Source organism: Artemia sp. Qi Xiang Cuo, chromosome 9 (assembly GCF_049724085.1).
Source record: "Artemia sp. Qi Xiang Cuo chromosome 9, ASM4972408v1, whole genome shotgun sequence".
NCBI classification, from domain to species: Eukaryota; Metazoa; Arthropoda; class Branchiopoda; order Anostraca; family Artemiidae; genus Artemia; species Artemia sp. Qi Xiang Cuo.
In genome coordinates this window covers 57125657-57414014 of record NC_142802.1, presented here as the reverse complement: position 1 = coordinate 57414014, position 288358 = coordinate 57125657, and the positions used below count along the sequence as shown (strand labels likewise).

At 35.3% G+C, this 288358-nt stretch overlaps 7 protein-coding genes across 12 annotated transcripts in view; 6 read left to right on the top strand and 1 right to left on the bottom strand.

Moving 5' to 3' along the window:
• The window catches only part of LOC148948862 (RNA-binding protein MEX3B), a 94099-nt gene extending 3734 nt beyond the window's left edge, over positions 1-90365 (top strand). The window contains exons 2-5 of the mRNA XM_089094765.1: positions 27600-27877; positions 70573-70813; positions 77396-77577; positions 84551-90365. Coding sequence (XP_088950891.1) covers positions 27600-27877; positions 70573-70813; positions 77396-77577; positions 84551-85105 — 1256 coding nt within the window. The 3' untranslated portion in view covers positions 85106-90365. The remainder of the gene's footprint in view (positions 1-27599; positions 27878-70572; positions 70814-77395; positions 77578-84550) is intronic.
• An 8230-nt stretch (positions 90366-98595) lies between these two features.
• On the top strand, positions 98596-126773 carry LOC148948860 (cytochrome c oxidase subunit 6C-like). Its single transcript, XM_089094110.1, has 3 exons — positions 98596-98724; positions 114920-115090; positions 126662-126773. The coding sequence occupies exons 2-3, from the start codon at positions 114927-114929 to the stop codon at positions 126732-126734; spliced, it is 237 nt and encodes a 78-aa protein (XP_088950236.1). The 5' UTR covers positions 98596-98724; positions 114920-114926; the 3' UTR covers positions 126735-126773.
• On the top strand, positions 112205-112549 carry LOC148948861 (uncharacterized). The gene has a single exon (XM_089095039.1). The coding sequence runs from the start codon at positions 112205-112207 to the stop codon at positions 112547-112549; it is 345 nt and encodes a 114-aa protein (XP_088951165.1).
• A 6474-nt stretch (positions 126774-133247) lies between the features above and the next one.
• On the top strand, positions 133248-177466 carry LOC148948859 (uncharacterized). Of its 2 annotated transcripts, none has more exons than XM_089094763.1 (5): positions 133248-133325; positions 154308-154424; positions 156714-156883; positions 166633-168307; positions 173928-177466. In XM_089094763.1, the coding sequence occupies exons 2-5, from the start codon at positions 154310-154312 to the stop codon at positions 177464-177466; spliced, it is 5499 nt and encodes a 1832-aa protein (XP_088950889.1). In that variant the 5' UTR covers positions 133248-133325; positions 154308-154309. The 2 variants fall into 2 exon arrangements, with proteins under 2 accessions (XP_088950889.1, XP_088950888.1); XM_089094762.1 differs by having other exon boundaries at positions 156711-156883.
• Positions 177420-201259, top strand: LOC148948858 (uncharacterized). Its single transcript, XM_089094764.1, has 5 exons — positions 177420-177773; positions 184940-185237; positions 188599-188692; positions 197237-197457; positions 200653-201259. The coding sequence occupies exons 1-5, from the start codon at positions 177660-177662 to the stop codon at positions 200697-200699; spliced, it is 774 nt and encodes a 257-aa protein (XP_088950890.1). The 5' UTR covers positions 177420-177659; the 3' UTR covers positions 200700-201259.
• Positions 201260-205753: 4494 nt separating this feature from the next.
• LOC148948857 (uncharacterized) lies at positions 205754-262388 on the bottom strand. Of its 5 annotated transcripts, XM_089094755.1 has the most exons (5): positions 262309-262388; positions 237070-237174; positions 230672-230775; positions 208707-208924; positions 205774-205889 (listed from the first exon to the last, which is right to left on the bottom strand). In XM_089094755.1, the coding sequence occupies exons 1-4, from the start codon at positions 262359-262361 to the stop codon at positions 208707-208709; spliced, it is 480 nt and encodes a 159-aa protein (XP_088950881.1). In that variant the 5' UTR covers positions 262362-262388; the 3' UTR covers positions 205774-205889. The 5 variants fall into 5 exon arrangements, with proteins under 5 accessions (XP_088950887.1, XP_088950881.1, XP_088950884.1 ...); XM_089094761.1 differs by lacking the exon at positions 208707-208924 and having other exon boundaries at positions 205754-205889; XM_089094758.1 differs by lacking the exon at positions 205774-205889 and having other exon boundaries at positions 207766-208924.
• A 7775-nt stretch (positions 262389-270163) lies between these two features.
• On the top strand, positions 270164-275965 carry LOC148948856 (uncharacterized). The gene is made up of 4 exons (XM_089095038.1): positions 270164-270266; positions 272913-273029; positions 273758-273892; positions 275931-275965. Exons 1-4 carry the CDS (start codon positions 270164-270166, stop codon positions 275963-275965), a joined length of 390 nt encoding a protein of 129 aa, XP_088951164.1.
• The last annotated feature ends 12393 nt before the right edge of the window (positions 275966-288358 follow it).

Genomic DNA, 288358 nt, shown 5'->3' with positions numbered 1-288358 from the left:
CAGATATACCTGTATAGTAATTACCTCACTCAGGCTAAGCTAATTATCTCCAAATGCACACAGAAAAACCGGTTTTACAACAGATCGGAGCAACAGTGTGGTCAATGTAATACGTAAATATCAAAAACTGACATAAATAGGGCTGAAGACAAGGATATATCCAGGTGTTGGGGGGGGGGGGCTACCCGGTTCTCACCACTCCCCGAAATTTTTTCTGACTCACGAAAATAGCAAAATACAAAGCAATAAAATTTTGTTGCGTTTTCTAGCTTTTTAGTCCCCCTCCCCCCAAAAATGCCCCCTCTCCTCCAGAGAAAATGCTGGATATTGATGTTTTATGATCTCTCATTCGACGATATATGCCTTTAATCATAGTTTCATTTTTGCATGAAGAGGTATCCCCATGCTACCATGGAGATACTACAGCATTGATAAGATCTGTATGAAGACGTCGGAGGAACTTTATAGGATTCCTTGTGCGTTCATCAGATCTCTCGCCACTAAGCTTTTTCCCTACGACGACACTTAAAAAATATAGTTTCCTATAGAAATAGCACCAATCGTTAATTTGTCAATGATTGTGCTGACTCACAGCAATTGAAAGACAATGTACACACATACATCAAATGACACCTTTTGTGATGTTTGCTTCTGCTGCTTCATGTTATCAAAAGTGATGTCAGTTGGGGGGGGGGGGTACACCCCCCAGATTATTTTGTTTAACTGTTCGATAATTCCAAATAAGGCTTAAGCCTGCTATAATAATAGTGGACAGTGATGCAGCTCCTATAGTGGATCATTGTATGACCTCTCTAAGGCTAATAACTAACAAAATTCATGTAAAAAGTTCGAAATTTACATTCGGTTTTCTTTAGCCTTATTCCAATAAAAAAAAATCCTTGGCCTTCTATTTCTTAGCTCATTCGAAAATTTTTCTTAAGGTCATGTGACCAATTTTGGAGTAATTCCCCTTGTCTTTAGCATAGAATATAAATATCCCAACATTGCTGTTCAGTAATTTGTATCATTCTAGTTGTGCATCTTGGAAGTCAATTTAGGGTATAACTGTCTAATATAAGGGTATAAACCGTCTTGTTTTCCAATTTCCTTGTATATGTAATTCTTAGTAATTTACAGGGTTATCTTTAGTTATTCATCATAACATAAATTATGCTGCAGTGGGTGTGGTATGGGAATCCTCATACGAGTTCGTAAATTTTTTTTTGAATGGAAGCAGTTGGAGAGCCTGAAAGTAATAGGCAAGTTCGGTACTTGTTAAACATCCCGAAAAAGCAAGAAGTGAAGTTAGGTTAATCATAATGATTAGTTAGGTTAATTATAATGAAATATACCAAAATTTGATGAAAATATAATACTTTAATTAACATTTATGGAAACTATAGAAGAAAATTATGGAAAGCAGGCCAAACTGAACGCATTATGTTAAATACCTGACCAGCTCTATATATTAAATATTTAATCAAAATATACCTGAATCGTAGTTTTTCTCACTGTGACTAAGCTAATTATAACCGAATGCGAAAGACAAACCGGTTTTTCTCAGATTACACAAATCAAACTTCTTGAGTGTTTTCGGATATTTAACAAGTATCGCAAGTTCTATGTTCTTGGGAAAATCGTATATGCCTTGACATTTAGGGGCACTGTCCGATAGCCCCCTCGACTTGATAATATATTTCATATATGCACCTCTATTTCCAATTTCTAGTAAATTTTAATATCTGTGTGGTTGGGTGGACGAGATCTTCCTCTGTAAGAAAGGTTCCTGGAACCTGCTCTCCGGCAATATGTGTCTAGCGAGTTATCCCTAGACAGTTTTGAGTAAACTATGTTTGAAATATGGATATTTATAGAAAAAATGTAATATAAAATTGGGTACTTGTGTATTATAGCGACCACACTGAAGAAGTGAAGTTAGGTTAATCACAATGAATTATACGAAAATATGATGAAAATATAATACTTTAATGACAAATTGTGGACACTACATGAGAGAATTATGGAAAGCAGACTGCTACCTGCATAGTAGTTTATCTCACTCAGGCTAAGCTAATTATCTCCAAGTACACACAGAGAAACCGGTTAACAACAGTGTGGTCGCTATAATTCACAAGTACCTAAAATTACTGTGACCAAAATAGTAAAAAATTCAGAGGGGGTCAAAGCATTTTTCTAGGGGTTTTAGATGCTTAAGACGCGTGATTCGGCCTGAATATTAACTTACTCATTCTAATGATTTCCATGATAATTGTCTTAAGATTGCGTTCTCGAATGTCCGGGGTGGGGTTCATTTTATCACTGAGTTTGCAGAATAGAAAAGAAGATAGTTTCTCAAAAGCTCTGGTCTTGTAATTTCAAACAAATACCCGTTTTGCAACCCGAATCTTTAGAAGTTGTTGTCATATAAAAATGCTTCGCTTTTATGCGAGGTCAGACAACAGACATTGGCTCAAATAAACACTTGCCATTTCTTCGAAATGAAACCCTCTTGCTGTTTAGCTGTATGACGGGAGATCTATTTTTGGTTTAGTGAACCCCAAGGAAGTTTGAAACGTAGATTCCGACCAGGTGGTGTCTTGTTTTGGCAGATATATTCCCCCCTAATGATGATTCTATGGGAACATTTCATAATATCGCTCATCTGCGTTCAAATCAATATTAGAAAAAAAAACATGACAATAATAACTTCCAGTGAGCCAGAAGAATTTTTTTAATGTTTTTATATTGTTTACTAATGGGTAATTGTTTCCTTAATGTTTATTTTGCCGCTGTTTTCTTTCCTTCACTGCTGGTTCAATCGTGATTATTTTTTTTATAGCGGTTGTTAATTCTAAAAACTCATAGGTAGACATTTTCTTAGTGTAAATGAATTCAAATTTTGTTAAAATAGTATATAATTTAGGGCAGTGGCGGGGGACTCCGGGTCCCCCAAGTTTGTTGGCGCCCTCATTCCTTGTTTTTTTCTTGTTTTTTACTCTTTTTTGGAATAAATTTGTCAATTTGCTCAATTATTGGCATCTTTGTCACATTTCAAGATTTTGCTAATTGGCGCCCTTGTCACATTGGACCTCCCCTGAGATTTTGCTAATTGGTGCCCTTGTCACATTGGCTCCCCCAAGATTTTGCTAATTGGCACCCTTGTCACATTGGACGTCCCCCAAGATTTTGCTCTAGATCCACTCCTGGTTTAGGGCACATAAATCTGATTTTTTAAATTAATTTTATCCTTTTTGTATTTATTTTTTATTTTTAAATTAATTCGGAAAACTAATAGGTAGAAATTCTCTTAATCTAAATGAATTCAAATTTTGTTAAAGTACTATATATAGTTTAGGGCACATAAATTGGATTTTTTCAAAATTGATTATAATTTTTAACAAAATGAAAACCTGACATTATTAACTACTGTTATTTTCTAAAGAACTTTCGTTGTGGAACTTTTATGGGGGTTGAATTGACAAAGGAAGTTTTTTTTCGGTTCATTTACTCCCAAGAGAAGAATTAAACCTCCAAGCTTGGTTTAATGTATCCCATTAGGAGAATCGAAAGTTTATCAAAATGAGGACATTTATTTGTGGGATAGACCCTTCTCGTCAAACAAATAAATGCTGATACTCTCCCTAGGGCTCTGGTCTGTAATTACCAACATATCCGTATCACAGAACAAATCTGATATGTAATAAACACATTTATTCTGGAGGAGGGGATGGTCAGTGACCCCCACGCCTTCACCCCGGAGCCAGAGGCGTCGTCTGGGAGGGGCAGTTGCCCCTCCCAATAATGTGGGGAAAAATTATTTTATACCCCATGCCCCTTGACTATCCGGATATGGACCCCTCTTGCCCCCCCACCCACCCACAATAAAAATGGCGGAGATTCGCCCCTGCCCGGAGCTGATCCAAGGAACCCGTCTTGTACTGTATTCCCAGAAGAAAAGCTTTTGAAAAGACCCTTAAAATATTTTGGGTCAAATCTAATGTTTCTTTAAAGGACCAGGAAACCCCTCCCCTATTGGACAAATTATGTGATCTGTAGTGTTTGCTGTCTATGTATAATGCCATAATGTCAACGGTTATGCGGTGACCAGAAGTCTTGACCAAGTGGCTCCTCGTAGATTCGCAAGAGGTGAAATGTCGTTAAAATCCTGCGACATTCATAAAACTTTTAGCTGATGGCCAGTTTCTTAAGAAACTTGGCGACGCAGCTTTATTATATGTAAACACTAAGCCATAACAAAAAAGATGGAAGGTGGCCAAATATAAATTATTTTTGCAATCAGTTGATTGTCCAAGAGTTCATTAGTCAGTCTTCTTGTAAATTTTTATGGCCATTCCCGAAAGGGATTTAAAAAGGGAGCCAAATGCTACAATAATCAATAATGTCTACGTTCTTCAATGGCGGTTCCGGACTTGCTTGCGCCCAGGGCAAAATCCTGATTAGCGCCCTCCCCTTCTCCCACAGAATTTTCAGGTCAAATTAATTTTTTTTAATATAATTTCAATTTATTGATTAATAATTGTTTCAGTTATTTTTTAATTTAATTATTATTATTTAATTCTTTTTAATTTATTTTATTAATTAACTAATAATTTTCATTTGTATATGCGTCCTCTACTTTATTTAAATAAAATAAATTTTCAAACATGACAAAATGATTATAACCGTTAGATTATTAACCTTAAATTTTGCGCCCATAGAATTGCCGTGCCCGGGGCAAGTGCCCCTCTGTCCCCCACAAAACCGTCCCTGAATTGCTTTCTCACTTCTTAGTATTATAAAGTTATTCAGCGTCGGCTCACTGTCACAGACTGAGAAATTTGACTGAAAAGAGTAAAATTTTATAGCTTGTCAATTAAAGTGAGTGACCCCACACAATTCCCTAAAGGGGCAAATTGCTTAAATGATAACTCCTTTGAGCTGAATTTTAGCGTTTTCCTAGCAGATATGCTAGAACATTCTTAGTCTGCTCTTTCAAAAATATTTTGCTCCATTTAATCGAAAAAACGCTTTTTGGTGTTTCATTAAAATTGAATATATCTTATCTCCGACACAAAACGGGAGAAGTTAAATGGTTTTTCTAGGATATTGCTGATTAAGGCGTCGGCTTTCAGTTTTCTGTCGTTTGTTCGGATCTCCTATCCAAGCTCAGCAGAAATTGTGCATATCATAGGCAGCGCGCCAGCGCTGCCTAATTAAAGAACGATGTGGGACAATGTGTTTTTTTTTCTCTCCATACCCGGGCACTTTGTATCGAAGGAGTTGCAGAAACTTCGAAAAGGGCTCATTCAATTGGAAATTGGAGTGGCTAGTGCTCTTTTTAGTAGTCGAAAGTGATTGGAGGGCAACCCCCCCTTCCATGCCCTTCGTTCTCCCAAACACATCCAATCAAAATTTTGAGATAGCCATTTTGTTCAGCGTAGTTGATTTCCAGATAGAAAATATGTTTTTGAGGAGGACGCTCCTCCACAACCCTCGGGGTAAGGGTTTTAAGTTATGCCCTGGGGGCATATAAGATTTTTATTGAAGGCGTTGTCGTATAAACTTAAAAAAAGACTCATTCGATTGGAAATTCAAAAGGCTATTGCCCTTTTTAATAGTCGAATGTGATTGGAGGGCAACTAGCCCCCCCCCACGCGCATCATTACCCCAAACACATACAATCAAAATTTTGAGATAGCCATATTGTTCAGCGTAGTTGATTTCCAGTTAGAAAATATGTTTTTGAGGAGGAAAGTCCGCCACAACCCTCGGGGCAAGGGTTTTAAGTTATGCTCTGGGCGCATATAAGGTTTTTATAGAAGACGTTGTCGTAGAAACTTCAAAAAAGGCTCGTTCGGTTGGAAATTCAAAGGGCTAGTGCCCTTTTTAATAGTCGAGAGTGATGGGAGAGCAACTAGCCCCCCCCCCACCCCCAAGCCCATCATTCCCCAAACACATCCAGTCGAAATTTCGAAATAGCCATTTTGGTCAGCGTAGTTGATTTCCAGATAGAAAATATGTTTTTGAGGAGGACACCCCACAACCCTCGGGGCAAGGGTTTTAAGTTATGTCCTGAGGGCATACATGTACGATATTGGCACAATGTACTATTTATTATTTTTTTCCTTTAGAGCAGGGCACTTCGTATCGAAAAAGTTGTCGTAGAAACTTAGAAAAGGGCTCATTCAATTGAAAATTGAAGTGGCTTGTGCTCTTTTTAATAGTCGAAAGTGATTGGAAGGCAACTAAGTGATTGGAAGGCAACTAACACCCATTCCACGCCCACAATTTCCCGAAACACATCCAATCAAAATTTTGAGATAGCCATTTCGTTCAGCGTAGTTGATTTCCAGATAGAAATTATGTTTTTGAGGAGGACACTTCCCTACAACCTTCTGGGCAAGGGTTGTAAGTTATGCCCTGGGGGCATATAAGGTTTTTATAGAAGGCGTTGTCATAGAAACTGAAAAAAGGCTCATATAATTATAATTTCAAAGGAATAGAATTCCTTCAAAAGTGCGTATGTTACTGGTGGACAAATCGCCCCCCCCCCAACGCCCATCATTGCCCCAAACAAATCCAATCAAAAGTTTGAGATAGCCATTTTGTTCAGCATAGTTGATTTCCAGGTAGAAAATATATTTTTGAGGAGGACACCCCCACAACCTCGCGGAAAGGGTTGTAAGTTATGCACTGAGGGCATATAAGGTTTTTTATAGAAGGCGTTGTCGTAGAAACTTCAAAAAGGGCTCATTCAATTGGAAATTGAAAAGGCTAGTGTTCTTTTTAATAGTCGAAAGTGATTGGAAGGCAACTAACACCCCTTCCACACCCACCATTTCCCCCAACACATCCAATAAAAATTTTGAGATAGCCAATTTGTCCCACGAAGTTCAAAGTTCAGGCAATTATACCTTTTGAGCAGGACACTCCCCCCCACAGTCTTCAGGGCAAGGGTTATAAGTTATGCCCTGGGGGCCTATAAGGTTTTTATTGAAATCTTTGTCGTAGAAACTTGAAAAAGGGCTCATTCGATTTGAAATTCAAAGGGATAGTACCCTTTTTAATAGTCAAAAGTGATTTGAGGGCAACTAACCCCCCTAAGTAAAGCACGATGTCGACCAATGTGTTTTTTTTCCCTCCATACCCGGACAATTTGTATCGAGGGAGTTGTCATAGAACTTCGAAAGGGGCTCATTTGATTGAGTATTGGAGTAGCTAATATCCTATTTCACAGTCGAAAATAAATCAAGGGCAAATCGCCCCCCACGCCCATCATTTCCCCAAATACATCAAATCAAAATTTTGAGATAGCTATTTTGTTCAGCTTAGTTGATTTTCACATAGAAAATATGTTTTTGAGGACACTCCCCCACAACCCACGGGGCGAGGGTTTTAAGTTATACCCTTAGGGCATATAAGAACGATGTTGGCACAACGTATTATTTATTATTTTTTTTCCTTTAGAGCAGGGCACTTCATATGGAAGTGCCCTGAAATGACTTTCTTTGGAATTGAGTCATATTGTACTTCTTGTCCCACTCCTTTTCCTTATGTTTTCATGCACTGCCGTTCCAGTTTTTATTGACATTTATTGCTTTATATTTGCTTTTACATTTATTTCATATTGCAAATCTTAACCTGAAAAGATCAACATTATGATACAGGTGAAAAAACCCATAATATATATATATATATATATATATATATATATATATATATATATATATATATATATATATATATATATATATATATATATATATATATATATATATATATATATATATATATATATATTTAAGAACTGCTTGATTTTTTATATGTGACTTTTAATAAACTAAAATCTTGAATACCTATGGATATTCCACAATTCTGGAAATGTAAGCTAATTCAGCAACAATTTTAACCGATTTAGCCACTTAATTCATTCCTTCTTGTTATTAGATAAAACAAAACAAGTATTTTTTCAACTGAAAGTAAGGAGCAACATTAAAATTTCCCTCCCCATATGGAAAATCCCCCGTGAAAAAAAAAATAAACCAGTAGAAAATTTGTCCCCCCGCCCAAAAATGTATGCCTACATCCCTATTACAAATACTATGCGCAAACAATGGGCAAATTTTTGAACTTAGACCTTTCCCCTGTGGATGTGGGGGGTAATCTTATACCCAAAGGCCTTTCAACTATGATGAACAAAATGACTAGCTCAAAATTTTGATTCGGACGATTTTGGGATAAAAAGGGGCGGGGGAGGAGGCGTAATTGCCCTCCAATTTTTTTGGTCACTTAAAAAGGGCACTAGAACTTTTAATTTTCGTTTGAATGAGCCCCTCTCCCGATTTTTAAGAAATACTGGGTCGATACGATCACCCCTGGAAAAAATAAAATAAACACGTATCCGTGATGTTTCTTCTGGCAAAAAAAACAACAAATTTCCCATTTTTGCAGATAGGAGCTTGAAACCTATACAGTAGGGTTCTCTGATACGCTGAATCTGATGCTGTGTTTTTCATTGAGATCCCTTGACTTTTAAGGGCTGTTTTCTCTTTTTTTGGAAAATCAGGAAAATTTTCTTAGGCTCGTTATCTGATGGGTAGGATTAAACTTAATAAGATTTATATATTTGAAATCAGCATAAAAAGCCAATTTTTTTATATATCCATTTGAAAATTCCGTTTTTAGAGTTTCGGTTACTATTGAGTTGGGCCGCTCCTTACTTACAGTTCGTTACCACGAACTGTTTGATGGATTGGGTTATGTTTCTCCAAATACTTGACAACTAATAACTTCAAATTAATAACGTAGGGTTCCATTGAAGGATCTGGTAAATTTTTGAAATTTTCTGGATTTTCACAAGATCACATTGGAATTAGGTTGGACATAGTGTTTTTGCCGCTTCTTCTAAAGATTAATTAAATTGTTTAACACAGCATTTTCCGTTAGTACTTCGAGGCCACATATTTGACCACACAAATAGTATGGTATTGATTTTGTTATCGATTTTTCGATCGTCGTTGATTCATCGGTTTTTTGGAGTCTTCTTCTCAAATTTGGAAAGCCTTTTTTCCACGGGGGCCACCCATTTTAGCAACTTCTTGGATTTACCCTATTCGAAGTCAAACGGGTACTTATTTGGAATCCAGAAAACACACGAGAAGTGAAGTTTCGTTAATGCTAGTGAAATAAAACAAAATAGGATGAAAATATAACAGTTTATGAACAAATTTTGGCTATATATTTGCACATTAGGGGAGGTGGGGGGTAAAGCATAGCATTTATTAAATATGTAACCTAACCTAGGTACCTTTTTAGCCCCTTCAACCCCAAAAAACTTTATTCATTCAAAGATGAATAAAATTCAATAAAATCTTTTATTGAATTTTACTCATCTTTTAATTTTTTGGTTTTTCTCAGTTTTTTTTCACGTTCACCTTGACTTTCCCCTGTTTATTTTGTTGGTTTTCTCTTCGGCACTCTCATTGATAATATATTTTTTCGCGCTGAAGAAGAGAGGCGTTTGTCCCCTCTAAATATTCGCTTTGTTGTGTTTTGTCAGTATATTTATTTGGCCTTAAAACCCCCATTTTTGCTCGTTTTTCTTTCTTTGTTATATCAGGCCAATGTGGTTTAAGAAATTATCTTTGAAGACATGAATATATGATTAGTGTTTTTTGCCATACATCTAGGGCTAAAATAAAAAAAAAGACGGGTCTCCAAATGTGGCGTGAAGAGGTTATATAATAAAAATAAATTGGAGGAAAGTTGAACTTCATTGGAGGGGTTTTAAAGCGTAACTCTTTGAATAGATTGGTTTTGAGGAGGTGCGTGCACAGTTGCGTCGGCTTCAGGCGGTCTGGTTGTGCAGGAAGTTCTTAGTAGTAGTAGTTGTAATTGTTGTTCTGTCGGGTGTATAAAAAGAACTTTTTTGAACCACAAATGGCATTAATGCTTCAAAAAGCACAAGGCCCATGCTCACTTTATCCCTAAATCTCTTCAATATTTGTCATGATTTTCTGTGCATTTCTTTTTTTTTTAATTCTGACCCTCCCCTCCCTGAAAATAATTCCAGTCTACATACCTGAGCACTATCCTTTCTTGAAAATAATCGTCTTGTAAACTTTGTAAGTCTTGGAACAGGATACACGAAACCTAATTTTAATGCAATTTGGGTCAATTTATCTTTGAAATTTATAGCCTATTGAACTCTAGAAATCCTAAGCAGAAGACAGGTTTATAGACTTTATAATGTTCTGTCCTTTGGAAATCGGAATCCGAAAAACTAGGTTTATAATACCAGAAAGTAGAACCTTGGAAATAATTATGTATACAGATTGCTGAAGCGTTACAAGTAGTTCCTCTCGTGAAGTAATTCTGTAAAGTTCTTTTCTTCAAACCATGTATATAGACTTCGTAGAATCAATGAATAGTTTAAAGTAAAGACACTCTTCTTCTATCTCCTCCCACGTGAACCCTTGTCTCTGAAAGATTAGCCTACCTGCTTACTGGTACCCGCATACCAATATCACATGATATCAATGTAAACCCAGTCATCATCAGAAAGGTGTAGTAAAGAAGGTGTACAAATTGGTGCCAGCGGATTTTGTGGGGGAGAATGCGTCTACATTGCAATTTGGCTACAACACTAGAACTTGGACTCTACCTGAGCTCTATATTTAGCAGCTTCAACTGGACTTAAAATATGGTTCGTTTTGCATTTCATGCCTGCACTTGCACCAATTACACCGTACCGTTCTTGAAGATATTAGCACAGCAAATTTTCGCGCTTATTTTTCATCTACAGTGCCTGAAAGCTAGGCCTGTTTCCTTATAGCGAAGAGACATTTCAGCTATCGGCGGTGCCAATTTCCGCTGAAAGCCATTTGGGCTTAAGTAACTTTTTTTAGCGAAGATAAAAGTTTATTTTCAATTCTTCACCAAGGATTTTGTCATTTGACGCCGTTTCTGCTTGCTGCTGTTAGTCTTCGTTATTCTGTTGCCTATAATCATCACAAGAAAAGTGATTAGGTAAGTAACGCTTTGAGTTCGCAACGCGATATAGGACACCTGTTAGGAGTGTTATTTATTTCAAAATTTAAATTTACTGATAAACTTTTCACCTTGTTATTATGTCCAACAAAACTTAAATTGCATAGGATCCCCGTATAATTGTAAAATTTCTAACGAAAATTGTACAACCCTTTAGATAAGCTAAAGTTTAGCGATGCCATTGGAAATGTAAACAAAGTTTGCATTTTTGTAATGAAAGTCGTAGTTTATTATATTTACGAGTGAGAATAACAGTTACATTTTTGAGGACAAGAATTTTTTTAAAAAATATAATAAGTTTAGACGAACTGGTAAAAATGTTGACAGAGGCATTTGAAGAAAGGGAATTGAGCAATCCAGAATCCTTTACTCTTTTTCAATTGCATTTGATGTTAGCTCATTGGATTTTTGTGCCTTGTTAATACATGGGTAATAAGGGAAGGTTTCAACTGGTTTTAATTTTCAGTAAAGTTTGTGAATTTTATTAAATGAGTAATATACTCCGAGGGTTTTACAGTGAAGTGGTGAAGAGTTTCGGGTTAAAACAATTGGGGTCGAGATTAACCTTCAAGAAGGAGGCAGAGTTCGTAGCGACTGATGCGGGAGTTGGAACAGATTATCTACGATTTGGATTACCAGATGTAGCTAGGTTTCGGAGAGGAAACCCTGAATTTGAGATTTATTGAGTATTTTGAGCCAAAAAATTGGGCGAGTAATTCTTTGAAGGGTATTCACGTCGGGATACGTGATTCTGAGACTGGTGAGAGGGTTGACGTTAGTCGACTTACAGGCCAGCTTCCAGGTTATAAGGAGGAACCTGGAAGGAATGTAGCAAGTGGTGCTGAGGCTGGTGAGAGGGTTGACGTTATTCGACTGAGGGACCAGCGGAGTATAGTTCAGAGGAACCTAGATCAGGAAGGCCTGAACTTGGCGCGGAAGGGGGTAGGCGGTGGATCACCGACCCCTAGAAACCCTGCAGGTAGCGCGCCTAGTGAGAGAATAATGTTAAGTGACAAAAATAATACTGACGAATTCGCAGAGGGAAAGTAATGCAAAGTTGAGTGACAAAAACAATACTTCAAATGTGACAAATAACCTTAAACATCATTAATTGAGATGCCAAGCGTCGTAGTGGATTATGTAATTTAGTTATTACAGGAATAGTTACTTTCGGTTGGATGTAGGTCTGATGTAAAGATAGTAAATTATTTGAGTTTTTTGATAAAATAAATTTAGAATCAAAAGATTGAGAATGTGTGTGCGTAGAACTTTTTTTTTTAATCAAATGATAAAACCAACCTATGGTCAAAGTCAAGGCCGTTTTCAGGAGAGGGATTTACTCAGATTTTTTTCCGGGGGGGGGGGGGTTACACAAAAAATCCTAAAAAACGCATATTTTTTTATATCCACTTTTTTTACGTTTTCACAAGTCAAATAAACATTGGGGGGGTCAAACCTCCCTAACCCTCCCCTCCTCTGTACGGCCTTGTCAAAGATAAGATATAAAGAACCCCTTTTCGTGTTTTTTCATTGGATTCGACCGGTTCGATGGAAAGTGCGTTTAGTGGGCCAACACGAAATAAAAATTTACATATTTTGTTGGTTTATCAAGCCTAGTCTTACTATAGAAGGGAGAAAAAGAGAAATCGGAGAGAAAGAGAAACTGTATAAGATCTAAGGATATGTGATGAATCAGTTATGATTAAATTTGAACTAGAACAGAAAGGTAGTTCTGAAATCAGGAAGCCAAAAGCCAAACACTGTAGAGCTTTCTAGACCTTCTATGCCTAGGAAGATAAGCAAGCCAATTGTGAGAGGTGTTTACAAAGAGTGTCAATAAATAAATTTTCTTTACATTTTCTTCAATTTGTAGTCAGTTGAAATCTCCGTTGTTTTATTTTATTTTAAGGGAAAAATTCAAAAGGTGGATTTTAAGATTGGTTAAAAGTTTGTTAAATGAAATTTAGAAAAATAAAAGAATTGAATTGGGAAATTAGTGACGAAAATGCCTTAATTTGATCATCGAAATATTTGAAAAATACTCATTGTTTCTATTGTTTATAAGAATGATTTTGTTTACAGATACATTTTTACTGTAATGAATATTTTGTTCTCTTTAATGTCTGTGAATTTTTTTTTAAAAAGAAGATCAGTGTATTTGTTACTTAGGTGTAGGGACTGTGAATTCTCTGCGAACTAGATTGCAAGCAAGACTAAGAAAGTGGTATTTCGATTATATTAATATATTGAAATTTCTATGAGTGATGAGTGAACAAACACTTCCATTGGGAACAATAAAAGAACCATAAGAAAATGTCTGAAGAAATCTATAATTTGCATCAATCCTGCAGGGCCCGTAAAGTGACCGATGATATAATATTGTGCGTGGATGTTTTTTTTGTCTTCCTTTAAGTGTCTACTCGTAACTCATTTTATGTGGGTATAAAGCGCCTTAAAAGAAAATTTTCTTGTGTTTGGACAATTATTTTTGGACAGTCTTGGAACATGAAATCTAATTTTAATGCAATGTGGGTCAATTTTATCTTTGAAATTTATAGCCTATTGGACTCTATAAACCCTAAGTAGAACACAGGCTTATAGAATCTATGATGCTCTGTCTTTTGGAAATTGGAATCAGAAAAACTAGGTTCATAGTGCCATAAAGTAGAACTCGGACAATTTTAATATAGTAGAACGTGTTTCTAAGAACCTTGGAAATAATTATGTATACAGATTGCTGAAGTGTTACAAGTAGTTCCTCTCGTGAAGTACTTCTGTTAAGTTCTTTTCTTGTGTTTGTTTCAAACCATGTATATAGACTTCGTAGAATCAATGAATAGTTTAAAGTTGACACTCTTCTTCTATCTCCTCCCACGTGAACCTTTATCTCTGAAAGATTAGCCTACATGCTTACCAGTACCCGCATACCAATATATCAATGTAAACCCAGACATCACCAGAAAGGTGTAGTAAAGAAGGTTTAAAATAAGATAAGATTTTATTCATAATCAATACACATACAATAATACACTGTACTAATTCCCCCAGAGGCTCTTTGGCCTGTAATTAGGGGAGTATATATGGATCACAAACTTGGAGAACAATAGCCAATTACTTACTGAGATGTATATATATATATATATATATATATATATATATATATATATATATATATATATATATATATATATATATATATATATATATATATATATATATATATAATACTCAGTCAGAGAAAGAAGAGAAAAGGTAAGAAGAAAAGAAAATGTAAATAAATACAAATTATAAAGTAAAGTTAATTCAGGAAAAATTAAAAATTTATTCAGGCAAAAGTAAAGAAAATTAATCACAAAACAAATATTTTTTACTATTGGGTTGAAGGTGCCAAACGAGTGGCATTCTCGAGCCGAATTGGGAAGGGTGTTCCATGTCAAATGACACGCTTTACAGTCTTCAGTTGTTTACAGTCTTATCCCTTATAAGTTGAGAATACGTACATGTAGGAGTAATAATATTAAACGTATTTGGTATTGGATGAGTGTTTGGAGTGAACGTTGGTTAATAGAGCGGATGTTTGAGAAGCAACACGCGTTCTTTTAAAACATTTGTGTAAGTTTCTTCGTATAGGGATTAGACCCTATAGGGAATTATATTTCGTATAGGGAATTATATTTGAAGTGATAGTTTGTTGATGTTTTTGGTACTTGAATTTTATTATGGTTGTTGTTTGTCGGTTAAAATGTTGACTTTCTTGTGTTTTGCTTTTTTCTTGGTTTGTATTATTTAAATTTGTATTATTTATATTATTTAAATTGTATTAATTAATTATTACTAAATTCCTTCCTCGAGCTTTGTTTGTTTGCTGTATTTTTATGTTGCTATGGCCTGCGGGCTTTTTGCAATAAATCCTGTCTTATTAAAGTCTAATCTAGTCTAATTTAATTTGAAAAAGTATTAACTCCCATATGGGCGGGGGGCCATGGCCCCCTTAGAAATTTGGGACTATAAAGCAATTATATGGAAACCAAAGGGAAAGAGAGCAGAATAGGGAAAAACCATGGAAAAAATGTTAATTGCCCCCTTGTTGCCTGCCTGCCAATAGATTTTGACCCATAATAAGGAAAATGTAAGTTCTAATTTGTGTCTGAGTAACCCTTAGCCAGTTTTCCACTGAAAATTTCACCCCATAGAAATCCTCTGCATTGAAAATTCTCCCAGCAGAAAATTATCCTCCCCTCCCTACCCAAAAAATGTATGCATACTTCCCAATAACAAATATTACAATTGGTGAATTTTATAACCTTTCTCCAGGGGTGTAGGGGTCACTTTATCTCCAAAGACATAGTTATTGGGCCTTTTAACTATGCTGAACAAAAAAGCTATCTCAAATTTTGATCGGACGATTTTGAGAAAAGTGGCATGGGAGGCCTAGTTGCCCTCCAATTTTGGTCACTTAAAAAGGGCACTAGAACCTTTAATGTCCGTTAGAATGAGACCTCTTCCGACGTTCTAGGACCACTGGGTCTATATGATCATCCCTAAGGGAAAAACACGAACTGTTTGATTACCCATATAAATCAAAACAGAGATAATTGAAATATTGATCGTTTCTTCTGCGTTACCAAAATTATTGTTTTCATAAAGCTTACAGTTTCAAGAAATGTAATTAGACAAATATAAAAGGGGGACTGCCTCCTTCTCGACACCTTGCTCATTAAAAAAGTTCTTAGTGCTTTGACATTTTTTTTCCAATGGCAAATTTTCTTTAAAAACTTGTATGGAGCTAGGAGGAGACAGCCCCCTTAATACAAAGAATAATCTGTTCAAATAGATTTCAAATCCTTTCCTTGCTTTCAGTTGAAAAACTTTTTTTATTTAATTTTTGAATGTTTTCCAAATCATACCCAGGCCTAACCCAGATATAATTTAAGGTACCGATCCCTTAAATTCCTGGTCAATTGATTTTAAAATGTGTAAATCACTAATTATACGTTGATTAGTACCGTTGATACGTTGATTAGTATTAAATTTGTAATTTCAATTTTGGATAAAATTTGAAATATACTTAAAAAATTGGCGATGAATAGTAATTTTGGTGAAAATTCCTTTTAATATTACTACTAAAGAATTTTGGTTGGATGAAAAGGAGTATTATTGTTTTTATGGATGGAAATTCTGTGAGAAATTTGATCTTCTACATAACTGAAGCCATCACAACTTGTACAATAGGATTTTCTTATCGATAAATATATTACACATATTTTTTTTTAAATACATGGAAGTACTTCGAATAAATAGAAAAAGAAAAATATTACCATTTAAAATTGCTGAAAACTAAGTTCCTAGCAGTATTTGCCACCCCAAGGAAATTTCATGGCGGTGCTGATGATGACCTGCCTCGCCTTTCCCACCTCTGTGCTGGTAGATATGGAATGTAACATATTAGCTGTATTGAGAAACATTCTAATTAATTCCTACTCCCCCTTCCTCTTTCAAAGTTTATCTAAAACCTCATGAAGAATAAGCAGTTTGTCCATTGAAATGTAGTTTTGTAGGAATTGACCCTACCACTACCTAAACAATGACTCACCCCCCCCCTCATTATAGCTGATACGCAATTACAGATCAGCAAACATAGTCTAATTTCATTGCAAATAAAGCGAATCAACTTGGTTCAATCCAGCACTACCACAATGTGGCATTACTTCTTTTGCAACTGGGAAGCGTAAAATATAGTTATTGATGCTTTTAAATAAATTAGATTCTCATTTTAAATTGATTGTAAATATCGTCCTCTTCGGGGTAAAGTCGTAGTTGTGTGCCCTAAACCGCCTAAACTGTCACCCAACTACCACTGCTATTTTGGCGTTTGACCCCCTCCTGGAAAATTTTCTGCTGGCGCCCTTGATGTAATATTGAATATTTAATTATGGAACGAGTTCAAGGAAATGGAATTTCCAACGCCTTGTCTAGTCTACAGTAATTCTCATTTTCTATTCAAGGGTAGATGTTAATAATAAAGTTTACGATACATCAAAGGATTTTGAACATTCGGAAACTAATTGCTAGACTTCCGTTTTGAATTGGTCCTACATAATATACCGCTGAGATGAGTGGGGGGCTAAGATATTATCATAAAAACAATTTTGTAAAATTATTGTTTTTTTTAAGGATTTTAAATTCCAAGTAAAAAATGACATGGATGGGTGTATGCTCGGGTCCCAAAATATGGAATCAGTTTAAGGATTTATTCAGGCGCTTAAATAGGTAGAGGCCTTTGGGATCGTGCTCCCTCCCCAAATCTCTTAATGTTTGTCCAGTAAATTCTTATTTTAATTTATCTTTTGCCCGCTTATTGAAGTTATTTTTTAGTGTGAATCCCATCTCCTTCAAAATCTCTCCCATTCCGAAATAAATTTTACGGCCGTGCCAGTTCAGGCTAGTCTGAGAGATGCAAGTTTCCATATTTGTTCGCCATCTCCTCCAATCTTCTTCCCTGTCCGAAATAAGCTTTTGTTTGCGTGTCAGTTCACGTTAATCATTTTATTTAGGAAATTCATGCTTTATTAGCCTAAGTAATTTAGCCTACTATGGTAATAAATATATCGATTGACAAGAAAAACTTAATGTTAACGTTTTTATGTAAGTTAATGTAATTGCATATTTTTCTCTCTTTTGAAGTTCTTTGGAAAATTATAGCCTTTTAGCCTAATGTTCGACTTCTTGCTCTTTTTTTATTTTTTATTTTTATCAGTTTCGTCTCGCCTTAGAATCATATTCAGCTCATTTTTTTGTGTACTTTCGTCGAACACGAGTCAATCCTGATGATTTTTTTTCCAATTGATTTTTTTTTAAACTGGAGAACTTTTTTGAATTATTGCCAAATCTCAGTAATTTAGTAAGTCTGTCGGAGACAATTCTCCTATTGTCCTGGATCATATCCTCGTATTTTTGCGTAAGCAAACACCCCCTTCATCTTAAAACCATAATGCACTGAAACCAAAAAACACAAATAAATAAATATCAAGACGACAAACGGGTGTAAATGAAATGGCCAGTAAACGAAAACGAAGAAAAAAACGATTATTTCGCCCGTATCTAAAAAGGCGTCTTCAGCGTAGAAAAAAAAACAACTAAAATAAAAAATATATATGAAACTAAAATAGACTAACCTAAAATACATAATATACAATTACTTAATATTTACAATTTGAAGCTACCTTCATGAAACCACCTCACGAAAGTAACTTTTTGTCATGGCTGACTAGTTCGGCTTTAAATCTTTTATACACTGAAACCATCATCGTAATCACCTTTTAAGTTTTGATTTTGTGAAAAAGCTGTTGCTGTAATCATTATACCAGGTGTTGCGAGGGGTGTACATATGAGTTTGTTTCGAGGGAGGCGACTTCTTCGAATTGGTAACAAAAATTTTTAGGCACTCTTTTAGTAGCCGGGCAACACGCGAGAAGTGAAGTTGGGTTAATACTAATGAAATAAAATAAAGTATGATAAAAATACAATAGCTTAGAAACAAATTTGGGCTATATATTTGCACATTAGGGGGGGGGGGCGGTGAAAAGCATAGCATATATTTAATACATAACCTAACCTAGGTACCTTTTTTTGCCCTTTTAACCCCAAAAAAATAAAGTTTAAATATTTTTCACAGTGAGCACTACCTCACTAGACAGCGTAAACCTGTTTTTCAGTGGTACCTTTGACATTCTATATGCGGTTCTTCTTGCGTGTTGCCCGGCTACTAAAAGAGTACCAATTTTTATAAATAAAAATATTTATTGAACGTAGGACCAAAATAAAAATCATTAATTTTCTGGGGATTGGCCTGCAGCGATCAAACTTCTGTGCATTGCCTGAGGGTGGCTGTAGTCCATGTACAGTCTTGATGATAGTCTGGTCTATGCTGAGGATTGCAAACAGGGATTTATCGCTGCGCTTACAATATTTAAACTTTTGTTTTTTGGAGTTTAGGGGCAAAAAAGGTATATAGGCTAGGTTAGGTCACGTATTTAATATATGCTGGGCTTTAAACCCCCCCCCCCCCCACCCCCATGATGTGTAAATATATAGCCGAAATTTGTTTCTGAACTATTATATTTTTATCCTATTTTGTTTTATTTCATTAGCATTAACCAAATTTTACTTCTCGCATGTGTTACAAATAATACAACAGTACCATTCCAACTCTAGAGCATTTCCTTTCTAACATCACTTGAACTTGATTTATCGTATAGGACCCTTATATTCAACGAGTTCGATCGCCGTTGGATGACATGGGACCAAGAGGACCTTTGGATCCTTGGATCCATTTCACTGTTTACATATTTTTCGGTAGTTTCATTTGTTGAATATTTTTTGATGTTTTGATGAATTAAACTCCCTTCCCCTCGAATAATTTTAGCTTTTGTGCCTTACATCTTGCTTTCCTATCATGGTGGTGAACGTGTTGATGGTAATTCCAACAATAAAGTTTTTTTCTGTTCGGATCAGACATAATTTTTTGGGGGCACGTTCTATAGCAAAATACGTCACCAAACTCGTCTTCAAGTAAAGACAAAAAAACTCGGCATAATTCACATATTTGCTTCTGTCTATGTATTTGTTTAGACTCCATCCCCTCCGTCTCTTGTAATACCCCCCCCCCTCCCTTCTTCTATGGCCCAGCAAATGTTTGATATATAAATCATAGTATGTGTTTAAATTACATTTCAACTAAAGTTCAAAGCCTAAATTTAATTCTTATTTTGTTATAAGATACAACCAAGAGACTGCTGGATTAATGCCAACATTAGGAAAAAATCGAAAATGCATTTTGTCGTTTCCAACTGTCTAGCTCTCTCCAAATCTGTGGTACTGCAGCATCTTGCACTAGTGTCGGAATCCTGTTTCCAAGCCCCTTGAATGCCAGAAGATATTAGCTATTTCTCCCACCAATAATCAATAGTGTCTCTCTAACTTTCTAGGGATCAATGTTCCTTTTCTAAGGGCTTGACTCCCTTCAGCTGTCAAATATTAAATAATGAGCTGTATATTTACTTAAGGATTTCGGTTAAAACGGGTTTGTTAAAATGATTTTTTTTTAAATTGCAATAATAAGTGACGAAGTAATTGTATTAAAGTTTCTAAGAGAATAGAAGTCGACTGATCACAGGCAAATTTTCTATAGTATAAAACTTAAAAAAGAAATAAACCTTTTTTAAGGAAAAGTAAACTTTAGACTGTAAATAAGTCAAACCTAATAAAAGATAATATAACTTGCTAATCTTGGGTATTAGCTAAGGTTCCGGACTCCTTGTTTATCGAAATAGGTAATCCATTTTTTTGTTATTTTTATCTTTCTTTATAGTCAAAAGATAGCTGAAATACTAGTAGTAGATTTTCAATGAAACGGATTTCTTGATTTCGGCTTAGCTAGGTAATACTGGATCTAAGGTTGAGTCTTATGAGTCTGAGCGGGTTATTTTTAGTACTAGGGTTAGGAGTCTAATCGGGAAGAATGTTATTTTTATTTATTTTGTATGTATTTATTTAGCATGTAAATTAATCGAACCTATTAAAAGATAACATAACTTTATAATCTGGGGTATTAGCTAAGGGTCCAGACACTTAGGCATTAATAATTTCTAATAGGAAATCTATTTTTTTGGTTATTTTTTATCTTTCTTTATAATGTCTTGGTTTTGGCTTAGCTGGGTAAGACTGGAACCAAGGTTTCTTAAACTTGTATATCAGGCCCTAAATGTTGGCTTGAGGCCTATATATAATCAGTGGCGAATCTAGTGTAAACCTTTCTTTTTGCTGATAAAGAGTTTACTTTGATAAGCGTTTTGGTAACGTAGCCAAATCATTCAGTTATGGGTTCTCGTGGAGGAGGTAAAATCTAATGTCAATGGGCCGTTAGTAGAACTACTTTTAGCATATTAAAAGTGACTAAAAGCGGACAAAAAACCACTATCTTGCAGTTTTTTAGGCGGCAGCATTTCTGTGAACACATTTTTTGTTTCTAGGTAGAAGTGCGTTATTTGTTCAGTCGCCCGGACGCAATCGGATGAAGCACCACCATTCAAATCATTAGATGACTAATTTAGGAACTTTTTTTCTTAGGCTTTCGTTGCATAATTCCTTGAAAATAACCCAAAACATTTTCCGATACAACGGCAATTTTAGAAGAAAAAAAACTGACATTGTAAATACAACAGCGTCAATTAACTAACGGAAATGTGTGGGGATAAAATTTATTTTCAAAATCTTGGGAGATTAAAAAAAAAATTCGCTAAAAAAGGCATTTTCAGTGAAAATACTCCCCGACATGTATTTTTCAAAATCTAGGGGGCAAATGCCATCCCCCTTTCCTATTTACGTCCTTGTCTAGCTAGATGTAATTCAATCCTTAAAGGGTCTATACATTGTTTTATGGTGGCCTGACTCTCTTTGGTCTGTACATCTTTGGTAATTTTTTCCATGACCACACTGCTTTTTTCTATGACGAGAGTTCCAAATAGGGATCCTTTTATTATCCTTTTATTAGATAATGAAACAAATAGGGATAGGTCCTGATGATGATGACTGCCTCTGTCATTGAAATATCTAGAGCTTTTGTATATATTTGTTTCTGTCCCATCTTTTTTTCTACCATGCGAACCCGTTTCCACTGAAGTTCAGAGCTTTTTCTCATAGATGTCAGTTTTCCATCTAAAACCATACATACACATTTTCATTAACTTTTGGACGACTCTTATCTATTACCCATGAAGCCCCCCCCCCCTCCCTCCCCTTTACATTAAAACATCGATTATTAACTAATATGGTTCCGAGTTCGGCCATTCAGTGTATGCTATTGTCAGTTTACAACTTCACAAAAAAGCAAAACTGGAATTTTTCGTCAATCTAAATTTGGCATTCGATTTCCGAGAGTTCAGTGTGAGTGAACTTCATGACGTGTCAATGTGTTTGGTGGCTTCGGTCCAACAGTTCTTTCTGGATCCTTTCAGCTGAATTGCTTTGAGTACTGTTTCAAGCAGATGAAGACATTGGCCATTGACTCTTCAATACCGATATAACAGTTGTAAAGTGCAAAAATTGTTGCGGTTTTGAAAAAGAAAATTATTGTTTTGCCTGTTACATAGTTGGTCGTAGCTTCGTGACAGCGTCATTAAAGATATGCGCAAAGATTCAGAAGACAGAAATTTAATTGTCGTAATTGCAGTTATTAAAAACCTGAAACTTCATGAAAGGTACATCAGTTCACAGGGTCGTGTTAAGGATTCTGGTTTGGGGGTGAGGAATATAAAAGCTCTTTGGGAGGGATTTGGTTCAGATAGGTATGGATGGGGGGGAAGGGTCTGCCAAGCGCTTCCGAAATTGAATGTCGTGGGATTCAGGCATGAAGAGCGTCTCGTTTCTCCATTATGTGTCTGAGATATATAAACCTTAGATGTTTATACCTTTTCATTATCTTCGCATACCTCTGGTGTATATCCGCTGCTGCATGCCGTCTGAATTTGGATTTTCTCTCATGATTCCCACGCACTTTCCAAATTTTTACTTTTTGCAGTATTGTCAATTGGGGCGAGGGTGGGGGACTTGGGGCATTAGCTTTTCCAGTGAAAAAAAAAGATGGTAGTTACAGTGACGATGTAAAGAATAGTCAAGGTCCAGGTTATGTTTTCATCGTTTAAACAAGTTTAGAAGAATTGGAAGATAAGTCTGCGAACTAAAATTAGAATACTGTATGGAAGCAAGGATAATGTTTGTGGTATGGTTCTGAAACGTGGGCGCTTCGGCAAGCTGAGGAAGATTTGTTGAATGTTTCCAAAAGGTTTGTCTAAGGTCCCCGTTTGACTGACCTTATATAGAACAATTAGCTGTACTAAAAATGATATTCGATCCCGTTTTCTGGGCTATGATGAAAGAAAGGTTAAGATAGCTAAGCCACGTTGTAAGGATGTAGGATGATATATTTCAAAAGATTCTGGGTTTTGAGCATCCATCTGAAGTCAAAGAAAACTGGAATCCCATGGGAGGAGGTAAAGAGTCAAGCTTAGAATCTACTGGGATTGAGGAGGAGCCTGTGTGGCTGTTGGTCCCAGGTGGCCTTGATGCTATAGTGAGTTGTTTATAGTAGTAGTAGTTAGAGATTACTTTCAAAATGCAATCAAAATGGGACAAAAGTCTATAGCTGCGAAAGTCTCATTTCTCTTCTAAACTCTAAGAGTCTAAAATTTAGAAGGTATACATTTGCACCTGCGTGTACATTTTTAGACCAATGGCATCGAAGGCATGAGCCACCGGCTAAGATTCGTCCGAAGAACATCTAGATTTGGCCTTTTGTATGAACATAACAACGGCTGAATTAAAATCACTCAAAATCAAACAAATTCCGACAGGCACGTGCGCAGGAATTTGTTTCGGGGGGGGGCAGTTTGTTTCGGGGGGGGGGCAAATCCTTCAAACCCATTATTCTGTGAGAAAAATCAGAAAATTATGGGAAAATTAAAAAAATCGTGAGATTTTGGGGGGGCCGGGGCCCGGAGGCCCCCCCCCCCCTGCGTACGTCCCTGAATTCCAACTAGTTAACATAACAGGAGAAATGATTGCAATCTTATTCTAAGTATATCAGGTGCTTAAAATCAAAGCTAATAGCATTGTTTTCGGTGCAGTGTATCTGTACTGTTTCAAGCGTTTACAATTCTATACACAAAGGCGCTTGTGGGGGAAGTAATTGGAAAATTAAATTAAATTACCTGTCATTCGGCTAAATTGTGTCGAATCATTGCTGACCTAAAGGAAGAATACCTTCTTTTTGCCACTTAGATTCTTGCAGTATGGTGGCTTTTACTTCATTTAAGGTATTAAATAAAAAAAAACAAGTTTTTTAAACTGAAAGTAAGGAGCGACATTAAAACTTAAAACGAACAGAAATTATTCCGTATATGAAAGGGACTGTCCTCTCCTCAACGCCTCGCTCTTTACGCTAAAGTTTTTTATTGTTTTAAAAAATAAAGTTGTGAGACAGAGTCAAACTTTAGCGTAAAGAGCGCGGCGTTGAGGAGAAGGCAGTCCCTTTCATATACGGAATAGTTTCTGTTCGTTTTAAGTTTTAATGTCGCTCCTTACTTTCAGTTTAAAAAACTTGTTTTTTTTATTTAATTTTTGAACGTTTTTGAATAAATGCAGGTTTTGATCTTGGCTCACCGTACATGAATAATTAAAAAAAAAAATTCATATTAATTTACTTTTATTTAGTTAAATGGCTTTCTCGAAACTTGTTTAATTTTATTTACGAACGTTTTTATTAGTAATAAATATACGTATATGAAAGAGACTGTCCCCTCTTCAACGCCTCGCTCTTTACGCTAAAGTTTTTATTGTTTTAATAAATAAAGTTGTGAGACAGAGTCAAACTTTAGCGTAAAGAGCGAGGCGTTGAGGAGGGGACAGTCCCTTTCATATACGGAATAATTTCTGTTCGTTTTAAGTTTTAATGTCGCTCCTTAATTTCAGTTTAAAAAACTTGTTTTTTTTAATTAAATTTTTGAAAGTTTTGAATAAATGCATGTTTTGATCTTGGCTCACCGTACATGAATAATTAAAACAAAATTTGCATATTTATTTACTTTTATTTAATTAAATGGCTTGCTCGAAACTTGTTTAATTTTGTATACGAACATTTTTATTAGTAATAAATATACGTATCTTACGAATTAACTTACGTAACGAACTTCTATATTCATATATTTTTAATTTGTTTATTAGGGGGTTCGCCCCCTAGTCAATACCTTGCTCTTTAATCGAAAGTTTGAATTTTGTTCCAATTCTTTAAAAATGACCGCTAAATCACAAAGGCCGTTAATTAGAATAAATAGCTCTTATGAAAGTACTAAAAAATCTTTGGCTTAAAGAGCGAGGTATTGACTACGGGGTGAACCCAATAATATATATAATATTTTCTGTTCGTTTGAAGTTTCGATGTTGCTGCTATTGCAGTTGAAATACTTGTTTTTTTTATATTAAATTTCTGATCTTTTTTTAAATAATGCTGGGAAGTCCGGCGTCCCCTTCATAGCAATGTCCCTTCCCCCATTAAAAATACCTTCATGGAAAGATCCTCCCACATAACCTTTGACCCACCCCTCTCCCCCCCTACCAGGAAAAATCTCCCCTGAAAACGTCTGTATACTTCCAAATAACCAATACTATATGTTAACATTGGGTAAAATTCATAAGTTTCAGCCCTCCGCCCGGGAATTTAGGGGGATTAAGTCATCCTAAAAGACATACTTATAATATTTTCGAACGTGCTGAACAAAATCTCAAAATTTTGATCAGGCGACTTTGGGAAAACAATGAGCGTGGGAGGGGCCCTTGTTGCCCCCCATTTTTTTTTGGTCACTTAAAAAGGGCACTAGAACTTTTAATTTCCATTCCAATGAGCCCTCCCACGATATTCTAGGACCACTAGGTCGATACGATCACCCCTGGGAAAAAAAAAACAAAAAACAAACAAATAAACACGCATCCGTGATCTTTCTTCTGGCAAAAAATGCAAAAGTCCACATTTTTGCAGATGGGAGGTTGAAACTTCTATAGTAGGGCTCTCTGATACGCTGAATCTGATGGTGTGATTTTCATTAAGGTTCTATAACTTTAGGGGGTCTTTCCTCCTTTTTCCGAAAATCAGCTAAATTTTCTTAGGCGCCTAACTTTTGATGAGTAGAATTAAACTTAATGAAACTTATATATTTGAAATCAGCATTAAAATCTGATTCTTTTAATGTATCTATTTGTATAAAAATACCTTTTTTTAGAGTTTCGGTTACCATTGAGCCGGGTCGCTCCTTACTTACAGTTCGTTACCACGAACTGTTTGATAGATTTTTATTTAGCATTACCGTATGTTGTTAATGAAAAACTGTCCAGATTTTCCATTCCAGTTCATACATTTTTTGGGGGGGGGGGGGGGTGCAGAATATAAAAAATAATACACAAACGTATGAAGCTAAGAGAGGAAAGGAAATAGTAAATGAAAAATATAACCAAAAAAGGGTGAGAAAACGAGGATTTTTGTCAGCCAGTGGTAAAATATGAAAACGAAAAACAAGCATATATTTCGACAAGGATTCTTAGCTTACTTAGCTTAGCTTAACAAGGACTGCTTTCCTCTCTTAGCTTCATACGTCATGTATAGCCAGTGTGGTCTTAGAAAGTATAATACACAATTTTTTACATCAATGAACAGAATAGCGGCTACATGGCTATTTTGTTATTTATGGCTGTATAATTTTGCAGTATATAGGCTATATATAATTGTTGCAGTACATTCAAGTTGCTAGGGCAACTTATTGTTGCATCAACCTTTTGTGGAGTTCGCTAACAAAAATATTGTGGGAGCAACAGTTTGATGTTGTTTTTTCGCCATCGACCGATTCCCGTAGTTTCCAATCCCTCAAAACAGAAAAAATGTTGTTTTTCATTCATAATCTTTTATTTAACAAAACCCAGATGATGACATGTTTCTTACACCCGTATTCTCTCAATCCATTTGATTCTACATTTCCTGACAAACAATCAATATTGGTTTTAAAAAGCTAGTGTTTCATTACTTTGCCTGAAAACATAAGATCTAACACAATCTAAGTTGTTATTTCTGAAATTGCCGGATGAACTGGTTATTGCTACATTACTTTGCCGCAAAACAAAACACCTAACTGTTTAATATATATTTTAAGGGAGAAATAATATGATACCATGTCTATCACTGACTGATTGACGCATAAACACTTTATTAATAATTGCTGAACTATCATTGTTTTGCTTACTGTTTATAATCGCTGCATAATCACTCGCACGAAGGCAAATTTTCTTCCCCTAAATCGTATCATAATTGAATAGAGGAATTATCACAAATATATAGCCCCTCGTCCCTGATGAGGAAATGGCTTCGCTATTCTTGCTTACAAGTCACTTTATGATAGAAGAGAAATTCTCGGCTAATGAAAATTTAAAGCCTGATAGTGCCTTGGCTCTAAGGTTCAACTCTAAAATTTCTTGATTAATCTCTCATTGACTGTACGTACCCTTCCACTCAATTTACCGTTTTTTTTTTTAAATTATTTGTCTTTTTTCGGTATTTTGAAATCCTAAGTACGTGCCTATCATGTTCTCCTTATAAAAACGGCATCCATGCTTATGCCTGCGACACCCAGAACTGAAATGTCTGAGTGTTGATGGCTCCACATGTGTTTATTTAGGAGGGAGCATTTGTGCCTGTCCCATCCCTAAATGTCAAATTTTATTATCACCTTTTTAGGGGGTCCCCTGAAGTATTTTCCTGAATACATGCCTGCATGTTGTTTTAGTGCACTTTCTATTTACGGTTTGAGTCTGTTCCCTGAAAAATTCTTGAAAAAGATTGGTCATGAAAGTTAGCTCAGTATTATAGTGTGCTCTTATTAATCATAACAAAGTAATCATTTCTTATCAGTCATATGAAACAGATTAGAATCATGTCGTATCTCTGTTTACAGGCTGTAAAATCAAAGCTCTACGAGCCAAAACAAATACCTACATCAAGACACCTGTCAGAGGTGAAGAACCCGTTTTTGTTGTTACTGGAAGAAAAGAAGATGTTGCTGCAGCTAAAAAGGAGATCTTGTCAGCCGCTGAACATTTCTCACAAATCAGAGCATCCAGAAGAAATAGTGCTGTTGCAGCATTAACGCAACAGCTGAGTCCCGGTGTTAGCACAACCTCACTTGTACCTCCTGCTCCACCCACCCCGGTACCTGGACATGTAACCATTCAGGTATGTTTTGTTTCTCTGTAAATTGATCAGTTTTGTAAAGGATGTAATATTGTTATTTCTCCTTGACTAGGTCTTGAAATCTCCAGCTTGTTTTACCCTTGGCTACTAAAACAGCATTGTTTTTCTACTCTCATTAGTTCTAAAAGACTATTCCTCCCCTGGCCTTATTATTTCGGTCGCTACTCTTGCATCATGCGGGACTTTCTAAAAAGTCAGGTTTGGTTAATGTCAATGAAATAAAATGGAATGAATATATAATAGTTTAGAAACAAATTTGGGCTATATATTTGCACATTAGGGATGGGGGTGTGTGTAAAGCATAGCATATTTTAAATACGTAACCTAACTTAACCTAGGTACCTTCCCCCCTAAACCCCCCAAAAACACAGTTTAATATCGTATACGCAATGAAAACCACGCTATCATTGCCTACTCTATAGCGGTTAACCAGAAAGGTCCACATAATGCAAGAGTATACCTTTCGGTCATCCCCATCTTTATCAAGATTTATACATTTTATAATTCCTGCTCGGTTTACGCCTGTCCAATTTTGATTCCCAATTTTCGGTAGGCTACTTATGTTTTATAGCGCTGCCATTCAAGAAGTTAAGTTAGGTTAATCCTAATGAATATACATGAATATGATGAGAATAAATACTTTAGTAACAAAATTATTGAAAACTACAGCAAAAAACTACGTAAAGCAGACTGCCCAGAACGCCTTTTATCGAACACCTAACCAAAATACCAACTACATATTAAATATTTAACTAAAATATACCTATATAGTAGTTTATCTTACTGTGCCCAAGTCAATTGTCTCCGAATACAGGCAGATAAACTGGTTTTACGCAGACATATCAAATCAAAATTTTTGGGTGGGGTCGCTATAATACGCTAAGTACCCAATTTTCTTTAACGTTCGATTTTTAGACAACTTGGATAAATATAGATTAATATTTTTTTTCTTGATATGTTTCAAATCGCATAAAGGTCACAACCTTGGGACACTGGAATGCAGGCATACCTTGGCATACTCCCCCCTTTTGGCCCAGAAATCAAATCAGGCATTTATACCGTTCAATTTCTTGGTATGTATTAGCCACAGTTTATAGACAGTAAGCTTATCGCAGATAATTTCTGGTCTTCGGTCTCGGTGCGAACAAAAAGCTCCTCCCACTTGTTTCTGCCTTAGCGGATTAGTCTGTTATCGTCAATCACTGAGAAATGGTTACCAAGTGCATTATTCGTAATAGCGGGTCTCCACTTGTTTCGTGTCCAAGAGAAATCTGACTTGTCTACCCGCGAAAAGATCTGATAACGCCTATGTTTCTATCTGCAAAAACGTTCTCCGGAGCACTCGCACCCCTGTCCGGGTTTTTATAATGGGAGAGATAGAGAATGATCATACTGCTAATTCTATAAACTGTGGTATTAGCTTACGATAATTCAATCCTTCAATACCTTTATACCGACGATGACAGCCAAAAATTAACGTGATTAACATGATAACTAAATTAAATTAACGTGATAATTAAATGAAATTAACATGATAATTAAATTAAATTAACGTGATAATTAAATCCTTCAATAACTTTTTACCGACGATGACAGCCAAAGATTAACGTGATTATTGAATCCTTTTATCGTGTGTCTTTGTCTCTTTTTAACATTGATGTTCGTTAGTAAGATTTACAACAATAATATCCGCCAATAACGTAATATAGAGAAATGATTGAACTTAATGAGCAGAATGACCCACCTCTGACTCGTGGGTAAGGGAGGGAGACTGCTCCAAGAAGCTTTACCCTTGGGGTAGACCAGACATGAAGGCTTTGTCACTTGATGAATGTTGGAATTTCGGTGACTCTTGATTCTTGGAGTTGGGAGGGGGGAAAGGAGAGTTTAATGCTGTTCATTACAGTCCATTTCACGTCAAGTATCTTGTGTTCCAGCATTCAAGAATATTGGTGAAGCTGTTTCCCTTTCTGGAGGTGTACAGACAAATTGTCTAATGGCGGGGGGGGTTGAATTTTGAAAAACAACTTTTTAAGAGGTATTTCCATTAGAAAATGCCTTTTTCGGTATTTTTTTATGGAACAAATTAAAAGACGACAAATTTGCGCCCCACCCCTCCCTTTAGATTTTGAAATACACATGCCCCCTGCAATTTTCATAAATTTACGCCACTTACATGTGTTCATCTTTAGTTTCTAAATGCCAACAAACATAAATCAAAACTTTACAAAAGCTGCTATCTTACAATAGCAATAGTTTCATTTTCCTCGGGTCCGAGAAGCCATTGAACTTCGTTCGAGAAACTTGTTATGCGGTTTCCTTATTAATTGCATAATCTCAGGCTCAATATGTCAATACAAGTTTAGGATTGTCAGGAATGAAAGATGAAAAAAAGTAAAAACTTAATAGAGTATTTATTAAAGTTAAATGATAGCAGATTTATTTTAAATTAAAATGCGATGAAAGTGACTAAAGATGCAATTGGAAGTGAGCACATTGGAAATGTTTAAGGGGTTCGATTTTTACCTAAAAGAGTCTACTTGCCATTTCCCCTTTTTAATAAAATTAGTCCTTGTTTGGTATGAAAATGTGCTACTTACAAGGACTATGGCTTTTTTTGAAAAAAAATCTAACATTTCTTGCACTGTGGACCCATTTTATGTCTAATTGCCAGAGAATTGCGATTTTTCAAGTTTTTCTTCGGTTGTTTCAAAATCACGGAGTTTTCAGGGCAATACTACATTTCCTTCAGCGTTGCCACGTTGAAACGTGAAAATAAATAGGTAAGAGTAATCAGTTCAATATGTCAACGTGTTTCATGAAATTCAAACACTAACATTCTCTTGATTGCCAAAGAAAACTACACCTTCAAAAATAAGTTATGTTTTCTTGGCCTGTTTAGCACCATATTTTTTTTTTCCTTTTTTGGGCTGATTTTTCACCCACGTTTTTTTCTTTCTTTTATGTAACGCCCACTAGTAAAATCTGGAAAACTGCATATGGGGGTCTTTTTCGTTAAGAATTGAATTTCTGATTTCTTCATAATTTTTGTCCTTACCTACTTTTCCCAGTATGTGCAGAAGAACTAGGCGTTTTTTCCCTCACCTGGCATCTGAAATAGTTTCGTTGGAAATATTTTCACTTTCCTTGGTGTAATTGAAGACAGAACTCGAATCTCGCCCTTGAAAAAATCACGCACCCATGACATTCTATCATTACCCAACAATATTGTAAGTTGTGAAAATCTAAATTGAAATATTAGTTTTATTAATTTGTTTTCTTGTTTTTACTTCTAATTTACAATGGTCCGAATATAAAAAGAAACCACTTGCCCATGGGCATAGGGAGGGGAGGCAGGGGGGGGGGGTGGCAGCTGCCCCCCCTAGACCTTCAAATTAACATTAGATATGGCTGAAAAAGCAGATGGTTAGAAAAGCAGTTGATAAAAGGCCCTCCATCACACTATCGACTCCCCCCCCCCCCTAGACAATATGCTGCCTACGCCCATGCACTTGCCTAAAGGGTGTAATAGGTACATTTGTGTGCACTTTTTTCTAGCATATGTTCGTTCTTTGTACTAGCCTAGCCCTAACCATTTGACATAGACATAAATTAGTTTGAATATTAATAGCCTACATTTATAATAGTTCATATTCAATGAAGATGTCTCGAAGCAAAAAAATCCGGCTACTTTTTAAAATTTTCTGACTTGATCTAAATAACCTTCAATTATGATTCAAGTTTTCTAGTATTCACTTGATTGTGTTTCAATTATAACTAAAACCCGAATTTAAACCAACAAAAATATTTTAAATTTGTCTAGTTGTGCTAATTACCGCTACCATTGGTTTAATTTCAGCGTTTTAATTGGGGGAGGAGCAAGAGAGGGTCCACATCTTTGGGACAATTTTTGAAAAATATCCCGAAAAGCTTGGGAAAAATATACAAGTTTAAATGTGTTTTTAAACTGTCAGAAAACTTTTTTTGGGAAATTATTTGATAATGGATACAAACAGTAAAACAGTAAAGGTGGCGTAGGTCTGCCCTAAGTCTTCAATAACATTTTTCTTCAAGCGGTAACGAAGAAAATTACTATTTAGCAAAGAAGCTACTCGGTTAATAATATGAAAATTCAAGCAAAACTAATGCTATCGTAATTTTTGCCGTATAAATGTGAATGTAGTAAAATGTTAATTTAAAATTGTACCACTTAATCTAGTCCAATTTTGTTTGGACAAAAAATGAACTGGCAACACTAAACAGTTTCTTGCCAATTGTCATTTTTATACTTACTTAATAAATTATAAAAACTTCAAAATATTATGGGGGGAAGGCAAACTGGCCCTCTTGTCCCTCCCAAATGAGGCATATGACCATTGCACTGTCAGTGGCGCTGTTAGTTTTAAATCCCATAAAATCCGCGTTAGTGTTCTATTTTCTTTGATGCATGTAACTAGCTGATCTGAACTTCTATGCAGCTTTTAAACCGGATATCCTGTAAACAATACTACGCCGATGTTCGAAGGGAAGGGGTTTCAAGGTGTCACTGTCCAAACAATACTTAGAACTCACAAAAGCTAGTTGATACTTGTTAACAGTGTAGACTTATAGGGGGGGGGATAGGGCTAGGACCGCTAGCTATTTGACCAATGGTGCCATTTCATGGAAATGTAGCGGGAAAGGGGGGCGTATTGACCCCTCCCCTGTATTTTTTCAATGAAAATACCAAAAAGCCACTTTCAATAAAAATACGAAAAATTCATTTCTAAGTCCTCCATGATACGATACGAATTAAAATCAAGTAGTTGCGGGCATGAGGCCAAAACAAATAATCCAAGTGAGTGAGAGGCAAATCTGGCATAAGCCCTTTTTAGGATTGTATAAAAATGATGTCATTCCATTTGTTGATAGATAGGTCTATCATCCGTACATACGTCATTCCTAGGGCAAAACTAAGGTAGATAGTCATAGAATTAAGGGATGAAAGATTGGATTGATTTTTGGTTGACACGTAACGGACAATGTCCATTGGACTTGTATGCAAAATCTGGGACTGAATTTGCTTGGACTCACAGGCTAACAAGTGAAACCTAAGTCTAATAGGCTTGGGGGCTTGTAGTCTAAAGGTTGAACACCGTGTCAGGACACATTGATACCACTGGTTTTGACGCTTCTATATTTTCGTACCTGTACATAAAATAAGCGGTTCCAAATTATGGTTACATTATTTACAAATATCATGAATTAAATTGAGGTTTAAGATTGAAAAAATTAAAAATAAAGGTTTCCGTTCGTATCGAGGAAAATTATTACTTATTTCCTTGTGAGGGAAGTTTTTTGGGACCTCTTACTTGAAAGGATTTCCGTTGCGGGAAATGAATAACCAATCCCCCTTTTCAGGCATTTTTCCAAACTTTTCCGCATAGTTCTCTAGATTCCTTGTTTCCCGTATTGATCTAGCTAGAGAACTTGTCGTTTGGAAGTGACTGTCATTCCTGTTTCTTTGCCTCCCTTGAGTTTTTTTTAGATCATGGATCTTGCCGTAATTATTTGTTTCCATATGCATATTTTTATGCAGACATTTGTTTTTGAGCAGCAGACTCGTGTCTGATTCTAATAAAGAAATAGTTCAGCAAGTTAATTCAAATATTAAAAAGAAACGCTGTTTTCGAATTGGTGGAAAGACAAATTTTTGGAGACATCAGATAATTGAGGGACAGGGATCTGACACCCCGGTAAAATGGCTAAGCCCCAAAATGTTTGTCTCTTAGAAAGGCTGTATCCAGGGGGAGGGGCTATGGGGTTTGAGCCCCCCCCCCTTAAATATTTGTCTGACTCGTTAAAACGCAACAAAAATGGGTACTTGTGCATTATATGGTACCCACCGCTATAGACTGTATAATGAACTACTAATGGAAACCCGTCAAACGGGTATTTGCAAGAGATAATTGATCTCAAGGCGGGGTTTAAAATTGCGTTTACAATATTTCAACTGTTGTTTTTCGGGGTTTAGGGGGAGGGGTACCTAGGTTAGGTTACGTATTTAATATGCTATGCTTTACCAACCACCCCACCCCTAATGTGCAAATATATAGCCCAAATATATTTCTAAACTATTATATTCCATCCTATTTTATTTTATTTCAATAGTATTAACCAAACTTGACTTCTTTCGTGGGTACCTTATAATGCACAAGTACCCAAAAATGCATATGAAGACCTTTTTTGTGTTTTGAAGTTTGTATTTACCCCCCCCCCCCCCCTCCGAATAAAGTCGAGGATGCGCCCTTGCCTCCTAGGATTCCTTCGGATTTATTTAGATGTAAAAACACCCACCTCTACCCCCTCCTGTTTTCTAGGTAAAATTATTCATGCTACTCTAGGGAGGAGGAATCAAGCAATCCATTCAGTTGTTGTTCATTTTCCTGTTCTTTCAGTCTATGTCAATAATTTTATTCGTAAAGGTGCATACATGTTTGTAAAAACGGCAAGTATGTTGGGGCCCTACGAAAATCAAATTCACCTCACTAAAAGTTCTTTTCAAAAATCTACGGATTAACCTGGTAACGAACATGGGTCTTTTTAAGGAAGAACCCAAATTCTGAAAAAAAACGTAATACTAGGTAATTATTGGACCTCGAGGGCCGGAAGGGGCTTCTGGGCCTTGTACTCCCTGTACTTGCCTTGGTTAAACTGCCAAGCCTTTGTCAAATAGGCCACACCTAAGTGCAGGCGGAACAATCTTGTATCAGCAACTGTAATTAATAAGTTGTTAATCTTAAGGAATATGAAGGGTCAGCAACCCGTTTGTTTCCATGGAGATTCTTGCTCTTCTTTTTTTCTTTTTCCGCACTTTCATTTTCAAAGTGTTGGTTTGTTCAGCTTGCAAGGCATGACAATTGATTCGAGACACGCAAAAAAAAAAAAAAAAACTGACCCCGTAAGTTCTTCCCTGTGTTTAGCCACTCACTTATTAGCTACAGTATCATCCAGGACTGTATCAAGAATTTTGTCGTGGGAGGGGGGTACAAAAACAACTTAAAAACACATAAAAATTTGTTTATATTCATTTTTGTTACGTTTTTTTACAAGTCGGACAAACAATTTTTTTTGGATACGGCCTTGGTATCAGTGTTAGTAGAGTGACACTGGCGAGCATTCTTCCATTTCACCTTGTTTAAAGTTTTCTCCAACCCTAAAATAATATAGAGATGGTGTTCTTTTTATAATTCAATACCGCCCAAACCTGGAGCGTAGATTAACACCGTTCTATCAGAGGCAACGCTGTAGCGTTGCCTATAGTAAAGGCCATACGGCTCCAATGTTTATTATTATTTTTTTTTCCTAGAGGCACTTCATATGGAAGGGGTCGTTGTAGAAGCTTCAAAGTGGGCTCATTCGATTGGAAATCAAGAGTTCTAGTGCCCTTTTTAATAGTCAAAAATGATTGGAGGGCAACTAGCCCTCCAACCCTAAAATAATCTAGAGATGATGTTCTTTTTATAATTCAATACCTCCCAAACCTGGAGCGTCGATAACACCGTTCTATAAAAAGAAAAGGTTTCTTTTCTCTACATCTGGACTTATTTACACTTAAGTCGGATTAATTTTTGGTTATAAACAAAAAAAGGATCTATTAATTCAGCCTAAAAAGCGTCTAAACAATTGATTATTGTACAAACAAATAGAACTGAAAAAGGTTGCCACAAAAAATCTAGACTTTCAAATTCAACTTTGGCATCCTTAAATATACAGGATAAATATGAAAAAAAAACTAAAGGAGAATTAATATTATCTACTCTCAATCCCAATATTCCAGGGTCGTACGGATGATGGGGGTCTTTAGACCCATGTCTTTTTGAATTCGCCACATTGCCTCCACAATCTCGTATATTTTTGATCATTAGCCCATTTCTGGTGTTTTTTTTTAATTCGTAACATTGTGCTTCCTTAATTAAGTGCTACGTACGCGCCTGTTCAATTTTCACATGGGATTGAGCCAAGACCGTATTCAGGGGAGTGGTTGGGGGTTTTTTGACCCTCCTGGAATGTTTTTTCGGCTTGTAAAAACCTAATAAAAATGCGTTTTTAAGTTTTTTGTACTCCTCTCCCTGAACAAAAATCCCCCCTCGAACAAAAAACCTGGATATATCCCTGGATCAAGCGAATGATTACAGTTTCATGATAACCACGTAGTTGTTACACTTCTTGACACCATTCAAAATCCTTGCCACAGTTTCGCCGTGAAATGTAGGTTTCGATACTTGTACCTAAACAATTATTAAGAACAACAAGGTCTATGAACTCAAGATCGGACAGATTTAGTAAGTGATTAAAAGCAAAGGGGTGTGTTTTTGTTTAGGGTTGGTTTCGTTGACTCTTTCTCGGTATTGGGAACGATAACCTGATTTGTATATTGCGAAATCTCTTACTCACCTGTCTATTGGTCAGCTGTGCCCATTAAACACTGGGGGATGAGGAATAAAGTAGAGAAGCTCATGAGCCACTAGAAAATTGAAAATTGTGGCCAAAAAACGCAAATTTTCTTATTTATTTTGACACTCCGTGGAAAAAATATCCCGATTGAACATTAAGTTATGTTGATCTGCGTGCACGTTCTAAGGATGGGCCTTGAGATCGCCTCACTCAAATATTTCAACATTTTTATGATTTCCCTCCTCTAAATCCTTAAATTTGCCATATAATTTGTTTCGCTAGTCTAGACAATTATCCTGAGCCGAAAAAAAAGGAAAAGTATGATCAATAATGGGCCTGATCAGTGGATGGCAATTTAAGGCCTGATCAGTGGAAGGATCGATGATCCAATGATGTACGTATGCGTTCCTCGGGGCCACGATCCTGCTCTCCGCCCGAAATATTATGTTTTTCTTATTTTCCGGGTACTTCTTATTTGAATCATTTTTTGCTCCTGTCCCCCTCCCCCCCCCCCCATGGAAAAATTTCCTGTTTACGAGCCTGGTTTGGTCTGGGATAATTTTTGCATCAAAGGATAACTCATAAATCTTTGAAAAAGGATGAGCTCAATTTCAAACGAACGTAACGAAATGTAAGTAAGGAGCGACCCGGCTCAATGGTAACCAAAACTCTAAAAAACGGAATTTTGATACCAATAGATACATCAAAAGAATCAGATTTTAATGCTGTTTTCAAATATATAAGTTTCATCAAGTTTAGTCTTACTTATCAAAAGTTACGCGCCTGAGAAAATTTGGCTGATTTTAGAAAAAAGGAGGAAAGACCAGCTAAAAGTTATAGAACCTTAATGAAAATCACACCATCATATTCAGCGTATCAGAGAACCCTACTGTAGAGGTTTGAAGCTCCTATCTACAAAAATATGGAATTTTCCATTTTTTGCAAGAAGAAAGATCACGGATGCGTGTTTATTTTTTTTTTTTCCAGGGGTGATCGTATTGACCCAGTGGTCCTAGAATATCGTGTAAGAGTTCTAATGCCCTTTTTAAGTGACCAAAAAATGGAGGGCAACTAGGCCCCCTCCCACGCTCATTTTTTTCCCAAAGTCACCCGATCAAAATTTTTAGATAGCCATTTTGTTCAGCATGGTCGAAAATATGATAACTATGTCTTTTAGGATGATTTAATCCCCCGAAGTCCGCGGGGGGAGGGCTGAAAGCTATGAACTTTACGAAATGTTAACATATAGTATTGGTTATTGAGAAGTATACAGACGTTTTTAGGGGGGAATTTTTCTGGTAGGTGGGGGTGGGTCGGGAGTTATATGGGAGGATCTGTCCATTAATGAATTTTTCATGGGGGACGGGATATTGCTAGGCAGGGGGCGCCAGATTTCCCATCATTATTAAAGAAAAAGGTCAGAAATTAAATAAATAAAAAACAAGTTTTTCAACTGAAAGTGAGGAGCAGCATCAAAACTTAAAACAAACAGAATTTATTACGCATATGATCTGGGTTCGCCCCCTAGTCAATACGTTGCTCTTTACGCCGTAGATTTTTTAGTACTTTCATAAGAGCTATTTATTCTAATTAACGGTTTTTGTGATTAAGGGGTCATTTTTAAAGAATTGGGACACAATTCGAACTTCAGCTTAAAGAGCAAGGTATTGACTAGGGGCGAACCCCCTAATATACGTATTAAAAATCTATGAATATAGAAGTTCGTTACGTAAGTTAATTCGTAAGTTACGTATATTTATTACTTATAAAAACGTTCGTAAATAAAATTAAACAAGTTTCGAGAAAGCCATTTAACCAAATAAAAGTATAATTAATATGCAATTTTTTTAAAATTATTCATATATGGTGAGCCAAAATCAAAACCTGCATTAATTCAAAAAGGTTCAAAAATTAAATAAAAAAACAAGTTTTTTTAACTGAAAGTAAGTAAAGACGTTAAAACTTAAAACGAACAGAAATTATCCGATATATGAAAGGGGCTGTCCCCTCCTCAACGCTTCACTCTTTACGCTAATGTTTGACTTTCTCACAACTCTTTTTTTTAACCATAAAAAACTTAGCGTAAAGAGCGAGGCGTTGAGGAGGGGACAGCCCCTTTCATATATCGGATAATTTCTGTTCGTTTTAAGTTTTAACGTCGTTCCTTACTTTCAGTTAAAAAAACTTGTTTTTTTTTATTTAATAATTCTAAAGACGAAGATCATTGACTGATTATTGACCTCTCTTTAAAGGTGAAGTCTGGATAATGTTTCATAGCTCTTGCTCTGAAAATCAGCATCTCTTTAGTTTTGGATGAATTGAAATCTGCGTTTCAATCCCTGTATAAAGATAATATAATACTGTGGTTTCTGTCTATTATTTATATACTGTGGTTTCAATTAACTACCGACTCTTCAATCCCAGGTCAGCCTGAAGCTTCAAATGATACCTATTTGCATGGCCGTTCTTTGGGATTGCATTTTTAATCATACAAACATCAAAACGATGAGAATTATTCACAAGATTTCCCTTGATTTAAATAATTGGTAAACACCAGGAAGAGAGCCAGACATAAAATGCCCCCTTGATGTATTGTGGCTAGTACTGAGTATTGATGCCAAGTAAAACTTCAAGAACTACACCTTAATGACCGCTGGGGATGGAAATCCGAAACATCAATTCTATAACCCTGGAATTTGCAAGAAAAGACAAGAATGTCAAATACGATCAAAAGCTAAAACATTATCGAAGAATAGAAGGCGAGTATCATATGCCTGACAAAAGAAAATTCAATACAATCCTGGATACGTGCAATCAGACAATCTTAAGATCAGACAATTAACAATCAAAAATCAGACAATTTTCTTCTAAAACCTCATAGAGTCTAAACTAGCAACGTGTTTTCCTACTCAGGAAAGCAGGATGATTAGTCGGTCGGTCCTAGATTAGTCAGACCTGTATCCTTTTTAGAGACTGGCACAATATGAGCTAGACCCCGGCGCCGCGCCGATAAGTGAAGATCGGCGGCGGCGGGGCCAGAAATAGCAGCGGCGGCGCGCCGCCGGCGCGATCAATGCTGACCGCAAACATTAATGTTTTCATCAGTCTTTCTCAAATCCCACCTTGAACTTACAAAAGATTCGGGCCTATTCATGAGTTGAAAACTTCGCAAGTCGCTGGCTGGACGCTGGTCTTCTTCTTTGTTATTCATCAAGATAAGTAGAAATCTGGTAGAAGCAAAATGGCTGTGGCGTTTCAGGACCCTTGCATAATAGTTGTAATAATAAATAATAGATTCGCCGTGGCATTCAATAAGATCCAAGGAGCCTAATTAAAAGGGAGTACACATAAATTGGATCGGATTTTTATGTTTATTTCAAATATATAAATTTCATCAAGTTTTGTATTACCCATCAAACGTTACGAGCCTGAGAATATTTGCCTTATTTTCGAAAAAAGGGGGGAAACACACCCTAAAGTCATAGAATCTTAATGAAAAGCACATCTTCGGATTAAGCGTATCAGACAACACTATTATAGAGATTTAAAGCTCCTATATCCAAAAATGTGTAGTTCTGTATTTTTTTTTTCTGCCAGAATAAAGATCACGGGTGCGTTTTTATTTGTTTTTTTTTTTTTTATTTGTTTGTTGTCGCCTCTTCCCAGGGGTGATCGTATCGACGCAGTGGTCCTAAAATATCGTGAGAGGGTTCATTCGAACGAAAATTAAAAGTTCTAGTGCCCTTTTTAAGTGATTTAAAAAAATTGGAGGGCAACTAGGCCCCCTCCCATGCTCATTTTTTCCCAAAGCCACCGGATCAAAATTTTGAGATAGCCATTTTGTTCAGCATAGTCGAAAAATCTAATAACTATGTCTTTAGGTGTAAAACGACCCGCCACAGTCCCCGGGGGAAGGGCTGCAAGTTATGAACTTTGCCTATTATTTACTTATAGTATTGATTATTGCGAAGTATACAGCCATTTTTGTGGGGGGGATGTGCTTGGGGCAGATTTCTAAGGGGAGAATCTTCCTTTGGGGGGAAAATTTCTAATGAGTGAATATTCTAGGGGGAATGTTACACTTGGGGGTTTTGACAGAATTACTATACGAAATTGTTTTTAATTGTCATACATTAATTATCTTTGCCAAATTTTTATATGGAGATGTTCCGGAGGGATTATTCGGGTTTTTTTCCTCGTTTTGTTTTCTGGGAAATAATTTCCACGGAAGGGGGCATTTCTGGAGTGACCTAGAAACCGATTATCGATTGAAGTCTTATTCCAATTAAAAATGCTGAGGAGAATTTTCACGGTGAATTGTCCACAAGCAATTTTACAGAGATGGGGGGATTCTCAGCGAGGAAGGAACTGTCTGAAGGGAGTTTGACCGGGGGGGATGTACCTTACGTTGGATGAAATTTCCACAGAGGAGTTCCGTGAGGGGGAGGGGTATATTTCATACAGGGTGAGCCAGATTTACCGGCATTATTTGAAAAAAAAACGCACAGAAATTATGTCGTATATGAAGGGTTGCCCCCCTCCTCAATACCTTATTCTTTACGCTAAAGTTTGACTGTTTACTAAAATTGAAACACAGGGGTTGTTTAATTAGATATGAAGACTTTTTTAAAGTGCTATCACCTTTAGCGTAATGAGCAAGTATTGAGGAGGGGCGATCCTTCATATCCGGAATAAATCTGCCAAAACTAATATGCAAATTGTGTTTTAGTTTTTCATGCATGGTGAGCCAAAGTTGAACCTGCATTGGTTGAAAAACGTTTAGAAATTAAACGAAAAAAAGTTTTTTTTTAACTGAAAGTAAGGAGCGACATTAAAACTTAAAACTAACAGAAATTATTCTGTATATGAAAGAGGCCGTCCCCTCCTTAACGTCTCGCTCTTGACTCTGAAGTTTGACTCTTTGTCACCACTAACTTTCAAAACAATAAATAAACTTTAGCGTAAAGAGCGAGGCGTTGAGGAGGGGACAGCCCCTTACATATACGGAGTAATTGCTGTTCGTTTTAAGTTTTAGTGTCGCTCCTTACTTTCAGTTGAAAAAACTTGTTTTTTTTATTCAATTTCATAAAGACGATACTTACGTCAACATATGAAGACCCGTCTATATTGCAATTGTATCTGTCTGGTTTATATGCGGAGTAGCACAAGATACGAAAATTAACGAACAAGATAGTAGTGAAGAATTATGGTATACAAATTAATATTTAGCAGGGATAGTTACTAGTGATAAATCACTAGGGGTGGCACCCTGATTGGGTGATTTCCGGGGATTCGGGGAAGCAAATTTTTTTTCGGGGTGACACAGATTTTCAGAGAAATCCCCGAATTCGAGGATAGTGCAAGCCCTGCTTGATTTTAAATCAGGAAAATCGAAACACTTAACCACACGAGAAAAGATAAGCTCCTACTTTGAGGTTGCCGCAATATAGAATTGCCGCAAAATTAATTCAAAGTCATCCGAACTCCTCTGCCGGCGGCGGCGGCCAACCGCGCCTCTCGTTGGCGGCATTCGGTCGACGCACCGGCGTGGCGCCGGGGTCTAATATGAACGCTCTTCGAAGGTTTTGGAGAAGGTCCGTCAACAAAACCCTTTCTAAAAAGAGAAGCTAGCGGACTAGCCGGTGTAGAGACGCATGTTCCGAGGGCAGTATCAGCAATCACTGTTGCCATATTGGCTTATTTCCCGCCAAACTGGCGTATTTTGAGCGGGTCTGGTGGGACAATTTTAAGTCACCCTGCCAGGCGTAGATCTTGTCGTATTTTAATTGAACTGGCGTTTTGTTTGGCGTGAAATGCCTTATCTGAAAAGAATTATTTTCCTCATTTGGATCCAATTGCTTTTTGTCATTTAACGAAGCTGTAATATCCAACAGTATCAGCATATTCTTTCCTTTCATAGTAATTTTATTACTATTTATTTCGAAAACCAACCATCGAAAACCAGACAAAGGAATTTAACATATACCAATATCATTTTCCCCTCATAAGACTATAAGAGCAACATTTATTGATTTTTAACAAACTTGTATTGAGTCTAGATAACACAATGTCATTTTTTTTTACTTTCGAAGGATGGACCGTAGCTAGCCTAATATACAGTAGGCTAGTGCAGATTTTATTACGGGGCTGAGAATATCCCTACTTTGCTGTGAAAGGTAATAAGACCCATAAAATCATTTACGACAACTATATAAATAAGCTTCTATGCCGGAGATTTCGGGCTTTGATATATAAAGGATAAAGGTGCAGATTAGTGACTCCACTATTAAGTATTTCCACCCTGTTTCTCCTCAAATGGCACTTACCTTTGATGATCTTAGAAATTCTTCATGGTATTAAACTGAACCATTCAAAATTGATCTGCAGTTCATATGGGGCAGAAGGAAAGTGTTTCGAGCCTCACGCCTTTTCTAATCCGGATTTTTACTGTTTTAAAGACTTTTAAATTCTGTTTCTTAAATGGGAAAAACATTTCTGGTGTGGCTATGGCTTAAATTTCTGCTGAGATCATATGGATTATTGTATCAAAAAAATTTTGCTAACTAAAGATAAGATTTTATTCATTATTAATACGCATACAATAATATACTGTTCTAGTTCCCCAAAACGCTCCTTGGCGTTCCCCAAAACGCTCCTAAACTTATTATTTTCATTCTACATTTTATTCCCCACGTCCAGAAGGAATTGTTCAGCTGTGTCATCCATTTTTTCCAATTACGTTGAAATCTCTGAGGATAAGCCGTCTTTTTCACGCCAACAGCATTCCTGTTTTCTCCACGCGTAATGACTGAATCTTGGAGCAGATTAAGAAAAGAATATCTCCCTCTTTCCTATATTATTGTTGTAAAAAAGAAGAAAATGGATATCTATTAGTATACTTTAATTCATTTATCCCAAAAATTCAGAACATATCAACCATTTCCAAGAAAGAGATACATTAAACCTAAGAAGAGTAGAAATAAAGTAGTAGAAGACAAAGTCGCAAGTAGTCTCGTAGTCGCAGTTGTAATCGCAAGAAGTCCCAATTACAGTAAGAAGTAGTTGCAGTCGCAAGTTGTCACAATCGCAAGCATTTGCAGTTACGAGTGGTCAGTCACAAGTACTCCCAATCGCAAGTAGTTGCAGTCTCAACCAGTCGCTTTAAATGGGTTACCAACCACGTAATTGAGAATATTTAATTTATTAATTTTATGGCCTAAAATTTTGGTAATTTATCTTTATATCATAAATTAATACTCTTAGGGCATTTGTAATACCAGGTGTGATTAGGCAACATCTGATCAGAGTTGCCAACTATACCCTGATTGTGTCTGTGCACCCTTGAAATGTATCATTTCTGAGAAAATAGTATTTTTGTTTCGACGTCAGTTTAAAAATGGTGTCTCTGACGTTAGAAATGAGTTACTGAAGATTATGAATATGATTTTTGGAGAAGGGGAACTACCTAGAGATTGAAAAAAAACTTGATTAAACACACAGTATAAGAAAGGTGATAAGAGTGAGTGTGGTAATTAACGTGGCATTAGTCTGGTCTCTGTAGGTAGCAAATTACTTAGTAATGTTATACTTTTTAGACTGAGAGACGCTGTAGACGAAGTTATAAGAGAAGAACAGTGCGGTTTTAGAAAAGGTAGATGATGTGTCGACCAAAATTTTTACTATTAGGTTAATAATTTGAGAAGTGCCTGAGTTATCAAACATCTTTGTCCTCAGTTTTATATACATTGTGAGTAAGCGTCCGATTCTGTTTATAGAAGTGCTTTAGTGAAGATCTTTTCCTTGTATGGTATACCAGACAAATACATTAAAGTGATTAGTGCTTTGCACGAGAATAACACTGCTGCGGTCGAGGTAGGAAATGAGGTTAGCAGCTGGTTTCATATCAAATCAGGAGTTAAGCAGGGATGTGTTCTATCCCTCTTTATATGGATCATTTTGATGGATTTTGTCTTAAGGAACACAGGAAAGGCAATGGAAGACCACGGAATCAAATGGGGAGGAAAAAATCTCATGGACTTGGCTTATTCTGATGTTTAAGCATCCTAAATGGAAGTGTGAGCAAAATGAATGCACTTTCAGAGGTTTTGTGAGATTCAGGGACCTAGAATAGGATTAAAAGTTAATGTTAAGAAGACTAAGTCACTAAGGATAGGAATAAGTGAAGATAAAAGTTAACGTTGAATAACGACAAGATTGATCAGGTGGACAGCTTCACTTTACCTTGGTAGCATTAGTAGTAGACGGTGGGAGCAGTGAAGATGTTAAAAACGGAATAGCCGAGGCTCAGGGTGTTTTTTCAGTTAAAAAAAAAGTTTGGAAGATAAGTCTGCAAACCAAGTTTAGAGTTTTTGAAGCTACAGTGATGGCAGTGGTCAGGTATGGTTAAGAAGCATGGGCGCTCCGAAAAGCGGATGAAGATTAACTAGCTGTTTTCCAAAGAAATTGCCTACGGATTGTTCTGGGTACCCGGCTGACTGACCGTTCAAACACTAGCCTGTACGAAGTGTGGTTCAATCCCGCTTCCTTGGGCTATAATGAGAGAAATGTTGAGATGGCTAGGGTACGTTTTGCGGAGGAAGGACGACAGATTTCCGAAAATTGTTCTTTTCCGCCAACCGTCTAGGCTAAACGGAAAGCAGGTCGTCCGCGGTTGGGGTGGAAGGATGTCATAAAGAACTATTTAAAGGAAATGGGAACTTCCTGGGAGGATGCAAAGAGGGAAACTTTGAATAGATTGGGATGGAGGAGGAGCGTGCATAGCTGTGTTGGCCTGAGGTGGCTTGGTGTTGCGGTGAGCTGTTAGTAGTAGTAGTTTAATGGCAAAAACTACAACTGCCAGTAAAATGTGTTAAACGGCTTATACTTTCTTATGAGTTTTAAAAGTAAAATTGCAGTGCTTAGTCTAAAATTAGTACTTGCTTGTACTATCTGTGGCATCTATACGCTATTCAAATCTTGTTCATTTTTATCCGCTTTCGTAAAGCTTCTCGTACGCTCAAAGTTTCTTCGCCAAACGTTTCGTAGACCTTACTTAAATGCTGCTGCGAAAAATATTAATGTACTCTTGACTTAATCAGGGTTTAGCAGCACATAATTTATGTGCAAAACCTTGAGTACGTACTAGAAAAGAAACCGAAGGAACTGCCACCCTCAAGTGTGATAAACCATGTCTGGGGAAGGGGATACTCCGATGAGATTTGATCGGGAAACTTCTATTGTTTTTGCAATTGAAAGATGGCAAGGACTAATATTATTCAGTGGAAGATTAAAACGATCTTTCCATAGTTGCACAAATACGACGGTCGTCTGAGCAGTATGGAAGGGGATTAGGGAATCTTTTCAAGGGTTGTGCAATTGAAGTCATATGCTTTTTTACACACAAATTTTGCGTGAAGAATAGAGGCCAATCGAACTGAATATTAGTACCCCCCCCCCTCCTCGTGTGCATGTATGGCTACGCCCTAAAATATGACTGAGAGCTAAAAAAAATTCAGTGTTGAAAATAATGCCTAATATTTTAACGGGATAAAAACATGACTTTTTAAAGCTTAGGGCATTTCTTCCTTTGCCAAAATGCACAGACTGAACCGCTTAGTCCATTGCCTTTTTGATTACGTAGTCGTGGTTTTGGGAGTGTCAAGAAATACCTCTCGATGAATTTAAATAGTGCAACGCTCGGTAGATTAGGCAAGCAATCTGAACCTTAGAAAAGCCTGCCAACAATCCATTATTTCATATCCTGGCGTGAGTTGGCTGTATTAATCCGCTTTCACTGTTTTATTTTTGTCACAATTGTCTAAATTTCAACCACCAGACCAACACTGGATGAACAGAGGCTTAACAAGAGAGAGGTTCAACCTCTACGAAAAGAGAGGTTTAACAAGAGGAACTTTAGTTCTTTTACGTGATTATATAAAAAACATTAAATAAAAATCAAACAAATTAAAAAAAATATTTTATGTGATTAAATAATTAAAATTTGCGTGATTAAATAAAAAAAGTTTTTTCAACTGAAAATAAGGGGCAATATTAAGATTTAAGACGAGCAGAAATTTTTACGTATGTGAGGGAGTTTGCCCCTTCGTCAATACCTCCCTCTTTATGCAGAAGTTCGAATTTTGTTCCAATTCCTTAAGAATGACCCCTGAATCACAAAGGCCGTTTAATTAGAATAAATATCTCTTTTGAAAGTAGTAAAAGAACTAGCGTAAAGAGCGAGGTATTGACGAGGTTCGAATCCCCTCATATACGTAATAATTTCTGGTCGTTTTAAGTTGCTTCTTTGTTCGTAATATTGCTCCTTACTTTTAGTTAAATAATGCTGGGAAATCCAGCTCACCCTTCATGGAAAATTCCCTTCCCCCATGAAAATTCCTCCGTGGAAATATCTCCCTCGTAACCCCCGTCCCCCACCAAAAAAAATCCCCCCTGAAAACCTGCAGCCCTTCCCCCGGTGACTGTGGGGATTAAGTCATCCTCAAAGACATAGTTATTAGATTGTTCGATTATGGTGAACAAAATGGCTATCTCAAAATTTTAATCGGGTGACTGGGAAAAATGAGCGTGGGAGGGGGCCTAGTTTCCCTCCAATTTTTTTTGTCACTTAAAAAGGCACTAGAACTTTTAATTTCCATTCAAATTAGCCCTCTCACGATGTTGTAGGACCACTGGGTCGATGCTCACTCCTGAAAGAAAAAAAAAAATAAAAAAACACGCATCCATGATCTTTCTTCTGGCAAAAAATACAAAATGCCACATTTTTGCAGACAGGGGCTTGAAACCTCTTTAGTAGGGCTCTCTGATACGCTGAATCTGATGGTGTGGTTTTCATGAAGATTATATAACTTTTAGGGGATGTTTCCCCTTTTTTTGAAATTAAGAATCGAAAAAGAATCTTTTCGAAAAAAATCGGATTTCGAAAATCCGATTCTATTGATGTCTCTATTGGTATTTATTGATACAATTTCGTCTTGTTTCTAGTATGAATTTCCATGTGTAAATGGCACAGACAGTGCCTTATCCAGGGGGCTAGAGGGTTTAACCCTCCCCCCCCCCCCGAAATGTTTGTCCGATTCGTAATAACGTAAAAATATGAATATAAACAAGTTTTTCATGTTTTTTTTAGTTTTTTGTACACCCCCCCCCCCCGCCGAAAAAAACTGGAAACTACCCAGGGCACCGATCCTGAAATACTGAGGGGAAACTCCAAAGATTTCTTGTTTACTTTCCTGACCTCATACACACTCGCTAATGATTAATTATTTTATTTCTCTTTTATTTTGAAATAATATAGAAATCCGAAGACGTAACCGCCTTCGGATTTTTTATTTCGTAACCCGGGGTGACTTGCCTTTTTAGAAGGATTTTCAGGTTTTTTTATTTGTTTGTTTTGTTTTTGTTTTTTTGTCGTAAATTTATCAAAATTCAAAGTATGTTTCCCGTCTATGGATGAAAGAGTGACTTGTACAAAAATAAGTGCCAGAATCGTGATAACTAAGCTACATAGCGAATTGGTTGCTTTTGTTCAAGTTATTTTATCAACAACAAAGAATAACGGGTTAACTATTATTTCTCATTTCAATCAGTCACGATTGTTATGATGTTTATTTATTCACATCTTCTTAGTGAAAATTCCCACTGTTAAACATTCGAACCACTCACCCTCCCTTTATTAGGGAAAAAATGTAAAACTGAGTCAGAATTGATATGAGTAGGACTAAAACAGTTCATGAAAAACTGAATCCTCTCACTATTTAATAATGGAAACTGATTGCAGAGTTCATTGGCACGGGATCAGCAAATTGGCGAATAATCCTCGTCCATTCCATTTTGTTTCAAAGCTTCTGCTTTTACCGCCATCTCCCAAAACCTAAAAAAATTCAACCCTTTTTGGTTTTATATCATCATCCTAGGAAACCTAAGGTTACAAGCCTTTCTCTCGCCATCTTGCGAGCTATTTAGTAGATAATTCAAATTAGACGATCTTTGGCCATCCAAAGGGCATGTCCAAGGCACAAGACATAATGCACCAAGGCACAAGGCACCTAAGATCATAAAATATGTTCGTTCGTTCTATTATTCGCTATTTAACGTTACCTATCTAACGTTATGTCAGGTGAAAAGAGCTCTACAATGATCGATATTGATTTCCTGACGTATCGAAAGATCCAGATACCGCCCAACACTTGGCTGAGATGCATTCTAAAAATTGACATGGGAGCTGGAACAGAATTCGTAAATTTTTGTAGTTAGTGTACCGGGGTTCGCTCAAATCTAAATGATGGGTCGTATTCGTTTTCGGGAATAAGGAGAATAGGGGCTTCTTGCCTACCATATGGAGTACTTCGTCTCGTACACACCCCTTTCCACCGTTTTCTTCCTGTTTTAGTTGTGCGGTTCTCCATGCGCAGTTATTTAACTGTCACACCGAATGGTGCCGTCCAACAAATTTCGGTATTTTATTAGAAAAATTTAAAAACCTATATTTCCCATTTCTTTAAAATGCTAAAAATATGTGTGTTTTTGTCATTTGATTTTTTGAATAATTTATTTGGTTTTTATTTCCGTGGCTATTTTTTATGGGCGTTTTTTTATGTATGAGCTGTCAAGCATGTGTGAATAATTTATTTCAGTGGAGGGGAGGGAGTCAAAGCAGGAAAAAACGGGCGAACTTGTTGGAAATTTTATGATATTGAGGAGTCAATCGTGATAGATATTATATCATGCACATCCAAGGTCGTATCCAGAGGAGGGGGGTTGACCACCCTCCCCAAAAAATGTTGGTCCGACTCGTAAAAATATAACAAGAATAAATATAAACAAATTTTTTATGCGTTTCTTAAAGGTTTTTTTATAACCCTTCTCCCAAAAAAATCCTGGATACGACTATGTACATCCCCTGTGAGGTATTTATGAAGGAAAGCATATTTTATACTTGAGCTTTTTATCCGAGAAATTACTGATGAGCGGAAAAGTTTCTCCCGTTTTGAAAGAGCTTCTGAAATGGAAAATCTTTATTGGCAAGGCAGCTCAAGGAATAGGCTTATGGGTTTTTTTGGCTCTTGGAAACTTGTGATTAGAAAGTTTTGGAGAAGTTGGGTCATATATTTACTTTGAGGTTGATAATTTGATAGGGGATACGAGACGCTTTTGTAAACGCAATAAAGATAAAACGTGAAAACAACTTTTCCGGGTTAAAATTAAATTCTAAAAGCGAACTCTTTAGGGGAGTATTAGAGTTTCTCCTGAAGAACCTCAATATTGCATATTTTGAGGCCCACTTTTAAGTTTCTGCTGAAGGTCCATTCAAATCAATTTTAGCTTCCCCTTCCCGCCTTCTCCACTTTCATTATGTACAGAGGCTATCAAGGATAGTTCCTTTGTCTTTTTTGAAATTAATTAAAAAAAACTTTCCACAAAATAAGTTTTTCAAAGAAAAGTAAAGAACTTTATTAAACCAAAAAAGAGCAAAAATTAAATCAAATGATCTACCAAGCATGAAACTACCACAAATCAGCATCGATAAATAAATGAAACCCAAAACGAACATAAATTACAATAAATAACCGGGTCAAACTCAAAACGAGCAGAAATCAAAATGAGTTGGGCTCAAAGCCCCTATGCCTTCCCAAGGCCAGAACATGTCGTAGAAACTTCAAAAAAGGCTTATTCGATTGGGAATTCAAAGGCCTAGTGCCCTTTTTAATAGTCGAAAGTGATTGGAGGGCAACTAACCCCTCTTTCACGCCCACCTTTTCCCTAAACACATCTAATCAAAATTTTGAAATAGCCATTTTGTTCACGTAGTAGAAAGTTCTGGAAACTAGGTCTTTGAGGATGACAGCCCTCCCCCCCCCCCCCAAAGCCCTTAGGACAAGGGTTGTAAGGTAAGCCTTGGGGGCATTTAAGGTTTTTTATAGAAAGCGTTGTCGTAGAAACTTCAAAAGGGGCTCATTCGATTGGAAATTGAAATGGCTAGTGCCCTTTCTATTAGGAGAAAGTGATTGGAGGGCAACTAACACCCCTTCCACGCCCACCATTTCCCCAAACACATCCTGTCAAAATTTTGAGATAGCCATTTTGTTCAACGGAGTTGGAAGGTCCAGAAATTATATCTGTGAGCTGGACACTCCCCCCCCCCCCTTTCTTCAGAGCAAGGGTTGTAAGTTATGCCCTGGGGCCATATAGTTTTTTTTTATAGAAAGCGTTGTCGTAAAAACTTGAAAAGGGCTCATTCGATTGGAAATTTAGAAGGCTAGTGCCCCTTTTAATAGTCGAAAGTAATTGGAAGGCAACTAACACCCCCCTCTCACGCCCACTAGTCCCCCAAACATTTTGGGAGACTTCGGATCGAATTATTTTGTTTCCATACCTGGACACTTCATATCAAAGGAGTTGTCGTATAAACTACAAAAGGGCTCATGCAATTGGATATGGGAATGGACAGTGCCATTTTCAATAGTCGAAAGTGATTGGAAGGCAACTTGCCCCCCACGCCCATCATTTCCCCAAACACATCCAATCAAAATTGTTAGATTTTGTAACTATTTAGAATTGTAACTATTTTGTTTAACGTAGTTGAAAGTTCTGGAAATTCTCTCTTAGAGGATGACAAAAGGGCTAGTGCCCTTTTTAATAGTCGAAAGTGATTGGAGGGCAACTAATCCCCCTCTCACGCCCATCTTTTCCCCACATACATCGAAGCAAAATTTTGAGATAGCCATTTTGTTCAACGTAGTTGAAAGTTCTGGAACTTCTGTCTTTGAGGATGACACCCCCCCCCACAGCTTTCAGAGCAAAGGTTGTAAGTTATGCCCTGGGGGCATATAAGGTTTTTATAGAAAGCGTTGTCGTAGAAACTTGAAAAAGGGCTCATTTGATTGGAAATTGAAATGGTTTTAATAGTCTGAAATTGAATGGTTTGGTACCCTTTTTAATAGTCGAAAGTCATTGGAAGGGAACTAACACCCCTTCCACGCCTCTCATTTATCGAGACACATCCAATCAAAATTTTGAGAGTGTCCTCCTCAAAAACATAATTTATATCTGGAAATCAACTACGCTAAACAAAATGGCTATCTCAAAATGTTGATTGGATGTCTGGGGAAATGGTGGGCGCGGAAAGGGGGGTTAGTTGCCTTCCAATCACTTTCGACTATTAAAAAGGGCACTAGTCATTCCAATTTCCAATCAAATGATCCCTCTTCGAGGTTTCTACAACTCCTTCGATACGAACTGCCCTAGTATGGAAAAAAAATAACACATTGTGCCAACATCGTTCTTTACTTCCTATGATTCCTTCGTTTGTTATTTTGAAAGATAAATGGGTGGAAAATGAATTTTTGATTGGTCGGGAAAGGTTTTCCACATCGAAATGTCATCTTGAAAATGTCATCGAAATGATCTGGCATTCTAATTAGTTCTTGGCAAACAGCTTTTTTTATCGTTAAAGAATTTGTATTTTAAGAAATTTGATTTTTTTTTAATCTTAGCAATATTTTATCACCTCCACCAGGGCCGTATCCAGGATTTTTGTTCAGGGGGGGTTTTACTAATTTTTGACTTTTTTTTTGGGGGGGGGGGGTTACTAATTTTTGACTCAGTTTCCGACTAATTTTACTGATTTTTACCTAGGTTTTACTAATTTTCGACTTATTTTCGACTCGGTCAAAAATTTCGGGGGGGGGGGGGTTCAAACCGGGTAACCCCCCCCCCCCTGGATACGGCCTTGATCTCCACCATCTTCGTAGGAAAATAATCTTTGTAATTTCTTGTCAACGGACAAAAAAAAAGTATGAAACTGTCGTGCCCAAAGTGAATATTTTATTAGTTTTACAGGATAGCAAAAATAAGTTTTTAGACTTCTTATGGGAGGTTGTGTTGGAGGTTAAAACTTAAGGTTTATGCTCCTTGTGAAACCTGCAATTTTTCGACAAGCTTACATTTCAGTTTTAGAACGTATTTAAAAGAATTTTACCTATTCTTGAAAATGTGGTAGACGCTTTAGTTTTGGGCACAAAGGTATTTGACTCATACACCTTTCAAAAAGTTGAACAAATGTATATTTTTGACCAACAAAAAAAGGGGTAAAATCTTACAATTGATATTTAAAAAAACAATTCAGAATGCTACTGCACAATAACGGTTACACACACGGAGGATTTTTTAGGGGGGGGGGCTCTAGAAGGGTACCAACAGTTGGTGAAGTATATTAAATTATTCGAAAAATCTCAGATTTATGGGAGAGGTTAGGATCTCAAGGCAACACCTCCCTATGTGCTTATTCCTATTTGAAAAGAAAAAAACGAAATATTGCGAAAAATCCGCGGAACAGTTCTTGAGATAAAGCAATTAAATTTATTTATTCCGTAAAATCTCACCTTAGGAATATCATCCAAGGGATCCATCATTGGCAGCCTGCATCATGGGCCAAAGATCTTTAAAAACAAAAGAATGTTTACCATATTTTTTTATATTATTTTTACCATATTTCCCAAAATTTGAATTTATAAGTGTGTAGTGTGTATCCTTCTCCACTCCTCTTCATCCTCCTCTAAAGGAAGCTTAGTAAAATAAATGGGAGATTCAAATAGACAGACATATGAAAATATAAATATAGAAAGACTGAAATATGCAAAGCCAAAATTGCTGGAAGAGGAGTTTTTTCAGAAGATTTTGAGAAAATTTCAGAGGTTTCCTTCCGGCTGATATATGCCAGAAGAGTGTATTTTCAGAAAACTAAAATCCATTTTTGGAAAGTGGGCTCCTTTGAACTAAAAGGGTAATTGGCATTAGTGATCAATGAAACAGGTTCATAAAGTTCATAAAGTTACATAAAGCATAAGCTTAAAGCTACATATACATATGCTACATATACATATGCTACAGTTACATAAAGCTACATAAAGTTCGTATAGTCCTTAAAATCGTCCGATGCCGAAAAGTTGTATTTTCTGGCCGCTCTATTCTTTTTATTGATTGGTCTCACAAAATTTTGGCCTCACATATGCGGATGTTGAAAGAGCTAGATTGCTCATCCTTCCCTATAATATGAAGTCTTAAAAAAACATCTTAAAAATATGATAATTGTAACAACTTTCCTTGGAGGTCCTTCTGGCAGTTTTCTAAGTAGGCTACAGTGGATCCTTCTGGAGGTTTCTAAGTAGGCTATAGTGGGTGGTAAAAGGGTACTTGTATAATATAGCCCCGACCACTCAAGTTGCTCATCCATTGATGCATTTTAGAACCGATTTTTTTTCGATTTTTATATATATATATATATATATATATATATATATATATATATATATATATATATATATATATATATATATATATATATATATATATATATATATATATATATATATATATATATATATATATATATATATATATATATATATATATATGGGTAATATATTTGCACATTAGGGGGGAGGGGATAAAGTATTTCGACAGTGAAATTAGAAAACGATTCTTACTTCATAATATGCGTAATAATTGTACCTAACAGATCAAGCATGCAGACCCGCTATCCTCCACCCCCCCCCCCCTAATGTGCAAATATATAGATAATAAGGTATTATCTTTTTATCATACTTAGGTAAATTTCATTAGGATTGAGTGTCAGGGAAACAGGTTACGTGGGAAGATTTTTCCATGGAGGAATTTTCCATAAAAGGGGTACCGAATTCCCAGCATTATTAAAAAAAAACGATCAGAAATTAAATGAAAAAATACGTTTTTCAACTGAAAGTAAGGAGCAACATTAAAAATTAAAACGAACAGAAATAATTACGTATATGAGGGGGTTCGCCCCCCCTCCCGTCAGTACCTCGCTCTTTACGCTAAAGTATTTTTCGTACTTTCAAAAGACCCAATTATTCTAATTAAACGGCCTTTGTGATTCAGGGGTCATTCTTAAAGAATTGTAACAAAAGTCGAACTTTAGCGTAAAGAGCGAGGTATTGACGAGGGGCGAACCCCCTCATATGCGTAAAAATTTCTGTCCGTCTAAAATAAGTTGCTCCTTACTTTCAGTTGAAAATCCTGGATACAATTGTGCGCATCACGTGTTTTTTTTTTTTTTTTTTTTTTTTTTTTTTTTTTTTTTCATTTAATCTTACACTAAATCAAATTTGTATAATAAAGATTTATCTGGGAATACCCATTTTTGAAGATATTTTCTGAGGCAAGTGGATTTGCATTGATGACGGTGTGTGTAATTAAAGCAATATTTCCAGAATTAATTAAAACATTTCATCTTTTCTCACTAATTAAAATGTATACTTTTTTTTATGGAAATCCATAATTCTGAATGATTATAAATTTCTAAGCTTTATTAAATTTGGGCTTCCCATATGAACGAGTTGACGGGAATCGCTCTCTTCAAAGATGTTTTCTGGGGCAAATGGTTTCGTATCGTAGCTTCGAAGTTAATTAATTTCAAAACAAAGTTTTTGTTCTGGAAGTGAAGAGCAACGTTGAAATTTAAGACAATGAAAATTATTGCTTCGCAGATTATGCAATATATATCTACAAAACTAGCTTAAATAAACTGACTCGTGATAGGATTCCCAAAACTAGCGCTTTAGTGAAAACACAAAACCGATTTAAAAAGTCGTCTTTCACTTGCCATGATGTCGGTAATTTTTAATGAGGTTGGTAAATAGGAAGTGTCCAAATTTTGGGACAATTTAAGATTCAGAGGGGAGATGGCCATAAGGCCTCCTAGTGCTTCTCTGCTATATACAATTCTCCAAAAACTCAAGCAAGCTCAGTTTTCAGTAATAGCTTGCAAGCTGCAGGTGCGTAGGCATGAGCAGTTGTATTTAAATGAGTTATTAAACATCTACGATCTTGTGGTTGCTTCGCGGGCTTGATAAAAATTAGAAATAGATAGCTAGATGCATGCTACCAATGGCAAAAAAGCAATTTTACTTGTTTTCCAAAATGGGGTCTCAAAATCTCCAGTTCAGGGTTTTAGACCATGATATATTGATCGGTTTTGTCATAATTCGCATTCACAGGCATTTTGACCCGCTTTGGGCAAAAATGGGCGTTTTCTGGCACAAAATAACAGAAAACGCCATTTTGTAGTGGCACGAACTCTTTTGTTACTTTAAAACGAATTTCCCACGATGGGTTTCAGGTTGCATTTCTATTTATTTTAATTAGTGAGATATCCTATTTCTCTGCTGACTGTCTATAGAGCTTCAATGTCAGTGTTATCAGCACTGTATATAGATAAGGTTAAATAAAAAAACAAGTTTTTTTAAACTGAAAGTAAGGAACGACATTAAAACTTAAACGAACAGAAATTATTCCGTATATGAAAGGGGCTGTCCCCTCCTCAACGCCTCGCTCTTTACGCTAAACTTTTTCGTTGTTAAAAAAAATAGATTTGTGAGAAAGTCAAACTTTAGCGTAAAGAGCGAGGCGTTGAGGAGGGGACAGCCCCTTTCATATACGGAATAATTTCTGTTCGTTTTAAGTTTTAACGTCGTTCCTTACTTTCAGTTAAAAAAACTTGTTTTTGAATTAATGCAGGTTTTGATTTTGGCTCACCGTACATGAATAATTAAAACAAATTTTGAATATTAATTTTACTTTTATTTGGTTGAATGGCTTTCTCGAAGCCTGTTTAATTTTATTTACGAACGTTTTTATTAGTAATAAATATACGTAACTTACGAATTAACTTACGTAACGAACATCTATATTCATATATTATTAATACGTATATTAGAGGGTTCGCCCCCTAGTCAATACCTTGCTCTTTAAGCTAAAATTTGAATTTTGTTCCAATTCTTTAAAAATGACCTATTAATCACAAATGCCGTTAATTATAATAAATAGCTCTTATGGAAGTACTAAAGAATCTTTGGCTTAAAGAGTGAGGTATTGACTAGGGGGTGAACCCAATCATATGCGTAATGTTTTCTGTCGTTTTAAGTTTTGATGTTGCTCCTTACTTTTAGTTGAAAAACTTGTTTTTTTATATATAATTTCTGATCTTTCTTTAAATAATGCTGGGACATCCGACGCCCCCTTCATAGCATTGTCCCTTCCCCCATGAAAACTTCCTTCATGGAAATATCCTCCCACATAACCCACGACCCACTCCCCACCCCCCACTACCAGAAAAAATCCCCCCTGAAAACGTCTGTATATTTCCCAATAACCAATACTATATTTTAACTTTGGGTAAAGTTCATAACTTTCAGCCCCCCCCGGTAGCTTCGGGGGATTAAGTCATCCTAAAAGACATAGTTATCATATTTTTGACCATGCTGAACAAAATGGCTATCTCAAAATTTTGATTGAGTGACCTTGAGAAAAAAATGAGCGTGGGAGGGGCCCTAGTTGCCCTCCATTTTTTTTTGGTCACATAAAAATGCCACTATAACTTTTAATTTCCGATCGAATGCGCCGTCCCTCGATATTCTAGGACCACTGGGTCGATACAATCACCCCTGGAAAAAAAAAACAACAAACAAATAAACAGGCATCCGTGATCTTTCTTCTGGCAAAAAATGCAAAATTCCACTTTTTTGTAGATAGGAGCTTGAAACCTCTGCAGTAGGGTTCTTTGATACGCTGATATGATGGTGTGATTTTTATTAAGGTTCTATAACTTTTAAGGGGTCTTTCCCCCTTTTTTCAAAAATCAGCCAAATTTTCTCAGGCGCGTACCTTTTGATAGGTAAGACTGAACTTGATGAATATTTGAAATCAGCATTAAAATCTGATTCTTTTGATGTATCTATTGGTATCAAAATTTCGTTTTCTACAGTTTCGGTTACCATTGATTCGGGTCGCTCCTTACTTACAGTTCGTTACCACGAACTGTTTGATAATCTATTATTTATATACCGTGGTTATCAGTTAAGAAAAAATTTGTGTTAGAAAATATCTTTATAAAAGGGGGACTCTCCAACAAATCTTTCTTTTAAATTCATTTTGAGTGGTAAGTCTAAAACTTCAATTGTTTATTCTCGAGGGAACACCCACTTTTATAAATATAAACTACGTTCGCAGATGGCGCTCGCCAAGCCTGGTGGAAGGAAAAAAAACTCAAGTCTTAATTCAGATTAGTCAGTCATACGTTATATGCTTGAAATTTAACTTTGTTCAACTCTTAAAAGGACAAACGCAATTGGCGCTATAATCGTACTTAACTTTACCTATAAGTCTGACTGGTAGTGTGGTAGGACAGTACACCACAGATTCACTCGCTACTAATCTTTGTAAAAGTAACTTGTATTTTCTCTTTGTGGACTGATTGATGTTGCTGAGCTGCTCTTCTTGTGAACTAAGGTTTCTATGTTTGTTGGAAAATCATAAGCCAATCATTATCCAAGCACGCAAAAATCCGCTTATGACGGGAGTAGTTTCTAACACTAGAAATTAAAATAAAATATATCTTTCCCTCTATACAGTCTTCCAAAATATGTTTAATTGTTTAGCCATGTACGAAATAAATTCTTTTAATTAAGTCGGAATCAAACCGCAATTCCGTATTCATTTGCGCAGAATGTGTTGGAGGAGGGCAGATTCAGGAAAAAAAGAGGAAAGGATTGTGAAAACTGATAACTAGCACCCCTGAAGTTTAGGCTAAACACGATTCTCATACAGTCTCACAACACAATTCAGGTTTTTCAAAAATTGTTTAATTCCTAACCAGTAAAATTTCGCCACTTTTTTTAGCGCTCTCTTTTGAAAAGTTGTCAACTGTAATAGAATTCAATAGTCTCAGCTGCTGTGGTAGGGGAGCAAGAGTGGCTCAATAGACTAGGAACCTGAAATCTGTAACACTTAAATGAAGGAAAAATATCAGCTTTTCCTTTTTAAGAAACATTTTTTCTCCCTCTAGAATCTACAAAAAAAAATTGCAGCAAGACATCAAAACATCTGTTCTAAGAAAAACTTGTCTTGTTCTTTGGGAATTTTATTTTTTTTAGCTTTGACTAATCGGTAAAATTCGACGAAATTTCTTGGAACAGATACTCTAAATAATGGGATAATGGAAAACATGGAATAATGGAATCTAAAAAGAAAAATAAATAGTTGTTTCGTTTCAAACGTTTGAAACAAAAACAAAAAACCAAGAATCAACGCATACTTTGATTATTACTAGTGGAGAATTACTACTAGTCGTGGAAAAACAACGGGAAAAATTTTGTGACTTTTCTTCACTAAAAAAAGACAGGCCTTTCAAAATGGTTTACTTGAGATCAGTAATAATATATACTTGATTCTGATTGGTATATTATTTTTAGCTGACTAATCATAGGCCACTTTGCACTCATTGCCTCAAATAGCTTACGTTACGGAACCACGATGTTAAACAGCTCAAAGCATCTTAATGATTAGCCAATAATCATATTATTTCTGATCGTTATTGGCATACAGCCTATAGGTTACTGAACCGGAGGAATTGATTATACAAATCATTCACGTATTAATATCTACTATCAAAAGGCTTATTTATATGATTGATGACTTTTACAGCTGTCTGGAGTTTCTCAGGACAGTTTCTTGCTACGGTATATGTCCATATTTAATGCGATCTATATTAAGAATATATATATATATATATATATATATATATATATATATATATATATATATATATATATATATATATATATATATATATATATATATATTTTATATATATATATATATGCCGGAAATTCCCTTTTCTCTGCTTTAATTCAATTAGCTTTACGAGTTAGCTTTTTCAGTCTTACACAAACTATGGTGTTTAAGGTTAGGTTAGGTTAAATACCTCAAACCTTGCATTAAATTGAAAAAGTTGACTGACAACGCCGACTAAGAAAAAAAGTTATTTCGGACATTCAGAGTGGAATGTCGACATACACGAATTTTGGACATTCGCGGTAACATATATAATATATATATGTATATATATATATATATATATATATATATATATATATATATATATATATATATATATATATATATATATATATATATATATATATATATATATATATATATATATATATATATATATATATATATATATATATATGGGGGGGGGGCATCCTTTGCTTTCGCACACCCTTACTGTTCAACTTCCCCAGATTTCTCTAGATGCCCCTTTAGAGCTGGACTGACTGTGGCTCAGCTTTCAGTCACGCCACTGACCCCCGCTCGAAACGAAATAACCAGCAACTCAAGGATTCGAACCCCTATTATCATGGAAAAAGGATTCCAGGCTCTGTGTGCTAACCACTCGGCTTGGTCCCGGTCTGCAAATACGGCGTTGAATTGACGCTTCAGTTGCTGGATCTTGTTTACAGATTAATTAAAAAAAAACTTTTTCAAAGAAAAGTAAAGAACTCCATTAAACAAAAAATGAGCAAAAATAAAATCAAATAATCTACCAAGCGTGAAACTACCACAAATCAGCATCGATAAATAAATGGAACCCAAAACGAGCAGAAATTACAATAAATAACCGAGTCAAACTCAAAACGAGCAGAAATTAACATAAGATGGGCTCAAAACCCCTATAACTTCCCAAGGCCAGAACAAAATTCGCACTTCACTGAAAAAAAATATAAATGTTTTTACTTCAATCAAATAATATTAACATTTTGATTACTAAATATCAGTATATGTATATTAAACTGACATACATTCATTTATGTCAATGAGAAAATGAGTCATTTAGACAACCAACTACCTTGACTAGTAAAGTTTAAATGGCCCAAAATCTGTGAATATCAATATTTTTACAACAAATTACAAAAAAGTTTCTCTATTCTTGATTAATTCAAATGTATTTATCAAAAATAAACTTTTTTACTAAACAAATATATTTACTAGAAACAAATAGAATTACTAAAAAACTGAAGTGGTAGCACACATAGTAGTAGTGGTGGTATTTAGGATGAAGCACACAAGCACACTGCCCAAAAAAAGGAAAGATTATCAAGGCCTAAAGAAGCAACACCCTTAATAACAGGAAACCTCATTATGTTTCAAAATCAACACTTGTGCACAAACTAACATGCTATCTTACTCACTTTCTAGACCCCTAACCCCATAACTCTTCTGACAGACCTACATCATATTACACATACAACTTGAAAATACAAAACCAAAAATTCTGTGTTGTTGAAACAACAAAACATCCAATACTCTGTGGAACTTGAGACAATCTCACATTGAATCTGAGATGAGCTAGGTATGGTGCCCTGTATATAGCCATACTTTTTGTAGAAGTTTGGTATATTTAATCGTTTAATATGACCCAAGCACCTTTAAACATAATATAATAAATAAGTAAGCAAGCAAAGCAAACAAACAAATTTAAGTAAATAATAAGCAAAGCAATAAAAGCATTCATTTATGGGTTTCTTTTCGTTTTTTTTTTTAAGACTTTATAGTTTGGCCTGCTATTTGTATGCTGGAGAAAAGTTTTCAGCAATTTTTAACAACATACACCCTTTTAAAAATCTTGACAGAAATAGTGGTGTTTACTTTAGTTTCATACCTCCTCTAGTTGACCTGAAATGGAAAACTTGATACCATTCGCAAAAAAAATATGTTTACTTTCTTTGATAGCTTGGATACACTTACGCTATTTTGATTTAGTTAAATTTTAAGAGCAGAAGTAGCACCGAAAGTTTGAACATAATACCCTCAGTCGTTCTTGGGATATTGCCGAGATGCCTTATTGGGAATTAGCATTAACACAGTGCATTTGATGTAATCTTAAGGCAACATTTTGTTTTTAAACATAATGGGCAAATAGGAGGGTGGAAGTGGAAAGGGAATTAATTGCACTCCAATCACTTTCGACCATTAAAAAGGGCATCAACCCTTTCTACTTTCAATCGAATGAATCCTTTTCGAAGTTCCTACGACAACTCCTTCGATAGAAAGTGCCCTGGTCTAAATAACAACAACAACAAAAAATAATACGTTAGGCTCACATCGATCTTTACTTGAAAAACGTGAAGCTTTCCAATTACTTTCGACTATTAAAAAGGGCACTTGGCCTTTTGATTTCCAATCGAATGAGCCCTTTTTGAAAGGACAACGCTTTCTAGAAACACCTTGTATGCCCCAGGGCATAAATTACAACCCTTACCCTAAGGGCTGTTAGTGTGGTTGTCATCCTCTACGACCTAATTTCCAGAACTTTCAAGTACATTAAACAAAATGACTATCATAAAATTTTGATTGGATGTGTTTGGGCAAGTGGAGGGCGTGAGAGGGGCGATAGTCGCTCTCCAATCACTTTCAACTATTAAAAATGGCACTAGCCCTTTCAATTTCCAATCAAATGGGTTCTTTTGAAGTTTCTACGACAAAACTTTAAATACAAATCTTATATGCTCCCAGGGCATAACTTACTACCTTTGCCCGGAGTGCTGGGGGGGGGTGACCTAATTTCCAGAACTTTCTACTACGTTGAACAAAATGGCTATTTGAAAATTTTGATTGACTGTGTTTGGAGGAATGGTGGGCGTGAGAGGGGGGTTAGTTACCCTCCAATCTCTTTCGCCTATTAAAAAGGGCACTAGCCCTCTCAATTTCCAATTGAATGAACTCCTTTTGAAGTTTTACGACAACTCTATCTATAAAAACCTTATATGCCCCTAGGGCAGAAATTACAGCCATTGCCCTTGAGTCTCTGGGGGGTTTGTCATCCTTAAATACATAATTGCCAGAACTTTCAACTACGTTGAACAAAATGGTTATCTCTGAACTTTGATTGAATTGTTTTGGAGAAATGGTGGGCGTAAGAGGGGGGGGGGGGGTTAATTACTCTCCACTCACTTTCGACTATTAAAAAGGGCAATTCTAATTTCCAATCAAATGAGCCCTTTTTTAAAATTTCTACAACAACTTTCTATATAAACTTTATATGCCCCCAGGGCATAACTTACAACCCTTGCACTGAGGGCTCTGAGGGGTTTATCATCCTAAAAGACTTAATTTCAAGAACTTTCAACTACGTTGAACAAAATGGATATCTCAAATTTTGATTGGATGTGTTTGGGAAAATGGTAGGCGTGAGAGGGGCGTTAGTCACTCCAATAACTTTCAATTAATAAAACAGGCACTATCCCTTTCAATATCAAATTGAATGAGACCTTTTGAAGTTTCAATAACACTACTTTCTATAAAAACTTTATAGGCCCCAAGGACATAATTTTAACCCCTTGCCCTGAGGGCTCTGGGGGGAGGGGTTGTAATCCTCAAAGACCTAATTTCCAAAACTTTCAAGTACGTTGAATAAAATGGCTGTCTAAAAATTTTGATTGGATGTGTTTGGGGAAAAGGTGGGCTTGAGAGGGGAGATAGTTGCCCTCAAATAACTTTTGACTATTAAAAAGGGCACTAGCCCTTTGAATTTCCAATCTATAGTCCTTTTTCAAGTTTCTATAACAAAGATTTCAATAAGGACCTTATGTGCCCCCAGGGCATAACTTATAACCCTTGCCCTGAAAACTCTGGGGAGTGTCCTGCTCAAAGGTATAATTTCCTGAACTTTGAACTCCGTGGAACAAAATGGCTATTGGATGTGTTTGGGGAAATGGTGGGCGTGGAAGGGGTGTTAGTTGCGTTCGAATTAATTTCGACTATTAAAAAGGGCTCTAGCCGTTTAGATTTCCAATCGAATGAACCCTTTTTGATGTTTTTACTGCAGCACTTTATATAAAAAACCTTATATGCCCCCAGGGCATAACCTACAACCCTTGCCTTGAGGGCTGTGGGGGGTTGTCATTCTCAAAGACCTAATTTCCAGAAATTTCTACTACGTTGAACAAAATGCTATCTGAAAATGTTGATTGGATGTGTTTGGAGGAATGGTGGGCTTGAGTGGCGGATTAGTTACCCTCTAATCACTTTCGACTATTACAAAGGGTACTAGCCCTCTCAATTTACAATGGAATGAGCCACTTTTCAAGTTTTACGACAACTCTATCTATAAAAACCTTAAATGCACCCTGGGCAGAACTTACAATCTTTGCCCTTGGGGCTCTGGGGGGTTTGTCATCGTTAAATACATAATTTCCAGAACTTTCAACTACGTTAACAAAATGGTTATCTCTAAACTTTGAATGTTTTTGGAGAAATGGTGGGCATAAGAGGGGGGTTAATTACTCTCCACTCACTTTCGGGTATTAAAAAGGGCAATTTCAATTTCCAATCAAATGAGCCCTTTTTGAAATTTCTACAGCGAATTTCTATATAAATTTTATATGCCCCCAGGGCATAACTTACAACCCTTGCACTGAGGGCTCTGAGGGGGTTATCATCCTAAAAGACCTAATTTCAAGAACTTTCACCTACGTTGAACAAAATGGATATCTCAAAATTTTGATTGGATGTGGTTGGGAAAATGGTGGGTGTGAGACAGGCGTTAGTCACTCTCCGATCACTTTCAACTATTGAAAAAGGCACTAGCCCTTTCAATTTCCAGTTGAATGAGCCGTTTTTCAAGTTTCTACGACAAAGAGTTCAATAAAAAACCTATATGCCCCAAGGGCATAACTTATAACCCTTGTCCTGAAGACTGTGGGGGGGATGTCCTGCTCAAAGGTATAATTTCCTGAACTTTGAACTGCATGGAACAAAATGGCTATCTCAAAATTTTTATTGGATGTGTTTGGGGAAATGGTGGGCGTGGAAGGCGTGTTAGCTGCCTTCCAATCACTTTCGACTATTAAAAAGGGCACTAGCCATTTCAATTTCCAATCGAATGAGTCCTTTTTGAAGTTTCTACGACAATGCGTCCTATAAAAACCTTTTATGCCCCCAGGGCATAACTTACAACCCTTGCCCTGAGAGCTTTGGGGGTTTTTCATCCTCAGAGACCTATTTTTCAGAACTTAAAACTACGTTGATTAAAATGGCTGTCTCAAAATTTTGATCAGATGTGTTTGGATGCATTTAGCTGCCCTCCAATTACTTTCGACTAATGAAAAGGGCACTAGCCCTTTGAATTTCCAATCGATTGAGTCTTTTTTGAAGTTTCTACGACAATGCCTTCTATATAAACCTCATATTCCCCCAGGGCATAACTTACAACCCTTACCCTGAGGGCTGTGGCGGAGTGTCCTCCTCAAAAACATAATTCCTATGTGGAAATCAACTACGCTGAACAAATCGCTATCTCAAAATTTTGATTGGATGTTTCGGCAAATGGTGGGCGTGGGGTGTTAGTCGCCTTCCAATAACTTTTGACTTTTGAAAAGGGCACAAGCCACTCCAATTTCCAATTGAATGAGCACTTTTCGAAGTTTCTACGACAACTCCTTCGATACGAAGTGCCCTGCTCTAAAGGAAACAATTAATAAATAATACATTGTGCCAACATCGTTATTATATACCCCCCAGGGCATAACTTAAAACCCTTGCCTTGAGGGTTGTGGGGGAGTGTCCTCCTCAAAAACATATTTTCTATCTGGAAATTAACTACGCTGAACAAAATGGCTATCTCAATATTTTGATTGGATGTATTTGGGGGAATGATGGGCGTGCGGTGAGGGGGGATAGTTGCCCTCCAATCACTTTCGACTATTAAAAAGGACACTAGCCATTCCAATTTCCAATCGAATGAGCCCTTTTCGAAGTTTCTAGGACAACTCCTTCTATTCGAAGTGCCCTGGTATTGAAAAAGAACAAAAAAAAAACCAAAATTATACATTTTGCTAACATCGTTCTTTACTTAGGCAGCGCGAACGTACTGCCTATGATATATGTGTTAGTGCAGTTGTTGTTCAGAAGAGGGGATGAACTGCACCTGCTACTGAAGCATGGTAGCTCGAATTGGTTGGTTAAAATTAATACATCAATCAGAAACCAGTTTACGTTTTTGAGCTCCGTAACATACGGCCTTAAGCAGCAATGTGAAAGAGGCATTGGTACTTTCGCATTATCCGGGCCTCGGCTTAATCACTGTAGAGAAGGCAATGATAAAACCCGTTTTTGACATGATAACCGCTGTAGATTAGGCAATGATAGCGTGGTTTGCATTGCGTATTAGATATTAAACCGGTTTTTGGGATTTTAGGGGGGGAAGGTACCTAAGTTAGGTTACATATTTAATATATGCAATGCTTTACTCCCCCCCCCCCCCAAATGTGCAAATATATAGCCCAAATTTGTTTCTAAACTATTATATATTCATCCTATTTCATTTTATTTCATTAGCATTAACCAAACTTTAGAGAGGCCCGGATAATGCGAAAGTACCGAGCCATTGTACGGATTTTTACGGTTTTTGTGTAATGATCTAATATTAGTATTAGACTCGCCTGATTTTTATGCTTTAATACGTAATAAATTCCCAGGGACTCTTCACTTTCCGGAACGTGGTGTACATCTCAGAACGTCAGGTGTGCCGTACAGTTCTACTACACTTGACAGGCGCCACCTGGTGTATATGATTTCTGAAAGTGGGCGCCCACTTGATACATTTTTGAAATAATCAAAATTAGGAGTTTCTCAACTCCCACCCGCCCAGGGAACGTTTGGTAGTCTCAAAAGGCAATAGGATCTTTAATAAGCATTAATAGATCTTCTGATTATCTCTATCATAGAATATGTTTCTACAACTCGGATATATTAGAGACCTCTGGTTTGCAAGGATGCAGCAGATAAGCTTAACCAAGAATTTGTGTGCTCTGTAACCAAGGATAACAAGAATATATGCCTAAGTCACGTTAAGGCCCATTCACAATGATATTTTACTAATGCCGAGATTTAACTGGTGCTAGCTTGAATCGATGAGAATTTCAATAGAAATTAAATCTGAATTTTCAATAGAAATCTTCAGCCAATCAGAAAATTCTATGAAATATCTGATTGGCTCAAATTAACGCTAGGTAAATCTTGGTGTATGTGAAATCTCACTGTGAATAGGTCATAGCAATAACGATTTTACGCATTTGCGGATTTCAGGCCATATGAAGAAAAAAAAAATAAGGACCCCTTCACGACACAAAGGGGCTTATGGATATTCCTTAGACTTTCTCATGGGGAAGGTAAATCCTGCTGACGTAAAATATGATTGTACATTAAATAAGAAGAAATTAGTTCGGATTCTGAAACAGCTGCTAAAAGAGTAGGCTAATATAGAAATTTCACAGCCTACTTCACCAAACTTTAATAAAGTATTTTTCTCTCTTTTCTCTTCCCCCTTCCATTTTTCTCGAGGGATCTTGATCAAGAATCTCGTTTGTTCTAAAGTTATTACTTTTCTCTCATATATTCTTGAAAAATACTCAGGGAATGATTCCTGCTTTGAGAGGGGAGTTTAGGTGATCATTTATTCTGATTGGCGTCCTGGGGTTGGTTCCAATGGCAAAGTTTCGTCAAAATCCTGGGATGAGGGGGTAAAGTTGGAGCCAATTTTCCCAAATAAAGTAAAAATGATAGTGAGAACTGATATTTTTTTTTTTTACCATAAAGGTAAAGATATACTAAAGAAAATTAGCCCATTTCTGAGGGTGCTTGAATTATGCTGGCTTATCGTAATTTTGAAAAGATTTTGAAGAAACTAAATTTTAGATGGGGGGAGGGAACCGAGGTCTGTAAGGGGAAGTTGTCACACGTTCCCCATAACAAATTACGCCCCTGTTGGCTTCCCTGTTGCAAGGTGATATTGGCTAGATGCTAAGGTTTTTTTTTTTTTTTTTTTTTTTTTTTTTTTTTTTTTTTTTTTTTTACAAAAAAATATCAACAAGCTGGGTTTTGGGGTAAATATTTGCTGGATTTATTGAACAGTATTCATCTTTCCCTACCGTAAAATGCTTGTATGGCTATTTTTCTGAATTAAATGAAATCTTCGTGAATGAGGTTGTGATCCTACTGGATTGATGGATCACGTTTGCCAGAACATAGTTTGACCGTGGTGGCGTTTTCCATTTCGAAACATGTCATCTATTTGCATAGCTGCGCAACGCAAAACTCGAAGGGGGTGGGGGATCGATGAGGTATGGTCTGAAACTGCTAAAGATTCTATTTTTAGCTAGCATTTCTAGGAGACGGTTCAAGAAAAAAGAATGGTACTTAGAAAGATGAGTTTTGTGTCTTTCCACAATTAATGGTACATTTTTTGTTGATGTAAAAAATATATAAAAAATTTTTGTTGATGTAAAAAACTGAGCCCCCAGAATGAATTCCTGTATTCGTTCCTGATAGATATGACGGATCAAATACGCATTTAAGAGCAGCAGTTTTGATAAAATTTGAGGGCAACAAGGCAGGATGTTTTTATGCAGTAGACAAATCGGTTAAAATACGAATTATAGTCTTGTGCTTCATGATCTGAGACTAGAGGGCCCCTGGATTCTAATGATTCTCTAACGGTCAATATTTAATTTTTGTCGAATGAAATTATACCTAGTGACGTACTGTTAGATATTTGTGAACTAGGTATGACTCTTCTCGGCAGAAAGGCAGTTTGGCGTTCAGGGGTCCGGCTCCCCTCGAAATCTGTATTGTATAATTTATTGAATTCTCACCCAAATTCACACATACTTTAAAATTGAACATAGTCGTAGCTAATTTAGACGTGGACTCTTGCAAAAAGATTAGGGGATTTTGTATGGTGGAGGGGGAGGGGTGTTGCCGCGAAAATTTATTACTTCAGAGCCTATCTAACATATATAAAAAAAACTAGTACAAATAAACGAACTAATTATGTTTCCCTATGTTTCTAGGATTATAGAAAGCTAGCGTATAATTTGATGTAGAAACAAAACCGCCATGATCTTTTTTTATTTATACGGACTAATTTCTTTTCTTTTCAATTTTAATGTCACTCCTTAGTTTCAGTTGAAAACATAATTTTTAGTATAATTTTTTATCATCACCGATCCAGGGGAGATAAGAAACCTCTAGAAAATACTGCAGAAAGGACGAATCTTTTACTTTTAAGATGAGTTGGTGATTTATGAAACTTACAAAGAGGGTTTTGAGGGGAAGTATCCGTGAGGGGTTCTTATAAACCTCCAGTTAAGGGCTTTGGACCATAATTATTGCAATGGTACCGTTTTATGCATCCAAACTCTTCCACTTAAGAAGTGGCACCAAAAGTGCTGTTTTTAGTCCTATATGACACTTATGGATAGTAAAATCTTTAAAAAGCACGTAAATATGAGTAATAGGTTTTAAATGAACCTTCCCGGGAAATACTTTAAGAAATGAGTGCATCACATTTGCAAAAATATTGGATTATCTGAAAAGTAATCATAAGAAGGGACAAACCATGATTGAAAACAAAAATTCAAGCAGGAATCGAACGCATGAAAATCTAATTTGAAATCCAGCGCTGTACTGACAGAACCACGCCTCTAATAATGTAATTTAATATATTAGTGTTTGTAGGACTTTAATTGCGTAGCTTATTAAGGAGGCTTGGAGGAGGAACAACCGGGGGGGGGGGTGCTCTTGTAAACGTCCAGTTAAGGGTTTTGGTCTATAATTATTACAATGATACCGTTTTATACTTTCATGATTTTTAACTTAAGAAGTAGCACCTAAAGTGTTGTTGCCACTGCTTTATCTCACTTACGAATAGTATAATTGATAAAAAGCACGTAGATGTGAGGAAAAGTAATCAAATGAGCTGTTAAACATGACTCTAAAAAGTTCTGGTAGCCTACTAGACCCAGCTTTTCCACTTGAGACATGGCACCAAAATTGACGTGTTTAATGACATTTGAAACTTGCAGATGGTGGAATTTATAGGAAGAACGTAGATATGAGCAATATTTTTTTAATATGAGTTAACAAAAATCTATTTACGATGTTCTGGCAGCCTGTTAGCACCACCCCTTGAAAAATGGCATAAGAAGTGTTTTTTCGTGCCCTATGGCGCTTGCAGATGGCGGAATTTATATAAACCACGTACATATGAAAAACAACTTTTGAATGAGCTCTTAAGCATCTCTCTATGATGTTATAGTAATTCGCTAGGCCTGGAAAAAAGAAGAAAAGAAGACCGTTTTAACATTTTTTAACTTATAGTTAATATGCGCTGTGGTTCGCTCTTTACTAGGTTGCAGCTAATGCTTCAACCATGACAAAGAGTGCATTGCAAATTCTCCCCAGAAACTAGTTAACATTGACATGCGTGAAATCTAATAAATGGTAAACTATTTATGAGACTTACTAAGGGGACTGGGAGGGGGAGTGTACGGGAGGGGTTCTTGTAAACATCCAGTTAAAAGTTCTGGAACATAGCTATTACAACAGTACTTGTTTTGTACTTCAGAGCCTTTCCACTTAAGAAGGGGCACTAAAAAGGTTGTTTTCAGTGCTATTCGCACTTACGAAAGGTAGCATTAATAAAAATCATTTAGATATGAGCAATAGCTTTCAAATGAACCATTAAACATAACTCTTAAAAGTTCTGCTTTCCCAATAGCCCCAGCGTTTCCACTTGAGACATTATACCAGCACTGCCCTTGCTATTGTAATTTGGTAATTAAAGATAGTGGAATTCATAAGAAGAGCGTAGGTATTAGCAACATATTTTATATTACCAATTAAAAATCTGTCTACGATATTCTGGTAGCCTGCTAACGCCATTTTAGTGCCATGTGGCACTTGCAGATGGCGAAATTTATTAAAAAGCACGTATATATAAGAAATATCTTTGGAATGAGCCATTAAGCATCTCTATGATGTTCTGGTAACCCGCTAGGCCTGCTGAAAAAAAAAGAAAAAAAGGGAGACAGATCAGTGCTACCAAAAAAAAGTGATTTTCCTTGTTGTTCAACGAGAGGGACTGTAATTTTCCTGAGCAAGGTTTTCGACCTTGCTGATTGCAACGGTACAGTTTTCATTTTGATCTGACGTCATTTTAAAGGGGTTTCAGGCTTTTTTCGAAATCGCCATAAATTTCGTTTCGCACTAAACTAAGACGAACCGAAATAATAGTTACCATTCCTGAGTCAGTGTCAGATGACATTTTTTATTTCACTAGGCAGTTTCTTTCATACTAGGCAGTATTTAACTAGGCAGTTTCACTAGGCGTTTGTTGGCTTTTAGTTGCTATGGGCTGTTGTTCGCTCTTTACTAGGTTGCAGTTACCGCTGCAACCATGATTACCAGAAAGTGAAGTGAAAATACCGAAAGAAAAAGTATTCAAAATATTAAGGGGGGCGAGATTATTGTTATTATGTTTAAAGCCAGTTTATTTTTGTTTTTAGGTGAGAGTCCCCTATCGCGTTGTTGGACTTGTAGTCGGACCGAAAGGTGCTACCATCAAGCGGATCCAACAGACTACTCATACATATATTGTAACCCCATCAAGAGACAAAGAACCGGTTTTTGAAGTTACTGGTCTACCTGAAAACGTGGAAACAGCCAAGAAAGAAATAGAATCCCATATTGCTGTCAGAACTGGAGGAATATTTGGCAACGGGTTGCCAGATTTGACTAACATTAAAAGTAGGCTGTATTATTATATCTTCAACAGGGTTATAACGTTTGTCAAGATTGAAAAAAAAAAAATCATTTAGCGAAATACGCTATTGAAAAGAATACGGACAATTGTTGTCTTATTATGAGTAAAAGTATAAAACTGTCAACATGACTGAAAATGTCAACATATCAGTAAGCGGATATAAACTCTTTAGAAGAATAAGAAAAACATCAAAGAATAACGTTGGGAGATTGGGAGAAACCCCTAAAAATTAGCAGCTTCAAGGTTCTTCCAAGGTTATTTTTACGCCCCAAAAATTGTAAATTTAGACAGCTGGGCCTCTCGTGCATTTATTTTTCTTAAGCAGAAGAATAAATTCTGTTTAAAATGGACCCCCCCTAAGTGGCTCTGCAAACCTATGCATACCATTTTCTTTCAGCTAAGGGGATTCCTTTGCGCAGTTTCCTCCTCCATCTAGTTCTGTCTGAATTTTTACCAAAGATTTCATTAGATAATATATACTTACCCAAATCAGTTGTTCTTAACTGGAGGTGTAAACACGTCTGGGGTCTGAAAGAAAGGATTTTTTGTTTGAGGGGGGGGGGTTGAAAGGATTTTTTAAAAAGCAACCACCTAATAAGTTACTTATATTAAACAATGTTTTAGAAAAAATGCTGTAACAATCCTTCTATATAGTGTACAATATCGTGAAATAAGATTCAAAGGGGCTGCGAGCTTTGAAAAGAGCTGAAAATGCGAAATAATTTTCCTACCTTATTATAAGTCTCGGAACAGATGCGTTTCAGTTCAGTTCAGAAATTTTCATAAAATATTGTTAGATGAAATCTTCGTCAGACAAAACTAGATGTCGCAGAGGACTGCGCAAGGGAAATCTCCTTAGCCGAAAGGAAATGGTGTGACCCATAAATTTTATTAATTAAAAAAAAAAAAAAAGTTTTTCCGATGGAAGTAAAGAGCGAAGTTGAAACTTAAAACGGACAAAAATTATTAAATTCACAGCCTATTTAATATATATATATATATATATATTAATATAACTAGTATAAATAAACCGACTAATTATGTTTCCCTATGCTTTTAGGATTATACAAAACTAGCGCTTTACTGAAAACACAAAAGTAAAGTATAAAAAACAGGATTATTGATTTAGAGTCAAAAATGAGTATCCTGACAACACTAAACAAATCTATAAAGATTTCCATAGTCTTACACCAGTTTCGACATTAGTAACTTTCAGTATACAATTAAAATTATCTTAAAAACATAAGCGTAAAACTAAATATTTTTAATAACCGCGAAGTAATTGAACAGCATGCAGAAATATTGGATTGATTTATCAAGCAGCATTTTGCTCTCACCAGCTATAATACCAATAGAGATTGTAAGAAATATGCTTTAGTATCCCTTGAAATGAAGATCAAATAAGACATAATATGAACTCTGGAAATCCGATTATTTCTCTCTATACAAGAGTGAACTTCAAGCTATGATACAAATTCTAAAGCTAGTCTATTGTCCTAATACTATCAAGATGGCCTTAATTCGAACTTGTGTACAAACTAATCATGACATGTCCTTTTTGAGAACCAAAACGAGAGCCAGTCATCGGACTAAGCCATTGTGCAGAAGTGACACCAAATTAAACGTATAACAATAAAGAAAATCCTAAAATGGATTGTTGCTTTATCTTAAAAGGGATTGATAATATTTTGATTCTATAAAGTGTTCTTAGTATATATTAAATGGGCTGTGAAGTAATAATTTTTGTCCGTTTTAAGTTTCAAATTCGCTCTTTGCAGTCCTCAAAAAAACTTAGTTTTTTTAAATTAATCGTTTCATATTTATGACTAAAAATTAAGACAAAATTAAGGCCGTCATGATCTTTTTTATTTATACGCAATAATGCATGCTCGTTTTAAGTTTTAATGCCACTTCTTAATTTCGGTTGAAAATATTAACAAATATATACTATGATTCAAGTGAAGGTACCACTCGATGCCTATTTCTTAGGTTTCTTCCGAATATAATAATTATTTTTGGCGCGAATTCAATTTTAAACCTTTATGAAGAGAAGTTGTAACCTTTTTGCATCCTATGTACCATCCTACCTTTTTTATTGTTTTTTTTTATATAAATAGTTTTTCCATTTTTCTTTCCCTACTCAGCTTATCAAAAACTTGCATTTCTCCCTTATATCTAAGAACAGTATACTTCCGCTATTCGCCGAAACAATTGATAAATAGCAGAAAACACTCCCTAGAGAATATGGAGAAAGTAGGTCACATTTAGACGTTTAGCAATTAGCACTGAAAATACTTTTTCTCACTAGACAGTTTTTTTTTCTCACTAGACAGTTTTTTTGAAAACACGTTTTTCAACTTTTGATTACTATGGGCTGTGGTTCGCTCTTTACTAGGTTGCAGCTGCCACTGCAACCATGATATTTATAAGTTTCGAAACTGAATTTGTAATTCCATCTAGAAGAATATAAAACATTGATTTGAAACATAAGAAATATTAACAAAAAAAAGTACATTAACATTTAAAACTTTAAACTTAGAATATAAAATATTGATTTGCTAATATGATTGAATACTTCTGTTTTCCAATCTAACCCGCATAACCTACAGTGAAAAAAGCAAATAAAAGGGAATTCAAGTATTCCTAGGAATAGAAGTTGGAAAAGACAAAATCCGCACAATTTAGACAAAATTCAGAACATTTTTCTCTATATTCATTATTTAGGCCCGAATTGAGTAAAAAAATTCCAACAAGTATCGGATGTTGGGTAGCATGAAATCACTAAAGGTATTTAATCAATCAACTCCTGATTGATTAATAAGTTAGCATAAACAGACTTGTAAATCGCACTTTTTTTTTTTTTTCTTTTTTTTTTTTTTTTAGGCTGCACTTATATTCTGTTGTTGTTTTGCTAGTGAGAATGGCCGAGTTTTCCAACAAGTTAAACTAACTAAATTAATTTAACCCCTCCCCATCTCGTCTTTAATATCTCAGCAGTATTTAAGGTTTATTGTTTAATATGTATTGTCTCCTTTTCTATATTGATGTTTATATTCAACCATCTACAACAACTTGTGAATTTTTGTTGCATTATTCGTACTTATTCGCATTATTAACCACCAGCTGGTGACATGGTGTTGGAGTTATTTCTTTTTTTATCCTTTTGAAAAGTGCACTTTTTCAACATATGGGTTGTGAATAACGAACGCTCGCAACTCGATAGCTGTTACAAGCTAAAATGTCGGATTATCTTCTTCGTTTTGTTAGATAAAAAAAAATCGTTCGATTTGCTAATATTGTTAATATGTATTTGAATGAAAAAAAAATATTTTTTCGTTTCAAGGTTAAACCCCTTTTAGAAGTTGAAGTATGGAAGTGCCTTACATCTGAATACGTGACTTATTCACCTAAACGCATTACATATTACATCTAAACAACTTTGACATATTCAACCCTAATGAAAAAAAAAAAACGAGAAAAATCTTCACGACTTTCGACTTTTTGAATTTTTCTATTCCATTAGTATTCCATTTTCTCCATTGTATTTGGAAATTTCAAAACGGGCAACACAGTTTTCTTTAGTTAATGTAGGCGCCCACAGTAGTACTTACAGTGAGGTTAAGGAGCTCCCCGCAAGGTTTATCAGAACGCACTCCCTCTCCCTATAGCTTCAGTCTCCCCATATTCCGTAAATATGGCCCCCTCTTACCCAAATTTAGCCCCGTGGATGCTTATGCAAAAGAGGGTGGCATACTAACCAAACTTGCTTGAAAATGGCGGTAAAGGAGGGAGCTCAGTATGGACAAAAAATACTTTTTCTTCTGGGGGGGGGCTGGAACCCCTCTGTGGCATCCCATGTTGGTGTCCTTGTTACATACTATCATGACATTAAGAATATTTGAATTGGAAGACTGAACAATGTAATAATAAATAGGGGGAAGGCCCCGTACTTGGGACACCTCCATACTTGGGACGGGCTTAACATACAGTGAAGCCATCTAGCAAAAAATCCCCAAATAATTGTAGGGAAGTACGTATCTGTCTATCAGATAGCATCTGCTGAAGTTTGAATTTGACAGTAGCCATTTTGTTCTTTTGTGGAAGGATCAAAAATTTCAGGTTATACATCAAACATTTTTTGTGGAGTTCCATGAACTGTCTTGGGAAATATTAGGTTTACAGTAATCATTTACTGGCTCCGGTTTGTCGTTTAGGATCTTTATAAACTAGAATCGGTGTTTTTCATGTGTTTTTGTCATAATTGTTGAAAACATTACATGATTGCAGTGACATATAAGGTTCCGTACTTGACTGTCCCAAGTATTGGTACTTGGGACATGATGCATGCATGTGCGTAGGCACGGAGGGGACATTTGCCCCCTCCCCCTCTTTGATTCTGAACTTTTCTGTAAAATTTTGCATTATGTACTCTCTCTCTCTCTCTCTCTCTCTTTCTCTTTCTCTCTCTCTCTCTCTCTCTCTCTCGCTACAATGTTGGGATCTTCTTTTCCATGCTTCGTGATGTCATGACCAGGTATGCCTTCCCCCTCTCTTTCTCTCTCTCTTCATCAGACAAGAGTCCATCAAGTTGGAAGGGTGACTTCTGCTGAGAGGGACCAGACCACGACCATGCTTGCTTGTGTTTCAGCAGCTGGCAACTCAAATCCATCGATACTTGTCTTCCCGAGGAAAAAGACAACACCAAGGATGACTCTAGGAGCTCCGCCTGGTACTGTTGCACGTGTTAGCGACAGTGGCTGGACTACTGCTTCTCTATTCAACGAGTTTCTGCTTCACTTCATTGCCACTGTCCGGCCAAACAAAGACAAGCCACAGTTAATTATTATGGATAATCATGAGTCCCATTTATCAGTTGAAGCTATCCAGGCCTCCAAAGATAATCATGTAATCCTTTTTACCTTGCCTCCACACATGTTGCAACAACTGCAACCACTTGATCTTGGAGTGTTCTACTCTCTCAAATCCCATTACAACAAAGCGATTTCAAACTGGATGGTCAACAATCCAGGTATTCTAGTTTCTTTGTACAAAATTCCGCAGTTTCTTGGTGTCACTTATCCACTTTCATCTACCCCAAACAACATCACTGCAGGGTTTTGAGTAACAGGTTCTTGCCCAATGATGACATTTTTGTTGACGACGAATTTTCACCGTCAGCTGTCAACGATAGACCACTGAGTAAGCCTGCGTCAGAGCCCAGAGATGAAGACTTGCTATCCTCAGAATCAGAAGAGTAGGGTGGAGCCCCTCATGACTTAGGAATCCCCTGCACTTCAAACCAGAGTGTTTTGCCTGCCACAATAAGACCACATCCTAAAGCTTGTCCCAGAAAGGCCACAACAAGAGGCCGACCAAAAGGGGTCTGTCGAATATTGACAGATACTCCCGAAAAGAAGAAGATTGAGGAGGAGGCTGTGCTTCGTCAAACTAGGAAATCTAAGGGAGCTCTCAGAAACCCTCGTAGAAAAAAAAAAAGCCTAGGCAGTCCTTTTTCGCTGAAAGCAAAAGTAGCTCGGAAGATATTACGGACTTGACTGAACCAATCGAAACAGATGCTCAGGAAGGACCTTCAGTTGAGAGAAACCCTCAGTTTGGTGCTATGAACACTAGAGACTTTGTCTTAGTACTTGAAAAGGACACCAAAAAAGGAAAGTGCCACAGTGTTGGTGAAATTGTTTCAAAAGTGGCAGAGGAAAAAGAAGTAATGGTTCGGTATTTCAAGAGGATTGCTCCATCTTTATTCATCCCCACTGATGCTTCATGCTGGTATAGTTCTACCGAAATCGTGATGATCTTGCCAAAGCCTCAGCCTTCTCAACAGACCAAAAGACAGGCTGGACATTTTGTCTTTCATCCTTGATTTATCACCAATTAACGTGTTGCGAACAAGTGAACGACTTCTGGGTTTAAGTTTGTTTTATACAGCTGAGTTTTGTATCGAATAAATGTTTTTATTGTCTGTCCCAAGTATTGTTTCCACTAGTCCCATCTATGGTGTCTGGTTCCATACTTGGGACAAAATGGGTAGTTGTCAAAAGAACATATTTTCTTGAAAACAAATTAATTGCACAACTTTAAAACTTGACAACATATTCCTTGATTAATGCAGATGATGCTGAGAAATCTTCGTTTCTGCACTGGAAAGTGTCAAGGAGTAAGAAGCAAATCAAAAAAATTGTCTTAAGTAGGGAGGCTTCCCCCTAATTCTTAGTTTCGTTAGCGTTGCTTCAATTTGCGGGCATTAAGTTGGAACGAAAGAGTGATGTATGTGCAAAACCCATGGGAAATATATAATTTTGGCTATATATTTCCACATTAGAGGGGGTAAAATAAAATGAAGCACTTAAGGAATGATTAACTACAAATTTTCTGCATATTACGAAGTTAAAAATTGTTTTTTAACATTTTTCCTTCCCAACAGGCCTAATTGTTGACTGATACCTAAGATAGTAATTATAAACTTGTATTTAAAGCACTGTTAGTGATCAGCTCTGATCCCGTGACTCTATAAATTATATAGTTGTCCTAAAATTCTTATTATTTAGGTTCATATAATGATGACATCGCTGCATTTTTTGGTAATGGCTTCGAAACAAGTCCTACAAGTGTCAAGAGTCGCAACCCTTTGGATGTAGGTTTTCTCAATTCATTGAACAAGAAGCTAAACGCTGAAGTAGAGACTTCTCCCTCAGGATTGCTTGGACTCGCATCATCAAAAGTCTCTGATGTATGTACTAAATTAATGGCTTCAATATTTTCTTCATCTATTTTTCTCTTTTAATGCATATACAGGGTATGAGACTCCCAAGTTAGATCGTTGACCCCTAGTTTTTTTTTTACTTGTAGTGGTATTCTTGATATTCTCGAGGGAGAGACCAGTGTCGTAATTTTGTCAGAATCCTGCGGGGGGGGGGGGGCAAAGTTGGAGCCAATTTTCCCAAATCACTTGAAAATGACAGTGAAAACTGACCTGTTTCTCTAGATACTTGAATTGTGCAGGCTTGTCTTAATGTTGACAAGATTTTTTGCGCAAACTAAATTTCAGTTGGGGGGGGCGAACTGAGGTTGTTTTTTGGGGGGAGGAGACTTGGGTCTGGAGGGGGCAGTTGCCCCCTGCCCCATGTCAAATCACGCCCCTGGGAGAGACATACCTATTTTGATGGAGGAAGGGGGGGGGGTTGTGCAAAAACGATCACCTTAATAAAACAAATTGCCTAAGATGGATAGTACTGATACATAATGTGGGTATAGTTCTCAGGAAATTTCTCGAAAGTTTATGTCCTACAATTCTTTGTATCTTTTATAATTGGATTTTTCCCAATAATTGGTTTTTAATTTCTCTTCTCGCCTCCCCCCCCCCTCCCTGGCCCCAAGTATGTCCCTTTGAAATAAATGATTGTGTTCGTGCCTAGTTTCAAGCCGTATACCAACTTTATATGAGCTGATGGGTCCTCCATTAAGGTTTGCATAGCGGTATATAGATATAGTAAACGTAAGCATGAGATTTCGGTACCTACCGAGTTAGTTAGAGCTCTGGCCCAGTGAATTTGACACGTTTTTATTTTTGGCTATGTGCTCAATGTCTCTATGATGAAGCAGAACTTGGTAAAGTTTTTCTGAAACTAAACTCAAATGTACTTGTGACATGAAGGTTAAAAAAAGTGTTGACTTAGTAAGTATACCAAGTAGAATATGAGGTATAGGTTATTATAATTAAAATTTTCATTCAAAGTTCAAGGAACGTGAGTGAAGGAGATTTTTTTTTTTTCTTTTATATATATGTATATATATACATATAAAAAATTACATGAAATCGTTGTTGAATTTGAAACTTGGTCGAAACAAAGTCGAAATTTCGACGATAACACTTAACAAGTATATTTGTTTAGACGATTTTATAAGTCAAAACTTCAAGTGACCTAAGAGCATTTTGAACTCTGAAATGGAATTCTGGCAACACTGCTAAATTAGCATATGAATAAATTTCTGAATAACGCAATGAGAGCTCCGAGTGGGAGTGAGTTTTTACTGCCTATCCTATAGTCATCAGAGTTTAAACTTAAGCTTCAAGTACATAGGGCGAGTTTACAAGTCAATAAGCCGGCTAATAAAAAGCCGACAAGTCAATGAGTACTCTAGTAGCCGTGGAGTCCGCACAAGATTCTCCACTGGCTCAGTAACCGACTACTTGGCCTGCAGAAGTTGCGTGTTGTCATCTGCTGTTAAAACTGATGTCCCTAGGTCCAGCTTAATATTTTCCTATATTATGAAAATGGATCCTGCTCTCAAATCTGACATTTCAGCAGTTTATTTTTGTTTTTTTAGCAAGTGGTTTTTGAGAAGTGGTCTAAAAAGCAGCCGACAGTTTTTCTGATTTTTTTTCTATGAAATTAAAAAAAAAGGTGTAAAGTGGAAGTTGTCTTTTCTAAATATAGATTTTAAAACATAAAATTTAAGTAAATAATTGAAACTAAAAAACTGTAAACATAAATACATTGGAGACCGTCATAATATAATTAAAATGAAAACAGAGCTACGACCATAATTTCGTCAATAGTCTGTTAAATATCATATATTTTCTTTTACATTAAAACCAACTCGTTCGACATCTTCAAGATCAACGCTACTAGCAACTTGTGCACAAGCTGATGTGAGCACTAGTTTGGAAGCTAGGTCATTCAAAAGCCGGTGTGTAGTGTGCAAAATCACCGGCAGTTCAAAATTTTCTGGAGCGAGTGTATCAAACACTGGACTAGTTTACGAGCAGCTTGTTCCTCCATTGGCAATTTTTTTTTTTTTAATTCATCCTATTTGATTTTATTTTTATTGGCATTTACCAAACTTGACTTCTTTCGTGTGTACCATTAAGTGCAACAGTACCGAATTATATATTGCTATTTGAAATATACTGATTTTGTTTTTAGGAGTGATCATGGCCGTATCCAGGATTTTGTCAGGGGGGGGTAAAAAACTTGATATGTCTTTTCTGATCAAAGGGCAGCTAGAACCCCCCCCCCTCCCACGCCCTACCCCCTCCCTATCGTCTATCGGTAGTACACCAAATGTGTCGCTTGCGAGGGTGTGCTGCTAACAAAAAAAGTAAAATAATAACAAATAATGCTATTAGAAGTTGGAAGGTGAAATCGTGTACCGATAAATCAATTAAATAAATATTTCAGACACAATAATACTACATAATATCATGATCCTAAAGCAAAAATACTTGTAGATTTAATAAGAATTATAAAGAACCCAAATAATGAATATATATATATATATCTTTTGCCAATACATTTATTATCATTTTTAGTGCCATCAATCATTGATAAAAGAATTCATAGATCTTGATCTGAAAAAGCACTTAAATACTTAACGTTGCGTTCCTCTTGGGAAGTGGTGTCATCTCTGTAAAACTGCTATTTGTTGTATGTGCTACCCATCTTCTATATAGACGGTACCTATGTTGAAGTATAATTTGAAAAAGTAGTGGCAAGTACCTGATGACGCTGCAAGCTTACAATTACGTTAAAGGTCATTGACGTGACTTGACGCTTGCAATGACACTAGTAATTGACGTTTAAAACCAAATTGCTAGTAATTGGCAAAAATTGACATTTCATCTTCTTCATTTTAAGTTCAGATTAATTTTATCGCACGAAAATAATTAGTAATTTGGCACCTACTCAGAATTTAACAGTAGAAGCTTCTAACGAGAGGTGTGGCTAAATGTCCACTGCAGCTGACGGGTAAGGAAAGTTCACACATGATTGAAATCGCAGTATGAAATATTAAAACTCAGCCTATGTGTTTTTGTTCAGCACGAAAATAAATGTCGTTCCAAATCGCTTTTTAACCCCGGCACGAAAGAATAATAAGTGTTTGCCCCCTCTTCTCACAAAAGAATCTTGTTACGTGCGAACTAGATTTGTAGGACTATGTGTGAAACATCCCTAACCTTTCATCTACTGTCGACGAAGCTACAGCTGTTCTGCAAACCTTTTAATGTTATGCCAATGGGAATGCGTTTCGTGCTGCGAAGCTGAAGTTGTAGCTGCTTCGATTCCATGTGGTTGTAATCTTTTCTGTGTGAGCTGTACCCGACGCCTTGCTGAAGAAGGGCAAGAGTGACCTTGGCCAAACCGGTCATCTTGTATATGAAGATGCAGTTTTCTGTCAAATATTGCATTTTATTCCATTATTTTTTAATTACAAAAGGCGCTAGATATTGCAACTTCCTTTGAGCCCTGAAACAGCTCTCTATGGTGTTCCAGTGCTACCCATGCATAAAAGCGATTTTCCTTGTCGTTCAAGGTGGGGGGTTGTAAAGGACACCTAGACGGTCAATCATTTTGATCAAAAGCTTCTGTCAATGGATTGACGTGTGCTTCAATCGACTCTTCGATCAACCCTTTAATCTTGACCAAAACTAATTTCAAGTTTAATTTAACTCACGGCAAGATTTTTAGTTTCAGTTCAGAGTCGGGTAGTGAAGTGTTTATGGTGTGTGAAATGCAGAATAATGCTGGTTTGGCTTTTCTTGCATGTAGACTACTTTGGTTGTGCTAAAGCGAAAAAAAAAATTAAAATAGGAAACGTCGTTGGTCCAAGAAGTAGTACAAGATGATAAATCGCTTCACTCATGATCATTTACTGGACCTTCTGCGCGATACAGAACAAGAGGACTACAGAAACTTTATCAGAATGGACCAAGATAGTTCTGATTTTTTACTCAAGTTAGTACGGCGCAATATAGAGAAGAAAGATGAGAGCCGCACTCCTTCTCTCGTCAGATTGCACAACTCCACTTCAAAAAGCGTATCGTTGATATTTTTTCAGCAAATCGTTTTTGGTCTGGGCGTACCTTCTTCATTTTCATAGCCCAACTTTGAGCTATAATATTCTGTTCTGTTTGATGTTGCTTGAAGTATTTCGTAGCTGACTGTACAAGTTGGTCAGTGGAATCTAGAATCTGGCTCTTTCCCTTTTCCTCTTTTTTCCCTTTTTTCATTCTAGCTGAAAATTCCACCAAAAATTTTTTTTAGCTCGAGTGAACTCGAGTGAAATTTTTTTCTTATCACACTTTAATTTTTGATGGTTTTTAAAATCATGCCGGTAATCCCCTCCTCCGTGGAAAGGTTTTCCATCAAAAACCCAGCAAAAGGATATTTTCCACCAAAGGTTTTTTCGGGAGGCGAGAGGTATACAACAGAAACTTTAAAGAACTCATCAAAACTCTGAAATCGATATCTACTACTCCATTATGATTTCTAGGAATAATTCTGGTCAACGCTGTTATTATAAAAGTAGAGTATTTAAGTGCAAAGGGATTTAGAGACCAACCATCCGCATAGGGGTGGTAACCATCCACGGGTAAGTTTGGGGGGGGGGGGTAAACGCCACCCACCAGACAGTAGAGTTTTTACTGCTAGTATAATAAAGTACAATTCTGCTACAGACTTCTTTTTTTTGCTCGGTCGCCTTGTATTCGCGATTGAAATTCGTTCTTAAAAGATTAATTTTCTTTTTCAGTTCGAAAACTGTATTATCTGGTTTCAATATCTTTGCCGCCTGCAATATCCTGCCCAATACTGCACTTTTCTTATTTTGGTTAAAATATTCTTTACTTTCAACTTTTCTATAACTCTGGGTCATCAATTAATAGAACTCAATTAATTTATTAATAACTCAATTAATAAACAAATAAACTCGTGCTCCACTTTTTACTTTCTTCCGGTATATCTTCCATTGTTGTTGGCGCGTAACTGATGCAATATTTGAACAAAACTAGTCTAGACGGTCAATCACCTTCTTCAACCGATTGAGTCATTCGAACTTTCTATCAATCATCGTCAACGCTTGACTCAAGCGTCAAACAGGTTCATAGACGGTCGATCATGCTTTAATCAATCGATTGACGGAAGCTTTCCATCAAAATGATTGACCGTCTAGGGCGTCCTTAACTTCCCTGTATGCGGTTTCCGATAATATTGATCCTAATGGTGCAGTTTTCTTTTCGATCTGCCGTCATTTTCGATGGTTTTCAGGCTATCTTTCGAAACTCCCATAAATATGTTGTCACAATAAGCTTTTATTTTAAGATCAATCGGAATCATAGGTACCATTCCTGAATCAGCTTCAAATAGCAAATTTTTCTCACTTGAATTTTTCTCACTTGAAAGTTTGGTTGTAATTCGTTCTTTACTAACTTCGGGAAATCGTCTCTGTCAGTTTATTGAAATTTATTAGAAATAAAAAGGAAAATTGAAAAGTCTTACTCAGTAATTTATTTAAAAAAGAAAATTTATTCGAATTTTATCTTTAAAATAATAATACAAAAAGTATTACTTAACCTTTTCAATCCAATTTGAATTATATTCTTTGAATTATATTTCAATAGATATATCACTTTCAACAAAGATTTTCATTTTCAACATTTTCCTCGTCCTCACAATAAAAAGTTTATTCTGGTGTGATTTAGCAATATAAAGGAATTTCATAAGAAACGCTAGTTTTGACGCTTTGAATGAAGGCTAGAAAAATTCACTGGCTTGTATTTTCAAAGAAGATGCATGAATTGGCCAATCTTATTAAAATATACATTTAAGATTATATTAAATAATTAAAATTATTATTTAAAATATACATGAACAAGTTTTGCTGGTTTGTCTACTACTTCAAGCTTTTGAAAGATAGAATAAACAAGAAGTTCAAAAAGAATTAGAAGGGACAAAGTATTATATGAATGTACAATTTAAGCTTATACTTAAAAATAATTATTGATTTAATTGAAGATTTTTGTGAAATTTTTGATCTGTAGGTAGATCTAAAATGAATATGCTAATGCTTATGGACCAGTTGATTGATTAATTTGGGTGTCTACGGCATGAGGTGCATACAATTTTTTACTTGTGAGGAGACTGCTCCTTTTTAATTTCCTCTTTTTTAGATTTACAACTTCTTTTTAGATGATATGAGGTGCATTTACTTGCGAGAAGACTGCTCCTTTTTTTTAGATTTTAATACTTCTTGTTTAGATTGTATGAGGTGCGTTTATTTGCGAGAAGACTGCGCCCTTTTTGATTTTCTCTTTTAGATCTAAATATCTTTATTTTTGGATTATATGAGGGTCGTTTACTCACGAGAAGACTGCGCTCTTTTTAGTTTCCTCTTTTTTAGGTTTATAATTTTTTAATTGTATGAGATGTGTTTACTTTCGAGAAAACTGCGCCCCTTTTAATTTCTTCTTTTTTGGATTTACAAGTTTTTTTATATTGCATGCGGTGCGTTTACTTACGAGAAGACTGCGTTCTTTTTAGTTTCCTCTTTTTTAGATTTATAAATATTCTTTAGATTGTATGAGGTGTGTTTATTTGCAAGAAGACTTCACCCCTTTAGTTTCTTCTTTTTTAGATTCACACTTTTTTTCTAGACTGCATGAGGTACGTTTACTTGCGAGAAAACTTTGCTCTTTTTAGTTTCCTCTTTAAGGCTTATAGACATTTTTTACATTGTATGAGGCGTTTTTCCTTGTGAAAAGTTTGTGTCCCTTTTAATTCATTCTGTTTTAGATTTATAAGTGTTTTATGAAGTGTGTGTGTTTACTTGCAAGAATACTGTGTTCTTTAGTTTTCTCTTTTTAAGGTATACAGCATTACCTAATGAGACTTTTACCATATTTATAATGGTTTTGTTATTTTTAGATGCCGTCTTTTGGAAGTCTCAGCCGGTTTGGCAGCATTTATGGCTCTGACAGTGATGATGGTCTGGGTCGCGACACGCCTCCGTTTGCACCTCAGCCAAGCATTTGGTCAAACGACTTCAATCAATCCCGCTTTGGATTTGGTTCGCTTCTAGTCAAGAGAAGCAATAGCGTTGGCTACGATAATGAGTTAGACCATCTCCCAGCTCGACGCGTGAGTTCTGATCCACTTGCATCGCTTTCATCAGCTTTGGCATCACTTGCAAACACTATGACAGATTGTGACAGCGCTATCAGCGAAGTTGGAGGATCCCTCTCGCCTTCAAGCAGTCCTATCGGAAGCAGCGTATCACCAGTCGGTAGTAGTTTAGGGTCTTCTCGCGGAAGCTTGAAGCGGGAATGCGTTTCGTGCTGCGAATCTGAAGTTGTGGCAGCTTTGGTTCCATGTGGTCATAATCTTTTCTGCATGAGCTGTGCACAACATCTTGCTGAAGAAGGACAAGAATGTCCAGTTTGTCACGTTGGAGTAAAAACCGCCATTCGTATCATCAACTGATTGAATACATGAATCTCGCGCCTTTTGAATATATAGCAATAATTTGCAAATACCTTTTTTTTTCAGATAACCGGTACTTTGGAAGTTACCCATACCAAAGTGTCATGTAGGAGCGCAAATGAAATACGTGCTTTTGTTTTGGAATCTTATTTTGTGTGATACTTAAAACGAAAAAGTGATTCCTGTTTTTTATTTTTTGCCCCAAGGTCTCCTAATCTCGTGAATCTTTTAACAGCAAAAGAAACCATCTTCTATATTTTTAAACTAGTCCTTTCATTTTTCTCAACAGGACAGCTTAAATCGTCAATTGCTTGCTCAATTGCATTTTACTTTTTGCTTGTCTGAGGGTTGAAAAAAAATGTTGGGGTCAGATTAGATTCCGCTGCCTTGTCGGGTCCCGACCTGGTTTTCCCGACAGTGAAGGTGGGGCTAAGTCCAATTAAGGCTTGGCCTTCATCGGAGTAACAGCAAGCTCTAGATTTATTTATGGTTGGGAGGATTCAGAATCTTAGTTTGGCAGTAATTTGTATCTGCGTAAACTAGACCTTCCGGTGTGGGGAAGTGCAGCTATCGATCATCAATACAAACTCGGTGGTATTTTGAGAAATTCTTGCTAGTAGCTCCAAGGGACCTTAACTTCTCCAAATCCTATGCAAATTTTTAGCTTCAACCTATTTTATTTTCCTTATTTATGACTATAATAGTTTATTTATTCTTAACTATCGAAGTAAAAAGAAGTTATTGCATTAATCGCGAAGTTGCTCAGGAATAAAAATGAAACTTTTTCGATCTTCGATTTTTTTTTTTCATTTGCTCAAATGAGGTGGGAACATGCGATGTTTTTGGAGGAAGGGGATAAGTAAAGCTATCGATCAGAAAAGTGTTATCTTTTTTTCAATTATTACCCTCCTAGCGGGTGTTCTTCTCACCACAGAAACTCGGAATTATCTCTAATGTTCCTTAGATCTCAATAAGCGTAATTATTTTTGTTTCCCCAATTTTGATTTTTTAGCTGAAATTTAAAAATTTGGCTTAAAATACTTTGATTTTCTTTTCTGACTGGCGAGTTGAGTAACTTTCAATTTTTGGGAGGTTAGTTTTGGGAGGTTCGTTGTTATTATTTTTTTGTTTTACATTAAAATAATCAAAAACTTCTTTTTTAAAAGTTCAGTATAGATAAACCTGTTTTGTGTCCATAGTGCGTTCTTCTTTCCAATTTTCGTTGTTGCGCACGTATTAAAAATTTTGAAAGAATATTTATTTTTATCATCCTGAAAATTACTTCTTTTTTTTGCTTAAGATTTGGGGAAACACCTTTTATTAATAGTTTTCTTTTTTTTATTCTAACAGTCATTTCCTAAACAACTTGCGGTTCCAAACATCGAATGTGCCGGAAAGAAAAAAAAGTAATGACATTGAATTAAACTTGATTTGCAAGGTCAGGAACTCACAATGAATTGACCTTGCTTCACACTGAGATGTGGATGGATTAAAACCGGTTTGGGAATCACTTTTTTATACAATAGCATTTGTAGAGAGTAAAAGGAGTCATTATTACTAACATTAGCTTCAACACCGCATCCAGGGGGGGTTGCAAGGTTTGGATCCCCCCGAAATTTATTTCTCTGACTCGTAAAGAAGTAACAAAAATACATATAAACGGACTTTTGATGCGTTTTGTAAAGCCCCCCCCCCCCATGAAAAACAAAACAAAATTCTGGATAAGCTCTATGAGAACCAGCAGGACCAGGGGGGCAATGATCCTTATGTATAAGAAGACAATAAAACACTTCAGTTTTAGGCCTAAACCCATATGTATCCACCTCCCCCCCCCCTTGTTTTTAGATATACTTAAAACTTTTTATGAAGATTTAAAAGTGCTTTAATTTGATGCTATCGCAGCTCTTGATTAGAAATTTTTTCTTCCAACTGGAACACCCCACCCTCAACCCTAGTGAAACTTCCTGGTTGCGTGTTTGATTACGACCGATGATAATGTCTCCTTTTACAAATTGTATTACTGAGCTCAAGTATGCGATATTTTAATATGAGGTTGGTTTGTTTGATTTTTCCTGTCAAAGTATTTTGTAGAATCTTTATTTTTCTATTTTCGTACAGTTGATGTGTTTTTTTAGTAGATTTGAAGGGGGGATAGGGTTTATATATGAGTGATTATATTTATGTTATTTAGAAGTTTATCTAATTATTTTTTCGTTAATGACGTTCTGAGGGGGGTGATGGGTTTACTTGAAATCATTTTATGCAGCCTATAGCTGCACATGTATTAAACTCCAAGGACATTATATATACATATATTTTATATATTTAAGCAGAAATGTCTATTATATAGCTTATTTTTTGTGCTGAACGATTATGCTGAAAGGCCAACTAATTTATTTTTATTTAAATTTTTGTTCAAATGTTGGCTTTTCAGATTTAAAAAAGTAAAAAAATTATATACATATATATATTTATATATTTCGTCAGTTATTAATTGTATTTGTCCGCTACAGTATTATTTGAAGACTCATTATCATACTAGCAATATAGTAACGCTTTGTAGTAAAAAGACCCTTATAGAGTTGTCGCTTTGCATAATAGAGCTTTTTTCATGTGTGTGTGCTTGATTAGTATTATAGTTTATTGAACTTTATCTTAATTGAAAAAAGGGCTAATAGGGGTGTACGCAGGAGGGAGGGCTCTGGGCCGTCCCATCTCCGAAATCTAAAATTTGAAAAAAAGGCTAATAGGGGTGTACGCAGGAGGGAGGGCTCTGGGCCGTCCCATCTCCGAAATCTAAAATTTGAAAAAAAGGCTAATAGGGGTGTACGCAGGACGGAGGGCTCTGGGCCGTCCCATCTACGAAATCTAAAATTTGAAAAAGGGCTAATAGAGGTGTACGCAGGAGGGAGGGCTCTGGGCCGTCCCATCTCCGAAATCTAAAATTTGTAAAAAAGGGCTAATAGGGGTGTACGCAGGAGGGAGGGCTCTGGGCCGTCCCATCTCCGAAATCTAAAATGTTATTGAATTTCTGGGCACTTCTTATTCAAATTATCAAATAGTTTTTTCATGTCATTGCCCCCTGCCTCCCCCCCCCCCCCGAGCAATAAAGTCTGCGTACGTGTCTGAGGGATAAAATGCTTATTGTTAAGATGAGAGTATGAGCAATATGAGTAATAACCAAATACCATGTAAGGTTATAAATTTAAGACAGTTTCCAGATGACTGGCTTATAACAATATTCAGGCTAAACTCGATATAATGCTGTTAGGTGTCAATCTCCTAAGGCCCGAAACTTCCTGAAATATGGGTAGTTAGAATCAATAAAAATACGTAAAAACTACTGGAATTTGCCCCCCCCCCCTCCCTCCCTCCAGAATAGACACATTGTTTACATTTTGTAAGTTTTCAAAAATGAATGCCGAAAACATCTAAAAATGATGTCGGGTTTATCCCCCCCCCCCATTCTCCACGAATCTAATTCTTGCTACGGTCCTTCTGTTACCCTCCCCCGAATGACACGTTTTCAGTTGGTATTTTAGTACCTTTTCATTACTATGCCTATTTGATAATCGTTTTTAGGTGTTGCCAAGCGTTAATTAGAAAAACAATAAAATATCAGCTAAGCTCTTATTTTAAAGGAGATTGAAAATAAAAAAAATTAACACTTAACTGGCAATAAATAATAAATTCTTCTAAAATTACGTTAATTTTCTAACTTGGTAGACCGTCACTTTGATTGAAATAATTACAAAATGCCTATCAATTAAGATAACGTATTTCAGAGAGGAAATGACTGAATCAGGGATGTGCTGTGAATAGCTTGTATTTAAATAACATAGATGGCAGAATTAGTTAGGCTAAATATGCTGACTCACCAGCTTGATATGGAGGCATTTTCTGGCGAACAATGTTGATCAACAATCGCAAGAACAGATTTGTTCATCAAAAGTTGTGGATCAACAATAATTATTGGCGAGAACACAAATTTTAATTATTGTTGGAAATAAAAGGAAATATATTCAAAATCAATTGAACATTGTTTTACTATTTTCAATTAAATTTATGTTTACTCCCGCAATTTTTTATTGGGTGATCAAATTTTGAAACTGTCTTTGCTCTCGCACACCATTTCTGTTTACCTTCTCCATAGTTCTCCAGCTACTCCTTTAGGGTTGGTTCGAGAGTGGCTCAGCTTGTAGTCTCGCCTCTGACCCGCGTTCCTCACCACCAGCAACAAAGGGTGGGTAACTTCAAAAATTACCTTCCTATTATGTCTTATTTTAGCACTCTTTTTTAATTAACTGTTCTTTTCTGTTCAAAAACTGTAAGAACCAGAGCAATTTTCCCCCATGATATTCATCCTTGGAATTTCCCACTTATATTTGAGCAACAAGTGTGACAAGCAACGATTTCAACTATGGGTCGTTTTCAGCCACAATGTTGATCAACAAAATCTTTGTTGGTTGCAAGAACGCAACTTTAGGTCAATAATCTCTTGCCAGAACAGATTGCTGATCAACAATGTCTCCAGAAAAGGCTTTAGATGTATTGGGTTGACGAAATTGAAATCCGGCCAAATTTAGCTATATTCGAACGCCGCCATCTTTACTATTTACCATAGAAACTACTCATGGCACCTGGCTACTTGGAATCGTTTATTTCCTTTTCTTTAATATTATTTTGGCAATACAATGTCTATTATCTGATATATTTTACAAGTATTTTGATGTTTGTAAGTAATTTGGTGTGCTTGAATTCTGTTGAGACAGGCACAGTCTTAGCCCTTGATTTTCTTTTCTTTCTTGAATGATCTTGCGTTGATAACTTTTTTTCTATTTCTTTATAATATTGCTGTTGCTTCTAATTCATAGTTTTGCTTTGATTATTAGGTTTTGGAGCTCTTGAATGAGTTTTTGATTTAAGGAAACAATCCAATATAATTTGACTTAGTTCGTCACCGTATATTTCTCGTTGCACGTAAAATCTTTAAGGTTCTGTGAAAATGAAGCTGTCTGTAGATGGTATACCCGATATTGTTATTGGAAGTGAATTTTACTTATTTGATGTTGTGGAAGACCAGGAATTCCTTAAAAAGCCTCAAAAGGCATAAAACCTCAAAAACCATATTTGTATGCCGAAAATTTTTGAATTCTTTGCGATTGTTTGGCCAGATTAGTCTGAAGAAAGGGTTAATATACCCCCTTCATCTGAAAAGAATAAGTTTAGACTAAGAATTAAGTTAGCTGGGGTGGGGGGGGGGGTTCCGCTTGTCTGAAAATATTTCAGGGGAGATTTGGAAGATCTCTCCAGAATAAGGTGTATCAATCCAGTGATTGTATAATACAAATGCTATTTGAAGGATGCTGGCTTAGCATATATTCAATTTTAATTCTGGATATTCCTCACGGTTATATACATTAACTATGACAAATATGGTTTGTTAATTTATTTATTTATTTATTTTTTTTTTTTTTTTTTTTTTTTTTCTCAAAACAATGAAAAATCAAGCTAAATCAGGATAGGCTAGTGCATCAGCTTTCCTTTGTCTAGGAAACAGCAAAAGCCTTCTAAGTGTGCATAGATTTTTGTAAAACACTGAATAAACACATCTCAATAGCACCATGTTGGGGTCGAATGAGTAAAATTTTTGTCAGCAGTGTCAACTATTTACTAACTGCTAGACCGGGGCTAAGCGAGAGTACTTAATACCAAAAACAGATTTTTCTCTAAAAATTACGTCCGAATCAATGGGCATGATAAGTAAAAAAAAGGCTATCCGTTTTTCTCTTGCTTAATACGAGCCAGGAGATATAGAAATCTAAATTTTTAAGAAACGAAGAAATAGCTTTTTTGAATTTGCTTCTTCTGCTGAGTAATGCCGCATTTTCAGTGATACTGTTAATTTTTTTATATTTTTTTATCTATTGATAATGTAATTTTAATGTTAAATATTTTTCGCTTTCTTTTCCGTTTAATTTCTGTTTCGCGATTCGAAGTTTTTTCTTGTCTCTTTTCTCATGCTCTTTGGCTTGGACAAATAACTAAAAGTCTAATTTGTATAATAATCATCTAATTTACTTCAATTCTAATCTGAAATATCATTAAATTCTTATCAAAATTTAACTATCTACACAAAATATTGAGTAGTTTAATCATTTTACGTTTAAGGATTTACTATTTTTTTTTCTTCTTTTTTTCCTTTTTTTAGTACAATCACACCTGGTAAAAGATGTGAAATTGATCAATAATATTTATATATTAATTTTTTTTTTTTTTACAATATAGGTGTGTAACTGACTTAGCACTCAACACTTTAAGCTTGTTTTGGTGACATAATTTTCGTCATTTATTGCGTCACAATTTTCCTTAATCTAGTTTCACTTCTAGAATCTACCGTAAAATTTATTAGTTAATTAAAAACTTTATTTTATGTTGATGCTGATAATGATATAATGGCTACCATGAATAAGATTCTTAACTCTAATAGAATAATATTATCTTGATTAAAATCTAGGGAATTGTGTCCTTAGTATTGCTGTTCAACCTGAACTTTTTTTTCTTTTTTTTTCTTTTTTTTTTATATAAAATATGCTGGGACTGAAAAAGGGTTCTTATAACTTCCTGTATTTGAGTTATAAAATTAAAAAAAAAGCTTTTCCTGTCTGATTTTTTCTTTTCAAAATATGCTGGGACTGAACAAGGGTTCTTGTAACTTCCTGTATTTCTGTTTTAAAATTAAAAAAAGCTTTTCCTTCCTGAATTTTATTTATTTATTTTTTTTATACAAAATATTTTGGGATTGACTAAGGGTTTTTGCGACTGTAATCTGGTCCTAAAACATAAAAATATTTTTCCTTTCGTCTTCCATGATACTGCACGAAATGTTTACTTACAAAAATGTGTTAAAGTTATAATCATTTGATATTGCTTTTTCTTCAATTCAGAGGCTATATTATTCACACCTATAAGTTTTTTTTGTATTTCTAATTATCGATGTTAAGCTTCTCCCTTGTCCACCTGAGAGTACATTTTCGAACTGCTTTTTTTTATGTTAACTTCTAAGTTGTTTTTGTGTGACCATATTAAGGCTGTAGTTTATTTTCCAAAAACAATCATCATAAAAAACGTTGTCCCTCTAATAGCTACGAAGCTGAAATTACCTCAGAAAAATGGTGTGTTCCTTTATAATATAGCTTCATTTTACCAAGACTTAACTTGCTGTCAACTTCTGCTTTTTTTTCATAGTTGAATATTGATTTTATGTTGGCCCTTCTGGCAGCATTTCATCCGTAGTTTTTGCAAGGGTATCGATGGGGGGTCTCCCCCCTTCCCCTCCCTCCATAGTTTTTTGAAAAATAAATTTTTGGGCATATCTTTGTTGAGAATGGCTTTTTTGGTATTTCATTTAAAAAAGCTTAAAAAAGAAAAATTCTCCCGTCCCAAGTTTTTTGCATATATTTTGCTCCTCCCCCTCCCCCCTAAATTTCTTTCAACTATCTGAATTTTTTCAATTAGCTGAATTTTTGCTTCTTCAATTTTTAAGATTCACAGAAATATTTTGAAAACTCAGACTTTAAAAAGAAACGCATCAGAAGTGTGTGTTTTTAGCATTTTTATTACATTTTTACGAGTCGAACAGAAATTTCAGTGGGGGGAGGGGTCATACCTCCTAACACCCCCTGGGTACGGCCTTATGCTCAAATATAGCAGCTTAAGAAGGTTTACACGAAAGCTAGCTTTATGTAGTTGAAATGTGTCTTAATTCACGGCAACACGTTGTCGTGATCACTCATGATACATGAATTTATTGCAAAGTAATTTGTGGTTTGTAGGATTAGTTTTATTTCTAATTTCTGTCAAGGGATTCAAATTGAAGTCCGTCTTTTCATAGATGTGGTCGTATAATTTGAAATCACGCTGGTGAAACGAGAAGCATGGTCATCCATCCAGGGATGCCATTTCATAAAAAATCAACGGAGGGGGGGGGTATTTTTGGTTATTTTTCACCTTACAGGTAATTTTCAAGACCTGGGGGAGGAGGCTTTTTGTTTCTTTTTTTACATTTTTGAACTAAAATACTAAAAAGAGGCATCTTTCAAAATCTAGGAGGGGTGACCCCCCCCTTGTAATTAGTGCCCTTGTGTTCGTCATGAGGTCAACAACGTGAAAGGACGTAAAGCATCATTATCAAATATACGTTTGTAGTGAGCTGTGTTTTAGTTAATTACTTGTAGCTTGTCAACCGATCATGGCAACTATGCATTGTCAAGCGAATCTGTCAAAAATTTATTGGATTTTTCTGATTGAGGAACTTATATTGCTCTCTTCAAGCTATTTTGTCTAACGAATCAGATTTCTTTGTCGATGTTGATTTTCAAGTTTGCTGATATTTTATTTTTTGATTTTATGTATCTCTTAAATAAAGTTCATTTATATTATATTCTAGCAATATGTTTCGTTTGCTTATAAAGACGACTCTACTACTACTGCTGCTAAGTAATGGCAAGAGCCGTTCATATTTGGAACTGTTTGGGTTTGAGACTAGGGCGGATCCAGGATTTTTTTTTTGGGGGGGGGGCTACTAATTTTTGACTTTTTCGGGGGGGGGGGTTTACTAATTTTTGACTCAGTTTTCGACTAATTTTACTGATTTTTACCTAGGTTTTACTTATTTTCGTCTCGGTCAAAAATTTCGGGGGGGGGGGTTCAAACCTGGTAACCCCCCCCCCTGGATATGACCTTGGTTTGAGATCGTGAAACGGAAAGTGAAATTAGCTCTGGGGTCATCAAAATGTCCATTAATCTTTCGGAAACAAGATGTCATTTTATCTTACCTCTTACATGGTATAAAGCAAAACGAAACTGTTTTACCTCCGCAAGTAAATTGTTTCAAGAATATTTAATGATAAACTCGTATACAACAATGAGTTAATTTTTAAGGGATCTGAGACTGGAAATCTTGATTTTTCAGTTTTTGTCCAATTTTTGATTGAAGGCGGGGGAGGCCCCAAAGCTCCATTCGTCGAGTCATGTATCAGAAAGGATTATCGGGATCTTGGCAAAAATCAACGGAAAGAGCTTGTATGCAGAGATTTGGTGATGCGCTAGGGAGCTGAAGGGGCAACCAGTTCATTTTGGTTACCAAATCACTTATATTGAAGACCCTTGAGTGATTCATGCTCAAACTAGGTGCAACCTTACTGCTATAACTTTCGAGAGGGGGTTGGTTTTAAAGGGGTCATGGCTCGCTTTGGTCCTTTAATCATAGGCTTTAGAAATCCTTGTATGATTTTAGTTCAAGTTAGTACAGGGGACTGGCTCGCTTTGGCCCTCTAATCACGCAGACTGTAAATTTTGGTTTAATTCCAGTTAATGTGCAGCTTGTAATTAGCTTGTTTTTGTACTTGGCTAAGTGTTTTTTTTGTTTTTTTTTGCAATGCGTCACAACTTATTTTTGAAGGCAAGTAGCTGAGGAACCAGAAGCGGCAGAACCTTCAGCCTGTAACCAATTACACTTTCTTCGATTTTTTATCGAATGATGCATCATAATAGTCCAATGGCTAGCTTTCGTTTTGCGAAAGGGGACTATTTCCAATGCTAAAAAGAGGTATCTTTCAAAATATCCCCCCTTGTAATTGGTGCCCCTGTGTTCGTCGTGAGGTCAACAACTTGAAAGGACATAAAGCATCATCATCAAATATAGGGTTGTAGTGAGCTGTGTTTCAGTTAATTACTTGTTGCTTGTCAACCGATCATTGCAACTGCATTGCCAAGCAAATTTGTCAAATATCTATTGGATTTTTCTGATTGAGGAACTTATATTGGTCTCTTCAAGCTCACTTTGGCTCTCTTAATCACGCAGACTGTAAATTTTGGTTTAATTCTAGTTCTAACGACATGCAGCAAACACAACGAGTCAATGTGCAGCTTGTAATTAGCTTGTTTTTGCACTTGGCTAAGTATTATTTTTTTTGCAATGCATCAACCCATTTTTGAAGGCAAGTAGCTGAGGAACCAGAAACGCCAGAACCTTGAGTCTGTAACCAGTTACACTTTCTTCGATTTTTTATCGAATGATGCATCATAATAGTCCAATGGCTAGCTTTCGTTTTGCGAAAGGGGACTATTTCCAATGCTAAAAAGAGGTATCTTTCAAAATATCCCCCCTTGTAATTGGTGCCCCTGTGTTCGTCGTGAGGTCAACAACTTGAAAGGACAAAGCATCATCATCAAATATAGGGTTGTAGTGAGCTGTGTTTCAGTTAATTACTTGTTGCTTGTCAACCGATCATTGCAACTGCATTGCCAAGCAAATTTGTCAAATATCTATTGGATTTTTCTGATTGAGGAACTTATATTGGTCTCTTCAAGCTCACTTTGGCTCTCTTAATCACGCAGACTGTAAATTTGGTTTAATTCTAGTTCTAACGACATGCAGCAAACACAACGAGTCAATGTGCAGCTTGTAATTAGCTTGTTTTTGCACTTGGCTAAGTATTATTTTTTTTGCAATGCGTCAACCCATTTTTGAAGGCAAGTAGCTGAGGAACCAGAAACGCCAGAACCTTGAGTCTGTAACCAGTTACACTTTCTTCGATTTTTTATCGAATGATACATTATAATACTCCAATGGCTAGCTTTCGTTTTGCGAAAGGGGAACTATTTTCAAAACACAGTAAAACGTAAGCCAAAATACAAACTGTTTTTCATTCGATAAAATTGACCTAAAGCTTAAAAGGAAGAAAACGAAATCTTTGTGTGTATTCTGTGGGGTAGGAAAATTTCATTAGAGAATCCTTCAATTTATTTTAATCAGTTCTTCAATATTTTTTGATTGTGCAGTCAAATTAGACCCCGACACCAAGCCGGTTTTCTTGTCGGTGATGAATAGATGATCTTAGAGGAAATGGCGGCGCGCCCCTAATTTTTCTCCGACGGCCCTTTTAACACCGATTAGAACTCCATTATAGCTCTTTACAACTCCGAGTGCCAAAGTGACACAAAAAAAATTGAGCAAACGTAACACAAGCAACAACAATCAAAAATCTGTAGGATCGAAAGTCTTATTTCAGACTGTTTAATCTTTTGCTATTCAGTAAATGGTAGTGTTCGCTTTCCTCCAAGTCTGTGTTTCCATGATATTCATCGCTGTACCCAATGAAAGCCAGTAAACGCAGCATCATACCTTTTAAACCAGTGCGTATAACAATAGTGAAGCAGCTTTTGTTCTTCGTGTGCAGCTTTTGTTCTTCGTGTGCAGCAGAACATAGAAGAAGATAAGGACTCATTTTGGCTGGGGAAAGAGGAAGAAAAAACAATAAACAACAACATCTTACAGATACCGTATAGCAATTAACTTCAACCCGGTTTGGAGGCCTTAATTGGGACAAAATTTCAATGGAGGCCGTAATGGCTTGTATAAGCAAGTGGGTGCTGCTTTCTATCTCCATTTTAGCAGACAGGGGCTTCCCAACAGAGAGGGTGGGCAGCACCCCAAACTTTTTGACATTTGGTAAAATTTGGACAAAAAGTACAAAATTATACTGGATCCCTGAAAAAAAACGGATTAGTTGTAGCAAAATCTCAGAGAGTCCAAAATTTCAATGCGATTTTGATACCAATTCCAAATCCGGTAAAGAAGGTCCAAAATTCAGTAGTAAAACTTGTAAATTCTGCGAAGGAAGTCTGGTTGTGATATGTCTAGTTATTAGATATAGTTAAAGCTGAATCAAAATCTAAAACCGTTCCGCAAACTGTAAAAATCTGAGGATTGGAAAAGGTGGAATTTCACACAAGATTTTAAATTTATTCTTCTCTTCTTTCTGAAATCCAAGTGAATTTTCTGAAATGAATATGGTAAGTTGTGAAATTCGTTAACTTTGCATTTTCGTAGTTTCGCCAAATTTGAATTATGAAATAAAAAAATTTCCCGACCTAAAATAAATTATTTGCATACCAAATTTACTGTTTTTACATTGATTTGACCTGTTTTATTTTCCGTCTTTTTGCCAAAGTTGAACAGTGAGCAACAAAATAAAATAAGCAAAATATAGCCTTGGTTGCAAGAGTTCAAGAATATACTTTTATTTCATTACTTCTAAGAAATATTCCCAACTTAGAATTATTGATCTAAACTAAAGTTTTCATCTGCGTTTTAAAACAAAATAATGATTGAAGGTATTACCCCCCCCCCCCAGTTTCCAGTATGCAAAATTTGAAACAAATCAAAACTGTTGTGGCTTTTTCAATACTATCAAAATCCAAGTAGTTCAAATCTTTTTTTAATAAATGATATTTAGAGGTCGTTTCATGGAGGAAGAAACTTTTACGGAAAAGGATACTTGTAATCTTTTACATTCCAAATATTTTGCCGCTTTACGGCATACTAATGCACTTGAGAGATGGAAAATGATAATCCTGAATCCCAAGGTTAATATTAAAAAATAGCAATTTTGCAATGAAATACGGTGAAAATTAGAGCACAGGGGTGTAAAGACCGAGGGAATGACAGATTGTGGTTCATGAAATGGGATAGATCTTAAAAGTGAGTAATCTTAATAGATGTATAAAAGAAAATAAGATTTGTAAAGGGAAAAATTTTATTGCTATGAGCCACTAAAAAATAAATTATCAAACTATGCTGCAAGAAATCAAGAGAACTGTTGAAAGTGAGGGAATAAGCTCTTTAAGAAAATCTTGTGAGATTTCTGGGGGCCCATATTCCTACCTCTCCTTTAATACACCACTGCGGTGTCTTTCATTGACGGCGTGTCACCGATAAACCTGCGCAGTGTCAGGTTATAACTGAAAGTCTAGTTACAATTTCCTCGAACAGGATTTTAGTTTGTCTGGCGTAGTTACCCAGGCTACGTCGCATTCAATTTATTGACACTCCAACATGGCCGTTTTGGGTATAGCTTGATTGGTTCTCTGTTTTACCAGCACTTCACAAACCTAATCTGAAAAAGTAAATGAAGGCAAGAATTAGTCAATTTTTCTTTGGATGATCCGGCAGAAATCACTTTTCCAAAAATCTATGGTCAGTAGACCATTGCCAGTTCCAATGGCCAGTGGAAACGAGGCTCAGGCGTTCAGGCATATTAATCGCCTCTCAATTTCTGGTTTCATTTGGTGTTTTCACACAAAATGAAAAATAGATCAACCAATGAAACTGCAAAAGAAATATTTTCCAACAGAGCAAAAGAAATATGGTTTTCCATTGGCTGTTTCATTTTGACTTTATCAGACGCTGGATTCTGTCTTAGACACTGTCGAAGTTTCCAACTCAGAGTGGTTGAAAGTCCAAGGTATTTTCAGAAATAGAAAATTCACAATCATAATTGTTACCTAAATAGGTGTTTTCAGTTCTGCAAATGTTGCTCTATAGTTCCTATTTTCAGCTTTCAACCATTCTGAGCGGGACACTTGGACAGAGTCTGAGACAGAATCCAATGTCTAAACGCCCACTAAAATGTCCATGAAAATAGGACCAAGTTTGTAGGCGAACGAACGAAAACAGTGCTGCTAACGTAAGGCAGTGTCCAATAGATGACGCTTTGACCCATTTTCATCACAAATTTTCTGAAAAATTGAAAAGGATAAGCCTAGTCTAGCTGGTAAGCTAAAAATTTCTTTGATTCTTTTGAAATTTAATTTGTTGACTAAAACATATATTTGGTATTTGTTTTGATTCATTTTGAAAGTTTTATCAACGCTATGTGGCGGCCCATATAGGGGTACCATCTTTTCTAAGAACATGGTGATGGGTAGGCCAAGGGAATTTGGGAAGATTAACTGGTTATGTTGATATCCCACTCTTCTTAATGGGAATCCTGGTATTAGTACTGCATTATATCTCCAAAAGGAAATTCCAGGCAGGGTTGAACTCAGAGATAAACTTTGGAAGAGGATGGACAGGCTAGGCTATTTTGACTGAGGGATGGTAGCCTAGTACTGATTAAAAAAGAAAAATAAAGTTTTTAGAATATAAGGTACATTATTTATACCACTGGGTAAAATTCTACTTTAGTTACTTTTGGCTATCTTGGAAAGGGGTTGGGTTAGGAAAATGAAACTTTCAGGGATGGATGTACATGCTAAGGTTTGTCCTGGGACGGTACTTTGAAGTACCCCCCTCCACTCCTCCCCCCCTCTATATAAGTGTAAATTACTGCACATTACTAGTCGTTTTTAACTCATATGTCATCCCATATTACTATCATAAATGTGAATCACTGCATACCTTACACAACTTCTGCTTTTAAACTTGTTCATTAAAATATATTCCAAAATCATATTTAAATCCTAATCCATTTAATTTTCAACAAAAACTGACTTTCTTTATGGTATATCAAACCAGGCTTGTTTTGATCACACTAGCCTTATCAGGCACCCTTACCCTTAAGGGTAGCAGGCACATGCCAAACAACTCTGTTGATAAGACCATTTAAACTGTATTAATTAGGGAAAGGATTTCACAAGAGAGATCAGTAAAAATAACCTAATCCTTTTTAGAGGACAAATTATGTCATGGGAAGATGTTTTTGAAATTCCCCTTCCACCTGAACTTAAAATTTTCTAAAATTCTACTTTAGAAGCTTTTAAAATATTTCTAAAGTACTAAAAGATAGAGTACTAAAAACATCAGAATTGACTTCAGAGGACACATTATATCACGGGAAGAGGTTTTTGAAATCACCCTTCCCGCCAAACTAAAAATTTTCTAAAATTATACTTTAGAATATTTTAATATATTTAGAAACAACTTCAAGAGAGAGTGCTAAAAGCAACAGACTCAACGTCAGAGTACCAAGTATATCACATGACGAGGCATCTACACTCACCCCGCCCTCACAACGAAAAAGTATTCAATATTCTGCGTTAGACTATTTTAAATATTTTTTTCTGTTCGATAGAGCTAAACCCGAGTGCGCGAAACACATCCTAAACTACATCAGAGGAAACTTTATCTCAAGGGAAGATGTTTTTGAAATCTCCCTTCCCCCCAAACTCAAAATTTTCCAAAATTCTACTTTAGAAGCTTTTTAAATATTTCTAAAGCGCTAAGACATAGAGTGCTAAAAACATCAGAATCGACTTCAGAGGACACATTATATCACGGGAAGATGTTTTTGAAATCCCCCTTCCCCCAAACTCAAAATTTTTTAAAATTCTACTTTAGAAGCTTTTAAAATATTTCTAAAGTACTAAAAGATACAGTGCTAAAAACATCAGAATCGACTTCAGAGGAGACATTATATCACGGGAAGATGTTTTTGAAATCCCCCTCCCCCCAAACTCAAACTTTTTCAAAATTTTACTTTAGAAGCTTTTAAAATATTTTAAATATTTCTAAAGCACTACGACATAGAGCACTACAGACATCAGAATCAAAGAAGACAATTTATGTCATGGGAAGATGTTTTTTAAATCCCCCTTCCCCCCAAACTCAAAATTTTCCAAAATTCTACTTTAGAAGCTTTTTAAATATTTATACAGCGCTAAGACATAGAGTGCTACAAACATCAGAATCAACTTTAGAGGATAAATTATGTTATGAGAAGATACTTTTGAAATCCCCCTTCCCCCCAAACTCAAAATTTTCCAAAATTCTACTTTAGAAGCTTTTAAAATATTTCTAAAGCACTAATAGATAGAGTGCTAAAACATCAGAATCGACTTCAGAGGACCCATTATATCACGGGAAGAGGTTTTGAAATCCCCCCTCCCTCCAAACTCAAAATAATCCAAAATTTTACTTTAGAAGCTTTTAAAATATTTAGAAATCTCTAAGACAGAGAGTGCTACAAGCATCAGAATCAACTTCAGGGGGTAATTTATGTTAGAAAACGATATTTTTGAAATCCCCTTTCCCCCCAAACACAAAATTTTCCAAAATTCTACTTTAGAAGATTTTAAAATATTTCTATAGACATAGATTGCTTAAAACATCAGAATCGACTTCAGAGGACACCTTATATCACGGGAAGGGGTTTTGGAAACCACCCTTCCGCCCAATCTCAAAATTTTCAAAAAATTTGATTAAGAAGCTATTTAGAAATTTCTAAAGTACTAATATATAGAGTGAAAAGAACATCAGAATCGACTTCAGAGGACACTTTATATCATAGGAAGATGTTTTTCAAATCCCCCCTCCCCCCCAACTCAAAATTTTTCAAAATTCTACTTTAGAAGCTTTTAAAATATTTTTAATATTTCTAAAGCGCTATGACATAGAGCGCTACAGACATCAGAATCAACTTTAGAGGACAATTTATGTCATGGGAAGATGTTTTTGAAATCTCCCTTCTCCCCAAACTCAAAATTTTCAAAACTACTACTTTTGATACTTTTTAAATGTTTCTAAAGCGCTAAGAAATATAGTACTAAAAACTTCAGAATTGACTTCAAAGGACACGTTATATCACAGGAAGAGGTTTTTAAAATCCCCCTTCCCCCCAAACTCAAAAATTTCTAAAAATCTACTTTAGAAGCTTTTTAAATATTTCTAAAGTACTAATAGATAGAGTGCTAAAAACATCAGAATCGACTTCAGAGGACACATTATATTACGGGAAGAGGTTTTTGAAATCCCCCCTCCCCCAAACTCAAAATTTTTTAAAATTCTACTTTAGAAGCTTTTAAAATATTTCTAAAGTACTAAAAGATACAGTGCTAAAAACATCAGAATCAACTTCAGAGGAGACATTATATCACGGGAAGATGTTTTTGAAATCCCCCCTCCCCCCAAACTCAAACTTTTTCAAAATTTTACTTTAGAAGCTTTTAAAATATTTTAAATATTTCTAAAGCACTACGACATAGAGCACTACAGACATCAGAATCAACAGAAGACAATTTATGTCATGGGAAGATGTTTTTGAAATCTCCCTTCCCCCCAAACTCAAAATTTTCCAAAATTCTACTTTAGAAGCTTTTTAAATATTTATAAAGCGCTAATACATAGAGCGCTAAAAACATCAGAATCTACTTTAGAGGATAAATTATGTTATGAGAAGATGTTTTTGAAATCCCCCTTCCCCCCAAACTCAAAATTTTCCAAAATTCTACTTTAGAAGCTTTTAAAATATTTCTAAAGCACTAATAGATAGAGTCCTAAAACATCAGAATCGACTTCAGAGGACACATTATATCACGGGAAGAGGTTTTGAAAATCCCCCGTCCCCCAAAATACAAAATATTACAAAATTCTACTTTAGAAGCCTTTTTAAATATTTCTAAAGCGATAAGACATAGAGCACTACAAATATCAGAATTAACTTCAGAGGATAAATTATGTAATGGTAAGATATTTTTGAAATCCCCCTTCCCCCCAAAAACAAAATTTTCCAAAATTCTACTTTAGAAGCTTTTAAAATATTTCCATAGCCATAGAGTGCTAAAAACATCAGAATCGACTTCAGAGGACACGTTATATCACGGGAAGAGGTTTTTAAAATCCCCCTTCCCCCCAATCTCAAAATTTTCAAAAATTCTACTTTAGTAGCTTTTAAAATATTTCTAAAGTACTAACAGAGACAGTGCTAAGAACATCAGAATCGACTTCAGAGGACACATTCTATCACAGGAAGATGTTTTTCAAATCCCCCCTCCCCCCAAACTCAAAATTTTTCAAAATTCTACTTTAGAAGCTTTTAAAATATTTTTAATATTTCTAAAGCGCTATGACATAGAGAGCTAAAGACATCAGAATCAACTTAAGAGGACAATGTATTTCATGGGAAGATGTTGTTGAAATCTACCTTCCCCCCAAACTCACAATTTTCAAAAATTCTAATTTAGAAGCTTTTTAAATATTTCTAAAGCGCTAAGAAAGAGTGTGCTAAAAATAGCAGAGTTGACATCAGAGGACACCTTATATCAAGGGAAGAGGTTTTTAAAATCCCCCTTCCCCCCAAACTCAAAATTTTCTAAAATTCTACTTTAGAAGCTTTTAAAATATTTCGATAGTACTAAAATATACTGGTCTACAAGCATCAGAATCGACTTCAGACAACACATTATCTCACAGGAAGATGTTTTTGAAATCCCCCCTCCCCCCCCACGCACAATTTTCCAAAATTATCCTTACGAAGCTTTTTTTAATACTTCTAAAGCTCTAAGACAGAGAGTGATAAAAACATCAGAATCGACGTAACATGACTAGTTTTCTAACGGGAGGTGGTTTTTAAAATCCCACTTCCCCCCAATAGCACCCATGTCTTAAATAAAGCATGTGGCGCCTATAAAATTTGTCTACATCACTAATAGCGTGATTGCAAAATAAATCTGTCTCAACTTAAGAATACCCGTGCTAGAGCGATACGAATCTTGTAAAAGCCCCCTTTCCCCAAAACTCAAATTTTTCCAAAATTCTACTTTAGAAGCTTTTAAAATATTTCTAAAGCACTAAAAGATAGAGTGCTAAAAACATCAGAATCAACATTAGAGGACAAATTATATCTCGGGAAGATGTTTTTTAAATTCCCCCTCCCCCCAAACTCAAAATTTTTCAAAATTATACTTTAGAAGCTTTTAAAATATTTTAAATATTTCTAAAGCGCTACAGACATCAGAATCAAAGAAGACAATTTATGTCATGGGAAGATGTTTTTGAAATCGCCCTTCCCCCCAAACTCAAAATTTCTGCCAAAGTTAAATTTATGCAACCTGTGACTAAACAAGCGGAATCGTTCGGTCAACCATGTAGGCTCAACACTAGGATATTTGCATCAAGGGTAAATGGGTATTTGGTGGACTAGAGCGCGGAACTGGTAATTCATTCATGGTTTCTGTGTCAGATAGAAGTAGTGCCATGTTGTTGGGAATTATCCAAAACTGAATCCTGCCAGGGACAACAATTATCAGCAACTGTTGGAGGGCCTACGATTGCCTGGCTAGCCAGGACTATCAGCATTTACGCGTCAACCACAGTATAAATTTTGTTGGGCCTACAACAGGTGCTCACACACAAAACATTAAAAGACGCTGGCGTGACCTTCAAGACAATATATCCAGATATGGCAGAAAAGAGGAACATATGGAAGGATATCTGGCAGAGCACTGTTTAAAAAAAAAAAATTCACTCTCCTCGAGAATACACCATTTCATGAAATTTATATCGGAGATTTATAACCCCAACTACTTTGTTTTTTGTGGATATTGTTTACTAATTAATGATTAAAACGCTCTAACAGAAAATTTGGCAATTTACGTTATCTAACCCCATTTGTTCTTAAAGAAATTAAAATTTTTTTGTAAAATTAGTTTAGTGTAGCAATCTTCATTCTTGATGCTACGAGACGTTATTAAAGTGTAAATTGGGAGGGGGAGAGAGGGGGCAGAAGTACATATTTGACTATAGATTATTCGGTACTTGTGCATTATAAACAACCCACCACTATGGACGAAAGAAGTTAAGTTTGGTTACTGATAATTAAATAAAATAAAATATTATTCAAATATAACATTTGAGAAACAAATTCGGGCTATATATTTGCACAATAGGGGGTGGGGGGTAAATCCGAGCAAATATTAAATATGTAACCTCACTCATGTACCCTTGTCCCTCCCTACACCCCAAAAAAAAACAGATTAAATATTGTAAACGCAATAAGAAATCACGTCTGGTTTCCTTGTACAGTCTATCGCGGTGGGTTATTTATAAGGCACAATTACCGAATAATCTATATTCGTTTCGATTATTTTTTTGGAAACCCCTTAACATTTTGAGTTGGGTAACCACATAAAACATATTCAAATAGCTTAATCCTACAATGTTGAAAAATTTTGCTTTTCTTTTTTACATCCGCGATTTAAAATATGTAAAAAATGTTGGAACTTATATAGAAATTTTCTTTTGAGGGTGCAAAGGTTAGCTGAAAGGAGATTTGATAGGTGGTGGTGGGGGGGGGCGGGGGGAGTGGTCAGCAACCTGCTCAGGGTGCCCCTGCTTCTACTAATCTAAGCTGACCATTTTGTTGCAACGTGTTGCACCAGAATAATACTCTAAAATCTGGTTGATAAATTGCCTGTCTAACAAATTTTTCTGAGTTTTGTAAAAGGGGAAAACAACCCCTAAAAGTAAAAGATTTTAATAAAACTCATACCATCGAATTTGTGGTTCTTGGCGAATACCTGCCGGAAAGTTTCCCCTGGAAAATACCTCCCCGCGGAAAATGCCCCCCCCTCACGGGAAATACCCTCACGGAAAATCCTCCCTCCCCCCAAAAAAATAGCCCCGTGGAAAATAAGGCTTTTCAAATTATCAACCAGAATTTAGAGTATGAAGGGGGACTGGGATTACTGGGAAGGGGGATGTCTAAAACTTTGAATAACCTTTAAAAATTTGTGAGTTATATTAATGGAAAACAAATTTGGGCTATATATTTGCACATTAGGGGGTGGGGGGTAAATCATAGCATACATTAAATACGTAACCTAACTCATACAAATTTGTTAGACAGGCAATTTATCAACCGAATTTAGAGTATTATTCTGGTGCAACACGTTGAAACAAAATAGTCAGCTGAGATTAGTATAAGCAGGGGCACCGCGACCAGGTTGCTGACCACCACTCCCGCCCTCTCCCTCCTCCCGCTATCAAATCTCCTTTCAGCTAATCTCCTTCAGCACCCTTGCAAGAAAATTTTTATAATTTGTCCTCTGAAGTCGATTCCGATGTTTGTAGCGCTCTATGTCTTAGCACTTTAGAAATATTTAAAAAAGCTTCTAAAGTAAAATTTTGGAAAATTTTGAGTTTGAGGCAAAGGAGGATTTAAAACACATCTTTCCATGACATAACTTGTCCTCTGAAGTCGATCCTGATGTTTTTAGCACTGTATCTTTTAGTACTTTAGAAATATTTAAAAAGTTTCTAAAGTAGAATTTTGGAAAATTTTGAGTTTGGGGGGAAGGGGGATTTTCAAAACCCCTTCCCGTGATATAAAATGTCCTCTGAAGTCGATTCTGATGTTTTTAGCACTCTATGTCTTAGTGCTTTAGAAATATTTAAAAAGCTACTAAAGCAGAATTTTACAAAATTTTGAGATTGGGTGGAAGGGGGATTTTCAAAACCTCTTCCCGTGATATAACGTGTCCTCTGAAGTCGATTCTGATGTTTTTAGCACTCTATGTCTTAGCGCTTTAGAAATATTTTAAAAGCTTCTAAAGTAGAATTTTGGAAAATTTTGAGTTTGGGGGGAAGGGGGATTTCAAAAATATCTTCCCATAACATATAGGATTCTCTGAAGTTGATTACGATGTTTGCATTGCAATATTCCTTATCGATATTTAACTTAATAAAAAGGCGTCAAACTAAGATTTTAGTATTTTTTTGAGAGTGGTGGAACGATTCATTGTCAACAAAACGATCTGTGATAACACGTGATATCTGTCGTTGAGGATTTCGTTTTTAGCGAACACTCGCGTATTGAGGTAAAACAATTTTATAATATTATATATTAGAATTTTGGAAAATTTTGAGTTTGGGGGGAAGGGGGATTTCAAAAATATCTTCCCATAACATAATTTATCCTCTAAAGTTGATTCTGATGTTTGTAGCGCTCTATGTCTTAGCGCTTTAGAAATATTTAAAAAGCTTCTAAAGTAGAATTTTGGAAAATTTTGAGTTTGGGGGGAAGGGAGATTTCAAAAACATCTTCCCATGACATAAATTGTCCTCTTTGATTCTGATGTCTGTAGCGCTCTATGTCATAGCGCTTTAGAAATATTTAAAATATTTTAAAAGCTTCTAAAGTAGAATTTTGAAAAATTTTGAGTTTGGGGGGAGGGGTGATTTCAAAAACATCTTCCCGTGATATAACGTGTCCTCTGAAGTCGATTCTGATGTTTTTAGCACTGTATCTTTTAGTGCTTTAGAAATATTTTAAAAGCTTCTAAAGTAGTATTTTAGAAAATTTTGAGATTGGGGGGAAGGGTGATTTCAAAAGCATCTTCCCATGATATAACGTGTCCTCTGAAGTCGATTCTGATGTTTTTAGCACTCTATGTCTTAGCGCTTTAGAAATATTTAAAAATCTACTAAAGTAGTATTTTGGAAAATTTCGAGTTTGGGGGGAGGGAAGATTTCAAAAACATCTTCCCATGACATACATTGTTCTCTTAAGTTGATTCTGATGTCTTTAGCGCTCTATGTAGTAGCGCTTTAGAAATATTTAAAATATTTAAAAATCTTCTAAAGTAGAATTTTGAAAAATTTTGAGTTTGGGGGGAGGGGGATTTCAAAAACATCTTCCCGTGATATAAAGTGTCCTCTGAAGTCGATTCTGATGTTTTTAGCACTCTATGTGTTAGCACTTTAGAAATATTTAAAAAGCTTCTAAAGTAGAATTTTTGAAAATTTTGAGTTTGGGGGAAAGGGAGATTTCAAAAACCTCTTCCCATGACATAACTTGTCCTCTGAAGTCGATTCTGATGTTTGTAGCGCTCTATGTCTTAGCGCTTTAGAAATATTTAAAATATTTTAAAAGCTTCTAAAGTAGAGTTTTGGAAAATTTTGAGTTTGGGGGGAAAGGGGATTTTCAAAACCACTTCCCGTGATAAAACGTGTCCTCTGAAGTCGATTCTGATGTTTTTAGCACTCTATCTCTTAGCTCTTTAGAAATATTGAAAAATCTCAAACAATAAAATTTTAGAAAATTTTGAGTTTGGGGGGAAGGGGGATTTTAAAATTCTCGGCCTGTAACACAATTGGTCTTCTAAAGACTGTTTTGATGTCTGTAGTACTCGATCTAGTAGCTCTTCGTAAATATTTTAAATATTTTAAAAGCTTATATTTCATAATTATGAAAATTTTTGAGGGTAGGGGGAGGGGGGATTTCAAAAACATCTTCCCGTGATATAATGTGTCCTCTGAAGTCGATTCTGATGTTTTTAGCACTGTATCTTTTAGTACTTATAAATATTTTAAAAGCTTCTAAAGTAGAATTTTAGAAAATTTTGAGTTTGGGGGGAAGGTTGATTTCAAAAAACTCTTCCCGTGATAAAACGTGTCCTCTGAAGTCGATTCTTATGTTTTTAGTACTCTATTTTTTAGTACTTTAGAGATATTTTAAAAGCTTCTAAAGACTAATTTTAGAAAATTTTAAGTTCAGGTGGAAGGCGAATTTCAAAAACGTCTTCCCATGACATAATTTGTCCTCTAAAAAGGATTAGATTATTTTTACTGATCTCTTTGTGAAATCCTTTCCCTGATTAATACAGTTTAAATGGTCTTATCAACAGAGTTGTTTGGCATGTGCCTGCTACCCTTAAGTGTAAGGGTGTCTGATAAGGCAAGTGTGACATCACAACCTGGTTTGATATACCATAAAGAAAGTCAGCATGGGTTGAAAATTAAATGGCTTAGGATTTAAATAGGATTTTGGAATACATTTTAATGAACAAGGTTAAAAGCAGAAGTTGTTTAAGGTAAGCAGTGATTTATATTTATGATAGTAATATAGGATGACATATGAGTTAAAAACAACTAGTAATGTGCAGTAATTTACCCTTATATAGAGGGGGGATGAGTGGAGGTAGGTACTTCAAAGTACCTTCCCAGGACAAACCTTAGCATGTACATCCATCCCTGAAAGTTTCATTTTCCTAACCCAACTCCTTTCCAAGATAGCCAAAAGTAACTAAAGTAGAATTTTACCATTTACTGAGACAACACTATAAACAGCCTATGCAATTATAAAATAGGCTAAATCAAGCTGCATTTTGTTTGTTGTGGGCTAGCCTAGGCTAGTTTCTCTAAAATGTCTTCTGCATTGACTGGAACACCTCTGAGTATTGATAGCATAATAAAGCTAATCCATTCAGCCATTCCTGACCTGAGGTACTCTTGTTATAGGATTTCACTCTTTGCATGGTAGAAAAAGAATGCTTACATGTAGCCTAGCCATGCCCCCAGCCATTTAAACATTTGCCTCTCAATTACTTGGACTATCTGTCTTGGCTTTTCTCTGTCTACAAATACCCAGCCCAGTCCTGATGCAACCTATTGCCCAAAATACTTGATAACTTGCCATTTACCTGTGCCCCAGTCCAAGTAATTGAGAGGAAAATGTTTAAATGGCTGGGGCACAGGTAAATGGCAAGAGTATGAATGACTCTCTTATTGGACACATACTTGTCAGGTTAGTTTTTGGAAAGGCATGCCTGCCTAGAGTCTTAGGCATGCTGATCAAGAATTTAAAAAAGAGGCAAACAAGGCACACCCACCTATGGTCTTAAGAAGGTTGACCAAGAATTTAAAATTGACATAGGACTATAAATTTGCTTGAAATAACAGGCAAAACAATCATTTAAAGCCATTGTTTAAAGCAACAGAAGTTGTTGCACCAGTCTTCAAAAATCTATGTCAAGTAGGGAAAATGTTCTTATCACATTCTTTTTTAGCAGAACCACTTTTCCCAACTGCATCCACATTGTCCTCCACAGAGCTAACTCAGCTTGCAAGTTTCCTCTGCATGAAGATACCAACAATTGGTCAGAGTAGGCTATCCTTAGTTTTTTCTTTGCCAAGGGAAATACAGTGCTGGGGAAGTATATATTGCAGTGACTATAGCAACTTTCTATGACCAAGGAATTGCTGATGCAGCTGCTAAAGAAAGTAGTCCAGAAATAGTATAAACACAGAAAGTTGGGAATGTATTTCAGGATCCTCTAATGCTGTTACAGAATTGTTCCCATATATTTGTTTTGGAGCTCATCTGGGCACTATTGCTGATTTCATAATCTTGACACAGTTCAGTCCCTTCAGTGAAAAGTAGATGAAACATAGCTTCACTCCTCTCTCTTGTGTCTCTAACTTTGCTCTTAAGATCATCAGCATGTTTGAGAAAGTATAAAAAATCTATAGTTTTTGATTTAGTGATACAAAAGTTTGGTCAATATATACAAAATCATATTATTGAGTTAGGACTAAAGTGAATACACCATTCAATGCCCTTTTTTATGCTGATTACAAATATAGGCTAATAAGCATTTCTATCGGAAATGAATTTCCGCCCCCCCCCCCTATATAGGCAATACCTAACCTAACCCTGAATTGGCATATATAGGGGGGGACTGAAATTCATTTCCCATAGAAATGCTTATTATATTCATAATCAGCATAAAAAAAGGCATCAAATGGTGTATTCACTTTAGTCCTAACTCAATAATATGATTTCGTATATATTGACCAAAAGTTTTTGATTTAGTGATACAAAATATATAGTTTTTTTATTTTTGATTATAGACAAATTCTGTGACAGACTAAAAACTTTACTGACAGTAACCATAGCTGCAACAAAACTGGATCTCTCAATAGCAGATAGCAAAGAATAAGCTTTGCTTAAAGATTCAGAATCTCAATTGGGATGTACTCAAATTTCCCTCATATCCTTACAGATAATAATGAACATTTCTTTAAACAAAATGATTGCTTTTAAGTACTCCACCCATCTAGTCTTGCAAAAATTGTTCAATCTTACTCTTTTTGTCCCTGCAATAAGATTACTTTCTTGAACAATTTGTTTGAAAAATGCAGAGCATTTAGGTTAAGTTCTAAAAAAATTAATTACTTCTTTCAAAGTTCCTAGACAATTTCTTATAACAGGTATGCTGTACAAATGACACAGGGCTAAGTTTAAGGAGTGACTTGCACAGTGAACATAGACTGCATGGGGAAAATTTTCAAAGAGTAGGCCTATAAGCCACTGATATCAAGGCAAACCCCAAATCCTTCTGGAGGCATGTTTCTGCTAAAAGTCCTAACCGTCACACCATTCCTGACCTCAAACATAGTGTGGTAATGTGCTTGTTGCCAATAGATAAAGCTAATTTACTAAATGTCCAGTTTGCCTCCGCTTTCACCACCCAGTCTTGTCCAACCATCCCTGCAGCACCATCACATTCTGTATCTACCCCAATGCCTAGCCTGTTAGTTACTGAAGAAATAGTCTTATCTAGCCTTGATAAACTTGATGTTAACAAGTCCAAAGGACCTGACGGGTTACACCCAAGGCTTCTTCAAGAGTGTAGAAATGTCCTCACTTCTCCTCTGTGCTGACTCTTCCAGCTGTCCCTAAAAAACAGAGAGCTACCTACAGATTGGAAAATGTCACATGTCACGCCAATCCACAAAAAAGGCCCCAAGGATTGTGCTGAAAATTACCATCCCATCAGCATCACTTCTGTGGTTGTAAAGGTGCTCAAGAGATTTGTAAATAGAGCTCTCATTCAGCACTTTGAAACTAACAACATACTAACTCCTTCTCAACATGGCTTCAGATCTGGTAGATCTGTGGACACTAACCTAATACAGACATACGAGTATGTAACATCACTGCTGGATTGAGGATTTCCTGTTGATATGGTGCTCCTGGACCTCTCAAAAGCTTTCAACAGGGTATGTCATGAATTCCTGATCACCAAACTGAAGGCAGCAGCTGTTGATGGTGTTACTGCGCAGTGGATACAGAGTTTCCTATCAGAAAGAACACAACCCATCAGGGTCTATGATTCTCAAGGTGTTCCTCAGTTGTTGTCATCCATAACTGTGTTAAATGGCATCCCCCAGGGGACCATCCTGGGACCGAGTCTTTTCAATTTTTATATTAATGATGCACCAAACCTTCTCTCAAACCTCCTCACACTTTATGCTGATGACTCAAAACTTGTTGGCAAAGCTGCTGATCTCCAATCTATACAAAGGGACCATGATATTCTTGGAAGCTGGGCTGATAAATGGCTCCTCTTTTAATGCTGAAAAAGGTCATGTCATTCATTTTGGCAAACATAATCCACATCAGCAGTACCATCTCCAAGGTAACCCCCTCTCTGCAGACACTGAAGAAAGAGATCTTGGAGTCATTGTTGATCATTGGCTGAGTTTCAGTACCCATGCAAAATCTGTATCTTCTTCTGCCTTCCAATCCCTTGGACTTATTAAAAGAACTATCTCTAGCCTGCATCCTAAAGTATTTATGAAGCTCTACAAGGCACTGGTTCATCCACGCCTTGAGATTGGAATGTCCCTGGCGTCCCCCCTATTTCAAGAAGGACAGGGAAATACTAGAAAAAGTACAAAGAAGAGCAACTAAGATGGTTGATGGCCTCAAACAAGTGCCATACAAAGAGCGTTTGCATCATCTGAAGCTCCCTACTCTCATATACCAGAGGAAGCAAGGCAACATGATTCTAACCAACAAAGTCATTTCAAAAAATACTCTTCCTGGTCTCCTTGCTCCCCCAGAACACCTTGTGACAAGAAGACATTCAATGAAAATTTTCAAGAAGCACTCTTCTATCCAAGAGAGAAGCCATTTCTTCAGCCAACAAATAACCAACTTGTGGAATCAGCTCTCTGAAGATACAGTGTCTGCAGACTTGACGATTGCCTTCAAGCAAAGACTTGACGAAGATTGGCAAGAGCAGGAGTTCCTCTAAAACTGGGAAGCTGCTGAGTCTACAACCCAAATGTAGCAAGCAAATCATGACAAAAAAAACAAAAAAAAAAACATTAGATGTCATCACTGAGCATTACAAGAATGGAAAATCCTTAAATTTGCTCCAAGCTGCGATTTAAGGTAATTTAAGATAAGCACAACAAGTGTTTTAATTGCTTCCCATTCCAACTTAGGTTAGTATGAACCAACTAGTACTACTACTACTACTAACAACTCACTGCATGACCAAGCCACCTGAAGCCAATACAGCTACACATACTCCTCCTCCATCCCAATCTATTCAAAGCCTCCCTTTTTACACCCTCCCAGGAAGTATCCATTTCCTTTAAATCTTCTTTATGACATCCTCCCACCTTAGACAAGGACAACCTGCTTTTTCTTTAGCTCTAGATGGTTGACCAGAAAGGACACTCTTTGGCAATCTGTCATCCTTCATCTGCAGAATGTGCCCTAGCCATATCAATCTTTCTTTGATTATAGCCCCAGGAAGCAGGATTTAACCACATTTTTTGTACAGCCTACAGTTGGAAACATGGTCAGTCACACAGGTACCCAGAACAATCCATAGGCAATTTCTCTGGAAAACATCTAGTAAATCTTCATCTAATTTTCAGAGCCCCCACACTTCAGAGCCATATTTGACCACTGTCATCACTGTATCTTCCAATATTCTAATCTTGGTTTGCAGAATTATCATCCTATTTTTCCAAACTTTTTTTAACTGTGAAAAAATACCCTGAGTCTTGGCTATTCTACTTTTAACATCTTTACTGCTCCCACCATCTTTACTAATAATATTACCAACATAAGTGAAGCTGCCCACCTAATTAATCTATTCATTACTGAATGTCACATTTTCATCTTCACTTATTCCTGGCCTTAGTCTTATTAATTTTAATTTTCAAACCTATTCTAGCACCTTGAACTTGCAAAACCTCTAAAAGTTCATTTATTTTGCTATCAACCAACCAAGGTCTGCTATCAGCTAACTGTTTGGTTTTGGAAAATTCTGTAATTGTTGATCACCATTTTGACATGATGGACAACTAATTAACAAACAGGTTCATAGACTTCTCTGTAAATGCTGAAAAAGCACACATGCAACTTAACTGAAGTCCAACAATCTAAGGAGCCCAAGGTTATAACAGCACCTGGCTTACATGGCACCAGCCTGGAATTGTTCCCAACTGGATTTTCAAAAAACAAAAATGATCATATGGAGATTGTCACACATTACCTACTTGTTGTGCATACAGTTCTCTATATCAATGGGATTAAAATCCATAATGAATATGATTAGCTTTTAATTGGCTTTTAATAGTGAGTAAAATAGTTTTACAAATTTAAAGAATTTTGTAATTCAGATGTTAGGAAAACCTTTAGTTTTCAAATACTGGTTCTAATAAGTTGCCCTATGTGAGTCTGATCAAAAAGTGTAAATTGAATAGCATCAATATTCTGTGGCTCACAGATTGCCCCTTGGATATTTTTATACAGTCATAAGTAGGAGGGCTTTAAATAAGATTAGAGGAAATAGGTTTTGATTTTAATCTAGGCTACCAATTGAATGTAGGCATATCAAAGAAAAAATTTACAATTTTTGTGACTATTATGTGTAACTTGTGATGTGTATGTGCATATGCTGCAATTCGAAAAAAATTATTTGGTGCACTTTAGCTTGAATTTCATGAAATTAGCTTTAAAAAATTCATTTGTAATTAGTATTAATTAGTATTTACCTTAAATCACCTTAAATTGCAGCTAGGAGCAATCTAAGGATTTCTCCTTAATTTAACAGTAATTAGTTATTATTAGTATTCAACTACAACAATTTTTTCATATTAAACTGTTTTTTAGAAATATCCTTTTGCATGTGCAAATTTTAGAATCAATTACTAATGCTCTGTAAAGTGGACTTGGTAAAAATAGGCATCAAAAAGTGTTTATGTAGGATACCCAAAAGAAGTTCTCGCAAATGCATAGTATCCCTATGAACTTATCATAAGTGTAGGTGCTGTATTTAAGATTGTATATTTGATACCTATATGGTGTACCTTTTATTGTTTTTTTTAGATATTTCTTTGTACTTTCTATTTGACTATTTTTGACATTATTAATTTTATAGTACCAATATTGATTGTTAATAGTTATTAATTATAGTTACTTTTTAATTTTGATTATTTTTCATTTAAGTCTTATATAATGTATTTTTTGAATTATCTTATTAATTTTATTCATTTATTTAAATTATGTTTCATTAAAATAATTTAGTTTTTATTTTTAATCAAAATTGTCAAATAATTTAGTAATTAACATGAATTTCTTTGCAACATTTTTTTTTACATTCTAGGTTCACTATGTCAGAGGTTGCTAAGTTGCCCAAACCTCAACTAAGAGGCCTCCTGACAAGTCAAATCAAAAGGAATCTGGTTTTTGGAGCTGTGTTTGCCTTTGCTGTTACTGCAGCATACAAAATGAGTATCAATGACAAAAGAAAGTTAAAATATGCTGAATTTTACAAGTTAGTATTTTTATATTTTAATTTATTTACATAAGTTTTAAGGCTTAATCTCTTATTGTAGTTAAACTACCTGCAATGTTTCATGCAAATAATCACTTAGAATGTTGCTTTACAATTACATTAATTTAACTTGTAATATCTATAAAATAAATGCCAATGATAAAAGGAAGATTAAATATCCTGAATTTTACAAGTTAAAATTTTGTAAATTTGTTTTATTTACTTCAGTTTAAAGCCTGAATATATTTACTATGCTCAGTGGTGTCAATTCACAAAAAGTTAGTGGGGGCAGGGGGGGGGGAGGGGGGTGCTAATGTATTTTTGGAAATTTGGGGAACAAGTTTGTCATTTTTTTCAGTGATTAAATAAATAAAAAGTTTCTTTTAATTGAAAGTAAGGACCAACTTTAAAACTCAAAACGAACAGAAACTATTCTGTACACTAAGGGGTTGCCCCCTCCTCAATACCTTGCTGTTCACGCTAAAGTTTTTAACACTTTTAAAAAAACTTCCTATTCTAATTAAATGACCCTTGTATTTCAGAGGGTACTGAGGAGAGGGGCAACCCCTTCATGTACCGAAAAATTTATGTTCATTTTCAGTTTTAATGTTGCTCCTTACTTTCAGTTAAAAAAACTTGTTTTTTTTTTAATTTCTGGTCGTTTTTCAAATAATACTGATAAATCTGGCTCACCCTCAATGAAAAATACCTTCTCCTCATGGAAAACTCCTCCGTGGAGAGTTCCTCTCATGTAAAATACACCCTCCCCCCTGGACAATTCCATCCTCTGAATTAGCAGTATAGCTAATTCAAAGGATAGTATGTACATCCAGGCCATCAAATTACCATATATGCAACATCTCAGGAACAGCTTGGGGTATGGAACTTTCACATAGTTTAAAAAAAGAAAAGGTAACCAACAATTTTGGTTGGGGGTGGGCTAAAATGCTATGTATCCTGCCCACCTGAACATTTTTGCACTACTTGTGTTTTTGAGAATTAAAATCTATTCACATCTTAGCACCAAGGTAAATCAAAAGACACTATGTGGTGCAAGATTGTCAAAATTGTGTTTGCAATTGCTCTAAAATGGCTCATGGTATCAAGTTGAAACTTTAATGGAATGCCAGGGGGACCAAGTGAACCTTAAGATGTAACTTGGAGAAAGGAGAGGGCCTGAAATGTATTTATTTTATCCACTAAAAGGTCTCTGTGCTGTTAGTCCCTATGTGACCTACAATCCATTTGCAATTAAGGAGCATGGTAAATTAAAAACCATTGTGTGTGATTGAACCTGCATATCTGCAATATCCTGGGAAAAGTTTTAGGGGATCAAGTTGAAACTTTCATGGAGTATTGGGTGGGGGAGGGGAGTAAGTGAACCTTGAATTTTGACTAGGGGACAGAGGGAAAGGGTTTCAAAGATGTGGTCTCCAATTTGTTTTATATTTTTTTGGATTAAGAGCCCCTTCTAGACTAGAATCAATCCATGACAAAATAGTAATGTAAGAAACCATGTGAGCCCAGGTTATTGAAATTGTATATCTACATTATCTCAGGAACAGCTTGGGGCATTGAATTGAAATTATCAGGGGTTATGAGTGTCAAGTGGAGCTCATATTTTGAGTTGGGGTGGGGGGGGGGCTTTGATAAATAAAAAAAGCTGCATCCAGGTTATCAAAATGGTATATATACTGTATCTCAGGAACAACAAATATCTACATGCATTATAAATTAAAATTTATAAGATGAAAAAAATCAGAACTTGGATCCATCTTTGACCATCATAAACCAATGGAGTCAAGATTAGGTTCAAATTTCCTCTCTGTTTAGGAGAACACCTGATCAAGAAACTGATGAATCTTGTATTGAAGCTGATTAGAGAGGCAAAATATAAGGCAGATTGGGAAAACACGTTTTTGGGCCTTACATTTACTCCATCTGTTGGGGAAATGAGAGGCAAAGGACTTCCTATTTTGTATTTAGATGGAGGAAATGTGGGGCCCAAAAAGGTGTTTTATGAAACTTACGGTTGTAGAGTATTCCATAGCTGCTCACTAGTAGCCTGTTAACGAATTTCAGTGAGAATTCATATGCTTAAGGATTTAACCTGTGACCTCCAATCATTTAGAAAAACTATCTGGATTAATATAGGAAGAAACATGCAGTATGGCTACTGAGGGGGTGAAGGTTTCTCTCTTTTTATGGAAATAATGGTTTATTTTGGAAAATTATGCCTTATTTCAAAAAGTGAATACACTAAATGATTCCTTTTTCTGAAAGCATTGTTTTGCAGAAGTTAAAATTTGATGTAAAAAGTGGGTCTGATGGGGCTGTAGCCCGTCAAACCTTCTCAGATTTGAAAGACCGTGGGTACAATATGAAAAACAGACAAGAATTATAAAAAAAAAAATTGCAAATGAAAGTAAAGAGTGGCATTAAAGCTCAAAAGGAAAAGAAATTATTTTAAATATAAGTAAGTCTTCCTCCTCCCCAACCCCCTATTCATTAAACTAAAGTTTGATTCTTTTTTATCCAATGTTTTAAAAACAAATGCTCAAAGACAAAGTCAATTGGAAAGGGATAAAAAACATTTTTACAGTGCTTCAAGAATGGATGAGCTTTTTGCTTTAGATTTGCTTCAAACAATAAAAATTTCAGTTCAAATATTTCTACAAGCAATTGGTAAGTAAATAAAATTGCAATTTCTATATTTCTGATTGCAAAATTTTCTATACTCGTAAATACTTTCAATTAAGCATTATAAAACTAGCATGAAAAGTGGGGTATTGAGGAGGGCAGAACCTCTCATGTACAGAATAATTTCTTTTGCAAACTCTTTTTTTCTGTTTTTTAATGTTATCTAGATCTAACTTTATTGGCTGTCTGATTCAGATTTATTAGTTTTACTGAAGTATACAAATTGAAGCAAAAAAAAAAAAAAAAATCATTTTTAAAACCAATAATTTTGAATATATGTGATGAATGTAGTAAAATACTATTTTATTTTGTTGTTATTAAATAATATGTTGAAAAGTGCTTCAACTTCAAACAGAGAGTAAACACTATTCTTCTAAGCTCAGTTTTTTGGAATTACAGAACTAAATTGGTACCGTAACTTGAGAGTTAAATGGTCATCTAATAGCCACTTAAGAACCCACTATTGTCAGGTATTCATTCTAAACTACCGTAGGTGAAGAACATACCTGAAAATACTTCGAGGATTCCCCTCAATACTGGACCAAAAACTTTTCTTATCATTAAAATGAAAAGAAGTGATTTAAAATGCACCACTTCCAATTCTGACCCCCTTCCTCTAGAATCCCAAGGGTCAAACATAAGTGTGTGTCTTTGTATAAAAAGTTTTGTAATTTGCTTATGGGATTCTTTTTAGGAAAGCTTCACATTGTGAAATAATTTAAATATCGGTTTATCACATAAAGAATAAAATAATAAGTTCAAACTGGCCTCAGCTCTAAGAAAAATAATAGGGGTTATTGGTTGATTTATGTTTAGACTGAATTTAAATATTTCAGAAACTGCTCACATATTTCTTCTTTCCTTCAATACATCTTACAGGAAGTTTGTTACTGCAGAGAAGAAAACTAAGGATTGAATTTAAATTTGTCAAACTTGTTTCTTGGTGCTTAATCTCACATCTTCCAAGTTCAGTTTAAAAAAAAAAAAAAAAAAAACTTGAGTGTTAGAAGTCACCAGGCACGAAGTGAGACAATAAATATAAGGACCCCCCTTCCTCAAAAAGCAAGAAATTACCTCAAAATTAGACAGTCTTCCAAGACTTGATTGCTATAAAAAAAATTCTCAGTTTTTGTCCTCCTCCCCTCCTTTGCTGTGCTCCTGAAGACATAGTCCATCAAAATGTTCCATATAACTAGGGATAGAACGCAACCCTGCTTAATTCCTGGTTTGATACAAAACCCTCATTTCATGCATTAACTGAAGCACTTAAATGTGTTTATCTGTTATGCCATACAAGCATACAACCTTGCTAAAGTTCTTCTGTCAGGTGAATCAAACAATAATTGAGTCTCTCAATCCTAAGATAGAAAGAATGCAAGTGTAAGCAAAAAGATAAGAAAAGTGCCCTTAAAAATTCAACTCTAAAATAGAGGGAAAGCCAGAGGAAGAAAAGACAAAGCAATGAATATTGACCTTTCCATTAAAATATGGGATTTTTTCTGGACTATGAAATAAGAATATTCCTGAGTCTTTACTCATTCCTGACTGTGAAAGTAATTCAACAGGGTAATAACAACAAATTTTATTATAAAACACTGATCCAAAAAAAAAATATTAAAAACAAATAGTTTTGCATCCATCTGTCCGAAAAAATTATTACTCCAAGCTTAGTGAATAAATGCACATTTTGGCCTGCAGCATTTTAAACCATATTTACACCATTAGTTCCAAAAATTTTCGTTTTGCTTTCCTTCCACTTTGACAATATCTCCGAGTCTATCTCTTATGCTCCTTTTTTTAATTTGGTTTAGCTATTTGGCCCCCTGCCAACAATTCAGAACCTTTGGATCTCTGTTGCTGTTGACAATTTCTCCAAGTCTTTCAAATACACATCGTTTTTTTTTAATTCGGTTGTCTAACCCAGGCTCTTTTTGGAGTCTTCTTACAAGTAAATTTGTAAAAATCGGTCAAACTACGTGTTGGTCTTCAATGGATACTCTTGTATGCACATTTTCATTATTACAGACTTTTACTTTAAGACGTTCAGCATTATTTAGGTGTCTAACCCACACTCGGTTTGGAGTCTTCTTAGAAGTAAGGTTGCAATGACTGATCAAATTACATGTTGGTACTTCAAATGATAGCCTTGTATGAAAATTTTCATTATTACACACTTTTACTTTGGGAACTTCAGCATTATTTAGGTGTCTAACCCACACTTGGTTTGGAGGCTTCTTAGAAGCAAGGTTGCAATGATTGATCAAATTACATGTTGGTGCTTCAATTGATTATTACTTCACAGCCTATCTAATATATATCAATAAAAATAGTATGAATAAACCAACTAATTATGTTTCCCTTTGTTTCTAGGATTATAGAAAACTAGCGCTTTACTGAAAACACAAAGTAATATAGGAGTTTTGGTACAGTTAAAGCAAACCAAATAAGGACACTTTTTACAGGATAAAAGTATTATCATTCCCTTTTAAGATAAGCAACAATCCATTTTAGGATTGTTGCTTTATTATTTTTATTTTTCTCTTATTTAATTTAGTATCACTTCTATGCAATGGCTCAGTTCAATGCCTGGCTCTCGTTTTGTTTCTGAAAAGGATATGTCATGATTAGTTTGTACACAAGTTCGAAGTAAAGCCATCTTGATAATATTGGGACTATAGACTAGCTTTTGTATTTGCATCGTAGCTTGAAATTCACTGTTGTATCATAGGCAGCGCAATAGCGCTGCCTAAGTAAAGAACAATGTTGGCACAATGTGTTATTTATTTTCTTTTGGTTTTCTTTTTCCATACCAGGGCAATTCGTATCGAAGAAGTTGTCGTAGAAATTTCTAAAAGGGCTCATTCGATTGGAAATTGGAATGGCTAGTGTTCTTTTAATAGTCAAAAGTGATTAGAAGGAAGCTAACACCCCTTCCACGCCCACCATTTCCCCAAACACATCCAATCAAAATTTTGAGATAGCCATTTTCTTTAGCGTATTTGATTTCAGATAGAAATCATGTTTTTGAGGCCACTCCCCCACGGCCCTCAGGGCAAGGGTTTTAAGTTATGCCCTGGGGGCATATAAGAACGATGTTGGCACAATGTATTATTTATTATTTTATTCCTTTAGACCAGGGCAGTTCGTATCGAAGAAGTTGTCGTAGAAACTTAAAAAGGGGCTCATTCAATTGGAAATTGGAGTGGCTTGTGCCCTTTTTAATAGTCAAAAGTAATTGGAAGGGAACTAACACCCCTTCCACGCCCACCATTTCCCGAAACACATCCAATCAAAATTTTGGGAAGCCATTTTGTTCAGCGTAGTTGATTTCCAGATAGAAATTATGTTTTTTAGTTGGACATTCCCCCACAGCCCTCTGGGCAAAGGTTGTAAGTTATGCCCTGAGGGCATATAAGGTTTTCATAGAAAGCGTCGTCGTAGAAACTTCAAAAAAGGCTCATTCGATTGGAAATTCAAAGGGCTAGTGACCTTTTTAATAGTCGAAAGTGATTGGAGGAAAACTAACCCCCCTCTCACGCCCACCTTTTCCCCAAACACATCGAATCAAAATTTTGAGATAGTCATTTTGTTTAACATAGTTGAAAGTTTTGGGAGTTAGGTCTTCGAGGACGACAACCTCCCAACAACTCTCAGGGCAAGGGTTGTAAGTACTCTCAGGGGGCATATAAGGCTTCTACAGAAAATATTGTCGTAGAATCCCCAGAAAGTGCTACCTTGATTAGAAATTTGCACGGCTCACTCTGTTACAGACACCTGATTGGAACAGGAGTGCGGTAATCGACCCCATCTCACCCGCTATTTCTCCCAAAACATTCAAAAAATGTGTGTGGGGTAATATTTTGTTCCACGCAGTTAAAAATTCAGGAAATTATACCATTGAGCAAGACACTGCTCCCACAGTCTTCAGGGCAAGGGTTATAAGTTATGCCCTGGGGGCATATAATGTTTTTGTAGAAAGCGTTATCGTAGAAACTTCAAAAAGGGCTCATTCGATTGGAAATTGAAATGGCTAGTGCCCTTTTTCATAGTCGAAAGTGGTTAGAAGGCAACTAACATCCCTCTCACGCCCACCTTTTCCCCAAACACATCCAATCATAATTTTTAGATAGCCTTTTTATTCAGCGTAGTTGAAAGTTTTGGAAATTAGGTCTTTAAGCATGACAACCACTCCCCCCCACAGCCCTCAGGGCTGGGGTTATAAGTTATTCCCTGGGGGCATAAATGGTTTTTTATAGAAAGCGATATTGTAGAAACTTCCAAAGGAGCTAATTCAATTGGAAAATGAAAGGGCTAGTGCCCTTTTTAATAGTAGAAAGTGATTGAAGGGCAACTAACCCCCCTCTCACGCCCAGTATTTCCCCAAACACGTCCAAGCGAAATTTTGAGATATCCATTTTGTTCAACGTAGTTGAAAGTTCTGGAAGTTAGGTCTTTTAGGATGATACCCCTCTCAGAGGCCTCAGTGCAAGGGTTGTAAGTTATGCCCTGGGGGCATATCAGGTTTATAGAGATTTCAGAAAGTTGTTATAGAGATTTCAAAAAGGGTTCATTTGATTGGAAATTGAAAGGGCTGCTGCCCTTTCTAATAGTCGAAAGTGACTGGAGAGTAACTAACCCCCCTGTCACGCCCACCATTTCCCCAAACACATTCAATCAAAGTTAAGAGAGAGTTATTTTGTTCAATATAGTTTAAAGTTTAGGAAATTATGTATTTAAGGATAACAAACCCCCCAGAGTGCCCAGGGCAAAGGTTGTAAGTTATGCCCTGGGAGCAAATAAGGTTTTTATAGATAGCGTTGTCGTAAAAACTTCAAAAGGGGTTCATTCAATCGGACATTGAGAGGGCTAGTGCCCTTTTTAATAGTTGAAAGTGAGTAACTAACCCCCCTCTACCGCCCACCATTCCCCCAAACAAATCCAAACAAAATTTCTAGATAGCTATTTTGTTCAACGTAGTAGAAAGTTCTGGAAATTAGGTCTTTGAGAATGATACCCCCCCTCCAGCCCTCAGGGCGAGAGTTGTAAGTTATGCCCCGGGGGCATATACGGTATTTATTGACAGTGTTGTCGTGGAAGCTTAAACAAGGTTCATTCGATTGGAAATTAAAAGGACTAGGGCCTTTTTAAATATTCAAAAGTGATTGGAGAGCGTCTAGCACCCCTCTCACGTTCGCTATTTCTCCAAATCTATCCATTGAAAATTTGAAGATAGAAATTATGTTCACTATAGTTTGAGGTTCTGGAAATTGGGTCTTTGATGATGACATCCCCTCTCACAGCCCTTAGGGTAAGGGTTGTAATTTATGGCCTGGGGGCATATAAGGTGTTTATAGAAAGTGTTGTCGTAGAAACTCAAAAAGGGCTCATTCGATTGGAAATCGAAAGGCCTATTGCCCTTTTCAATAATCTAAAGGGATTGGAAGGCTTGACATTTGTATAGTAAAGATTGATGTGGGTACATTGTATTATTTTATTTATTTATTTATTTATTTTTTTAGGCCAGGGCACTTCGTATCGAAGGAGTTGTCGTAGGAACTTCGAAAAGGGCCTATTCGGTTTAAAATAGAAAGGGCTGATGCCCTTTTTTATTGTCGAAAGTGATTGGAAGGCAACTAATCCCCCTGCCACGCCCACCCTTCCATTTGCCCATTATGTTTAAAAACCAAATGTTGCCTTAAGATTAAATCAAAATGCACTGTTTTAATGCTAATTCCCAATAAGGCATCTCAGCAATATCCCAAGAACGACTAAGGGTATTATGTTCAAACTTTCGGGGCTACTTCTGCTCTTAAAATTCAACCAAATCAAAATAGCGTAAGTGAATCCAAGGTATCAAAGAAAGTAAACAGATCTTTTTGCGAATGGTATCAAGTCTACCATTTCTGGTCAACTAGATGAGGTATGAAACCAAATTAAACACTACTATTTGTGTCCAGATTTTTAAAAGGGTGTTTTTTGTTAAAAATTGCTGAAAATTTTTGTTCAGCATACAAATAGCAGGCCAAACTATAAAGTCTTAAAAAAACGAAAAGATTTGAAGTATTATTTTCTATTTTCCTGAAAAGACTATGTCAATATAAAACGCACAGAAATTAATTAAAAAAAAAAACTTTTTCCAAAAAATAAGTTTTTCAAAGAAAAGTAAAGAACTCCATTGAGTCAAAAATGAGCAAAAATGAAACCCAAAACGAACAAAAATTACAATAAATAACCGAGTCAAACTCAAAACGAGCAGAAATTAAAATGAGTTGGCATAGGGCTCAAAACCCCTATGCCATCCCAAGGCCAGAACATAATTCATAAGTCTTCTTAGAAGAGAAGTTGCAATAATTGGTCAAATTACATGTTGGTCCTTCAATTGACACTCTTGTATGCACATTTTCATTATTACAGACTTTTACTTTTGGAACTTCAGCATTATATAGGTGTTTAACCCACACTTGGTTTTGAGTCTTCTTAGAAGTAAGGTTGCAATAATTGGTCAAATTACATTTTGATACTTCAATTGACACTCTTGTATGGACATTTTCATTATTACAGACTCGTACTTTTGGAACTTCAGCATTATTTAGGTGTCTAACCCACTTTTGGTTTGGAGTCTTCTTAGAAGTAAGGTTGCAATAATTGGTCAAATTACATGTTGGTCCTTCAATTGACACTCTTGTATGCACATTTTCATTATTACAGACTTTTACTTTTGGAACTTCAGCATTATATAGGTGTTTAACCCACACTTGGTTTGGAGTCTTCTTAGAAGTAAGGTTGCAATAATTGGTCAAATTACATTTTGATACTTCAATTGACACTCTTGTATGGACATTTTCATTATTACAGACTCGTACTTTTGGAACTTCAGCATTATTTAGGTGTCTAACCCACTTTTGGTTTGGAGTCTTCTTAGAAGTAAGGTTGCAAGAATTGGTCAAATTACATGTTGGTCCTTCACTTGACACTCTTGTATGCACATTTTCATTATTACGGACTTTTACTTTAGGAGCTTCAGCATTATTTAGGTGTCTAACCCACACTCGGTTTGGAGTCTTCTTAGAAGTAAGGTTGCAATAATTGGTCAAATTGCATGTTCGTGCTTCAATTGATATTGTATGCACATTTTCATTATTACAAGACTTTTACTTTAGGAATTTCAGCGTTATTTAGGTGTCTAACCCACACTCGGTTTGGAGTCTTCTTAGAAGTGAAGTTGCAATAATTAGCTAAATTACATATTGATGCTTCAATTGGCACTCTTTTATGCACATTTTCATTATTACAGACTTTCACTTTTGGAACTTCAGCATTATTTAGGTGTCTAACCCACTCTCGGTTCTGAGTCTTCTTAGAAGTAAGGTTGCAATTATTGGTCAAATTTCATGTTCGTGCTTCAATTGATATTGTATGCACATTTTCATTATTACAGACTTTTACTTTAGGAATTTCAGCGTTATTTAGGTGTCTAACCCACACTTGGTTTGGAGTCTTCTTAGAAGTGAAGTTGCAATAATTAGCTAAATTACATATTGATGCTTCAATTGGCACTCTTTTATGCACATTTTCATTATTACAGACTTTCACTTTTGGAACTTCAGCCTTATTTAGGTGTCTAACCCGCTCCCGGTTCTGAGTCTTCTTAGAAGTAAGGTTGCAATTATTGGTCAAATTTCATGTTCGTGCTTCAATTGATATTGTATGCACATTTTCATTATTACAGACTTTTACTTTAGGAATTTCAGCGTTATTTAGGTGTCTAACCCACACTTGGTTTGGAGTCTTCTTAGAAGTGAAGTTGCAATAATTAGCTAAATTACATATTGATGCTTCAATTGGCACTCTTGTATGCACATTTTCATTATTACAGACTTTCACTTTTGGAACTTCAGCATTATTTAGGTGTCTAACCCACTCTCGGTTCTGAGTCTTCTTAGAAGTAAGGTTGCAATTATTGGTCAATTTACATGTTGGTCCTTCAATTGACACTCTTGTATGCACATTTTCATTATTACACACTTTTACTTTGGGAACTTCTGTATTATTTAGGTGTCTAATCAACACTTGATTTGGGGTCTTATTAGAAGTAAGGTTGCAATAATTGATCAAATTACATGTTGATGCTTCCATTGATACTCTAGCTTGATAGAAAATTTTAATAGAAAATTAATTAATAAAATATCAAAAATTACAAAATGGTTATATCCGTTAGATTATTTATTTGAAATTGTGCCCCCTAAAATTACTGCACCCGGGGCAAGTGCCCCCTCTAATTCTCCCCTAAAACCGCCTCTGCGATAAGCCTAGGTGCTCACTTTAAAATGGTACAGTTTAAGCGAAACTCATCTTTCACACTTATTACTTTGATAGTAGTAACTTAACACTAACGATAAGTAAATATTAACATGCAAAAAAAAAATATTATTAAAAATAATGATGAGAAATATTGTAAACAATGCTTAAATTTACTCATTTAATAATATAACAAAGAATTATAATGCTAAATAAACAGTGCGCAAAATAAAACGATTAATGAATTAATTAGGCTTAATTAATTAATATAACTTTCTGAAGAATGTGTGAGATACTAAAGACACATCTCACATAGCCAATGTTAGTCTCTTTATGATTTTGTTGTAGCTATGTAATAAGACGTGTTTTATTGTGGCAGTGCTAGTTCTTATAAAATGATGATTGATACTGGATGGTGACATGAATGCCACAAATGTTATTTGTTTCGTTATTTGGATTTATTCCTTGGTTAGTAACGAAATAAGTTGAGTTCGTATAGGTAATAGTTCAATTTTATGTTCCTTTTACCCTCCTATATAAAATATTTTTGTTCATATATATTTTTATTTTTAGGAACTACGATCCGCAAAGAGAATATGAACAAATGAAGAAGGCTGGTATATTTCAGTCTGCTAAACTTGAATAATTTCTTATAGGATCAAATAAATTGTAATGTCGGTACCTATATCTGCCCTTATTAAAGAAAATATTTAAAGGAAAGGCGTTATTTTACGTATACTGTTCTACTACGGCATTTATTCAGCCGCAATATCGTAAATATTTTCACAAAGTATAAGGAGTTTTAATTAAGAATTTTCTTAAGACCGTGATTGAAATAAAACCACTACTACTACTAACAACTCACGGCAGCATCAAGCCACCTGAGGCCAAAACAGCTACGTACACTCCTCCGTCCCAATTGTATTCAAAGACTTCCTCTTTACACCCTCCCAAGAAGTTCCTATTTCCTTTAAATTTTTCCTTATAATCCCACTCCATTTGGGGACAACAGGGTTTTCGTTTTGCCCTAGATGGTTGGCCGAAAAAGACAATCTTTCTGAGAAGGGCGATTAAAATACGACCTAAGGGGATATTTCTGCTGGTTGGCTAAAAGCCGTCCTCAGCAAATTAAAACACAAACACTAAAAAAAGAAACGAATAAGAATCTTACTCACTCGAAAACTCTTCGAAAAAATAACGATGAAGTAAAAACATCAACAAAAAATTAAAATTTGGATGGAACTTCAGATTCATTATCTCATAAAAGTTCAGCAAAGGTTTTTATTTCTACTACTACTAGTAACAACTCACTGCAGCACCAAGCCGCCTGATACCAGCACAGCTACGCACGCTCTTACTCCGTCCCAATCTATTCAGAACCTCTTTACGCCCTCCTAAGAAGTTCTAATTTCCATTAAATCGTTCCTTACGACATCCTCCCGCCCCAACCGGGACGATCCGCAATCATACAAGGCTTACTAAAGCATATGATTAGAGGACATCGGTGAGCCATGGCCCCTTTAAAACCAACTCCCCTCGGAATTTTACTAAAAAAAAAACAAATTATAGTAAACAATCCCCCATCCCTTCATTCAACAGTTGGGGAAGTATAATTTGATGAGGTAGAAAAAGGCAGGGGTGGATCTAGAGCAAGGGCGCCAATAAGCAAAATCTTTGGGGGCCAATGTGACAAGGGTGCGAATAATTAACCAAATTGAGAAATCTGTTTAAAAAAGAGTGACAGAAAACAAAACAAGGAATGAGGGTGCTAGAAAAAATCTTGGGATGGGGAAAGGGAAGTGGAAAAGGGTACAATTTTAGGTGTATTTTTATTATTACATTTTTAGTTTGGCCTCCTCTCAGTTCAGTAAAATGAATACACGTGTCCAATTTTAAATTTAATGTAATTAACTATAATTATTCATCATTGGACTCGTATATTTTTGACGTTAGGGTCCTAAATACTAGGAATCAAGGAAGTGGAGAGGAGGGGCTAGGGGGACTGAATTCTACCTCCATACGGAATTTTTCTTACTTCAAAAAATGTACGCTATTTACAACAGGCAACTTGTAATCTTTTTCATTTTTCTTTTTCGAGCTTTTATAAAAGAAAATTTGAAAAAAAAAAACAACTGCGCGAATCTGAAATACATGTAATTTAATAACTGTTGTGACTTTAACTACCTCTTTTCGTCAATTAGGAAACCCCCACCTCCTCCCTCTTCTGTTGATTTGTAGCTTTAGCTACTTATTGTAATTAATATAGTATCATAAAGTATAAAGCTGGACATATTACATAATATATCATCATAGAAATGTGACGTCTCTAAAATGGGTTTAAGTTAGTGTGAATCCAACATTGGGGCCGTCTGAACAGTGCACATAACGATTTTGTACTGCTGACCATGATGACTTCATCTCATCGGCTCCTCTTCTATTAGTGAATTATTAACATTTAAACATGCATTGCCCAGCCGTATAACAAGTATCACCCAAAGTTGGAATGTGTCCAACCATCACTTAATCAGATGCGGTGAGATTAACTCTGGCTTTGCTCTTATATGATTGTCACAACATTAGAAAAAAAAATGTTGTTAACAAGAAAACTTTTGTTTCATTTCAATACAGAACTGATTTTTTGTTGTCATTGTCATTTCTAGATTTGATGATGATAGAACTCTCTAAGGGGAGACGGTAAGGCCTTGTTCAGGGCGAGGAGTTACCGGGTGGAACCCCCTCCCCGAAACTTTTGTCCGACTCGTAAAAAAGGAACAAAAATGCATGTAAACAAATTTTTGACCCATTTTGTAAGGTTTGTTCTGTGCCCTCCCCCCTGAACAAAATCCTGGATATGCCCTTGGGCAGGGGACAAATTTATCGTTTTTTCAGTCTCTCAACGAAAATACCAAAAAAATGCATTTTTAAATGAAATATTCCAAAAAGGTTTTTTCCAAAATCTAGGAGGGGGCAAAAATCTAGGGGGATACAAATAACGTCGCCTTCTCGTTTTGATCTGATGATGATTACGATTTGCTTTTCATTGTTTCACCTTTAGATGCATTCTATATTTCAGTCAGTATAACCTTTAGTAATGGAAACAAGTAAACATACACGTGTATGTATTCATAATTCTGGTTTTTAAATTTGTTCAATTAAAATACGTGCTTGTTCAGCGATAAGTATTTTCAAATTCCGGATCCTAATTACTTATTATAAGGCTTTGATCTACTTCGAGGTTCAGAGAATAGTTGTATGGAAAATATTGTAAAGTGAGACTGCATGTGTCGCAAGAAAAAGCATACATATTGAACAATATTGCTATTCTTAATCGAATTCAATTGAAGCATCAAAATCAATCGTAATAGTTTTTATTCACATTGAAAAATTAGGCCTATCACGCTGGTTTACATATGGTCTGTAAAAATGTAAACGTGTTTGTGACTGGCGGATCAGCCTTACTTAACCAATTACGCATCATTTGACTAACTCCATAATGAAAGCGGCAAATTGTCACTCCTTTGCATAAGCTACAGAATGTAAGAATTTTACAAAGTCCATGATTGGTCAGCTAAAAGTACTCCATTGATCAGAAACGAGTTTATCTTAGATTTGCGTTGCTTGGGTAACAAGGAGTGTTGCGGTAACATTTGCCAAAAAAAGTATAGGGGGACAACACTTCGATTTGTTTTATTCGCTATCGCCTCTATGCTGGAATTGGTAACTGCTCTTCTAAAATGGTATGTTCTATTGGGAATTCTTCGTCAAAAAAAGAAGGTTGACACGTTCCTTAAAAGCGGTTTCAAAATGTGGAGATCTTCTTCAATCCAACTGTATCCTCTATTTTATGACGACCAATCAATGTTGGTACTTAAAAAAAGACACCATATTCAGACGCTATTATTGTTTTACTTGGCTTAAAACTTAAACCTAACCCAGTTTATTTTATAATTTGGAATTTTACAGCATGTACAGCGTAACGCTACGTACTTTCCCTCGAAATATTCCTCCTATTAACTGCTTCCGATCTGTTTGATGGTATTCAAATAGATCTTATATATATATACTTATATATATATATATATATATATATATATATATATATATATATATATATATATATATATATATATATATATATATATATATATATATATATATATATATATATATATATATATATATATATATATATATATATATATATATATATATATATATATATATATATATATATATATATATATATATATATATATATATATATATATAATGTCCCAACTTTGTAAATTTTCAGCCCTACTAGAGCCTCGCCTCTAAAGGTCAATGGTCTAAAATTTCTTGACTGACATACACTTCAGTGTGGAAAATAGTAATGGACGCCTCGGGTAATCTTTGCGCTCTGACCAAAATAATATGACCCTTAAGTTTCAGGTCGATTTGAGCACTCATGTAAAGGTCAGAGAAAGGGAATCCGTTTTTGAAAACTATCACATTCTTGTCCATTGGTTCAAGATACTTATTCCAAACATTTCAAGCTAATGAGTAAAAAGAAAGTGCCTATCTACCTTTCTGCTGAAAAGTTTTAAAGAGAATTGCTGGAGGTGTCAAGGACCTTCAATCATGCACATCGAAAATTCTTGCATTATCGCGCTTGATATAAGGTGCCATTGGTCTACCTGTCTTCTAAAATTTGGCGGGTGAAGATGGGCTGGGTGTCAAAGGGGACGCTTGGACCCGCTTTCTTTGTTTAATGACATAGGTTGAAAATTATTGAATGTTTTCATTTTAAATAATGTGTAACATATCTACCACTACACAAAATATCTGGCAACAGGAGAAGCGGTTTTTTTGAAGATTTTACTGCCCCATTTTAGTACTCTAATCAATAATGGCGTAGCTAGGGTCAAAGAGAAACACTTGTCCTTAGGCGCAGCAACTAATAGGATGTTATTCACATATTTTTTTTTTCGCAGCATTTATTAAGGGGGCAAGGACAAAAACTGACATTGCACCTGGGTGCTGAAAATCCTACTATCGCCTCAGCCGATTATACAGATTGAAAATTATCGGGTAATCTTGATCCAAACAATGAGCAACATGCCCCATCGTCCTACTAAACCATTGGCACTGGCAGAAATGTGTTGGAACTGCTGTTGGTCCATTTAGTGTCTCATAAACACATACTGAAAATCCTTGCATGATTTTGCTTCAAACTAGGTACCGCGTAAACTGCTTTTTACAAAATTTGTTAGGAAGAGGAGGAGGTTGTTGGGGGGCTTAGGGCCCAGTTTATGCCTCATATTCCGTAGATTGAAAAGCTTTGCGTGTTTCTTTTATTAAAACAGGCTGCTACATGCCTAAAGTTATCCTAAAAAGTCGGGGGTGGGAGGGATGGCGGTTTTAGAACAACCGAGGGTTATTTTTGCCCTCTGGTAATACAGATTAAAATTGCAATCTAGCCCAAACAGACTGCAGCACACTTATCAGTGTGCGAAAAGCTGGTTAAGATTTTGCAATTCTACCCTTTGAAAATCATTGCGTAATCCCGGTTCATGAAAAGTAAAAAGTTCCTACCTTTCTGTTGTAAAGTTGATGGAGAGGGGACTCGAGGATGCTATATGGTCCATATACCCATTAATTACTCCACAAATAAAAATCGGAAATTATTGCATATTTTTGCTTCAAACAAAGTGCAGTGTTTGTCTTTCTATAGAAAAATGTATTAGATCAATGGGGTTGTGTTCGAGGGGCCGTGAGTCCACTTTGTGCATTTAACACCACTAATCGAGGTGCAGCATGCCTACCTTTCGACTAAAAAAGACGAAGATGTCAACAACTTGTCAACTTTTCTGCAAAAAAAAGAACAATTCGTGACGTCATGGGTAGACATTGGTCATTTGGTTATGTAGACCGAAAATCCTTACATGAATTCCGTTCAAGCAGAGACTAACATTGGGGTGAAAGGGTGGGATGACAGAGGTGCCACGGGCCCACTTTCGTTCTCTAATCTTACAGATTGAAAATCATTACATGATTCTGGTTCAAAATGCTGCAACATTCTTGCCTTTCTGAAAAAGACCTGGGGTGGACAGGCCAAGGTTCACTTTGCACCTCCAAATTGCTTGTGTTTTGATTCTGCAGTGAATCAGGACTTAAATGGGTTTTGGTGCAGAGTCATTATTGAGCTTTTTTTGCAATATATACGGTAACAATGAAGTTCATAGCCCATTGAAGTTTTGAGAATGTCCAGTCGTATGAACAACTTTGTTTACTAAAGAAAAAATGTAATCTTTAAAAAAAATATTGCACACTATGCTGTAATTTCTTCAGCAATGACAGAAATATTGAAGTTCAAGGGGCATGTCGTATGTGTAATACCACTCCTGTATATCAGTCCCTAGTGCAGAAAATGAAGTAACAAACTTGACCAAAATGGATGTTACATTAGATGGTAGTACTTTCCTACTTATGAAAAAAGCTCCCCTGTCGGATCGGTAAGTTTTTCCATTTAAAATTCAAGGAAATATTTTTGTGATAGGGCCAGGAAACCGCTGTGCATCTTAAGCACTTTTAGATTTTAATTAAACTTTAATTTGATACTGGCACCTGCCTTCTTGGACAGAGCTTGCCTGAACGGAAACAGAGGTATGGCTCGAAAAAAGCTTGGTGGAAGAACAAGGACTATAGAAGAACAAGTGGAAACCATCGTTTTTGGCCCCAGGCAGAATTACTCTTAGTTTTCTAAAATATAGTTTCATTTTCGACCATCTAGCAAAGGTCCACACTTTTTATAAAATCTACAAAGGCCAGACTTTACCACTTTATTGCAGTAAACGGAAATCAGTGATATAAAAACGGAACAGGAGAAAGTGTTTCTCCCAGAACAGAAGTTATATAGCCCAGTTTAGGGTTATTAGGAAATTTAGCAATGTTTGTGGTATCTTTTTCTATAGAGGTAATTTATTCTTCGGATATAAAGATAAATAAAAAAAGGAATAAGAAAGTTGGTGAAGTGGAAGGCACGCTCTTTATAGATAAATCTCTACTCTAGCTTTTCTTTGTGAAACAGATTAACTGGGACATTTGTGACCATAGAGCACGTAACTGGTAATTGGCAACAGTGCTAATTTTGTGTTGACACCAGCAATAAAGAAACGTTGCAAATGGCGCTGGTTGTTTTTGTTAAATGGATTTCATGAAAATTGAGATAAATTGCATGATTGTCTCCTTTTGCGAGGTAGAATACACACAATTTTATAAAGCCAAAATGTAGGCCTACCAAGTTTTATCATTAATTTTTTACATGCGCCTGTCAGAATGGAGAAAATCACGAATAAATTTGCTTTGTTTGAATGTCCTAAATCTTAAATCTTTGGAAATTTCAAAGAAACTAATATTTACCTTTTGACGTAATATGAATTTTAACGTCTGTGAGTGTTTAGATAGACATGATTCATTTTGTTATGGATTTTAATCATGCCTAGGCCTAACTGTAAGTTGAGACAGGAATATCTTGTTGCCTTCAGCATAGATTCAGGATTGTATTGCAGCCTGTTATCAGTAAATTTTCTGAAGTTTATCTTTGAATTAGTCCCAACTAGTTGCATTGATGTAAATGTCTTTGATAATAGGCTAGGCCTCAAGCTTTTAATCTGAATATTTTATCTCTAAGCCTAGGCTAGGTGTAAGCTTAGAATTAGAGCTGTTAAGATGGAAACATGATAAGAAAACAATTCTTACTTACATAATATGTTGAGAAATTGTAGTTAGCAAATTCTGAAAGCAATTCCACTAGCCTAGGGTAAAATAGCCTACCTCTTTTTGGGAGAGACCACTTTTCTTTGGCATTCTGGAAAAATAGTAATAGGTTTTTGGTCCACCCCTTTTCACTACAGCATGATGCAATGTGAGGGCAGTAACAAGAACTCTGACTTGTTGGTCAAATTTCCACCAATAATTTGTCACCATAAATTAAAAAATTGGTATCTGTTTTGAAAAGCAATTGAAAAGAAAAAAATATACTTAATATTTGTGATTTATTGATTAAATATCAAACAATAAAAGTTACCTTTTTAGAATCAGAAGAAAGTCAGCTTTCTGTTCATATGTAAATAAAACTGAAACACCAAAAGGATATATACATCAAAATAGGATAATTAGTATTTCCAAAGAGGTCCCTGTAGGTAAGTCAATAAACTAATAATTTCAAGTTTGATATTAAAATAATTTTAATAATAACCATATTGATGCATAGCTCAGATTTTTAGCTATTCATTAATATATATTTTTCTTCTTTGGTAACAAGATGTGAGGGTTTTAGTTTTATATAATTAGACAAGATTGACACATGGAAAATATATCATTTGGGCTATAGTCTGTACTTGCACATTACAGAGTTTTAGGGATAAGGTATAGTAAAATTGCCTTAAAAATTTAAGATATATTAATATATATATATAAATATATAACACTTTAAAGTAAAATATTTCTTGGCCAACTAGGTGGCTAGCCTATGAATGAATAATTTTATTGATAACACATTGAATAAAAAAAATTGATAGAGGGAGCAAAGAAGACAACTAAAAGTAAAACTGAAGAAAAATTACAAAACAAAAGAGTCAAAAAACAAACCAAACAGCACAACTAATAAAATAACAGCACTAATTTGCCTAATATATAACCCAATTGTTAAATTCTACATAGTAAATTCTACCACTGGTGGCTCTGAACCTCTGTGATCTTGTAGTGTTTAATCAGTTTTATATTCCAAGTCCATGGGGGAGACAAAGTAGGTATTTGGCAATTTTGAAGTATTGTGACCTATTTTTTTTATCTGTTTGAGTAAAATTTTTCAAAGAGGTGCACAATAAAGAATATTGGGCAATGGAATTTTGTTATACAAGTGTTGTTAAGTTCATTAAAGCTTGCCTTTAATGAATGAAGAATACATAATACAAATATAGTGCTGAATATGTGATACTAGTAGCTGGCATAGTTTATGCTGGCATAATCCTAGGCATAGTTTATGCTCAATAGGTTTGACTTCACAGCTTCCTAGACAGATTGAAGTGTTAAGGCAAGTTTTTCTGCTGAAAAACACTATTTCTAACTTTTCAGGGTTAAAATTAAGACATATGTTAGTGTATCCTTGGCTTAAAATTTTAAAAATATTGAAAATCATCTCAAGGAACTGGCTGACATAGCCTAAGTTTGATTGTAATGTCAGTTCAGAGACAATTTTATTATTTACATAGAGATAAGGTGAACAATCTACTTGACCCCTTTTTTGTGATCTTCCTAATATAATAGTCGTTTCATTTGCAAGTCTAATTTAAATCCCTCAAATGAACCCTAAAATCACCTAGACCACACAGTTTTCATAAGTCAAAAATTCAGCAAACCTATTTTAACAACTATTTTAACAAATATATATATATATATATATATTATATACATGGGGGTATTAATGGGAGATAATCCTTCTTGTTGATGCAAAGGGGAGATATACAGCTCTTTGTTTGTACAATGGACATTTAGACTTGTTATCCAATCTATGAGGGCCTTTGCAGTTAATACATTTGGGTTCTTTTTTTGGGCAGGTAGTATCCTCATTATGTTGGTTATCACACTTTGCACAGGTTGTAGTATTTAAAGAACAAAATTGAGCTATATGCCCTTGCTTTGAACATTTGTGACATTAAATTGGTTTCAATCAGTAGGCTTTGAAGGCTTTTCTTTGGCCAAACAACAGGAAAGGTTGATTCAGTTTACCTCCTTCTTCAAAACAAATATGAATGATTTGCTGATCATTTGGCATGTAGTATCAGATTTACCTAATCTAGAGACACTTGACACTGACATAGTCTCCCCTTGGCTTTTTGTTAGCCCAGTGGCCAGATCCAGTAGCACTGTGTCTGTTGGGACATTGTAAACAACAATTTTTTACTCCTTTCTGAGAGGAGACCAATAACCACACTTGATAGACATACTTAAAAGATTAGTAGCTATCAGAAGTTTTTTGGATGCTGCTTTATCCTTAAAGAAATTAAAATTGTGCCATTCTTATTAACATTTAAAGGAAATTCTGATTTGATTATTTTTAAAATTGCCAATCTGATTTGGGCAATATCTTTGACAATAAAAGGTTGTTTGGTAGAAATCTCTAAGTATAGTTAGGAAGAGATATTGGGGTCTTTCTTAGACTGGGAATTGAGTTTTGCTGGAGAAATGTTTTTATGTTTCTTAGCATTCCAAGGGAGAACTTATTGAAAGTCATCTGTGAGGGTTTCCATGTTAGAAATAACATTATGCATTGGGGGAATACCCTCAATTGTACCCAAAGTTATCATGGTGTCATCCATGAAATCTGATGAGATGGAATCAGATTTGGATTCAGAAACTATGGATCTTGTTGGGGGGTGGGTCTTGATACAGAGTGAGAAGAAGATTGGAACAGACTTACTATTTCATCTCCTGTTCCTATAACCAGGTTTTCCTTCTCTGACAGCTTCTTAGGTGGGCTCAAAAACATCTATTCTGGGTTTTTTGGCTGGATTTTCAAATTTGTTCAAAAGAAAATTATTTTGGCAACTTCACAGCAGCAACAGCAACAAAGAAAATTCAAAATATGGAAACATTGAAATTTCAAGGGAATTAAACTTATATATCACCAGTTAGAAAACACATAAGCAGAATAAAACTCTAAAGTGAGTAACTATAGTATAACACTTTACCTTAATTTGCACTTCAGAGCAAAATTAAGGTCCATACTGGATCTGTTGTGCATTTTAGGGTCTATTAATTAGGAAAATAACACACTAGATTTGGAAAAATGTCTTGGACAGTAAATTTGAGGTAATAATCCACAATTCAAATTTCACAATATCCCATGGGTTTGTTGATCAACATTGAACTAGATCAACATCTAGGGATTGGGGGTCTAAGAGGAACAAAGCAGGCCATTCAAGGGGTATAAACCTAGAATTGGGGCTATTATTGAGAATTGAGAAGGAAACATGTTACAAAAACAATTCTTACTTCATAATATACAGAAAAATTGCAATTAACATATACTGAGAGTGATTCCCCCAGTTTTCTGATCTTAGAGGTTTGTGTTATTCTCTGCATTTATTTCTCATCAATAGTTGTTTCATAATGCCAAGCAAAGTTAATTTGAGAAAAGAGAAACACAACAGAGTCAGCCAACTTTGTATACAGCCTAGGGCTAATCAGGGACCTGGGCTGAACCACAATTAAAACAGCAGTGATTATAATTTTTGGAAAAATTGGAAATAACATAGTGTGTTTCTTTTTCTCTTTTGATATCTTACTTCTACTTGCAAAAAAAGGAACAACATGTCAATTTCCAGATTCAAAGTAAAATATGCAACTGGAGCAATTAATTTATTTGAACAGAACATAAAATTTGTATCAAATAGTGAGTTTATCTTTTACACATCAATGCTCCACTAGAAAATACAATTCCGTAGGTTGACTCATTTGGGGTTTTGTCTGTAAAAGACCAAATGTAAATGGAGCTTGAGCTCCAAAATATCATCGTTCATGTGTACTTCTATTGTATACTGCAAATTTCCATGTTTAAGATTTAAGTTGATTTTTTCCCCTTTTTATCAATTGTTTTCATGGGCCTTAAGTTAGCCAACTGGTTCACCAAAATCAATGTAGTTGATATGTTATGAAATTATTATTTGACTACAAAATTATAACTATAAAACTCTTACATAGCCTTTACAGCTGGGTTTTAATTAGTCAACTGATTGGCTAAAATTGAAGCACTATATATACTACTGCTACTACTACTACTACTAACAACCCACCACAGCACCAAGCCGCCTGAGGCCAACACAGCTACACATGCTCCTCCTCCATCCCAATCTGTTCAAAGCCTCCCTCTTTACACCCTCCCAGGAAAATCCTATTTTCTTTAAATCTCTCTTTATGACATCTTCCCATCCCAGATGAGGAAGACCTGCTCTTTGTTAAGCTCTAGATGGCTGCTGTTTGAAATTTGGTCAGTCAGCTGGGTACCCAGGATAATCTGTAGACAATTTCTCTGGAAAATATCTTCCAAATCTTCATCTGCTTTTTGGAGAGCCCATGCTTCAGAGCCATATTTGACCACTATCATCACTAGCTTCCAATATTCTTATCTTGGTTTGCAGACTTATCTTCATATTCTTCAAAACCTTTTTTAACTGTGAAAAAACATCCTGAGCCTTGGCTATTCTACTTTTAACATCTTCACTGCTCCCACCATCTTTACTAATAATACTACCAAGGTAAGTGAAGCTGCCCACCTGATCAATCTTTTTGTTACCCAATGTCAATCACTTTAATGTATTTGTCTGGTATACCATACAAGGATATGACCTTTGCTAAAGCTCTTTTATCAACATAATTGAATGCTTGCTGATAATCTATAAAATTGAGGACCAAAGGTGTTTGACAACCCAGGCATTGCTCAATTATTATCCTAAGAGTGAAAATTTAGTCAACACATCCTCTACCTTTTCTAAAACCACACTGTTCTTTTCTTAAAACATTTTTTAAGAATCTCTCAGTCTAAAAAGTATTATATTACTAAGTAATTTGCTATCTACAGAGACCAGACTAATGCCTTGATAATCACCACACTCACTTATCACTTTTCTTGTACAGTGGTTTAATTAAGGTTTTCCTATAATTTTTAAGTACTTCCCCCTTTAAAAAAATCATATTCAAAATCTTTAGTAACTTATTTCTAATCTCAGAGCCACCATATTTAAGAAACTCATTTACCACACTATCAGCACCTGCCTTGGTTTAGCACATTCTCAAAATGTTCTACCCATTCTCTCCTTAACTCTTGCCTTATCACTAATTGTCACCCTGTTCCTATTTTTAACTGTGAAAGTCTGGATTGACTACTCCCTCTCAATTTATTAACAAGCCAGTACAATATTTTACTATTATGGTATCTAGATGCATCTTCAAGATCCTTGGCAATGTTATCCATGGCCTGCACTTCACACATCCTTAGTTAATATTTTAATGCTTTCTCTGCTTTTTTATATTCCTTTTATTTTCATATGATCTATCACTCCGATAATTCTTGTACAAACCCCTTCTCTGCTCTATTAAACTAAAAGATTTTTAGTTACCATACCTAGCTACAGTCCTAAGTTTTTTCCCTTAAACACCATCAAGAACTTCACAAATTGTTTTTCTAAAATTATTCCATCCATCTTCCACATTGTCAAATTTTAAACTTTTAAGTTTAGTATTAAACTGTATCTGAAAAGTTCCTCTCAAATTCACATTCTGGAGTCTATCAACATGATAACTTCCTGGGGGGTAGTTACCCTTTCCAAATTTCAGACTTAAATTAACCCTAGACACTTCTAGATGGTGATCTTGACTTTTAACATCAATAACAGCACTCATATATACCCTAGTATCTTGTATTGATCCTGTCAGTCTTTGGTTTACTATAACATAATCAATAAGGTTTGCTGTCTTACCATCACATGAATACCATGTTAACTTAAGGGACATTTTATGACCAAACTTTATATTGGTTATGACTAGCTTGTTATACCTACAAAATTGCAAGTCTTTAGCCATTACTGTTTTCTTTTCCTGCACCAGATTTACCTAGGCTAGGATACCATCTCTCCCTATTTCTACCAATCTGGGTGTTGAAATTTCCTAGTAAACACATCATATTTCTACCTGGGACCTTGTCTATTTGCTCCTTTAACTGTAAGTAAAATTCATCTGAGTCCCTAGTATCTCTGTCAGTTGGTTCTACAGGGGCGTATACTACTATAACTGATGCCCTGAACTTTCTAGTCATAAAATGAGCAATTAGAATTCTGTCTATTTGCTCCTGTAACTGTAACAAATAGTCTGAGCGCCAGGTGTTTGAATTCTGAAACATACCATGACAGAACAAGGCAGGTAAAATAATTAGCCTATGCAGAGCAGATACACCAAGCAGATGTTCATGGTAACCACAGCACAACTGCTTTAAGGATTGTCTTTTTTCCTTTGGAGAAAATGAAGCTCACGGTATCACATCCAGTGAAACAATGCAAAAACGCAATTGAATTCACTAGAGATGGGCAGAGTGTATTTGCAAGTTCATTGATCAAAATGACTTTGTCCTGCAAACAAACCAAAGCACTAGGGGTGTCATGGCTTTGCTTTTCAATTGTCTTACAAGATTGAAGCAAAATGACCACAATGTCTGTGTCATTTGCTTCCACAATTACATCCATGCAACCTGTCCTGGCACAGAAACCCTTGTGAAGAGCAACACAGGTATCCACTTCTTCATGTATGCTGCTCAGTTTATTGGCAAATCTCTTGCAGTTTACAGTCTGGTTACCTGGAAGCAGCTGAACTACTCCAGTTCTATATGCAAATCTTCCTGATAGGTACACTGGAAAAGCAGGGACTTTGCAGTCATTACCAGTCCAAAGGTCAAACTTGCATTCTATAAGCTTTGCTTTACTTCGGATATCAAGCAGGATAGAGTCCCAGCTGTCGAGAACCATATTCGGTTGAATTGAAAAGGATTTTCCAGGCCTGTTTACATGCTATTCATGGCAACCACTACTGTCTTTCAATGAAACAACTTCTCAACCCTCAATGTCTTAAAATAGTCCATCATAACAGTGTGCTACAACTACAACATACAGCTGAGTTGTTTGTTTAGGAAGTTTCCCTAGAAGATTTGTAAAAGTCCTTTTAGCAAAGTCTACTAAAAGTAATATTAGATACTATCTTTTGTTTTATGTTTATTTACTAATAAACAGACTAGGTGAATGATCCAAATTAGCGTTTTCTTGCATGAAGTGCCTAAAAAGTTATGGGATTTACCACTAGCTCATCCATTTTTCTTTGTATTTGTTTCTCAGAAAACAGGGAAGAAATTGTAAGGAAAGAAAATAACCTTAGAAAGCAATGCTATGCTGTGAAGCACCAAGAACTACAAAGTATCTTTTCCCCTTGGAGTTTTCTTTTTCATACTTTTTTTGTGATTACACAAGCTTAAATTAGCCTGATATTACAAAATGATTAGCCAAATAAAAATTTGATGGAACTACAAGATCAACCAAATTTGGCTATTAACATTAACCAAATCAACATGCTAAATCACCAAATTTGGAATTGGAAAAAATAAATAACAGTTTGATGAAAAATTTACCAAATGTCTAAAACTTAGGTGTAACACACTCTTTCCCGCCCCTGGGATGCTGCTGCTCCTATCACCACCCATTAGTTTGCAGTAGGAGTTCATTGTCCCTAAAGACTGTCCATTCAAGCTTCCCCGAGCTGTCACCATGGGAATGGATTTTTATTATGGTACAGGAAAGCCCTTGCAGGATTACATGCTGAACTTGTGGAATATCATCACGTATAACAATTTAGTTGGCAGATAGATATTGGCCAAGAGAATGGGAAACTAGTAAGACTGGAAACTCTAAGGTCCATGAAAAAAAAGAAAAAAAGAAGCCATCTAGCACCATCTAGACTAAACAATACCATCCTTTGTATCACTATAAATAATTACTACCTGTGTAGCTATATTTCACCTACTATATCTTAAAAACTCAATTATCAAAGCTTAGCAAAAAACATTTGCAACATTGGGCACTACCACCAAATTACCCACAATTGTATTTGTCAATAATATGTCTGCTCGCAATTTGGTTAATTTGGAATATAGGACCCTGATGAGATAGCTAAGAAATAAAAACCATTCAATTCAGTCTGTTCTCTTGATTTGGCCTTGATACTAAAATGGCATCTGAGACTGGTTTCTGTGGCTTTTGCTTGCTAGATAGCACTTCTTGGGAAAACTGAAGTTCAGATCCAATTTGCAATTTTTTAATAGACTTCCCCTTCCTGTTTGAAAGTGCTGTTTTTATTTTCGGTATCAGTGTTTTTTAGGCTATCTTTTGGTATATGTTTCATAATAACCCCATTCCTTCATACCTCCTTCTTGAAATAAGTGAGATAGCAAAGTGTGGTGCCCATGCTATAAATTCATCTGACTCACTACTATCTCCATCAGTTTGTTCTACTGGGGCGTATATTACTATAACTAATATACTGAACTTTTTAGTTATAAAATGAGCAATTAGTATTCTATTATTAATACATTCCCAGCCTAAACAAGACTTAGCAGCTTCCTTATTCATTGTGAGCCCTACTCCTTGTCTATGTACCCCATCCTTTCTGTCTGAGTAAACAAATTCTATGTCACCTAATTTCATGCTTCCTACCCCTGGGATATGAGTTTCTGAAATTCCTAATAAGTCCAGTTCAAAGTGCCTGAATTTGTCAGTCAAAATGTCAATACAGTAGTCATTTTTAAACATTGTAACATTCCAAGTTCCAATTTTCTTTAAATCATTGAAATTATTTTGGTCCCAGGAAAAGCAATGATCCCAGATACCAGTGCAGAATGGAGATCAACATATCTTCTCAATTCTACACCAAAGCACTTAGCCAGCTTTGAACTAGACAGCAAGAAGTCCCTGGGACCTCCAATATGAATTAAGGCTTTGTGCAATGCTGGGCCCATCTTGGTCACAACATGGTTTCCAGCACTTGGCAATGCTCTTCTATCAACTATGGTGATGTGCTATATATAGGCATTGTGGAATTACCTAGCTAGTCATCTTCTTCTCTTAGATGTATAATGGCCTTGTCAGTCAAAACTATTCAGCCTTTTGACTCTTTATATGAGATGTGTTTGACTATTGTGGCTGTTTGCTAGCTATTTGTCTTGAGATGGCTTGGTTTTGATTATATGTCCTGCAGTAGCTCTTTTGATTCCAGGAACTGAATGATCAAAGTATACATTTCGAGTTCAGTACTCTTTGTGCAGGTTAAGTCAATCAGGCTATTTACAGATGGTGGAATTTTGTGTGTTTGAAGCACTTTAACAAAAGAAGTTTTTTCAAAGAAAAGCAAAGAGCAATTTTAAACTTAAGACCAGCTTAAATAAATTCATGTAACAATTCAAACTCAAAATGACCAGAAATTACTATTAAAGAATAAATGAAACCCAAAACAAGCAGAAATTATAATAAACAATCATAGAAAACATAAAGATAACAGGAACTAATATGGATGAATAAACAAATCTTGAAGCAAGTAGAAATTTTATTGAATGTTCAAGTCAAACTTAAAACAAACAAAAAGCATTACAAAAACAAGTTTGGCTACTGCCCTTTTGCCCCTTCCCTAATTATGAAAGTCTAAAGCTTGTTACATCATTTGTGTTTTATTGAAAACTAAATGTATCTTGAACACTATGCTTTTGTTTTCCAAAACATAAACCAAAAATAATTATTAAATCACTATAATAATCACGATGACATGAAAGAACTAATGAAAATAAACTGAGAATTTAAAATATAATGATATTAATTCCTGGAAACACAGCAATTCAAAATTTTAATCACTCTCAGGTATAGTCAGGTGTTTTTGGGTTTCTTCTTCTTGCTCTAATTAACCTTCTTTATTAACAAATAAAAAATTAAATGACTGCTTTTGCCCTTAGCTGAAAAGATGCTACTATCTTTATAAAGTTTTACAGTTTACAGTCAAAATTGAGTTTTTTATTGGGACATTTTAACATTTTTTCTTATATTTCAAGGAAATTTTCATAAATATGTTTCATTTTAATATAATATTTCCTAACTCGTCATTGATGTGCTAACCTGTTGCATTTAAACATTTGTCTCCAATATTCTGGGAAAATAGGCCAATGAAGAACAGCTGAGCTCTGTAGAGCACAAATGAATTGATTGGCAAGAATAAAGGTTTAAGCAGAAAGAAGGAACCCAGAAATAAATCATTAGTCAACAAAGTAAGCAAACATGATGTTCTGCCTAGGGGTGTTTACAGGCATTTGGATGGGGTGGGGTAAACTGTGCTGGGGCATCATTTGGCAGACAAAGGAGGTGGCTATACTAGCAAGTAGTGCACTGGGCAAGCTGCATCAAGAAGGGAGTTTGTAAGGTATGTGACAGGAGGGTCTGGTTGGTAACAAAGTCACATTGTTCAGCATATTTGAAAGGTTCAGTGACAACGCCTTTGAAAATTATGACCCCTCCTCCAAATCCCCTGGGAAAGGACTAAGTTATGAAATGTTTGTGTTGTTTACATATACATTTCAAGCAGAATTTGTTATATTCTGCTTGGGCGAGGAATTTTCTGTGAGGAAGAGTTTCGAGGGGAGAGATTTCCAGGGGAAATTTTGCACTGGGGGAAGTTGCCAGAATTCCTTTACGAAATCTGTTTTATCTGTCTTTGCCTTTACTGACTAAATTTAACATGTGGAGATATTCCTGGGGTAATTTCCAGCAGGGTCGGGGTCATCTGGAGCAGTTTTCCAATGAAGGAAGGGAATTTATCTACAGGTGCAACTTTCCACGGGGGGTGGGGAACATTTTCCACGGAGGGGGGGGCATCCTAAATGATTTGGAAAACTATCTGAAATTAAAGTCTTTCAAATAAAAGTATGCTAAAACGAATTTTTAAGGGCAAAGGGCTGCAAGTTACAAAATTTATCCATTGTTTAGGTATATTATTTGTTATTGGGTCTGCAATAAATTTTCCTGTGGAATTTTCAGCAATTATAGAATTGTCCAGGAGGAATTTTTCCGAGGGGAGGGTATTTTCCATGGAGGGGTTGGATTTATCAGTATTACTTGAAAAACAATAAAAAATTAAATAAAAAAAAAACAGGTTTTTCAACTGAAAGTAAGGAACAACATTGAAACTTAAAAGAAGCAAAAAAATTTCTGAATATGACGGGGCGTGTCCTCTCCTTAATGCCTTGCTCTTTACACTAAAGTTCGACTTTGTCCCAATTCTTTGATGACAACTCCTGAAACACAATAGCATTTTGATTAGAATAAGAAGCTTCTTTTAAGTTATAGAATACTTTAGCATGAATAGCAAGATATTGAAGAGGGGAAAACACCCTTCATAAACAGAATAATTTTGCTGGTTTTAAGTTCTAATGTTGCTCCTTGCTTTCAGTTAAAAAAACTTGCTTTTTTATTCAAATTCTGGCATAGCTATTGGGATTTTCTATTTGTCTATTTGTAACTGTCAATTTGGTTTTATGAACCTAGTGTGTGATAAATATTCATCAATTTTTACATCTGTATTTTAACTCATTAACTCCTTTTCAATGTCTGAACAATTAATTGGCTACATAAATATTAACAAATTATCTAGTTTTCATTTACTAGAGAACACTTCCAGTACTTTTAGAGATGGTATTGCTTCGAATCAGCTCCAGCTTTTTCAACTATAAAAAAATAATTATAAAAATTCAAATTAATAACAGTAAAAACAGAAAAATTGAACAGCTATCCTCTTACATGACAAGCAGGGTAGTCATAGTTTTGTTTTTCATTTAGGAGAATAGTTCTTCAATGTTTAAGATTTTCTGTTCTCATTGATTTCTTATTTTTATGTTTTATCAGTCACTTCAATCAGCACTATGCTACTGTAAAGAGCAGATGAGTAGGGCTCAAAACCCCTATGCCTTCCCAAGACTAGAACTTAATTTGCACTTTACTGAAAAATATAAATGTTTTCATTTTTATAACTTTAATAAATAAATTAATATTAACATTTTGATTGCTAAATATCAGTATATGTATATTAAACTGACAATGCACATTCATTTGTATTTTTTTTCAGTAAAGTGCAAATTACTTTCTGGCCTTGGGAAGGCATAGGGGTTTTGAGCCCAACTTATGTTAATTTCTGCTTGTTTTGAGTTTGACTTGGTTATTTATTGTAATTTCTGTTCGTTTTGGGTTGTGTTTATTTATCGATGCTGATTTGTGGTAGTTTCACGCTTGGTAAATTATTTTATTTTATTTTTGCTCCTTTTTTGTTTAATGGAGTTCTTTACTTTTCTTTAAAAAACTTATTTTGTGGAAAAAGTTTTTTAAATTAATTTCTGTTCGTTTTATTTTGACATAGTCTTTTCAGTGAAAAAGAAAATAATACTTTAAATCTTTTCGTTTTTTTAAGTCTTTATAGTTTGGCTTTCTATTTATATGCTGGAGAAAAATTTTCAGCAATTTTTAACAACATGCACCGTTTTAAAAATCTGGACACAAATAGTAGTGTTTAATTTAGTTTCTTACCTTGTCTAGTTGACCTGAAATGGAGAACTTGATACCATTCGCAAAAAAATCTGTTTACTTTCTTTGATAGCTTGGATACACTTACGCTATTTTGATTTGGTTAAAATTAAAGAGCAGAAGTAGCCCCAAAAGTTTGAACATAATACCCTCAGTTGTTCTTGAGATACTGCTGAGATGCCTTATTGGGAATTAGCATTAACACAGTGCATTTTAATTTAATCTTAATGCAACATTTAATTTTCAAACATAATGGGCAAATGGGAGGGCGGGGGTGGGAGGGGGATTTGTTGCCCTTCAATCACTTTCGACTATTAAAAAGGGCATCAGCCCTTTCTATTTTCAATCGAATGAGCCCTTTTCGAAGTTCCTATGACAACTCCTTTGATACGAAGTGCCCTGGTCTAAACAACAACAAAAATAATAATACCTTATACCCAATCGATCTTTACTATAAAAATGTCAAGCCTTCCAATTACTTTCGACTATTAAAAAGAGCACTACGCCTTTCAATTTCCAATCTAATGATCCCTTTTTGAGTTTCTACGACAACGATTTTTAACACCTTATATGCCCCCAGGGCATAAATTACAGCCCTTACCCTAGGCACTGTTAGGTTGGTTGTCATCCTCAAAGACATAACTTCCAGAGCTTTCAACTACATTAAACAAATTGGGTATCTCAAAATTTTGATTGGATATGTTTTGGGAAATGGTGGGCGTGAGAGGGGCGTTAGTCGCTCTCCTATCACTTTCAACTATTAAAAAAGGCACTAGCCCTTACAATTTCCAATCATATGAGCCCTTTTGAAGTTTCTACGACAACACTTTCAATAAAAACCTTATATGCTCTCAGTGCCAACCCTTGCCTTGAGGGCTGGGGGGGCTGTCATCCTCAAGGACCAAATTTACAGAACTTTCTACTATGTTAAACAGAATGGCTATCTGAATATTGTCATTGGATGTGTTTAGGTGAATGTTGGGTGTGAGACGGGGGTTAGTTACCCTCCAATCATTTTTGACTATTAAATAGGGCACTAGCCCTCTCAATTTCCAATTGAATGAACCTCTTTTGAAGTTTTACAACGACTCTGTCTATAAAAACTTTATATGCCCCCAGGGCATAACTTACAACCTTTGCCCTGGGGTTTCTGTGGGGTTTGTCATCCTTAAATACATAATTTCCAGAACTTTCAACTATGTTGAACAAAATGGCTATCTCTAAACTTTGATTGAATGTTTTTTGGGGAATTGGTGGGCGTGAGAGGGGGGTTAATTACTCTCCTCTCACTTTCAACTATTAAAAAGGGCAATTTCAATTTCCAATCAAATGAGCCCTTTTTGAAATTTTCACAGCATATTTCTATATAAACCTAATATGCCACCAGGGCATAACTTACAACACTTGCACTAAGGGCTCTGAGGGGGCTATCATCCTAAAAAAACCTAATTTCCAGAACTTTCTACTACATTGAACAAAATGGATATCTCAAAATTTTGATTGAATGTGTTTGGGAAAAATGGTGGGCGTGAGAGGGGGGTCAGTTGCCCATCAATCACTTTCGACTATTAAAAAGGGCACTAGCCCTTTCAATTTCAAATTGAATGAACCCTTTTTGAAGTTTCTACAACATCTCTTTCTATAAAAACCTTATATGCCCCTTGCCCTGCCCTGCATAACTTGCAACCCTTGCCCTAAGGGTTGTAAGGGAGGGTTGTCATCCTTAAAGACCTAATTTCCAAAACTTTCAACTATGTTGAATAAAGTGGCTATCTAAAAATTTTGAATGGATGTGTTTGGGGAAAAGGTGGGCATGAGAGGGGGGTTAGTTGCCCTCAAATCACTTTCGACTAATGAAAAAGGCACTAGCCCTTTGAATTTCCAATTGAATAAGCCCTTTTTCAACTTTCTGTGACAAAGATTTCAATAAAAAACTTTACATACCCACAGGGCATAACTTATACCCCCTGCCCTGAAGACTGTGGGGGGACTGTCCTGCTCAAAGGTATAATTTCCTGAACTTGAAACTACGTGGAAAAAATGGCTATCTCAAAATTTTAATTGAATGTGTTTGGGGAAATGGTGGGCGTGGAAGGGGTGTTAGTTGCCTTCCAATCACTTTCCACTATTAAAAAAGGCACTAGTCATTTCAATTTCCAATCGAATGAGCCTTTTTTGAAGTTTCTACAACAACACGCTCTATAGAAACCCTATATGCCCCCAGGGCATAACTTACAACCCTTGCCCTGAGGTCTGTGGGGGGTTGTCATCCTCAAAGACCTAATTTCCAGAACTTTTCAACTACGTTGAACAAGATGGCTATCTCAAAATTTTGATTAGATGTGCTTGGGAAAATTGTGGGCATGAGAAGGGGGTTAGTTGCCCTCCAATCACTTTCGACTATTAAAAAGAACACCAGCCCTTCGAATTTCCAATCGAATGAGCCTTTTTTGAAGTTTCTACGACAACGCTTTCTGTAAATACCTTATATGCCCCCAGGGCATAATTTACAACCCTTGCCCCGAGGGCTGTGGGGGAGTGTCCTCCTCAAAAACATAATTTCTATGAGGAAATCAACTACGCTGAACAAAATGGCTATCTCAGAATTTTGATTGGATGTGTTTCGGAAAATGTTGGGCTTGGAAGGGGTGTTAGTTGCCTTCCAATCACTTTTGACTATTAAAAAGGGCACAAGCCACTCCACTTTCAAATTGAATGAGCCCTTTTCGAAGTTTCTACGGCAACTTCTTTGATACGTAGTGCCCTGGTCTAAAGGAAAAAAATGATAATTTATATCCCACCAGCCTGAGTTATTTGTCCTGTAAGTGTCAAGCTGTTTTAAGCTTGACACCTTACCTTTCTGCCAAAAGGGTTAGTAGTAGATAAGGGATGGAAGGTTCTGTTTTTAATAGGCTGTAAAATGTCCACCTTTCTATAAAAATACATCTGTAAATTACCTTACCTTAATTCGCACTTGAGAGCGAATTAAGATCCTTCTTAATCTGTGAATTGCTCCATAGTTGATGATGTGGTTGATCAAACATTAGATGCATCCCACTGGTACATCCAAGGAACACCATTTCATTCGATATCTTTTACTTCTTGAAAGCTTCATTATTGGGTGCTGAGACTGTTGTGTCTGAAAGACTATGACTGAAAGACCGTGTAGTCCAATGTTTGTTGGACTACACGGCAAGAGAAAAACTATTGTCGGTGTTGTTTTGACAGATGGCTTGAACAGCTTCTTTGAATGTCCTCTACTGTCAGTGCCAATATTTTAGGAAGTTGACAAATAAATTGGGGGGGGGGGCTTATTGTGAAGTAAGTTGGTATGTCATAAGCATATCAACTCTTCGTCATTGGTAAATCAGTGTAGAAAATTTCAGCTCATACAAACACTCATCATAGGGTTTTTTTGTCTCATCTTTGTTACTGCCTTAGTAGCTCTCCTTTGCACCCCTTCCAGAAGCTGTATGTCGCCCCTGTATCTTGGTGATGCTATGCACATTTCAAAATCAAGCACTGGTCTGACGAGGGCCTTGTACAACTTCATGGGAACATAGGGTTATCTACTGTAAATAGTATAGGTCTGTTTTAAAGGGCTTTTTGCTAAATCTTTAGCCATTTTCTCTTAGGGATGCGTGGGTAATTTCCTCATGGAAACATTTTTTGCTATTTTTGTAACTTTCTGATGAAAACGGCTATATTAAAATTATGATTGAATGTTGTGGGGGGAATTTATGAGCAGTTAATGGGTGGAGGCTGCTCTCAAATTGGTTTTAGCCCCCTAAAAAGGGCACAGGGACTTTCAATTTGCAATTTAAGAGGAAAAATCCCTATTTTTACTGCCATCCATTTTATGAGACAGGGTAAAAAATGGTAGACATACATCTCTTTACTAATTTTGTTTTATTATGAATTGACTAAGAAAATTCATATATTATGGCAAAGAAAATTCATATATTATGGAAGTTACAAAAGATTGAAAACTATTAAACAAAGTTTGTCCACTATTTTAAGCATAACAAATCCCACACACGGCGGGAGGGGGTCACCATAAAATTCTTGACCCATCTTTTGACCCTTGCGGACAGGGATCAAAGTTCTTTTTGGGAGAGTAGGAGGTCGGAATTTACTTTTTTTTCTGGGAGGGAGGCTGCTGAAAGTGTGAAGGAGCCTCTCCCCTAAGATATAAAATCTTATATTCCAAAATTTTTTGAATATAAAAAGGTATAACTTCTTGATTTAGTTTTGTGAGCTTCAGCGACTGAAATTAGAAAGAGCATTCCCACCTTTTTTTATTCTCCTCTATGCAAATTTGAAAGTATAAGCATATAAGTTATAGTGTTGGAGCCGTATCCATGAGAGGGTCTTTAACGCAATGTTTGTTAAGAGTTTTGTCTGACAAAATTCAATGAATACCACAGTACTTAATTATACTTCGGACAGCTTTTTTTTCTTGCTTATAGATGATACTTACTATATTTACAATTAATTATAGCATAATCACTTGTTATAGTATATATTTAATATACTATTATATATACTACTACTACTACTAACAACTCACCGCAGCACCAAGCCGCCTGAGGCCAACACAGCTACGCACGATCCTCATCCACCCCAATCTATTCAAAGCCTCCCTTTTTACACCCGCCCACGAAGTTCCCATTTCCTTCAAATCTTTCTTTATGACGTCCTCCCACCCCAGACGAAGACAGCCTGCTTTCCGCTTAGCCCTAGACGGTTGGCCGAAAAGAACAACCTTTGGCAATCTGTCATCCTTCATCCACAATGTGCCCTAACCACCTCAACCTTTCTTTCATTATAGCCCTAGAGAGCGGTATTGAACCAGATTTTTCGTAAAGCCTATTGTTTGAAATACGGTCAGTCAGCCGGGTACCCAGAACAATCCTTAAGCAATATCTCTGGAAAACATCTAGCAAATCTTCATCTGCTTTTCGGAGCGTCCATGCTTCAGAGCCATATTTGACCACTGTCATCACTGTAGCTTCTAATATTCTAATCTTGACTTATCTTCCTATTCTTCCAGACTTTTTTTTAACTGTGAAAAAACACCCTGAGCCTTGGCTATTCTATTTTTAACATCTTCACTGCTCCCACCATCTTTACTAATAATACTACCAAGGTAAGTGAAGCTGCCCACCTGATCAATCTTTTCATTACCCAACGTCACCTTTTCATCTTCACTTATTCCTAGCCTTCGTGACTTAGTCTTCCTAACATTAATTTTCAAACCAATTCTAGCACCCTGAACTCGCAAAACCCATAAAACTTCGTTCATTTTGCTCACACTTTCATCTAGGATGCTTAAATCATCAGCATAATCCAAGTCCAGGAGACTTTTTCCTCTCCATTTGATTCCGTGGTCTCCCATTGCCTTTCCTGTGCTCCTTAAAACCAAGTCCATCAGAATAATCCATATAAAGGGGGATAGAACACAGCCCTGCTTAACTCCTGATTTAATACAAAACCAGCAGTTAACCTCATTTCCTACCTTAACTGCAGCAGTGTTATTCTCGTACATAGCATTAATAACTTTAATGTATTTGTCTGGTATACCATACAAGGATGATACCTTTACCAAAGCTCTTCTATAAACAGAATTGAATGCTTGCTCATAATTTATGAAACTGAGGACCAAAGGTGTTTGAAAACTCAGGCACTTCTCAATTATTAACCTAAGAGCGAAAACTTGGTCAACACATCCTCTACCTTTTCTAAAACTGCACTGCTCTTCTCTTAAAACTTTGTCTACGGCATCTCTCAGTCTAAAAAGTATCATATTACTAAGTAATTTACTACCTACAGAGACCAGACTAATGCCTCGATAATTACCACACTCACTTTTATCACCTTTCTTATAAAGTGGCTTAATTAAGGTTTTCCTAAAATTGTTAGGTACTTCCCCTTTTTCAAAAATCATATTCATAATCTTCAATAACTTATTTCTAACCTCAGACCCATCATAGTTAAAAAACTAACTTACCGACTTATCAGGACCTGGAGATTTGTTACTCTTTAATATTTTTAATACTGCTGCTAATTTCTCCCCACAAAATAAATCTTTCTTCGCATACAAAGGATCGCATACTGTTTTATGTTCCTCTTCATTTTTTCCTGTAACTCTATCACGTTTAAGCAATTTCTCAAAATGTTCGGCCCATCTCTCTTTAGTTTTTTCTCGCTAATTGTGACCCCATTCCTATCTTTAACTGGGACAAGTCCGGATTGACTACTCCCTCTCAATTTGTTAACGTGCCAGTACAAAATTTTACTATTATGCCGTCTAGCTGCATCTTCCAGATCCTCGGAAATTTTATCCATGGCCTCCACTTCACATCTCCTTAGTTCATATTTTAATGCTGTCTCCACTTTCTTTACATTCCTTTTGTTTTCATACCATCTATCACTCAGATAGTTCTTTTACAAGTCCTTTCTTCTTTCTATTAAACATAAAGCTTTTTCACTAGTATTCTTAGCTGCAGTTCTAGCTTTCTTCCCTAATACACCTTCAGCAACTTCACAAATTATTTTTCTAAAATTATTCCAACCATCTTCTACAAATCTTAAACTCTTCAGTTTAGTATTCAACTGTTCCTGGAAAGTTTCTCTCAAGTTCTCATCCTGGAGTCTACCAACATCATAACTTCCCGGGAGGTAGTTACCCTTCCAATATTTTTAAATTAACCCTTGACACTACTAGATGGTGATCTTTACTTTTAACATCGATAACAGCACTCCTATATACTCTAGTAAATTGTATTGAGCCTGCCAGTCTTTGGTTTACTATAACATAATCAATAAGGTTTGCTGTCTTACCATCACGTTAATACCATGTTAACTTATGAGCCATTTTATGACCAAACATCGTATTGGTTATAACTAGATTGTTATACCTACAAAATTGCAAAAGTCTGTATCCAATACTGTTTTCTTTTCCTACACCAAATTTACCTAGGCAGGGATACCATCTATCCCTATTTCTACCAACCTGGGCGTTAAAATCTCCCAGTAATAACATCATATTTCTACCTGGGACCCTGTCTATTTGCTCCTGTAACTGTAAGTAAAATTCATCCGAGTCCCTAGTATCTCTGTCAGTCGGTTCTACAGGGGCGTATACTACTATAACTGATACCCTGAACTTTATAGTCATAAAATGAGCAATTAGTATTCTATTATTAATTCCTTCCCAGCCTAAACAAGACTTAGCAGCTTCCTTATTCATCATGAGCCCTACTCCCTGTCTATGTACCCCATCCTTCCTGCTTGAGTAAATAAATTCTACATCACCTAATTTCATGCTTCCTACCCCTGGGATATGAGTTTCTGAAACCTCTAATAAATCCAGTTCGAATCGTCTGAATTCGTCAGTCAAAATGTCGATACGATAGTCATTTTTTAATGTCGTAAATTACTTGTTATATGTTATAATATAATATGTATTGTATATATTATATAAAATTACTTGATTTTTTGCCATAATATAATATTATACTATAATCTTATTATATATATACTTTTATCTCTTGTTTATTGATGATTTACATGGCAGATATCAAGCTACTCACAAGTAAGAGATTACCTGTTTTACTTCTACTGGTGGACCAGTTTTTGAGCTCTTCTTGGCAGGGGTGAGCCAATTAGGGGGGCAATTGCCCCAACCTAGACTTTGAAAAATACCTTCTTATTTCTATTTCATAGCTATTCTCTATTTTTTCATGGCTAACTGGTCGTTTTGCCCCTTCTCCCCACAATCCTTGCCCCCACTACATTTCCGTGGATAGTTAATTTAATGGGGATATGTCTGATAAAGAGTAAAAATTTGTGCCTTTGAATGTGCTTTGGAAACGTTCAATTTTAGAAGGTAAATAAAAACATTTTTCCAAGTGGGGGGGGGGGTAGAATAAAAAAAAAATTCAATTTATATAATTATTTTTGGTGACTAACAGGAATAGACGTATATCAGGTGATACACAAAGATTTAACTAGAATAACTTTTCCAGATATGGGCATTGAAAGAGTGGAGGCAGTCATTACATGTGAAGGGAACTTAAGTGATCCAACATTTTCAAAAAAGTTCGGCAAGTTCCTCAACAAGCTGTCTACTGTAATCATAAAAGGTTGGTCCCCCTTTTTTTATTTTCAGTAAGTAAAGCTGATCTTCTATAGAAGACGGCAAATTCTTGTAAGCAGAGGCCATCTTGCAATGTTGTTTTGTTAACTCCAACTGGAGTGTTTGAAATTGAAATTGGTATTTTGTTTGTTTGATTTTCCATCTTCCTGTCTACTAATACTGTCTGCTAAGATGTGGCACCCAGTAGCTCAACTTGAAATCTCAACACTAGTGTCAAGTTGTGACACTAAAGAAGAGGCGAATAGAGAAGAAAAATTGAAACTAAAATGCACTTCACTAAATCAAACAAACGAATTACTACGACAAGACGCTCAGAATAACAGTTTTCTGTGCGAATTGTCAACTTTTCTCGCCTGATGCACTAATATGCGCGAGAGTAGTTATTTTATCACACCCATTGTGACCACTTCGCTGCGTTGCTGGGGATTCTTTCGTGACAGAGTTTCGTCCAACTTGTACCAGCATTTAGGTTTGTCTAAGATGTCAAACTCTTCTGCTATTTTTTGTTGGAGATTATAGGTAATCTCTTTTTTTGTTTGCTGATCTTCTATGGAAGACAGTAAATTCTTGAAAGCAGAGGCCATCTTGCAATGTTGTTTTGTTAACTCCAACTGGAGTGTATGAAATTGAAATTGGAATTCTTGATTTTTATTGAAACTGAAGTTCCTTTGGACTTTCCAGAAAATCATTGTCAATGCAGCAATGGTGACTTGGTAAAGAGTGATGTGTCCCATACATGATTTTTCCTGCAGTCTCATCATGTAGAGAAGGTAATCACGAGAAACGTTTTTTCTTTTAAAAAAAGAAAAAACGTGGAAATTTTCAGCCAGTTAAAACATGGAAAAATACAAGACGTCCACTAAGCTGTCTCTCAGGGCAAAATGAATAAAAAGTAGAAAAAAGGTAATTAAATGAAATAAAAGGATATATGTAAAAAAAAAAAAAAAAAATAATTTGACAACCAAATGAAAATTTCGATACTTGAAAGGCTGGGAACAGACTAGCACATAAACAGACCTCGAATGTGACTTTCCATTCAATATTAATATTTTTTATTTAGTCGCCTTTCTACTGTCTACTTGAGAAGATAAACTCCTCATTTTTTTTAGGTTTGTCTTCTTATTTAATTTCGTAGATTTCATACTATTTTTTTTTTTTTACCGAGGGAGTTATGGGTGGAGGTTTCTACAGAATATCTACTTTTTTTGCTCTCATTTTTTCCACTCTGATTAAGAAAAAAATCGCGTGCATATGCATATATTTCAATAAGTATGAGTTAAACTGAGAAAATAGGAATGTCAAGTTCGTCCCTGAAATGTGTTTTTATGCATTTTTATTACAATTTTACGCAAAAAAAACTTATATTTCTTGGATTTTGTTTCTTAATATATTTTTCTTTTGTTTTATTGATTTTATTTTTACTTATTCTTAGGGTATTGTTTTGATCTTGGATCTGCGTAGTCTGCTGATTGCATTTATTTTCCAGAGGATATTTATTATGATATTCAGCTATTATGATATAAGCTTAGTATGATATGCCCAACTGCAACTCGTGAGCTACTGACAATTAGGCAGCAGTTGTTCACTAAAAATCATTCTGAATTTGTGATAATTGGTAAAAGCGTACCCCCGCCCTTCATTGGAGTTAAACAGACCTGAAAGTAGGGTTGCATTTTTGCGGGAGGAGGTGGGAGGGGGGGGGCGCAACGAATCAATATGTTCATTTAACAATACAACATCTTGTGTTATATTTTTTGAAACATCAATACTAACGTGAGAAGTGCTGGATCTCAAATTTGACAATTTCAATATCAATACCTGGCAATTTCAAATTTTATATATTTTTTCCCCTTCTTTTCTCTTTTTGTCCTGTTTGTGATTTTCTTTCTCTTTGTTATATCCTCCTCACGTACATCTATAGGTACGCCTACTCACAGGGACGAGGAAATACGAGACCATGTTCTTCTCTAGGGAATATTACTTGACTTTTGGAAAATCTTGGCGAAAGCATATTTTGATGCCCTAAAATTGTATATATAGACCTAAAACTGTCCTTTTGTCCCTCAAAAATGTCTTCAAAGTTTTACTAAAATTTCGTCTTTTAACACATGTTTTCTGTACTGTTTTTTTAGGCCTAAGTGATGATATGGGTTCTTCAAATACCACACAAGCTGTTTTTAGAATCATTGCTGCGTATCTTGCTTCTATATATTTTCGTTTTGTCAACAATCAAAAGAAGTAAATTTATTTAATGCTCTTGTTTTAATTTTAGCAGAGGATCGGAAAGAAAAACTGAAGGTCCTGGGGGTAGAACCGTGGAATTCGGTACGTGTGAAACTCACACTGCCGAAGGAAGCCGCGGTTCGATTGCGACAGTTAGCCCAAACTGGCGATGGAGTTCTTAAAGAACTTGGAATACTCTCCGTGCAACTTGAAGGAGATCAAGTAAGATTAGTGAACTTTGTAATTTCTGCTTCTTCCCAAAGGCGCTCCAGTTTAATATATATATATATTTCTTACTTTTCTTTGAATTGAAATTACATAGCCTGTTTCTCACCCACCATAGTGAGGTCTGTAAGTGACTTTACATACGTCACTACGGGAAGGTGGGGACATTTGAGGGGAGTTTGAGCGAAAATTGAAGTTGAGTTTTGAGACAGTATACAAGACTAATATTTTGTTATGTGCAAGATGTATGATTATTAACAACAAACACACAAAAAAACAATAATAATTCAAAACATCTCTGGTACTTGTTAAGAATCCAGTAAACAAGCGATAAGTGAAGTTTCGTTAATGCTAATGAAATGAAACAAAATAGGATGAAAACATAATAGCTCAGAAACAAATTTGGGCTATATATTTGCACATTAGGGGTAGGGGTAAAGCTTAGCATATATTAAATACGTAACCTAACATAACCTAGGTACTTTTTTTTGCCACTTCAACCCCAAGAAACTAAAGTTTAAATCTTTGTCACGGAGTGAGCAATACCTCACTATGCAGCGAAAACCTTTTTTTTTCATATAGAATCTTTGACATTTCGATGCGGTCTTTCCCGCGTGTTTACTGGATTCTAAACGAGTGTCACATCTCTTCATTGAAATGATGTGAATGTATTTCACGAGTCAAATAAATTTTGCTGATCATAAAAGGTTTGCTTTGTAAATGTGGTGTTAGATGTGTGATTTCGTTAAAGAAATTAATATAGCGCAATTTAACATGGGTCAGTTTGGGTTGACTGCACTTTTTTATGTTTTTTTTGTGGGGGGGGGGGTATGGATAGATAAACACTTCAATGTAGAGGGAATGGGTCTTTCTCAAGCTATGCAAAGCACAACAAGGAATTTAAAACCATTCAAATGAAAACAAGCTTTTTTCAGATCCCTTCTTTAACGTATAAAGTTCCATATACACCAGCAGGAAAAATTAATATTCTATATAATGTACAGATAGGGGGGATTATTAGGTATTTCTCAATCACTTCAACCCTCCAAAGATAAAGGTCGAAGCACAAGCAAATTTGCCCCCTTCCCAAGATTGGTACACCTCCTCCCCTGGAAAAAATTGAATAGTAGAAAATTGAAAAATTGAAATAGTTGATGAAAATGGTGGCAAACCCAAGTTTGCTACCGTAAAAGCCTGAAAATGAGTAAATCCAAATGCAAATAATATGATGAAACTAAAAAAAAATGCTACTAAATGAATTATTTTTGAACTTATCGAAAAGGTTTCGGTGCCGCAAAAAGTAAATTGTACTGGCTTTACACTAACAAGTACTGGCTCCAAATGTCAATAAATTGCATTGGTTCAAACCTGGTCAGGTCAGGTTAGCGAAGGCTTAGATGCCACAATAAATGAGTTATGCTGGCTCCAAAATAACAAGTAAGACCTCCAAATGTCAATAATGGCCCTTCTAACTTCACATCAATAATGAAGGACACACAGCAGAACTACCTCGGAGAATTTAGTAATATCTTAAGATTCGCATGCAAAAAAAAATCTTGTTTAAAAAAAAATCCCAAGAATTCAAATAATAATCATGTATAAGCTTTATATACCTTTTGAAGGTAATATTTAATTTATAGACTTTTCCCAAATTCTCAAGGTCAGGTTTGACATTTTAACATTTTCAGAAAAAATGTAAGGAAGGACAGCCAAGGTGTAGAGTTGGTGCGTCAAAAAAGCGTGGGGAAAACCCGTATGTTCTTGGAAATGTGACCATTCAATGAAGTAAAAAGATACGAATCTTGTTGGGAATCATGTAATAGCTTTTTTTTGAAGGTTTACCACTCGTTTTAAGGGAAATAATAGGATATTCTGGTGATGTGTCAATTTTTGAAGCCTTTCCAGAAATATTTGTTGAAAATGAAACCAGCTATTAAAAAAAGTGTATTTAAAGTTGGGTCCTATAGAATTTAGTGCTAGATTAAAGCGTATATCTAATAAAATGAATGAAAAACATTGATGGAAACCCCCACTGCCAATTTTTTCTGTCAAAATTTCCAGTATAAGCAAGTGTCCAGTTGTACTGCAAACCAATCCAAGCTGCAAGCTGTAAAGTAGTTTAGGCTTTCACCCGAATTTTACCCGAATTTTTTTTGGCAAAGTCAAGCGCATTGTATGTGCCTCTACCTTTGACAGGCGTTCAGATCGCTAGACTCAGTGCTTTGCAAAGTCTTAAACTATTTGAGTCTTGAACCTGGTTGGTCAAAAGCTCAACGATGCTAAACCTTGGAAATCGATCCAAGGCTGAGCCCAGCGCCTGAACGCTCCTTTGGACGGCTGTCTTGCTTTACTAAACCATTGATTATGAGTTTGGTTCATAATAACAAATAAAATGTATTTATTCATTTTATTATTTAGTAAAAAAGGCTTTGGGATGATAGCTTCAAGTTTCTTAGTAATTTATTTCTCATTGGAAATATTGGAATCAATGATTGTCCTTTTACACAGGCAAAAAGTAAGGTCACTCATTGCTGCCAAGTCAGACAAAAAAAAAAAACAACAACAAAAAACTAGTCATACTACTAGATCCAATTTTCCATTATACAGTGAACACATTTTAGGTATACAGTACAGTAACGGTTATACAGTAAATTGGTTATAACCAGTTTTCAGTTAGTCAGTTCTACAGTAAAAACAAACTAAATGCTTTGTTAAGCTCTTTCAATATTTCAAACCATAATATGAGAGTTGACATATTTTAATCTTGCAGAAAGTGTTCAGAGCACTATTGTAATTTTATCGTGTTTGATAACATTATTTTGACTATTGACAACATTAACACTACTATTGAAGCTCTAGTGATATTTTGTAATGTTTAGGAAGGGGGAATGAGGCTAAAATGTTTTCAAGCCTTTCCTCGTCCTTCCCTAAATTAAATATTTTGTTGATACGGCCCCTCCCCTCTCTTAAAATTGTCTGTGGATGTCTATTCTTCCCTTATAGTTTCAAAACTGAATAATGTTTATACTAACTCTGGTGAAGGAATCCCATTTATTTTTCTCATTAATATTATTTTCTCAGTTTAATCAATGATTATTTTATTATTATGTTTTTTCGATTTATATTAATTATTATATTACATTAATTGTTCTATTTATTTATATTAATTATGTTTTATTATTAATTAATTTAATTAATTAGCTCAATTAATAGTATTTTCTTAGTTTTCTTGGCCCAACAATTTTTGGTGAACTATGCAGTATTTGCGAAGGGCTTTAAGCTGCGATACCTGCTCGTATGTATATGAAAATAAAGATCCTTGAAATGCATTTTCAAAACTAAATAATTTCGTAACTAGGTGTCATAGGCATAGGTGTACCTAGTCCAATTTTCAACAAGGAGGGATCAGAGCATTTTTGCTGGAGGGGGAATTATAGGACAGGTTTAGTCTAACCTACAGTTTTCTTGGAGATAAATTGTCCTTTTGATGTGCTTGGAGATAAATGTCCTTGGAGATGATTTATTAAAATCTTCCAAAAATGGTTTAAAAGCCCGGAAATTTCAAAAATAAAAAAAAATCTCGAGGTAGAATGTGTTTTGATTAATTTATTGCTGTAATTTTCTTTTATTTAATATATTTATGTATTTTTGTGGTGAAGCCATTTCTGGCAACTTGGGGTTGCAATCCGAACCTACCTGGCAAAAGGCATTGACCCTCGAGGTCAATATAGCCTGTAAACTGACACAGCTTTGACCTGTGTTGCCCTCATGAGGCTTTGTGTTGAAATGAGCTTTTGGCATAGCTGTTCCTAGGGTTGTTGGCGCCCGCGGAAAAATTAGCTAAAGCGCTACCCTCCCAACTCAAATATAAGCGAAAAAAGCTGAATCAAAGTGAAAAATCTGATCCAAGTTGGCAATCCCCCAGCGTGGCGCCCCCAAGAAATTTTCCAGAATTCAAAAAGAGCAAATAATCCCTCGAAAGTGACGACACATTGAAATAAACAGCAAACAATTGATACAACTATCATCCTAAACCCTTAACCTCATGTTTACAATTTCTCATTTTGAAAAACTGGGAAAATTACGTTTTGCATGGGTAGCACCCATGTGTCTGATTTTTGTTGCCTTTTCTGTATTTTTCCTCGGTTCTGGCAGGCTACTGTGAAGTTTCGGAAAGAGAGAGATATAGGTCATGTGAAAGCTGATAATGACATCCTTGTATTTTTTTTAATTGGCACTGATAGCGCCAAGTTTGAGTGCCATATGGGATCTAAATATGACACTACTCTAAAATATCTTCACATGATAGCTCTTCTCTATCATCTTAGAATAATAAAATAAAGGGGGTATTATTTCAATGCCCCCCTCCCCCCAACGCCAATGGTCTATTTTGTGTTTTCAGTAAAGTTAGTTTTTTATAATCATTTTGTAAAATGTCAACTCTCAGTTTATTTACATTAAGTTTATACTTACGCTCTCCAGGATTTGAGTTAAAACACTCATGTTAAATGGCATGAGAATGAATAATTTTTGTTTGTTTGGAGTTTCAGTTTTGCTCTTTATCTCTGTTAGGAAAAATCCTGTTTTTGGTTACAGCAAATAAAAGCCATATTATTCACTACTTATTGTATTTATAGATTTTGTTTGTCCTTGAGAAAAAAGCTCTTGTAAGAGTCTTTCAAACCTTACTTTCGTTGAGTATCCTTTATATTTAGGCACAAAATGATTTTGCAAATGCCTTGGTTTCCTTTAGACGCCAGAGGATTTCGACGATCTTGATATATTTGCATACTACTGTCCACGTTTAAATTGCATACTATGGCATCGTCTCTATTTCATCTCTCATATCCTTGTCATTCACTTGTAATTTTTGGTTCAGTAATTGTGTCTATTTATTTACTCTCTGCTTTATGTCCATTTTCTTAAATTGTTAAGATTTTCTATTTGTTACGCTTGAACTTTGGATTCTTATACCAGTAATAAATTTTCTTAATTTTGAGGTGGTATATTGTTTCGGTCCATCTTAAATTCAAAGAACTGATTGGTTTTTAATTACAGAGCTTTTGTTAAATGGCGGAAATTTGTGGTTCTCTGATTCGATCTGGCAACCCTCTCTTTTTTGAGTTTATTTAGCGTTTTAAAAGCTGTAAATAGCCATAAAATTCAGTCGGATTTGTATTTGGGGCAGGAGGAATTATATAAAATGTCAGTATGCATGCCAACTGGGTAGAATTTTAAAGCTGATATTAGATAGTCTGGACCTTGTGTCAGCACAGTGGATTGATGCTCTGCTTGTCAATACGAGACCCGGAGCAAAATCTTGGAGGGGGGGGATGTGACAAAGGTGCCAATAATTGACCAAATTGAAAAATTTATTCTAAAAAAGAGTGAAAAAAGAAAAAAACAGAAAAAAGGGCACCAGAAAAGTTTGCCTCCCCCTGGATCCGCTATTGTTTGCTACTTGTCTCTGTAAAAAGACCCAGCAACGGAAACGTCGGTTCGACACCCTATGCGTCAAGAATGGCTTTTGAGGATGTCCTTTTTATACATAGTCTAGATGTCATTGGAAATAAAAGATATGAGAAGAGATTGAAAATATCCTCTATTGAAGGGGGGATGGGCTTTGTAAAACGGAAAGGTGTGATTCTAACATTTGTAAGAATTACCAATAACCTAAAGTAATATACAGTATGTCTTTAGCCTCGTTTTCTACTGTTCAAGAATGAAGTGTCAATTTGAATTGCCTGTTTGATATGTGTCGTTTTCGGAGATTGTTCGATGCTTGTTGATATCTCTTAGTATCTCATACATAACTATTTTTTAGTAGTTTCTGATTGCTTCAAATTTATATTCGAATCAACTACCCTTCTAAGCCTAAATTTCCTATTCCAAGAAACCGCACATTTTCGTAATGAATGTTCCAATGAAGCTATTTACCACCAGTAGCTAACTGTATTAGTTTGTTCAGGACTCTAGTCAATTCCAGGTGAAGTATGGCTCTTATATCGAGCAACAGAGTCAATGGGACTCCTTGATTACCCTCCCAAGCATTTAAACTCGTATTTCAAGGAACTGAATCAAACGGCTCGTGGTAACGAGCTATAAGTAAGGAGTGACAAGGGCTAATAGTAACCGAAACGCTCAAAAACAATATATATATATATATATATATATATATATATATATATATATATATATATATATATATATATATATATATATATATATATATATATATATATATTATTAAAAGAATTGGCTTTTTATTCCAAGTCTGCATATGTAAAAATCATTAAGTTTAAAGTTAGCCGTTAAAAGTTGCAATCCTAAGTAAATTTGCTCTATTTTTGGAAGAGGGGCAAAACACCCCAAATCCTGAAAAAAAAAGAATTTTTCAATGGAACTATCTGCCATTTCGACTAGATTCATTTTTATGTATATATTTTTCTTAGTACCATCTGTGCACTGGGGCTCAACCATTGGGGGGGGGGGGTAAAGTGCTGAAAAGTGTCTTTTTAGGCCATAATTTATCTGGGCGTGTCTTCTGGTCAATATTGGGGAATACCCCGTTTGTTTGCTTGTCGATGTGCATGTTCTATTTGAGAATGAGATCAATTTCTCGTTTCTTGGATAGGAAAAAGTTCCAGAAAAACTGAGTTTCGGCACGTGTTATTGCTTAGAGCGCTAGTACTTAATCGAAGAAATAAAAATATATCATAAGATTCTGTCTTAAATTAGTTCGTCATGTTGACAATTTTGAGCAACTTTTTATTCTAGTGACTATTTGGTTATTTAGGAAAACTTGACTCAGATAAATGCTTACTATCGCACATCATATCCAGGAAGGGAGTTATAATTTTTACTTTTTTGGGAGGATTTAGATTTTGACTCAGTTGATAATTTTACTGATTTTTACCTAGGTTTTACTAATTTTCGACTTATTTCGAGTCGGTTAAATTTCGGGGGTTCAACCGGCAACCCCCCTGATACGGCCTTGCTATGTTGCGAGGAATCAAAAATTTGCTTAATGCTTTGATCTGTGTATGATTGATGTTATTGTGTCATTACATGTCGGAAAGTTACTATCGACCAGAAGTGTGGAAAATACTGCAATTAATCACAAATTATTATTATACAAGGGCTAGTGTGCTATCAGGTGGCCATACTCATACGCAGTTAAACTTTGGTGGAGGAAGAGATAGAGGACTTGCTTGGTGAAAATTACCCCTAGATTTTGGTTCATTTGTTTTTGTTTTTCCAAATTTTCTTGAGGGGGGATCTTACAACTAATCTAATCGGGGATTCTGCGTTTTTTTTTGTATTGTCAAGGGTGAGGGTTTTGCACTGTTGCGCCGCCAAAATGGTTTTTACCATTTATGAACTTTCTTGTATAAATTCAGGTTTAAAAATGTCAAGTGGAGCTGTGCAATACTAGTATTTCAGGGGGGGGGGCAAGTTTGTAGATCGAGAAGCTGGTTTAAATTTTAGTATCTTTAGGTACACCAATATTACCTGCATTTTAACATGTTCCTCACATGTTTCCTTGAACTTCTTGGGCAGTTCTTAGGGATGGAGTAACCCTAGCTCTAGCAGAAAGGCTGTCAAAAATATGATGATTCAAAGGTATTGTCTGTGCTCAAATGAATTATATAGAAAACCAACTGAACGTAGTTTGATATCAGTGATTTCAAAAATAGTATCTTGGTCACCGTTATTGAGCTATTAACTTGTAACTATAAGGGAGTGAGGCTACATAGAGTAAAGTTAAAAGAGAGCTAGGACATTTTTTTAGGGGGGGGGGGTTGAATCTCCTGTACCCAACCCCGCAAATACGCCCCGGGATAGATACATGGCCTGTTATCCGCTAGGAAAGGAATCTAACACATGAAACGTTACAAACACAGAAAACAATATGGCCAAGTTTGAAAAAGCAAAAGTCACATAAAGCTGTTGCCTAAAATGTTACATCAGGATTTGTGTAGGCCTAGTAAGAGAAATCAGTTAGAAACTTCCTTTATATTGACAGTTTAAAAAAATATACTATGTTAGTGTATTGGTTTCTCTTTTGAATATTTCACATATTTCAGACTCATATGAATGTACAAGTATCTAGGGGCGGGGGGGGGGGTTGAACCTCCCCGAAATATTTGTCCGACTCGTAAATAAAAATGCACATGAACAAATTGTGATGCTGTTTCCCCCTTCCTCTTTTCTAAAAAATACCCGCCTCCCTAAACAAAAATATTGGATACGGCCCTGTGAATAATCATCAATAAAAAGACCTAAGGGTATGTCAGACATGTTTCCCAAAGAAAAATGAATGTGCTGTTAAGACTGCTAGAAAGTTAATATCCCCTGGGTGAATAGGTAAGGCAATTTTATTAAAAAGTTTGTGGTAGCTAACTGTAAGTAGAGAGTGACCTGCGTCAACAGTGATAAAAAAAGCTGATTACAGTATATACGTTTTAAAAAATCTGCCTTTGTATAATGATTGCAAACCTGTTAAATTCATTTATTTAGACGTCGTCAATCAAAATTTATTAGCATAAGGAAGTCTGCATAAGTTTTCAAAAAAGAGAACGCTTTCAAAAAAGGGAGGGATCTTGGTGCACAAGTTTAACGTGAAAGATCTTATCGAATCACTGGTTGTAGATTTTCAAAATAGGACAGAAGCCTTAGACGAACAAAAATTATTCCGTACCTGGGGGATGGATGTCCCCTTCAACTTACTGCTCTTTATGCTAAACTTCAAATTTTTACCCCAATACTGCAATAAAAAAGGCACTAAGAAATATATTTACTAATTTTACTAAGTAAGTAAATGTTTAATTGTTTCTATTAGAATGCCTTGCAAATAGGTTATTTATTTGCTCTAAACAATAAAATTTTCAGTTCGAATGTTTTGAAAGGTAGTCGGTAAAACTAATATTTGCAATAACCCAAGTGGCTATGTTTGTTAACCTCTAATATGACTTAAATAAACCATCAGTTAAAGCTAAGTATAAAGAGCATATACTTCATTATGTTTTGATGTTGCTCTTGACATTCATTTGAAAAAAAAAACTAGTTTTTTATGTTTAATATTGCAAATATATGGAAGACCAGCGATGATTGGGACAAGAAGTGTAAACAGTTTTGGCTAAAGTACATGATATAATCGCATGTACGAAAATGAAGCAACATCAGCCATCTCCAAATAGTTGTTCTTGTAGATTTTTTTCGGGATTAAATATGCCGCGAAAGTCTTCACCTAATTTTTTTTTGCTCTTCTGCAGAATTTTTGTTCTTCAATAGGAATGTTAGATATGACCTTTGGTCTTTGTTATAACCCTTTGATATTCGCTGCTTGACACCTGAAAATCCAACAAGCCTCTCCTCCACAAATCTTACCTTCAATTTTTCCAATTGGTTAGTCCTGGAAATGCCTGTGAATATCACCTGGAGAAGAGCGTCATTATCCTCAATTTATTTGTAATTGGCGCAATTTAGCGGATTGTCATTAGAACTTCTAATATTATATATAGCAGTCATTTGTAATCCACGCAAAATAACAGCGAGTCGAATTTTTTTTTGCTTTTTGCTGTGTTACATTAAAACTTCGAGACTGCATCATGGCTTGTGTCTTTGCAGCATTTGTGTACAGCCATGTCTAGGGTGTTATAATACTTGTCTTTATTCAGCTTCACGTCCCTAAGCGTATCCGTCTTACCATTTGACAACTTTTAATATTTTTTTTTATTTTGCAGGTGATTTCACTGACGCTCGCTAGTAAGGAGCCCAATGAAGTTGTTTTCAAAACTCCAGCACCAGCTACTCCTCTACCCAGCCAGTCTCTATCCTGTAATAATGGCGCTTTTGCTGTTGTTCAGCCTAAGTCCAATGCCCAAATTTCACAACCCACAACATCACTTGCTCATTTCGATCCTAAGAATGTTAGTGAAATTTTGTCGCAGGCTGTGAATTTGTTGAGTGATGGTAATCTTTTGGGTGAATTGGATTTACCATCTGTGTCATTCAAATCTCCAATAGCCCCTAATGTGGTGGCGTCGTCCAGTCAGCCTATCCAGTTTACACCACCGTCAAAACCAGGCACTTCGCGGGCGGCCTTCCCTTTCGCAAGTATGCAGCAAGCAATGCCAGGTAGGTCTGGCATTCGTAATCCCCCTGTGACAGTGCCACCCGTGACACGATACCAGCTAAGTGTTCGGGCTAGTACAACATCAAGTCCTATAACTTCTCAGTCAACATTTTTGCATCCTGCAGCTGCAGGCATTACAAGACCTTTGAGTCGGAGCTATTCAAACCCTTTGCAAGGCGGTTCAAGTGGAAATTCGTTGTCTCAGTCCGGACCAACTGGACAGCATAACAGTCCTGTATTAGCTAATTTATTACAAAACGACTTAAGTTCGAAACGGCCAGATGTGGTACGTCGACATCCCCCCATATCTGAAACGGTGGTTAGAACACCTGTGTCTCAAAAAATGGTTAGAACATCGCTTCCTCCTGAGTCACAGTCGGACGACCCTTTATTTGTTAATAATCCACCAAGATCTCTTTCATTTCCCCCAGTGCCTTCAATTGTATCTTCCAGAAACAATACGACCAAAATGCAACCATCATTATGTAGTAGCAAGGTGAACAAGCTTGTTGAAAGCCAAAAATCAGAGACAGAACGGCTGCCAGAATTGCCCAAAAAGCAACAGCTAGAGACCGTTAGTCTTTCTAAGCATCATTCAACCCTGAACGATGAAAAGAGGTTTGAAGTGAAACAAGATAGTGCAATACATATAAATGGTGAACCAACCACCCCTAGTCAAAGGATGGAAGATAAGCATCCTCTACTAGCTCTGGACAGTGCTGAAATTGAGCAAGAATTAGCAGAATTAGAAAAAAAGCCACCTCTCTTGATAAACTCAGTGCGCTCTGCATCAAATCCTTGTGAGCCATTTGACCTGGCCAACCAACTGAAATGTGTTGAATCAAAAAAGGAAGATTCAGGAGGGACAGGGATAAAACTCCGGCTGAAACTTGGAAGGAGTGAGCCCACAACTCCGTCTTACACAGTTGACATCTTGAAAGACGAACCTCGTGTCCCCCCTTTGTGTATATCCTTAAAAAACAGAAACGTCACCCTTCTTAGTCCTAAAACAGAAGAGGAGGGTGTAAAAGTGAAATTGAAAGGTGATGACCGGAAACCCAAAAAGAGAAAAGTTGGCAGTGATAGTGAACTAGAGTTGACTGTGAATTGTGAAGCTCCTGGAATCATCAAGATTAAAAAGCCTAAACTGGATGACAGCTTGGCTAGAAAAACATTGGAGAAGAAAAAGTTAAAAAGAAAGGACTCTGATGGTGTCAGTGATGAAAGTCATGTCCCCTCCTCGGATCTCAGTTCTGTACCTGATTACTCTGCCAAACGTTGTGGTAAGCTTGTTTGATTTGTCTCTTATTTGGGATCTTGGCTCTGTTCTTTAGACAGCATAAAAGAATAAGTATAAAATAAGCCCAGCACCAGGAATACATTAGCCATCAGGGCTATATTGTGAGATAGGGTAAAGAGCCATGAGCCATGAGGTTTGTGGATGTAGCAGGAAATATTTAATACCTAAAAGTTGTTAAGTATTAAGGCAGAAGGACGTGGTGCTGCTAACATTGTAACCAAATAAACTCCATTACTTACCTGTGCACAGCAGAGAGAGAGGGTGAGATATGTTCCAATTTGCTCCAAGAGCCATCCCTGTAGGGAATACCCTTGAAGTACACTTTTTTATTTTTCCTTCTAGTCTGTTTGAAAAATAAAATGACACTCATTCAAACTTTGGAGATCCTTCCCTATTCAGCAGCTTTAGATAACCTAAATAATGAGTTTTAAGACAAAACTAAAAACATTTCAACATCTCCAATAAAGAATATAAATTCTCTTTGCTTTTGTATTGTGACCTGACACTTTTTATAGCAGTTTACTTAGAAGAAGAAGAATAAGTTTATTTAAAAAACAAATTACATGAATAAATAATTTTCTAAACTGGCCGACGGGGAGCAGGGCTCGATGTGTCGGCCAAAAACATAAAAAAAAAAAAAAAAAAATAAAAAATGCGGAAATAACAAATAAAGCATATCAATAATGAAAAAAAAAGAAAAAAGACACACATGGTAGGAGATAACAGAGGAGGCCACCCCAGCGCGAGAACACCACAACAAACTTACTACTTACTTACTTGTTCTTGCAGTGTTGCTGAAAATAATGAATATATAAAGACTTGTTTACAAAAACGGGTACGGGGCTACTCACCCCTTCTTCTCGTGTGGTGGTTGGTCTATAGGACCTCCTTTTTCTTTCACAGAATTGTTGCCTAAAAAAACACATTTTTTTTGCATTATTATGCCTCTGCCAAGAATAGCTCATGACATCTTCCAGGGGTGGTACTTCTGTGTACCCACGCCTGAAGACGTAGGTGTACACAGGCTTAGATATTTGGGGAGGGGGGATTGGAGTTTTTTCGATGACGGAAGTATAAGTAAGCTATGATTTTTTTAGGATATGGGGAGGGGGTCCATGATACAATTAGGAAGTTGATTTTTAGGGTTTTCTCTATTCACTCATTTGAGTTCTTGGGGTTTTACAGATTTTGATCTTTGTTTAAATGTTTTAAAAGCCATAATGATTAAGTCTGCAAAGCACTTAATGGAAAAATTTTGAAAACAGATTTTGGGAGGAGCAAATATAAGACATTACAGAGGAAGTTAAAGCAAAATAAGCGGAACTAAAGCAACAAATGTAACGATTTCTTACAGAGGAAGTTAAAGCAAAATAGGTGGAACTAAAGCAACAAAAGTAACGATTTCTTGCGTGTTTAATGTTTAATGAATAAGAATACTATATATCTACCTATTACAGACTCTAGGAAACCAAATCACAGCTTTAAGTTTAGAGGATGGGACTGAAGGCTTTGAACCCCCCCCCTGAAAAATTCTAAAGACTTAGGGTTCGTTTCATTAATGTTTGGACATTTTTCCTGCTTTGCTGTTTTGGAAAACTTGTTTTGTCAAGACACGTAAATATGCATTTATATCAAAGAAAGGTGAATTGTTTGTACGTATTGTTGTGTGTGCTCTTTTGGGAAACTTAGAATTCTTTAAATAAAAAATAAAAAGAACCTTCTCCCCTTATATGTTCTGGTGTATTTGTATGGTCATGTGTATCCAAGTTGTATAGGTATATATTTAGGTATTTATGCAAAAAGGGACATAATATCTTGGGAAGGGGCAAGCTTTAAAAGAAAGTAAAGTGGTGAATTGTATGCAGAATTAAGAAAAGCGGGAGAAATAATAACAATCCTAAAATCTCTCAGGAAATAGGGACGAACCAAAAGGCCCCGTCTGCCTTTTAAGTACTTTTTTGGTTTGTCCAGTAGCATGAGACTCTACAGTGATTTCATGAAGGCAGTCGCATAAGTAGGATTTATTTTTGGGAACCGCCTTTTGGGGGAGGGAAGATAATCATTCTGGTAAAAGAAAAAATTAAATTATGATATTATTTAAAAAAAAAAATTGTTTATGGGGGTGGGAGCTTTGGACCCTTTCCTCTTACTCATATAGTTGTCCTGCACCCAATTTAAGTATCGCGACTTACTCAGTCTTGTAAGTAAATAAAATGTGGGTGTTGTTTTATTATTATCACTTGCAGCATATATAAATTTAGTACAATGCATTATTAATTTAATTAATTTGTATAGGTATAGATAATCTTCTTTGCCTGCTAAGTTAATTATTGCTTTCAATGATTTTGGTAGTTTTAAACCATAACTATAGCCTATATTCAAATAATCGGACTTTGAGATGCGTTTGAATTACGAAAAAAAAGAATAGCGAGAATAGGGTTTTTTGTAAGGCCAACGAAAATGCTGGATGCAAAAAAACGAATATTTTGAGAAAACAACTTCTAGTTGCTTGTCTAGCTTCTAAATGAGAGCATTATTAGTTGTTGGATTTTGAGTGAGTGGCTGGCCTTTTTTGATTTGGGTTTATATTTTTTTAATTTGTTTATTTTTCATTTTGCCTGTTATTCTTCTGTGTTGTTAGTTCTTTAATTCTTTCAACTCGGGTTTTTGTTTCATTTTGGTCTACACGTTGTTTTTTCTGATTTAATTCGTTATCATTTTCGCTCAGAAAAAGTGAACTGGATTTTTTTAGGCTCTTTTCGAAATATCCGTTTTGTTGCATCTAGTATTTTCATTGGCCTTATAAAACCCCATTCTCGCTTTTCTTCTTTTTTGTTTTTTTATGATGGCAGGTCAATGTGGTTTGCAAAATTATCTGCATTTGAATTGTTTTTAAAGAGTTATCCCAGGAAACTTTTGCAGAATATTCTTTCTTCAGAGCTATCAGTTTCAAGTCTTGTTGTGTTCACTAAGTTCTTTTACAAAAATGCAATAGATGAGTGACGGTGAATCTTTCGAGCTCAGAATGTCAAAATTTGGAGAAATTATAATTTAACTCTTTTTTACTTGAAAATTTTTTATCAACATGTCATTATCCAAAATGTATGTTTGCTCTGTTGTCAGTCTTTTTTCAAGATGTAATACTTTCATTAAAAGACGTTCAAAAAGCAAAATCATGCAACCAGTAATTCTCAAGTTATGTGCCCTCAAAATGGAAAGTTCGATTTGAAAAAGTCAGGTGTCAATTAAACTTTTGGAAAATAATGAATAGCAGTAATATTTATTTGTTGTTTTTTTCGTTTCTAATATTCGCGCAGTTACCTTTTCTTATCAAATGAAATCATTAGAATATTTTGTTTCAATAGAGAGGGGCCTCAGAGAGGTATTAACAAACAAGGATATTAGTAGGAGAGACAATTACTTTAGAGCCTAGCTAGAACATCAATTCATTGTATGCCAGATATTGTGAGCTATTTGGAAGATTAAAATAAAATCAAATGCTCCGTTTTGTTTTAATCACCTGGTTTTTTGTCATTTTTTTTCATATGATGAAAAATTCTAAATTTTGCTTCTTTAGAATTTTGACTTTTTGTTCATTGTACCATGAAAACGTCAGCTTTTAAAGGAAAAATATAGCAAAACAATGTAAACAAAATTGTGCACAGTGGCGAATCCAGGGGAGAGGGGGTGCCTCCCCCTCCTAACGTAGTCTAAAGTAGTGTAATTTATTGAATTAACGCAAGTTTGCTTTCATTAAACTTGCTCCTAAATCGAGTTTTTTGGATCAACCTATTTAGCCCCCCCCCCTAAAAGAATCCTGAACCCGCCCCTGATTGTGCAAAGTGTTTTTTTTTTGCAACTGAAAAAGTTTAGAAACATCAGAACATGTTTTACCTCTAAGATAAGAATACTAGAAGCCGCAGTAATGACAGTGGCCAAGATATTATGGTTGCAGCAGTAGCTACAAGCTAGTAAAGAACAAACCACAGCCCATAGTAACAAAAAAGAACGTGTTTTAATAAATCAAACAATACGCTCTACAGAAAAGGGTTAAGGTGATTGGGTCATTTCTTTATAAATGAAAGATGATACGCTGATGAAGATCGTGCCTTTTGGCAATCAAGCTTGAGGAAAATGGAAAAGTGTGGTACTTTTGTATTATAGCGACCACACTCAAGAAGTGAAGTTAGGTTAATCATAATGAAATATAACAAAACATGATGAAAGTATAATAGTTTAGTAACAAAATTATGGAAACTACAACAGAGAATTACGGAAAGCAGGCCGCCCAGAACGCACTACATTAAATACCTAACCAACTCTATATCTTAAATATTTAAACAAAATATACCTACATAGTAGTTTATCTCACTCAGGCTAATTTAAGAGAGAAAAAACGGGTTTAATTGAAATAACGCAATGACAAACAAACCTAAAACAGAAACATCAACTAGACATTGATTAATTAAAATTCTGTATATTTTGAATCTGCATCTGGGAGCCTTTATCAACGGGAGAAAAAAAAATTGGTCAAATCACACAAAGAAACGATTTTTTTTCTTTTTTTTTCCATTGAAAATGAAAAGTAGATTGTCCTCAATTGGAGTAAGAAGAGATAGTAAAAGAAATGATTTAAAACAATTAAGAATTCTGTAGATGAGTATAGCGTTAACTTATGAAAGGAGCAGGGTTGAGAAGGAGTATTTGTAAGTGGGGTGTGATATGGGGTGGTTGCGTGCTTTGATAATCCATGAACCATTGAGTCATACTCCTCAGCCCCTGCTCTGCTACTTGCTGATAAAATATATCGATAATATAGAACCCTCAATTTGGCGAAGAGTCCAGAACCATATTGAGATTGGGACTGTAAGGTGCAATTGGTATTATAGTCAGATCTTTTTTTTATTTATTTATTTTACTATCATGCCATTGCTAGTTTTAATCTTAATTTTTTCCCGAATTTAGCATTGCAGTTTGACCACCTATTTAAATGCTTTTAATATTTGCACCCAAATAGTCTAATGCCAAAATTAGTAAATCTACTAAATTTTACAGGGAGTTATAAATGAAAAATAAGTTACTGCTAGTTTTTCAGTTTTAACCTAACATGTTTTCTGAAATCGGTTTACAAAGGAGGGGGCCTATCCTTTATGCAGTTATTAGCTATGGTATCGTTTTTAGTGTTAATGCTTTGTATTTCTGCAAGGACTCTTGTAAGAGAGTGTTCAGATTAATACGCAAAAAGTAATACAACAAAATCTTTACTAAAAATTTCTTTTTTTGTAGTTCCCAACATCCCCCCCTCTTCTTGCACACTTAAAGGGTAATTATTAATACAAAAATTCATGTATGGGCCAAAATAATTTTTTTTTATCTTTAAACTCATATTTGTCTATGCTGTTTTGTTTACTGTATGTTAAAGTGCATACAAGAGGGAGGATAAGAGGCTCTCTTGCTTTGAAATGGGGTTGAAATGTCCTACCATTGAACATACAAAATTAGGTTCTTGAACCCTATCAAGAAGAAAAATTCTTCTACTCAATCTGCATCCCTTGAAGGTTGAGGCACTCGTATAGCCGATATTAACTTACTTTTTCTTTTAGATCCAAGCCCACCATCTGGTACTCGTCTGCCTGAGTATCCAGAAGAAGTTGAGGGATTTGAGGGCCTGGCAAAGAAGGCAGAAGACGTCCGGGAAGAGTTCCTTGGGAATAACGTGCGTGATGGTGACCATGTGACCCGGATCATAGATAAGCTTAAACCAAACAATAAACTGTACAAAATTAGTGTTTTAAACAGTGCTACTCGAACTCTTTCTGAGACTGAGAGTGAGACAATCAAGGTCCCTAGTCATATAGAACCATACCAGGTTGATACTGCTGTGAAAAGTGATGTTGTTCAGAGTCCCGTGGACTCCAATAATGGAAACAATCAGGGTGAAGATTCTGGCATCGAATCTATGGATGCTTTATCTGAAAAGAGTCCAAACCAAGGTGAAAGTCCTGCTCGTTTAGACCTGGGTGATCCTTTAGCACATGGAAATATACATAGGACTCCTGATCGTAAGAATGTTTCACCTGTTCATACATCACCCAAAGAAGATCCATATTCTGATTTACCAAGTGATTTAACTATGTGTAGTCCCCAGCCTTTCGAAAACTCTGTTACAGCTGTATTAACAGACAATTTAATGACTGTAAAAGAGTCAAAGTCGATTATGCTGCCTGAAGATGTCCTTGCAGTTCAGAGAATCACTCAAGAGCTGGTCAAGCTTGAGCAGTTTAGTAGTGTTCACAGTGAAAACTTTTGCCATAATAGTGAAAATAGTAAAAGTGAATACTATTCGTCCTATAGTGAAAAAGAAGAATTAAGAACGATAAAAGGGTCTGAATTCAGTGATGATTGCAGTGTGAAGACACTTGCTAGTAGTGATTCAAGAGCTATTGAACACAGTTCCTTTAAAACTGATAATCCATCTGATATGGAATCTCAGTATGAAGTTCCCACTTCAAAGATCTCAGAGACTAAATTGAATGATGAAGATGTTCAGGTTCATAAATTTAGTGAGACAAGACCTTGTGAATTGAGAGACTCCATATCTGTAATTGCTAAACCTAGCTTAGACAAAAGTAACAGTTTCAAATCTGACAACCCTCAAATGCCACCTGACTGCTCTGATATTCGTTCGAAAAAAAGTAGAGTTGTGAGTAATAGTTTAGATAGTACTCTATGTACATCAGAAAAGCCAAACAGTCTAGAAGATAACAAAAATTCTGAAAAGGTGTCACCCCCCTTAAGCAATTCTATTGAATCTTGTGATCTGTACACAACAATAACTAGTAGTGAATCTTCAGTATGTGAAGTGAAGTTAGAAACGAACAGCAGCAGCAGCAGTAATTCAGCAGCAGCAGTAAAACTAACAATAACGGATGCAGAAAATAAGGTCTCCAAGTCAAAATCCATTTCTGGATTTGAAGAAGAGGATGAGTGTGAAAAGAAGTTTATTCCTGAAGTTAAAGATAACTCTTTTTCTGAGAGTGGTATTGTTTCTGTTGAAGGAAAGGAGAAAGGGATTCATCCTTCTTGCAAGTTAACAGCAATTTCAGATGGAGGAAAGACAGATATAGTAAGTACCAATAAAATTCTGAGTGAAATAGAGAAAGACCATGAAAAAAAAATTGAATCCCCAGAAAAGCCCAAGCTGGAGCCTAATCTTGAATCCAGTTCACTGCAAATCATGTCTACTATTCCTAAAAGAGAATCCCCTTTATCAGACCCAAAATTTGTTTTCTCAGGGCATACAAATTTTGTGCTGCCACCAGGAAAGAAAATGGTGCCAATTAAGTTAGTTACCCTTCCAAAAGGCACAGCTCCTCCTACTTCTATGACTGGGGGCCCTCAGTTTAAGGTCCTTCTTCCCATGAAAACAGTAGATGGGGTCTTTTATAAGCCTGTTGTTGTGTCAACAGCAAGTTCTGGAATAGCAAATGCTGTTTGTGTCACAGAATCAGGTCAGTCTGTTGTTTTAACAAAAGAAGAAACCTATTCTTGTGATAAAAACGAAATTGTAAACTTGGCACCTGCAATAGTAGTATCAACCGAAAAAGTTGATGTTTTGTGTGAGGTAAAGAAAGATAGTGGTGTTGCAAAGAATGTAGAAGAAAAATTTCCAAAAAGTATCTGCTCAGGATCTATATTCCACAGTGAGAAAACATTGAATTGCAGTGACAAAGAAATCAAACCAATTGGATCTGAGCTCCAATCTAATAGCTTGTCAAATACCAGTCTTCGTAAATATGAACCTACAGAAGAACCTGCAGATCAGTCTAATTTAGCAACTGAAAGTTCTATGACCACTAAAGAATTAGAACAAGAGGTGGCCGAAGTTTCTAAAAGTAATCTGAAAACTACAATTGAAGATAAATCCCATTTGAATACAGTCGATAGAATGCTTAGTGAAACAGCTTGCAGTTCATTCAAAGAAAATGTTGAAACTTCTTCAGATCATGAACAGGACAATAATGATAGGCCAATCAGCAGTAATATTGAAATGACTAATTCATTTGAAGATTCAGTGTCTGTCAATGAAGTAGATGTAGCATGTGGTTCTTTAAAAGAAAAAGTTGAAAGTTCTCAACTAGATATAAGTGACAGTAATAAAAATTTACCCAGCAGCAACATTGAAATCACTAATGCTGTTGAAGATTCATTGTCTGCCAGTGAAGTAGGAAAACCAACGACAGAGTTGAATGCTATTTCAGAGCCTGACCTACATGCAGGTAGTATGGAAGTAACTAATGAGCTGAATGAAACCAAGGATGTAGAAAAAGTAGATCTATCAAGTTTAAATTTGATAGAAGACAAAGAAGTAACCAAACTGTTAATTAATTCCAGTGTAGTTGAAATACAATCAAATTCATGCGAATTAAGCTTGGTTAAAATGGAACAAGAAAATGACCTGAAATCATCATCTGAAAAGGGACATTTGAGTGACTCATCAGCTAAAACGAAATTTGAAACTGTGGTACTCTCATCAGCTAAAAATGAACAAGAAAATTTGATAGACTCATCAGCTGAAAATGAACAAGAAAATTTGATAGACTCATCAGCTGAAAAGGAACAGACTAACTCGGTGGAGGGATCATCTGCTGAGAAAGATGAGATTCGCAATTCACAAGAGGAGGTGAAGCAAGCTAATCCTGTCACACCTGATGAAATAATACCTTTGATAAAACAAGAAGAAACTAGTACAACTTCAACAGAATCTTGTTCAAATGATGATACGGTTAAAGACAGTTTTTCTGAAAATGTTGAGACTGCCAGCTTTAAAAACACTGACTCTGTTTCTGTGTCTGATGAGCCCACTCAATCTAAAAAAGAAATAGAAAAACATTTGGAAAATGATATTTGTGACAAGGAAAAAGAAGCCGAACTGAAATGCAGTGAAGATGAAAAAAAGGAAGAAGTTTCTAGTCCAAAAAGTTCTGAGATAATCCTTGAAGTTGAAAAAGACCAAAGTTTGGATGCTGATTTTAAGAATGAGTTATCAAGCCCATCTCCTGGTATGTTGGCTGAAGAATCAAAAGATGATAAAAAATCTGAAACTACCAAAGAAGAAACAATTAAAGAGAAGGACATTTGATGATGAAAAGGTTGATTTGGACTTGACCCAAGTTTGTCCAAAACTACTTTCAGAGCCACTCTTTTCTTCTGTGAACGAGTTTTCTCATGATTTTAATGGAACTTCAAAGAAATCCAGAAAAGTAAAGTGCTCCAAAACGTTTGATGTTGAAGATTTTAAGTGTCCACTTGATGAAGAACTCATTGAGCCTATTATGAGGAGTACACGATCTGGGACTAGACTTGTGAGTCCTGATTTGTCAAAACTGGAAGCAAAGTTCTCTGCTTTAAAGGGTTCTCCAAGCCCATCTCCAGAATTTCAAAATAAGGTAAGCTTTGTTTTAATATATCATGGATTAAAAATACTGTAGTAAAGTCCTTAGTGCAAGCATGATTATATTTATTATCAGTTACAATTTTTGATCTCTGCTTTTTTCTTAATAGCTGTTTTTTATGGTGCGAACGATTTTTTACTTTTGAAAGTATCTGCAGCGTTTTCACACCGTAAGGATACATCAGGGGAGAGGAATAGACGGCCCCAATTTGCGTTAATTTTGCCATTACGCAAATCTACTGATCTTGGCTGTTTTGAAAGCTTTAAGGACATTTTTAGGCTCATTCCCATTAGATCCAAAAATTTGTGGTCTTTGACTGAATAGTTATCTCTGGGTTTGATTACCCATGGGCACCCATAAGCTGAATTTTAGGAAGGGGGGGGGGCTTACCGGGTCTAATACACACTTCCAATGCTGGATATCGACCCCGGCGCCCTGCCGGCGCATGCATCGAACGCCGCCGACGAGAGGCCCGGTCAACTGTCGCCGAAGCGTCGCAACACCGCCAGGCTGGTGGCGGCGTTCCGCTGATTTTGAATTAATTTGAGCCAATTCTTTATTGCGTCAACCGCAATATTGGAGCTTTTCTTTTCTCGTGTGGTTAAGGATTTCGTGTTTCCAGCTTAGAAATAAAAAACAAGTGCGCACACAAATAATTTGCATGAATTCCTTGTGCTTCCAAGGTGAGTTTTTATTCAGCACTGGTTCTTGTAGCACATCCATTAAATAGACATTTGCCTTTTAAACAGACATCAGATTAAATTCCATGTAGGAACTTGGGCTTTAAGGACCTCTCTATTTCAAGACACCTTGGTATAGCAAAGGCTCAATATTTCTTGAGTCCTTGCCTTAGACCGGTGTTTATAAATACCGAGGTTTTCATTCCGAGACACAGATGCGTTACTTGAAACGGTTGGTTCTGAATATTCTCAAGTCCTAACTGTTAAATTCTGAATTTAACTTGAAGGACAATTAATGTGTTTCATTATTTGTTATAAAACCACTGGAGATGTTGTTACTAGGAGCAGACTAGGTGTCTAATTATAGAACGAGGATCTTCTTAAGACATTGACAGAAATGAATGGGAAGGAAACTACAAATGCAAGTCTCCCTAATCAACATGTCAATAGTTATATCTATTATACCACCTGGAAATTTAATTTTTTTCTACTAAATGTGTCCAAATTTTCTTAATAAGTATTTTGTTAGTTTGAATATTTCTCCCGTACGCAATGGTAACTATTTTGAATACACAGACAGTTGATAGTACAGACCTAATTGTAATTGCAAATTTTTAGCTTGACTCTAGTCTTGGAAAATATGCTACTGCCCAATCTTGAACAAAGGATCTTAAAATTGAAGTATCTCAATCATGGACAGATTCAATCACTGACATGTGTTGTGAAAACGAGTAATCATATTCAAATACACTTGGCTATAAGATTGTAGTCAGCCAATCCCAACTATCTGCATCAGGTCCAAGATTAAGAACCTGCTGTCCTTGTTTAGGGAAGATACATTTTTGTCAAAACATTTGTCCAAGAACATACACTGTCCAAGTACTGGGGTTTTCTATTCTAAATCCTCTTTCATGTAGTAGATATGATCTGGCTGTTGTAGCCACTTTCACACATTACCTCTTCCATCACTCACAGTCATCACACTGACCTCTGCAGTAGGCTCTATCTTCTCCCTAATGGCCCTCATAGATGAATTTTACAAAGTTGCCAACTGCAACCCAAATCGAAACTAAGTTCACAAATTTTGTCAATCAAAAACAGAGAAAAGAAAATTTTGACCTTTTCACTATCTTGCCCAAGAGAAGTGTCTGAGTTGCCATCAACAGTCTTTGTCTAAATCTTTCCAGTTTCAAACCTCAGTGCTGTCTTCTCACCTAATCTCTTTACAGCCTGCTTCTTTGTTTTTCTTGCTTCAATTTTTTCTTTTCCACCTCTTCTTTGCCTTTCTTGTAGCAAAGGCAGCTTCAATCTTGGCTTTCACTGATGTATCAGTGAACACTTTTATTCTGCCCTTCTGTCTTCCTTGAAACATTTTGTTTTCATGGTGGTGCTGGGATGTGACTGTACTTTTTCAGATGCGACTATCCTATTTCAGAGTGGCTGCAAAATCACAGGGCTTACAGAAAGCACTGGGTGAGAGGATGGCAGTGCAGGTAGGGACGGGGTTGGAGTTAGAACCTCTAGTGGGCACGGCAATTTGCCACCAGCTTCATGGGCTAGAAAACATTTGGTTGGTCTGCATTAAAGAGCACAAATCTTTATTATCAGAACCATCTAGACTGAAAGGGGATATACCTTCCTAATCCCTTCTGGATGTTTGATAGTATGAACGCTAAGGGGAAAGATTTTCCTAGCAACCCAGCTGTGATGTAAATGGTGACAGCTCTTCTCGATGGTGACGGTTGCTTGATGAAGAAAATACTACTAATTTTGATAATTAGCTTTGTTAAGAATACATGGTTATTAGATCTTTCAACTCTTGCGCAAGGGTTCTGAAATGCCACAGTCATTTCGTTTCTACCATATTTCTACTTCTCTTGACGAATAACCAAGAAGACCAGCGTCCAGGCAGTGACTCGCAAAGTTTCTAACTCGTGAATAGACCGAAATCTGATGTAAACTAAAGCTGGGATTTGAGAAAGACTGATCAAAACCAAAATTTTTGTGGTCAACAATGATCGCGCCAGCGGCGCGCCGCTGCTGGTATTTTTGCACCCACCACCGCCGACATTCCCTTATTGGCACGGCGCCGGGGTCTAGTTGTATAATAGAAATCTCAAAAAAAAAAAAATTAAGGCAGCTTCATTTGGCCAGGGGGGTGGCGCCCCCTCTGCCCCCACCCTATGGGTGCCCATGTGATTACCCCTCTCTATATGACGTCTCTGATGGCATTACTGCAATGATGATTGCCATTTTGATCATTCTGTTTTTTTCTTAAGTCTACCAATTAAAAATTTGTTTTTAGTAAGAATTATAATGTAAAATATAAAATTTTTTTGATGGTTTTTAATGTCTTAATTTTCATCCAGATAGGAAATACCTATTAGGAATGATTTTCTGGAAACTTCATCACAAACACCTTGAAGTTTTTTTGTAAACGTATACTTTTTAATATAATAACCTCTATTAATGTTTACCCTAAACTAGGAAACATAGTTTTAGAAAATTTATAAAGTAATCACATTTTCGATAAAGGAGGTTTGCCAATTAAAAGACGAAAAAAGGAAAACTCTTCTTTTACTCTTCTTTTACTCTTCTTATTTTGGAGATGTGGCTGGCTGACTTCAGAAGAAGAAAAAAACATTATTTTCGAATAAGACATTGTTTTTGTCTGTTCAGGAGGGGACACATAAAAGAATAGAATAATAAATAAGGTAGAATGAGCTAGAAGAAGAAGAAGCTAGAATCTGTGGATTCTATTGAAATAAGTCATTGATTTTATGGATTTGATTGAAATTAGTTTGGTTGATTTCCAACAGCCCCTTCTGGTAGATGACATAACGCCAGGAATTTAGGTTTGCAGCCTTGACGTCGCAGAGAAGTTGGATTACATCCAGTTACCTACAAGACACAAATATGGCACTAAATCTGACTTCTTGCCAGGTTTGGTTGGGATTTGACGCCCTATTCTTGTAGATTTCCAAATGACCATAGTTTAGGCCCTCTTCCCTCCTCCCCAGGGCTGCTCAAAGATGGAAACGAGATCAGGTCAAGCTGCTCTGGGTGCCGTGGCTGGAGGGTATCGTGGTCAATATTTTTTTTTTTTATGATTGCGTAAACCATTTATTTCATATAATAATTTTTCTGCGGGCGCAGAGGTCAATTTTGCCCCAGGCACTGCCAATTTTAGGAACGGCTATGCTCCTAGAGGTTAGAAGTTAGATAGGACACGGAATTCCAAAAGTCACAACTAGGATGGTAAATTTGACCAATGTAGGGGGAGTTCTAGCATCGCCTTTTGAAGAGAACATGATAACAAGAACTTGGACTCCCAGATGTATCGCGTTAGTTATATACCTGCAAAAGAACAGCTAAGAGACTTACTTTTTTTTTCTAGTCAGTTCTTCAACGGTATTGCGTTAAAATTCGATTGCTCCAACATTATTCACGTACAAATTTAAGCTATCCTTCATTCTTAATAAAGATATTTAAAATTAAGTAATTCTTCATTAAAGTTTTTTTCTGAACAGAATAGTGTTGGTGGTTGGTAATTTTTCAGATTTGATACTATATGCAGTGGCGTCAATTGAAGGGAGGACAGGGGGATATACGCGCCTCTAGGTTTTTTGCTCCTCCTAGATTTTGAAAAATACCATTTTGGGAGGTGTTTGGAAAAATGCCCTCTTTCTGCGGTTTTCATTGAAAAAATCGAAAAAAATAATGAATCCGCCACCCTTAGATTTAGAATATGCATACCCCCCTCCTCCCTTCCTAGATTTTGTGCATGGATGACATTGACTATGTGGCTAATATCTTTAAACAACATGTTCTAAGTTCAAGGCTCACATAAAGCGGATCTTCTTGAGGGATAATCTTAAGTACAGTAGGTGGACCACTATACAATTAACGCTACTCTAGCATCTATTGGTCTGAGTGAATATTCTTTAGTTGTTCAGCTCTCTGATACGGTTTCCAAATGGGAATGAATAGTACAAGGCTTTGACAGGGGCTCCGTTGGTGAGATGCAAGGGGACTGGGACAAATGATAACACGTTAAATTTTAAAATACCTTCTTGTAGAATAGAAAAAGATAGAAACCAAAAATGCCCCCCTCCCCCTTCCCTATATCTTGAAAACATCTTTTTTTCTGTATCTTCATTAGAAATTTCGGGAAATTCATTTCCCCCTCCCATTTCTGTTAATTTGCTCCTCTGGACTGTGAACTAGTTGGAAGCCAATGCTAAATAATTTCTTTGGCCATACTTCCCTTGTAATAACACTAAAGCGTTTAATAGGGACACGGAAAAAGATATAGCTACAAGCCTACAACTATAGTTCGGATGTTTTGATTTCACACCTGTAAGTCATTACCAGCTGGAAAGCAAAATATGAAAAATTACATTCGAAAAGGAACACAACAAAATTAAAAGAAAAAATAAAAGGATAAAAAAACTTGCATTATCTAAACTAAGCTTCTCCACCGAAGAAGTCGCCAAAGAGGAAGTCGGAAAGATTCCTCTATGTGACAGTGTACTGTGTGTAGTATTATTGAAGGAAAAATGAGTCGTGATGTTTCAAGAACGGCGTTGTCAGTTTTTTTTGCCTCTTTTTCGATTTATTATGATATCGCTTTCTGTACACGCATCATCTGATTGTGGACATAAAGTTTAGTTTCTATATGCATCATAGGCCTACCCCTGAGGTATGAAGGGGGGGGGGCTAAACCACAAAATATTGCATTTCTAAGGCATTATGTCTAATTTTCTAGGTCCACCCTTTGGGGCTTTGGAGTCAGAGTTTTAGTAAATTTTTGCTGAATGGAGTCGGAGTAACAGAAATAATGTAAGACTCTTTGGGAGCCGGAGTTATGGAAACACATAAAGGCTGGAGTCAAGCGAAATAGTCTTAAATACTACTAAAAATTGGCAATAATAAACAAAATTTATATTGTAGGCTCATTATAGTGAAGAGAATTGTTTTGGTACCATAGTACTACAGTACTGCTACAGGAAAAAATGATTCAATTATCTGTATCACTATTGAAAAATATACATATAATATTTGCAAATACATTACATATAAAATACAGAAAGACAATAAAATGCTTAACAGATTGACAGAGATACCTCTGTCAATCCTATAAGATTTTATCTATATATATATATATATATATATATATATATATATATATATATATATATATATATATATATATATATATATATATATATATATATATATATATATATATATATATATATATATAAAAATGCTTAGTTCAAAGGCAAAGGAATTTCCAAAAAAAATCTGATTGAGATAAACGGGAAAATCTCATTTGCCAAGGTTGAATATTCAATCTAATTTTTAGCACAAGTGGTGGCTGCTTAATTTTTCTAAGCAAATTACCAATGTCATTAAGCTGTTGACTTCTTTTTCAATTGTTACAATGGTTAATTTTCAATCTCGATATATTTCAAATGCAACCAATTTTTTGGGGTTTCCCCCTTTCCCCTAACTTTCCTATGCTGCACTATTTCAAATTCGACTGGTATTGAGGTTGCGTCTTCAAACCTACTGCTATTTTCTCCTATCCTATGCATAACTGACAACTTTATGAATGATGGAATGTGGATTTGGCCCCACTAGTGGGCTAAAAAGGATCCTTCCAATAGGCTTATCGATTCTTAGTAAGTACACTTGAAATATTGAATCTCAATCAGAAAGAGAAAAAGAAATATGGTATCGAGCTTTTACTAATAATATCTGGCTTAATAAACTGTCAAAATTTTATGTTTTTGGAATTGCTGATGTTTCAAAAAAAACTTCAAATTACTGTGACCACTATAATAAGTATATTACCATTTTCAATTTCAGCGTCAAAAACTAAGTTATGAGCACTTCCTAAACAATTTAGTTTTTTAAGCTTAAAATGGTCAGTTCTGTGGTAAATAGCCTTCGTAAAATTAGTGTTAAATTTTGTTTTTTATTATTTTAAAACTAGAAATCATGTTTTTTTTTGTAGGCCAGTGCTAATTTCATTCATAAATATAGGCATCCTACCTTTAAAATTGTTAACACTGACTGTAAGCTATGAGCTGCACTTCGCAATCCCTTGCAAATTTGTAACCTTCTTCCCAGTTACTGGTGCGAAAATTTCGCAAGACTAGCGAAAATAAACATGTTTTTGTAATTTTGCAAAGATTGCTGTATAACGCAATCTTTTCTTAGTAAATTTACGTTTTTCTTCTTAATGCGCTTAAGGTTAACCGCCTTTTCTTTGATAAAAATGTTTACAAAACGTGGAAAAACATTTTCACGCAATTCTTTTCTAATACGATTCATTTTTCTTCGTGTCTAAACTATGATATAGCCCACTTGATTGTTAAAACCTAGTTTATTTCTTATTTCGTTTGTCCTTGGATTTACTTATGAATCAACCCCATAGTTACCGAAAAATAATATTCTCTCTCGTAATTGCAGCGTGGTACAAGAAGAAAGCGAGAGGACTCTGGAAGCAGTCTTCGTTCTGACGATAGAAACAGCAACACGCCCGACTCTGAGCTATCAGCTCCATCTATTTCCACCAGGAGTAACACTCCAGAAGTCGCTCGACCTGGGAAAAGGAAGTGCTCAGAGAATGCAAGTGAGCTAATTAAAGCTTGTATTGGAGCGGATGATCGAAGGAAGTCAGGTCTACTGGGAGAATCAGCCGAAATTGACAAAGAAAGTAATAAAAAGAAGATGATCGAGCCAAGAAAATCTTCAGAAACAAATAGAGGTATACATGCTTTTACATGCTACTTATTGTGGGTAGCCGCAAAGATTTGTGCATACAATTTTGATCTTACTTTTTTGCAGAAAAACGCAAATTCGCACGTGTTGAAATTTTCCAAAGCATGCGAGGAATAATGCTCTAGAATGAAATGAATACCTCATTTTTCAATTGTTTTTATGCGATAAAGAAAGAAACGTATGGAAACAATCACTAAGTACAGGGTGTGTTCTATACAGCCTCAAACTTGATCTTTTTTCTCGTTTTAAAATCAAATGTTTATCACCACTGGTATCACAAACTATTGATATTAATGCCAGCCTATTAATTCCATAGTAATGCATTGCTACAAGGCAATAAAATGGGATCCTTTCATCCCAAGATTCACCCTGGAATCCTTATCTTCTAAATTACGGAGGAAAAAACCCGTAAAATTTAGCGGATTACGGTATAAGATGAGAATGATTTTATTTCAAAACAGCTGCTTTTATAGTCTTTGGTAATAAAACTCGTAAACTGAATCGCGGTGCCTTTAACAATCCTATTCATAGGAGATTTTGTCAAAGCTGCTTCTAAAAATCTACGAATGAATTTTAATCCGGTTAGTTCTGTAAGATAGTGGCGTTAATAATTTCTTCGTCCTGGTGTTAGCTACTAAGATGGGAGCAGGGGGTAGAAGATGTCAGTGCTTGGGACCAGAAAGTAGAAATTGACCGAAAAATATCAACAGAAAGCGACTATATGGGGTTTCAATCATTAAAGACCCAATTGTAGACTTGTAATCAACGAAATTAATATTTAATAATAAGATTCATTTCATTCATTCAGATTCATTCATTGAATAATAAGATTCATTTTGTGGGTAGAAAGCGACTATCCATAGTGGTTTCAATCATTAAAGACTCAACTGTAGACTTGTAATCAACGAAATTAATATTTAATAATAATAACATTCATTTGATTCATTCAGATTCATTCATTTTTCAAATCTCATGCCCTCTTCCTCCTTTTGCAAGGATCTCTAATCTTTGGGTATTGTTGAAATTGACTCTGGTGAGCCTTGCAAGTGCTGTGACTGCCTGCACACCTTGAAATCGGAAAGTAGTGCAAAGTACCTGTTCAAACACTAATGATGGTTGCCACCACTTCTGTTAGAAATTAAGACCGTTTCCGTCAAGACTAATGGGCCTTTTTTATTTTTCGACTAGTGACTAATGTTTTTGATTAATGACTAATGAATGTTTTGAATGTTTAATGACTAATGCAAAATTTCGACTAATTAAGGCAGTTTCAGTCAAGACTAATGAGCCCTCTTTATTTTTCGACTAATGACTAATGAATGTTTTGAATGTTTAGTGACTTATGACTAATCCGAAGTTTCGACTAATTAAGGCCGTTTCAGTCAAGACTAATGAGCCTTCGCCAGTCAGGCTTTTAACTGATGGCTGTAGTTTGTAGACAAGTTAGTTAAAAGAATCTTTACAGTTTATTCTGAAGGGTATGCTGTGCAGGAGTTAGTCCATTACATTCCAATAGGCAATGGTCGATGATTTCATTTTTGAAATTTCTTCTTCTTCTTGTTCAGATTACTATAGAGCCGTTTTTGTATAATAATATCAATTGAATTAAATTCCAGGCACTGCGAGGGGTTGCTGCAGCTGAGGCCGAACCCAGGGTCCAGTAATATCAGGCAGTGATCAATCCATCCTAATCCCATCAGAGATCACGCCACCATAAACACGTAAAATGTTGATCATTGGTTGATTTGTATTCTACTAAGCAATGTTGTCTCATCCGATTTTAATTCAGTTAACATGGTTGCTTATTTTCTATCTGTAGTTGAAGTTGATGATTGCCTTGAAAAAAGCAGAAATAGTAACATAAACAAATTTAGTATGTAATTATTCAAACAGGCAAATTACATGAACGGAAGGAATAAAAGAAACTTTGAAAAATCTTTGAAACATATAGATTTTTTGGAGGTGGGGGGCAGGGAGGGTAAAACTAAGCACAAAAAAAAACTGAAATAGTGACTTACAAATTTAGGATGACATTACTAAAATCTGGAAAGTATTAAAAGGGGCAAAAAAACGACACAAAAACAGGCAAATTATGTTGATATAAAAATATATATGAAACTATTTGAAAAATCTTGCTAATATTGAGATATTTCTTTTCGGGAGGGGGGGGGGAATCTCGAAACAGTAAGGATTTTGAATAAAGGGTTTGAAAATTAGCCCCAAAAGAATTAAATACTTTTTTGATTATAATTGTTTGCAACCTTTGCGTATTTTTAGTCTTCCAAGGACAGGAGGGGGCATGTATTGGTCTCTTCTGAGGACGTCCTTGTTCTTAAAGCATTTTCGTTTTTAAGAGGATGAAAATCATTATACAATCATAATTATTTAAATAATTTGAAAAAAATTTTTATGATTACAATAATATTTACATTTGACAAAACAATTCAATAAACTAGTATAGTAGTGAAAGATTAATTCTCTTATTCAAGTTCTATTGAAACTACTGAACAATTTATGGTACTTGTATGATACACCCCCAACTGCTCAAGTTGTTGATGCATCGACGCACTGTAAACCAGTTTCTTTCACCTTAACGTGACAAAAGACAAAGAGAAGTGACAGAATATATAGAAAATATACCGTTTGGGCTATATATTTGCACATTTAGGGGGGGGGGTTAAAGTATTTGGACAGTTTGAAGCCAGAAAGCAATTATTACTTCATAATATCAGTATAGTTGTAGCAAACACATTTTGCATGCAGCCCCGCTTTACTATACCCCCCCCCCCTTCCCCTAATGTTCAAACATATAGCCCAAATTTGTTTCATAAGTATTATATTTTTATCATACTTGGGTATATTTTATTAGGATCAACCTAACTTCACTTCTTGAGCAGTATGTGGTACATCATGCAAGTACTAAATTTATGTTTCGTATCCTAGGGTTATTACCTTCTTTGCAAAACGTAGGTTAAACTGCAAGCTTGATGAGTAGGCCAAATGAGACAAGCCAAAATGGGAATCTGAAGTTTTTGATAAGAATGAGAAGTATAAAATAAGAATTTATGGAATAGACTAGTCTCAAAACTATGCGACTATTATCAAGTTATAGATGACGTTACGAATTTTGTAAAAAAAAAAGTTTGGGCGACGTGACCGCAATTTTAAACAGGAGCTGCCTAAAACGTGGTTTCTGCACCGGTTTCTGCACCGGTGCAGAACCACGTAAAACGTGCAGAAACCACGTAAAACGTGGTTTCTGCACCTCATACACGGATTTTGGTTGGCTGTTTGATTTTTACAGTTATTATTAAACTCTAACTTAATATATATTTATCCCTTTTTAGTTGTGGATCCAGAGAATAATGACGATGATTCAGACACGGACCAAAACTCAAAACAGTCAATAAGCACTGCCAAGCAGCGGTCGAGGGGAACGAGGTAAGACTGTAAGATTCCAGATTCTCATTAGTAAGCTCAATGTGTTTGAAGTGGTCTGGATCTGTTTGTTATGTAATTCAATTTGTTTTGTCAGCCAAATTTACAAGTCTGAACATATTAAAAGAAAATACTAGGATCCCATCGACTTTCAATCAGGCTTCTTTTGGGTCTCAAGTATTAACAAATTGGTATGTATAAATCAGATCGGCTTTAATGGATTTTTTTTTTAATTTAAGTAAATAAATCTTTTATTCACAAAACAAAAACAAAAATTGAACACTTTAAGCTACTAAATTAAGTTAAAATAGATGCAAACACCTATATATATATATATATATATATATATATATATATATATATATATATATATATATATATATATATATATATATATATATATATATATATATATATATATATATATATATATTTTATACATATATATATATATATAGGTGTTTGCATCTATTTTAACTTAATTTAGTAGCTTAGTGTTCAATTTTTGTTTTGTATAATGTACTTTGTAGGAAAAAAACTATTAACAGCATGCGTTTCTTCAAAGAAGAAAGTATTTGACTAATTTTTTAGTTGAACAGATCCCTCCACGGCTCCCTAATTTAGATAGTTGATGTTGCTCGCAAATTGTTTAGAAAGGGACAATAACCTAACATATGTGGTACTATCGTTTAGTGGGCTCTTTGTCTATCAGATAATGTTTTTTCGCATAGGGATACCGACCGTATTTTCTACTTAATATAACAACTGAAACGCGTAACAATTCCAGGCCTATTGACCAGAGGGTTTTCAGGAGCCAATAAATTTAGTTTCCTGCAAATCGTAGGTTCAATTTCCTAGCCGAGTGGTTCGTACGCTAGACTTGAAATCCTGTGTCCGTAAAGCGGCGTTCATATGCGTGTCTAGCTAGAATCTCATGTCTAGACACGTGTCTAGCCAGACTTCAATGTCTAGGCAGCGACCGTTTACAAGTCAAATTCGGTGCTTAGCTTAAACTCCAAATTTAGTTTCAAATAGATTACAGTTGCAATTTCTAGCCAATCAAGAGAGCTTCTGCGGGCCAAACTTTCAAAATTGTAATCCCTATTTTTATTGTCACAAGATAATGGATGGGATAAGCCAAACAATTGCCTTAGTGTGGTTCACTATTATGTCTGGTGTTGCATATTTGCCTCAAATGAAAAAAAAAGCAACAATTAATGAGAAAACAAAATTAAATTTCAGTTTAAAAATGTAAACATTGATGATGAAAATATTGAAACTTGACGCATTCTGATTGGCTGCAATGGAATATCCTAGACATTGAGTTCTAGAGTCTAGAACTCGCGCCTAGTCTAGAGTCTAGACAAGGCCACGCGCCTTGTCTAGCATGTCCGGCTAAGCACCGAATTTTACTTGTGAACGGTCGTTGCCTAGACATTGAAGTCTGGTTAGACACGTATCTAGACATGGGATTCTAGCTAGACACGCCTGTGAACGCCGCTTAAGGGACGGGGTTTGAGTCCTGTTGTCGCTAATTATTTGGTTTGGAACGGAGGTTAGCGGTGTGGCTTTGCAAGCTCAGAGTCGACTCAGCTATAAAGAGGTACCTGAAGAAATCTGGGGGGAAAACAAGGAAAGCGTTGGATGATCCGCCCCCAACCTCGCATTGTACTAACGGCCGAAGGGAGAGAATCAGGTGATTGGTACTTGCGCTACGCAGACCATTAGTCCGCATCCGAAAAGGTTTTATTTGGTGGATGTGTGAATCATGAATGCTCTAAAATAGGCATCTTCCCAAATTGCTCATTAATGTACATTTATAATTTTTAATGTATAAATGTTTAACGTATTAATGTAATAATGTATAATTTTAGTTTGATCTGTAGTTTTCCAAATGAAATTTTCGTAGCTCTACGTTAATTTATTACCTACACCGGTGCAACCGCGACTGACCAATAAGTTGGAAAGCCAATTATGTAGCAGCATATCTGTGATCGGGGAAGTGGGTTGTGCCTTGAAAAATATTGTCTTGTAAATAGTCAAGTGGCACTTAAGTATGCAAATTTTGCTGGTGAAGTCTGTGTGAAATAAACAATTATGAATAAAATAAAAACAGAATATCATGTCGGATGAGGGAGAGGCGTAATATCGTCATCTCCCTCTGGATGTGCCTGGATGATTTCAAAGAGGAGTTGAATGCATGTTCAGTCTTGTAGTGTGTGTTGCATTGATAGTCACTTACCTTTATTTTGAACTAATGTTGGCTTTTTTCCCAAATTGCAGACTGCATTACCGGCTAAATAAAAATGTAAGTGTTCAGCTTCTGTACCCATTCGCCTTAGATATGATTTCTGAGTCAACTGCTTTCTCTGTTTGTAATTGTTTTAAGTTAAGAAATACTGAGAAACTGGTCCCCTAACCAGGGACGTACGCAGGGGGGGGGGGTCTCTGGGCTCCCCCCCCCCCGAAATCTCACGATTTTTTTCATTTTCCCATAATTTTCTGATTTTTCTCACAGAATAATGGGTTTGAAGGATTTGGCCCCCCCCGAAACAAATTGGCCCCCTTGAAACAAATTCCTGCGTACGTGCCTTTCGCTAACCTCTAAAAGCGTTTGCTTTATTACTATTATAGTTTGTAGTCTAACTTATAGACATGCTATCATTCTAGTATAAACAGGTGGAGGGGCCAGTTTAACTAATATGTCTGGACTTATCGCAACGTTTGTTTTTTGTTAAGATTCTTGGTTCTTCTTTTTGGATATTATTGTCTTTCTTTTTTATTTTTGTGTGTGTGCTTTTGTTGTTTTTGTAATTTTGGTTTTTGTTATTATTGTGCCATGTTAAGAGAACATAATATTTATTAAGACTCCATGTAATAGTTTGTTTATATTGTTAGTTATATAAACGACTTCAATGGTGGATTAAAAGAAAAAAAAGTGGCTATAAGTAAGAAATGAACTATAAAAATATACCTACAAAGTTGAAATAACAGTCAATGTAGTTTAGTCGATTTACATTTTTTCCCCCACTTTCTTTTTTTTTAAACAAACGTATGAATTTGGAAGCTCCTTTTTTCATAAGAACTCGGCATTTCACTGGACTTCTCAAGTTCAAACTTTCTCATTTTTGTTGAATTTTATTTTGTTCAGCTTCTTTGCAGTTACGTGAAAATAAATGGGGTATGCCCGTATCCTCCCAAAATATTCAGATGTTACCTTTATATATTTCGTTTATTATGCCCGGTTTTTGTGTATATGTGTGTGTTTAGGGATGTTAGTTATGCGCTTCCTCTGTCTATTTTCTCTCTCCTGTTTTCTTCTCGTCTCTCTCACTCTTCTAATGTAAATGTAATGTATTTCAATCCTCTATGCATAAAATCTATCCACTTAGAGGAGTATAAAATGAAGAAAATAAAAAATAGCAACACTAACGAAAAAATCACAGGAAAAACAACATCTCAAACCCACTTGAATGAAACTTAATTTAGGGAAAAGTCGACAGTACTTTGGCGACACTTACGGAATCTGTCCATTTTTGAAGAAGTGTCAAAAACACCTTATCTACAGTAGATCTACTGGCTACTGGCTACGAGTTCTAAACGGTAGCTGGAGAAGATGTTTGTCCACAAGATGGTCCATCTTTGAAGAAGTGTCAAAAACACCATATCTACTAAATACCCGATCTACAGTAGATCTATTGGCTACGAGTCCAAAACGGTAGCTGGAGAAGATGTTTGTCCACAAGCTGGTCCACCTTTGAAGAGGTGTCAAAAACACCATATCTGCTAAATACCAGATCTACAGTAGATCTATTGGCCACGATTCCAAAACGGTAGCTGGAGAAGATGTTTGTCCACAAGCTGGTCCATTTTTGAAGAAGTGTCAAAAACACCATATCTGCTAAATACCATATCTAAAGTAGATCTATTGGCTACGAGTCCAAAACGGTAGCTGGAGACGATGTTTGTCCACAAGCTGGTCTATTTTTGAAGAAGTGTCAAAAACACCATATCTACTAAACACCATATCTACAGTAGAGCTACTGGCTATGAGTCCAAAACGTTATGTAGTGAGTTATGGAGTAAATAAACTCCATAATGGATCAAAAGGGAGCCATGTGGGGGTGGGGGAAGCGTTAAAGAATGCCCAGGGTCATTTTGTGAAACTGGTATTTACATCGAATAAGCAGTCGGTAAGATTTTCCCAGCTTTTTTTTTCAGTGCTGAGATAGCAAGGGCTATAGTAGCTTTAACAGTTGAGCGAAACGGAACTTGAAGCCGATCTCATTGAGACCAAAGGAAAATATATCAACTGCATTTCCGAGAGTGCGGATATCGTCTGATATTACAAGAATGTTGTCTGCGTAGCAGAGGTGGTTAGGATGAGCCCTGGTCCCAATCAGATATAGAGGAATATTTTTAGTTAGGGTTCAGATTGCATCATTAAAAAGAACTGGGCTAATCACAGAGCCTTGTTTCACACCTTTCCAAACAGCGATGGGGATGCTAAGCTGCCTATTTAGTCGCAACCTTATGGATACATTGCTGTTCCAATACCAAATCATATAAGTTTAAATATGTATTTGAAAAGCAGAACTTTATAAAATATAAAAGATTTTAAATATAAAAAGTATTTCTAGAATTTTAATATCAAATTAAATATAAGGTTTCTTTTTCACGCATATTTAGATTTAGCCAGGTTATTGTGGTCAGTGCATCTTCTAAAAAGCCGCAAGACTCCCGTTTAGTTTTAATATCGTGGCATTGTGCGAAATAAAAAATGGAAGTACTTGTAGGGCTAGAACTAGCCCTAAACCAGAACTTGTTGCCCTAGAGGCAAAAAGGCCATATTTTGAAATTGGCAGCTTGATAGGAACCTAGTAGAAAAATTCTTCATTTAACCAAGGGAAAAAATTCGAAAATCATCATGAAAGTACCATGCTAATCCTAGCTTTGAGTAAAAAAGACCATGTAAATATTATATTTTCTTGAAGATTGGCATTTGCTCCTTCCCTAGAGGCAGATCTTAATAGCTATTTCTCTTAGCAACGCAGAAGTGTGCGTTGCAACGGTTATTTCTACGACGAATAAATAAAACTTCAAATGGGGATAAGTCCTTTTATTAGACAGTGAAAATAGACACACAAATCTGGATGTTTCGAAAACTGGTATACGTGGTCGACATTTCCAGATTGTTTATATATATTTTCACTGTCTAATAAAAGGACTTATTCCAAATTGAACTTTTATCTATTCCTCAGAGAAAGGCAGTGTGGTTTTAGAAAAGAAAAAAGAAGAAAAGAGAACCTAATTTAAGGTATTACATCGAAAATATTTTTGCGATTAGTATTAACCTAATATTTGTATTTTATTTGTGGCACCCCACCTTAAGCTAATATTGCCCTCCATATATGCTTCAGTCTATGCCTCCTCTGGAATAGTACTTTAATGCCGATCCTAAAGAGTGAGGGTAACTTATACAAGTGAGAACTAGCCCTAGCGCCGGCAAAAATAATCAAGGCATAGCCTTTGGTGACATTTAGCATTGATTCAAGCTTTATAATAATTTTTCTGTAAGCAACTGAGATTACACACTTGCTACTATGCTATATTTACCAACCACACAAATTAAACTAATTGTTTTTACTATTATACTGACGAAAAATGCCAAAGGTCGACAATTGCTAGATTGTGTTATTTTTTATCCACTCTAGTGCCACTTCCCACGCTTGTAAGTTATCCATTCTCTTTGACTCTTCATTTTTGTAATTTAAAGAAATAGATAGTGCTGTAGCACCAATCTATTTGTTAATAGGTTTTTTAAATTTCTAGCTACTTACTTGTAGTGTTTGGAATTATTTTTAGAGGTTATATGAAAAGTTAATAATTATGAAGGTTACTAAATTTTGGTTTTCCTATAAATGAAGCTGTGAGCCATATTAAGCTCACTGAATTTTTATTTTGGGAGCTGATATGCGTATACATATTGACCGGTTTGTTTATTTGTTTTGTTCTTTTTTGTTTCTTATGTTTATTTTATTAATATAGTTAATATGTCTTCGAATGTAGTAAGATGTAGAAGTTACCCACACTCTTTGACTCAGCATTTTTGTAATTCAAAGAAATAGATGTTATCCTAACTTCATGATTGAAGAAAGATAGTTTTCTTAACCAAGCAAAAGAACGAAAAAATACTTCAGAAACCCAAATCAAGAAACCAGAACCCAAAATAATAAATAGAAAATAGATATCCTGTTTTCTGCCCTTTCTTTGAACCTATTATTCATTTTGCCCATAAGCTGAATTCCAGGGGGAGGGGCAAAGCTCGTCTAATTGGCAATTTTAATGATATATAATTGAAATCTCAGAACAAAAATATAAAAATAAGGCAGCATCATTCAGCCAGGGGGGCATGTGCCCCCCTGGCTGAATGATGGCTGGCTGTATGATGGCCATTGCCATCATGTATGATGATAGCAATGATGGCCATTCACCTATAATTTTCTGTGCAAGTAAAGCTTTCTCCCTCTGGCTGGTTTCGTGGGCTCAAATATAAATAATATTTCAGTTTATGGTAGATGGCACTTATGGTGTAAGGCGGTATTATGTTAGGTGGCTCTACTAGGGATATGATAGTAAACTATTAAAAACATACGTCAGCTGTCTTGTCTGCTGATACTACTGTCGGACCCAGGGTTGCCACCGTTCGGGATTAATCCCGGTTTTCCGGGATTTTTTTTTGCAGTCGGGGATTTTTTTTGTGTCCGGGATTTTCGGGATTTTTTGTAAGAAAACCGGGATTTTTGCTTAAAACCAGGATTTTGTCCATTAAAAGAGATTTTCAACGATTTTGGCTGATAGTCTACTTTTTTTTCTGTACGATATCACGAATATTCTCTGTTTTTGTCTGTTCCTTCTGGATTTGCGCTTGTACACTGGGGCAACGATTTTTTCGTTCGGGATTTGACTTTTGAAAATTCGACTCAAATGTAACAACGAGCGGCTAACAAAAACACCGAGGATTTTCTTTTCTTGTCATTGTTGTTCATTTTGCCCTGTGTAATACCTCGGGCAAAGTTAATCTCAGAAAAGGTAATTAAAAAGCGTACGGCATTATACTTATTCTGTTCAAAAGGATACTTATTTCAAAAGGATTCTTTTGTAAGACGAATGATAGTTCCGCTGTCCACTTCTTGTTTGGCGAGACTTTTGCTAAACAGAAAAGCAGGTATAGTAAAAGGGAAAGGGACGTGTGAAGACGTTATAAAAGGCAACTTTTACCGCTTGCCAAGCCATATTGAATATTAGTACGTCCCGACTATCCATTTTTTGGAAAAATGGCATGGGAATCTTGGAATCTAGACAGGTCTCCCGTCCGATTTTTACGTTTTCTGGGCAGGAAGAAGCAGAGGGTCAGAAAATGGAAAAATGGGACGGAAGAGGTAGTATGGACAAAAAAAATGCCAGAAGAAGGAGACGATTAGACACGATAAGTGATAAATAAAAACAGTTGTCTGAGATGTTTTTGAATAGAAAAAAGGTAAATTATCTAACTGAAGCTCTAAATTTGTTTTCTATAGGTTTTGGCTCAGAAAAACAGATTTGATGGGGATAGCACCGATAAATTTGTACAGATATCTTCTGAAAAAACCACCAAGTTTTTGAAAAAAAACTAACTAGTCTGGGTGACTATTCCTTTTTCCAGATTTCCGTCCCATTTTCCAGAAATTGGATAGTCTGGACGCGCTATATAGCTGCGAAGCAGTGACGTTAATTCTTGGGCGGGACATTCAAATAACGATGAAACGTGGATGCGTCGACACGTTTTCTCGGAATTCAATCTTACTTATCCACCAGAACGTTTTCACAGAAATAATGCTAGGAATATTGACAGTCAGTTGTTACTTCCAACTAGAAACCACGTTTCACCGTACTTCAAATTACACGTTCTGATTTTTACGTCATCACTGTGCAACTCTTAGTTGTATAGTCTAAAAACCATTTTCCGGGATTTTTTTTAGAAGAAAAATCGGGATTTTATTTTTGAGCTGGTGGCAACCCTGGTCGGACCTGAAATGCTAATATTAGAATCGTATAACAGTGTGTTTCATACATAAATGTACAGTTTTAGTGGCAAAGAGCAACATAGAATGAAATTTTGTCATGTCAAAATTGATGATTTTTTTTATTAAAATATGTTTCATTAAAATTTTTCATTAAATGTTTGTTTCATTAAAAAACATTTGCCATGTTGTTCAATTATTATAACTGTTATAAACTATCTCTAATTTACTCTGCAGTTTATCGTCTAATTGCTTTAGTATTACAGCATGCGTAAAAGTATTCCGATGTACACACGCATCAAATAGAATTCTTGCTGCACTAGATGGGTTAATAACCTTGATATATGTAGATCACAAAAAGGATACATATTGCTAGATGGGTAATAACCTTGCATATGTAGGAAAAGCACATGGAAATGTGCCCTAAGCAAATCCTTAATTTCAATTTTAAAGCTATTTATATTTAGAGAATTTTATTTTTCAGGCAAAGCACCTTAAATGTTAAAAAATCTGTGGCTCTAAAAATCCCAAATTGTAAAGATAGTGAAAATTCACCACGAAAATCTCGCCGAGGCTCCACTGACTCAACGGCAAGTGGAGGTCAGCCTGCCGTTAGTTCAAGTGAAAGGAAAACACGAAGCACGCCGATGAAATCTAGCAATCCACCTTTTGGAAGGTCAACACCAGATTTGACTCTTAAAAGAGGTTGGTTTACATTACGTTCTATCTTACGTTTTTCTTTTTGATTTGGACTATAATATGGAATTGTAGTAGAAATTTGATCAGAGGCTGTTTGGACACTTGCCCTGGGGGCACAACATTTCGGTAAATTTTTGCAGTTCATATTATTGACTTACGAATAAAGTAAACATACCAATCGGTGCCTTTTTTATGCTCTTTCCAAACATAATAATCATTTTTGTCGGAAATAATTTTTACCCCCATCCCTATATATATACCACTTCAGGGTGTATATTTGCACATTAGGGGGGGGGGTAATAGTAAATTTGATTTCTGATATAGATGAGATGTAAGTTTAAATTTTACGACCCCCCCCTAATGTGCAAATATATACCCTGAATTGGTATATATAGGGGTGGGGGTGAAATATATTTGCGGCAAAAGTCGTAATTATATTCGAAAAGAACATAAAAAAAGGCATCGAGTGGTATGTTTACTTTCTTCGTAAGTCAATAATATGAACTGCGAAAAATTTACCAAAATTTCAAATAGATAATCTAACGGCTACAATGATTTTGTAATTTTGAAACTTTATTTTTATTAGAATAAACTAGATGGTGCAGTTGGCAGTAAGTATAAGCAAATTAAATCCGAAATGTTCATTTTCTCCGTATCTTCATCACCATCCCTTGAAAAAGAAAGTTAGTAAACCATACTTAATTAATTTCAACGTTTTTTTTTGTGATATTTTGCATTCAAATTTTAATAATGAATGAAAATTCTTGGGAAGGGAGGGGGGCTAATCTAGGTTTTGTCCCGGGCGCAAGAGAGGCCAGAGCCGCCACTAAATTTGATGTCTCATTTAAAAATCATTTACCATTTTTCTATCAGCCACAGTTTTAATAGAGTTTCTTTTAAATTGGAGGGAGTATGTAATCACTTAAGGAAGTTGTTTAGCGCAGCTGTATGCTGTATGTATGTAGCTGTATGTTGAAACCAAAATTTAATTTAACAAACATTGTAGCATCCATATTGTGTGTATACCTCAGGATCCATATTATATGAAATGACTTCTGAAGAGTATTGGTTTAAGTTTTGTGTTTAGGGCAAAATATGCTTTTAAAAATATTAAGCTATAAGAATAGATGCCGGGAAAAACAACTACCTTTTAATTCTGCACGCTAAAGGGCGCTTTTGTTAAAGTGTTAACTCTTTGATGCTTGAAATGCTCTGAATCTTGAAAAATGGCTTGAAGTATGGTTTGACCGTGTCGAAGGCCAAATTATCTAGTTAGTCAAATTATCAAATTAAATCACCTAATTATGAAATAACCCACTCCTCCCATTAATCAGGTTGATTATTTTTATTTATCTGTATTCGGGAACTAAGGAGGAACTAAGTTAAGTCAGTATATAGAGTTTTTCACCATAGGGTGAGATATCAATGACCCCCTCTTTCTCTCTTTATGCTTGGATCCAGGAAGCAGGGGAGGGGAACATTGTTTCAAGATAAAACTTGATAAAGGGCACGAGCCTGTTCAAGGTTTGAACTATCTCTAGATACTCTTTGCTGAGAAAGACGCGAACTCACGAGACAAGCTAATGCAAGTTCAGATACATGCCCCCCCCCCCTCCTTCTGCCAAAATAAATATTGTCTGTTCCTTTCTTTACTGGAGGCGGCAAAAGACAATGGATAGAAGATCAGATTTGGATTGAGAAATTCCAATCTTGTTTCAAGATCATTAAAAGGTTCTTATATCTTTCGTGTTTTTTGAAGCTAACACTATTCTTCAGTACATGATAAGAGTGCAAAAATCTTAACTTATTTTGAGCACACAATTAAGATAATGCTAATCCTCCTCCTTCTATTGCTATGCGTACTAGAACTAGTTTTAAATACCCTTGGTTGAGAATGCTGAGAAAAGAGCCCCCTTTAATAAATGATGTAAAGGCTGTGTACTCTATCTTATATGTTTTCTTACTGTTCTTCAGTTAAAGCTCTTCAAATGGTTCAATACTTCATGCAAGAGGAATCTTAAATTCAATTGCAAAAATCTAAGGGGAGTAGGGGGGGGTCTCCCAGAATAGTTGGTAAATAAGAAACGTCATTAGTAATGGATAAAAACGATTCAGGAGTCGCCTCGGCCTCTTCCAAAAATTAACAATACATTCCTTCTTTTCTCCCATTGAAGTCGCTGGTTTAGAGAACAAGCCTGTTGACTTTACCCTATTGAGATCCTCAATAGGCTCTTCAAATAGGTTCTTCAAAGGCGGCATGAAGGTTATTTGGTTTGAACCCAATTAACCCTCAATATTCTCAATAGGCTCTTCAAAGGCGAGAGGAGGGTTGTTTGGTTTGAACCCTATGAACCCTTAGTAGGCTCTTCAAAGGCGGGAGGAGGGTTATTTGGTCTGAACCCAATTAGCACTCAATAGGCTCAATTAAAGATCCTCAATAGGCTCTTCAAAGGCGGGAGGAGGGTTATTTGGTTTTAACTCAATTAACCCTCAATAGGCTCAATTGAGATCATCAATAAGCTCTTCAAAGGCGGGAGGAGGGTTACTTGGTTTGAACCCATCGTCACCTCGAAGTATTTCTCCGGCTTTCTCTTTATTTGCTGGACGGAAATTCAGTCTATTAACTCGAATTCAACAAATAAGTTTTATGTGTTATTCTGTCATTGGAACTTTTGTTTTCGAAATAAATCTTTTTTTATATATCTTGGATTATATTCGTTTTTTCTTCGTTAGAAATTCTTTCATGTTTAATCCCCTGTCGTGTCTGAAATCATCTACTAAACTATAGTATCAAGCTTGTTATTATATTGTTTTCGTTTGATTTTGCTAATGTATAGTTATATTTTATAAGTATATATCAATCAGAAAAATAAATATTAATTAAATTAAAATTTAATCTAATTAAATTTTTACTTTGTTAATTCAATTAAATTAAAGTTTTATTTATGATATATTAAAATAAAAACGTATATTTCTCTCGGCTGTTGCTGTAACGTCTCGTAGATGTTTATTTAATTAATTAAAATTTATATCTAATTTCAATTTAATGTATTAAAATAAAATGTATTTTCTTTTAGGTTTTGCTGCAGCGTCTCATTAATTACATTTTTGTTTCATTAATTTAATTAATTAATTCAAAAATTTAATACAATTGAAATTTAATTTATAATAAGTTAAAACCATATTTATATTTTATTTCAGGTGTTGCTGCTGCGTCTCGTTCAACACCGAAACGGCGAGTTAAGTGAAAAAGTTAAACAAACTATTTAAAAGTTTGATTCAAATTCTTATTATCGGAGTAAGTGTATGAACTCTCACTTAGATTTGACCAAAGTTTATTTTTGTTAATTTTCACCAGATATCCATGTATATTATAACGTGTATATATTATATATATGTGGAGTATGTATTATTTCAAGTTATGTCTGCAGTTAGCTCATATTGCTATGCATCTTTTTGCAAAAAATTCGGGTTTTATTCGTTCTGTTTCTAAATTATTTTTCTTTCCTTTTTTACTTGCGTCAATTTGAAAGTATGTGAAATTGTGCGAATATTAGACATAAATGTGAGGTGGAACCGGAATTGTTAAACCCCGAGTATTGCTAGTGTTTTGTTCATGTAAATAAGAATGTTGATTTTGCGATATACGACTTTATGTTCTTTATATTACGCATATTTGTGCCTGTAGTTTTTTCTATGTTTGCCTGTTTTTATTTGACCTAATCCGACTTAACGAAATTTTCATTGAAATAGTCTGAGTGGGTTATTATTGTTGATTTTGGCAGTAAAATTCGTATTAAAATATTCCATTATATTTGTCTTATTTCTTTAGATTGAGTAGGCTATTGACTACGAAGTGAGTACCGAATTTGTTGCCAAATATTGTGTCAAGCTTGGGTAGTTCGGTCAGGTCAAATTAAGAAAAAACAGGAATTAATTACAGTTTTGTTAAGTATTTTAAATCAGTTGTATTGCACAAGGAATTTATAGTTACGCTCAGTTTTTGGGAGGGGGGTATCGGTCGAATGCCAGATTTCTTGTGTTCAACTCTTCAGAATGAGTAGGCCATTTGTTACGAAAATATTGTTTCAAGTTCGGGTAGTTTCAGCCAAGTCAATTTAAGAAAGGAATTTAATTATAAATTTGTTTGCCCGGTGAGCCGAATTTCAAATTTGCAACCATTTTTTTTTTTGAAATATTTTAAATCAATTGTTTTACAAAATAATTTATAGTTAATGCTTAATTTTTGGGAGGGGGTATACGTCGAATGCCACAGAATTTCAGGAACGCGCAATCCAATCGAATTTTTACTTAATTCAATGTTGGCAGTTTGTTTTTTATGGGAACCTTCACAATGGGAATATATTTTAACATTTAGATCTGGGGTTCCGGGGTAGCTATTCACTGTGAAGTTCAGCTCGGTAATTCAAAAGCCGTTAAGTGAGAAGCCGTCAATTTTACAGGAAAGCGAAAAAAGTAGAAAGTATTTTTAGTCTTCGGGCTTTAAATGGCCAAGACCTAACATTACTCGGTACCAAGCAGCGCTGTTTTAAACCATCTCCTTGTCCCTATTGCATCAGAACAGCTTGATCTCAGAACATCTCTGATGCTGAAGCAGCTGTGTTAACTCATTCTTATGTTAAAGTAGTTAAGCTAGTTAAGGTAGTTTACTATCCTTTGTTTGAATCTCGGGAGTTAACTTGCGCTTGACAAACAAGAAGTGGTTTCCAATTTTGTGCCAATGAAGGTACATCTCAAATATTCTTAAAATAGAAAAGGTTATATTTACTGGTGTTCGTACGTGAGTGTTTGTAAAACAGGTTTTTAGTCTACTACAAACATTTTCAAATTGTCACTAGAAGAAGGTTTTACAAATATTATTCTCCTCCAAGCTGCAACTTAAAGCTTCAAACTTAGCATTTTTATTTGTTTTATTATATGTTTTTAATTAGATACAAATCCACAAATTATTATCATGATTTCGAAAGGATATGCTATGATTATGCAATAGGCTGAAAATGGGCTTTACTTAAAGTGCTGGTCCGAACTCCTTACGAAAAGTTTTTTTTTTAATTATATAATATTAATTTTTCGACAAATACTACTAAAATAAAAGTAAGGTATTCAGTTTGTGCGTTTGGAAACTTTTTTCAGAAACTTTCATTCAGTTTGTGCGTTTGAAAACTTTTGTTTCTCTGAAGAACCTTTTTTTTTACAATATATCGAAACTTTAATAACAAGTCCCGATAAGCCCTATCGGGGCTTTAATAATAAAGAGGAAAGTCAGGTATAAAATTATACAAAAATTTGAAGAAATCCAATCTAAAATTGATGAATGACTCATAAAACGGATAAAGTGGTGAGCTATATATGGTGGTATCCGGGCAAAATTAATCATTGTACCCCCCTTCCCGATTCAAATATCAGCAAAAAAGCCGAATCAAAGTGAAAAAGAGGGCAACTCCCCAGCATGACCCCTCTCCCTCCCCCGTTGTCACAGCGCTCAAGGCAACTGCCTCGGTTGTTTTCCCTAGGAACGGCTCTGAGTATATATAAAGCAATAATGTCTGCATTTATTCAATTATACTCTACTTTTAATCTTGAAGGTGTTTGTCGGTTGGATAGAAAAGAGAAACGGTGCTTCAAGTAAATTTATCCTTGATTCAGTTCCGAAATCTAACACCAGGTGATTATTTTTTTTTTTTTTTTTTTACATAATTAAGTTCTAACTGTCTTTATTATTGTAATATCTAAAATTGTTATTTCGAAAGCTGAAAAACTAAACGAGAAGGGAAAAATGTAAATTTAGAGCAACGAATTAAGGGTCTAAACAATCACGTTTCTTATCTACTGACTGGACTTTTATTCTCTAAAACAAATTATTATTCATGAACTAATTACCGAAAATTAGTAATTAGTACTAATTACTAATTTCGTGTACCCTTTGAAAGTGTATTTTTTTTTGCAAATTCAAGCTTTTTGTTCTTTTATTTATCTTTTCTTCTTTTTATCTTACAATTATTCGGACAATGATAAATTTAGGCTAAATAAAGAACCTATTAGCGGTATTTATCTTTGCAATGCTTTTCTTATCGCAATTAAATCTGTCTGAGCCTGCTGTTCCACTATTTTTTTTTCTTTTCCCTTTTTCAATTTTCTAGTGTTCTTTTTGTCCGAGCTTCAGTATCTTGTGTAAATTATTGAAAATATTTTATTATTACGTCTGATGTTTTTTTTTGTCCATTCATCCGTTTCTGTCCCTTCAAGAGTTAAAGATAAATCATCGAATAATAACAAAACATCCATGGAAACTTCAGATTCTACTCTATGGCCTGAACATCCAAATTTGTCAATAGATACTTCATCTAGAAACTCAACTTTAATGTTTGGGGGGGGATCCAAGGATGTAGATAGAAATGGCAGAGGTATGATTCAACTAACAATGCTGTGGAATCCAGTTTCAAACGGTTCGTGGTAACAAACTGTAAATAAGGAGCAATGCAGCTCAATAGTAACCGAAACTCTAAAACACAGTCTTGATAACAATGGATACATTGAAAGAATCAAATTTTTACCCTTATTCATAATATATAAAATTTATCTATTTTAATGTTACCCGTCTAAAGTTACGAGTCTGAAAATATTTTTCCAATTTTTGAAAATGGGGGAAACACCCCCAAAACATCAAATGGTCTTAATAAAAGTCGCACCCTCAGATTTAGCATCTGATAACCCTACTGTAGAGGCTTCAAGCCCCTATGTAGGAAAATGGGGACTTAGCATTTACCAAGCAAGATCACGGATGAGTGTTTATTTGGTTTTCCCAGGGATGATCGTATCGAACCAGTGATCCTAGAAGATCGTGAGAGGGCTCACTTGATCAAAAATCAAAAGTTCTAGTGTCATTTTTAAGTAAAAAAAACTATTAGATGGCAGCTAACCCCCCTTCTCCCCTTTTTCCCTTTAGTGATCTAATCAAAATTTTCAGATAGCTATTTTGTTCAGTACAGACGAAAGATCTAAGAAACATGTTTTGAGGATGACTTGGCCCCCGCAGCCCCCTGGGGAAAGGGCTCCAAGCTATGAACTTTGCACATTGTTTACATACAGTATTTCTGTTGGAAATTATACAGGTATTTTTCGTGGGGGGGGGGTGGTTGGGTTCCTGGTAGGATCTTTCCATGGAAGAATTATTTTGTGGGGGAAGAAAATTTTCCATGGAAGAGGAGCTAGATTTCCCAATATTATTTAAGAAACGATCAGAAATTAAATAAATAAAAACGACATTTTTTTCAACTGAAAGTAGAGAGAAACATTAAATCTTGAAACGAGCAAAAATTATTATGTATATCAGGGGGTTGCCCCCTCCTCAATACCTCACTCTTTACAGTAAGGTTTTTTTCAGAACTATTAAAACAAGCTTTTTATTGCTTAGTGTTTCAGAAGTCATTCTTAAATATATGGAACGGATAGTTAAATTTTAGTGTAAAGAGTGACGCATTGAGGAGGTGGCAACCCCACTCATAAACGTAATAATTTCTGTTCGTTTTATGTTTTATTGTTGCTTCTTACTTTCATTTTTAAAAACCTGTCTTTTTAGCTAAATCAGAAATAGTCATGTTTGAAGCCCTTTTTTCTTAAGTAAACCACGAAATATTGAACAATGCTCTCAAATAGTATTAAAATGGATAATATATATTAACGAACGATGAAGCGGTAGCAAGCAATCTAGTAAGAGACGATCACGTCCAATACTAAGAAATATAATAGCCCATAACTCCTAAAAATAGAGTCAGATCAAAACAAGAAGTACACTATTAGAATCGCCTAGTCCGAAGCTCCTATAGGAAACTTACCGTTCTTTGAACAACAAGGGAAATATATTGGCTTGAAAATCAAGAAAGGGGGCTACAACCACGATATTCTGCATTTACGGCCTCTTTTTTTCGTTTTTCACCTCAGATAGCTTGGCACTGGAACATCGTAGAGAGCTGTTTAATGGCTCATTTTAGAGGAAATTGATGGGGTTAAAAACCATTTGTATTTTTTTTTAATATAATAATTTTTTTACGAAAAACTTCATTTTTCTATAACACTGTAGTAGTGTTATTGTAACATCAGAAATTTGTCACCTCTACGTGCTTTTGTAATTAAAAATAACATTTAAAACAAAATCAATATTTTTACAGAGAACTGCATTTTAATGTACTAGATAATGAATGTCGTCATAGCTTTATTAGAACTATGACATAAATAGAAAAACGCTAGATTATAACGTTAGCTCTGATGACACCGGTTACCACGTCATGATTATAATATAAAGAGGTGTAAGAATACATAGCTTAAACAGAAAGATGTATATTCAGGAACGAATTTTGTTCTATAAAAAATGAAAAAAAATTGAGATCGAAACGTCTTCTATAGCTCCAAAGATTAACCTGCAAAGAAAAGAAAATTGACATTAATATGAAATCTTTTAATTGACAGACGGAGGTTTCGTTCTACGCATCGCCATTACAATGAGTATTTGATTTGCGACTTGGGTTATTTTTAGTCCATATCAGAGACCTATTTTCTCGATTCGAAATAGACAGTAAAACCGATTATTTTCTGGTGTGACCGTTGTTGGGAGCTTCAAACCTAGTAACCCCCCCCCCCCTGAGAATATGGCCTTGATTCGGGGTTTTTAAGCCGCTCTAACTTTATATTAACTATAGAAGTTACTCACTGTTGACATCCACCCGGGATGACTGTGAGGTAATTTGGGGGTTAATTAAGCTTATAAGAGCATAACCTTCAGAAGATTCAATTGTATCCATCGCTCTTTCACTCTAATAAATATTTTAAATATGATAGTAATTCCAACGATTAAAACAATGGGATAAAATTTATTTCTGTCTGTCTGGGCTTGGCCACTGGTGAATAATTGTATTCAAAAATTGGTGATTTCGAAGCCCTCAGTAACCGGTTTGGCCAGGGTCAATTAAGGGCCCACTTATACACCAGGTTTCTTGGTATAAGTATAGTAATTTTTGAGTTAGTTCGCTGATAGTTTGCAGATACATATTTTGTTGGAGTTGACCTTTTAGAGATTAAGTGAGTTATTTTCTCCAACCGTGTAGGATTATTTTCCCCCAAACCCAGGCCGGGTATATTTAGAACAGTGATGGCAGCCAATTAAGCAAAGCTATCAGGAGATAGCTAAAAGAATCCACGTTTACCGAAGATACGAATTAATTAGCTTACAGCAGTAGGCTGTATAAATAATTGCCAGAAAAAGGTGGAATCACGTAAAATATTACGAACTAAAGTCTGAATGGGCGTAGCCTACTCAGAATAAGTAAAATTTTACAATTATGAAAAGAGAACAGAAAGAAATGGAAGATAGAACAGAAAGAAAGAAAGAATAGCAAGGGAAAGTAATAAGGAGGCTGAAAGAATAGCCAGGGAACGAAAGGAGGAGGGAGATAGAGAGGATAGAAAACAGTTGATGGAAATGATTACAGGGAGAAATTCCCGGACGCAACAACAATTATATATAATGAATCTATTGCACGCCACAAACCTCGTACCGATGAGAAAACGAAGATATATACTTACTTATTTCCAATTTTTAAAAAGTGCGGAATTAAACGGACGACCGGAGGAACAATGGGTGAATAAAATAAAAGCCAAGCTCAATCAGAAGGCAAAAACTGCCTTTGCAGGGTTGCCGAGCCACTACGCGGAATTTGACCCCGAAGCCATACCAAAATAAAATTCAGCGGCGGCGGAAACAATTATGCCGGCGGCAGCGTTTCGCCGATATACCAAAGATACCGTGAATTGGATTGGGGAAAGTTCGAGTTTTGTTCCTATTTCCCATTGGGGGAAGGAATTTTGGTACTTGTATATTATACGGCACTCACTCAAGGTTACGCTGTGTAAAACTCGAGAACAAACCGGTTTCTTCGTTAGTTTCTTTCAGCTTAGTGTGAGACATGGACACATGTATGCTTATAAAATTTTTCCACCTTGCTTTCAGGCCTTTGTAGAATAGATGGGTTTTTGCATATGGTAAAACATTTATAAATGGGGTATTCGAGAAATGTCATAGCTAGTCGAAACTACTTTAAATTAGAAAATATTACATTGTAGCAAAGAGGACAGTAACAAGTGAATTATAATATAAAGTCCATAGTTGACGAGTAGATTCAAAAACATTTTGAGAGGAACTAAAATTTTTGCGCGTACCGTTAGATAATTGATTTTGCATATTATTTGCCTCTCAATAATCTCAAAAAATGATTCGGCGCTTAAAATTTGCGGCGGCGGCGTCGGCATGCTGAAGTTTCTTTGAAGGCGGCGCGCCAAACTGCCCAAATAGAGACTTTAGGAAATACGGCCAAAAACAGGAACATTAGGATATTACCTGTTTTAACTGTAATAAACGCGAACATTATGCCTCACATTGCCGCAGCGCGAGTAAACATCAAGATACAAAACAAGGGACGATGAGCTCAAAGGAAAACAGGGTAATACAAGAAACGATCGCTATTACAATGATCGATCCCCAGATAATCGAAAAAAGAGTCAGAGATATAAGAGAATCGCATGGGTTAGAAGCCTCGAAAATGAGAAAAGTTGCGGATTTGCCGAATCACACAAAGTATGTGGCGACCTTAATGGTAAATCGGTGGAAATAGCTATTGAATCCTGCAGTGACCAGACAAACGTATCGAAAGATCTGATAAAGAAAGCCAACATAAACTATGAAAATAAAGTGACAGCGCTATGCTACTATGGAGCAAATCACAGATGTTCGAAGGCTCAGGTCACAATAGAAACCGCCAATACGGCAAAAAGAAATTAAAAGTAGGTCTATGTTTTACTAGAGAGACTTTGGAAATATTAGAAACCTTCTTTCACTAAAAGCAACCTCAATGCCTAAAAAAGTAAATGCAGTGAGTCGAGATCAAGAAAAAAACAAAAGGGAGACCACTGTTGAAAATGAGGATCAAAATATTCAAAGTCAATTTCCATTTACTTTTTTCGCATCACATTTTTGTTTTCTACATGAATAAATGTAAACTTGACACTTCTTAGAAAATTCCAAGAAAAAAATAACACTCATTATACTATTTGGGATAATCACAGGGGTCAGTCAATGAAAAGTGGAATGGAAGGGCACCTTTTTGCCCTATGGCTTGGGTTTTGCAGCTGACACGGGGGAGAAAATTAGATAAATTACTAATATAAGCAACACAATAACTTACTTATTTATAGCGGCCAATCGAAAGATGTGTCTTCGTAAAAAAAAATCCTCGTAGGAAGATATAAATCGTGCCAGTTATCGTGGCGCCAAGGAGCATGATCAGTAGCCTCTTGATTTGATGAACAACCATAAATACTAAAAATTGCAGGATTTTTATGATTCTAAGTTCCTCTGCAAGAAGTACAAATATAGGGATTGCGGTGAAAAATGCCAAATTCCCTGAAAAATAAAAATGAAAGCTATATTTACGCACGAAGAATGGCCTGCTTAAAGAAATATTCAGTTCTCGTTTGGCATTTGACCTGAGAACAACTGCATAATTTTAAGCTGGATTAATCTTAATATCTGGATTAACTTTAATAGATTAATGATTATATACAGGGGAAGCCAGCCCATATTGGGACATGCCCACTTTGGGACAATTTCAGTTTTGGGAAATTAGTCAGAGTTGGGTTGGCAGTGGCAACACTATCTAACTAGCAGTTCTATATCTTATTTGCAGACACCATTTTTTCAACCACTGCCAACTTCATTCTCCTAATGTACTAAAAGTTTGTTTCTTTAACCTGAAAGTTCGGTTTTCCAGAAGTGTAATATCTTTTCTGAGGTCATTCATTTCAGTAGTTTCTTAATCAATTTTTATTATCTATAAACTTACTAATATTTTGTAACATTCAACTTGTTTGTTTTCCTTTGCTGAGACTGGTAATTTGTAAGAGATTAGAGGCATCACCATAGGTCCACGTTGAGGCAGCTCACCTTGGGACAATGAATAATTTTGTCATTTCTTTCAGGACCTTCTCCAGATTCCTTATTACTATATAACAATCATAAGTCATTTATTTGCTGATGTTTATAATTCAGCAAAGTCTAATTTAGAGAAGGTTGGGACACGTCCAAAAATGTTGTTTTTATTTTAAAACAGCTGATTCACTGACAACAAACTTCTCATTCTGAAGAACAAAAGTGTATGCCAATTATGTTGAGCTAAGAAATTAAGAAAAGGTCAGTTAATGGTGAAGCAATGACTTTTGAATTTTGGTGTCGCAGCGTGGGCTGGTTACCCCTACTCATTGTCCCGTGATACAGTTAACGTCTGATAATAAAAAACAATTGCTAGTATTTAGAAAACTTATTACTTTTAAGAAAAACTTGTTACTTTAAGAAAATTTACTCTGTTTTACTCTAGGTTAGGCCCACTCGAAAAAAACAACAACAAAAAAACACTACAAATTTTCAAACAAACTTCAAATTGTCGGGAAGAACTAAACTGTAACATGCCCTGACAAGTTTCATGGTATTTACGGTTTATTGAAAAAAAAAATAAGAAAAAGCATATAAAATAGACTAAGATCCAGGAAAAAACGGAGGGTAAAACTATTCATTCTTTGTAAATTTTTGTATGACTTTATAACTTTACAGTGCCCTGTAATTTGAAAAGGGCCATTTCCTTTTAAAATGAGCGATCCAGCAAAAACATATTTTTTATAATAGTGTTGCTATTTAGAAAAAAAAAAACATGTTACTTTAGATACAAAAAAACTCGTTCCTATTAAGAAAACTGGCTACTTTTAAGAAAAAAGTACTGTGTATTATTCTAAGTTAGGCCCTTTTCAAATGAGTGATCCAGTAAAAACATATCTTTCTTCAATAACATTGACATCCTCTTTCTTGGGCCAGTTGTAACTGAATTCAGCATTGCTCATACATTCCAAAAGTTTGAACCTCACCACCCTCTCATCTTGAAAGTCAGACAGTTTGACTGGGAGACTTGAGGCCTTCTTACAGGTAGAATTGTCATTATCCTTATGTTCACTATTGGGCCTCTATCCCAATTAAGATCGCTGGAATCATTACGCTTTTTTCTGGCAAGTTGTCTGATGAGCAGTCTTCAGACTGTTCATCATTCCCTGGGACTGCTCATCAGGGAAATCTTGCCAGATTTCCCTTCACTCATCACTGAATCCTCAAGATCTTAATCTTCTCTGTCGCTTGATTCAGCTACTGATTTTTTGGGAGCCTTGTCTAGTTTTGTTCACTTACATGGTATAGTACCAACAGTGACAAACCACGTTTTTTTAAAGAAAGTTACAACCGAATCAGCAACTGCATCACGGATTCCCACATTTGATCGCCTACGGAGAATTTTTCAATGCAATGCTTTCTTTCAAAGCATGATGTGAGCCCATTTTGAACGTTGTACCATTGTCATCTTTTGCCAGCTCATCTCAGAGGAGCATCGGAAACACCTTTTGAAGTGAATTTTTGGCAGGGTTTTGCATCTTGTATTCTTCTAGGGTTCTTCTCCAGAATCTTTAGTAAGACCAAAATAAGCCCAGGTAAAGTATAGCGGGTCTTCATGCCTAATGCGTTTGGTACCATCATTCGATATATTATGTAGTAATAATTTTTTTCCAACTTCACTCCGCCCAATATTTTAACCCAACACCCCCTAATGTGCAAATATATAGTTTAAACTATATTTTCTATCCATTATGTCACTTCTCTTTGTCTTACCTCACGCTAAGCTGAAAGAAACTAACAAAACACTGGTTTTGCAATGCGTTAATGAATCAACAAATAGAGCGGTAGGGTGTAGATAATACAACCACCAAGGAAAATTTGGCTAAAAAATAAAATTTGGTTAAAATTTGGCCTGGAAATTTTGGGGAGAAAGGGGGGAAGGGCGCTAATCAAGATCTTGCCCCGGATGCAAGAAAGGCCGCCAAAAAAAACCACCACCGCCAAAAAATCAAAGTTACAGGTGAAAAATTTGAAAATGGTAACATTGAACACATGTGGGGAACTTAGAAAATGTCCATCGCAGCTATTTTTCTCCCAGCACCGCCGGCCTTTCCTTATTGGCGCGGCGTCGGGGTCTAAGGGTTAGTGCCTGATATTTGCCAATTACTTCCTTGTTTGTCAATTACTATTATAATTAACCCGCATATTGGCCGGCAAAATCCTAGATTAACTTTTATAAAAATTAAAACGTAGTTTTCAAGTTTTGGCCTTACAAAATTGACAATAAACTACTGCTGAGTAAAAATGTCTCAAATTCTTTAGCCTGAAGACAAAACAGCATAACTATCTTCACTAAATCCTCAAATGAAATCGCTTCATTCAACAATAGGTACTAGTCCACAGTTGGGCCCAATCAAAAGAAAATATTATAAAATTCTAAAACAACTTTTAAAAAATCCTAAAACATACACTTTAGCTATTTCTAAAAGTCTTTCACTTACCCCCCCCCCCCTTATGAGCAAATATACGTCCTAAACTATATGTTTCCCATACATTTTCCTGTCTCTTCATCTCGTCGACGTTGCTTCTTTACTATTGAATCAATTCGAACAAAAGAGTGACGCATGACAAAATGCATGGAACGTACAAAATGCGGGCTATATATATATATATATATATATATATATATATATATATATATATATATATATATATATATATATATATATAGGTACTTTCAGTTAGTAGAAAGGCCTTATTGACTCCAGCGGGGGTACCATATATGGGCATAGGGTCCCTAGGGAGATGGAACACCTGTGCTGTCAGTCATTAATCAAATTGTTTCCGGGGAAGTTAATTAATGTCTGACAGATGACGTCAAGTTAATTAATGTCTGATGTATTTCCAAAGAGAATTGTTTCCGGGCGAATGTTTATTAATACCTGACAGATGATGTCATGATTGATGGATTTGTCACAAAAGGGGAATTAATTTGTTGTTTCTAAGGAGAATTATTGATTCACGAAAGGGGAATTAATTAGTTGTTTGTAAAGAGAATTGTTTCCGAGCGAATGACTATTAATGTCTTTGGAGTTCTAACAAGAGAATTGTTTCCGGGTGAATGTTTTGATCTTAGCAATGAAGTGATTAGCGCGCGAAAGGGTTTCTTAGTAATTTCAAATATGAAAGCACAGGGATACCAAAAACAAAAGAAACTCGCTGAAATTACGTTTAGGGATTATTTGGGCGAAAGAGTTATAGATATTTTAGGGAATTATTTCGGCGAAACAGTTAGAAACATTTTAAAAGATGATTTTAGAAGATGTTTTAGAAGAGGTTTTGAGTGTGGTCGTTATAATACACAAGTTCCATTTGAACAGTGTCGTGAGGTCCCCTACCACAACCCCAAAGGGCTCCGATCCCCCTACCCCGACCCAAAGGGCTCCGATCCCCCCAACCCAACCCCGAAGGAAGCCCCCGGTCCCCAAAGGGCCCCCAGGCTCCCAAAGGGCCACTCGCCCCCCCCCCCCAGACCCCCAAATGCCCTCCCCGGGCCCCCAAAGAGTCCCCTCCATATTTTTAAATGCTTTTTTAAGGATTTATTATATCATTTCAGAACAAGTTCCCTTCGTAATGTCCCTCCTAAGCCCATTTTTCAACTTGAAGTACTTACCTTTTTCACCAACATCTATACTTTACAGCCTTTTGGATACCTCAACACCAAAAAAAACTTTTCAAAGACCATTTCAGAGCAAGTTACTTTCTTAATGTTCCTCCTAAACCTATTTTTCAACTCGCACCTCTTATCTGTTTTATCCACAACTGTACTTTATAGCTTCTTGTATACCTCAACCCGATTATATACTTTTCAAAGACCATTGCAAAATACATTCTTTTCTTATTGCCCGTCATAAACCCATTATAAAACTTGAGTAAATTATCTTTTTAGACCTCAACTAAACCTTATAGCCTTTCAGTTACCTCATCACCAAGAAATAATTTTCAAAGACCATTTCAGAGAAAGTTACTTTCTTAACGTCCCTCCTAAACCCTTTTTTCAACTTGAAGTACTTTCAAGATGGAACAATTTTGATTTTAAATTAAAATTTTTATGGCTTTGTGAAATTATTTTTTAAGATGAAAGATTTTTGATTTTCGTTGGTTAATCTCAGAATTGACCTAAATTTATTTCTCCACTCTATGAAAATTAAAAGTGAAATTGTACATTTTGCACTTAATAGAGAAAACTTAGAAATAAAGTGGAGCTCCATATCTCCATGAAGAATAATCACAATCAAAGTATAACTTTTTCTATCTTCTATGATAAATTTGGAACAATATTTTAAATTTTGTCATCTCTTTGAGAAAAATCTGAATTGAAGTGGAAAATTTTATATTATTTTATGAAAATAGAATTGATCAATAACTTATTTCATTTTCATTAAGAAAATTCAGAATCGAAGTAGAACTTTTCTTCTTCCTGGAAAACATTTGGAACAGAAATTTAAATTTTTTCATCTCTCTGAGAAAAGCCGGAATTGAATTTAAGAAAATTTAGAATTAAAGTGAAACTTTTTATCTTCATAGAAAATAATCACAATCATGGTATAACTTTTCCTATCTTCTATGGAAAAATTTAGAACTGAACTTAAAATTTTTTATGTCTTGGTGAACTTAAAGCTGAAGTGGAAGCTTTTTATTTTCTCTGGTGAAATTAGAATTGAATTGCGTTCTTTGGTAAAATTCAGAAGAGAACTTGAACTTTTCTATCTTCCATGAAAAATTTGGAACAGAACTTTAAGTTGTTTCATGTCTTTGTGAAAAATTGGAACTGAATTTAAGAAAATTTAGAATTAAAGTGAAACTTTTTATCTTCATGGAAAATATTTAAAATCATAGTATGACTTTTCCTATCTTCTATGGAAAAATTTAGAACTGAACTTTAAATTTTTTGTCTTGGTGAACTTAAAACTGAAGTGGAAGCTATTATTTTCTCTGGAGAAAATAGAATTGAATTATGTTCTTTGGTAAAATTCAGATTAGAACTTGAACTTTTCTATCTTCTAAGAAAAATTTGGAACAATATTTTAAATTTTTTCATCTCTGAGAAAAATCTGAATTGAAGTGGAAAATTTTATAATATTTTGAGAAAATAGAATTGATCAATAACTTATTTCATTATCATTGAGAAAATTCAGAATCGAAGTTGAACTTTTCTTCTTCCAGGGAAATATTTGGAACAGAACTTTAAATTTTTTCATCTCTTTGAGAAAGAATGGAGCTGAATTTAAGAATATTTAGAATTAAAGTGATACTTTTTATCATCAAAGAAAATAATCACAATCATGGTATAGCTTTTCCTATCTTCTACGGAAAAATTTAGGAGTGAACTATAGATTGTTTATGTCCTGAGCCTTTTTTTCTTCCTTGACCAGGTGTTCTGGCTGATGCGGTATCATTCATGCTGTAAAGTATTATTTTGGGTGAAAATTTCATGTACTCTATGTTAGAAAATGGGTTTAGGAGGGAAGTTAAGAATGTTACTAGTTCAGAAATGGACTATGTCATTTATTTCTTGATTAGGAGGTTATCAAAAAGCTGTCAGGTAGCGATGTGGGTCAAAAAGATAAGTACTTAAAGTTGGAAAATGGGTTTAGAAGCGTCATTAAGAAAGTAACTTGCTCTGAAATGGTCTTTGAAAGGTATATATTGGTGTTGCGGTAACCAAAAAGCTGTAAAGTATAATTGTGGGTGAAAAAGATAAGTACTTCAAGTTGGAAAATGGGTTTAGGAGGGACAATAAGAAAGTAACTTCCTCTTAAAGGGTCATTGAAAAGTATTTTTTGGTGTTGAGGTATCCAAAAGGTTGTTACATTTAGTTGTGGATTAAAAAGATATTGTCTTCAAATTGGAAAATGTGTTTCGAAGGGACACTAAGAAATGAAATTTCTCTGAAACGAGAATTGAAAGTATTTCTTACTGTAGAGCTAACCATAAGGCGGTAAAGGTTAGTTTTGGGTGAAAAAGATCATTACTTAAGTTTATAACATGGATTTAGGAGGTACATTAAGAAAGTAACTTGCACTGAAATTTTCTTTGAATAGTATTTCTAGGTTTTGAGGTAACCAAAAAGCTGTAGTAAAGTATAGTTGTGGGTGGAAAAGATAACTATGTAAACCTGTAAAATGGGATAAGAAGGTAAATTAAGAAAATAAACTTCATAGAGAGTATCTTTGAAAACTATTACTTGGTGTTGAGGTCACCAAAAGGCGGACATGGATTTTTTTGGATGAAAAAGAAAAGTAAATCTTGTTGGAAAATGGGTTTCGGAGAAATCTTTAATAAGGAGGCTACTCTTAGAAGGTTATTGAAAGGCATTTCTCTGTGTTGCTTTATAAAAAAATCTTTTATAAATAGTTTTGGTTGACAAATTTAAGTACGTCATTTGGGAAAATTGGTGCAGGAGGGACAGTGAGAAAGTAGCTTGCTCTGAATTGGTCTTTGAAAAGTATTTCTGGGTGTAGAGGTATCCAAAAAGCTGTAAAGTATAGTTGTGGGTGAAAAAGATAAGTACTTCAAGTTGGAAAATGGGTTTAGTAAGGACATTAAGAAATTAACTTGGTCTGAAATGGTCTTTGAAAACTATTTCTTGGTGTTGAGGTATCCAAAAAGCTGTAAAGTATAGTTGTGGATGAAAAAGATAGGTACTTCAAGTTGGAAATTGAGTGTATGATGGTCATTAAGACTTTAGCGTGATCTGTTAGTGTCAAGTAATATTAGGTATTTTTTTTTTTTGAACAAAAAAGCTGCTATGTATAGCTTTGAGTGATAGAGATAAGTACGTAATGTCGGAAAATGAGTGAATGGTGGTCATATGGAATGTAAATTTCACTGAAATGGAGGTTTAAATTTATTTATGTGGGCTGATGTATCAATCAACGTGTTCTTTAGAGTTGTGGATGAAATTTATAAGTACTTCAAATCGGAAAATGTGTGTAGACGAGATAATAAGAAAATAGCGTTCTCCGAAATAGTCTTTGAAAAGTATTTCTAGGTGTTGAGGTAACCAAAAAGCTGTAAAGTATAGTTGTGGGTGAAAAAGATAAGTCCTTCAAGTTGGAAAATGGGTTTAGGAGGGACATTAAGAAAGTAACTTGCTCTGAAATGGTCTTTTGAAAAGTATTTCTTGGTGTTGAGGTATCCAAAAAGCTGTAATGTATAATTGTGGGTGAGAAAAATAAGTACTTCAAGTTTTAAAATGGGTTTAGAAGTGACAATAAGAAAGGAACTTGCTCTGAAATGGTCTTTGAAAAGTATATCTTGGTTTAGAGTTATCCAAGAAGCTCTAAAGTATAGTTCTGGGTGAAGAAGATATGAACTTCAAGTTGGAAAATGGGTTTAGAAGGGACATTAAGAAAGTAACTTTCTCTGAAATGGTCTTTGAAAAGTATTTCTTTGTGTTGAGGTATCCAAAAAGCTGTAATGTATATTTCTGGGAGAAGAAGATAAGTACCTCAAGTTGGAAAATGGGTTTATAAGTGACATTAAGAAATTAACTTGCTCTGAAATGGTCTTTAAAGTGTATTTCTTGGTGTTGAGATATCCAAAAAGCTTCAAAGTTTAGTTGTGGGTGAAAAAGATAAGTACTTCAAGTTGGAAAATGGGTTTAGGAGGGATCATTATGAAAGTAACTAGCTCTGAAATGGTCATTGAAAAGTATTTCTTAGTGTTGAGGTAACCAAAAAGCTGTAATCTATCGTTTTGGGTTAATAAGATAAGTACTGCATGTTTAAAAATGGTTTAGGAGGGATAATATAAATGTGACTTACTTTAAAATGGGCATCGAATAGTATTTCTTGCTTTTGAGGTAACCAAAAAGCTGTAAAGTATAGTTGTGCGGTAAAAAAATAAGTGCTTCAAGGTGTAAAATGGGGTTAGAAGGGACATTAAGAAAGTAACTTGCTCTGAAATGGTTTTTGAAAAGTATTTCTTGGTGTTGAAGTATCCAAAAAGCTGTAAAGTATAGTTGTGGATGAAAAAGGTAAGTACTTAAAGTTGATAAATGGGTTTAGGAGGGACATTAAGACAGGACCGTTCTCTTTTTGTTTAATTTTTTTTATAGTCTTTTATATTTTTTAACATATTATCTGTTATGTATAGTGTTGGGATAAAAAGATAAGTACTTCTAGTTGGATAAAGGGCTTGGATTGGTCATAAAGATTGTGGCACGCATCGGAAGGGATAATGAACAGTGTTTCATGTTAATAAGGTATCCAAATAGCCTCCAATTATAGTGTTGGGTGAAAGAGATAAGTACTTCAAGTTGGAAAATGGGTTTTGGAGGGACATTAAGAAAGTAACTAGCTCTGAAATGGTCTTTGAAAAGTATTTCATGGTCTTGATGTATAAAGATAGCTGTAAATTATAGTTGTTGGTGAAAAAGATAAGTACTTCTAGTTGGAAAGTGGGTTTGTGAGGGACATTAAGAAAATGACATGGTCTGAAATGGTGTTTGAAAAGTATTTCTTGATGTTGAGGTAATCAGAAAGCTATAATGGATATTTTCTTGTGACAAAGTTAAGTATTACATGTTGAATATGGGTTGTATGATTCTGTATAAATTATTACATTTCACTTACATGTTGTTTGATATTTTTTATTTGGTTGTGAGGTAAAAAGAAATCGGTAAAGTTTAGATGCGTGTGCCAATGTTATGTACTAAAAGTTGGCCTAGGGTTTTTGGATGGTCATTAAGTAAGTAACTAGCTCTGTAATTGTCTTTGAAATGTATTTATTTGTGTTGAGTTATCCAAATAGTTGTACTGGAGTTGTGTTGATGAAAAAGTTAATTACTTCATTTTTAAATATGTTTTTAGGAGTGTCATTAAGAAAGTAACTAGCTCTGAAAAGTTCTTTGAAATCTATTTCTTTGTGTTGTGTTATCAAAAAAGCTGACGAGAATAGTTGTGTACGCGAAAGATAAGTACTTCATGTTGGAAAATGGGCTTAGGATGGACATTAAGAAAGTAACTTGCTCTGAAATGGTCTTTGAAAAGTATTTCTGGGTGTTGAGGTTACCAGAAATCTGTAAAGTATAGTCGGGGGTGAAAAAGATTAGTACTTCAAGTTGTAAAAAGGGTTTAGGAGGGACACTAAGAAAGTAACTTGCTCTGAAATGGTCTTTGAAAAGTATTTATTGTTTTATTTGTAACAAAAAATCTTTTAATTTTTGTTTTTTTTGTATCAGTTTACTTTTTCTAGTTGGATTTTTGGTTTAGATTGGACATTAAGAAATGAACTTTTTCTGTAATGGTATTCCAAAAGTGTTTTTTGGTGTTGAGGTAATCAAAAAGCTGTAAAGTAAAGTTTTGGATTAAAAAGATAATTACTTAAAGTTAGAAAATTGGTTTAGAAGTGACATTACGAAAGTAACTTGCTCTGAAATGGTCTTCGAAATGTATTTCTTGGTGTTGAGGTATTCGAAAAGATTTAAAGTATAGTTTTGGGTGAAAAAGATAACTACTCAAACTTGTAAAATTGGTTTAGGTGGGACATTAAGAAAGTAACTTGCTCTGAAATGGTCCTTGAAAAGTATTTCTTTGTGTTGAGGTAACCAAAAAGCTGTAAAGTATAGTTGTGGGTGAAAAAGATAAGTACTTCAAGTTGGAAAATGGGTTTAGGAGGGACATTAAGAAAGTAACTTGCTCTTAAAAGGTAATTTAAAAGTATTTCTTTTTGTTGTGTAATCCAAAAATTTGTAAAGTATAGTTGTGCGTGAAAAATATAAGTATTTGAACTTGTAAAATTGATTTAGGAGGGACATTAAGAAAGTAGCTTGCTCTGAAATGGTCATTGAAAAGTATTTCTTGATGTTGAGGTATCCAAAAAGCTGTAAAGTATAGTTGTGAATGAAAAAAATAAGTACTTCAAGTTGAAAAAAGGGTTTAGGAGGGACATTAAGATAGTAACTTGCTCTGAAATGGTGTTTGAAAAGTATTTCATGGTGTTGAGGTAACCAAAAAGCTGTAAAGTATAGTTGTAGGTGAAAAAGATAAGTACTTCAAGTTGGAAAATGGGTTTAGGACGGTCACTAAGAAAAGAATTTATTCTGAAATGGTCTTTGAAAAGTATTTCTTGGTGTTGAGGTAACCAAGAAACTGTAAAGTATAGTTGTAGGTGAAAAAGATAAGTACTTCAAGTTGGAAAATGGGTTTAGGGCGGTCACTAAGAAAAGAACTTGTTTTGAAATGGTCTTTGAAAAGTATTTCTTGGTGTTGAGGTAACCAAAAAGCTGTAAAGTATAGTTGTAGGTGAAAAAGATAAGTACTTCAAGTTGAAAAATGGGTTTAGGATGGACATTAAGAAAGGAACTTTTTCTGAAATGATATAATAAAGCCTTAAAAAATTATTAAAAAATATGGAGGGGACTCTTTGGGGGCCCGGGGAGGGTCTTTGGGGGTCTGGGGGGGCCCTTTGGGAGCCCGGGGGCCCTTTGGGGACCGGGGGCTTCCTTCGGGGTTGGGGTAGGGGGATCGGAGCCCTTTGGGTCGGGGAAGGGGGATCGGGGCCCTTTGGGGTTGGGGTATGGGACCTCACAACACTGTTCAAATGGAACTTGTGTATTATAACGACCACACTCAAAACCTCTTCTAAAACATCTTCTAAAATCATCTTTTAAAATGTCTCTAACTGTTTCGCCGAAATAATTCCATAAAATGTCTAAAACGGTTTCGCCCAAATAATCCCTAAACTTAATTTCAGCGAGTTCTTTTTATTTTTTGTATACCTGTGCTCTCATAATTAAAAATACTAAGAATCCCTTTCGTGTGCTGAACACTTCATCGCTAGGATCACAAACTTCGCCCGGAAACAATTCCCTTGTTAGAACTCCAAAGACATTAAAAGATATTCGCTTGAAAACAATTCTCTTTGGAAACAATAAATTAAGTTCCCTTTCGTGAATCAATAAGTCTCCTTAGAAGCAACAAATTGATTCCCCTTTTGTGAAAAATACATCAATCACGATATCTTCTCTCATGTATTAATAAACATTTGCCCGGAAACAAATCTCTTTGGAAATACATCAAAGACATTAATTAACTTGACGTCACCTGTCAGACATTAATTAACTTCCCCGGAAACAATTTGATTAATGACTGACAGCACAGGTGTTCCATCTCCCTAGGGACTCTATGCCCATATATGGTGCCTCCCCCCCTGGAGTCAATAAGGCCTTTCTACTTCAGTTCAAAGTAACAGTTGGCCAGTAACACTTGAAAGGTACAGCTGAACTTACTTCTATGGTGTGGGAACAAAAATGCAACAACTAGCAGTATGACGATGCAGAGGATTCCAGGTACTTTCGCATTATCCGGGCCTCTCGGCTTAATCACTATAGAGAAGGCAATGATAAAACCCGCTTTTGACATGATAACCGCTATAGACTAGGCAATGATAGCTTGGTTTGCATTGCGTATACGATATTAAACTGTGTTTTTTTTGAATTTTAGGGGGGGAAAGGTACCTAGGTTAGGTTACGTATTTAATATATGCAATGCTTTACCCTCACCCCCCCCTAATGTGCAAATATATAGCCCAAATTTGTTTCTAAACTATTATACATTCATACTATTTTATTTCATTAGCATTAACCAAAGTTGACTTTTTAGAGAGGCCCGGACAATGCGAAAATACCGGATTCTAATTTCCCGAAGATACATCTGACAAGAACCAGAAAGAAAAGAGTTTAGTAGTCAAATATTTCAGAAATTTTGTTTACACATACATACAGGTTAGTGCTTCAACTGTTTAACTTTCATATATAGACTACTTGAAAACGGATAAATGCAGTAAAATCTACGTTTTTTCACGATTGTAAAAAAATTTCCAGGGGGGGGGGGTATTTTCCATGGAGGGAAGTTGGATTTCTCAGCATTACTTGAAAAACAATAAGAAATTAAATAAAAGACGATTTTTTTCAAATGAAAGTAAGAAACAACTTTAAAACTTAAAACAAGCAAAAATAATTCTGTATATGAGGGGGCTTGCCCTCTCCTCAATGCCACACTCTTTATGCTATGAAGTTCAACTTAGTTGCCCAATTCTTTAACGACAACTCCTGAAATACAATAGCATTTTGATAAGAAGCTTTTTTCAAGTTATAGAATACTTTAGCATGAATAGCAAGGTATTGAGGAGGGGGAAACACCCCTCATAAACAGCATATTTTTTGCCGGTTTTAAGTTTTAATGTTGCTCCTTGCTTTCAGTAAAAAAACTTGCTTTATTATTCAAATTCTGGCAAAACTAATAGGATTTTCCATTTGTCTATTTGTAAATGTCAATTTGGTTTTATGAACATAGTGTGTGATAAATATCCATCAATTTTTACGTCTGTATTTTAACTCACTAACTCCTTTTCAATGTCTGAACAATTAATTGGCCACATAAATATTATATACTTATATAGTTTTAATTAACTAGAGACACTTCCATTAATTTTAGAGATGGCATTACTTCTCAACAGCTCCACCCTTCTCAACTATATAAAAAAAAAAAAAAAAAATTAAAATTAATAAAATTAAAAACAGAAATATTAAAAAGCTACCCTCTTACATGACAAGCAGTGTAGTCATATATTTATTTTTCATGTAGGAGAATGGTTCTTCAATGTCTAAGATTTTCTGTTCCCATTGGTTTCTTATTTTTATGTTTTATTACATAATATTTTGCTTGTTTGTTATAATTCACTTCAAGCAGCACCATGCTACTGTATAGAGCAGAAACATGGCCAGCCCCAAAATCTGTTCTCTACATCATTGGTGTTGCTCAAACCAAACACCTTCAAAGAATTGAGGGTCTTCATTGGACTAACTTTGTTACCAACCGGACCCTCCTGTCACATACCTTACAAACTCCTTTCTTGATACAGCTTTCCCAGTGCACAACTTGCTGGTATAGCCACCTCCTGTGTCTGCCAAATAATACCCAAGTACATGTTGCTTCCCCCTCCAATTGCCTCTATACACATAGTGCCCAAGATTTACCCTTAACTTTGGTAAGTTATTGTAAGTTACCGCATAAGTGGTAAGTTTCAAATACTCATGAATTTAAAAGAAAACATTCTCTCTTCTCTGATAGACTGATAGGAAAAAATATTAGTTTTGCATCATTTTATTTGTTTATTTCCTACTTCGTTTGCACGGGGGAAGTTATAAAAAATTGCACTTTAGGCTTCAGATAATTCTTTATAAGGGATAATAAGAGATATCCTAGAGCTGTTGCAGCTGCTTCTCCTCCTCCTCATCTGGTGCATCTTCAAACGCAATGTCTGGCAGATCATCTTCCACCAGACCATCCCCACTATCATATAGAAAGACATAGATAGATAGAGAGATAGAAAGACATGATGGTAGCGTGAAAATCCCCCTTCCGGCCTTTCACGTCGATTTCCAGGCATTTTTGAAGCTGCATGGCGATGCTCATTTTTTTGCTATTGAGTGACAGACGAACCATTAGAATTTTGTTTGCTGTTTTATGCTTGATGTGGTTTCTACAGTGGGTCTGTACTAGTCCATAACCTGACAAGAGTCTGTCGCAGGAGGCTATGGTAACAAAACTTGTTGAGATGACAGCCACTCCCGTAAGCACCAACTTCGCAAAAAAAGCCCACCAACAAACTACCGATTCAACAGCTATGGCAGTCTCAAAGTACAATGATTCGGAAATCGGCCACTTTTGGAGATGTAGCTACAGAGTTTTGTGTTCAAGACCCTGACAAAGTCAGCTTCAGATCTTTTGTTAAATGAATCACCATCCTTCCAAAATTGGTAGAAAAATTTAGCAAGCTCATTGATTTGACTTAATGCACCCGTAAACTAATCCCGTGCCAGTGAGTTTGCATCAAAAAGCGGATCAAGTAGAGTAGCTGCAGCCAGGGAGGGATCATATACAAATATCCTCCTTTTTTCTAGGTACTTGTGGGTTTTCCTTTCCTCGGCCTCTGAGACTGGCAAAAACGGTTCAGTCTCCTGGAAATCCCGATGTAGCAAATTGAAGTAGGGGATGACACACGAAGCAAAAACTTCCTCTGCTTCAAAGAAGTGGCATCCAAGTGAAATTGGCTTTAAGAATTTCAAACAGGATATTAATTGATCCAGTTTCAATCATTGAAAAGCAGTTTTCTGATATCCAGAATGCCCTCATTTATATCACACCTTCTATTAATTGACATAGAGCGTAAAGGTTCCCACAACTCTTTCATGAAGCGTATAGATTAGTAGATTGATCCCCAGCGAGTTTTGATAGGTAGTTCTGGACTGATAGTTTTGTCAAGAAGTGCAATCTGCTTTTCGTTAAGGACAACTTAAGCCATGCGATGAGACCTAACATATGTGATGACCTTAAAGATATTATTGACACACTGATCTAAGCTTTTCATAGTATCCCGGTCAAGTAAATTCAAAATGTGAAAGTTTCCCCCAATGGCTTGAAGATGGGGGTATTTTTGCTTCAATAGCGAGGTAGCTAGTTTATTTACGCTAGGATTATCAAGGCAAATGGTGTCAATCCATATCATTGCATTTCTGTCTCCAGTCATAGCAGGGCACCAAACTTTAGCAACTCGTTCCAGTTAGTTCATCAGCTACAAACTGCGCAGTGTGCTGCTTGTCACCAGTTTCTGCTGATTCAAGGAAGAGAGCTTTAGTGACAAGGCCATAGTTAAAAATGGGTTCCTGTCTAATATTTGTCCATCCATCAGAACAAAGAGTGTTGGCTGTTTTGCAGTTCTCAGTTTCCAGTTTAATATCAAGCGTGCTTTCAGCAAAGCATTCATCCAGGTATTTGATTTGCACTTTATGATCCAAAATTTCCTTCATAGTTGAATTTATAGCTCTCATCATCTATGCAAAATATTCATTTTCGACCACAGCGAATGGTATATTGTATGCATAAACATTTGTTGCAGGCTTCCTGTTGTTCTATGGTCACTTTTTGGATACATGTAAGTTTTGGTTGCTCTGCCACTTTAGTTTTCATAAGGAAGAGGTAGGGAGCCTGAACAAACAAGGAGAGTCGAAACAGAAGACCCAGAAGTACTAAGAAGCGATGATGCTCCAGCCAAAGCATTTGAAAGTACTGGAACTTGACTAGAGCAACCTTCGTCACAACTGTTGGAATCAGTGCCGACATCTTCAGATTCTGAACCATTGCCTCTTTCACGCGACTCCTTCTTCATGCGCTTCTTTGTTACAGCAGCACATCGCTTATGGATGGATGATTTCTGCACATCATAATATTCACGGATGTTACTTGGTGCCTTTTCATATAATGCAAGGTGATGCTTTTGGCAAAAAGTATTTTTTACTAATGAACAACCACAATGTTTGCAGAAAGCTTTGGTAACACAATTACTATTAACATGATTTCTTTTTATAGCCACTCTTTGTTGACAGGGTCAACCGAGCAGAATAAAAGCTGGTAACAATAGCAGATTAACAAATCAAAAATTAAATGTGCGTATTTTTTTACCCGATACTAACGAATGCAATAAATCATGAAAATTATTTGATAAACATATGCAGTGATGGAGGCAGACTTGGCTAAGATCGTAAAATAAGGTAAAAAGTCAAAATATTGGCAAAAGCCAGCAGAAGTATCCATTTGAAGACCAAGATTTCAAAGAAAACATTCAATTTGATTTTGTGGAAACCTCCTTATGACAATACTTCATTCGGACATAATTAAAGATCCAGTGGGATGCTGGCAAAGATTTTAGGCACTAGTTGCTGCTGCGTCACCATTGCAATGCTAGATTAGAAGAAATTGGACGGGAATATTTTTTATTAATAGGCCTTATTACCCACATTATAGTCGGATATATAATTCACTGATTATTTATTCTATCGTAAAATATAGCCAAACAAAGAATTTGAGTCAAAAGTCAAAAACTCACCAAATTAAATTGACCTCTGCTATGAAAGTCTTACTTATTCACTGACTGACTCATCGCGTACCCCCTTTTTTCTTTTTTTTTTTTTACTCAGACAGGAAATGACAAAAAGGCAGTCTGACAGCGGGATATCAGCATAAGCTGAAAGGGGTATGACTCGAGCATTGAATCTGATGAATGAGAAAAAATATACGACAGATTTTAGTGAAGTGGCATCTCTCTTAGGGATGAATTTGTTTCAATTGAGAACATTTTGTTCATCAAAAACTTTAATTTACCACTTATGAAACTTACCAGTAAGTTTGACCTAAATCTTACCATTAATGGGTAAGTTACCCAGGGGTAACTTACGTCTTGCACACTAGAGGGTATCCTATCAAGGCGGTATCCAGAAGGGGAGGGGTTGGGGGCTATCTTTTTTAAATGATACCTTGAATGTTTTTTCAATTGAAAGCGTAGACAGAAGAAAATGATATCAAATTCCCTGGGAAACCATTAAAATATTTTGATAGACCCAGGGCCCCCCATTAGGACTTGTTCATCGTCTTCGGGTATTGTTGGATTTCTCATAGGTTAATGGCCTAATTTGGCTTTTGTGTGTGCTCCCTTTCAATTAGATTCCTTTGATCTTATTGAATGCCACGGCGAACCTATCATCTATAATTTCAACTATTATGCAAGGGTTCTGGCACAGCCTTTTCGTTTCTAACAGATTTCTACTTCTCTTGATGAATAACGAAGAAGACCAGCGTTCAGCCAGCGACTTGCGAAGTTTTTAACTCACGAATAGGCCCGAATCTGTTGTAAATTCAAGCTGGATATTTAAGAAAGACTGATGAAAACATTAACGTTTGCAGTCAACATTGATCGCGCCGGCGGCGCGATCAATGTCGGAGCGAAAATATCATCGGCGGCGCGCAACTACTGCTATTTTTGGCCCCGTCGCCGCCGGCCTTTCCTTATCGGCGCGGCGCCAGGGTCTAGTTGAAATAGAGGCAAAAACACCTTTATGGTGGGCTGTATACCTTGCAACAACAAAGAAGCATAGGAGTTTTGGATTGAGAAAATTAATTTAATTAAATTCAAAGCAATTACACTTCAAAGAATTTCCTTTAATTTTATATTTTTTTTCCGTTTTTTAATATTTCAAGTTGAAAATCATAACAATTTATCCTATGTCGTAAAGATAATAGTTCTAGCGATGCCCCGAATGCGAGAATTCAAAGTGCCAGATTAAAATAATAAAAAATAGCTCGAAATTAATTCAATTTTAAAACTACATAGACTTATAACAATGAAAAATTCAAATAAATAAAACAAAAATTTAACAGAACAATTAACAGTATTTCATATTTTTGTTTCTTTTCCTTCACTCAAATTAAAGCATTTTTGCCTACAACTGGAGGGATGTAGGTTAAAATTCCTGCAATTTCTTGAAAAAAAAGAAAAAACAACTAAATATAGTGGACCTGGACAGGCACGAATGACTAATTTCTACTTGAATGTTGTCTGATCACAATTTCATCCGATTTCATGCCTTAGTACCAAGAAGGCTTGCACAAAAGAAAATTTTAATTATATGGTTACAAATAACGACACATAAATAAAATAAACAGACCAAGAAATTCCCGGTCTTTCCAGGAATTTAATGTCGAATACTGTATCTAGATGAATAAATGGTACCCCAAAGAAATAAGGGGTCTCGTGGGTAGCTGATGGCTCTGTATTGCACCGAGTAAAGACTTGCGGCTAGTCTGCCTTTCTACTTCAGAAATTTATTAAAACACATTACCCTCCCTATAGTAATCTTTAGCAAAAGCGGAAAGATATCCTCCATATATGGAGAGACCATAGGAATGAAATTTGCTATTATTGACTTGGATATTCGAAAACAAATTGTAACACATAATAAATTTTTCTTGAAAATAAATTTTCTAGAGAACAATATCAATGATTTATGAGCTATCAATGTCCATGGGCTTGTTCTAAAGTTTGTTCAGATTTGTTGATCAATGCTTTGCTCTTTACTTTTTAGCCTAAATAAAATCCGTGGCTAAATTGAAGGGATAATAAACCAGCAATAGTTACTTTCTAAAACGAAAAAACAGACTAAATGTAGCTTGGATTTGACTCGCTTTTACACCGTCCAAGGACTTAAGAACTAAATATAAGAGTTGTTTCTTACCAAACCGGTAAATAACCCTTGCAAAGCCCCCTAATAATAAAATAGATGATTACTTAGGTGTTTGTCTCGGTCTCTTACACAGAGCAATGTCTCTTGAATCACTTTCTCCCTTTACCACAAGCATTGTTTCTAGACAAAATAAGAAACTAAAGAGACTAAAATCTTTGGTAGTATTAGGCTAGAAACCCCCTGGAATCCGAGAATAACAGGATTTGCCCCTAAGATCTCAAAACTCCTCCTTTTAGAGAAACATTCTAAGTTGAAAATACTGTTCCTAGACGTTACTGTTCCAAGTTTACTCCACTGCAAGTAAAGCTTATTTTGAAACCCCCCTAAAGGTGTCGCAATAATCGTCCCTTTCTCCTACCTGTCATTAATTTAAATTTTTCGTTTTTGAAAAGATTGAATTTTTTGTTGATATTAGACTACAATTATCTTGCATTTTCCAGAGTTAGCAGAGAGAGGGAGAGAGAGAGAAAGAGAAATAAAGAGAGAAAGACAGAACCAGATAAAAAATTTGAATAAGATCACAATCTACCTAACACAATTATTTGGAGCGGTTCAAATTTAAATTGGGTACAAAGAAAAAACAAACACGACAAACATATAAACAATTATGAGCTTCAAGCTCGTATCAAACAGTTCGTGGTAACGAACTGTAAGTAAGAAGCGACCCGGCTCAATAGTAACCGAAACTCTAAAAAACGGAATTTTAGCTCATATAGATACATCAAAAGAATCTGATTTTTATGCTGATTTTAAATAAGTAAGTTCCATTAAGTTTAGTCTTACCCATCAGGGTAAGACTAAAAGTTACGAACCTGAGAAAATTTGCCTTATTTTCAAAAAAGGAAAACAATCCCTAAATATTAATAAAAATCACACCATCATATTCAGCGTATCAAAGAAACCTACAGTCGAGGTTTTAAACTCCTATCTGCAAAAATGTGGAATTTTGTATTTTTTGCCAGACAAAAGATCAGGGATGCGTGTTTCTTTATTTATTTTTTTCTCAGGGGTGATCATATCGACCCAGTGGTCCTAGCAGGGGCGTCGTTTGGGGGTGGCAAGGGGGGGGGGCAGTTGCCCTCCAATAATGTGAAGAAAAAAATTATTATAAATTCCATGCCCTTTGACTGCCCCTTTGATCCGGATATGGACCTCTCTTGCCCCCCCCCCCAATAAAAATGCTGGAGATTCGTCCCCGAGTCCTAGAATATTGCGAAAGGGATCATTCTAACAGAAATTAAAAGTTCTAGTGCCCTTTTAAAGTGACAAAAGTATTGGAGGGCAACAAGGCCCCCTCCCAAGCACATTTTTCCAAAAGTCACCCGATCAAAATTTTGAAATAGCCATTTTGTTCAGCATAGTCGAAAAATCTAATAACCATGTCTTTGAGGATGAGCTAATCCCCCTAAAGTCTCCGGGAGACTGGATGCAAGTTATGAACTTTGCCCATTGGTTAGAGTATTGGTTATCGTGAAGTATACAGATGTTTCAGGGGGATTTTTGTCGGGTGGGGGAGGGGGTCGGGGGGATTTTTTACGTGAGACCTTTCCATGGAGGAAGTTTTCATGGGGAAAGGGGCTTTTCCATGAAAGGGGCGACAGATTTCCCAGCATTATTTAAAAAAAACGATCGGAAATTGAATAAAAAACAAAAAAGTTTATTCAACTAAAAGTAAGGAGCAACATTAAAACTTAAAACAAACAGAAATTATTACGTATGTGAGGGGGTTCACCCCCTCGGCAATACCTCACGTCTATACGCTAAAGTTTTTTTTTAGTACTCACAAAAGAGCTAATTATTCAAATTAAACGGTATTTGTGATTCAGGGGTCATTCTTAAAGAATTGGAATATAATTCGAACTTTAGCGTAAAGAGCGAGGTATTGACGAGGGAGCAAACCCCCTCATATACGTAATAATTTCTGTTCGTTTTAAGTTTTAATATTGATCCTTACTTTCAGTTGAAAAAACTTTGTTTTTTCTTTTTTAACTTTTTTGTTTAATCCCGTAAGAAAAAAAAGAAGAGAAATAAGCAAAGGATCCACGATGACTTTTCTTTTAAGCCAAAAGGAGACTGTTTGGCTTCCAAGTTCTGGTTCCCAGAAGAAAAAGAAGAATAGAAAGCAAAGGAAGAAATGAGGCTAAAATTGCAGCAGTTGATTCTTCAGAGCCAACTACCCTAAACTGGCAACAGAATTATAGATGGAGACATAACAAGAAATATCCTGAAGTAGAAGCATCTTAGCTGATTCTTTTCTTAGAACTGGCAACAACGATGGAGCTAATCAGAAAGACTAATCTTGTTCATATAATTCTTGATAAATTACTTCAGGTGTGTGAAATACCACATTTTAAGTTATGGTACCTGAGAAAATGGCCCGGGAAAAAGAAAAAAAAATGTCAAGGCCACTCAGGTAATGCTTACCTCGCATAGTAATCAGAGAAACTCTTCCAAAAATAACACTCATCACGAAAATATACTTTTAGCTCAGGCAAGTACTATGAGTTTCCTACTTAAACAACCTTAGATATTTCAGTTGGAACTTACAGCCTTTATTCTCAAGAAAAATACTAACAGCTACATGCGACTAGTACAAGACTACTGGATTTGAAAATAAATTTTATTTTGTTTCCGTTTTTCAACTCTTGTTGTGACAGCAATTTTAAGCCCCTTAAAATCAGTAACTTAAAATGATTTTTTATTTTTAGGACTATTGCATTTTATTTTATTTGAAGTTGTGAATCATCACAATTTATCCTATATCGTAAAACCGAGTATTCTAGTGATGCCTTGAACGTGAGCATTCCCCCTACTTTATCAAATTAGTAAAAAATATTTGAAAATTAATTGAATATTAAAAATAAATACTGATTTATAACAATGAAATAATCAAATAAATAAAATTAGATTCTAATCGAAATGTAAACAGTATTTCTTACTTTTTTTCTTTTCCTTCGCTTAACAACTACTGATTTTACTGACTTACGGGGAACACCTCCCCCCCTCTCTCTCTCTAAACTGGCAATATTCCTGTATTTCAAAGACATTGTCACAATAAGAATTATCTATAAACTTACAAAAGTCTATTAGCTGGTAAACTTCTTCGGAGTCGACGAAAACACGGAACCAGTCAGGACGACTATCCTTCTTCAGAAAATTCCTGGCATCGTGCTTCAGGTATCTGAAAAACGAATTATCGACGCGACGTAAAAGTAAAGACAGTCAGAAAAAGAAACTCTTACTAGAGTCACTCAGTTGAAACTTATCTCTCATAATAATCAGAGACTCATCCGAAACACAGTTCATCATAAACATACACTTCTACTCCAGGTAAGATGGTCGTGTCAACTGAGGAAAGGAGGGGACGGTAGCAACTTGGGAAGGGGGAGGGATGCAGGAGGTTCTGTACCCTCCTAGATTTTGAAAAATATTCTTTTTGAGGTATCAACATTGGAAAATGTTTTTTATGATTAGTGAGCGTCCTAGGGTGAGCAGAGCAGAGATCGTCGTAATAGTTCGCGAAAATAGAATACAGCCATCTATATTCTACCTATGCAAAAATATACGCAGTCTCAAATCCAGTTAAAAACGGACTTACGGCAATTGTCTGGTCCCAATTATTTTCAAAGAACACCATTTTACAACATTTACTATAGTGAACGCAGCAACCATTCCAGACTGCTCCAATCATCAAATATTCTCGTAAATGAACAAATACACGTCAAAAAACCCTAAACTAGTTAATATCTGATAATACGTAATATCTTTAAGACAAAAGTGGATACAGTAATGTGATAATTAGTATAAATAAATATAAATTTAACAATGCATTAATATTCATACATTGCATATGGCAATCAGTATGCAAAAATATGTATTTAAATAAAGAAAAGAAGAAGAACAAAACAAATTATTCCAAAATCTAATGTTATTTCTAAATGTATATTCTGATATACACTTTTGTAATGTTTAAATCTCTGACAATGACTTTGTACATCACAAATATAATAAAAATGGTTAATAATAATTATAGTTGACATAGAAACAAAAAACCTTTATGGTGGGCTGTATGTACATTGTTACATCAAAGTAGCATATATAAATCTAATTAAGCACAAAGGACTTTTACTTCAAAGGATTTCTTTTACTTTTATGTTTTTTCGGTTTTTGTATATTTTAAGTTGAAAATTTTATCAATTTATCCTATGTAGTAAAGACAAGTTATCTTTAAAGATATAATTTATCCTATGTTTTAAAATAAGTTACAAAACTAGTCATAAAATAATCACTCAATGATAAACAGGCTTTTCGAAATCATCTTTAAGTTTGTTTTTTTTTAATCTTTTTATTTATTTATTTTTATTCTTTTACTCTTTAGATTTCTTTTTTTCTTGTTTACTGTGAACATTTAGGCTTAACAGGCAATCAGTTGCTACATAAGAAAATTCAAACAAATGACATTAGATTTAGATTAAACCGATTTGGCTTCTGAGAAGATTACTTTTATGTTTTTTCCATTTTTGTATATTTTAAGTTGTAAATCATCACAATTTATCCTATGTTGTAAGGTTAATTATTCTAGGGATGTCCTGAAAGCGTAAATTCAACTTACCAAATTAAAATAGTAAAAATAGCTTAAAATTAATTGAATTTTAAAACTACAGACTTATAACAATGAAAAATTTTAATAAATAAAATTAAAATTAACAGGGCAAATAACAATATTTAACATTTTTGTTCCTTTTCCTTCACTCAAATTTAAGTGTTTTAAGCTACAACTGGAGGGATATAGGTTAAAATTCCTGCAATTTTTGGAAAAAAAACAACTAAGAAAAATGGCCCCGGATAGGCACGAATGACTAACTTCAACTTGAAAGTTGTCCAATCACAATTTCATTCAAGTGCGCGAGCCGACTGCTCCAAGAGGGCTTGCACAAAAGAAAATTTTAATTATATGATTATAAATAACGACACATAAATAAAATAAAAAAACCAAGAAATTCCCGGTCTTTCCAGGAATTTAATGTCAAATACTGTATCTAGATGAACAAATGGTACCCCAAAGAAATAAGTGGTTTCTTGGGTAGCTAAGATATGGCTCTGTGTTGTACCGAGTAAAGACTTGGGGCTAGTCTGCCTTTCTACTTCAGAAATGTATTAAGACCCATTACCCTCCGCACGGTAATCTTTAGTAAAAGCCGAAAGATTAACTCCATATATGGAGTTAATCTTTCGGCCTTTACTAAAGATTACCGTGTGGAGGGTAAAAAACTCCATATATGAAGAGACCATAGCTATGAAATTTGCTATTATTGACATGGATATTCGAAAATAAATTGTAACACATAATAAATTTTTCTTGAAAATAAATTTTTTAGAGAACAATATCAATGATTTATGAGCTATCAATGTCCATGGGCTTGTTCCATCGTTTGTTCAGATTTGTTGATCATTGCTTTGCCCTTTACTTTTTAGCATAAATAAGTACCGTGGTTAAATTGAAAGGATAATAAACCAGAAATAGTTACTTTCTAAAACGAAAAAAAGACTAAATGTAGCTTGGATTTGACTCGCTTTTACACCGTCCATGGACTTAAGAACTAATTAAAAGAATCGTTTCTTTCTAATCTGATACACACCCCTTGCAAAGCCCCCTAATAATTTAAAATAAGATTCTTCACGTGTTTGTCCCCTGGAATCCGAGAATAATAGGATTTGCCCCTAAAAGATTTAAAAACTCCTCATAACAACAAATAATATCAAATACTTATCCGGCAACTTGTCAACAGAAACGCTATAGGCAACTGGGCGAAACAAAGCTCTTATCAAGTTTATTCCACCACTAGCAAAGCTTATTTTGGAACCCCTAAAGGTGTGCAGCATCTCCTTGTATTTTACTACATGTCTATAATTTCAAATTTTTCATTTTTGAAAAGATTGAATTTTTTTTATATATGACTTTAATTATCTTGCATTTTATAGATTTAGCTGAAAATGGAAGAGAAAGAGAAAGAGGTATAAAGAAATAGAGAGAGTAAGACAGGTACAGAGAAAAAATATGAACAAGATCACAATCTACAAAATATAATTAGTTGGAGCGGTTCAAATTATATAAACAATTTTGAGCCTTAAGCTTTTATCTGCAAAAATAAAAGGACCTATATTTGAGAAACAATATATGTATTTACATATATACACAATTATTGATGCTTGTTGTCAATATAGACAAAATATAGGACAACAAGTTGAAACTCGAAGGTCATCCGAAAAATTCTTACTATCTCTGCCTAAGGCTACGAAAGCACAGTTGGAAAAATACGGTACCCCCCCCCCCCCCCGAATACTGCTTTGAGTACAACATTGAAATATCTTAAGCCTAACTGGTCAGCCATGACAAAAACCAACAAAGAGAAAAATCTAAAAAAAAAAACAAAACAAACGAGACTGTGGCCAGTGGAGAGAAAAGAAAACACAAATGCAAAACAACGCGGATATTTCACCTGTATCCAAACAAGGCGTCTTCAGCCCGAAAGAATTGTTACTCTGGTGTCCTCACTGAAGTAACTCTATAATAGCATCTTTTCCCTACGTGGATCAGTTTGCGCTAATTGTATATAAGTTTTTTTATTATTTTTTTTTTGGTGGTGGTTTTATTGGGTTTTCAGTTTTATCTTGTTGTTTTTTTTTATCCTGTTCTTCTTGTGTTCCTTTCGTGCTGAAGACGCCTTGTTTGGGTAAAGGCGAAATACCCGCGTTGTTTTGCATTTGTGTTTTCTTTTCTCTCCACTGGCCACAGTCTCGTTTGTTTGTTTTTTTTTGAGATTTTTTCTCTTTGTTGGTTTTTGAGTACAACATTGTACAAAAGAATAAAACAAGTTTTTTACAGACTAAAACTAAATGTAGACACGAGTAAATCATGTAGTACCAAGCTGTCTTAAAGAATAAAAAGCATAATTTCCAGATAATTAACGTTGCAAGGTATAATAGTATAATTTAATATGGCTGCCCTGACCTTAAACCTCATTTAGTTTGTTCAATTCAATTACGGTTCGAAAGACGAAAAAACAGAGAAATAAGCAAAGGATCCACGATGAGTTTTTTTAAAGCCAAAAGGAGACTGTTTGGCTTCCAAGTTCAAGTTCAATCATTTTATTATTCACATATACATGTATATATTTGACATTGGCCAAAAGGAAGACACACTTGAAAGATTAGGACAAGACTAAGATACAATAACAAATTGCGTTACAGTTCAGAGATAAACACAACGCCAAAGATACAATAGCACAACAATAACATGAAAGTAGCAGCTAGCCCAGGATTCATAAATAAATATGAAAAAATTCAATATTATTAAATATAAATTAAAACTAGAAGATAGCCAAGAGGCCCACATTCACCCAAAGCAACAAACCGTACAAATAACTTTGTCTTATTAATTAGACGTTAAATTAAAGATAATCTTGAACTAAATGAAATTTAAGATTCCTTTTTATTAATTGAATAAAAGAAGATTTGTCAATAAGATCCTTATGAGCATCCCAGCACCGGGCTATTGACACAAACGGAGCGAATTTAGATCTCTCAGTACTATATTTGTCAATGTAGATACTCTTTTTACGTCGAGTGTTATAATTATGTAAATCTTGTGATGGGGAGAACAAACTTTGATTGAGGTAATATGGCGGTAATTTCTTAATGTCATAATTGAATTTGAAAAGAATTGTTCCAAAGGCAAATCGTTGAGAAACTGGAAGCATATCTAGGTAAGAACATAAGGATACCGTAGAAGACTTATTTGGAAGTGCAATAGGTTACGGAATAAAAAGTTTAAAGATTCTTAGGGCTTTATTTTGTAAAATCTGTATTGGTTCAATATGGCTTTTAAATGTATACAAGTATACTAGAGAACAATAATTAATATAAGACTGAATCTGAGCAAAGTAAATGCTTCGTAAAGCAAAGTAGGGCAAATAATACTTCAAACTTTGCATTAAACCAACACACCTTTAAATCTTTAAACGTAGATTTTGAATTTGTGTTTTAGAAGATAATCTTTCGTCAATTGCAAGTCCAGGGTACTTATCGTTTCCGCCCGAAATATTTATAACAGATACTTTGAAGAAGTAAATCGGATAATACGAGGCAGATATTTGACTTTCTGCTGTAAATTATGATTAGTTTTCGATAAATTCAAAGCAATACAATTTGAAGGACAATCAAGATATCAAGAACATTAGAAAATCCAGTATCCAGTTCCGCCTCCAACTCCTCGTCCTTCCTCTCAGAAAGTGAAAATGCCGTAGCATCAGCAAAATGTGTGTTGAGAAACGGGATTGCCAAAGCGTGGTGAATATCATTTGTATAAAATAGAAAAAGCAGAGGACCTAGGACAGAGCCCTGAGGAACCCTAATCCTCGAAGACTGAGAAACAGGCGGAGGGGAAATTGCCTAAATTTATTTGTTGCTTTCTCTTATCAAGATAAGATCTAACTAGATCCAACACCGGTCCGCGCACACCACAATTATCCAATATATATATATAAAAAAAAAAAAATCATTTACGTTGGTAGTATTATTAGTAAAGACGGTGGGAGCAGTGAAGATGTTAAAAGTAGGATAGCCAAGGCTCAGGATATTTTTTCACAGTTAAAAAAAGTTTAGAAGAATAGGAAGATAAGTCTGCAAACCAGCATTATAATATTAGAAGCTACAGTGCCGAGAGTTATCAAGTATGGTTCTGAACCATGAGTGCTCTGAAAAACGGATGAAGATTTGTTAGATGTTTTCTAGAGAAATTGCCTACAGATTGTTCTGGGAACCCGGCTGACAGACCATATTTCAAACAGTAGGCTATACGAAAAATTTTGTTCAATCCCGCTTTCTAGGGCTATAATGAAAGCAAGGTTGAGATGGCCAGGGCACGTTGTGCGGATGACAGATTGTCGAAGATTGTCCTTTTCGGCCAACCGTCTAGGGCTAAACGGAAAGCAGGTCGTCGCCGTCTGGGGTGGGAAGACGTCATTAAGAAAGATTTAAAGGAAATGGTAACTTCCTGGGAGGGTGTAAAAAGGGAGTAGTATTAGTAGTAAAAACGCCCACTTAAATTTTTTTTTATTTTTAAGACCATTGCATTTTATTTTACTTGAAGTTCCGAATCATCACAATTTATCCTATTTCGGAAAACCAATTATTCTAGTGATGCCTTGAACGCAAGCATTCGAACAACTATATCAAATAAGTAAAAAATAAATATTGATTTACAACAATGAAATAATCAAATAAATAAAATTATATTCTAATCGAACTGTAAACAGTATTTCTTATTTTGTTTCTTTTCCTTCGCTTAAATTTAACCATTTTCAGATACAACTACTAATTTATGGGGCACCAATCTCCCCCCCCCCCTCTCTAGACTGGCAATATTACTGTACTTCAAAGACATCGTCATAATACAAATTATCGATAAACTTACAAAAAGTCTATTAGCTGGTAACCTTCTTCGGAGTCAACAAAAACACGGAACCAGTCAGGACGACAATCCTTCTTCGGATAATTCCTGGCATCGTGCTTCAGATATCTGAAAAATAAATATAGACTTAAGGTAAAGATAAGTAAAGATAGTCAGAAAAAGAAAATCTTCCTAGAGTTACTCAGGTGAAACTTATCTCTCATAATAATCAGAGACTCATCCGAAACATATTTCTTCATATATAATTCTAATCCAGGTAAGATGGTCATGTCAACTGGGGAAAGGAGGGGGAGGGTTGCCGGAGGTTCTGTACCCTCCTAGATTTTGAAAAAATATACTTTTTGAGGTATCTATATTGGAAATTGTCTTCTATGATTAGTGAGCATCCTAGGGTGAGCTGAGCAGATGTGGCCGTCAAAGTATATAGTCTTAATTCGCGAGAATAGAATACAGCCATCTATATTCTACCTATGCAAAAATATACCCAGTCTCAAATCCAATTAGAAATACTGAGTTACAGCAATTGTCTGGTTATGTTAGAACACTTATATAATAATGAAAGCAGCAATCATTCCAGACTGCTCCAGACATCAAATATTCTCGTAAATGAACTAATACACGCCAAAAAAGTCCTAAACTAGTTAATATCTGATAATACATAATATTTTTAATACAAAAGTGAATACTGTAACGTGATAATTAGTAAAAGTAAATATATATACTAAAAATTTATTAATGCATTAATATTCAAAAATTGCATATGACAATCAGTATGCAAAATATGTAAATTTAAATGAAGAAAAAAGAAGAACCAAATAAATTATTATAAATCTAATGTTATTTCAAAATTTATATTCTGATATACACTTTTGTAATGTTTAAATCTCTGAGAATGACTTTGTAAATCACAAATAGAATAAAAACAGTTGACGATAATTGTACGTCAAAAATGATGTACATTTCTTCCGTCGCCGGAAGAAAAAGAAGAATAGAAAGCAAGGAAGGAAGAAATGTGTTTTTTTTTTTTTTTTTTAAACCCTTATATTAGCTCATTTTAGAGTCATCACAATTTGTATATTTTTTCCTTTTATCTATGTTCTATCAGTTTTTTTTTTTTTTTTTAGTTGACGTATGTGACAGGAATGTTGTATATTGACATTATTTATTTAATTGTGTTGCAATTGTATTTTAATTGTTTTATGACAAAGCAGTGCTGAATTACTCTGATTCTTGTTTTTTGACGCAGGCATTTGCTACAGGTGAATGACCCCCTACCAAAGGCACAATAAGTGATACCTGACATGGCTCAATGAATATTGACTAAAGTGACACCCAAGCAAGCTAGTGATTACAGAAGGCACAGAATAATCGAGTGATACGAACGCATATGACTGATTGGTCGAACGCGTCAAACCCCAAACAACAACAACAACAGAAATGTGGCTAAAATTGCAACAATTGATTCTTCAGAGCCAACCGCTCTAAACTGGCAACAGAATTGCAGATGGAGACATAACAAGAAATATTCTGACGTAAAAGCATCTTGGCTGGTTCTTTTCTTGGAACTGGCAACAACGTTTTTTCTTAGAACAAACATCTTAGCTGGTTCTTTTCTTGAAACTGGCAACAACGTTTGAGCTAATCAGAAAGATTAATCTTGTTCATATAGTTCTTGACAAATTACTCCAGGTGTGTGAAATACCAGATTTTAAGTTATGGTAGCTAAAAAAATGGCCCAGGAAAAAGAAACTTTTCAATACCACTCAGGTAATAGTTACTTCTCATAATAATCAGATGACACTCTTCCAAAAATAACACTCATCAGGAAAATATACTTCTAAGCTCAGGCAAGTGCCTCCTAATATGAACCTCCTAATTAAACAACCTTAGATATTGCAGTTTAAACTTACAGTCTTTATTCTCGAGAAAAAAATAGCTAATTCAACTAATTCAAACTAATTCAAGGCTCTTGGATTTGAAAGTAAATTTTATTTTGTTTCCGTTTTTAAACTCTTTTTGCGACAGCAATTTTAAGCCTCTTAAAATCACCCCCTAAAAATGATTTTTTATTTTTTAGAACTATTGCATTTTATTTTATTTGAAGTTATGAATCATCAAAATTTAATCTATTTCGTAAAACAGATTATTCTTGTTATGCCTTGAGCACGACCATTCGACTTACTATATCAAATTAGTAAAAAATATTTGAAAATTAATTCAATTTAAAAATAAATATTGATTTATAACAAAGAAATAATCAAATAAATAAATTATATTCTAATCGAACTGTAAACACTGTTTCTTATTTTGTTTCTTTTCCTTCGCTTAAATTTACACAACAATATTTATACATCCGACAATACCGACAAGAATATTACACAACAATATCCAACTATATTAATACAACTATTGATGCTTATTGTCAATATAGACAAAATATAGAATCGAAGGTGACCCGAAAAATTCCAAAATGGCTATCTTAACCTAAGGTTAGCAAAATGCAGCTGGAAAATAAAGGTATCAAAACTGTAGATTTCTTGTTGAATTCCAAGGACCCTACAACCAGAAGCGTATCCCAGATTTTCGTTTATGACGCTATTTTTTTTTTTGGGGGGGGGGAATTTTTTTTACAAAATACATAAAAACCAGCTTAAATTCATTTTTGTTTCTTTTTTACGGGTCGGACAAAATTTCAGGGGGGGGGGGCATAAAAATCTTAAAATAGACAGCAACAAATACTTATCCGGCAACTTGTCAGCGGAAACGCTATAGGCAACTCGGCAACCAAAGCTCTAATCAAGTTTACTCCACTACAAGCAAAGCTTATTTTGGAGCCCCCTAAATGTGTGCAACATTTCCTTACATTTTGCTACCTGTCTATAATTTCAAATTTTTCATTTTTGAAAAGATTGAATTTTTTGTTGATATATGACTTCAATTATCTTGCATTTTCCAGATTTAGCAGAGAATGTTAGAGAGAGAGAGAGAGAAAGAGATATAAAGGAAGAGAGAGAAAGACAGATACAGAGGAAAAATGTGAATAAGATCAAAATTTACCAAACACAATTAGTTGAGCGGTTCAATCATACAAACAATTTTGAAACTCAAGCTATTATCTGCAAACCTTTCGAGAAACAATATATGTATATACATATCTACAAAATTATTGATGCTCGTTGTCAATTTAGGACAAAAAGTTAAAACTCGAAGACCACCCGAAAAATTCCGAAATTACTATCTCTGCCTAAGGCTGAGAAAGCACAGTTGGGAAAAGAAGGTACCAAAACTTTAGATTTCTTGTTCAATTCCAAAGACCCAACAACCAAGGATGGTTCCCAGTTTTTCGTTCATAGGATTGCTACTTCTATGTATATGTTCTGTCTACCCTAAAACCTCCTTGCTTTAGTCCACTATTTCTTAGTTTCATGCACCATTTAAGCCCAAGGGTGATAAACTGAACTTTATATCCCTTCCGAACTAAATATTGAAAGAAAATACGAGCTTCATAGGTTTATTTTCAAGGGCATACAATATATACAAGCGCATAAGATAAATAAATTCTTTGAAAAATAATAAATCCTGCTAAAAATTAGTTTAATTTTTCAACCAATACGTTCACCACCCAGTAAGTTCATAATGCTAGTCGACATTACAGGGGGGGGGGGTAGGGCTAATCACAGAAAGATCATTCTAAAGAAAATTTATCGTTACAGTGTTCACTTTAAAGGATTAATTGCAAGATCAATTGTAAATCTTGCAAAAGCTGAGCAGCAAGTCCTGAAAACAACCGAGCCTTCTTCTTTGTTCGTGCAAAAAAGATTTAAATCTTGAAAAAAAAAACTCCTTCCTTTTTCCTGCAAAAAAGAAATAAATTTAAAAAAACAACAGGCCTTTTTACTTGTTCATGCAAAAATGAAATAAATATTGAAATAAAAAAGCCCCTTCCTCTTTCGTGCAAAAAAGAATTAAATCTTGAAAAAACAAGCCCCGTTCCTTTTTAGTGCAAAAAAGATCTAAATTTTGAAAAAACAAGTCTTCTTCTTTGTTTGTGCAAAAAAGAACTAAATCTTGAAAAAAAACTATGTTTCATTCCTTGTCCGTGAAAGAAAGAACTAAATATTGAAAAAAATCCTCCTTCCTTGCTTGTGCAAAAAAGAACTAAATTTTGAAAAAAAAAACAAGCGTCCTTCATTGTTAGTGCAAAAAATAATTAAATCTTGACAAAAAAAAGCGTCCTTCCTTTTTAGTGCATAACGAGCTAAAGTTTGAAAAAAAAACAAGCATCCTTCCTTGTTCAAAAAAGCCTCCTTCCTTGTTCAAACAAGCCTCCTTCCTTGTTCAAACAAGCCTCCTTCCTTTTTCGTGCAAAAAGAGCTAAATTTTGAAAAAACAAGCCTCCTTCCTTGTTCAAACAAGCGTCCTTCCTAGCTTGTGCAAAAAATAACTGAATTTTGGAAAAAAATCCTCCTTCCTTGTTCGTTCACAAATGAACTAAATCTTGAAAAAACAAGACCTCTTCCTTGTTCGTGCCAAAAAGAACTAAATCTTTAAAAAAACAGACCTCCTTCCTTGTTCGTGCAAAAAAAAACAAAAAAAATACAGGCAAAAAGAAGAAATATATTAAACGCACAAATAAGGCAGTTTAAGATATCTATAATACGAAAAATACAAAAGTAAATAGCCTACTGTAAAGAGATAATTAGTATAAATATATATATATATATATATATATATATATATATATATATATATATATATATATATATATATATATATATATATTATATACCTAACAATATAATAATGTTTAGATATTATATATGATAATCATAGGCAAAAATAAGCAATTAAATGAGGCAAAACTTATTTTCTGATTTACACCGTTGTTTAAATCCTGACAATGCCTTTGCAAATAACATATACAATAAAATGATTAATAATAATACCAGTTGACATAGAATTGGAAAGACCATTGTGGTGGGCTGTATATCTCACTACATCGGAAAAGCAAATGACTTTTAAATAAAAAAATTAATTTAATTGAATAGGATTTTTGAGCTCTTATTGGAACAGTAAGGCTCCCTTACCTCAGCCACATTCAAGGATTTCTTTTTAGCTTAAGGGCTGTTTCTTTATTTTATCTTTTTTTCCGTTTTTAACTTACCATATGAAAGTAGTTAAAAAATATTTGGAAATTAATTCAAATTTAAAAATAAATATATGTTTATAGCAATAAAATTTGCTATAAATATATGCAAAAATATATGTTAAGCAATAAAAGACGATCATTCTTCTTCAGATCATTTTTGGCATCGTCCTTTGGGTATCTGAAAATTAGTTTTCAACTTAAAGTAAACGTAAAGACAGTCGAAAAATAAAATCTTGCTAAAGTTACTCCGGTGAAACTTATCTCTCATAATAATCAGAGACTCATCCGAAACATATTTCTTCATAAACATACACTTTAATCCAAGGAAGGTGGTCGAGATGGTAGTTAAAGTATAAAGGGCTAGTTCTGGTTGTGTGAACTGGAGGGGGAGGGTCAAAAGGTTCTGTACCCTATTAGATTATTTTTTTTTCTTTTGGAATTCCCATTGAAAAATGTCACCACACGTATTACTTAGAGATAATCAACTAATTTAACAGTTAATTTTGTGGCTAAGCGAATCGATTTATTGATAATTTGGCATCACGGTAAAATATGGTTCTAGTTAAATGCCGCATCATTCCACACCAGTTGGTCATAAGACGTGGTAGGTGGTAAAGTGAATACATTTGTTGACAACTTGGCTCTGGAGAAGGTAAGCAGGAATTGGGCTTATTCCTAGCCTTAGTGAATTACTTTTCTTGACATTAATTTTCAAACCTATTCTACCAACCTGAACTCGCAAAACCTCTAAAAGTTTCATTGCTTGCAATTTTCATTGTTTATTCATTTTTCAATTTAATGCATATTTGGACGATTAAATGTTTCGTAATTTACAGAAGTAGGGGTCTAGATATATATATGTATATATATATATATATATATATATATATATATATATATATATATATATATATATATATATATATATATATATATATATATATATATATATATATATATATATATATATATATATATATATATATATATATATATTTATTGTTATATATTTAATGTTATATATATATATATATTACATTTATTGATGACGACTTTGCATGGATTTGGACATTTCTATTTGGTTGATAGTTCGGTTATACTGTTTGGTCCTAGGTAGTTGGATAGATGAGTAAGGTCAAAACCTCGTTCAAGTGCACATTTGTCTCAATTGCTGGATTAGGACGACAGTTTTTTTTTTTTTCTTTTTTTTTTTTTTTTTTTTTTTGCCATGTAATTACCTCTTAAACATAATATATATATATATATATATATATATATATATATATATATATATATATATATATATATATATATATATATATATATATATATATATATATATATATATATATATATATATATATACCACAGCACTACCACAGCGTAACCAAAGCACTTTTACCGAGACTACTTCGTTCATGGTGCTTAAAGGAAAATTGATACTATAATGCAGATAAATAATAGCATCAGAACTTAAAGTCAACAGTGGATGCCAACAAGAAGATTATCCAATTTAATGTGAGTTGGGATAGAACTTTTCATTGTTTATTCATTTTTGAATTTAATGTCCATTTAGAAGAGCAAATGTTTCTTCTTTTACAGATCCATGGTTCTAGAAGATTTGTAAACTAACAAAGCGAGGAAATCTTAGCAACTAAAAGTTATCTTACTCCGGCAGGCCATAAGACTCAGTGATAACACAAACTATGTAACCACAGCGCAACAGCACTTTTACAGTGACTACTTTGTTCAAGGTGCTCAAAGGAAAATCGATAATATGATGCTGAAAAATTATGTCATCAGAAATTCAAAGTCAACAGTGGATGCCAACAAGAAGATTAACCATTTTGATCTGAACTGAGTTAGCAATTTCCATTGTTGATAAATTTTTGAACTTAATATAAAGTCAAACGCTAAAATTTTTCTTCTGCTACTGAAGTATGGATCTAAAACATATATTAACAAACGAAGCGAAGAAATCCAAAGACCCAAGAGTCATATTACTCCGGCGGGCCATAAGATCCAATGATGAAACAAACTACGTAACCACAGCGCTTTTACAGAAACTACTTCGTTCAAGGTGCTCAAAGGAAAATTGATAATATGATGCTGAAAAAGTATGTCATCAAAAATTCAAAGTCAACAATGGATGCCAACAATAAGATTATCCATTTTAATGTGAACTGAGTTAGCAATTTCCATTGTTGATACATTTTCGAATTTAATATAAAGTCAAACGCTTAAATGTTTCTTCTTTTACAGAACTATGGGTCTAGAAGACTAGTTAACTAACAAAGCCAAGAAATCTAAGGACCCTAGAGTCATATTACTCCGGCAGGCCATAAGATCCAGTGATGAAACAAACTACGTAACCACAGTGCTTTTACAGAGACTACTTCGTTCATGGTGCTCAGAGGAGAATTGATACTAGAATGCTGAAAAAGTATGGCATCAGAACTTCAAAGTCAACAGTGGATGCCAACAATAAGATTATCCATTTTAATGTGAGTTGGGATAGCAACTCTCATTGTTGATTCATTTTCCAATTTAATGCACAGTCAAACGATCAACTGTTTCTTCTGCTACAGATCCATGTACTTAAAAGATTTGTTAACAAAGCAAGCGAGGAAATCTTAGGACCCTAGAGTCACGTTACTCCGGCAGGCCATAAGATCCAGTGATGAAACAAACTATGTAACCACAGCGCTTTTACAGAGATTACTTCGTTCATGGTGCTCAAAGCAAAATTGATACTATTATGCTGAAAAAGTATGGCATCAGAAATTCAAAGTCAACAGTGGATGCCAACAATAAGATTATCCATTTTAATGTGAGTTGGGATAACAACTCTCATTGTTTATTCATTTTTCAATTGACTGTCCATTTAGAAGATTATCTGTTTCTTATTTTATATAAGTATGGTTCTGGAACATATATTAAGTACCGAAGCGAATGAGATGATATAGATTTGATCAATTTTAATGTGAGTTGGGATCACAACTCTCTTTGTTTATTCATTTTTCAATGTAATTCAAATTTAGAATATGAAATTTTTTTTCTATTAAATAAGTATGGTTCTGAAACATATATTAAGTAACTAATAGAATGAGTTGAGATATAAATGATCAATTTTAATGTGAGTTGGGATAACAACTCTCATTGTTTATTCATTTTCAATTTAATGTCCTGTTAGAAGATTAAATGTTTCTTCTTTTACAGATGTATGGGTCTAGAACATATATATTAAGAAACGAAGTGAAAAAATCCAAACACCTTAGAGTCATGTTACTCCGACGGGCCATAAGATGCAGTGATGAAACAAACTACGTAACCACAGTACTTTTACAGAGACTACTTCGTTCATGGTGCTCAAAGGAAAATTGATACTATAATGCAGATAAATTATAGCATCAGAACTTAAAGTCAACAGTGGATGCCAACAATAAGATGATCCAATTTAATGTGAGTTGGGATAGCAATTTTCATTGTTGATTCATTTTTCAATTTAATGTCCATTTAGAAGATTAAATGTTTCTTCTTTTACAGAATTATGGGTCTAGAACATACATTAACTAACGAAGCAAATGAGTTTAGATAGCAATGATCAATTTTAATGTGTGGTGTGATAACAACTCTCAGTTTTTATTCATTTTCAATTTAATGCCCATTTAGAAGATTAATAAATGTTTCTTAATCTACAGATGTATGGGTCTAGAAGACATATTAACAAACAAAGCGAAAAAGTCCAAAGACCCTAGAGTTATGATACTCAGGCGGGCCATAAGATCCAATGATGATACAAACTAAGTAACCACAGCGCTTTTACAGAGACTACTTCGTTCATGGTGCGCAAAGGAAAATTAATACTATAATGCTGAAAAATTATGTCATCAGAAATTAAAGTCAACAGTGGATGCCAACAATAAGATTATCCATTTTAATGTGAGTTGAGTTAGCAATTTCCATTGTTGATTCATTTTTAAATTTAATATAAATTTAAAAGATTAAATGTTTCTTCTTTTACAGATGTATGGGTCTAGAACATATATTAACAAACAAAGCGAGGAAATACAAGCACCCTAGAGTCATATTACTCCGGCAGGCCATAAGATCCAGTGATGAAACAAACTACGTAACCACACCACTTTTACAGAGACTGCTTCGTTCATGGTGCTCAAAGGAAAATTGATACTATAATTCAGAAAAGGTATGGCATCAGAAATTAAAGTCAACAGTTGATGCCAACAAGAAAATTAACAAATTTAATGTGAGCGGGGATAATAACTCTTAGTGTGTATAAATTTTCCATTTACTACACAGTCGGATGCTTCAATTTATAGTCATCTAGTTAAATATGTTTAGGGAACATACGTAAAGACACAAATCGAAAAAATATTAGCACGCTAGAGTTATATTACTCCGGCGGGCCATAAGATGCAAGTGATGAAGAAAACTATGTAACCAAACCGATTTTACCGTGGCTATTTTGTTCATGGTGCTCAAAGGAAAATCGATACTATTATGCTGATAAATTATAGCATCAGAAGTTAAAGTCAACAGTGGATGCCAACAATAAGATGAACCATTTTGATGTGAACTGAGTTAGCAATTTCCATTGTTGATAAATTTTTGAACTTAATATAAAGTCAAACGCTTAAATGTTTCTTCTTTTACAGATGTATGGGTCTAAAACATATATTAACTAATGAAGAGACTACTGCTTTTAGAGTGATTATTTTGTTGAAGGTGCGCAAAGGAAAATCAATAATATGATACTTAAAATTTATGGCATAAAAAATTATTAGTCAATAATTGATACTAACAATAAAATTATCCATTTTGATCTGAATTGAGGTAGCTATTTTTGTTAAGTATTCATTTGATGTGTTGTTTGATGTTTTAATAATTCTTCTTCACTATCAAAAATCTCATCGCATAACTATAAAAGAATTATTGAACCCCAATGTAGAGGCTTAAAGCCCTTATACCGTACGCAAATGTTTGGAATTGTAAAACAACAGGAATTTACCTTAGACAGTTAAATTTGTATACATCTTAAAAATAATTTGGCTAGTTTGAGAAGGAGAAAGATGCCTCAAAGAGTGTATTTTAATACCAAAACATCCCAACCCTCATTGAGCCTTCAGGTAAATGCAGAATAAGTTCTAAGAAAGAGGTAAGAGGAGTGTAGAGGTAAAAATTAATACGTAATCTCCTAGGCCAGATTCAATTTTTTGTGTTGGGGGGGGGGAGGGGTCATTTAACTCGGGGAAGAGGACTGTTTTTCGTGGTTTTAATAATTTATGCGTTTAATTTCCCCTAGAAAAAAAAAAAAAAAAAAAAAAAATCCGAGCTGCAATGGCGTAGCATAATATTTTATCGGATGTTTAATTAAATTAAAATTTATATGCTTGTGTTTGACCTCAATTAAAAACATCCTTCTGATGTTTCTGTACGGCTTGGTAATGAGGCTTGTTCCACATTTAGTACTATTACTTATCTTGACCTTCCAAATGCGTCAAACCTTGAATTAACATGTCTTGCTTTAGATCGGCATTTTCCCGAGAAAGCTCGTCAACGTAGTTGAAAGGTCCTGAAATTATGTCTTTGAGGATGACACTCCCCCACAGCCCTTAGGGCAAGGGTTGTAAGTTATGCCCTGGGAACATATAAGGTTTTATAGAACCCGTTGTCGTAGAAACTTCAAAAAAGTCTCATTCGATTCGAAATTTCTAATTTTTAATCAGATTATGCCTGATAAGTCAGCTCCCACGAGGTGGCTTCAGGCATCATCCCTTCTCCCTACTCTGTACCCACCGATACTTCTTTTTTATTGATGGATTGATTTATTTAACTTTAACAACAAATTACGTGCAAAAATCAATTCACCCAAAAAAAAAAAACAAACAAACAGTTGACTTGGGGTGCATCAGGTAAATAAACATACATATAACATGTTTTAAATTCACTATAATAAGAAAGAAAGAAAGAAGAGAGCAAAACAAAGAGACGAAAAAATTTATAATAATTCTACAGGGGCGGCAATTACATACCAAAACCATTCAGTGCAAGTTAAAACAATTTACCTTGAGTGGGATATTTTGGCATATTGATCCGTTTTGCAGATCTGATGATCCATGGTGCCTCTTCTAAATCGGATAGGACAGGCCCCTAAAAAGTACAAAGAAAACATGAAAGGATTTTTCTACCTATGTAAGATTAGCTGTGTACATTCAACTTAATCTGAGCAATTCAATTTCATATTAATCCGACTTTAAAATAAATTTTTGATTACGAACAAAAATTATAATAGATAATCGAGTCTAACTCAAAACGAGTAGAAATTAACATGATTAGGGCTCACAGTCCCTATGTTTTCTCAATGCCAGAACATAATTTACACTTTACTGAAAAAAAAATATTAAAATGAATGTGCATCGTCAGTTTAATTTATCTATGTTCATATAAATTCTTTCAAATTTAATTTCTGCACGTTTTCAGTTTGACAGTATTATTTACTTTAATTTTATGTTCGTTTTGGGTTTCATTTATGTATTGATAAATAAAAGTTAATACCACGACCAAAAAATTATATCTATGCTCTTTTACAGCCTAGATACAATTATACTTTTGATTTAATAAAATTTTAAGAGCACAAGTAGTGATAGAGGTAGCCGCAAAAATTTGAACTTATCTTTTTGACTCTTAAGAATAGCACTAAAGCGTCTGATTATCAAACCAGTGAGACCCACCCGAAGTATATATGACCACACTTTCTAAAAAAAAACTTTATATGCCCCCAGGGCATAACTTATAACCCTAGCTTTGAGGGCTGGGGAGATTTATTATTCTCAAGGACAGAATTTCCAGACCTTTCAAACAAGTTGAACAAAATGGTTACCTAAAATTTTGATTGGAAGTGTTTGAGGAAATAATGGGCGTGGGGGGGGGGGTAATTGCCCTCTAATCACTTTAGACTAATAAAGAAGGAACTAGTCTCCACAATTTTGAATTGAATGAGCCCTTTTTGAAGCTTCTATGTTAACACTTTTAATAAAAACCTTAGATGCCCCCAGGGCATAACTTATGACCTTTGCCCTTGGGGCTGTGGGGGGTTTGTTAGCCTCAAAAGCAATTTCCTGACCTTTCAACTACGTTGAAAAAAATGGCTAGAGAGGGGGGTTAGCTGCCGTCAAACCACTTTCGACTATTAAAAAGGGCACTAGATCTTTCAGTTTCCAATCCAATGAGCCCCTTTTGGAGTTTCTACGACAGAGTTTCACAAAAACCTCACATTCCCCCAGGGCATAACATACAAACCTTCCTTTGAGGGGTGGGGGTGTCATCCTCAAAGATCTAGTTTCCACAGCTTTCAACTACGTTGAACAAAGTATCCATCTCAAAATTTTGATTGGATATGTTTTTGTAAATAGTGGGCGTGAGCAGGGAGTTAGTTGCCCTCCGATCACTTTCTACTATTAAAAGGGTACTAGCTCTTTCAATTTTGAATCGAATAAGACCTATTTGAAGTCTTATTTGAAGTTTCTATGACAGCGGTTTCTATAAAACCTTATATGCCTCCAGGGCATAACTTATAACACTTGCCCTAAGGGCTGTGGGGGGGGGAGTGTCATTCTCAGACATAATTTCAGGACCTTTCAACTACGTTGACACGCCGATTAAAATGCCGATTAAAAGCCAAACATGTTAATTCAACGTTTGAAGCATCTGGAAGGTCAAGATAAGTAATAGTGTTGAAAGTGAGCAAACCTTATTACCAAGCCGTACAGATACATTAGAAGGATGTTTAGAATCAGGGTCAAACACAAGCAGATAAAATATGCAATTAAGGAGATAGAAATTTTCGACTTAACGCTAAAAAAGTTGAAAGTAATAGACTCATCAAGATGACCTAGCTTTACTTCTCGACTGTGTTCTGTATAATACACAAGTACCATCAAGCAGTGTTATTATTATAAAATATGCAATACCATGACTAAAAGTGAATTTCCCTTGTCCGCTTTTGTTATTATAATTGAAGGGTCTTTGCGAAGATTAGACCAATTTTTATCTCGTGCGAAACTTCGAGTGTCAAATTAGTATGAGACATAACTTTTTGGTTGAGTGATAAAAGAGTTGCAGGCACGTAACAGATAGGGATTTTTTTTAGGATAGGTTATCGAATATTCTTGAAGTAGAATGAATAGTGGTTTGTCTAGAGTCAGCAGCGAGCAAGGACCTCAACCTTCAAGGTTCCCCTCGCTCCAACCTCCACGGGGCCGCCTCTCTCCATCTTTTTTCCCCCTCTCCCATTGTTTTATATTTTTTGAAGTTTTTTTCTTAACATGACAATTTTATTTCGACTTTTTCTACATGTTTTAGAATGACATAAAACATACTTAAAGCATGAACAAATTGACATTTTAGGGGACTATTTGGGGTGAAACAGTTTGAGATATGTGACTTTACATAGCTTTACTTCTCAGGTTTGGTCGCTATAGTAGACAAGTCCATAATATGGGATTATTGAGATGGTTATGAATTTGAACCATCAAGGACCACAACCAGCAATGACCCTAGCAACCAAGGACCTCAACCTCCAGGATCCCGTCTCCCCACCCCCCTAGGGTCCCCTCCCGCCAAATTTTTTTGTGGACCTCCCCCCCAATTTTAAATATAGAGGCTCCATTAAGAGTTATGCATGTGTAACAAAAAAGTTGTCAGAACGTCATTTCTGACTTCACCTTTCGAGACTTAGACAAGCCGATGCTTTGAACATTCAATTCTAAAACTTTTTTGCATAGCATTATGAAATATGAAAATTTAGAATGATATCTTTCTAAAAGTCCCCCTCTGGCCTATGATGTAAGAATCAGAGCAAATGTTAAGGGAATGATCGACAAGAGATGTAACAACACCTCGTTTAAACTTGTGGGGGTGGGGTGATTGGATTTAAAATTTAAATATCAGTTATTTTATACGGTTTTTCTGTAAATTGTAAAGTCCAGTTTATCAATGCTACGAATAATTAATAAATCCAGAAACGGTAATTTATTTGCATTTTCAATTTCTAAGGTAAATTGTATATTTCTGTCATATGTATTATGGTGATCTAGAAAGCCTCTAAGTTCATTTTTATGATAATTCCAGGGCGATATTACATCATCCATATAACGCCCCCAATAGACACGTTTTAAAAAATATGAATTTAAGGCCAAATTTTCAAGTTGTTCTACATAAATGTTCGCTAATAACCTGGATAGCGGAGCTCCCACAGGGAGCACATTTATTTTAGAAAAAAGTATTACGGAACTGAAAATACATTGAATATTTATACGGTTTATACGATTTTTGGGAATAAAGCAAAGGTTTGAAGGCTGTATATAACCACTTTCCAAATATTGGAAGCAAGGGGCTTTCGTACATGCAAAAATTGACCTTAAGGGAATACCTTGCTTATGTAATTTCGGTAAACCGTAAAACTTACGGCAAAAGCTACCTCGAGCCGCCTTTTAGGTTACCTTCCCACTCTCAAACTCTTTTTCAAAATGACATGAAATATGCTTGCGGCTGTACTCGTTAACTTTAAGCCTTTATTTCATTTTTTTTATTAATTTTGTGGATCGAGTTCAGAAGGACATTTGAGGTAGTTTTATTTTTAAATGAGTTTGAAAAAAATAAAAAGAGCTATTAATTGAAATGAAGACAGATAGTTTGTCACTGTGGCAAAGAAGAAAGTTTATCCGAAGTCAGCGTAGGGATATTAAATCTTTTGAATCAGTTTCATAAAATAATTCACAATGTTCTCTCTCTCTCGATACGAATAATTGTTCAAGCGTAAATTTTTCTGTAGGTTCTTTGCGCAATGGTTACCTAGGGACATACCTGATCGTGACAAGTGCATAAGACACGGTAAAAAGTATTCTATATCATGGGATCCTCGTTTGAGGATGTTTAACAGTGAACTTTAAGTATAATTTTTATGTAAATATGCGTTTTTTTTCAAAAAATATTTTTTTAATATGTTTAAGCTACAAACATCTTTAAGCTTAACCCGTCTTTATTCTTTAGAATTGTTCTATTCAATCAAGAAACTACGAAAAAATTGTAAGTAAGCAATCACCTTCTTGAATTCGTCTCTTGGACACACAACACGGAAATTTCATCCAGGAAATTATGAGAAAATTGCAAGTAAGTAACAAACACCTTCTTGAATTCGCCTCTTGAACACACACCACAGAAATTTCATCCTAACCCTTAAACACGGAAATTTCACCTTAAACACGGAAAAACATAATTTTATCTCGAAATCAACTACGTTGAACAAAATGGTTATCTCAAATTTTGATTGGATGTGTTTGGGGAAATGGTGGTAGTTGCCTTCCTATCACTTTCGTCTATTAAAAAAGGCACTAGCCATTCCAATTTCCAATCAAATGTGCCCTTTTCAAAGTTTCTACGACAGCTCCTTCGATACGAAGTGCCCTGACCAAAACAAATAAAATCAATAATACTTTGTGCCAATAATGTTCTTTGCTTAGGCAGCGCTATTGCGCTGCCTATGATTTATTCGTACTATTTTCATAATTTTTTACCTTTAATTTTAAATGCCATGACCTTTAATTTTAATCCTTTCTTTAATTGTAAATATTTCATTTTGACAGTTTATTTGACTTGATTTTAAACGGGTTTTTTTAACCGTATTTGACTTTGACTACAAATTCAGCAATATTTTTCTTCTTGCCTATGATTTTGTTTTCCCCTACCCTTTCTGTTTCTGTTTTCATACTGCATTGGGGTTTCTTTTCTTGCTGTATTACTTGTTTCTTTATTTTACTTTTTCTGTTCTTTTAGACATGTGAAGCAAATTTGGTTCTATTAGAGCTTGTGATATCCTTTTGAAAAAAAAGTCTTATCTTATCGCATTTATGTACTACGGTTCTAGGCGTTTACCCCCCCCCCTCTCCGTGCAAAATGTCCCCTCGGAATATACCTACCCCCCTGGAAAATACCCTTCACGGTAAATATCCTCCCCCCATGGAAAATAAGGCTTTCCAAATTTGAGAATTTTATTTGAGTTCACACCGGTATTTTCATTAGTTTCTTCATTACTTTAGAAATAAATTTGAGCTCTAGATTTGCATATTAGGGGAGGGGGGGGTAAAGTATAGTTTGTCTGCATGCAAAATGTGTTTTGGTACAATTATTCAGCATATTAGAAAGATAGATAGATAAGTTATTTTAAAGCCAAATATGCGGCCATGAACACGGTAAAATAACATAAATAAAAGGCACAAATAACATAAACTTTGATGTGCGATCATCATAAAACACCTAAATGAAATACTACATTGACCTAATAATAGTACTTAATACTTGGAAAAACGGTCATTGAAAAAAAAAGACTAAACACTTGGAAAAGAACATTTAAACGAAACATTACATTTACTTTATACTGGGATTTTTTTTTTTTAGTTTAAAAAATTCACAGATACCTCGCTATTCTTCTGTAATTTTTAGTGGCCATATACCTAGAAAGAATCGTTTTCTGACTTTGAACTGTCCAAATACCTTACCCCCCCCTTATGTGCAAATATATAGCCCAAATTATATATTTCCCATATATTATGTCAGTTGTCTTGCGCTAAGCTGAAAAAAGCTAACAAGAAAACTGGTCTCTTCTGGAGTTTTACACAGCATAAACTTGAGCGAGTGGCCCATAATACGCAAGCATCAAAACTCCTTCTCCCTACGGAAATAAAAATTAAACTCCAATACAATTCTTAAATTTTGAAAGGCTTATTTTCTACGGGGGGGGGGGGGGTGTTTTCCGGGGGTATATTTTCCGCAAGAAGATTTTCTGCGGGGGGAAGGGGTATTTTCGACGGGGGTATTTTTAGGGGGGTGGTAATTGCCAGGGGGTAAATACCGGCCACCTTGCACTACATACTATATATTTTGTAAAAAATACGTCTCGCCTGTTAATGTACCTTAGGGTTGTTTCTCTGTGAGTTCAGAAAAGATTCTTGTGTCTTTTTAACAGCGGCAAGTGTAGTTTCGTTAATGTTACTTTCCGTAAAACTCTCTCTCTCTCTCTCTCAATTTGCCTTCTCCCTTCCCCAGTATCCCAAGCTGTTTTCTTGTCAGTCATGCGAAAGAAGTTGTTCGAAGTGGTTTCTAGCTTCTCTTTGTGCTTTGTAATTACGCATGATGTCGGCTAAACGGAAAAGAATCGTTTGTCTACTCAAAGGAAGTTAGAAATAGTTAAAGAAAAAATTGAATGTGGCATCTCGAATAAACAGTTGTGTCTTTGAGTATACTACTGCTAAGAAATCACCGCAGCACCAAACCACCAAAGGCCAACACGGTTATGCATGTTCCTTCTCCATCCCAATCTATTCAAAGCCTTCCTTTTTACACCCTCCCAAGAAGTTCCCATTTCCCTTAAATCTTTTTTATGATGTCCTCCCACCCAAAACGAGGACGACCTGCTTTCTGCTTAGCCCTAGACGGTTGGCCGAAAAGGACAATCTTTGGCAATCTGTCATCCTTCATCCGCACAACTTACCCTAGCCATCTCAACCTTTCTTTCATTATAGCCCTAAAGAGCGATATAAAACCACATTTCCCACCTGATCAATCTTTTCGTTACCAAACGTCACCTTTTCATCTTCACTTATTCATATCCTTAGTGACTTAGTTTTCTTGACATTAATTTTCAAACCTATTCTACCGCCCTGAACTACCTATTCTACCGCCCTATCCAAATTATCCATAAAAAGGGGGATAGAACACAACCCTGCTTAAATCATGATTTAATACAAAACCAGCAGTCAACCTCATTTCCTACCTTAACCGCTGCTGCGTTATTCCCGTACATAGCACTTAATGTTATCTGGTATACACAAGGATAAGACCTTTGCTAAAGCTCTTTCATCAACAGAATCGAACGCTTGCTCATAATCTAAAAAACTGATGACCAAAGGTGTTTGACAACTCAGGGACTTCTCAATTATTAACCTAAGAGTGAAAATTTGGTCGACACATCCTCTACCTTTTCTAAAACCACACTGTCCTTCTCTTAAAACTTTGTCTACAGCTTCTCTCAGTCTAATAAGTATCATATTAATAAATAATTTGCTAACTACAGAGACCATACTAATGCTTCGATAGTTATCATACTCACTCTTATCACATTTTTTATATAGAGTGAGTTAGAGTGATTCCTAGCTGCAGATCATATTCCCAAATACTCTTGAAATCCTGGCTACTGCTTTTTCAAGTCATCAAACTGAATTTGTGGTCTTATCACTATTATCCTCCCCAGCCTCCTCCCAAATTTTTCGTATCCCCTCGTCCAAAGAAAAGAATCTTGGGTACGCACCTGTAAGAAAAAACAAGGAATTTTAGTATTTCAGAAGAAAAAAAGGGACAACAGACTCAAGAATCATACAACTCCTCCCTCCCCATGCGCATGCCTGTTTCCCAGTGTATTGGTAAAGCATTGTTTCCAGGTTGTTGCAATTCTAAAATATAATACCTTGACCTCTCCAAGGGTGGCACCTGGAGATTTGCTTCCTCTGTTTGATAATGACATAGATATATAATTTTCAAGTCCAGATTTCTGGTTTAGATATCTCGCTGCCATTGATGGTTGATGAAACTCATCTACAAATAAAAGCATCTCAGACAAAATCACTTTACACAAGTTAAAAAGGAAAAATTAAAGAAAAGAGAACACATTTGACGTTTTTAACCGATAGGATCTTTTACTGCTGCCGCTCTAAAATAATATAGTGTTTACACACTGAGTGTAAAAACATTCTAATGACGCCACATCAATCAGTCACAGATCTGACGTAATAATTTAATTTCGATTTATTTATGGTTTGATGAAATTCGACATTCCTTAATTTTCTTAATTTTCTAAATTTTTTAATTTAAATGAAAACAAGGCATTTATTGGACGAAGGAGAAAGCGTCTTAAGCAAGCTGGAATCAGTTTGCTACCTTCCCTAAAAAGGGCAAATTTTCCCCCTACTCATTGATAACTACATCGTGTCCCTTCCCACCTTATATTCATGGGAATTAACTACACGTTGAGGAAATGGGGAGAGGGAGAGGAGATACAGATCTAAACTAGGAACTATTCTGGAAAACAGCACGTGGAAACTTTCTTAATACAAATGAATTCAAATTTTGTGAAAATGCTATTTACTTTACAAAGCATAAATTAGACTAGCACTCATATTTTATTTATGATAAATAGGTTTTAATTTGTTTAGGGAAAGCAAGGGCTAATTTGGGCTGGACCTCCTAACACTTAAAACTTCCTTGAATATCTGTGCACTTCCTTATATATTTCTGTAGCCTTTTTTTTTATATACATGTTACCATCTCCCTTCCTACGCAATGAAATTCATTTATTCTTTATGATTAATTTTTTTTTCAATGTCATGCTGTCAACAAATACATTCTCATTGCAAATAAAACAGCGGTCATCAAACAATTAACCATCAGTAAAATAAACAATCTTTCTTTTTACCGATGGTTTATTGCGGTGACTACAGGCATCTACATTGCTACCATATTGGAGAGCAGCCTATCAAGGCCTGAAAAAAAGAACGATTGCCCATTAGATAGTTTTGCTCGATGCAATGTGAAGAACTGGCGATCGAATGAACCCTTACCCGGCATTCTGCAAAACTCATTCTTGAAGACAACCAGTCAAGAAAAAAAACTTCCTTTGAGACACATTGCTTTCTACTTGATAAACACCCTTGCAATTACTATGTAACCAGGGCTTCCACTTCTAGAGAAAATTGTCTATTTTAGAGAAAAATCACTTCTTTTAGGGACACTTATTTTGAATCTAGGAACTCAGAGAAATATGGGGTTAAGGAACAATTTTCAGGGATATTCAAGAAGTTTAATTCTTTTCAAATGAAAGGCTGAAAAATTCTCAGATTGCATATGCTCAGTTTTTTTTTTGGGAAAAAGCTTACATTGCAACACGCCTTAAGACTAGGGATCTTAGGGATCTTAGGACACTGATGCTGGCATTGGGTCTCCCTCATTTTTATATATAAGTGTAAGGTATAATCATTCTCATATATATTACCATAGGTATAATGTGAACCACCTGCCAGACTGTTTTAACGGTTGGTTTTATAGCCAATAGAATATACATAACCAAAATACTATGGGTAAGAATGATTATTATAATCCTCCTATAGCTGTCAGACCACGTTTTCCTTTATTATAAGGGCTATAAAATTAGTGAATAATTTGGATAATGATATGAAGATAAAACCAAATTTGTCCATATATGAAGGAGCGTCTTTACACTAAAGTTCGACTTTTTTTTTCCAATTCTTTAAGAAAGACTTCACCAACATTAGGGATGTTTAATTAGAATATATGGCTTTGTCAAAGCAACAGAGAACGTAGTTTTACGAGCAATGGATTTAGGAGGGGGCAGCCCCACTCATATGTGGACTGATTTTTGTCTTTTTCAATGTTGTTGTGTACTTTCAGCTGAATTAACTTGTTTTTAAAATTTCTAATTGTTAATCAGATTATGCCGAACAAGTCAGCTCCCTCGAGGTGGCTTCAGGTACCATCCCTTCTCCCCAATCTGTACTCGCCAATTCTCCTTTTTTATTGATTGATTGATATATTCGTTTAACTTTAACAACAACTTATATGTTAAAAACGATATGATTCATCCAAAAACAAACAGCTGACATGAGGTGCATCAGGTAAAAAAAAAACATACACATAACATGTTTTAAATTCACTATAATAAGAAAGAAAGAAAAAAGAGAGAAAAAATTATAATTATTCTACAGGGGCAGTAACTACATACCATATCCATTCAGTGCTGCGGTGATTTCTTAGCAGTATTATACTCAAGACACAACTGTTTATTCGAGATGCCACATTCAATTTTTTTCTTTAACAATTTCTAACTTCCTTTGAATATAAAAACGACTCTTTTCCGTTTAGCAGACATCACGCGTAATAACAAAGCACAAGGAGAAACTAGAAACCGCTTCGAATAACTTCTTTCGCATGACTGACAAGAAAACAGCTTGAGATACTGGGGAAAGGAGAAGGCAAAATGAGAGAGAGAGAGTGTGTAACTCAGTGTGTAAACACTACATTATTTTAGAGCGGCAGCAGTAAAAGATCCTATCGGTTAAAAACGTTAAATGTGTTCTCTTTTCTTTAATTTTTCCTTTTTAACTTGTGTCAAATGATTTCATCTGAGATGCTTTTATTTGTAGATGAGTTTCATCAACCATCAATGGCAGCGAGATATCTAAACCAGAAATCTGGACTTCAAAATTGTATATCTTTGTCAATATCAAACAGAGAAAGCAAATCTCGAGGTGCCACCCTTGGAGAGGTCAAGGTATTATATTTTAGAATTACAACAACCTGGAAACAATGCTTTACCAATGCACTGGGAAACAGGCATGCGCATGGGGAGGGAAGAGTTGCATGATTCTTGAGTCTGTTGTCCCTTTTTTTCTTCTGAAATACTAAAATTTCTTCTATTTTCTTACAGGTGCGTACCCAAGATTCTTTTCTTTGAACAAGGAGATATGAAAAATTAGGGAGAAGGGTGGGGAGGATAATAGTGATAAGACCACAAATTTAGTTTGATGACTTGAAAAAGCAGTAGCCAGGATTTCAAGAGTATTTGGGAATATGGTCTGCAGCTAGGAATCACTCTATATAAAAAATGTGATAAGAGTGAGTATGATAATTATCGAAGCATTAGTATGGTCTCTTTAGTTAGCAAATTATTTAGTAATATGATACTTATTAGACTGACAGAAGCTGTGGACAAAGTTTTAAGAGAAGAACAGTGCGGTTTTAGAAAAGGTAGAGGATGTGTCGACCAAATTTTCACTCTTAGGTTAATAATTGAGAAGTCCCTGAGTGGTCAAACACCTTTGGTCATCAGTTTTACAGATTATGAGCAAGCGTTCGATTCTGTTGATGAAAGAGCTTTAGCAAAGGTCTTATCCTTGTATTGTATACCAGATAAAAACATTAAAGTGATTAGTGCTATGTACGAGAATAACGCTGCAGCGGTTAAGGTAGGAAATGAGGTTGACTGCTGGTTTTGTATTAAATCATGATTTAAGCAGGGTTGTGTTCTATCCCCCTTTTTATGGATCATTTGGATGGACTTGGTCCTAAGGAGCACAAGAAAGGCAATGGGAGACCACGGAATCAAATGAGGAGGTAACACTCTCCTAGACTTATATTATGCAGATGATTTAAGCATGCTTTATGAAATATTAAGTAAAATGAATGAACTTTTAGAGGTTTTGCGAGTTCAGGGCGGTAGAATAGGTTTGAAAATTAATGTCAAGAAATCTAAGTCACTAAGGATATGAATTAGCGAAAATGGAAAGGTGACGTTCGTTAACGAAAAGATTGATCAGGTGGGAAACGTGGTTTTATATCGCTCTTTAGGGCTATATTGAAAGAAAGGTTGAGATGGCTAGCGTAAGTTTTGTGCATGAAGGATGACAGATTGCCAAAGATTGTCAGAAGATTTAAAGATTGTATAAAGATTTAAACTAGGAGCTATTCTGGAAAATAACACATGGAAACTTTCTTAATACAAATGAATTCAAATTTTGTTAAAATACTATTTACTTTACGAAACATAAATTAGACTAGCACTCATATTTTATTTATGATAAATAGGCTTTAATTTGTTTAGGGAAAGCAAGGGCTAATTTGGGCTGGACCTGCTAACACTTAAAACTTCCTTGAATATCTGTGCACTTCCTAATCAATTTCTGTAGCCTTTTTTTATATAGCCTACATGTTACCATCTCCCTTCCTACGCAATGAAATTCATTTATGATTTATAGGCAAAAAAATTCATTTATTCTTTATGATTAATTTTTTTTTTCAATGTCATGCTGTAAACAAATACATTCTCAATGCAAATAAAACAGCGGTCATCAAACAATTAACCATCAGTAAAATAAACAATCTTTCTTTTTACCGATGGTTTATTTTGGTGACTACAGGCATCTACATTGCTACCATATTGGAGAGCAGCCTATCAAGGCCTGAAAAAAAGAACGATAGCCCATTAGATAGTTTTTATCGATGCAATGTGAAGAACTGGCGATCGAACGAACCCTTCCCCGGCATTCTGCAAAATTCATTCTCGAAGACGATCAAACTTGAAAAAAAACATCTTTTGAGACACATTGCTTTCTACTTGATCAACGCCATTGCAATTACTATGTAACCAGGGCTTCCACTTCTATAGAAAATTGTTTTTTTTTAGAGAAAAATAACTTCTCTTAGGGACATTCATTTTGAATCTAGGAACTCAGAGAAATCTGGGGTTAAGGAACAATTTTCAGGGATATTCAAGAAGTTTAATTCTTTTCAAATGTAAGGCTGAAACATTCTCAGATTACATATGCTAAGTTTTTTTTTTTGGGGAAAAAGCTTACATTGCAACACGCCTTAAGACTATGAAAACAAATCTGATTCCCAACAAATCAGTTTTGAGTATCCTTTTTCCGAGGGACGCGGGTTCGATCCCTGTCATGATCGGTTATTTAGTTTTGGACGGGAGTCAGTGGCGTTACTCTTTAAGCTCAGCCAGAGTCAACCCACCTCTAAATGGGTACCTGGAGATATCTGGAGAAGGTAAGCAGGAAGTGTGTGCAAAAGCACAAGATGGCTGGCCCCCAGCCCCCTTGCATTTCCTGGCTGAGGGGCCACAAAACAGACATGATACATCATTAGTGGTGATTGCAAAGTCAGAGAGGTTGCTCCTAGAGTGTAAGGGAATTGCTGAATGAAATTTCAAGATGGCTAAGAGTGAATCAGCTAAAGGTGAACCTCACTAAGAGCGCTTTCTCATGTTTTGAGGACATTGAATTATTATCCATGGATACAGTATATAACATATGAAGATGGTATGATTACTCGTGAAAAGTTAGTAAAGTATCTTGGCATTATTATAGACGAGACTCGCAGTTTCTGATCCCATTGGGTCTTCCTCATTTATATATATTAGTGTAAGGTATAATCATTCTCATATATATTACCTATAGGTATAATGTGAACCAGCTGCCAGACTGTTTTAACGGTTGGTTTTATAGCGGTTGGTTTTATAACGGTTGGTTTTATAGCGGTTTTATAACGGGAATATACATAATCAAAATACTAGGGGTAAGAATGATTATTATAATCCTCCTATAGTTGTCAGACCACGTTTTCTTTTATTATAAGGGCTATAAAATTAGTGAATAATTTGGATAATGATATGAAGAAGATAGAAAATTTTAATGATTTTATAAGACAATTGAAAGAAGAATTATTAAGCAAGTATGATATTTGGTAATACTTTCGGACTGTAAAACTTTTATGAAATTAAAGAGAAAAAATAAATTTAACTAAAAGTAAGTAAGGACCTACGTTAAAACTTAAAATAAACCAAATTTGTCCATATATGAAGGAGCGTCTTTACACTAAAGTTCGACTTTTTTTCCAATTCTTTAAGAAAGACTTCACCAACATTAGGGTTGTTTAATTTGAATATATGGCTTTGTCAAAGCAACAGAGGACGTAGTTTTACGAGCAATGGATTTAGGAGGGGACAGTCCCCCCCATATGTGGACTAATTTTTGTCTTTTTCAATGTTGTTGTGTATTTTCAGCTGAATTAACTTATTTTTAAAATTTCTAATTGTTAATGAGATTATGCTGAAAAAGACAGCTTCCTCAAGGGGGCTTCCGGCACGATCCCTTCTCCCAAATCTGTACCCACCAATACTCCTTTTTTATTGATTGATTGATATATTCATTTAACTTTAACAACAACTTATATGCAAAAATCGATATGATTCATCCAAAAACAAACAGCTGACATTAGGTGCATCAGGTAAAGAAAAAACATATACATAACATGTTTTAAATTCACTATAATAAGAAAGAAAGAAAAAAAAAGAGAAAAACAAAGAGAGAAAAAATTATAATAATTCTACAGGAAAAGTAACTACATACCATATCCATTCAGTGCAAGTTAAAACAATTTACCTTGAGTGAGATATTTTGGAGTATTGAAGCATTTTGAAGATCTGGACAGCCATGGTGCTTCTTCCAAATAGGATAGGACAGCCCCCTAAAAGGTACAAAGAAAACATGAAATCACAAAAGAAGTTTTTAAAAGGAAAGTAATTAGGTACATTCAAATTAATCTGAGAAATTCAACTTAATATTAATCCGAGTTTAAAATAAATTTTTATAACAAACAGAAATCATAATAGATAATCAAGTCAAACTCAAAACAAACAGAAATTAACATGATTAGGGCTCAGAACCCCTATGTCTTCTCAATGCCAGAACATATTTTGCACTTTACTGAAAAAAATATTAAAAATGAATATGCATTGTCAGTTTAATTTATAAATGCTCATATGGACATTTCTAAACACCACGTGGTGTATTCGTGGTGTATTCACCATAGCCCATAAGGAATTCTTTTGTTGCTGAACATAATATCATGTTCAATTTAATGTCTGTTTAGAAGATTAAATGTTTCTTCTTTTACAGAACTATGGGTCTAGAGCCTATATTAAGCAACAAGGTAAATAAATCCAAAATTCCTAGAGTCCAAGTACTCTGGCAGGACATACAATCCAGCTATGGTGACGAAACCTATGTAACCTCAGTGCAGCAGTGCTTTTACAAAAACTATTTTATTCATGGTGCTCACCGAGAAATTGATAAATTAATGATGAAAAATCATGGCATCAAAAATTCAAAAATACTATTATTGCGAACAATACTATTATTTGGTTCTTGTTGATTTTGGTGATATATTTTCATCGTTTCTAAATTTTGATGATTTTTTTTCTGTTTTAGTAACTCACCCTCACTATCAAAAATCTCCCTCCCCTAACTACAAAAGAATCATAGAACCCCAATGTAGAGGCTTAAAGCCCTTATACCGTATGCAAATGTTTGGAATTGTGAAACAACAGGGAGTTTACCTAAGACAGTGAAATTTGTATACATCTTAAAAATAATTTGGCTAGTTTGGTAAGGAGAAAGATGCCTCAAAGGGTGTATTTTAATACCAAAACATCCCAACTCTTATTGAGCCTTCAGGTAAATGCAAAATAAGTTTTAAGAAAGAGGTAAGAGGAGAGTGGAGGTAGAAATTGATTTGTAATCCCCTAGGCCACATTCAAGACTTTTTTGGGGGGAAGGGAGTTATTTTACCTGGGGAGGTGGACTGTATTTTGTGGAATTAATGTTGTATTATTTAATTATGCAGGTCATTTTCCCAAGTAAAAAAAAAAATCAAGCTGCAATGGAGTACCATAAGATTTGATTGGATGTTTAATTAAAGTAAAAGTTATATGCTTGTGCTTGACCCCCATTCTAAACATCCCTCTACTGTTTCTGTACGACTTGGTAATCAGGTTTGTTCCACTGTTAGCACTATTACTTATCTTCGCCCTCCAAATGCATCAAATCTTGAATTAACATATTTGGTTTTTAATCAGCATTTTCCCAAGAAAGCCTGTCATCGTAGTTGAAAGGTCCTGAAATTATGTCTTTGAGGATGACACTCCCCCCCCAGCCCTTAGGGCAAGGGTTGTAAGTTATGCCCTGGGGGCATATAAGGTTTTATAGAAACCATTGCTGTAGAAACTTCAAAAAGGGCTCATTTGATTAGAAATTGAAAGGGCTAGTGCCCTTTTAATAATTGAAAGTGATCAGAGGGAAACTAGCCCCCCTGGCATATTTTCAAAACACATCCAATCAAAATTTTGAGATGACCATTTTGTTCAACATAGTTGAAAGTCCTGGAAATTAGATCTTTGAGGATGACACTCCCACCCACCCACCCCGCAGAACAAGGTTCAGACATTAAATTGAACATGATATTATGTTCAGCAACAAAAGAATTCCTTATGGGACTCTGGACTCCCACCCTCCCAGGGCATACATTATGCCCTGGGAAAATATCAAAGTGTTGTCATAGAAACTTCAAAAAGGGCTCATTTGATTAGAAATTGAAAGGGATCATCTAATTGGAAATTGAAAGGGCTAGTGCCCTTTTTAATAGTCGAAAGTGGTTGGAGGGCAACTAACGCCCCTCTAGCCATTTTGTTCAACGTAGTTGAAAGGTCTGGAAAGTATGTCTGAGGCTAAAAAAGCCCCCACAGCCCCAAGGGCAAAGGTAGTAAGATATCCCCTGGGGGCATATAAGGTTTTTATTGAAAGTGTTAACGTAGAAGCTTCAAAAAGGGCTCATTCAATTAAAAATTGAGAAGAATATTGCCTTTTTTATTATTCACAAGTGATCAGAGAGCAATTGACTCCCCCCCCACGCCCATCATTTCCACAAACACTTCTAATCAAAATTTTGAGGTAACCATTTTGTTCAACGTATTTGAAAGGTTTGGAAATTATGTCTTAGAGGATAATAAATCTCCCCAGCCCTCAGGGCAAGGGTTATAAGTTATATCCTGGGGGCATATAAGGTTTTTATAGAAAGCATGGTCATACATACTTCAGAGGGGGCTCACTGGTATGATAATCAGATGCTCTAGTGCTATTTTTAAGGATCAAAAAGATAAGTTCAAATTTTTTGGGCTACCTCTATTACTACTTGTGCTCTTAAAATTTTATTAAATCAAAAGAGTGTAATTGTATCCAGGCTGTAAAAGAGCATAGATATAATTTTTTGGGAATGGTATTAACTTTTATTTATCAGGTAAACTAGAGTATGTGTATGACTAAATTAAAATTACTATTTGTGTCATGATTTTCAAAAGTAGTTTTGTTCTTAAAAATTGCTGAAAAAGTTTCTCCAGCATATACCTGTAAATAGCAGGTCAAACTATAAATTCTTAAAGGAAAACCGGAGATTCAAACTATTCTTTTCTTTTTCCCTGAAAAAGACTGTGTCAATATAAAATGAACTGAAATTAATTAAAACACTTTTTCTTCAAAATAAGTTTTTTCAAAAAAAAGTAAAGAACTCCATTAAACCAAAAATGAACAAAAATAGAATCAAATAATCTACCAAGCCTACAACTTCCACAAATCAGTATCAATAAATAAATGAAACCCAAAACAAACAGAAATTAAATTTGAAAGAATTAATATTAGCATTTATAAATTAAACTGGCAATGCATATTCATTTTAATATTTTTTTTTCAGTAAAGTGCAAATTATGTTCTGGCATTGAGAAGACATGGGGTTTTGAGCCCTAATCATGTTAATTTCTGTTTGTTTTGAGTTTGACTTGATTATCTATTATGATTTCTGTTTGTTATAAAAATTTATTTTAAACTCGGATTAATATTAAGTTGAATTTCTCAGATTAATTTGAATGTACCTAATTACTTTCCTTTTAAAAACTTCTTTTGTGATTTCATGTTTTCTTTGTACCTTTTAGGGGGCTGTTCTATCCAATTTGGAAGAAGCACCATGGCTGTCCAGGTCTTCAAAATGCTTCAATACTCCAAAATATCTCACTCAAGGTAAATTATTTTAACCTGCACTGAATGGATATGGTATGTAGTTACTGCCCCTGTAGAATTATTATAATTTTTTCTCTTTGTTTTTCTCTCTTTTTTCTTTCTTTCTTATTATAGTGAATTTAAAACATGTTATGTGTATGTTTTTTTTTACCTGATGCACCTCATGTCAGCTGTTTGTTTTTGGATGAATCATATCGTTTTTTGCATATAAGTTGTTGTTAAAGTTAAATGAATGTATCAATCAATCAATAAAAAAGGAGTATTGGCGGGTACAGATTTGGGAGAAGGGATCGTGCCGGAAGCCCCCTTGAGGAAGCTGTCTTTTTCAGCATAATCTGATTAACAATTAGAAATTTTAAAAACAAGTTAATTCAGCTGAAAATACAAAAGAACATTGAAAAAAACAAAAATCAGTCCACATATGGGGGGGACTGTACCCTCCTAAATCCATTGCTCGTAAAACTACGTTCTCTGTTGCTTTGACAAAGCCATATATTCTAATTAAACAACCCTAATGTTGGTGAAGTCTTTTTGAAAGAATTGGAAAAAAAAGTCGAACTTTAGCGTAAAGACGCTCCTACATATATGGACAAATTTGTTTTATTTTAAGTTTTAATGTAGGTCCTTACTTACTTTTAGTTAAATTTATTTTTTCTCTTTAATTTCATAAAAGTTTTACTGTATTGAATATCAAAAATATTTTAATAGCAAATAATAAACTATTGCCAGTCCGAAAGTATTACCAAATATCATACTTGCTTAATAATTCTTCTTTCAATTGTCTTATAAAATCATTAAAATTTTATATCTTCTTCATATCATTATCCAAATTATTCACTAATTTTATAGCCCTTATAATAAAAGAAAACGTGGTCTGACAACTATAGGAGGATTATAATAATCATTCTTACCCATAGTATTTTGATTATGTATATTCCATTTGCTATAAAACCAACCGTTAAAACAGTCTGGCAGCTGGTTCACCTTACACTAATATATAAAAATGAGGAAGACCCAATGCCAGCATCAGTGTCCTAAGATCCCTATAAGCTTCATGAATTGTTTTTCTTTCTGATTTTCCTAATATTGTTCTAATAGACTTATTATGATAATTTGCACAAGATTAACAATTGAAGAAAATGTATCCAAGTATATAGAAGAACAGTAAAACATAGGAAGAGAGATTAACGATAAATAGAGAAGCCTAAGTATACTAGTTAGAAACATATATTTAAGTTTACGAATTATCCCAAGATTACGCTATAAAATCCTGGATAAAGTTCAAACATGCGATCAGAAACTGCGAGTCTCGTCTATAATAATGCCAAGATACTTTACTAACTTTTCACGAGTAATCATACCATCTTCATATGTTATATGCTGTATCCATGGATAATAATTCAATGTCCTCACAACATGAGAAAGCGCTCTTAGTGAGGTTCACCTTTAGCTGATTCACTCTTAGCCATCTTGAAATTTCATTCAGCAATTCCCTTACACTCTAGGAGCAACCTCTCTGACTTCGCAATCATCACTAATGATGTATCATGTCTGTTTTGTGGCCCTCAGCCAGGAAATGCAAGGGGGCTGGGGGCCAGCCATCTTGTGCTTTTGCACACACTTCCTGCTTACCTTCTCCAGATATCTCCAGGTACCCATTTAGAGTTAGGTTGACTCTGGCTGAGCTTAAAGAGTAACACCACTGACTCCCGTCCAAAACTAAATAACCGATCATGACAGGGATCGAACCCTTGTCCCTCGGACAAAGGATACTCAAAACTGATTTGTTGGGAATCAAATTTGTTTTCATAGTCTTAAGGCGTGTTGCAATGTAAGCTTTTTCCCAAAAAAAACTGAGCATATGCAATCTGAGAATTTTTCAGCCTTTCAGCCCCATATTTCTCTGAGTTCCTAGATTCAAAATAATATGAAAGGGGCACGGCCCCTTTCATATACAGAATAATTTCTGTTCGTTTTAAGTTTTAATGTCGCTCCTTACTTTCAGTTTAAAAAAATTTTTTTTTATTTAAAGGATTGTAAAGCTGGGGTTGGGGGGGCCCCACCCCCCCAACTGTAGCTCCTAATCCCTGTAAGTTTTAAGGTTCGAACTTGTGACTCAGCCTCTTTAACTCTTTAGAAAACGTAGTTTTTTTCAGATAATAGCCCTAAAGAGTGATATAAAACCACATTTCCCACCCGGTCACTCTTCATTCATTTCATTTCATTCATTTTAGTTCATTCATTCATTTTACTTAATAGTAAAAGTTCATTCATTTTACTTAATATTTCATAAAGCATGCTTAAATCATCTGCATAATATAAGTCTAGGAGAGTGTTTCCTCCTCATTTGATTCTGTGGTCTCCCATTGCCTTTCTTGTGCTCCTTAGGACCAAGTCTATCCAAATTATCCATAAAAAGGGGGATAGAAAACAGCCCTGCTTAAATCATTATTTAATACAAAACCAGCAGTTAACCTCATTTCCTACCTTAACCGCTGCAGCGTTATTCTCGTACATAGCACTAATCACTTTAATGTTTTTATCTGGTATACAATACAAGGATAAGACCTTTGCTAAAGCTCTTTCATCAACAGAATCGAACGCTTGCTCATAATCTATAAAACTGATGACCAAAGGTGTTTGACCACTCAGGGACTTGTCAATTATTAACCTAACAGTGAAAATTTGGTCGACACATCCTCTACCTTTTCTAAAACCGCACTGTTCTTCTCGTAAAACTTTGTTCACAGCTTCTGTCAGTCTAATAAGTATCATATTACTAAATAATTTGCTAACTACAGAGACCATACTAATGCTTCGATAATTATCATACTCACTCTTATCACATTTTTATATAGAGGGATATAGAGTGATTCCTAGCTGCAGACCATATTCCTAAATACTCTTGAAATCCTGGCTACTGCTTTTTCAAGTCATCAAACTAAATTTGTGGTCTTATCACTATTATCCTCCCCAGCCTCCTCCCAAATTTTTCATTTCCCCTCGTCCAAAGAAAAGAATCTTGGGTACGCACCTGTAAGAAAATAGAAGAAATTTTAGTATTTCAGAAGAAAAAAAGGGACAACAGACTCAAGAATCATGCAACTCCTCCCTCCCCATGCGCAGGCCTGTTTCCCAGTGTATTGGTAAAGCATTGTTTCCAGGTTGTTGCAATTCTAAAATATAATACCTTGACCTCTCCAAGGGTGGCAGCTCGAGATTTGCTTTCTCTGTTTGATATTGACAAAGATATACAATTTTCAAGTCCAGATTTCTGGTTTACATATCTCGCTGCTATTGATGGGTGATGAAACTCATCTACAAATAAAAGCATCTCAGACGAAGTCACTTTACACAAGTTAAAAAGGAAAAATTAAAGAAAAGAGAACACATTTGACGTTTTTAACCGAATGGATCTTTTACTGCTGCCGCTCTAAACTAATGTAGTGTTTACGCACTGAGTTACACACTCTCTCTCTATCTCATTTTGCCTTCTCCCTTCCCCAGTATCTCAAGCTGTTTTCTTGTCAGTCATGCGAAAGAAGTTTTTCGAAGTGGTTTCTGGTTCTTCCTTGTGCTTTGTAATTACGCGTGATGTCGGCTAAACGGAAAAGAGTCGTGTGTATACTCAAAGGAAGTTAGAAATTGTTAAAGAAAAAAAATTGAATTTGGCATCTCGAATAAACAGTTGTGTCTTGAGTATACTACTGCTAAGAAATCACCGCAGCACCAAACCACCCGAGGCCAACACGGTTACGCACGCTCCTCCTTCATCCCAATCTATTCAAAGCCTCCCTTTTTACACCCTCCCAGGAAGTTCTCATTTCCTTTAAATTTTTTTATGATGTCCTCCCACCCAAAAAGAGGACGAACTGTTTTCTGCTTAGCCCTAGAAGGTTGGCCAAAAAGGACAATCTTTGGCAATCGGTCATCCTTCATGCACAAAATTTACGCTAGCCATCTCAACCTTTCTTTCAATATAGCCCTAAAGAGCGATATAAAGCCACATTTCCCACCTGATCAATCTTTTCGTTAGCAGTAGCTGCTCGTCTCCACGAATGTATGTGGCACTTTCTTGGGCCCGCTTCATACCGTATTTTGTTTTCAGAATTCCACGTAACGTTTCCGTTTTAAGCGAGTTCCGTCTGTCTGTCTTTGGTGCCTGAAAACAAGGCTAAAAGCCTTGTTTTCAGGCACCGGGTTCGAACACGGGTTGCCATCAAATTCTGTATCATGCGTTTTTAGGGTTGCGGGTTTAATACAAATCCGCTCCCAAGGGTATTCAGCTGCCGGGGTCCCCCGTGTTGGAACCCGGGCTCGTATAATCTGAAACCCGCAGAAATACCAGGTTCAAACCCGAGTTTTGCGTTCATTGGTGATAAATTCAAAAATGGCTAACCATCCTGAATTTACAGCCCATGATGTTTGTTCATTGGGGTGCCTTATTCAAGTAACTGAGGATTATCGAAGCTATGAGATATTCTTGGCAGATGGTAAAACGTAAAGCCATTGGGTTATTATGGGATCTCTTGACACTGCAGTTTGAGGCAATCCAAGCCCAAAGGGAGCCTAGCTTCTGTCTAGAGTAAAGCTGCGGATTAGTTCCCCATAATAAAAACAACTTATGTCAGTAAAATTCTAGTTTAGCTACTTTTGGCTATCTTGGAAAGGGGTTAGGTTATGAGAATGAAATTTTCAGGGATGGGTCTACATTCTAAAGTATGTCCCAGGAAGGTATTTTGAAGTACCTACCTACACTCCTTCTCCCTCTGGGGGGTCTTCTGACAAAACAAAATAACAAATTGAAATTTTGACAAAACAACATTTTACCTTAATTTTCAGTTATCAGTTTCCTTCTCTCTGGTTTTAGTTCTGAAATGCAATCCCTTTTATTTGAGTAGAATTTCCAGTCATTTCAATGTTTTTTCTTCAAAATTTAGGAAAGCATTTACATATTTTGAAAACCTTATAAATTGGGATTGAGAGAAGTTGTGAAGCTGAAAACGATTTTGTTGTACTTCATTTAAGTACAAGATTTATTTTGCACAGTTTGAATTTTATAACACACAAATTTTTAAAGGTCACCAAAGGTCAGGACCCTTTAGAGGGAGAAGGAGTGGAGGTAGGTACTTCAAAATACCTTCCCAGGGTATACTTCAGCCTGTAGACCCATCCCCAAAAGTTTCATTTTTCTAACCTAACCCCTTCCCAAGATAGCCAAAAGTAGCTAAAGTAGAATTTTACCGCTACTGTCTAGTAGAAGCAGGGCTTAGGCTAAACAAATCACTTCTTACTGTATATCTTGCTTCTACTGGCAGGGCATCTGTATTCTACAGTTAAAGGGGAATTTATCTGCACATTTACCCTGTCTAGTATTAGGTCATCTTGGGTTGCAAGGTTGGTTAATTTTAGATATAGGACCATAATGAAACAGTTAGGAAATAAACATACTAAAAGATACAGAATTCAATGTTGTATCCAGACATAATAATGATTTTTGTAAAAGTGCAGTTTAGTTTCCCCTGATAAAAGCAACTTATTTCTAATTGTATATTATTCTCTCAATTAGGCTATAAAATTGCACAGATACTGTCCATTAAAAGCAGATTGCAAACAACTCACATCTTACTGTACATCCCAGTCCTATTGGTAGGGCCTTTGTGCCCTATACTGCAGGGGGAACTAATCTGCATGTTTACCATAATTTCCTCTGGAAATTTTACCTCCTGCATTCTATAAATCAAGCTTTAGTCAAAATCTACCAAATCATATTTTTGAGTTATGAATAAAGTGAATACACCATTCGATGCCTTTTTTTATGCTGATTACGAATATAATAAGAATTTCTATCGGAAATGAATTTTAGCCCCCCCCCCCCTATAAAGGCTATACCTAACCTAACCCTGAATTGGCATATATAGGGGGGGGGGCTGAAATTCATTTCCGATAGAAATGCTTATTATATTTGTAATCAGCATTAAAAAAGGCATATAATGGTGTATTCACTTTAGTCCTAACTCAATAATATGATTTGGTAGATATTGACCCAAGCTTTTAGGGTAGACAAAGAGATTTGAGGGTGGGCTGCAGCATTATAGATAGGTTTGTCTAGACCTTAAAAACCTAAGTGAGCTGAAAACAAAACCAAGATTAGATTTTTTAAATTCCAGACTAGTCAATGTAATTTCAAAAATTTTCTAAACTTATAAAATAAATTTGAAGATGAAACGATTTTATAATCAGATAGAAGATTGAATTCATAATTGAATTGTATGTTTGTTGTTTGTTTTTTAGTTTCTGTCTAGCAGTATTTTGGGCTCTAAAACAGTAGCAAATTTAAAGGAAGTCATAAAACCTCAAAAGGCATAAATCTAAATAAATTCAAATAAAATACTTCCAAATAAAATAGATGGTCTCATTTGAGTGTTTCTTTTTTTGAGGACATGCTTTGCCTTCCCCATAGAACCAGTTGCTTTATTTAAAGCATTCAGACTTTCCTTGAATAATGTTATAAACTTATTGTGGCTGACATATTTATAAAGAAATATCTAGGAGATATTGTAATTTCTAAATTTATACAGTCTCCCATCCGCACTCAACTTCTTAAAGAGGAAAAATATACACAAGGTCTCACCAAAGGATAGGCATACAAATTAGAGAATTGACTACTTCATTAAAACTTCATGTCTCCTTTGGTTTCCTGTCAAACAGGCTTAAAGACAAAAGATAACCCCATGGTTAAGAGACAAAATTTTGCAAGTCCAGCTGAAATAACTGTAGTTCTTCTTCTTACCTTCAGGAGGAGACAGCAATTAGTCTGAAATGGGAACTGTCGGCTTTAAAGGATCAAATCATTGAACCTTACCACTGGTAAAAATTCATATTAAATTATGTTTATTTTTCATCTTTATTATGGCAATTGAAAGAGTTGTAAATGCATTCTTCAGCAAAGAGTTGGAGTTTCTAAATTTTATTTCTAAAATTAAGCATGAAAAACCATCATGCTCTTTACAGCTTAGCCTTTTATTAAGTCCCATGTTACCTCAGGCTACCCTTCCTTTCAGTTCAAAATTTCTCCTCGTAAGCTCTGTTGTCATATGAAGTGGTTTTAAATTGTTACAAAGGCATATTTTTTCCAGGAACTTCCACTATATACCAGATATACAGGGACATCCTGCCACCTCAGTATTCCATACCCTATAAAAAAGGACAAAGTATGCGAGCGATTACATTGAGTGTTCAGAAGGAAAGTGAAGGTAAATTAACTTATGGATTAATCTTGAGCAGATGTAAACCCAGCCCAGCTCAACACTTGTTTAGAATGAATTTGAACTCTATTTTGCGTTAATATAAGCATATGCATTTTTTTTCTATTTTATTCTAAAAGAATTCTATGGTTCGACACAGACAGAAGGCTCTCCTCCCAAAGTCTGAAGCAGCACCCTTTTCAGTTTTACCCTTTAACCCCTTAACTCACCAGTTTTTCATTAACATGTGACCTCTTGGCTAAACTATAAACCCTATTTATATGATCACCTATTTATCTAGCATATTTAGGGAATAAGAATAGATATGGAAATATTGAAATTGCCAAACTGGAAAATCATGTAGTCAATAGTTGCGACTTAGTCTCTCCAAGATCCAGTTAATCCGTCTCTATCTTATAAAGGTTATGCACACTCAATTTAGAGTGGATAATATTCTATAAACAAGATCGTTTATTTATATCTTAAGCTAGAATCATATTCACACAAAACTTAGAGCTTGGCAATTGCAAGATCAAGGGACGTGGCCAAGGCAAGGGGTTTGGAATCTCTGTCAGGACCAGTTGCAGCTCCTCTATTCTCTCTCTCTCTTCCTTTTTGTTTTTTTTTCTTTGCTTCTTTCTTTTTTATAATGGATCTCCCCCCCCCCCAAAGAAATAGCTTCAATATCCTTACTTTTCCTGTTCATTGAAGAAATAATTTATGATTTTATTTTGCAGTTGGCTCATCGAATGTAAGCCATGTAATGGACATGCAGCGAATGCATATGCAGCCAGGACCTTCAACTCTGTCACCTAGAATCAGCATTTGTCAAACAACAACCTCTGGGGGAGTTTCTGGGTCTACTTTATCAGGTATTTTTGATATTTAACCAGAAGTTCCCTTCTGATCACCCCAACCCAATGTTTTGAAGCAGATTTTAATGAATCAACAAATAAATTTAAATTAAGTAAACCTGTCACAATCAAACTCAAGACTGATAAAAGCAAAAGAGACTGCAAAATACAAAATTCAAGAAAATACAAATCAAAGAAAAATGTTCAGATAATAGTTGTATTTTTTAATCCTTTTTATGGTTAAATGAGAACCGTAAAAAAACACTCTTCTTGCCAGTTTGGCGCCCCTTCCTTCCTGAAACCGTCCTTTAAATCTACAAGTGATCAAAATGTCTTAAAATACGATACAATAACCAAGAGAAATAAATGAATACTAAAGGAATTTTAATGAATCAACAAAAAAAATTTAGATTAAGTAAACCTGTCACAATCAAACTCAAGACTGATAAAAGCAAAAGAGACTGCAAAATACAAAATTCAAGAAAATACAAATCAAAGAAAAATGTTCAGATAATAGTTGTATTTTTTAATCCTTTTTATGGTTAAATGAGTACTGTAAAAAAAACACTCTTCTCGCCAGTTTGGCGCCCCTTCCTTCCTGAAACCGTCCTTTAAATCTACAAGTGATCAAAATGTCTTAAATTATGATACAATAACCAAGAGAAATAAATGAATACCAAAGGAATTTTAATGAATCAACAAAAAAATTTAAATTAAGTAAACCTGTCACAATCAAACTCAAGACTGATAAAAGCAAAAGAGACTGCAAAATACAAAATTCAAGAAAATACAAATCAAAGAAAAATGTTCAGATAATAGTTGTATTTTTTAATCCTTTTTATGGTTAAATGAGTACTGTAAAAAAAACACTCTTCTCGCCAGTTTGGCGCCCCTTCCTTCCTGAAACCGTCCTTCAAATCTACAAGTGATCAAAATGTCTTAAATTATGATACAATAACCAAGAGAAATAAATGAATACCAAAGGAATTTTAATGAATCAACAAATAAATTTAAATTAAGTAAACCTGTCACAATCAAACTCAAGACTGATAAAAGCAAAAGACTGCAAAATACAAAATTCAAGAAAATACAAATCAAAGAAAAATGTTCAGATAATAGTTGTATTTTTTAATCCTTTTTATGGTTAAATGAGTAATGCAAAAAAAAACTCTTCTTGCCAGTTTGGCGCCCCTTCCTTCCTGAAACCGTCCTGTAAATCTACAAGTGATCAAAATGTCTTAAATTATGATACAATAACCAAGAGAAATAAATGAATACCAAAGGAATTCTAAATTGCAAGCTTATGAGTTAATGGACCTACTTGCAGTTTGTCTCCTAGGTTAGGTTTGATAAAATTTAGAAGCCATAAGAAATTGGCCTGATTTGTCGATTTAGAAAAGGAGATATTGAGCAAAAAAAACTTCAGATAATCCCATATTATTTGACAATACCAGTTTTTGAGTGATTTGCTTAGAAAAAAATTGGTTAAAATATATATCCAGCAAATATCATCCGAAGCTCCAGAGAGACACAGACTATCCAGTATGTGTGCCATAGGTGCAATGTGTTGCCTTATTCGGAACGTTTTTCCAGCTATCAATGCAATAGGCGTAGTATGTGTAAAGGACAAATAAACGCAATCAGGCTTAAATCTATAGTTTATAAACAATTGTGGTTGCATTCCAATCCAAAAGATCTGAGTTCAAATAAACTTCTTAATTAGCTATTTCTGCTATCATTGTCTTTATATGCATGGTCTTGGAAAACCGGTTCTCATGAACAGTGGATCACAAGCAGCCACCAACAATGTGCTGACAGTATCAACAGCTAATAGAAAAAGCGTGGTCTTGGATACACTATGGACGCGGAGATACCTATGGAGGCTCAGAATCATGAAAACTACTAAATGTAAGAAAAAACCCCTTAGCGGATATGGATTGAGACTTTCACTCTTAAATGGTGCTAGTGACACTTTTTTTTGCATTCCTTTGTCCTTTAAGTATGTTTTTCAAGACTGCTTCAACTCAAATATTCAATCATTTTGTTTTCTTTTCAGCTTCCAGTGCAAGAGAAGAAAGCTGGATTATGTAAAAAAAACCCAAGGGGAAGTGCTTTGCAGACGAAAATACAGCTACATTAATGCTGATCGATCTTATTGGAAAATTAAAAGAAGGAATCCAGTCAAAAAGTTTACGCAAAGATATTCAATATAAACACATTGCTGAGAAACTTGTGGAGGCTGGATTCAATCTTGGCGCTGTTCCTGCAGAAAAATGTAAGAACAAGTGGAATAACTTGAAAAAGAATGTGAAAACTTTTTTAGACAATGCCAAAAAAACCGGAGCGGCTCCAATGGATAAACCACAATTCTATCAGGAGGTGATGGCAGTTATCTACAATGACCCGTCCATCACCCTGAGTAACATTGTTGACACATCCAAAGACGAAACTATTGAAAGAGAAGGGCCAACCATTGTCCTGGAAACAGTCTCAGAAGATGACAAAGAAAATCATAGAAAGAAGGCTACGAGCCCTATTACACCTCCGCCAGCAAAAAGATATCGAAGGCAAACCATGGCTGAGACGTTGAAGCGGTTAGATGAATTAAAAATAACCAAAGAAGAAAATAAAAAATTGGATAGCAAGTTCCGTCAGGCCTTGCTGGACCAATTAAAAAAAGACTGTGATGTCCGTGAGAGGGCTTTGACCCAGCAGAAAGAGGCGTCTGATCGCTTCCTTTCTTTAATGGAAGCCCTTGCCAATAAAAATGAGCTGCCCAAAAAGAAGAAGGGCAAAAAAAGGAAAGGCAATAGTAGCTCAGACAGTGATTGAGTTCCATTTAGTGACATATAGTTTCAAGTAGTTTATCCAGTTAGTTCACATTATATTATATATATTTATACAAGATATACCTATTTCTTCATAATACTGTATGAATAAATCGCTAGTAGCGGAACGTCAAAAAAATCACAGAGAAAACACTGAATGTTTTTTTAAGTCTTTAAGTTGAAACAATCTACAAAATATGGCACAAAGAGGGAAAAAATGGGTCGGTAAAGTTAAGCGTAGTTGCCATAATCTTTAGGCCGTTTTCCTCAAGTTCGTTTCTATTCTTAAATGCTTAAAAATCTTGAGCCTTTTTTGGGGGGTAGGTGGAAGGCTCTGAGGAAACATGAACTATGGCGCTAACTCCTCTCCAGACAAAATATAGAGCTCTCAGGAGAAATCTCAGTTTCCCCAGCCTCTTGAAAAGAAGAAAGATCTGAGTCCCTAATTTCAGATTTTAGGAGAAGATATACAACATTATTTAATGGGTTCTAACAGCAAAAAAAAACTAGCTTTGAATGAGTGACTATTCAAGATAAGTTTTGATGGCAGGTAAAAGCAGTGGCGTTGATTATATTTCTTGCAAAATGTGATTACACAACACATAATAAACAATTAATAAAATAACTCAGATAATAAAAGAATTAAAGCTCTTAAAAAAGTTCATAAACTAGCAGATATGGCTCTACGTTTTGCAATCGCCTCAGTTGAAGCTGGTGACCTGCCACTGCTACTTTGGTGAGTTTCTGAGGATGAGTCTTGGGATGGCATACTGTCGTTTTCTTCTTACCACTCCTGGATTAGGTCCCCATTGGACATACAAATATTGTGTAGAACGCAACAGGCAGTTACAATATAGGGGGCAAAGTCAATGTTGCAATCAAGCATATGGAGTCTTCGGAATCTACCCTTCAAGAGCCCAAATGCATTTTCAATTACTACTCGAGTTGTAGACAGCTTCTTGTTATATCTCTTTTCACAATTGGTTAAAGCACCAAAATCCTTGTGGGGGACCATAAGCCATGGCAGCAATGGGTAGGCGGAATCACCAACGAAATGGTATTGTCCATTGTGTAAAATACAACTCTGGTCACTTGTGGCCTTACTAAATATTCCACTGTTCCAAAGAACCCTAGCATCATGCATTGACCCAGGAAACCCAGCTGAAATGTCAGTAAAAATCTTTTCAGCAGTGCAAATTCCTTGCAGAATCACTGAATGCTGGCACTTCCGGTTGCGATATGCAACTTGCTGATCTGCTGGGCATATGATGGGGATATGACAACCATCAATTGAGCCAATGGTATTTGGGAAACCAGAGATGTTTTTAAATTCAGTAGCAATGTCATGGCAATTCCTTGGGTCAGTGGGGAACACTATAAACTTTTTAGACAGCTTGGTTAAAATCAAACAGCATTTTCTAACACATGAAAAAACACTAGACTTTGCTACACCAAAGCGGTCACCAATGTCTCTCATTGAAATACTATTTGATAAGTACCACAGGGTAATCTGCATTGCTTTTACAAGCTTTATTGGCTTGTTATAATCAGTTCCAGAGCCACCATGGTACTCATGTGGAAAATATTCTTTAGTAATTTCATGTTCCTGTTGTAGCAGGTTGCAAACAACATCAAAGGTTGTTTTATTCAGCCTAAAATGTTCTCGGAATCTCTCATCACTGAGTGATTCCACAGTCACTTCTGAAAAACCCTGTACTTTTGGATGCTGGGTCCTTCCATTCTCTTCAAGAATTGCCTCTAAAGCTGCTTGATGCACATTTAAGCCACTTTAATTGCTTAGGAATGGAAGAGGGTTTATTGGGTGGATAATTTCCTCTATGCTCCAAATTGTAGAAAAGCCTTCATAAAGAAGGTGAAATTCCATTTTGATGTTATAGATGCCTAGGAAAAATGAAACAGTTTAATCAGGCCTGTTCTATTTCGTTACTGAAATTTGAAAAAAGCAATGTTTTTATTATTGAAATAGTGAGTCTTTGCCTGCTGGATTTTAAGAATCTGGGCTTCCCAATTCTGGCAATTTGGATTCTGATGGGTATTGTATCAACTCACTACTACTACAGTGAGTCTTCACTTCCTGGGTTCTCTGTAATCTGAGCTTCCAGAATCTGAGAAATTCAAACCAGATTTCAAAAAAGTCAACAAGGTGAAGACTCACTTTAAGTTAAAACTAAAGCTTATTAACGTGTCACTCCCCCAACCACCGACTTTTAACCTGCCTGGTCAGTTAATACTCAACCATTTGCCCATTGTGCTGGAGCACACATTCCTACAAAAGATAAACCATGCATTGTCTCCCCCCCCCCTAGATGTACTAACTACAAAAAAATACCTATGTAAGCTTGGGTTGTCTTGTTATACAGGAGAGACTAAAAAAGGACCGGTATCCACATCTAAGACTTTTCAGCTTTCTGTGATATCATACAATGTTAACAGAGCTAAGGACATTTAAATTAACAGAATTAAGGACATTAAAAACACTTAAATTTTTTGAAGGTAGGAAATATAGAACTCTTGTCTTTCTAAGGAAAATGAATGGACATATGTAGGTCTTATTGCACTAAAGCCCTGGGGTCATGGCAATTCAAAAAAAAAGAAAACAAAATCAACTTTAAAATACTTGACATTAACTTGACATAACAGAAACAAAGAAAAACAAATCAAAAACTTTTCTTCTGTGCTCAATTGCCAATCTGAGCAATTGTCCTAAATTTTAAATCTTACAAAGTATTCATCCCTCACTACATTCACCATCTCTCATGACCCACACTCATGTCCATACGTCCACAATTCAGGCAATAAGAAGGACTATCTTACTTGCATTTCTTCATATCTGCTTTCATTTAATGGATTTTAACGAAGGTTTCTGTTGCTAAGTCAGTAGGCCTACTTAAATATTTTCTTACACCTTTTTGAACAATCTTAAGTTGTTAAAATAGGTAAGATTTTAAGAAATTTTAGTGATCACAATATATTTCTATCATTGTTAAGTGTATTAGAAAGGACAACCACTGGTAAAGATCCCCAAAAAATATTTTAAGGTGATTAAAAAATTTTTATTGCCTAAAAAGTTGGCAAAACAGGAGAAAGTGCTTCTCAATAATTAATAACTTTGAAATCTCTTCTTAAACACAGCAAAACACATTTGTTTTAAATGCAAAGTCAGCATGGCCTGAAAATTTACTTAATACTAATCATGCTTTGAGACTTGATTGGCTGATTGTCTAAATGCTTTTAAAAATCACTGAAGATAAAATGTTGTATGCAAACTCTAGTCCAATATGTAAGTTAGTATAGTGGCACTAGACTTTCAAGGTCCAAACTGGCAGTACTGATCTTTATTTTGTGATCCTTTTGCCAAGAAGTGAAGCAGGAAGCCAGGGGCCAGCCATCCCATGCTTTTCCATGCCTTTTTTCCTTATCTTCCCAGATTTTTCCAGGTATCCATTTAAAGCTTGGCCAACTCTGGCTTAGCTTACAGAGTCACATCACTGATCCCTATACCAAACAAAATAAACTAGCAGTGCCAGGAATTAAACCTGTGCCCCTTGGACAAAAGACTCCCAGCCAAGAGTGTCAACCACTTTGCCAGGACCACCAATGTGACCAGAGAACAACATTTATTTGAAAAAAGAAAATATTGAAAACAAAACAACTCAAGTCACAGTTGCTGCCATTTTCCTACTGTCCATAAACAATATATTTTATTTAGACAAATTATTTTAAGACAGGTATCAACAAAACTCCATCAGGGATTGTATTTGCTTAAGATACAATCAGCACTGTGAATGCTTAGTTTTGTGATATTCTTGTCTTGAAATAACAAAAAAAGAAAATTTATATTTTCTATTTGTTTTCCACCAGCTTATTTGAGCAAAGTCATTTGTGACAGCAATATGTCCATGGTTGGCTTAGAATCTCACTAAAATGCCTTAAAACATAAGAAATTTCAAAAAAAATTATACTGATCATCAAGAAGAATATCAACATGGCTGGTACTTGTTTAGAATCCAGGAAAAAAACAAGCTAGGATTGTATTGCAAAGATCAGATAGCCATTACCTGGTACTTATATGAGATACTGTATAAACTAAGGGTTTCTCACTCTGGTAAATATGTTTGAACTTTAGTTTTTTGAGGTTTAGCAGGAATAAAAGGTACCTAGGTCTGTTTTTGCTGTCCTTAGTATGTTGATAGTAACAGCACAGTAACAGTGAGATTTCATTCTCACTGTCCTAGTTACTTTAACAGTAACAGTACACTAACAGTAACAGTAAGATTTTGTTTTTGCTGTCCTTGGTTCTTTAATAGTGACAGTACATTTTAGTAACAGTACAGTAACAGTGAGATTTGGTTCTCACTGTCCTTATTACTTTAAAAGTAACAGTACACTAACAGTAAGATTTTGTTTTTGCTGTTTTTGGTACTTTAATAGTAGCAGTACATTTCAGTAACAGTGAGATTTTGTTCTCACTGTCCTTGTTACTTTAACAGTGACAGTAAGATTTCGTTTTGCTGTCCTTGGTACTTTAATTGTAACACTACATTTCAGTAACAGTGAGATTTTGGGTAATTATTTAGCCTTGGCCCCCTCATAAGTAGACATGTTAAGAAAACAATTCTTACTTTAGAATATGTATTATGATTCTATTTCTTATATTATCTAAGGGTAGAAGCTTTATCATCAAGTCTTTCCTCTAAAAATCCTCAAAACTGAAAAAGTTTCCAAATATCACCACGTTTTGAATTCAATGCTTAAGTCTTTTGAAATTGCCGCTGTAAACTGCTGCCAAATAAGTTCTGTTAGGTTAGGTCAGGTTAGGTATTTATGTGTTTTATGTGACAATAACCTAACCTAATTCTTTTCATAGCCTAACCTAACCACTGCTATTAATATTTTGTTTTTACGCCACTGCTATTTGCCCTTCGCCACTGCTATTTGCCTTTTGCCACTGCTATTAATATTTTGTATTTACGCCACTGCTATTCGCCCGTCACCACTGCTATTCGCCCTTTGCCACTGTTATTCAAAAATAAAAATGAAATAAAAAGACCAGCATGAATGCTACCTATAAAAGAACTTATTAGGTGGCAATTTAAAGCTGCAATTTAAAAAGACTTAAGCATTGAATTGAAAGCGTGGTGATATTTGGAAACTTTTTCTCTTTTGAAGATTTTTAGAGGAAAGACTTGATGATAAAGGTTCTTCCCTTGGATAATAAAAGAACTAGGATCATTATACATATTTTAAAGTAAGAATTGTTTTCTTAACATGTCTACTTATGAGGGGGCCAAGGCTAAACAATTACCAGATTTTGTTCTCACTGTCCTTATTGCTTTAACAATAACAGTAAGATTTTGTTTTTGCTGCCCTTGGTACTTTAATAGTAACAGTACATATCAGTAGCAGCAGGCTAAAGTAACAGTGAGATTTCATTCTCACTGTCCTTTTTAATTTAACAGTAACAGTAAGATTTTGTTTTTGCTGTCCTTGGTATATTATAAAAAAATACAAAACTTGAATAAAATTCTCAAATTTGGAAAACCCTTTTTCCCATGGAGGGGGGGGGTAAACGCTGGTCACCCTCTTATTGTGCCTGTTTGAGCGCCACCTAAGTGTTAGCAAAACACATCATTCTGTGACAACTCTATGAGAAGTGTTAAGCCTACTTCTCATTTTTTGTTTATATTAAGAAACAGTTAGTTTGTAGTTTTTATAATTAAATCTACTTAATCAGTTTAGGCAGTCAAGAGACAAACAGTTGCCTCAATTGATTTTTGAAATAGCCTACATTGATTACCTAATAACAATCTCAAGAATCACAAATCAACAAATATATGTACAGTTTTTTATCAGACTCCTAAGATTCTATGAGGATATATGGCCTACTATCTAATCCTTTCTATCATTTGAAATCAAATTAAAATTTTAAAATGTTCCTTGTAGCCATGCAGTTTCATTTTCAAAGTCTCCGTTCTATTCCTCAGCATTAAGCGTTTTCAGCTGCGAAGTTTCAACCCCGTGTTTTCCTCTAGAACCCGCTTTGTGAAAACGCTTGATGCACTACATGAGAACAACCCGTGTTCAAACCCGCTGAGCCTGAAAACGCGGCTATGATTTTTACTGTAATAAAAAACATTTCGGTAACAAGTTTGTATAATGTAAGATTAAACAAAAATATTACTCCCATTTTTAGTTTTATGTATCGTTTGATTCCGGCATTTGTTATATTCTAAAAAACATCACGCCAGTAGGGAACCACTTCCATATTGTTATTATTTTTAACATTGGCGAGACTTTGCTTCCTCCACTCTTGTTCAATTATGTTTCCATCCCATGATACTTTCCCATACTTTCAAACAAAGGGTTGGAGATAACCAGGCCGTAGTGACTGAGCTGATACAGGGTCAACCATTTCTGCATATTTGTAAATGTCATCATCGAAACGAAATCGAGTTTGGATCTGCTGTACAGCTTCTATGTAAAAAGACTTTGTAGCTCTGAGGAGCTTTTCGACTACATTATGGAGCACACCAGGATCTGATTTTAGTGTCAAGAGAGAGTCCTGCCCATTTGGGCCCAAATAAATATTTTCGAGGGGCAGGTAAACACTTGGGTCATTTACATTAGTTTGGAATGCATTTGTTGACTTCACATAGTCCTTTTCATGAAGCTCAAAGACAATTCCTTGATAAGAGATTCAGTCTCTAGTTTCAGGCGATAAAATAGTGGTTTGTCAGCTTGAAAAGCTACAATGAATTCAGTAAGTAATCCCAATGCAAAGGCAACAAATTCAAACACACCTTTATGACTGGGTTCAGATTTGTGTATAAAAGCTCATTAAGCTTTGTTGGATCCTCAACTAGCATAAGTCTGTAGTAGGCACTAAGAGCATCCCATTGTCCCAAAATTCTGTCTACAACAGCCTTGACTGAAAGCCTTCGAGTCTGCCCTGCCTGCAGAATCTTATGCATGTCAACTTGGTAGAACTTTTGAAATTCAAGGAGAGCATGTTGCCTCTTGTGACTATGTGTGAAGTGACTATATATGGAGCAACAGATGTCTTCCATGGATTTTCTCAATTTCTTGCATGCATATGAAGCAACAAGATGAGCCCTATGGCAGGAGCATTTCACTATGACTACCCATGGGAACGCTTATTTTATCATGGATGAAACGCTTTGGTTAGTTCCCATCATAGAGATTGTAGTGTAAGAGCAAAACCCTATGAAATTTGCAGGGGGAAGCTTGTAGGTTTCTATTATGCACCTCTTCAGCTTCTCAACTATCGCCTTGGCTGAAGAGTCAGGACACTTGACTACGTTAAGTACATCAACTTCAACTGAGAGGTCATCATTGAAAAATATTACTCCAACTGCTAGAAGCTTTTTAGAAGATACATCAGTGGACTCATCAATAATGATTGAAAAGCAGCAATTCCGTAAGATTTCCATCAAACAATCTTCATAAAAACCACTTAGTCCTGTTCGTATGACATTGGTTGTTGCTGTTTCTCGAGCTGCACATTATCCACTACTTGCTTTGAAGGTAATTTTTTTAAAAAAGCTACAAAAGGCTCGACCTTAGAAAAAGCCAAGGCATTTTCAACTAGAAAAGTACAGATTCTGGCCTCAAAAATCTTTGTATGGTCAGTGAATCTCCTCTGCAAAAAGTGTCCAAGATTATTTGAAGCGGACCCTTCTGCTTCAATGTTTCACTTATTCTTCTATGTGTTGGAGTGCTTTATAAGCTCTGATTTTCTGCTTTTTCCTAGTTTGAGATCAGTATTGTATACTTCACAATATCCAAGATACGAGTTCTTTTTTTTAACCATCCCTGCCATTGCGGGTCACTCATCCATGAGTCAACAAACTTTTTGGAGTACTGAATCTGAGTGGTAGAACTTTGTGCAGGTTCATGTTTCTTCTGTTTTTTCTTTGGAGGAGTTGTTTAAGTTGAGAAGGGTAAAACACTAGAGTTGGATTCTTCACTAATGCTATCTTCCATACTAATCTGAAAAATATCAGGCACCAGGGATACAATCTCGGAAACTAAATAAAACATATCTTTCATGCACTGTTAACGTTGATGTGATTAGCAGTGTGACCCTACTACAACTGAATACACTAATACAGCCATATAAATTTTATAATTTGTTTATTTTGACCACCATATCCTAGAAGAGCAATCCCCCTTGCTCCATAGAAAACCCTACTCCTTTTACTGTCCTTTGAGTAAAAGTTGAGTAGGAACGAAAAAGTCACCATAAATATAACACATGCTTATGTTTTTGTAGCAGACCATTTGTTTGTTAATTTATCTTCATCAAGAGTGGGAGTAACATATTGAAATGTGTTCTCAACATAATGGTGATACTGCAGATTTATGCTATGAATTATTTCTGATACAAACATAATAGTTTTTTTTATTTACGGTGACTTATGATTATGGGCCACACTGTTAAATTAAGCTGATTTTATTTCAAATGACAGTTCAACTATACTATGTCAACATTGTGAAGTATCTCAGCCTTTCACTTGGCAGGCAGGCAGGCTAAACAAACAAGGCTGTCTCATTATAAAAATGGCTATATATAACAAAACAGGCCTTTATCCTTTTGGTGCTATAGAAACATTTATAAAAAAAGAACCTCTTAAGAAACAAAAGAGAATATAACTTTTGCTACCTTTTTATATGCAGTAGCTGTTCTATTCTGTCTTTTCTGAAGTTCATTTTTTTAAGCAAAGTAATGTAAACTAGTTTCCTATGGCAACTTTACATGTATATAGTAAATCAGGCCGGGGGCTATCAATGAATATCTACTGGCTTTCAATCACCTTAAACTAATCATCTTGTAAATTAAAATATTCCTTATTGGCAGGAAAGTCATGATCCTATGGAATGAACAGAATGTTTGACATGACAAGTAAAAGGTGACGGATCACCTGGTATCAAAAACTTTTTACAATTTTCGGTGTCATTAGTGGGCACTATTGATTGCAGTTCAATGATCAAGAATCATAAGCAGAGGCAGGGAGGCTAACCCAGTTTTCAGTAAAGGTGCAGAAAAGGGACTCCTAATAAAAACATCTTATTTCTTACTATATATTATTTGGTCTATTGGGCTCTAAAGGCGCAGAGGGCTGTCCAGTTGAAGCAGGATATAAACAATTAATTTCTTACTGCAAGTCCTTGTTAAATTGAGCAGTACCTCTGCACCTTTGACTGCAGGGGTCTCTAGTCTGCACCTTTGCCAGGTTTTATCCAAATGATTAGTTGTGTTAAAAGAATTTTAGAAGTCTCCAGAAAAGATGTCTGCATTAAAATAAAATTTACAGATTGGCAGTACAGATTTTCAGAATCTGCCAAATGGAGACTGGCTTTTACCAAAATTCAAATTTAAAGATATTCAATACATTATTATCAAAATGTCAGCAAGTTCATGTTGTCAAGGTTGCAAAATCAAGTTGTTTGAGGCTGCTGTTAAATTTTTGCACAAGGCTGATGAAAGTACTGATTTTTGCAGGTGCATTTTTTTTTTTATTTCTTTGTTAATTGCTAAGTTAGAATGATCCAATTAATTATGATAATTGTGAAAAATAATTACGCTAATTATATATATATATATATATATATATATATATATATATATATATATATATATATATATATATATATATTATTATGAAACAGTGAATATACCACTCAATGCCTTTTTTTAAGAATTTCTATGGGCAAGCATTTAAACATAACGCCATAACGCGCTTCCGATTCGACTGCGCAAAAGATCCTTAACTCCCTTTATAGCGCGTCCTTAATTTCTGGAAAAATGGGACGGAAAACTACTTCCGTCCCATTTTTCCTTTTTTTTGGGTCGGAAGAGGTTTTACTAGAGCCGAAACACTAGAAATTCCCTAAAAAATCCAGAAGACTTGTAAAAATCTCTAAATCCCTAAATGAAAAATTTCACCCCCTAAAAGACCTCAACAAACCCCATTTTAGGGGAGAAATCCCTAGAATGGAAGCACTGATAACAATATATCATACCAGATTTTTATATCACAATTGATACAAAAACATCATATTGTTAATGATATTCTGAGTTTTCTTAATATTTTTGCCTTTTTTTTAAACTTTGTTCAGTTAGTTCAACATTCTCTTCTTCATTCTCTGAAAGGCTCATTTGAATGTCCTTTGTCTTTTTGGAAAGTAATATTAATCTTAATGGAAAGTCAATAACATCTGCTATATGTAAACAATAAACAATTTGCCTAAATTACAGCCCTTGCCTTTAGAACTGTGGGGGGTAGGCATATCCAGAGGCATCATGAGCACCCATAGGCTGAATTTTAGAGGAGGGGCAGCTGCTCTAATTTGCACTTCCAATTTTCTGTAATAGAAATCTGAAAACAAAATAGTATTGGGGCACAATATATATATATTTTTTTAAGACAAGGGCACTTCTTATATAAAGAAATCATAATATATAATATAATTTATAATATATAAAGAAATGTATTTGATTATGACGTAATTTACAAATTAACTTACGTAACTAACTTATATATTCGTATATTTTTCTTCTGGCAAAAAATACAAAGTTACAGATTTTTGCAGATATGAGCTTGAAACCTATGTAATAGGGTTTTCTGATACGCTGAATCTGACGGTGTGATTTTCATTAAAATATTTTCAATGTAGGGGATGTTTCCCCCCTCTTTAAAAAACCGGGTAAATTTTCGCAGGCTCGTAGCCTTTGATGAGTAATACTAAACTTAATAAAATTTATATATTTAGAATCAGCATTATAAACCCATTCTTTTAATACATTTATTGACATCAAAATTCCGTTTTTAAAAGTTTCGATTACTATTGAGCCGTATCGCTTGTTTTTTTTATTGTTTTTTTTTTACGTATATGTTATTGCGTATATGAAGGGGTTCTCCCCTTAAAAATAAAAAAAAAATTTAATTAAAAAGCCCCTGAATCACAAAGGCCGTTTAATTAGAATAGATAGCTCTTTTGAAAGCACTAAAAAAAACTAGCCTAAAGAGTGAGGTATTGACTTGGGGGAGAACCCCCTCCTATACTTTATAATTTCTGTTCGTTTTAAGTTCTAATGTTGCTCCTTACTTTCAGTTGAAAAAACGTTTTTTTTTTTAAATTTAATTTCTGATATTTTTTTAAATAATGCTAGGAAATCCAGCGCCCCCTTCAAAGAAAAGTCCCTTGCTCCAAAGAAACATCCTCCATGGAGGGATTCTCCCGAGTAGCCCCCCTCCTCCAGCCCCTCCCCTCTCCAAAAATAATCCTTCCTTAAAATGTCTGTATACTTCCCAATAACCAAAAAATAATGATGACAAGTCCGGCTCCCCCTTCATGGCAATTTTCCGTCTCCCATAAAAACTTCCTTCATGAACAGATCCTCCAACATAACCCCCAACCCACCCATCCCCTCTACCAGAAAAAAACCGTCCTGAAAACTTCTGTATACTTCCCAATAACCAATACTATATGTTAACATTGGGTAAAGTTCATAACTTTTAGCCCTCCCCCGGGAACTTCGGGGAATTAAGTCATCCTAAAAGACATAGTTATCATATTTTCGACCATGCTGAACATAATGGCTATCTCAAAA

Coding starts and splice junctions, on each gene's coding strand:
- LOC148948861 (XM_089095039.1), top strand. CDS start 112,205: ATGGTTGATGGCCTCAAACAAGTGCCATACAAAGAGCGTTTGCATCAT.
- LOC148948860 (XM_089094110.1), top strand. CDS start 114,927: ATGTCAGAGGTTGCTAAGTTGCCCAAACCTCAACTAAGAGGCCTCCTG. Junction 115,091..126,661: donor AAATATGCTGAATTTTACAA/GTTAGTATTTTT, acceptor TTTTATTTTTAG/GAACTACGATCCGCAAAGAG.
- LOC148948859 (XM_089094762.1), top strand. CDS start 154,310: ATGGGCATTGAAAGAGTGGAGGCAGTCATTACATGTGAAGGGAACTTA. Junction 156,884..166,632: donor TGCAACTTGAAGGAGATCAA/GTAAGATTAGTG, acceptor TTTATTTTGCAG/GTGATTTCACTGACGCTCGC. Junction 168,308..173,927: donor TTACTCTGCCAAACGTTGTG/GTAAGCTTGTTT, acceptor TTTTTCTTTTAG/ATCCAAGCCCACCATCTGGT.
- LOC148948858 (XM_089094764.1), top strand. CDS start 177,660: ATGAGGAGTACACGATCTGGGACTAGACTTGTGAGTCCTGATTTGTCA. Junction 188,693..197,236: donor CAGCGGTCGAGGGGAACGAG/GTAAGACTGTAA, acceptor TTTATTTTTCAG/GCAAAGCACCTTAAATGTTA. Junction 197,458..200,652: donor AGATTTGACTCTTAAAAGAG/GTTGGTTTACAT, acceptor ATTTTATTTCAG/GTGTTGCTGCTGCGTCTCGT.
- LOC148948857 (XM_089094755.1), bottom strand. CDS start 262,361: ATGGCTGTCCAGATCTTCAAAATGCTTCAATACTCCAAAATATCTCAC. Junction 237,175..262,308: donor TCCAAAATATCTCACTCAAG/GTAAATTGTTTT, acceptor TTTATTTTTCAG/ATATCTGAAGCACGATGCCA. Junction 230,776..237,069: donor TACCAGCTAATAGACTTTTT/GTAAGTTTATCG, acceptor TTCGTTTTTCAG/ATACCTGAAGCACGATGCCA.
- LOC148948856 (XM_089095038.1), top strand. CDS start 270,164: ATGGCTAACCATCCTGAATTTACAGCCCATGATGTTTGTTCATTGGGG. Junction 273,030..273,757: donor TGTTCAGAAGGAAAGTGAAG/GTAAATTAACTT, acceptor TTTATTTTGCAG/TTGGCTCATCGAATGTAAGC. Junction 273,893..275,930: donor TTCTGGGTCTACTTTATCAG/GTATTTTTGATA, acceptor TTTTCTTTTCAG/CTTCCAGTGCAAGAGAAGAA.